General features: G+C 46.0%; 4 protein-coding genes and 1 pseudogene across 8 annotated transcripts; 2 read left to right on the plus strand and 3 right to left on the minus strand.

The window, feature by feature from the left end:
* Positions 1–20,872: 20,872 nt before the first annotated feature.
* B3gnt7 (UDP-GlcNAc:betaGal beta-1,3-N-acetylglucosaminyltransferase 7) lies at positions 20,873–25,633 on the minus strand. Its single transcript, XM_052750532.1, has 2 exons — positions 24,863–25,633; positions 20,873–23,143 (listed from the first exon to the last, which is right to left on the minus strand). The coding sequence occupies exons 1-2, from the start codon at positions 24,871–24,873 to the stop codon at positions 21,961–21,963; spliced, it is 1,194 nt and encodes a 397-aa protein (XP_052606492.1). The 5' UTR covers positions 24,874–25,633; the 3' UTR covers positions 20,873–21,960.
* Positions 25,634–44,487: 18,854 nt separating this feature from the next.
* Positions 44,488–181,000, minus strand: Armc9 (armadillo repeat containing 9). Of its 5 annotated transcripts, none has more exons than XM_052750534.1 (25): positions 180,886–181,000; positions 177,620–177,707; positions 174,094–174,222; positions 171,690–171,860; positions 169,087–169,242; positions 164,524–164,616; positions 162,858–162,882; positions 158,619–158,776; positions 156,399–156,497; positions 142,172–142,206; positions 140,794–140,905; positions 138,477–138,569; positions 133,582–133,672; positions 132,054–132,177; positions 130,057–130,196; positions 128,585–128,661; positions 125,437–125,511; positions 118,570–118,660; positions 113,554–113,609; positions 82,488–82,592; positions 72,238–72,353; positions 65,808–65,944; positions 60,037–60,163; positions 49,149–49,318; positions 44,488–48,077 (listed from the first exon to the last, which is right to left on the minus strand). In XM_052750534.1, exons 2-25 carry the CDS (start codon positions 177,668–177,670, stop codon positions 48,055–48,057), a joined length of 2,454 nt encoding a protein of 817 aa, XP_052606494.1. In that variant the 5' UTR covers positions 177,671–177,707; positions 180,886–181,000; the 3' UTR covers positions 44,488–48,054. The 5 variants fall into 5 exon arrangements, with proteins under 5 accessions (XP_052606494.1, XP_052606493.1, XP_052606497.1 ...); XM_052750533.1 differs by having other exon boundaries at positions 60,037–60,166; XM_052750537.1 differs by lacking the exon at positions 180,886–181,000 and adding an exon at positions 176,289–176,417 and having other exon boundaries at positions 60,037–60,166.
* Positions 82,901–85,790, plus strand: LOC128118000 (ubiquitin-40S ribosomal protein S27a-like; annotated as a pseudogene).
* Positions 181,001–199,143: 18,143 nt separating the features above from the next.
* Psmd1 (proteasome 26S subunit, non-ATPase 1) lies at positions 199,144–281,730 on the minus strand. The gene is made up of 25 exons (XM_052750538.1): positions 281,564–281,730; positions 276,136–276,179; positions 275,101–275,174; positions 274,774–274,943; positions 271,881–272,086; positions 269,664–269,807; positions 266,971–267,197; positions 263,322–263,382; positions 261,673–261,801; positions 259,731–259,819; positions 258,856–258,934; positions 257,885–258,058; positions 255,728–255,839; positions 254,260–254,456; positions 253,021–253,116; positions 250,867–250,931; positions 227,587–227,701; positions 224,063–224,179; positions 214,134–214,236; positions 212,559–212,728; positions 210,290–210,382; positions 207,863–207,949; positions 206,917–207,063; positions 202,431–202,586; positions 199,144–199,365 (listed from the first exon to the last, which is right to left on the minus strand). The coding sequence occupies exons 1-24, from the start codon at positions 281,577–281,579 to the stop codon at positions 202,440–202,442; spliced, it is 2,862 nt and encodes a 953-aa protein (XP_052606498.1). The 5' UTR covers positions 281,580–281,730; the 3' UTR covers positions 199,144–199,365; positions 202,431–202,439.
* Htr2b (5-hydroxytryptamine receptor 2B) lies at positions 233,956–249,014 on the plus strand. The gene is made up of 3 exons (XM_052750539.1): positions 233,956–234,304; positions 242,846–243,046; positions 245,556–249,014. Exons 1-3 carry the CDS (start codon positions 233,974–233,976, stop codon positions 246,446–246,448), a joined length of 1,425 nt encoding a protein of 474 aa, XP_052606499.1. The 5' UTR covers positions 233,956–233,973; the 3' UTR covers positions 246,449–249,014.
* Positions 281,731–288,358: the final 6,628 nt, after the last annotated feature.

Consider the following 288,358-nt stretch of genomic DNA (forward strand, 5'->3'; position numbering starts at 1 on the left):
GAGGTGATAGTTCATCAACTACCGTAAACATCCAATTTAAACTAACTTACACCAGTAACACATGCCTTTTCATTTAATCAGATAACTTGTCAAAAAGGAACATCCCCAAAAAACCTTGGGGAAAGGTTTTTGTTTTTGTCTTTTAGGAGAATGAAGGTTAAGGAATCTGAAGAACACTGGACAAATGAGACAACTGAAGAAAAGGAACAAATCATCTATCCTAAGAAACAGAGTGAAATGGCGTATGGGTATGTTATCTAAAAAAATTTTATGTCTTCCTAAATGTTTGTTTCTGCTTTTCTTTAAAGATTTAACACTATTTAACTTCTAATAGTCCCAGTTCAATTAAAATTTAAAGCTGACTTTGGAGTTGGAGAATGGCTCTCTCCTTCTTTAAACTCAACCATGTTGTTAAAAGGAAAATGCAAACTCCCTGTATCATGCCAGAAGAAAAGAGCCATCTTCTGCTATGGGACAGGAGAAAAGTCAAATTAATTAAGGGACTATTCTATTACGAATCTCAACTCTTTGATTCTATGCTGATTCTTTAAACTTTTCTTAAAGTATGAATTTTATATCAAAATTTACAAGATCAATATATATAGATATATATACATTTTAAACTTTGTTAAGATATAAATGGTCATATAGAGTACTAACTAATTCTAAAAAGTCGCATATATAGTCTTTGTGTTCGAGTCTCTTATCAGTTTTTTGCAGGAAATCACGGTTAGGCCTAACATCAACTGAAGTCTCCAGGAAGAAGATGGGGCCCCACAACAACAACAATTCTTTTTTTTTTTTTTTTGGTTTTTCGAGACAGGGTTTCTCTGTGTAGCTTTGCGCCTTTCCTGGAACTCGCTTTGGAGACCAGGCTGGCCTCGAACTCACAGAGATCCGCCTGGCTCTGCCTCCCGAGTGCTGGGATTAAAGGCGTGCGCCACCACCGCCCGGCAACAACAACAATTCTACGTGGACAATAATAACATCACTAAGCTGACAAACATCATCTACAGATCAGCTTTGAACTACAAAGTGCTCAGAGCAATTTTGAGAAGAGCTAGCTGAGATGATCCAGTCTCAAAGACTACTTGAATAAGGATTTGAGATAAACCCTGAATTTTGGCATTATACACAGACTGGATAAGGAAGGATATATTTACCTTTCCTAGAATTTGACAATTAACCTAAAATTTTTCTTTCAGGATAAAGATACCTTCGCCCATACCCAGCAGGAAGCAATTTCAAGAATACGACGCCCACATTCCCAAAGAGGTGGTGTGGGGCGGTTGTTTTTTTTTGGTCTTTTAATGGGTTTTGGGTCTGGGATAATTTTCATTGATTAGGGGGGTTGGTTACAAGTTGTTGTCAAGGGTTAGGAAAAAGGCTAAGCAAAGGAGATTAGATTTAAGGTTCTTATTAAAAAAAAAAAAAGAAAGAAAGAAAAGAAAAATGTAAATACTTTACATTGGATTGGATTGTTTTATATTGTATACAAATTATATATATTGAAATTGATATTGTTAGAAAATGTTATATATATTTTTCTAATTGTACCGTTCATCTAACAATGTAATGCAATTTTCTGATCCTTGAATGTTATTACCAACTATTAGGATATAAAGAAATGAAAGTTAGTAGTTAGATATTATAATAGAACTTGTAGTTATATTAGGTATGTTTTCAAGATTGAGTAGATATATTTTAGATAGACAGGTTATCTTCAAACCCTTCAGAGATCTACAGAATATGGCATTTAAAATGTTTTAATAACTTAAAAAATTTTTCTTTTTTGTTATGACTACGAGACATGTCGGCTCCTGGCAGTACCAATCTACTTCAGAGAAAATATGGGCATTGAAGAAACTGTATATGGAGTTAGCTTTCATTGTGGCAAAAGTTAGCCACTGGACAACAAAGTATCCTCGAATCAACAGGACAAAATGAACAGACAGGACATGAAACAAAGGACTACTGATTCTTGCCAAAACAAGTGTGGTTATGGCTTTATCAAAAGGCATCTTCAGAGGCCAGGACAATATGGCACCATCCCTGAAGTGGCCTTCGCAATTCGGAAAAGGTACAGTGCCCTTTTCTTCGAAGGCAGCTGAACAGGCAGTGGGCCGATGGCCTCTGATGTGCAATGGAACAGCAGCTGAAACAGTTATTCTTGAAGAGTAACTAAGCTCACGCCTCTCAATAGTAGACTGGCATTTGATGGAGGGATATGGAGAAGAATGGGATGCTGAGATGAAGCCATATATACACAGCCAAGAAAAATGGACAGCTGAATTAAAAAACCATCAACAATTTCCAGAATTTAAAATCCTGAATCATGACATGACACTAGTGGAATTCAGGTGTTTCTGGTACATGGACTACTCTCACTCAATGTGAGGTTGAACTGTTGACCTTGTGTACATCCTACTTCACAAATGAGTCTGTCAGATATGCTAAGCCTATAGGCTGAAGGTGATGCCCCAGCACTTTGGAGAAACCTCAGGTGACTGTCCAGACAGCTGTCTGTTTCTGTCAACTCACCAATTTTTTGGAAGTTGCTTATGTGCACTTCCTGTTTTTATTTTTGTTAGCTAATATTATTTCCTTCTTGGGTCTCTGAGGGAGTTGAAGATTAGTTAGTTATAGTTGAAGGTTAGTTAGTTATAGTTGAAGATTAATTAGGATACATTTTGGACTTACCAAAATAGGATAGATAATGAAATTATTTTCTCTGAATTTGTCAAATACAAATGGACTAGACATTGTTTAGGTATTTATTACTTGTATATATTGTATATAGTTATTGTCCTTTTGTATATAGTTTTTCTTATATTAGTTATAAGCTTTTTCTTTTTTTTTTCCTTTTTATTAAAATAGAAAAGGGGAAATATGGTGATATTTTATTTGTATTAAAATATTATTTGTATGTTAATAAATAAAGTTGCCCGGGGGTCAGAGCTATTAGCAAGCCATAGGAAAGCAGGGCAGTGGTAGCGTACGCTTGTAATTCCAGCACTTGGTAGGCAGAGCTGGGTAAGTCTCTGTGTGTTCAGGGATACAGCCATTATTGGATACACATGCCTTTAATCTTAATACCAATCATGGAAAACCTGGAGGCCTATACAGACAGGCTGTGAGGAGGCGGTCATGTGGTTGGGTTTACAACCAATGAGAAGGCAGGACAGGAACTCTATATAAAGACTTTAACACAGGGGTAGCTCTGGTTCGGAGAGGTAGGACCACCGCAGGAGGAAGGGTAAGGTTTTAGCTCTTAGCTCTGACCTCTTGGCTTTCTTCTTTGCATTGGTTCCGTGTTTATTATTTAATAAGAAGGTTGGATACATCTACAGCTGCTAATGACAATAATTACAGAAAGGCCTAAATTAGGGATCCTGGCTGTGTTACTGCTCAGAAGGCTATCTAAATATTCCTTAGTAGAGGGGAAATTGTGCCCAAAGAATGATGGAAAAGCTACAATAGCACACGAGAAATTCATAGAAGGGAACGACTAATAATCAAAAACCAATATCACCAAGACTCCTTGAGCCTCAGCTTGACCTCTGGAAGGCTCTTGGCTTCCTCCAGGTATTAGCTTGTCATAATCAGCTGAAATCCTACTTCATATATTTTTGGGGCTTGCGGCAATCCTCCTGCTTCAGCCTCTGTTATGCTGGGATTACAGGCATATGCCATCATGCCTGGCTGGTGACCTCGGGGCCTCATGCATGCTAGGCAGGTTCTTTATCGATCTGCACTCTCAGCCTCCCAACTGATTTTTGAAATTTCCATTGATTTATTTGTTTGTGTGTTTGTTTGTTATTATTGTGTACATCATTATGTACACAGGAGCTTTCCTGCCATGGTGGAAGTATGGAGGTCAGAGGACAATATGGTGGTATTTTATTTGTACTGAAATGTGATTTTAATTGTATGTTAATAAATAAAGTTGCCTGGGGGTCAGAGCTATTAGAGCCATAGCAAGAGTGTGGCGGTGGTGGCGCACGCCTTTAATCCCAGCACTTGGTAGACGGAGCTAGGTAGAGCTCTGTGTGTTCAAGGATACAGCCAGCATTTGAGACACACGCCTTTAATCTCAATACCAACCATAGAAAACTTGGAAGTCTCTACAGAAAGGCAGTGACGAGGCAGTCATGTGTTTGGGTTTACAACCAATGAGAAGGCAGAACAGAAAGACTATATAAAGACAAACACACAGGAAGTAGGTCCTTTTCGGAGAGCTCTCTTGGCTGAAGAGGATCGCTGAAGCAGGAAGGGTAAGGCTCTTAGCTCAGACCTCTTGGCTTTCTTCTCTGAATCGGCTCTGTGTTTCTTATTTAATAAGACGGTTGGTTACATCTACAGGACAACTTTGTGGGGTTGATTCTCTCCATCCATCTTTTTGTGACTTCTGGGCCTTGAATTCATCTTGTTGGATCAGACTTGGTGGGAGGGACATACACCCACTGAGGCTGTCTTGCTGGCCACTGATTTTTTAATTTTTTTTTTTTTTGAGAGGGGGCGTGGGGACAAAGTTTCCTGTATCCCAGCTGGCCTTGAACTCCCTATGTAGCTAAGGATGGCCTTGAATTCCTGATTCTCCTGGCTCTACCTCCTCAGTGCTGGGCTAACAAGTATACATCACCACATCTGGTCTTCAGCTGATTCTCTGTTATTGTTTTTACAGTTTATTTATTTATGTATTTTTATTTGTGTGTGTGTGTGTGTGTGTGTGTGTGTGTGTACATACATGAACACATGCATAGGATATGTGTGGAGACCAGAGAACAACTTGGAGAAGCCTGTTCTCTCCTACCACATGGGTTCTAGGGATTGAACTCAGGTCATCAGGCTAGGTGGCAATTGCCTTTACCAAGGCTGAGCCCTCTCAACTGCCCATCCAATGATTTTTGATAAATATATAAAGGCACTTCAGAGGAGGCAGCACCATCGTTCAGCAGGACCAAACCAGTGATATCTCTGCAGAACATGGAAGTGGAAATGGTACTTATGGTTTACAAGTGAAGTACCAGTAAATGCAGTAGACCAGAGTGTGCAAACACAAGCTTTCCTTGGAGAACTAAAACCTTGAGCACATACAGCTACCAACCAGGTGTACCAGGCCCTCGGTCCTTCCCTTCCCACTACCCACCCTGCTGCTTTCTGTTACTAGGGATTCATTTGCATTTTCCGGGATTTTATATAAAGGGACTAATATATTTCTGGGTTTTGTTTTGTTTGTTTGTTTGTTTTTCGAGACAGGGTTTCTCTGTGTTGTTTTGGTGCCTGTCATGGATCTCTCTCTGTAGCCCAGGCTGGCCTCAAACTCACAGAGATCCACCTGGCTCTGCCTCCCGAGTGCTGGGATTAAAGGTGTGCGCCACCACTGCCTGGTTCATTTGAAAACTTGTAAGTATCGCTGGAGACAGTTCAGTCGGTACAGTGCTAAGCAGGCGAGTGCTGGGTTCAGTCCTCAGCACCTTATAAACTTGGCACCACCGCCGGCCGGCCATTTCTGGGATTTTATATAAAGGGACTCCTTGTAATTTCTGAGAAGATTTTGTCACCTGATCAAATTGCTTATTAACACACAAGAGGATGTTTCTTTGTTCCCTGGATCCTCTGCAAGAGCCATACTTGCTCTTAGCCATCAAGCCAACTCTTGGCCCTTAGGATTTTTTTTTTTTTAAGGTTATGGTCTTTAGCCCAGGCTGGTCTAGAACTCCCTATGTAGTCAATGATGGCCTTAAATTCTCCTTTTTTTCTCCCTCCCAAGGCTTGTACGATGCTGAGAACTGAACCCAAGGTTTCCTGTTTGCTAGGCAAGCGCTCCACCAACTGAGCATCAGCTCTGCTCCTAAGGTCACCAGCTATAAAGACCACATCCATCTGGAATCATTTTTCCAACAGCTGTAGTCAGCCTATAGGGCCTCAAGCTGCTTCAGAGAAGAGACATGTAAACAGGAAAAGAACAGCCACACAGATACCTGTATCAGACATGCTGAAGTCTGAGAGAATTCTGTGACATTTTAAATTTCTTTTTTTTTTTTAAAGATTTATTTATTTATTATGTATACAATGTTCTGCCTGCATATATGTCTACAGGCCAGAAGAGGGCGCCAGATCTTATTACAGATGGTTGTGAGCCACCATGTGGTTGCTGGGAATTGAACTCAGGACCTCTGGAAGAATAGTCAGTGCTCTTAACCTCTGAGCCATCTCTCCAGTTCCATTTTAAAATTCTTATATGTTACCCAGGCAATGGTGGCACACGCCTTTGATCCCAGCACTAGGGAGGCAGAAGCAGGCAGATCTCTGTGAGTTCAAGGCCAGCCTGGTCTACAGAGTGAGTTCCAGGACAGCCAAGAGCTACACAGAAAAACCCTGTCTTGAAAAACAAAACAAGGGGGCTGGAGAGATGGCTCAGTGGTTAAGAGCACTGACTGCTCTTCCAGAGGACACAGGTTCAATTCCCAGCACCCACATGGCAGCTGACAACTGTCTGTAACTCCAAGATCTGACACCCTCACATAGACATACATGAAGGCAAAGCACCAATGCAAATAAAATAAAAACAAACCAATTATTTAGAAAAAGAAAAACAAAACAAAAATTCTCATATGTTTGACCTCGTTTAGAGTTGGGCTTGTGTTAAGCAACGGCTACAGCCTGAGGAAAAAAAATTCACATTCCTCCCAGGGACCCGAGCCACTATTGCAGGCACAGCTCTCACTCAGTCAGGTGCAGATGTGGGGGTGCTGGGGAGAGGCTGGGGAGTAAGTGGGGGAGAGAGGAGACAGTAGATTGGGTTGGGAGGCCCTTGACGTAGACTCAGCCCCAGCAGAGTGCAGCAGCTGCCCCAAGGGACCCTTAACAGCAGTGGGTTATGGGCTGTGGGTGAAGAGTCACCATCTGGGTTCAATGGAGGACAGTGAGTGAAGTCCAGCCATGGTGGGTGCTGGGCAAAGTTCTCTGAACTTACATACCAACCACAGATCCCCCTCATCCCTCCTCCCACTCCTCCCACCCCGCCTGACTTTCTATTAATTGATTAGAATTTCTTTTTTCTTTTTTTTTCTTTTTCTTTTGTTTTTTGGGTTTTTTTTTTTTTTTTTTTTTTTTGAGATAGGGTTTCTCTGTGTAGCTTTGCACCTTTCCTGAAACTGTAGTCCAGGCTGGCCTCGAACTCACAGAGATCCGCCTACCTCTGCCTCCCGAGTGCTGGGATTAAAGGCGAGCACCACCACTGCCTGGCAATTGATTAGAATGTCAATGACTGTATAGAGGTTGGAGATACTGTAGGTCCAGAGTCTAACTGCAATTTATTTCGTGCTATTTTTAGCTTTTTTAATAGCCATTTATTGGCCTCTTTTACAAGTGAGTTAACATCCGGTCACTATTAGGTAAACTTTATGTACTGTACATAGCTAGCTCCCATCAGTGAGAAGACTTAGAATGCTATCAGATAGCATCTGAGGCCTAAAGCTGAGATGTGACCCGCCTACCCGCTGTTTCCACCAGTGGATTTGAGATGTGTGCAGGTTCACAGCCTTCTCTATTTCCAGAAAAGCTTCTTGGAGTTGCTACCTCACGGAAACACAGAATCTAGTAAATCTATGTTCCTGTCCCAGGCTCACTCAGATTTGGCTCCAGAATAAACTAGCTCTTACTCCCCTTTGAGGTGAAAATTGTGATTTTTTGTTTGTTTGTTGTTTGTTTTTTCAAGACAGGGTTTCTCTGTGTAGTTTTGGTGCCTGTCCTGGATCTTGCTCTGTAGACCAGGCTGGCCTCAAACTCACAGAGATCCGCCTGCCTCTGCCTCCTGAGTGCTGGGTTTAAAGACGTGCACCACCACCACCTGGCATGAAAATTGAATTTTATGTAGTCAAGAGAATTGCGTAAGAAATGAGCCCCTGGTTGGAGGTGGGCACCCAGAGGTCATTCTAAAAAGAGAGGGCTGACTCTGCCCCTTCTGGCGAGGGGCGGGTATTGATTAGTAGAATTTGGGGACCAGTGATAAATCAAGTGCCCAGGATAAGGAGGCAATTAGCCTTTTACACTTAGTGAAAATCAAGGGCAGTTAAGCTACACTCTCTCCCCAGGCTTGGGATTATAACAGCTTTAGAACTGAGTTAGAAGAAGCCCTTAGTTCTCTCCAGAGAGAGAGAGGGAGAGGATGAACTTGTATCATTCTTTTCCATGGTAGCCATAGACTGGATCAAGTTGTCTCTTGAGAGTTTGAAAGATTTTTAAAGTCCCAAAGTCCCTGGAGATTCTCCACAGCTGTCTCTTTGGTAAGTCCATAACTGACTCCAATCCACCTTTACTCCAGGGAACACGCAGGTTTGCTTTTGGAATCCATCTTGTTTATAGTACTTAAAAATCTACCCACATCTTCATAGGAGTTATGATCCAAATAATTTTACATTTTAATCTGCCTTCATTACATCAGCACAATAGTTTTAAAAACATTTCCATTATGATTTATTTATGTGTATATGTGTGTGTAACAGTATATGTGCATGTGCCTGAGGTTAGAGGCATCCCCTGGAGCTGTAGTTACAGGCAGTTATGAGCTGCCTGATGCAGGTGCTGGGAATGGAACTCAGGTCCTCTGTGGGAACAAACGGAACTCAGGTCCTCTGTGCGAACAATCCATGTTCTGGACCACTGAGCCATCTCTTCAACCTCATGTTAATTATATTTGTTTTTATGCTTATTTGTTAAATTTGGTAAATATTGGGGCTGGAGAGATGGCTCAGAGGTTAAGAGCACTGACTGCTCTTCCAGAGGTCCTGAGTTCAATTCCCGGCACCCACATGGTGGCTCACAACCATCTGTAATGAGATTTGGCACCCTCTTCCATATACATAATAAATAAATAAATCTTTTAAAAAAAAAGCTGTTTTAAAAAAAATTTGGTAAATGTCTGGACATTGCAATGATTTTTATGCCTTCTTCTTCCTATTATTGTTATTATTATTATTATTATTATTATTATTATTAATTATTGAGACAGGGTTTCTCTGTGTAGCCCTGGCTGTCCTGGACTCACTTTATAGACTGGGCTGGCCTCTAACTCACATAAGTCTACCCGCCTCTGCCTCCTAAGTGCTGGGACTAAAGATGTGTGCCACCACACCCAGCTCAATTATTTATTTATTTTAATTACGTATATGTGTCTCTGTGAGTGAGATGCCCAAAGAGGCCAGAGATGTCACATCCCTCTGGAGCTGGAGTTACAGGTGGTTGTGAGCGGCCTGAAGTGGGTGCTGGGAGTGGAAGTCAGGGCCTGGGAAGAGCAGTATGTGCTCTTAACTGCTGAGCTATCTCTCCAGCCATCATCATAATCATTATTACTATTTTGTGACTTAACTTTTGATAGAATACTTGCCCAGCATGTAAAAGTTAGTGCTTTTGATCCCTGGCACTGAAAACAAAGCAAAACAAAAAACCCAAAACCTGTTATGAAGTGCTGTCAGAAACAGATACATTTGCATCTTTCTGCAACATCATCTACAGCAAGTAACACTGAAGTCACAAAGTTGCATTGGTTCTGTAGGCTGCAATTTGCCAAGCAGTCCTGTCTCCTTGATAGCTGCCCATTGGCCAACACAGATTCTTCCATTCTAGTCTCAGCTACTACTACTAACTCACATCACTCAGCAGGACACACAGTACATCTCTCTCTATGTGGATGTTACAGAATGGCTACAAAGGATTAAAAAGGTGGCGGCGGCAGCAGCAGCACTCAGGCCTTCCTGAGAGGCAGAAGTAGAGCCTGGTAGACATGATAAGAACCTCTGTGGGAGTTAGAGGAGGGGCCAGACTGGAGGACTGCTGGAGACACAGTGGCAGAATCAAACCAGAAGGCACAGGCGTGAGTCTCAGGGTAAAGCTAAGCCACAGAGGTGAGAGAGGTGTGTGATGGTGGAGGTGGAGAGGTGAGGGGTAGCATCAGGTTCAGACAAACCGGGAAAGTCCAGGGTAAGTGGATGGACAGACAGCCATGGGAGTAGGCTGAGGTAGAGCCCTTGGGACTTCTGGGGTTCTCTGCCTTTCAGTCCCTTGGTACAGACACTGGTCGTCAGAAGACAGATTTGAGGCACCATCTGCATCAGTGTTAGAATGCCTTCCTCTTCATGGATCCAGGGGACAGGCTTGCCTCCCTCTTTAGTCTAATGTGTCTGGTAACGATTTTCCTGGTATGATTTTCTAAAGTATTTATTTATTTTGTGCATGTGAGTGTTTTGCCTGTGTGTATGTGTGCAGTATCATGCGCAGGCCTGGTGTCTGAGGCGGTCAGAAGATGCCCTGGAACTGGAGTTACAGAAGGTCGTGACCAGCCATGTAGGTGCTGGGCTAAAGTATCTTTCCAGTTCTGGGTAGAATTTTACTATGCCCTTGATGATCCCAATTTACTTTGATAAATTTATAGGGTGGCATCCTTTTGACTTAGGAATAAGTTACTTACGGGCCAGTGTTTCACGGTTGGTGACAGACAGGTGATAATGTTCATGTGCTCTCCCAGGTGCAGGGTCATCCTGCCTCTGTATTTACATTCAAAATGGCGTCTCCCAGGGCCATGCTCAGCACTGTGGTCTATCTTGTAGGAATGCCGGGGTTACAGACCCACGATTGTGTCCAGCTTTCTGTGGGTTCAGGAACTGAACTCAAGTCCTCACACTTACACACACTGAGGCATCACCCCAGCCCTCAATATAGGTTTTACTGCTTTGCACCACAATTTAGGGCAGGCCACAGCCTGATCTCAATATACATTGAATTTCTTTTCTTAGCCTTCACATTTTTGTTTCCTGAAATGCTGGGACCAATAATTTACTTATTTGGATTGTCTTTTCTTACAATCCTGAATGTATTTAAAGTTGTGAAATTTCACAACTTTTGAAGCTAAAGACTCAGGACCAAGGGGCTAAAGTACAGCATGGTGCCAAGTGGCATTATCATCTTACATGTAATCATGTAATCATGTGGTATACCTGATTTCAAAACAATTGACCATTATAATTCTTTATTTTCTTTTGGATCAATGGTTATTTAAGAAGGAGGAGACTAGGGTGGCTGTCATTGTTGTTGATATTTGATTTACTTCTGTGGGTAATTTCTGGTTTATTGTATTATGACATGAAGTTGGGCCTATCCAAGTCCTAGCTTGGGTACACTTAATTTTTTTCTTTCAAATGTGCATATATGCTAGAATTTTTTTTTTTTTTTTTTTGGTTTTTCAAGACAGGGTTTCTCTGTGTAGCTTTGCGCCTTTCCTGGAACTCACTTGGTAGTCCAGGCTGGCCTCAAACTCACAGAGATCCGCCTGGCTCTGCCTCCCGAGTGCTGGGATTAAAGGCGTGCGCCACCACCGCCCGGCAATATGCTAGAATTTTATATGCAAAAGAGAAAGTGTCATCTTTGTGTGGCACACAGATACAGTTTTGTTGCTCTGTGTGTGTGTGTGTGTGTGTGTGTGTGTGTGTGTGTGTGTGTGTATGTACACATGGGCATGTGTGTGCCATGGTGTGTTTGTGTGTGTGTATGTGTATACACATGAGCATGTATGTGCCATGGTGTGTGTATGTAGACACGGGCATGCATGTGCCATGGTGTGTATGTGTGTGTGTGTGTGTGTATACACATGGGCATGTGTGTGCCATGGTGTGTTTGTGTGTGTGTATGTGTATACACATGAGCATGTATGTGCCATGGTGTGTGTATGTAGACACGGGCATGCATGTGCCATGGTGTGTATGTGTGTGTGTGTGTGTGTGTATACACATGGGCATGTATATGTCATGGTGTGTGTGTACATGGGCATGTTCATGCCATGGTGTGTGTGTGGAGAGCAGAGGACAACCCTGGTTGTTAATCTTCACCTTCCACTTGGTTTGGACAAGGTCTTTGCTTCTCTGGCCTGTGTGCCAGGCTGGCTGTCCCCATGCTTCATCACCCCTGCTTTCTTTCTGGTTGGAGTGTTAGGATTACAGACCCACTACCATGTCAGCTTTGTGTGGGTCTGGAGGCTCCAAACTCAAGTGAGCTTACTATAGAGCCCTGGCCTGGAACTCGCTCTGTAGACCAGGCTGGCCTCCAACTCTCAGAGATCTGCCTGCCTCTCCCTCCCAAGTGCTGGGATTAAAGGCGTGTGCTGCCACATCCAGCCAGATGTGTGTCTGTGAATGCAAGTGCCAAAAGAGGGCATTGCATCGTGGGACTGGAGTTGCAGATGGTTATATGGATGCTGGGTATTGAACCCAGAGCCTCTGGAAGAACACCCATTACTCTTAACCACGGAGCCATCTCTCCAGCACTCCCAGGGTGATCTTGAAATTACTATGTAGTTGAGGTTGGCCTTGAACTCCTGATGCTTCTACCTCTACCTTCTAAGTGCTGGATTGCAGGTGTCTATCACCATGCTCAGCAACTTTTAAAGACTTTCTTTGGGGCTTAAGAACACTTATTGCTCTTATAGAGGACCCAGATCTGATTCCCAGCTCCCACAGGGTAGGTCACATCATCCATAATTTCAGTTCCAGGAGATGCCCTCTTCTGACCTCTGAGGGCACTAAGTATGATGTGGTGGACATACATACATGCAGGCAAAACATTCACGCATAAAATAAGACGAATAAATTTGATAACTTTTTAAAGATTTAATTTATTGTATAAGTATGGGTATGTCTGTCAGTGTGCACAGAAGCCAGAAGAGGATGTCAGGTCCCCTGGAACTGGAGTCACAAGTGAGTGAACAGTCATGTGGGTGCTGGGAATTGAACCCAGGTCCTCTGCAAGAGCAGCCAGGGCTCTCAACTGCTGAGCCATCTTGCTAGCCCCTAATAAAAATCCTTTTTCTTTAGCCGGACAGTGGTGGCACACGCCTTTAATCCCAGCACTCGGGAGGCAGAGGCAGGCGGATCTCTGTGAGTTCGAGGCCAGCCTGGTCTACAGCGCGAGATCCAGGAAAGGCGCAAAGCTACACAGAGAAACCCTGTCTCGAAAAACCAAAAAAAAAAAAAAATCCTTTTTTTTTAAACCTATTTTTTAAAAATGACACATAATAAGCCAGGAATGATGGTGCACACCTCTAATCCACAGGGTACATATATCTCTTTCTTTCTTTCTTTCTTTCTTTCTTTCTTTCTTTCTTTCTTTCTTTCTTTCTTTCTTTCTTTCTTTTTCTTTCTTCCTTCCTTTCTTTTTCTTTCTTTCTTTCTTCCTTCCTTCCTTTCTTTCTTTCTTCCTTCCTTCCTTCCTTCCTTCCTTTCTTTCTTTCTTTCTTTTTTCCTTCAAGACAGAGTTTCTCTGTGTAGCCCTGGCTATCCTGGAACTGACTCTGTAGACCAGGTTGGCGCTGGGATTAAAGCTGTGAACCACTGCCTCCCAGAATATCTCATTTTCTTACTTGCATATTTTGATCTTTGATGTATATCTACGTCTGTGAATAAAACTAATCTAATCCAATTTGATCACTGCACCTTTTCTGTTTGTTTTTTCAAGACAGGGTTTCTCTGTTTAGTTCTTGCTGTCCTGGAACTCACTTTGTGGACCAGGCTGCCCTCTGCCTCGAGGGCTGGGATTCAAGGAGTGCGCCACCGCCTTACCTCCATCACCGCGCCTTTTGTTTTCCATATGTGATCCTATCCAGTGGCAACAGCACCCAAGGCCTCAGTTCTGACCTCACAGAACCTGTGAGACTGAGTGACTGGGCCCTAAAAACCCTGTACACCTCCTCCCCGTGAGGCCTTCTGACAGGTCCCACACGGTAACTAAAGCAGGATGGGACCTGGCATCCTCTCTTCCTTTCCTGTGTGTTTCCTTTGGCTGAAACACAAAGATAAATTACGTTTTATTTAACTCTCCCGGAAGAACAAAACTTGGAAAAACAAACCAGTCCCGAGACAAGGGTGGTTATCGAGGCAGGCAGGCTGCAGCCTGGGGCAGAAGGGCACATCTTCTAGCTGGGACCTAGACTGAGCCCCTCAAGCCGTGACAGAGTCTAGGACCACATTGCGCAAGCAGGACCGAGACTGTGATCAGCCAGACCATGGACAGCTTAACACAAACCTCTTCTGCCGTCTCTCTCTCAGCATTTTTCTCTTTAAACCTAAATCTCATGCCAATATTCGCTGGACCTTTTTATTTATTCTTCCCAATGTGGCCACATCAAGTGAATCTTTCTGTTTTTCTGTAGTTCAGGCTGGCCTCTAACTGGTATGGGATCCTCCTGCCTCAACCTTCCAAGTGCTAAGATTCCAAGCTTGAGCCTCCAGCCCCACCTTCACCGTAACTCTTAACTGGTTGGTGCACTGGGGCAGGTGGCAGAGCCTTGCTGGAACGGCTGGAACCTGAGCTTTTGCGTTACAAACCGGGTACAACGGAGACCTTATTTCTTACACAGTCCCGTCATGGAGACCTTATTTCTTACACAGTCCCGTCATGCAAAGAGTAAGAACCCTTCATGCTCACTGTCAGAGGTCAATTCCCGATACAGGTTTGGTATGAAGCCAACACCGAGGCACACAATGCTCTCCTGAAACACATTTAGGGGTTCAAATGATGCTAAATTCCAGATTGCAATGGCCCAAAGTGTCCTTAGCTAGACTCTAGCTCCCGTTGTCCAGGCGGTCAACAGGGGGCGCTCCCTGACTTTTCTCGGGTTTACTGTGGTGGGGGAAGCCTGCTACCCCTAGCTCCTTCGTACTCATAGGGGACCCCGCCCACAGCCTGCCCAGGGGTATCCGACCACCGCTCGCCCTCGCCATCCACACCACTGGTGCCCAGCAAAGAGTCCATCGCTTGGAACGCGCACACGCCGCTGCGACCCGTCTCCTCTCCGAGATCCAGCGGGCGATCAGGGCCCTCCATCTGTCCCCAGCAGGGTCTCAGATCCTGACCACCTGGGGCACCCTTCTGCCGCCGGTGACTCAGGCGCCAGGCCTGCAGAGCCCAGGACCGGGAAGGAATTCCGGGCATTCCAGTAGGTTGGGCCGTGCCGGGGAAACCCAGACGATTCCAGATAGTTCGTCTTCTGTTCTGCAGGGTCAGTAAATCTCTGCCCCTCAGTGTTGCCAGGATGCTGCGGGCACCAGGCTACCGTCGGGCCCACTCCTAACCCTGCAGTCCCTTTTTAATCCGCCCGGTTTATGGCCTGGTCCAGTATTTTCTCCAAGCTCCTAGGGAGACTCGGGTCACCCACGAAAGACTAAATATACGCCTTGCCTGACTTTGAAGGGACAATAGTGAATGTAAAATTTACTTCCAAGTTTGTGTTGCCCTGTAGCTCTCCTTTCTCCAGGACGTTACTCTGTCAGGTAAAGAATTATAGGACAAGAAAGTTGCAGTCTACCTCCAGGGTGTTTATTGCAGAGGCAGAACCCCGTGCCTAACGAGGGGAGTGGGGATGGGAAGAAGCAGAATCTGCTCCCAGGTAGTCAGTTTCTGTCTCTGTGTATTTTGGGTTTTGTGTGTGTGTGTGTGTGTGTGTGTGTGGTTTTTTTTTTTTTTTTTTTTTTGAGACAGTGTCTTCGTAGCCTTGGCTGGTCTGGAACTCACTATGTAGACCAGATTGATTGGTCTTTTGAAACCACAGAGATAAATCTACCTCTGCCTCCTAAATCCTGGGTCTACAAGGGTGCCCACCACACCCAGCTCTGGATTTATATATTTTCTAATAGGGTGTGGGTTCCTTTTAAATTGGACCAGGCACGGTACATTTAGTCCGTCGGGTCATTTTAAAGGTCTGCAGGGACCTGACTGAGTAAGAGAGGGGTGGGGACCTTTAAAAACCGGCCAGCCCACCTCGTGGGTTATCTGGGGCCAGCCCTGCGGTTGGGAGGCGGAATGAGTTACCCAAGCCTAGCCCACCCTTTGGGTTATCTATGGCTGGCTGGGGAATGAGGCAGGGAGTTATCCTGCTGGCTGGGAGTTAGCTCAGAGGCCTTCGGGAGTGGAAAAAAGCTTTAGCAACGAGGAGGTTTCTTTTGTGTTTCATCTAACGTGGAAGTACTCAGAGATCAGTGTGATCTCATTTCAGACCTCTCTCTCTATCTACCTATTTAAGAATTAACTATCTCCCATCTTCCCACAATTCCAGTTTTGTATCAGAAATAGGTGCAAAAAATTGCAGCCCACTCCATGCATAGGTGTTTTGTTTAAATAAGAAAACAGTAGTTTCATCACCACGGAAAGGCAAATTCGTGACTTTTATGCAGACACAGAAATGAGCGTGTGTCAGCCTGTGTTAGGGACTTTAGTCACACACACAGGGAGGACAAGGCAGACGCAGTGACCAGCTAAAGGAGCCATTCAACAGCACACATTTTTTCAGAGCAAAAGAATTGAATTGCAAACGGAGGAAAACTGGTTTTTCCACAGGAGGGAGAAGTCAGCCTAACTGCTCCCCAGACTGGGCAGTTTGCACAGTGATCACTTAGAAAGCAGGGGAGAGGGGGCCAGCCCAGATGCCTGAGCAAGCCTGACACGTGAGTCTTGTCTATCCCCAGATCCCACCTACTGAAGGCCAGAACTTACTCCTGCAGGCTGTCCTCCGACCGCCACATCCACACACAGCATGCACACACCCCCTCCCATAAATAAACAAACGTAATGGCAATTCTTTTTAAAGTGTGGAAAGAGGCTTCAGATAGTAAATGTGACTTGGTGCAGACATTTCAGACAGTGCCGAGGATTCATGGGAACAGAAAACCCTTGCGTCTGAATATTTAAATAATTATCTGATTTTTTTTCCCCATAAGACTCCACGCTTCTGAGACTCTCCCAAACTCACCACTCATTGGACAGCACAGGTTTTGGTAATCTGTAGGCTTTCACACAGAAGCAAACACATTACCGCTAAGAGTCTGCGAGGAAAATGGAGGGATGCTGGGGGAGAGGATCTGGAGGGGGGGTTGGGAGCACAGGGTTCCAGGCGACCCCTGTCACACAATAGCTGTGGGATCCTCCTGAGACCTCCATTTCTTCCTTTGAATATAGTGTTGAACGGAATTCCAGAAGCAGGTTCCCTTTGTGAAGGATAGGATTCCTTAAGTGATCTCCTTTAGTAATGCAAATATGCCGGGGAGGCGCCCAGCTCTGGGTAACAGCGGGGTGGCCTTTTGCCCCTTTTCAAGTCCCCTTTGGATACAAAGCTGGTAGCTGAGGACAGGAGCTTTTTGCTATTGAAGCCTTCTGTCCTTGGTAAGGAAACCCTCCCCCACAACACACACCTATTGCTATCCCAGATCAGTTTGGGGACTGACTAAAATTTCCTGCCATCAAAAGCCTGAACGTTGCTACTGTATGAAGGAGTTTATGGAGTTCATCCAGAAACCCCTGGACCCAGTTCCTCAGCATCCAACTGCTCTTTGGTGGAGGATGGTTGCGAGGGTGACTGTGAAGGAGATGGATACTTAAATGCCCGAAGCCCAGGCTTCACTGCAGCCTGCGTGGCCTGAGAAGCCCCCGTACTGCGCAGGTCCGCTCAGCAGCGCCGCTGTGTGGCGCGATAGCGAACAGCTGGAACTGCCTGCGGAGACTTCGCAAAGGAAATCTGGGAGTAAGGTCCTCCCCGACAAGGGTATATAAAAGAATTTACATCGAAATGTAAACCTGTTTTATAAAGCCAAAGTCATATCGATTATACATGCAAAATGTTCCCAGCGCCAGACATATTGACCGGGCTCCACATTTATTACCATTACTACTAATGTCCACCCAGAAAAAGAGTAAACACTGGTCCTTTGTCACGCTGAACTAAAGGACATGGAAGGTAGAACCCTCCTTCCCTGAAGTAAACCATAAAAGTTGGAAAGGTCATTTGTTCCCTTCTGTTTGGGGGACTCACCACAGAGGGTCCTAACCTATGCCTGGGAACACGAGTGCTAACTCAGACAGTTCATGAGGAGTCTGAGGAGGGCCTTGCCGGGTCTCCCAGCTCAGTCTACTACCATTAGGTCATAAAAACAAGTCTTCCTTGGTTTTCCGGTCAGTATTTCTGAAGGCTCCCCCTCTTCGGAAACTTTTCGATCGTTTGAAAACTTCTCAGTAGCGCTGGAGACAGCTCAGAGGGCAGAGCGCTTGCCTAAGCGGGAAGCCCTGGGTCCAGTGCTCAGCGCCGCGTAAACTTGGCATGGTAAGCACATGCCTGCCCGTTAACGGGTCAGTTACCTCAGAGCCTCAGGTGGACTGAGGAACTTGGACAGGAAAGCTGACTAACACTCGTGGAAGCTTCTAGTCAGGAGATGCACATGCCAACCTGCTGGTATCTACCACTTCCAAGGCTGCGGGGGTGGGGGGTGGGGGGTGGGGGGTGGACTGCCCTGCAGATGGACTCTTCCATCCCAGTTCCCCCTTTCACATCCCATAAAGCCCCAAGACCCCCAGGCCACTTCCGCTCAGTCTAAGAGACTGTAGCTCCCCAGTCGTTCTGACTAAAGAACAGTTCTACTCCGGGAGATGCCTGTCTGCTTCCCCTGATGTACACATCGCCTCCATCCGTCCCTACTTTACACCTGTAATCCCAGTTGCCAGGAAGTGGCTAATCATGTGAGTTCACATCCAGCCTGGGGTACTTGTGACTTGTCTTGGGAAAGAAACTTTAATTAAACCTGGTAGACTTTTCCTGTCTTTTGTTATGCAACCTTGGTGATGGGACACACCTCTCTACTAGGAAAACAAGACTTTAGTGAAAAACGTCTGAACCTTCCAGAATAACCTCTGTCTTTACGCCTGTTTCCCCAAATGACCAGCAATAAAGGTGTCTTTAGAGGCAACCTGGATGGAGAAGGCTGAGGACTCACACACTCACTAGGCAAACTGAAAAGAGCCCAGGGCAAGAGCACGATGGCTATAAGGGCTGCAGCAGGCTGGGCGTTCTGAACATCCCAGAATATAGTTTTGGGCCTATATTCCTATGCTGTTCCGTGTAGTGGGGTCTGGACCTTCGTCCACCTGACGTGTTCTTACAGTTCAGAGCCTCGCAGACAGCACCCTGACTAGAAACAGATGGGACCCTAAGAGAGATAGACCCATACGATGCTAGGGAGGATCCTGTTTGGTGGCTTGGTCCTCTCTTAGCAGATTCACTGACCCAGGGCCAACACATAGCCTCGAGCTAAGAAACACAAGCATTCATTCTCTCAGATATAGGGTAAAGGCAGTCTCCAGAGAACATGCCTGACCCTGAGAGTCAAACTGCATGAGCCTCTGCTCAGCCCCTGACCAGTTGGGACCGGATCCTTTCTAAAACCTACTATTCTTGCATGGAGAACTGGACACTGACCAGTCAACACTGGACAATACCTGTTCTGGTTCTGAATCCCTTTCTTCTATCAGATAACCAGGACGGGAACTGTTGGCGGCAGCAGGGTGGGGTTGGGGGTGGGAGGGGAGCTTTCTTATGAAAGTAGTGCTTTTCCTTTGTTCCAGGAGTCACAGGCCTAACCTGCTCTTGATAGGAGCTGCAGTGAGTGTCCTAAGCCTAGCTTGTGTAGCCCTGGGTATGATGTGTTTCTATCACTTCTGGACCCAAGAAAGGGGATTGGTTAACAAACTCAGCAGAGCACCTAGCCCTGGGTATGATGTGTTTCTATCACTTCTGGACCCAAGAAAGGGGATTGGTTAACAAACTCAGCAGAGCACCTCTCCCTTATGTCCCCCTCAGCGGCTCCTCCAAATTCCAGTCTACCACAGCAAACATCCTCTGGTCCTTTAGGCAGATACAAGGCCCCATGAGGGCTAGTGCTGGGGGGTGGGGTGTGTGAGCACATCTCCCCTCCTCCCTTGGCCTCCCACCTGCCTGCCAAGCCCTGGGCCCAAGTGAGGGAGCTAGCTGGAAGCAAAGCCTCACTCTGGCCGAGGCTGAGCAAGCTCAGAAGCACTCAAGACCCACAGTGCCCGCGAGCTACTTCCACTTAAGAGTTCCCAGTCCACAGGACCCAGAGAGAAAGTAAGCCAGTGTGCAGGGGCCTCAGGACTACTGATCTCTGCTGTCCCGCTCTCAGGGTCATCTCCAGACACTTTCCTAAAACCTCTAAGGCTGGGGATTCAGGCCTGCTTGGCACCTAGCTGCACAACCACCCACCCCCCTCCCCCTTTGATTAAACCGTCCCTCTGCCTGGTCCTTAGAGGTGGCTCCACACATGACCCCTGAGCCTTCACCTGGCCCTTCTGTTTGCCTCCCATTGTCTCTCCAGTGCTGATCTGAGGGTAGGCAGTGCCTGTGAGCTTTGAAATGGGGGTGCCTTCTGCCTCCTGCAGGCCCTGGCTCCACAAAACCGCCCTGTACTGTTGTGACCTCAGCATTCTTAACTTCTGGGAACCAGGCGTGCATTTTGCAATGAGCTCTGCACATGATGTAGCCAGATGACAAAGGAGGGTGTGGGAAGACCTTTGCTAGGGAGAAACGGTAGCAGCCCTGTCCTCTCTGTCCCCAGGACTTGGGTCTGGGTATCTGGGCCTGTGGTGGCTCTCCTTGAACTGGACACAGCTGTCTTGCTCACTACTACTGTCTCAGAAGATCCTGTCCTGGATCTTCGCAGCTTGGGCGAAGGTCCTGCACATGGCAGTCTCTCCTTTCACCCAAGGAGAGAGACTTCAATGCTTCCAGGCTGACTGCACAAGACTTCAGGAAGCCCACTAGACTCTGTGTGCCCTGCCTAAGGCCACCAGAACACTAGCCTTGGGCCTGAACTTTTGCCTTGACCTTGGCTGACCTATACCTAGGCCAAGGCCTCAGCTGTCCCTGTGGTCACGTGAAACAGCTGAGTGTCACAGCTTGCAGGCTTCGTCACCACCCCTCGCCCCTTCCTCTAAGGCCTCTGGAGGTCTTACACACCTACTAGCCAAGACCAAGGAACCAGCTAGCTCAGACACCGCCAGCAGCCAGTCCAGTTTTATTGAGAACTAACGATGCCACCATCTTCCAGGTGACCCCAGTCCGGGTGGGAGGCGGCATTCTTTCACAGGGGAGATAGTCTGTGGAGGGCCCCAGTCTCAGTGGGGAGAGCTCAGCGTGGGACTGAAAGGCAAAGGGTGAATGGCAAAGGTGCTAGATGGTGACCGGGGCTTCTGAGGGAGAGTAGAGGAAGAGGGCTGACCACCTCCCAAGGCCTGGAGTTGTCTCCTTCCAATTCTTCATAAATAAAACTTCACAGTAATAGAAAAATGTCAACGTCTAGGACCAAACAGGCCAGTTTCTGGCCAGGGAGTCAGTATTGGTGAGGTGCAAGGGTGAAACCTGGCTTGGGCTGCGGTCAGGTATCACTGTGCCTTGGGGGGCCAGGAGCACTGCTCTTTTGCCCTGTGTCGGGGTGAAGGGTGGGGCTGTAGCCCACACTGAGGTTTAGAGGAGTGTTGAGGTAGTCTGAGTGGCCAGTCAGGCTTCTGGACAACAGAAGACAGAGCCAGGAGTCACGCCACTGGAGCAGACTCCGGCAAGCTTGGGGCTGTGCTGAAAACCTATGGGGCTCAGCTCTTGGGAGATCCAGGGGTATGGATGAGGGGACACCTGTGGACCTGCACAGGGCTGAGCCCCCACAAAGGCTGCCCGGCCCTCAGGGAGCCGAGGCATTTCACGGGAAGAGACTCCTCTGTGATGATGAGAGGCAGCCACAGACCCACTGGCCAAGCCTAGCCCAGGTACCTGAGCAAATGTTCCTGCAGGGGCCACCAGGGTCTCCTACCAGGACAGAGGGGCCAGGCTACAGGCCTAGGCTAGGAGGGATCCAGGTCCTCAGATGACCTCCAGTCAGGGAAGCCCCAGCTGTTCCTGGGCCTCACTTTCTGGGAATTTCTGGGAGTTCCTCTCTGGCTCTCTGTACCACACCACACCCAGGGGCACAGAAAGCCCAGACCCTTCACCTTCCACCTGGGACCAAAGACTCTGCCATGCACCGTAGCTCCAGCCCAGGACCCCACGGACTTGAGGGCAAAGGAGCTGGTGGCCCAGCAACATCAGAGCACCTGGAACTTGAGGGAGCAGGTGAGATTGCTATGCACCAGATCCCACATGGCCAGCAGCTCAGCGGGTAGCAGCTTGTGTACCACAAGCATAGCACGGTAGAAGCAGGGCTCCTTGTTCATACGGCTGCCTCGGACCCGAGAGATGCCAAAGGTCTTGAAGCCCTCGTGGCCTGTAGGTTGCACCCCCAGCACCTCCAAGCACATGCCCAGGAAAACGTCATCAATAGGGAAGAGTTCCACGGTGTCACAGGCATGGTGGAGATGCCGAGCTAGGCTACCAGACATGAGGAAACCCCCACCGCCAGCATAGGGCGGGTAGGTGGACTTGCTATACATGACGGTGGGGATGTAGTATTTGTTATCTTTTTTGCGGATGGGCCGAGCGTGCTTCAGGACATCACCTACAAATAGGTTTTCCCGGGGCTGCCGGTCAGACAGAAACTCGAGCAGGTTGGTGGGGTTGACAAAGACATCATCGTCACCTTTGAAAATGAAGGGGACATTGGGACAGTAAATGTCAAGCCACTTAAGGAAGTGGATCTCCTTGAGGGTCAGGTTGAAGAAGCTGTCGAGGAAGTCCCACTGTAGGATGTCGCCGTAGAGACGGTCCTCGTAGGCCAGCAGCTGCTGATAGTGGGTCCGCTCCTCTTGCTTGGAGGCTGTGCCCAGCAGGAAGAGGGTACGCACAGCACCCCTGCCCTGGCCTGCTGACTCCCACTCGTGGCCCCAGGTCTGACGGATTACCTCGCGGCGGTCATGCTGTGTAATGACTGACTTGACCACCACCAACAGATAGATGTCACCGTCACACTTCTCTGGATGGTTCAGCAACATGGGAAAATAACGGCAATGGCGGTAGGCTAGAAACTGCCGGAAATGTGGCTCCAGACTCTGGAACCAGGCCTGATGGGTCAGATTGATGTTGATAGAACAGTTAGTGGTAATCACATCCCAGGCCTGGGGTCCCTGAGGGGATATGGGGGTGGGAGCCACTACTTCCTTTGAACTTTTCCAGAAGCTGTTGGAGTTGACTACATTTCCAGTTTTGGGTGGTCCCGGTGTGGGTGGTAGAGGGTCCTCCAGAAATTGGCCAGGGGTCACACTGCGCTGGAATACAGTGACAGCCACCAGGAGGGCCAGAGCCAGGCACACACTCTTGTAGAGGGTTTTCTTCCTAGGGGGAGCAGTAGAGAAGAGGGTGAGCTGGCACTCCAGAGGATTAGGTGGCCACAGATGGGCCAGTGGACTCCACTTCCTGGAAGGTCAGAAGATCCTGATTCCTTTCTCAGGCTAACCTCCCAACTCAAAAAGCTCTGAGAGCCGGGCGGTGGTGGCGCACGCCTTTAATCCCAGCACTCGGGAGGCAGAGGCAGGCGGATCTCTGTGAGTTCGAGGCCAGCCTGGGCTACCAAGTGAGTTCCAGGAAAGGCGCAAAGCTACACAGAGAAACCCTGTCTCGAAAAACCAAAAAAAAAAAAAAAAAAAGCTCTGAGAATCAGCTATTAGGGTTCCAAAACCAATGACTTTGGGAAGGGAGTCATTTAACTTCTCTAAGATACTTGTCTGTCTCCCCCCCCACCCCCCCACCCCCAAAAAAACAGGACAGAACACAAGATAAAGTACCAGGCTTGTACTCAGGGGAAGGTTGTCACTTTACCAGGAAGAGAGACCTCTGCCCATCCCCTTGTTCCCAGTTTTCATTTCTAGTTCAGATCTATGTGTGTGGACAGCATATCATCAGGTGACTTTGAACCATCAATGTGAGAGGCAAAGTCAATACCTTCATTGAAGCTTTTGGGGAGACCCCTTGTGGGGAGTAGGTTCTGGCTTACTATCCCCCAACACAGCCAACACAACAGAAATGAGCCACACTTACGGAAGATGCTAGGCTTGGACGTGGAGTGGACAGATGCCATCATGACCCCTTGCCCCCATCTTAATCACACAAGGAGCAATGAGGTGTCCAGCCCTTCAGCCCTGGGAAGGAAACCCACTCTCTAGGGACCCTCCCTGCCCAGGTAACCCCGCCACACCCTTTTCAGAGGCAGAAATCCTAGCTCTTCTCAGGAGTGATCCCGCCTGTGCCCCGTCCCCCTAGAACTTCCCTCCTGAGCTCACACTGGGGGAGAGCACGTCGGCAGAGTGACCTTCCAGGGCTGGGGCAGCAGGGAGATGGTTCTCACCTCCAAGGCAGGAGGTACAAGAGCCAGGGAGCCACGAAGCAGGTAGAGATATCCCCAGGTTTTAAGGCCGCGGAGGCACAGGGTGAGTGAAGATTGAGCCCCCCACCTCCATACAGCGAGATTTTTCCAAGGGCTCCGAGACTCTGGCCACCAGGTTGGATGGAGAAAGACAGAAATCACCTGAGTTACCCTACTGGGTGGTGAGACCCAAGGCTGAACCCTCCTGGGAACCAGAGCAGAGGATCTCGGACCCAGTACTCCAGCCCCAACTCTGGAGTCGGGGTAAGGGCCCGTGCCGGGCGGCGGCGCGAGGCACCTTGCTTGTATCCATCAGTCTACTCCGTTTGTAAAAGCAAAACCGGGAAGGGAGAGAGGTTGAGGGTTCGGAGGAGAGGCCACAGGAGGGAAGAGGGACCGAAGGAGTCTCGGGGTTTGTCGGGGGGCGACTCTCGATGGGACCCCGGGGCCTCGAGACCTTGCATACCGGCTGCCCGAGCCGCGGCCGGGGAGCGAGCGTGCGCCCCGCATCTCCCACATCCCACCTGCCACTCTGGCGCCGCGCCCCGCTGCGCATCTCCCGCCACCCCCGCCGCCCCGGGAAACTGAGGTCCGCCCCACGACATCCAGCGGGCATCATCCCTTGCGGTCTGGGGTCCCGGGAGGAGGAGAAGCCCGGAGGTGCCCTGCGCCCCACAGGGACCCCGACTCACCACAGAGACATGGCGGCCCGGTCCAGGGCGGCTGAGCGGGGCGCACGGATCACAGCTCTGGGCGCCGCGGCCGTGGTCGGTGGGACCGGACCCGGGCGCTCCCCCGCTGAGACTTTCTTTCCCCGGCGGCTGGAGGAGGGGCCGCAGGGGCGGCGGCCCAGGTACCTTAACCCTTCGCGTCCCGGCTCACCGTGGGGACAGCCACTACGCTCAGGTCAGGTCAGCTCAGAGGCACGCCCCGCAAGATCGCGAGGGGAAGAGACGGAATCTCAGAGACCTTGAGGATCACCAACATCCTGAGGCGGTGACTTCCCCGCTGGGCCTTCACGGGGTCGCCTGCCTCTCCTCTCCGGGACACGTGGGGACGTCGGACGCCGCCCACCTCCACGCCCACCGGGCGCCTAGCGGCCTGGCTGCTGCTTCCTTCTGAAGTAGTCCTGGGTGTGCAGGGTGGAGGGAGGCGGATAAAGGCTGTCTTCCCTAATGCTTCCTTCTCTATGCCTTGTTTACTTTTCTCCATCCCAGGTCGCTTAGGCCTGTCGGCCATCACGTGTGGAGATGGTGCTAGGAGGAGGCTGGGTTGCCTGTCTCAGACCCCAGCCAGCCCAGATCACCCAGGAAGGCTCTGGGTCCCCGACTCTTTCTCTACTACCACCCCCCAATAGGAGGCCCATTTGCCTCTGCAAAAACTCCATTCTTTTGCTAGAGTGTTCGCACATGCCTTTAATTCCAGCAGGTGGATCTCTGTGAGTTTGAGGCCCGCCTGGGCTACACGGTGAATTCCAGGCCAGCCAGGGCTCCCTAGTGAGACGGTCTCAAAACAAACAAAAACCTCCTTTCTTGTATTGCCAACAAATCTTTCACTTAACTACCCCCCTTCACATACTTCCCCCCCTGTCTCCAGGCCTTTATTAATCTGCTGTGTGTACACCATTTTCTCTTGGGAGTGCGACACAGTCACAGTAGAGGGAGGGAGGGGGCATCTCGGCCCGTGCTCTGGGGTGCTGATGTAACCGGCTCCGCCAAGGCAGACTGGAAGGAACTAACACTATGGATAAATACGCAAGCCCAGGAGGTCGGCCTGACTCAGCAGGTGGTCCCTGCCTCCGGCATTTCTTTCAGACACTAGGAATGGAGAACTACTTTCCTGTGAGTCCCCCTTCCCAAGGGAATACAAGGAGACCAGAAAGCTCCTGTGAGTCCCAAGGTTGAAGACTCCTTTTGGCTTCCCCTTAGTGATCCTTGGGCTAGGCTATGTGCTTAAACATACAGTGGAATTTTATGGAACGTTGTAAGCTCCAGTCAGAAAGGATGAAGGGCCTTCTGGACTTAATTTCAGAGGAGAATCCTGGGACAATGCCCTCTTGAAGTTCCCAAGAAGCCCTGGCCTGAAGCCTAAGTCTCCCTGGCCTGGCTGCCTGCCCCTAGGAGTCACTGCAATCCTGCTGGTCCTAGGTCACCGGCCCTCATCATCCTGGCTTGGCACTGGCTGCCTATCAGGCTGTTGTGTTTTGTTTGTTTTGAGTCAGGGTCTTGGCGTGCAGTCCAGACTGGCCTTGAACTGCAGATCATTTTGCCTCAGCCTCCTGAACGATGGGGTTACAGACATGTGCCAACACACCTGGCACTGCCTGGGTTTGGGGTTCTCTCTTCTCACCCTCCCTATTCCCGTGGCTTTGAGGACGAGCCTGTGCTCTGGCCCAGCTCTTCACAAGGTGCCCTGATGAAGAAGAGCCCTTTGGCCTCTCACTGACCTCTCACCCCATGTAGAACTTTCTCCAGGTGCTAGGTGAAGGTGGACACAGGTGTTTCTGGTAAGGGCTTGTGAATTCAGATTTGAGTGCCAGAGGGTTGAGTGTTGGAGCACTTCCTGGCTGCTACTAGGGGGCAGGTGGCTTATCCTCTCGAGACCTCAGTTTCCTGTCAGTACAGAGTTATGTGAGATGACGCAGAGGAAGCAGACACCAGTGTCCCCTACACGCAGAGGCTTGATAGGTGGACTGCTTTGGATATTATGATCACTAGTGTTTGACCTACCCCAGGGGATCCTGGGACCACAAGGGAACATGGAAGCAGTAACCAAGGGAGCTGCATAAGGTCAGCTTGGTGTTTTCCTGTCAAATCTGGTCAATCGATACAGTTTGTCATAGAAGCTTAGGATGAATTCAGAATGGGGAAATGAATGACAGTTAAGTACATGAGTCCATGGGCGTGTGTGTGTGTGCGCCTGACCAGGCTCCGGTCAGTCTCCACAGTCACTTCATCCTGCTCTGTGAGCCTACTCAAAAGCACAGGCTCTCCACTGTTGGCTCACTTAGTCTGCCCCCACCACCTGTCCAGCCATGAGGGCAGAGCAGAAGGCTGTGGACTGTCTCCAGACAGCTGGAGTGACTGAGCAAGGCCGTCTGCAGGCGACTCTGCCGCTGCCCCCCATGCTGTGGGTGGGAACACAGCGGGAGGAGATGGACGTCACAGGAAATGTTGATGGGAGTGGAAGAGGGGCTCCCTCTCCCTGCTCCGCTCTCCCCTTCCTGTTGGGTCTGCAGAGACTTCAGATGTGGGGAGACACTGACCCACCAGAGGGCATACTGGGTAGGTATTGTTGCAGGATAATGTGGGGGCTGCCCTGGGTTAGAAAGAACTGGAGAGCAAGAAGTAAGGAGCCCTGGGCACCTTGGAGAGAGGCCACCATGGGCAGAGACTTGGAGCTGTTGGTGCCAAAGGGCTCATAAGCCAAGCCAGCTGCCATAACTTTAGCTCAGCAGTGAGCTGTTGAAGGGCGTGCTAATTAGTTTTAGTTAGTGTTACATCCCAGAAGTGACCACAGCTGGGGTTTCAGATCCAGCTGCCCGCACTCACAGCTGGGGGCCAGCGGATCCGTGCTGGAGGTCAGAGGTCATTTGCTGGTAGGAAGAGAGTTCTTGAAGGCATGTTGTCTGTCAAGAAATATGGCTGGCTCCTCTGCCTGTAGCAGACCAGCTCCGTGGAGCACTATCCTGGGTCTGCAGCTTTCTGTGATGGGTCCTCTGTGACTTCAGGGCTACCTCTTGGTCAGGGTGACCTTGAGAATAGCCCTGACATATTTTCCTGCACAGATCTTGATAGCAGTTCCTCCAGGCTCAGAGCGATGGTAGGATACTTTGTGTTTTGTTCTAGAAGTTTGCAGTGGGTAAATCTGGAGTTGACACTTGATTTCTGATGAGGTGTGAGAGTGAAACCTCTGGTCGTCATAGGCCGCTAGTGTCCACTGCTGAGAATACAGTACAGGATGGTGCTGAAGGGCCAGAGAGACCCCAGAGATTCCGTTCAAATCAGCACTGGAAGAGTACTGGCAGGCAAACTGTCTCCTCCAACTGGTGTTCCCCAGAGATCAGCTTCCCTGAGAAGGTGAGGTAGGATCTGGAGCTAGGGAAATACTTAGAGTTGAACAAAGGGGACATGTTTCCTTGGAGGCTCGCTCCCCTTTATTTTTCCAATTTAAATGTACACACATACATACATACATATATACATATATATAGTGTGTGTGTTTGCATGTGTACATGCACACTTATGTATTTATGTTTTTATGTATGTATGTAATTATGTGTGTGTGGTATGTTTATGGGTGTATGTATATGTATGTGTGTATATATGTGTGTTCGTGTGTGTATGTGTGTGTGTGTGTGTGTGTGTGCAGTCAGAGGACAACTTTCAGGAGTCAGTTCTCTCCTTCCTTCATGAGGTTGCTGGGCTTGGTACAAGTGTGGAGCCATCTTGCCACCTAGGTCTTTTCTGTAAGTAGGGGCCCAGGCAGAAGCAAGGAGTAAGATGGGAGGAGATGGGAAGCAGGAGAGAGTAAGGAGAATCTTCAGAGCATGGGATGGCTTCCATCTAAGAGTCTAGCTGAATTCTCGAAAGTTCCTTCAGTCACGCTGTTGACAGCAGGCTGTGTGTGCCCCATCACTCCATGGTGCTTATAGCAGTATTTCCCAGACTGTGCCTTGAGAGACACTGTGGTTTTGGTTTTGGTTTTGGTTTTTTCGAGACAGGGTTTCTCTGTGTAGTTTTGGTTCCTGTCCTGGATCTTGCTCTGTAGCTCAGGCTGGCCTCAAACTCACAGAGATCCTCCTGGCTCTGCCTCCCGAGTGCTGGGATTAAAGGTGTGTGCTACCACTGCCCGGTGAGAGACACTATTTTACAAGCAGCTTTTGACTCCATGTTGAGTACAAATGCTTCTGTACACGAGATACTGACTGATAAATAACATATTCCTGAAAGTGGAAAGGACGTTGTCCTGTACATTTATCCAAGTAAATTGGGACCATGTGAGAACATGGACATAGTCATATCAGGAGAACGAGGCCTGAGAACTTAAGGAACACACCAGATGGAAGAAATGGTACAACACTGTCGTCTGGACCCCATGAAGAGGCAGGCACCTAACGCTGTCATGCTATGATCCACTGACCTGTCTGTCAACTGACCACCTAGTGTATGTGCCAGTGGACTGACAGAACTCCTGTTTCAGGGCCTTCAGTTTGGCTGGCTCCCTGCTATTGACCCAGCCTACTTGAACTTCTGTCTTTCCATTTGCCTGTCTGTCCATCTGGACCTGCTGTCCCTCCTGCAGCAAGACTCAACCCTGAGGCTCAGTTCCGCTCTGACCTGCAGCCTGGCTCTGTGGTGGTAGCAATCAGTAGTATCCCTGGGGGCTCTCCAGCCCAGTGCTTTATCTCACCTCTCCACCCCCACCCCAATTCTCTTTGTGTCCTTATCAGCTTCTAGCTCAGGCCACTTTGAAATTCCTTTAACTTCCAAGAGTTCCAACTAGATTTAAATGGAGGACACCCTCTGCTCTGGAGTCCCACTCCCCACCTCCTCCCGCTTCACTCTGCTCTTTCTTGGCCTCTGACTTAAGGGGGTCCAGGCCTGCTGGGATCTCTTTAGCCTTAGTGACTGTTCTGTAACTTACAACTATACCCATGTACATAGAGGGATTTACTATGCGACATGTAATGCATTAATGTTAGTGATTAAGACTGGAATGGGAGCATTTGTGCTTTCACTGCCAAGGCTATGGAGGAAAGTGGGACCAGCTGCTGAAATGCCATCAATGAGACTTCTGCCCTTCGTGAATTTGTTATTCAGTAAATCCTGACATTGTAGAGAGGCACAAACATGGCCCTCAATGTTTCTGACTTAGCATGCTCAGGACACAAGAACTGCAGATCACAGTGAACCAGAAGCAGACAAGGTCAGGCAACCTGTCCCAGCTCCAGGGAACCCAAAATTACAGCGCCAAGTCCCGGGCAGGCTTTCCCAGTGCTGATCCCAAGGCCAGACGGGAGAGCTAGCTAGGCAACTGTGGGGAAAACAGCCCTCCAGCTTCCCAGGCAACTGGGATGTGGGGAAGCCTGGAGCACTCTGGAGCCTGTTGGGCAGCTATGAGCAAGGGGCTGAAGAGGGACACGTCTTCATGTGGGCCTGGGGAGGAAACAGAACACGGAAGTAGTTCTGGAGGAAACTGGGGCCAGAGAGCTGAGGAAGCTCCATTTCCTCACTCAAGTAGGTTGTGGTGGTATTATGTTCCCCCAAATATTGTGCACCCTAATAAACTTATCTGGGGTCAGAGAACGGAACAGCCACTAGATACAGAGGCCAGAAAATGGTGGCACTTACACCTTTAATACTAGCTTTCTGGAGGCATGGATCTCTGTGAGTTAAGGCCACATTGGAAACAGCCAGACATGGTGACACACGCCTTTAATCCCAGGGAGTGATGGCAGATAGCAGAAAGGTATATAAGTAGTGAAGACCAGAAACTAGAAGCCTTTAGCTGGTTAAGCTTTCAGGCTTCTAGCAGCACAGTTCAGCTGAGATTCATTCTGAATGAGGACTCAGAGGCTTCCAGTCTGAGGAAACAGGACCAGCTGAGAAGTTGGCCAGGTGAGGTGGCTGTGGCCTGTTCTGTCTCTCTGATCTTCCAGTGTTCACCCCAATACCTGGCTCAGGTTTGATTTTATTAATAAGGACTTTTAAGATTCCTGCTACAGTAGGTGGTGCTAGAGAAAGCAGGGGTAGGTGCAGAAGCTCGAGAGGAATGGACACAGGTAGTAAGACGTCTAGGTGGGAGCTGTGTAAGTCGAGAAGGGACCATGAGGGATGTTATGGCCAGGCAAGGTAGCTCTGGCATCCTGAAGACCCAGCATGTGGCTCAGGTAAGAAATAGTCCAGGACTTTCAGTGACAGTAACCCAACTGTAAGTAGCTTAAGCAAAAGGAACTTGTTAGCTGATCTAACAGAAATACCAACACTTTATAGCCACCCTGTCCTTTCACAGGAAGGACAGGGCAGGCTTCAGAATGTTCTGGGATATTTATCCCCTCATCTCAACTCCCATCCACCCCACGTCCACATACAGGATCCCAGGAGGGACTTACACTGGTCTCTCTCTGTGTATCTGCCCAACTCTAGGCCAAGGGGCTTATCCCAGGGTTGAGGTAGCGTGACTGGACAAGCCTGCGTCATAACTCCCCTTCTGTGGATGGCACAAGGTCCTGAGATTGGCAGCCCAGGAACAGCTGGGAAGGGTAGAACTTCAAAGGAGTCTGCCACTCTTTTTTTTTCTGTTTGTTTTTTTGTTTTTGTTTTTTTGTTTGTTTGGTTCGTTGGTTTTTGTCCCCCAACTCCCCTCAAGACAAGGTTTCTCTGTGTAGCTCTGGCTATCCTGGGACTCCCTCTGTAAACCAGGCTTGCCTAAAATTCAGAGATCTGCCTGTCTCTGTATCCCCAGTACTGGGATTAAAGGCGTGAGCTACCACCGCCCGGTGAGTCTGCTATTCTTAAAAACTCTGCTCAGAAGTTCACTGATACCTTGGAGGTGTTCCAGCCACTATTGCCACTTATGCCAAGCCTGCAGGACTCTCTGGCTCAGATGTAAGACCAACTGCTCAGATGCAGAGCCCAGGAGGAAGGAGGAAGGGGCGATACTGTGTGGACAACTCCTTCAGGTTGTTTAGACATCACTTTCTGGAATGGGGAGGAGCCCTGGGCTAGCCAGTGGAAGATGGACACACCACTTCCAGGACTGGGCAGCTTTCTGGTTCCCTTTTGTGCTCAAACATGAACAAGTTAGTCTGGGGACAGCTGAGGCCACCCATAGCTTTGTAACTATGGGGTGTCGGTCAAGTGGAAGTGGAGCTGGGCTGCCACTCAGTGGAGAGGACTCAGGATCCAGGGGCAGCAAGGCAGAAGAATCCTGGCAGGGAGGGCCAAGAAGGAGCGGAAGGACTGATGGCTAGTTGGCCCCTGGTATTGCTTGTGTCCTGAGGCTGTACCGCAGCTCCTTTTGGTGGGGCACACATACACATGAACATTCTTTCTCACACAGGCACATACACAAATGCACACTCCTACAGTGATGAATATAAAACCACACAGATGTACGTATGACCCAGACTGTGAACACATGTATCTAGGCATTCACATGTACAGTAAGATAAAATTACACCTGAATACACTAACATTCAGAGACACACAGAACACTCATGGACACACATACTCTCAATTCTGAGATACTTGCACACCCAGTAACACACATATAAATACACTCCTGCCCATGACGAGCTGCTTTTTTTTTTTTTTTTTTTTTTTTATCAGTGAAACCCTGCCTGGCAGGCCCTTGGGAATAGGCTCAGGACCCAACAGGTCCCTTGTGTATCCTGTGCAGCGTATTTTATCATCCCCAGTTCTCAAGTCTCTGCCTCCTCCAGGACCGCTGGCACTACCCACAAACCCTTCATAGTTTACATTGCCCCCAGCTACCACTCCAGCAAACCTGTCTCCCTGTGGTGCTCCGAGATCCAGCCTTCCTTCTGCTCAAATGTATCACATCCTTCTAAATTGAGTGAACTCCTGGTTGCCTTTAAACATCCACTTCAAGCCGGGTGGTAGTGGTGCACACCTTTAATCCCAGCACTCAGGAGGCAGAGGCAGGTGGATCCCTGTGAATTCAAGGCCAGCCTGATCTACAGTTCCAGGACAGCCAAGGCTACACAGAGAAACTCTGTCTCAAAAAACAAACAAACAAACAAACCCAAAAAACCCCAAAACCAAAAACCAAACAAAAAAATCCACTTCAAATGTCCTCTTGATTGGCTAGCATCCATGGCCTTAACAAGCTGTTCTATCATAGCGGGCACAACTAAGGCTAGGGACAAGCCCTTCCCTGTGTGCAGCACCCAGGAAGTTATGCATGGGACAGGGCAGGGAATGAACGCCAGCATGGGCCACTGCCAGGGGGGAGGGACAGTCTTGCCACAGCCACAGTCAGAAGAGGACAGGACGTGGATACTGTAAGGAGTCCTAAGAGTCCGGGCAGGTCTGCAAGGCTGTAGTCCCAGCACTATGACACCCAACCCAACTTATTCTGACATACATTCACACGCGGGTGGGCAGTGGGCTCCCAGTCCAGGATAGCTGGGCCCAGGCTGCATTCTCCCCTGGCCACCAATGAGTCACATCCCTGCCTGCCAGGCAGCTAGCATGGGACACACAGAGGCCTTTCAGCCCCTAGGCCTCAAACACTAGCTCAGTCTTCCTTGTGAGACACCTCCCCCTCCCAGCCAGCCTGCTCCCCTCCCAGGCTGACAGCTCAGCTCCACACTGAGGCCACATGGGCCTCCTTCCCTCCGGAGCACAGGGTTCCCTATCTCTCATCACCCGGCTCCTGGCCAAGCCAACCTTGAATGGCTGCCTTTTCAGACCCGAGCTTGGCCAGGTGCATTCTGGACTGCCCTGCTCCCATGACAGCCTGCCAGATATCTGTGCCTATGGTACTGTTAGTCAGAGAGATGAGGGGTGGGCTGGAGAGCTGAGGTACCCAGAGATGCATGCCTTTCAGGTACACACACACACACACCTAAGAATCCTCTCCACACACTCCCTCTTGTCTGCTCCCCCTGAAGCCCTAACTAGGCAGGCCAGATGCAGATTATTGTTATTATTAATTATTATTATTATTTCCATTTTACAGAGGAATGCCATGAGGCTTAGAGTGAGGCAATAGTGCAGCTGTGTCCTGGACCAAAAATCTGGAATGATCACATCTGAAAGAATTGCAATGACCTGAAGGAGACCCCGCCGCCACACACCTGGAGAAGGTGGCATGTTGTGATGATGACCCCAAACCTTGGTGATGGGTTTTATACCTAGGACCTAACAGAGCTTGCTCCTATAGTCTCAGGGGCTGACTCCTTGACTTCTGGGTCTGCCTCGGGGTGGGTCTTGTCCAGCATTTCTACCTTTCCTGACCAGAGTGTGCATGCTCAGAGCGTTGGCCAGCCAGGGCTTTGCCTTGGATGTTCAAAGTGGACTGGTCTCAGATAAGTGCAATACATTTTTTTTTACATTTGTTTGTGTGTGTACACACACCATGGAATGCCTATGGAGGTCAGAAGTCAACGGGAGGGAATTCACTCTCTCCTCTCACCAGGTGGCTTCTGGGATTGAACTCAGGCTGTCTGGGCAGCTCCTTTACCCACTGAGTATGAGACTGAATATCCTGGAAGAAGGTATCTGAGCTTCCTGGTTCTTGGCTGCAGGGGACAGAATGAGACACACAGAAAAAAGTAGAGGGTGAGAATGGGGCTGGACCCCGTGCCAGAGGTCCTGCGGTGACATGCAGAGGCACAGACAAAAGACTGTATTAAATCATGGGCCTGAGAGACGGCTCAGCAGTTAAGAGCACTGGATGCTCTTGAAGAGGACCTGGGTTTGGCTCCCAGCACCCACATAGTGGCTCCCAGGAGTCTGTAACTCCAGTTCCAAGGGGTGGACACCCTCTTCTGGTATCTATGGGCACCAGACATGCACATGGTGCACAATATACATGCCAGCAAACACATGCATACAATTTTAAAAATTAAAAGGATCATGGACCTTGAATTGGATACCCTGGTAATCAGGATCTAATCTAGTTACATGAGTCCTGAAACACAGGAACTGTCTCAGGAGTAGAAAGACAGCCAGAGAGACCAGAGTGAGGAAAGGCCCTGGCCCCTCTCTTGCCTGAAGGTAGTGCAGACCCAAGAGACCAAAGTGGCCATGAGGAGCCAAGGATGACTTCTGCTGACACCTGCAAGGACCCAGGACCCCCCCCCCCCCCCCCCAACAACCTCAAGGGACTAGAGTCTGTTGTCACTCTGAAAAGCCTGGAACAGGGTCTTTCCTCAGCCCAGAAAGAGCCCAGATGGTAGACACTTTGGTTTCGACCATATAAAATCCTGAGCAGATACTCTGTTGAGCAGCTCAGATTACAGCCAGTGTTGGGTGCTGTCTCAGAAGGAAGACAGGAAGGAAGAGGTGTCCAAAGAGGTGCTGCTTGCTCTAAGCTGCATCTTGTGATCAATGTAGCATGAGGAAGTTGACATGGTCCCCTGTGCTGGAGCTCCCTCCCTCCCCTGGTTTGGTTTCAGGAACCAGGAATTGGTCACCTGTGATTTGATCAAACATGACTCGAGATTTCGGAATGATAGTGCTATTGTGACCCAAACAGCGTGTCCTGGCAGACTGGGTGCGGACAGCAAAAATCCCTCTAGGACCTTTGAATCTTCGAAGGTATTTGGAGGCTTTGCCAGACAGCCATGTCTACACCTTCCTTGCCAGTGTGGACCCTCTTTCCTCCCCCACAGACCTGAGGTCACTGAGGAGGGAGGCATTAAAAATGCCTGTGAAAGCCGGGCGGTGGTGGCGCACGCCTTTAATCCCAGCACTCGGGAGGCAGAGCCAGGCGGATCTCTGTGAGTTCGAGGCCAGCCTGGTCTCCAAAGCGAGTACCAGGAAAGGCGCAAAAGCTACACAGAGAAACCCTGTCTCGAAAAACAAAAAAAAAAAAAAAAAAAAAAAAAAATGCCTGTGAACATTCTATGGTGGCTTGGTTAAGACACAAGGAGCCATGTGTAAGGGGAAGGCAGACAAGAGGACACAAAAGACTAAAGCTAGCTCACTGGGTCCAGAGTCCCAGACCTTTGTAAGGTCACAGGAGAAGCCAGGAAGACCCCAGGACAGGACGTGAGCTAAGAGCTCACAGAAGAGAGCCAAAGTCAGCTTGCAAACAGCTAAGAAGGAAAGAGGGGAGGGGCGAGAGCTATGGTGGTACATGCCTGTGATCCCGGCACTGAGGAGGTGGAGGCAGGAGGATTTGGAGTTTAAGGACGTGAGTTTGAAGCCAGCCTGTACTACATGATACCTTATCTGAAAGGAAAATTGGGGAGGGGCTGGAGAGGCAGGTCAGCTGCTAAGAGTATGTTTTGTTACACAGAGGATCAGAATTTGGTTCCCAGTACCCCCCATGTCAGGAAGCTCACAACCACTTGTAATCCCAACCCCAGGGGATCTGATGCCCTCTTCTGGCTATCGAAGGCACCTGCATCATGTGCACATTGCCACACACGTACATATACATAGTTAAAAATAAAATAAATCTGAAAAAGAAAAGTTGGAGGTCAGAGAGAGAGACAGAGAGACAGAGACAGAGAGAGACAGAGACAGAGAGAGAGACAGAGAGAGGTCATATTTCACTAAGAGTCCCTCAGGTTTTCCCTGGGTTCCCACCCTCTCCGCCAGGCTCCCTCAGGCATCTGCAGTCTGCCCCTAACCTACTTGTGGGATCATGAGGCCCAGCTAGCTTTCTTCTCTTAAGGGTCTCTGAAGAAGCAATGTGGGGCTGGGGATGTGACTCTGCTGGCAGAGCCCTTGCATGGTATGCACAAAGCCCTGGGTTCAAACAAAAGAAAGAAAAAAAAAGAGCATTACTTGTGCACCTTTCCCAGAATCCTGTAATCCCTGCTCTCCCATGTCTCGGGTGCCCTCCCCTGCTCCCTTCCTCCTCCCCTCCCTCCCTTGCTCTGCACATCAGGCCCGCTGATTGAGCAAGGAGGGTATGCAGGCTTGGGGCCAGGCATGGGAGGAAATGAACATTTCTTAGATACAGTACCAAAACACACCCAACGAACTGGATTCCATCTAAATCACGAAGTTCTGAAAAATATCTGAGGAAGAATGAGAAGAACAGTACGGTCTGGGAGAAGACACTTCTAAAGCATAATTCTGTCTGGATGTGACGGGCCACACCTCTAATTGCAGCACTCAGGAGGCAGAGGCAGAGGCAGGCAGAGCTCTGTGAGTTCGAGGCCAGCCTGGTCTACACGTTGAGTTCCAGGACAGCCAAGGCTTGAGGGGGGAGGGGAACAAAGCACAATTCTGACAAAGTGTTATGATCAAGAGTAATCAACTGGAGTCTGGAGTGATGGTTCAGAAGTTAAGAGAACTTACGGCTCTTTCAGAGGACCAGAGTTCAGACCCCAGCACCCATGTCAGGTGGATCATAACCACCTGTATTTTCGGACCACCAATGTCCCATTCTACCCTCCTTGGGCGTCCGCATGCACCTGGCACACACACACACACACACACACACACACACACACACACACACACACGCTGTGGGATGTTCTGTATGTTAAATCTGTTGCTGTGATTGGTTAATAAATAAAACACTGATTGGCCAGTAGCCAGGCAGGAAGTATAGGCGGGACAAGGAGAGAAGAGAATTCTGGGAAGTGGAAGGCTGAGGCAGAGAGATGCTGCCAGCCGCCGCCATGAGAAGATGTAAGGTACCGGTAAGTCATGAGCCACGTGGCAACTTATAGACTAATAGAAATGGGTTAATTTAAGATGTAAGAACTAGATAGCTAGAAGCCTGGTACGGCCATACAGTTTGTAAGCAATATAAGTCTCTGTGTGTTTACTAGGTTGGATCTGAGCGGCTGTGGGACTGGCAGGTGAGAGAGATTTGTCCTGACTGTGGGCCAGGCAGGACTGGAGAAATCTCCAGCTATACACACACTATGAATAAATAAAATAAATATTAAAAAAGAATGAAGAACTCAATGTGTGATCCCAATTTAAAAAACCCATTAAAATAATAAAATAAAACCTATTAACCAAAAAAAGAAAAATGGGTAAAATATCCGAATGGCTGGAGATGTGGACCAGCTGGTAGAATGCCCGCCTGTTGTGCACGAAGCCCTGGGGCCCACACCCAGCTCCGAATAAAAGCCATCATGGTGCCTTCATGCCCGTGAGCACAGTACTTTAGAGACTGAAGGAGGAAAATCAGAAGTTCATGGCTACATCCTGAGTCGAGGCCAACCTTGGATTGCAGCCAGTGCTGGGTACTGTCAAGAAAAAAAAAAGTTTCAGATCCTTCAAAGGAACAGTGAAGGCACACAGAGGACAGCCACTCAGCAGCATTAGTCACTAAGGAGATGTGAATTAAAGCCAGTGTGCACCTGACAGGGTCTGAGTTCAATGTATTGTGTGGCAGCTGGAACTCTCGTACACGCCTGGGAATGTGAATCAGCACAAGTTTAGAAACGGTGCATGGTGGGCACACGTGCCAAGGTGTGTGTGTCGAGCTTGGAGGACAGTTTACAGCAGCTGTTTTTCTCCTTTCTCTAAGTGGCTCCTCGGGTTGAACCTTTACCGGCCGAGTCATCTTACTCACCCGAGGCAGGGTCTCATTACGTAGACTTGGCTGGCCTGGCATTTGCTATGTAGCTCACATTGGCCTTGAACTTACATTAGACCTCTTGACTCAGCCTCCTGAATACTGAGTTTACAGGTGTGTGCCTCCATGCCTGGCTTAAGTAACCTATTTTTGGGTTGGTCTTGCTGTTATAGTCTGGGCTGGCCTTAGGTTTCCTGTTGCCCAGGCTGGTCTCAAACTCTCAGCTCTCTGTTGGGATTACAGTTGTTGGCCACCATGCCTGACAGGTTGGTGTTTGATTGTTCTGAACAACCAGCATAGTCAGGGATAGTTTAGTTAACAGGGATCTGATGATGGTTCTGAGGAGGTGTCTGGATTAGTGATATATAGGATTGTCTAAGTTTGTATAAACTAAATATTGTGTAAATATTTCTTGATGTTCAGACAATGATAAAATTGCCCACTGATGCCTTTCTTCTTGTCCTTGAGTGGCTCTTCTCCAACTGTGGTTTATCTGTGCAGTGTATGCTAAATGATAATAAGGAATAAATTATCGATACATGCCATACCAAGGATCTCAAAATACCAATCATGATTAAAAGAAGAAGCCGCACAGGGCAGTGGTAGCGCACGCCTTTAATCCCAGCACTCAGGAGGCAGAAGCAGGCGGATCTCCAAGTTCAAGGCCAGCCTGGTCTACAGAGCGAGTCCAGGACAGCCAGGGCTACACAGAGAAGCCCTGTCTCAGAAACAAAACAAAACAAAACAAAACAAAACAAAACAAAACAAAACAAAGGCAAAAAGAGCACACGCTTTGTGATTATATTGTATGTACAAAACTCTAGGAAATGCAAACAGATCCATGGCGACCAAGATGAATTGTTTGACATAGGGTGAGGCCGAAGGAAGCGGCCAGGAAAGAGCTTGAAGAAACCCTAGGAGTGACGTGGGTCCCCTAGGGTGACCATAGTAATGACTGGTATCCAAGTGTATCATAGTGTGTTAATTGTTCTCAACGTTGGTAAAACTTTTGAAAAGAGCATGTGGGGAGGGAGGGTGGAGAGAGGAGGGTTGATGGGTACAGGTGCGGCTGGGTAGGAAGATCACAGTCTACACTGTAACACAGTTGACAGTAATTCATTGAATAGTTCAAAGTAGCTAGTGGACAGGATTTTTGAACATTTCCAACAGGAAGAAATGATAAATGTCTGAGGTGCACTCTCTCTCTCTCTCTCTCTCTCTCTCTCTCTCTCTCTCTCTCTTTCTCTCTCTTTTTCTTTTCTTTTTCAAGACAGGGTTTCTCTGTGTTATAGCTCTGCTGTCCTGGATCTCGCTCTGTAGACCAGGCTGGCCTCGAACTCACAGAGATCCTCCTGCCTCTGTCTCCCAAGTGCTGGATTAAAGGTGTGCCCCACCACTGCCCAGCCAGTATGAGTCTCTTACGCTGATTTGATCAGTAGACATTGCTAACATGTACTGAAATGCCACACTGTACCCCATGAATATGCACAATTACTGTGTATTAGTTACAGTGTATTAATAAGGGCTGTCAAGATGGTTAAGTAGGTAAAGAAGCTTGTCACCAAGGTGAGCCACATGGTAGAAGAATCGAGCCAACTCCTCTTGGTTGTTTTCTCTCAGACTTCCACACATGCACACTCATAGTCACACATATACATGCATGCAAAATAAATGAAAATACAATACACACACACACACACACACACACACACACACACACACACACACACACACATACACACACACAAATGGCTGGGTGTGGTGGAGTATACCTCTAATCCCACCCCATCACCAGGTAGAGGCAGGTGGATCTCAGGAGATTTGAGGCCATTATAATCTACATAGCAAGTTTCAGGACAGTCAGGAATAATGTGTGTGTGTGTGTGTGTGTGTGTGTGTGTGTGTATAGTAGGATACACTATCTATACACTGTATCTATACTACTATACACACACACACCAACTTGAACACTACTGAAGCCTCTTTAACTTGTATTTATTCCATAACCCCTATGTGTCTGTCTATCTATCAATCAATCAAAATATATTTATTATGTGCTATGTGATGTGTGAAATGAAGAGTTAATATCAATAATTAAGAGTAGAATAAAGAGCCGGGTGGTGGTGGAACACACCATTAATCCCAACACTTGGGAGGGAGACAGGAGGATCTTTTTGAGTTTGAGGCCAGCCTGGTCTACAGAGCGAGTTCCAGGATAGCCAGAGCTACATAGAGAAACCCTGTCTCAAAAAACTAAAAAGACTTAAAAAAAAAAAAAGTGCATTTGCCTTGGCCAAGCTACCCAGGTAGGAAACTTGTGAATTTACTGTTATCCAGTGAATTCCGACACTTGTGTGTTTCTAGTACAGTGTGCTCATGACACTGTTGCTCTTTCTCTCCTGTGATGGGGCACCAGTGGCTGGCCCTCTGGTGTGCTCTGCTACCACTGCTGCACCCTCTTAGTGTGCTGTGGCCCTATCTCCAGGGGTCCCCTGGGGCCCCACAAAGACAAGAATGCTTATTTCTCTTTGGCTATTTATTTATACTCAGTTCCCTGACCCTCCCCACTCCAAGACTTTGTGGAAAGAGGGTCTGTGGAGAGAGGGTGGCCCAGCACTGACACTGATGCCCTGTCAAAGCCAGCTGCACATTGTTGACCTGAACCCTAAGCCTCAGATGGATTCACAGAGCCCAGGACTCACACTCAGCCTTAGCTGACTGTGCTCACAGTCACCACAGGTCAACGATGCTCTGGACAAAGTCATTCCCTTCCTGAGGGCATATGCGGTATGACACAGTCGGTAAGGTCCTAGGACAGGAGCCAAAGGATGCAATACTAGGCCATTAGTCAAGCCTTAAGCCCAGGAGTCCCTTTTATACTACCGCTGTTGGGCCAGGGGTTGTCCTGGCCCTGTGGCTTCTTCTCTGATGGCCTTTGCCTCTGCTGCTTTTGCTTACAGCGAAGACACTTTATCCTGGTCCCCATATGCTCACATATTTCAATGCTTAGTTCCCAGGGAGAAGCACTATTTGATAGGATTAGAAGGATTAGGAGGTGTGTCTTTGTTGGAGTAGGTGGGACTTTGTTGAAGGAAATGTGTCACTGGGGTGGTCTTTTTTTAAATTAATTTTTATTTTATGTACACTGGTGTTTTGCCTGCACGTATGTCTGTATGAGGGCGTCATATCCCCTGGAAGAGGAGTTACAGACGGTTGTGAGCTGCCATGTAGATGCTGGGAATTGAACCCGGTCCTCTGGAAGAGCAGTCAGTGCTCTTAATCTCTCCAGCCCCACCAGGGTAGTCTTTGAGGTTTCAAAAGCCCATGCCAGGCTCAGTCTCTCTCTCTCTCTCTCTCTGCCTACAGATCATGATATAGTTCTACCTCTCCAGCACCATGCCTGCCTGGCTGCTGCCATGCTCCCCGCCATGATAACAACGGACTAAACCCCTGACACTGGAAGCCAGCCCCCAACTAAGCGCTTTCCTTTATAAAAGTTGCTGTGATCACAGTGTCTTTTCACAGTGACTACGACACTTCCCTTCCACCAGCATACCTGGGTCTCCACTTACACTTCTTGATCTGTAAATCACTGGGACCTTCCTCCGGCTTTCTTTGAAGAAATTGCTGTTGCCAGACCTCAGGCTGGTTGGGAGCCTGCTAGTCTGAGGGATAGCCCTACTTGTCTCTTTTTCAGTCAGTGCCCACCCCCCCACCCCCCACCCCCCACCCCCCACCCCCCCAAGCCAAGAGTCGTAACAGAAGCTCCAAGGATCCCACTGCATATCTGGTGAGCCCTCTCCTGGCCTGAGAAGTGGTGGCTGGAGGGGGGGAAGCCTGACACGCAGGACGTCAGAAGTGTGAGCACGGGCAGTGTGCCCAGCAGGACGATGTGGCAGGAACATCCACGTCAGCCTGAGGAAGCTCTCACCTCAAGACGATCTTTGATCCCCGCTTCCACCTTCAGTGCTGTGGGGTTACAGGCACGTGCTATCACGCCCGCCTCTTACAGTGCGAACCCACAATCACACTCGGCTTCTCATAACCACTCTACCCGCCGAACTACATCCTCAGCCCATTTCCTTAGTTTTTTTTGTTAAAGCCCCCCCCCCCCGCCCCAGGTTTATTTATGTGTATGAATGTTTTGTCTGCAAGTGTGTCTGTGCGCCATGTGCATGCCCAGTGCCCACAGAGGTCAGAAGAGGGTGTCGGATCCCCTGGAACCGGAGTTATGGATGGTTATGAGACACCATGTGGGTGCTGGGGTTGGAACCCAGGTCCTCTGCAAGAGCAGCCAGTGCTCTTAACTGCTGCGTCGCCTCTCCAGCCTCTTCTGCAGTAGTTTGTAATAGAAAGCCATCTTAAAGCCACTCACAGAACTCCTGCAATTTAGCAAGAAGCTCTTGCAAAGCGACTCCAGCAAAGTGCTGCCTCCTGCTCAGGTCCTGGTGGGCTCCAGGTTCTGGAGCCACGGTCTCTATTGCGGCTCCCTCCCGACCCCCCAGGACTCCTGAGCTCAAAGCTCTCATCCTCCAGCTCACGTCCATGGTCTATTGGTACTGATGACTTCTGGCCAACTCTCTTCAGGAAAGTACTCTCAGAGGCAGTGGTCCATCTCTTCTCCAGTTCTCCCGATTATTATTACTTGTGTGTGTGTGTGTGTGTGTGTGTGTGTGTGTGTGTGTGTGTGTGTGTGTGTGTGTGTGTGTACATGAGTATGGGTGTCTGTGGAGGCCAAAGAGGGTATCAGACTCCTTGGAGGTGGAGTTATAGGCTGTTGTGAGCCTCCTGATGTGGGAATCAAACTCAGGTCCTCTGGAAATGGCAAGTGCCAAGGCTTCTCTGAAGCTCCTGAGACTTTCCTTCTTTACCAGCCCTGCCCATTTCTGTGTGTGTAGGTGTATAAGTGTGTGTGCACATGGTGTGCATGTATATGTAATATGTAGGCTAGTAATAACTTCCAGGGTTTGTTGTTTACTAGTCTCTGTGCATTTTGATATTTTGTTTGAGACAGGGTTTCACTACGTAGACCAGGCTAGCCTCGAAGCCACAGAGATCAATCTGCCTCTGCCTCTGGAGTGCTGGAATTAAAGGGGTGCATCACCACCACTTGGCTTTTTTTTTTGGACACAGGATTTCTTACTGGTCTGGAGCCTGCCAAGTAGGATGGGCAGGTGTGACCTCCTGGTGCTAGGATTACACCCATGCTGCCACTATCCTGGTATTTCTACATGGGCTCTGGGAATTGGACTCACGCTTATGAGACTCTATGGATGCAGCTGCCTCCCAGCCTGCTTCTTCTTTTTCACACTCTGGTTCTCTTTGCTTTTTTCTGTGCTCTCCAGATCCCATGCTCTCCCAGCCCACACCTGACATCTCATGAAAACGGGCACAGCGTCACAGTGTGTGGGGACCCTGACAGGTTCAGTCCTGTCAAATGGAGTAGACATGGGGCACTTTCTATGGGGCAGCTAGTCAGCGATGCCCTCGCTCCAGTCAGAAGCCTGTATCTGTGTCCTCTCATATTGAATCAGGCTTTGGGCAGCTGTGGTCCATAGGAGAAAAGTACTCATGGAACAGGGGAGACTTAGAGTACCTGAGTGTGACCTCCCATGGCAGTGGGAACCCCGAGATTACTGTGCACAAGCCCAGCCACCTGGCTGGAAGATGAAGCCTCACTGGAGGAGAACTGAAGACCCAGCTACCTAACTGCCAGACAAGAGGGAGGTCCCTGTTCGCAGAGGCACAATTCAGCAGTCCAGCTAAGTTCTGAAGATGATCCAAGCGCAGCCCGAGTTGCTGATGTACCTATTTGTAAAGCTAAGAAATGACTGTTTGGGAAATGGTTTGTTAACGCAAAAGCTAAGTGTAACACTCAGTACAATTCACCATGAGGAGCATCAAGTGAGATTAAAATGGTCAGGCAAATAGGGGCAGCCACCCAAGCCATGGGGTACGCTGTCAGGCACACTGGGGGGCCCCAGGGGATCCCTCCAGGTCCTGAACCAGGACTACGGGAAGTGAGACATTCATGTTCACTCAAGATTTGAGAAAGAACCTGAAAACTCACAGATCAAGATAAATAATACTTTAATGTAGTATTTAAAAAGTCAAATAAGGTCGAGGCCAGCCTAGTCTACAGAGTGAGTTCCAGAACAGGCACCAAACCTACAAAGAGAAACTCTGTCTTGAAAAAAACCCAAAAAAAACCAAAAAAAGTTAAATAAGGAAACTTGCCCATGTGCCTAGCTGCTTACTTTATAAATAAAGTTTTGTTGTAACAAGGACCAGGATTAGGACTAGGCAAGCAGGTAGTGTCATGCAAGTGCAGGGTCAGACTTGCTTTTATTTATTTATTCAAAGTTTGAGTTGGGCACAAACTTTTAAAAAGTGGTGATACTTTTAATCCCAGTACTTGGGAGGCAGAGACATGTGGATCTCCAAGTTTGAGGCCAGCCTGGTTTAAATAGTGAGTTCCAGGACAGCCAGGGCTACACAGGAAAACCCAAGACTCAAGAAAATTGAGGGGGCAGGGGGATCAATGCTTAGAAGAAACTCCCATGGGCAGCAGAGCTGGGCTCAGCTTCCAGGACAGAGGCTCCTCTAAGCCACCTGAGGTACCCATTCTTTCAGAAGTCCTCCAATGGCTTCCTCAGTCACTGGCAATTTTTAGGTGCCACATGACTAAACCTCCACAGATTCCTTTCTTTTGGAAACAGGGTCTTACTATGTAGCTCTGGCTGGCCTGGAGTTTGCTTGATAGACCAAGTGGGCCTTGAACTCACAGAGATCCATCTGCCTCTGCCTCCAAGATCAGGGACTGAAGGCGTGCGCCACCACTCCTGGTTTAGACCTCCAGACTACTTTTTAGAAAGTTTTGCTTGGGCTGGAGAGATGGCTCAGCTTGTTTTACAAGCTTGATGATCCCAGTTCAATGCCCAGAACTCATGTATAGGGGGAAGGAGAAGTGACCCCACAAAGTTGATCTCTGACCTCCACGTGTGTACCATGGCAACTGGAAAACCTGTCCTCACTCACAGACAACATATTTGCATAATAATAAATAAATGAAATTAAAATATTTTATTTGAGCTGGGCGGTGGTGACGCACGCCTTTAATCCCAGCACTCGGGAGGCAGAGGCAGGCGAATCTCTGTGAGTTTGAGGCCAGCCTGGTGCACAGAGCGAGTTCCAGGACAGCCAGGGCTACACAGAAAAACCCTGTCTCAAACAAACAAACCAACAAACGTTTTATCTGATTTTTCCCCCCTGTAGACTGGGTTCATCCCCAATCTCAGCAGGGCAAGCAGGCACTTGGAGTACTTGATTATTTATGAAAAAGTTGTTCAAAAGCTCTATCTTATTTTCAATTACGGGTATGAATGTGTGTCTGCGGAGGGCATGGCTGCATGAGTGCTGGCCCTGAGGTCCTCTGCGAGAGCGGTCCACACTCTTAACCACTGAGCCGTGTATCAGCCCCAAGTTGTCAGAACTTTTAAAAAGGATCAGGCAGGCGGATCTGGGGTTTGGAGACAGCTGTACCACAGCCAGTTCCAGGCCAGCCTGGGTTACACAGGGAAACCTATTAAAAACCAGGCCTATTGCTAGTTTCAGCTGTGGGGGGTTCAAGTGTGTGCTGCGAGCAGGCCGTGTAGGAGTGCTAAGGGTAATGCTTTCGTTCCCAGAGAACAACCCACACCTCGCTTGGTGATCTCAGTGTGCTGAGTCCTCACAGGATTCCCTCGTCCGTCCCTCTAAAAGAGCACTTCTCCTCCTCCCCAGACAACAGACAAGCAGCCTGACTTCTACCCAGGTAGGGGCTTGAGGGAGAGATCGCTGTTGCCTTCATTCCGGGGCCTGAAAAGATAACTCTCCCCAGCCTGGGTGTCTGCTGCTCCCACACCAGGCAGGGAAAGGCTGTGCCAGGCACTGGCACCTGTGGAATCTCGGGGGTGTTGGCTGGTGCGGTGGAGTGCCTTCTCCATGATGCTCCTTTCAGTTCATCCCCAGGTTCCACCACAGAGTGACTTGACGCCAGAGTCCTTCCCTCTGCCACACGCTGTGTGCCCTTCAGACACCCTTACTTTGGACATCCACAGGCAGAGCTAGGAGGTCAGCAGGCACTTCAGGCCTTAAGTGCAGAGAGAGGCACATATTTCTGGAGTGTTGGAGAGAGATGTGACTTCCAGACCAGGGTGGGGCAGGAGACAGGTCAAGCTGGCCACATTTCTAAGCCCTTTACAACTGTACACAGGGGCTGGAGAGACGGCTCGGCGGCGGTTAAGAGCATTTGTTGCAGGGCCTATATGGAGGCTCGCAGCTGCCTGTAACTCCAATGTGAGGGCTTCTGAGACCTTCTTCCAGCCTCTGTGGGCACCAGGCACACACATGTGCACACACAAAGATTTCATGTCAAGATACATAAAACCAACCAATCTGAAAACAACCACAGAAACCCAAACAACTGTTTGAGGAGCCTGAGTCTACTTTGTATTCTAGAGCACACCTTATCCTTCTTCTAAAAACCAGATCTCATGTAGCCCAGGCTGGCCTCAAACTCACTATGTAGCACAGGATGATCTTGAACTTCTCAGTCCCATGCCTCCCTGTCCTGAGTGCTGAATGACAGGTGAGTATGACCACGTATGGTCTCTGGTACTAAAGATGGAACCCAGGGCTTGCATGCTAGGAAAGCACTCTACCCCTTAGCTACATCCCTGGGCCCATAGCATAGTCTTGTTTTTAAATTTATTTTTTCAGAACTTTGTACATGAGCAGTGTGTCCACATCTTTTCCCCGTCCCCTTCATCCCATCTCCGGGAACATTATATCTTTCAGCAGAGTTTAGAGCAGTGGTTCTCACCCTTCCTAATGCTGTGCCCTGTAATACAGGTCCTCAGGTTGTGCTGACCCCAACCATAACATTACTTTCATTGCTATTTCATAATGGAATTTTGCTATTGTTATGAATCATAATCGTATCTGATATGCAGGATATTTGATATGAGACCCCTGTGAAAAGGTCATTTGACCCCTCCCTCCTCTGAAGGAGTCACAACCCACAAGTTGGGAACCGCTGATTTAGAGGCAGCAAATACCCTGGCTGAGGCTGAGCCTCCTCATTAGCTTGTAGTTGGTTCATGTGAGGAATGAGGTGTCACCTTTCACCAGCCTCCCTGGCCAAGCATCTGGGAAAAGACTCTTCCGGCATAGCCTTCTCGGTCTGGATGGCTTGATGGTGTGGCTTCATGTCTAGCCTAGACTCTATGAAGGCCAAGGAAGCTGAGTCTGGAATTTGCCATTCCCTGTGGCCACAAAGTGTCTTGAGGTCAAAGGCTACCCCTTTTTCTCCTCTGGGTGCAAAGGATGACCAGGTAACCTCTTCTCACCAGGAGGGCAGTCAAGGCCTCTCCCAACCCTCCTCCCATGGCTCGGTCTGCGGAGACGATGCCTGGATAGTGGAGCTCTGACAGCCTCACGCCTGGCAGCCTGGAGGGGCTGGCATTCCTGGGATCCTCCACACCCAGGATCTCAGAGACAAGTGTCTCTTCACATCCATCCCCTGCAGCTGCTGGTAGAGAACCAGAAGTCGATGGGTCATCAGACACGTGACAGTGACAGCTTGGGAAAGAAGCCATCTTCACTTCCTGTAGGACTGACTGCCTGGAGGAGAGAAGCCAGAGACAGATGCCAGTGCCAAGTGGTCCCCGCACAAAAGCCCTCTATCCCATACAATCCCTTCTTTCAACTGTCCTTGTGCAAACAGAATAACGAGAACTTTCCCTCCTGGGTCCCGGCTCTGTGGCCTGCCCTGGTCCTTCCTCACAGGAAGCTTCAGCCTGGTCGGTTTATGCCTCCTGGCAATAGTTCACTGTTTGCTGAGTCCACGGGACATATGGAATCTACCACTCGGGGACTCTGTACACCAGGCTTGAGTCATGTGATGTTGCTGGATGTGGGGTATGGCCAGCTATCAGCTACGGGGTGTTATTATTGTGATGAATGTCAACTGAGACTCCCCAACCCTGTGCAGACTGGAAACAGAGCAGGGTCAGAATGGCCTGGCCGCTTCCCTCCTGGCCAGGCTTTCCCATGGTCCCTTGGCACTGCCTCGGGGCCTGGGAGGAAGTAGCCTGACCTGAACCAGAGGGAACAGGGAGAGCCCATCAGGGCTTAGCCATGGCTCATTACCTGGCTAGAACGCCAGGGTCTGGCCAGGGAGGGGCGGTGACAGGGCTGTACCCAAGCTGGTGACTGTTTGCTGCTTGACATCTTTGCTCTGTGCGTTTGTTCTTCTTGTTAGTAAAGCCCAGCTGGGGAGATCAGTCAACTGGTTGAGACTGAAATAGGGTGAGAAAGATGGAGAGGCTGGGTTTGAGCAGAGCCTCCTCCCACCAGGTGGATCTGAGTCCTAGACCAACCTTACGCAGTCAAGACAGTGAGGACGGCCTTTGCAAGGCCCTGATGTGGGAATCTTATTTCTAAGGGATATGATCTTCAGGGTGTCACTCAGCTAGCTTACACAGTAGCTGCCTAACTACGAGCAATGAATATACAGCAAATGTTAATGAAGGACAGGTCCCCGGGCAAAGGAAGTCACGGGAAAAGGCCCTGGTCCTGTAGAGCAGGGAAATGTGCCTTTCCATTTGCCTGGGCACAAATAGTTCATGGGCCCAAATACAGGAGCACAAGGCCCTTCCTCTGAGCCTGCCATCAAGGTGCTTGCTGACTTACTGTGCAGGCCCCTCGTGGAGGATGCTGTGGAAGCTGGGCGGCTGGCCTGTTGGGGACCACTTGAGAACTGCGGGGCCAGAGACGATGCTTTTGCCGTGAGTGTGTTCAGCTCCATGGTCTCTGGAGTACCGGGTACCCAGGGCTTGAAGGTGAAAGCCGACGTGAATTCCCTAGGAGAAAAGAAATGTACAGTCTAGAGTCACAACAATGTTAGACAAAAGTCAGGAGGAGGGATTGTAAGAGGAGAGAAGCCACTAACTGTGAGCCCTGAGGATGCGGCAGCCACATTACAGGGGAGGAAAATGATGAGGCAGAAGTAACAGCTAAGGGGTTAGCAGGGTGGGGAAGGGGATGAGGGCCTGGGAGAGTACTGACATTTCATTAACTTACTCGGTTTTTTGAAATAGGGTCTTAGCATATGGCTCTGGCTGCCCTAAGCTTTCTATGTAGATCAGGGTGACCTGGAACTCAGAGATTCTCCGGGCTCTGCCTCTCCAGTGCTGGAATTAAAGGTGTGCACTACCATGCCCTGCCAAAATGTTTATATTGATTGATTGATTGATTGATTGATTTTGGGAGAGGGAGCACATGCCACAGAACACACAGGGAGGTCAGAGGACAACTTGCTGGAGTCAGTCCTTCCCCTCGACCATCCGGGGATGAAATGAAGTCATCAGGCCTGGTGGCAGGTGCCTTTATTCACTCAGCCATCTCACCAGCCCACCGGCAGCGACAGTTCAGACCGCATGTCAGGGAGGTGCTGGCAGCCGAACCATGGCCCCCAAAGGGGTCCATATCAGACACTCCTGAGCCCAGGAGAACACTGTTGTAGCAGTGTTATGGGAGCTGTTCCTGTTAGTCTGGGCTCTGGCAGCCCTAACAAGCTAGGCTTGTTAAAGACATGCACAGCAGCGAGAGACAAAGAAAGGAGATTTATTCCAAGTCACAGTAGGAAGGAAAACAAATAAAAAGGTCCAGTGGATACTCCAAGTCCTGAACCTGTCTACAGGATCCTGGTTCAGCTTTAAACTCCTGGCTAAGCAGTCCTGGCCAAGAAGTGGTCCTGTCCATCTATCATCGTCAGCTCCAGGCTCTTCTGCAAGGTGGTCTGATGGTTGTCAGAACTGTAAGGAATCTCTTCCTGGGAGAAATACTAATTCCTTTGGGGACCATTGTCTCAATAGTCTATAAGGCACAAGTGTCTCCTAAAATATCCTTTAAATGGGGTGGGAGAGATGGGCGCTCGTGTGTGCATGCACGCGTACACGCGCACGCGCGCGCGAGCACACACACACACATTAAATAAATTAAGTCAGTAAATGTGAAAAAATAAAGGTCTCCCCATCAGTGGCTGACACTGTGAGCAAGGCTGGTTATCTTAACGACTTTGCTTATCCTAAAGGGTTTGGAATGCATGCCTGGGTCACCTGGCAGGCAAGAGTAGTTATGGCAAATAGCTGTAGTCAGCCAGGCTGGATCCCAAAACCTTGAGGACAGGGTAAGGGCCAGGAGCTAAGGAGGAGAGGCACACCCTAGAAACAGGTAACCGTGAGGAGACAGTTTTCCAGGGTGAAGGAGTCCACGCTGCTGGCACACTTGGAAGGGTATGGCGGCAGACTTCCGCCCAGAACGGGAAACTGAGAGTCAGGGCATGCAGCCTCTCACACTGCGGAGATTCGCTTCTGCAGCACAAGGAAACTAGTTTTAAGAGGGGCAGCCAGGGAAGGCCTTGCTGACACGGTGATGTGAAAGCCTCAAACAAGCCCCATGACACAGGTGTTCCATCTTAGCAGATGTAGACTGAGGGTCCAAAGTTCAGGAGCCTTCCTGAGGTCATCCACAGAGCAGGCAGTGACGCAGGAGCTGAGGACAGTCGCTTTCCAGCTGTCTTCCACCAATTCCCCACAGCTTGGTGTTGTCAGACCAGAACTTTGGGGTCCGGGTTCTGGGGCCTCCCAGGAATGAGTTGGAGCGGGGCTGACAGTCCCGCCCATCCTGTCTCGCAGTCACAAGTGGCAACACACTGGCTGAACTGTGTTCTCACAGTGAGGGCGGGCCTCTCACTACTTAGAGAACTGTTTTCCTATGTGTGAGGTGGGGACCGTCACTTAGTGTTGCACCATTAAAGGAACTCACTCCACCACTTCACTGCAGCACACACATATGGTTTGTGTGTCCAGATGGGTTTGAGCTTGCCAATGGGGATCCTGAGCCAGTATAGAGGTGGTGACAGGCTGCAGGACCCCCACCTCCTACAGGAGGGAAGGATGTACTCTCTGTTGGGGTTTGAAGCCCAGAACCAAAGACAGCATGAGACGTTCTCCCTAGAGAGGCGCAGGGTCAGCTCTGCCTTTCTCTAGCTGGTGGCTGCACATGAACAAGTCCTCGGACAGGCTGGAGCCTTCAGCTTCTCCATCTGTAACATGTTTAAACATGGGGGCTGGAGAGATGGCTCAGCGGTTAAGAGCAGCGCTTGCAGAGGACTGAGTTCAGTTCTCGGGTCCCTCACAACCACCTGTCACTGCAGCTCCGGGGGGATCTGACACCGCAGCTTTCTTGGGCATCTGAACCCCATGAACACACCTATACACAGTCACACGCATACACACATAATTAAAAATAATAAATATGGTCACACCTTTAGTCTCAGCACGCAGGACGTAGAAGCAAGCAGGTCTTTGTGAATTTGAGGTCAGCCAGGTCTACACATCAAGTTCCAGGCCAACCAAGAATACATAATGAGACCCTATCTTTAATTAAAAAGAAAAGAAGAAAAAATGTTTCCAGGAGGTGGTGGCACATGTCTTTAATCCCAGCACTCAGGAGGCAGAAGCACGTGAATCTCTGAGTTCGATGCCAGCCTGATCTACAGAGCGAGTTCCAGGACAGCCAGGACTGTTACACAGAGAAACCCTGTCTTGAAAAAAACAAAACACAACAAAAAACAAAAAACCTCTCTCTAGATACATATACTGTTGTCTTTTGGAAGAACCTTGACTCATACTGTAAGAGCCACAGGGTACTATGCTCTTTGCTTAGAAGCACGTTACCCTTGAGGGAGAGAGAACCCTCAGCAGTGGCTCCCTCAGGCTGGCTCTTCCCACTAGTGATGGGCACTATTGTCCTTCCCAGAACACCAGGAAACCAGCCCTTAGCTTAGTAGGACCCATCCTGACAGAGCACTCCAAATCTTGGTTGCTGCTGCAGGACGGTGTGTTGGAAGGAGTTGTCATCAGCTCCTGTAGGGACGATGGAAAGGACACAAAGGCGGAGCAGCCTCTGAGTCTCCACCCCAGGATGGTGAACGAGCTGCCCAGAGCCAGGGCTGGAACCAGGAAATGGCCCTGGGTGGATAGAAGACGCCGGTTAGGGGACAGCAGAGTAGATGGGAAAAAAGGAAGTCCAGGAGGGACTCACTCATAAGCTCCAGAAAGTCATTTGCTGCAGGAACACATGTCAGTTTGACGTTTGTGTTCATTGGGAGGTGCCCCAATATAGGCGAGGATTTATTAGGGTGCCACTTTATGTCAACTCATCAATGGGGACATTGTGTTGGCAGGGAAGAGCAGTACAAGACGCCAGGGCTATTGCAGCTTCACTGTTTGGAATGCTGCTGAGTCAGCATGCCAGCAGCTGAGCACCCCAGCAGAGGATCCCATGTCCTCTCCTCATGCAGGAAGCCACAGGAGGTGTCTGGGCACTGCTCTGTCCTCTCTGCTCACTAGATTTGGAACTGGCTCTTGGTTGCTGCCACAGACACCTCATCCTGAGAATAATGAAACCTAGACGTTGGCAGAGATAAGGTGGGTGAAGGCACCTGTGCACACACACACACAGCTCTCTGGTGCTGCTCTCCAAGGCCTCTGAGCCTAAAGTGCCACTTTCATCTGGATGTATAGAATGTTGTATCTCGAGCTGCCACGTATCTGGAGGAGACACGAGGGAGAAAAAACCGCCATCCACATAAACTCTTTTCTCCTATTTAAAAAGCAAAGGTGCAGAGAAAATGAATCTCTTTTATCTGAATGCTTGGGGCTAGAAGTATTTTGGACTTAATTTAAAAACATTTTGGAACATATTCATAGGTATAATAAAATGTCTAGGGGACAGGAACCAAGTCTTTTTTTATGGGGAAGGCAGGGTCTCACAATGTAGACCAGGATGACCTTGAACTCACAGAACTGCCTCTGCTTCTCAAGTGCTGGGATCAAAAGTGTGCATCACCATGCCTGGCCATGTAGGATCCAAGTCTCTCTCTCTCTCTCTTTTTTTTTTTTTTTTTTCCGAGACAGGGTTTCTCTGTGTAGCTTTGCGCCTTTCCTGGAACTCACTTGGTAGTCCAGGCTGGCCTCGAACTCACAGAGATCCGCCTGGCTCTGCCTCCCGAGTGCTGGGATTAAAGGCGTGCGCCACCATCGCCCGGCTCTCTCTCTCTTTTTATGTACATGTGAGGGCCTGCATGTATGCATGTACACCACGTGTGTGCCAGGCCTTAGAGGCCAGACAAGGTAGCTAGATCTCGCTGAAACTAGGATTACAGACTGCAGTAAACTGCTTGGGGTGAGTGCTGGGAACTAAAGCCAGGTCCTCTGCTAGCACAGTGTAAAGTTCCCAGAAAGAAGCCACACCATTTATCTGTAGAAATCTGCACTTTCTACAGAGCTCACTCACCGCTTAGAATGTAATCTGTGGTGAGGCTGGAGTGTCAGAGGCAGGGCTAGCTCAGTCTCTCTTGGGCTATCTTCAGCACTCGAAACAGCCGTTCCTTGCCCAACTCCACATCTGACCTGACATCCTAGACAAACGGTTAAAGCTTTTTGGAATGTATAGAGGCTGGGGCGTCATCAGACAGATCTAAACCTATAGCAGAGATTCTTCCCTTCCCCAAGCGCCTCCTGCATGCTCCCACCATTGTGTTTGCAAAGCGACTTGGCTTCGGGCTTTCTTTGTTCTGTTTATAAAAACACCATCAGACTGTTACCGTGGGAACACTGGATTTGGGGTGACCTAAATCCGAGTTTCGGGGCCACGGCCACTCTACTTGGCCCTACAATAAACTCTTATTCCCTCTGAGGTGAGCACCTTAGTTGCTGAGCTGTCTCCCCAGTCCCAGGACCACATCTTATTGCAAAAATTCCTTTATGCTGCTTGGCGTGGTGGCACACACCTTTAATCCCAACACTAAGAGGCAGAAACAGGTGGCGCTCCATGAGTTCAAGGTCAGCCTGGTTTTCATAGTGAGTTTTAGGCTAGCCAAGGCTACAGGGTGAGACGCTGTCTCAAAAAAACAGCAAGAAATTATTTATGCTTCATGTGTGTATTATATGAATATACACAATATAACCTGAATATAACTTTGTAGTTTCTAAAGACAGGATCTTGTGAGGCCTAGTGACACAGGCCTATAATCTCAGCACGCAGGATGCTCTCGGGTAGGCAGACTGCTATGATCTACGGCCAGTCTGGGATACACAGTGAGACTCAGTCTCAAAACAAAGAAACAGACAAACAACAACAACAAAATCAAAAAATAAATACTGAGTGTAGCTATGTAGTTCAAGCTAGCCTGGAACTTTCTTTTTGTGTGTGTGTGTGTGTGCATGGTGTATGTGTGTATGTTTATGAATGCATGCAGGCGCATGTCTGCTGGAGGCCAGAGTGCAAGAGCCGGTCTTTGCTCTTTTTTTTGTTTTTTGTTTTTCAAGACAGGGTTTCTCTGTGAAACAGCCCTGGCCGTCCTGGAACTCACTCTGTAGACCAGACTGACCTCAAACTCAGAGCTCTGCCTGTCTCTGGCTCCTAAGTACTGGAATTAAGGGCGTGTGCCACCACTGCCCAGTGTGGGTCTCTGTCCTATCCCTTCCACTTTATCTCCTGGATACAGGGTCTCTCCATTGAACCTGATGCTCACAGTTTTGTTTGTTTTTGGTTTTTTGGCTATACTGGCTGGCTGGCAAGCCTCAGCAATCCTGTCTTCTCCTCCAGGCCTCCCCAGCACCAGAATAACAGAACAACAGTGCTCACAGCCACACTTGCCCTGTACAGGGGTGCTGGGACCCAAACTCAGGTCCCTGTGGCTGTGCAGTAAATGCTCTCTCTCCAGCCCCATGCCTGGCACTCCTGGTCTTCCTGTCTCTGCCTCCTAAGTGCTGGGATTACACACGGTGCTAGAATACCTGCTTTAAACAGCATTTGAAAATTTTCCTTAAAACTAGACCAGGTGTGGTTGGTGGTGCACATCTCTAATCCCAGCACTTGGGGGGCTGAAGCATCAGTATGGTCAACATCAAAGCCAGCTTGGCCTACACAGAGAGATCCAGCCCAGTCAGAGCTACACAGTAAAAGCCTGTCTCAAAAAACTAAACAGGGGCTGGAGAAATGGCTCAGAGGTTAAGAGCACCGACTGCTCTTCCAGAGGTCCTGAGTTCAATTCCCAGCACCCACATGGTGAATCACAACCATCTGTAATAAGATCTGGCGCCCTCTTCTGTATACATAATAAATAAATAAATCTTTAAAAAAAAAAAAAAAAAAACTAAACAGAGGGCTGGGGAGAGAGCTCCCCGGGAAAAGCACCTCTTACGCAAGCAAGTGTGACTGGAATTTGAATCCCTGGACCCACACAAGCATAAATGCCGGGTAGTCGTGGTGAGCCGCCCGGAATCCCTGGATACAGGAGACAAATGGAAATCCCGAATCAGCGAGTTCTGAATTCACCTGAGACCCAATATATGAAGTGGAAACCAATCAAGGAAGCCAGTCGATGTCAACTTCATGCCCCACAGAGCAAACACACACACAGGAACCTGCAGACACACTCGAGCATACCCCACCCCACCCCTACTGCCCAACAAACAAACAACAAAAAACAAGTTCTACTTACTATAAAGTTCAAAAGTCTCAGATTTTGGAGCATTTTGGATTTCAGTCTTTCAGATTAGAGATGTCTAAGCTCTATTTAAATATTTATTTAATTATTTTATGTATACGAGTGACCTGTCTTCAGGCACACCAGAAGAGGGAATCAGGTCCCATCACAGATGATTGTGAGCTACCATGAGGTTGCTGGGAATTGAACTCAGGACCTCTGGAAGAGCAGCCAGTGCTCTTAACTGCTGAGCCATTTCTCCAACCCTTAAACTCTATTTATTAAATAATCATTTCTTTTCTATGTAAGGAAGGTTCTGGGCCTGGGATTAGACATGTGCACTCCATCTGTGGATCTCCCCTCCCATTCAGTTGTGGTTGCTTTCTGGGTCTCACAGGGTCACCTACAGCCCGTGTGCCAGCACCATGCCAACCTGTGGTGGCAGCCCTGAAGATGATGGAATGGCAAGGTGCATTCAAGGTGATCTCCTTCCTGGGTGCTAATGTCCAGGAACCAGCCAATGTTCAAACCAAGGAACAAGCAAGGACCTGCAGCTGGGACTGAGTGCTGATTGGGGCAATGCCTTGGCCCAAATGTATTCTTCTTGCTTATTCTGTCTTTTAAAATACTTTATTTATGTATTTTGTGTGCATGTGTGTGGGTGTGAACTTACTGTGGCCCATGTGTGGAGGTCAATGACAATGTGTGGGAGTCAGTTCACTCCTTCTAACATGTGGATCTTGGGGCTCAGACGCAGGTCTTCAGGCTTGGTAGCAGGTGCCTATACTCACAGATCCAACTTGCTGACTTTATGTTGTTTTTTGAAGTTTGGAACAAGAGCTTGCCATGTAGCCAGGCTGGCCTTCAACTCACAGCCTGGTGCAATAAAAGTCTTTTTTTTTTTTTTTTTCAGAGCTGAGGACCGAACCCAGGGCCTTGTGTTTGCTAGGCAAGCGCTCTACCACTGAGCTAAATCCCCAACCCCCAATAAATGTATTTTTTTTTATGTTTTTTTTTTTTTTGATTTTTTGAGACAGGGTTTCTCTGTGTAGCTTTGCGCCTGTCCTGGAACTCACTCTGCAGTCCAGGCTGGCCTCGAACTCACAAAGATCCGCCTGGCTCTGCCTCCCGAGTGCTGGGATTAAAGGCGTGTGCCACCACTGCCCGGCAAATGTATTTTTAAAGTCTGGTCATCAGTGTTTTCCAGTGACTTAATGCCAGGGATTTGAAGGAGCTGGTAGGAAGAAGGAGCTGGTGGGATGGCTCAGCAGGTAGATTAGGTGCTTGGTGCTCCAGCTTGGTGACCCGAATTCAACCCCCAGGAAGTATAGAGCGGTAGAAGGCATGACCAACTCTGCCAAGCTGTCCTTTGGCTTTCACACATGTACCGTGGCACATGTCCCAACTCCACATCACGCACATATACAAACTGACTGTGAGTTTTTTAAAAAAGAAGTTTTTACATGGAAGAGGAAGAGGGGATGGTGAGGTTTGAACTACATTTCTGGTTCCCCCAAAAGCAATTTTATAGCAAGACGAGGTACTGGAAAGTACTGGAGCCTGCATGGCAACTATGTCCAAAGGCCCTGGCTCTGGGTCAGTGGAGTAGGGCTGTCACTCAGTGTATCCAGGGCTACGGCTGCCCAGACCCGCCACTCTTCTGGGACGAAGCACTGTCCCTACCCCAGAGACAGACAGGGTGTGCAGACAGCCAGGCCTTTCCCGTCTCCTGTGTATTCATCTAACGTGCTTTCCGACAGCGAGGAAATCCCACCCATGCTATCTCTGAGGACGGTGCGATCAGATGTGGCCACTGATGGCACAGCTGACTCCTTGACTGAGGGAGAGGACTGTGGCTGCCTGAAGCCTGTGGTCAGGGGTGTGACCTGTCTTTGTGGTCAGGTAGGGGGGAAGGGTGTTTGGCTGAGATCCACAAGGGGGCTGAGCTGAGTTCAGTCCAGCAAACAAGAGGCCGGGGGAAGGTAAATCATATTCCCTGCACGGTCAGTGGGGGTTGGGGGACGACGACAGTGTCCACTTCCCTCTTTCCACCCCATTCTTCCTCATACAGAACCCCCACATTTAGAAAGGGCTGAATTCTGTCACTGAAGGAAGATGGAGGCACCTAAGAGTTCAACTCCAGGGGGCATCTGTGCCTAGTGGACGCTTGGGGGCCAGCCGGGTGGGGTGAGGGGGTGTCTCCAGGGAGCTTGTGGAGGTGCCTGGCACTGTGAGAATGGCTATTTTTAGGGAAAGGGCTGTCTTGAGTGGTGAGCTTCGGAAATGAGCTCAGCATTTACAGGAAGAAAGAGGCCTGGGCACAGGAAGAGCAGATTTGGCACAGCTGAAGAGCAGGCCAGGGCCAAATGGGGAGCCGGTGCCTACCCCTCTGAGTTTGCTAATTTTGATCCTTACCCTCACCGTAGGAGACCCGGGGCCAAGGGGCCCCTGAGCAGGTAGACAAGCTCTCTTTTAATAACTCCAAGAGATGGAAGGAGGGCCATGGCAGACTGGCTAATGAGGGAGAGCTGTGCACTGCAGACGGCACGGGAGAGACGCTTCTGTTGACCAGATACCATTGTGAGGGGTGCGTGTGGTGGTAGTGGGAGGTTCCTACAGATACCATTGGGGGTGCTCACTGAAGACGGGGATGGAAGCATCTCCCAGTCTATTAGGAAGGCTGGTCACAGAAGGCCCATGAGGCCGCTGCCTCATTCCTCCAATGTAGAGTCCGAGAGGGCATGCTCACTCAGCACACTCCAGTTTTATTTCCGTGCTAGAGACTGAATCCTCCCTCTTGAAGTCACTCTGCTTGCCGGGCTCGTGTGGTCAGAGGACGGAAGGCCAGGAGATGGACAAGGAGCCCCTCCCTGAGGTTGTCTCAAGTCTGAAGGGGCCACTGAGACCCTCAGAGAGGAGCTTTTAGACGGAAAGACAGTAGCGATCCACCGAGGACCTGTCAGTGCTCACTGGGGCAGAGAAAGGAAACACCTTTCTTCTTACTGCAGGGCCAGTTTCTGTCTATGGAGTCTGACCTCCGCCTGAGCCATCTCCTAATGCCGTTCTCAGTCTCTCTCCCCTCGTCCCACCTCCTGTGGAAGCAAAGAGCCTGCTGCGGCAGCTCACTCATCCCCTGAACACTCCCTTCCTTCATCTCTCCCTGCTCCCTCTCTCTCTTCCTCTCCCTCCCTCTCTTTAATTTTGTGACAAAGTCTTTCCATGTAGCCCAGGCTGGCTTCAAACTCCTGATCGCCCCTGTCTGTCTTAGCTTCCAGAGTGCTAGGGTCCTAGGTGTCCACCATCAGGTGTGGCTTCTTGACAATTCTTCAAGCTATGTCCTTAGAGGCGGGTGGATCTCTGAGGGTTTAAGTGATATCTAGACCAGCCAAAGCTACACAGTGAAACCCTGTCTCAAAAGCCAAAGCAAGGGGGCTGGAGAGATGGCTCAGCAGTTCAAGGCATTGGCTGCTCTTCCAGAGGTCCTGAGTTCAATTCCCAGCACCCACATGGTGGATCACAGGCATCTATAATAGGACTTGATGCCCTCTTCTGTCATACAGGTATACATGCAGAGCACTCACATATAAAATATAATACAATTAAAAAAACTAAAACCAAAACCAACGGAGTAAGCGTCTAGTCTGACAACCATAGCCCTCAGGTCCCCACTGTCCCTGGGCTCTGACACACTGATGGGCCACCAGGCCTTCCCACTGGGCATATTTACTGTGTTTCAGGCTCCAGAGAAGTCTCTTTGACTTTTGTGGGAACACAGAAACCCTCTAAGATGCTATATATCAGCTGGGCAGAGGTGGCACACGCCTTTAATCCCAGCACTTGGGAGGCAGAGGCAGGTGGATCTCTTGAGGCCAGCCTGGTCGAGTTCCAGGACAGCCAGGACTACACGGAGAAACCCTGTCCCAAGTGGAGAAAAGAAAAAGATTCCATATATCTAGCCTTTGGGAGCTGATTCCAGGTACCCGATATCTAAGTGGGATATCAGGACTCACGACATCCTACCTGGTGGTATGTCCACTGCTTGGGTCCTGGTTCACGTTCTTTGGCCAGCTGGAGGCTGCTGGGGGAATCAAGTGAGGCTCTTCTTGATGTCCAGCTAATAACCACTCTCTTGACTTTAAATTCATAACTGCTGGGGAAAAGATAGGGCTCAGTACACACCTGCCCTTGAGCCCCCTAGGAGGAGATAAAGACCAATACACACCTGCCCTGGAGCCCCCTAGGAGGAGATAAAGACCAATACACACCTGCCCCAGAGTCCCCTAGGAGGAGATAAAGACCAATACACACCCGCCCTGAAGCCCCTAGGAGAAGATAAAGACCAGTACACACCTGCCCTGGAGCCCCCTAGGAGGAGATAGAGTCCAGTACACACCCACCCGGGAGCCCCCTAGGAGAAGATAGAGCCCAGTACACACTCTCCCTGGAGCCTTCTAGGATGTTCTTTCCTGGGCTGGGCTGCACAATCAAGGAAGACTCACCCCCAGGCCTGGACGTGTTGGCTCCGGGACCCTGATCTTTACTGACCTGGGTTTATTAGCCCTGCAGCTTGGAATCTTGCAGGCACAGGGCACAGTATGGGAGGAGCTGCCCACTTCCTATGCAGTCTTCAGTCTCCTCTCTGCCTCTGGGGAAGCCAATAGTCACGGGACTGTCTCCCTGGGCTCCTGTTCATACCTCCACTCAAAGCTGGGAGGCATGTTTGTTTATTACAAACCAATATAACTAGGTCTCCTGTACCCGGAATTGTTAAATCTGGCAGTTTTATATTTAAGATAGAAATAAGCCAGGCACTGAGTTGCCTGAGGAGACACCACCAGGTTGGACCTTCAGCATGCTCATAGGAGGGCTAGCAAGTGGTCACGGGCATGTTCAGGCTGCCAGGCCATCTGAACGTTCCTCTGAGCTTCTGTGGAGGCCTGGAGACAGGCCATGTTGTGTGTTTCAGTCATATACCCATCCTCTGGCCCAGGCACAGCGAGGGTGGCATTATGACAGGGTCTGGGCTTGTCACCCCCTTGATCCAAGCTTCTTTCTAGTCTCCACATACAAAGTGCCTCTGTCCCCACCCCTGAGGTGTGACTAGTCAATCTTTTTCTTTTTTTGAGACAGGGTTTCTCTGTGTAGCCCTGGCTGTCTGGAACTCACTTTGTAGACCAGGCTGGTTTGGTACTCAGAGATCCGCCTGCCTCTGTGCTGGGACTAAAGGCATGTGCACCGCCACCTAGTCAGCCTTTTTCATTTTTAAATTTTCTCTTCTTAGTTCTATATTAAGTCCAGGATTTCCCCTCAAATCCAGAGCAAGAGGCTTTTTATTGACTTAAACAAGAAATCCATTTCTGATATGGAACCTAAAGGGTAGTTTGGTCTACAGTCTATCTATTTGGGCCTAGAATTTTCGGCTTCTGACTCCTTTCTCTGAGGGGCCAGGGCATGGCTTGTCTGCACTCTCTAGGCTCGGCATACTGCTACCATTTGAGTGGACGCACACCCAGGCACTAGCTCACAGTTTTCCAAGGCTACCCCCAGGGCAGGAAAGACCTCCAGGCCCTGGGCTTCCTGGGGTCAGGGACAGCACAGTGACAGCAGGAGGGAGGAACAATGGTGGGCTCCCTGGAGCCTCTGCTGAAGCTCCTGTTCCATCCTTCCTGGGATGGTTAATCTCGGTTGTTTATTTTTTATGGGTATATGTGTGTGCCTGAGTACCATGTGCATGCAGGAGCCTTCAGAGGTCAGAAGGAGGCATCTGACCCCCCGGAACTGTGGGTGCTGGGAATCCAAGCCACCTAAGCCAGTTCAGTTTTTTATTTATTTATTTTTATTTTTATTTTTGAGACTGGTTCTCATAGGTCTGAAGCTCAGTAGGTAGACCGTGCTAACCTTGAACTCAAAGGTGCCCGCCTCTGCCTCTCTAGGACTGATACTTAAGATGTGCACCAACACACCAAGTGCATGGTTAGTTTTGTTTTTTGTTTTTTGAGACAGTTTTTCTGTGTAGCCCTGGCTGTACTGGAACTTGCTCCACAGACCAGGCTGGCCTCGAACTCAGAGATCTGCCTGTCTCTGCCTCCCAAGTGCTGGGATCAAAGGCGTGTGCCACCACTGTCTAGCTCGGATGGTTAGGTTCTTTTTTGTTTGTTTGTTTTTGTTTTTTTGAGACAGGGTTTCTCTGTAGCTTTGGTGCCTGTCCTGGAACTCACTCTGTAGACCAGGCTGGCCTCGAACTCAGAGATCTGCCTGCCTCTGCCTCCCAAGTGCTGGGATTAAAGGCGTGAGCCACCACTGTCTAGCTCTGATGGTTAGTTTTAATTACTAACGTGACACAGTCTAGAATCACATGGGAAGGGAGTCCCAATGTGGGTGTGTCTAGATCAGGTTGGCCTGTGGGCATCCTTGATTGATAGGGAGATGCTCCCACTGTGGGTGGAACCATTCCCTGGGCAGGGTATCGGGGTTGTGTAAGGATGAAGGGAACAAGCCAAACACGAGCAGGGGTGCTTCCCGACTGCTCTCTGCTCTTGCACATGGGTGTGTATGACTGGTCGCTTCCAGCTCCGGCGGCCTTGACTTCCCCACAGCGACGACCTGTAATCAGAAACTGTGAGCCAAATAGACCCTTTTCCCCTTACGCTGCTTTTGCCCAAGTATTTTATTGCAGCAACTAAGGCAGCCCACTTCTCCTGTCTCTTCCCATCTCATGCCACACTGTAGATTCTGGAGTCTCACCTACGTAAAATGGGCCCATGGACAGAGACAGGATCTGGGAGGAAAGGGCACCATCGGTGCCCACTGGCAGCTACTGGGACAGACTAAAGGGACAGGTGTCCTCCTCTGTGGCAAGTCCATTTCAGACAGAGCTGAGCACCTGAACCTGACATCTGCTCACCTGTGTGATTTTTTTTCCTAGGGTGAGATCTCAGGATGTAGCCCCAGCTGGATCTGAAACCCACCTGCTATGTAGACCAGCCTGGCCCTGAACTCGCGGCACTCCTCCTGCCTCTGTTTCTGAGTACTGGGCTTACAGGGCCTACCTGGTGTGAGGCTGACACTCAAGTTCTGTGGTGGCTGGGGAAGAACTTTCCTCAAGCCAACTAGTGTCCAGTGGGAAGAAATGAAACAGCAGGGCCAGGGCTGACGAGGGCTGCAGAGTCTAACAGACCCCAGTCAGAGGGGACAGGTGGCCAACAGATGAATGGGCATTAGTGTGCTCAGGGGCCGGGTGGCTGTGGACGGGCCGGATTGAAAGACCGTAGAGAGGTGAAGTCTACACCAGGAACAGGACAGATGTGAACCAGATGTCCCAACAAAACAGCCTGGAGGCCTGGCTGGCGGATGGCGATGGAGACAGGGCTGAGGTTCAGTGTGATGAGGTCTACACAAAAGTGGGAGGCAATGGAGAGCCTGGGACCCAGCCTGGCTGAGCAATCGGGCAGGGTAAGGAGCTGACACTTGGAAGACCATCCGAGCACTTGGAGCAGGCTAGCAGGGGGTGCTCATCCAGGGGAAATGGCTGCCCCAGTTCTAGGCGGCCCCTGGGGCCAGGGTCTGGTGTGCAGCTGCTGCCACACCAGGCAGAGGCCCTGGGAACTGCTAACTACCAAGGCAGAGGCCCTGGGAACTGCTAACTACCAAGGCAGAGGCCCTGGGAACTGCTGACTACCAGGCAGAGGCCCTGGGAACTGCTGACTACCAAGGCAGAGGCCCTGGGAACTGCTAACTACCAAGGCAGAGGCCTTGATGGACTTCACAGAAAGAAACTCGAGTGTGCTAGGGCTGAAACTGATTCCTAGTCACTCATCTTCTTTCTACATCTGTCTCTGCCCTCCCCCTTCTTCCTGTCTCTCTCCTGCTGCCTCACCTTCCTTGACAGGATCTACGTAGACCAGGTTGGCTTAGAACTTACCGTCCCCTGCCTTTGCCTGTGGAGCGTGCTGCGGCCTGAAGTCAGCTGTTCTTGAAAATTAGTAAATGTCAATATCGACTGTGGCAACTGCCACCCATGCCACCTAGCCATTTCTATGCACAAGTTCAAGTACTCTGAACCCCAACAGCATGATGAATCTATCCAGTAGACAGGGACAGGTGCTGGTGGTGTGGCTCAGTGGTAAGGCACTTGCCTGGCATGTATGAGGACCTCAGAACAAAAGCACATCCAAAGAGACCCTCACCCTCCAGATCAGCAGAACCAGCAGACATCTCTGGATGCCGAGCTAATCCCTCATGGTGAAGGCCTACTTAGTGGGATTTACAAGTGCGAACAGAGGAAAAATAACCAGTGACCAGGGACTTGGCAAAAGCTCTGGAGCTGCCCATAACCAAAAGGACCCTTGAGTGCTCCCCTTCCTCTGGGCCACAGGGACCTCCTTTGGGCTCAGTGACTAGCTGGTTCCTCAGCATCTGGGCATGGCCGCCTTTGACTCCAACCATGAGCTGATGCATCAGAGTTCCTGAGATCTGCTTTGCTACTCGGTGACTTTTCCTACTGGAATGGAGATTTAGAGTTGCATCCGGTCTACTCCCAATCCTTTCAATTTCCTTTTGCAAATTAAAAAAGAAATACTCTGTATATTTCTGGTTCAAAATGCTTTTCTCCCCCTGGCATCTAAAATATACTTTTATGCCCCCACCAGCTTCTGCTTAACTCCACTGACTGGATACTTCAAAGCACAATCCGACCTCAGGGCTGTTTGTGTGTCCAGCTGCACATTCTGATGCCATGGAGCCTTCTAACACATGGCTGAACCCTCAGTTCATGAAACCCGAGGTACTGAAACCTGGTCATAGGTCTGTATTGGGATGGTTTAGGTAAGGTTTGGGAATGTCCCCTGAAGGTTCATCTGGCAGTGCAGAGGTGGTGAGGCCTGTAGATGTGGGGTCAAGGGCAAGGTGATTAGGTCAAGGAGGTGTCACTACCTCGGGGAGGGTGCTGATGAAGTTACTGTGGGTATCTCACTGGTTCCCTTAAAAATGGATTGCTATAAAATCAAAAGAGCAAGCCTGGCCCTCCCTGGCTGCTGGCTTCTTGTCTTGCCATATACTCTGGGTCTCTTATATGTCTGTCCGTCCACCATAGTGCCATCCACCATGCTGTGACATAACCAAGGAGCCCTCGCAAGAGCTTAAAGCCATGGAACACTGGCTCTTAAATTTCCAGTTTCCTAGACTGTGAACTAAAGAGTACCCAGGACCAGGGGCTGCAGACACAATTCAGTTGGTAAAGTGCTTGTTCGGGAAACATGAAGACTGAGTTCAGTCCCCAGCACCCACACCGACGCCAGGGCACCGCAGTGAGCACCTGTAATCCCAGTACTGGGGAGGCAGAAACAGCGCGATCTCTGGGGCTAGCTGAATCAGTGGGCTCCAGGAGCAGTGAGAGACCCTGCTTCAAAAAATAAGGTGGATGAGAAAGATACCAAATGTTGACTCCCAGCACACAAAAAATAAACACCCAGCCACTGGCATTTTGTTATAGTCATGGAACATGGACTAAGCCAGATAGCAAACTGAGATGGGCTACTCTGAAATCTCCTACTAAACTGAGTTCCAGGAGCTTCTAGACGTGAGTGGTAGACACACTGCTTCAACGAGATCTGGAAGACAAGCCTGACGCCAGATCTGTCAGTATGACTGGAGGCCTGTGGACTTCTGAGATCCCAGACTGTGGCTGAGGCCACAGGGCTTCCCAGGAGCAGGCATGCACCTGCAGGCCCTGCTTCACTTGGGTTCTTGAACCTAGGAGCTCAGGACCCGCTCTGCACCCACAGAGTTCTTACATGAAAAGGATGTGCCATGCCCAGCGACACCTGGTTTGCCCTCTTTGCAGACGTCCGGCTGAGTGACTGGTAAGGCCTGCAGACAGCTATTTCTGGCTCGTTGGGCATTCTGGGGAGAAACGAGATGGTCTCCCAGCCTGCAGAAAAACATGGAAAAAAAAAAAAAAAACAACCAATAAATACAGACAGCATGGCCTCTCACTGACCCTGGAGCCCACTGACTCAGCTAGGCTGGCTGGCTTGGTAGCATCCCAAAGAGATGCAGGAGTTGGCTGTGGCTGAGAGTCTTTTGGAAATGGACATTTTAAAACATATTTTTGTTAGTTTTGCCTTTTTAAGTTAAACAATGTTACATTTATTTAATGTGAGCATGTGCCCGTGTGCTCGCCCCATGGCACACACGTGGAGGTCAGAAGGCAACCTGCAGCTATTGGTTCTCTCTTGGTCACGTGAGAACCTGGTGACTGAACTTACGTCGTCAGGCTTGGTGGCGAGCGAGCACCTTTACCTGCTGGACCATGTTAACTGCCAGCTTTAAAAAATAGAGTATCTCAAGTAGCCCAGGCTGGCCTTCATGTAGCTGAGAATTACCTTGAACTTCTGACTTTCCTGCCTCCTTCTCTCAAGTGCTGGGATGACAAGTAGAGCCACCACCTGGATAAACCATCTTTTTTGTTTTGTTTTTTTGAGACAGGGTTTCTCTGTGTAGCCCTGGTTGTCCTAGAACTCTCTTTATAGACCAGGCTGGCCTCCAACTCAGATTTGCCTGCCTCTGCCTCCTGAGTGCTGAGGCCTGCATCACCACCGCCCAGTTCTAAACCACCTTTTTAAAGAATAGTGACAAAGCCAGCAGGCCCTGAGAGGTGGCAGCTGTACCTCACACCTGTAGTCCCCTTGTGACTTCATAACACTACAGGGATAGCCCATGTCTAACGTCAGAGCGTCTCAAGAGCTGTGGGTTGCTCAAGGCCTCTGGTGTTTCCACCAAATAAAGCACAAAGCACGTCTCCAAGGATAAGGTGTGACGTCCTGTCACGTCACCCCGCACAGAGGCAGGCAAGAGCCCCACTGAGGTGAGCGAGTTCTTCTGCCGCTGAGCAACGCCTGTTGCTGTACTGGCCCCACGTTGAGGAGACGGATGGCAGTTTCTGGTCCAGCCTTGCCATGCTCTTCTCAGATATGGCAAGGGACAGGTCTGGGAGAGCTGTCCCTGAGAGACAGGCAAGCACTCCGGAGGCTCTGTGCATCAGCCTGGACAGAACGCTCACTCCAGCAAGGAGACAACAGCCATGGACTCGGCAAGTGAGTCACAGCACGATGACAAGCCTGTGCCTGCCTAGGGTCAGATACAGGAAAAGGGCTGTTGATAAATACCAATTCCTTTGGTTCAACGAGGACAAGGAGACACATAACCACTCTGGAGAGACTTCTCAACATGGTGCTGGGCATGCAGTGAGTTAGAGGTGGGCTGGGGGAGGGGCACTCAGCCTTCCAGCTCTGAGTTGGGGTTTTCTGGGGGCCAGAGAGGGAAAGAAGCGGAGGATTGTAGGCAAGGTAAAGAGGAAAGATATTTAGATTTGAATCCCAAGGGAGAGAGGAGCCAAAACAAGGCATTCTGTGTCAGAAGGACCCTCTGTGGTCATGGTGGGTATGGGATGTCAGGAGAGAAGGTGGCAAGTCAGGGGAGAGAGGCTGCTTAGGTGAAGGCCCAGAGGGCAGAGTGAAGGGTGGGGTTCTGGCTAGGCTGTTGCGGGGTTCATGTCAGTTCCTGAGGGAGGGCTGAGGCTGTCATGCTGATTCTGGAGACCCTGACTGGGGTGCTGTGAGGCACATGTGTAAGTACAAGCTGGGCTGGGGTGCCTGCCATCAGTGAGTAGGATGGGGTGAGGACCCCAGACTGGGGTTCCAGACCCTGTCTAGAGCACAGCACATAGGAGGAAGCTGGTGATGGCAGAAGGGCAGTCCACTGTGGCAGGGACAGGGGGACAGCCACCGGGCGGGGGCTGGGTTAGTAATGGCAAGAGTGTACAGGGCCCCCAGGGTGCCAGGAGTTGGGATCCTGAAAGTCACTGAACATGCAGGGCCGTGGAGGAGGTCCAGACTGGTGCACGTCACCAGCCACACCCTCCCACTTAGATGGGAGGCCAAAGGAAGGAGGGCTGGGGATGGGCAGAAGACAGTGAAAGGTGCAGAGATGGGAACAGAGCCCCTCAGAACCCAGGAGGGTTGGTTAGGCTGGTGTGGAAAGGAGTCAGATCTGGGAGGCACAGCCAAGACAGGGCTGAGAGAGGTCAGAGTCATGTGCCGGTGTTTACCTCCGTCTTTCTGTTCTTGATGATAGAACCAGTGTTTATCATGAAAAAAATTAGATAATACAAAGGATGTACAGAACAGTCCCTACCACAATACCCACAGGAGACCACTTAACTGTGATATCATTTCAGTGTTTTGAAACATGTAAATACACAGCTGGGAATGCGGCTGAGTTGGTGGATTGCCTGCCTGGCGTACGTACAGGAGGCCCTGGGTTTGAGCTCCAGCACTGCATTACCCAGGCATGCTGGTACGTGCCTCTAATCTGGCACTTGGGAGGTGGAGGCAAGAGAATCGATACATGAAAATCATCCTCAGTTAAATGCAAGTTCCAGGCCAGCCTGGGCTACCTGAGACCCTCTCACTGTGGTACATGTCTTTAAGTCCAGTCCTAGGGAGGCACAGACAGGTAGATCTCTGTGAATTCAAGGCCAGCCTAGTCTACACAGTGAGTTCCAGGCTGGCCAGGGCTGCATAAGTAAGACTCTGTCTAAAAAACAGGGAATGCACCATCACACCTGGCTTTTGTCTCAAAAGGAGAAAAAAAGGGCAAATATATACTTAAAAGAACCTGGGTCCAACGGGCCAGTCTGGCTCTTTACAGGTGTCCTGTCATACCACATTACAGTTTGCTTTTCTATTCAACAACACATTGCCACATTGTGAGGATCGCCCCATGTAATCAACTATTCTTTTTTTTTTTTTTTTTTAAAGATTATTTATTTATTATGTATCCAACATTCTGCCTCCAAGTATGCTTGCATGCCAGAAGAGGGCACCAGATCTCATTATAGATGGCTGTGAGCCACCATGTGGTTGCTGGGAATTGAACTCAGGACCTCTGGAAGAACAGCCAGTGCTCTTAACCTCTGAGCCATCTCTCCAGCTCCCCGTAATCAACTATTCTTAATGCTGCCACACATTTCCAATACTGTTTGTGACCATAACTCAGGTAGCCGGTCTTCCATACTGGGCATGTAGATATTTCTTCATAATCAATATAGTAACAAGTACCCCTATAAAGATCTGTAAATTACAGGGTAGAGCTACAGACCCAGAAATCACTAGCCTTTAATCTGTGAAACACATATTAACTAAGTGTCCCCAGAAGCGCTAAGATTCTGGATTTATCTGAAAGCAAGGCAGAGTTACCAAGAGCTGGTGGTTTTGAATGGAAAATTGAATTCCTTGAGTATAAGCAGTATAAGTATAAGAAGCAGAGGATTCTGACCACCACTCACGGCCCTCAGGAGGCCACAGGTTTTCTGAATACTGTCACATTCTTACCATGTCACATCGTGCAGACCTCTTCATGTCTTTTCTTGCTACAGGATCTGCTGCTCTGAGTGCTTCTGAGGGTGGGTATCACATCCACTTATTTTTGGGTTCCCAGGACTGAGTTTATACCCCATCAGCCATAGGAATGAAAACAATGTTGGACTTGGAGGTGGTGGTGTGTACCTGTGATCCCAGCACTGAGGGACTGAGGCAGGATAGTGAGTTTGAGGCCAGCCTGGGCTAGGAGACCCTGTCTCCAAAAATAAAAAGTTTGTTGAATCCACCTGGCAGAGGGACTTGGGGGCAGCCACTGCTTCATGGAGGGTGGGACTACAGATCCAGGGGTGCTCTCACGGCTGGGCAGGTCCACCCTGGCCAAATACCTCCCTAACACGACCTCCAGCTGGAGCTAGCTGAGCCCACAAGCTGGAGAAGCATGCTCCAGGGTCTCTACAGGACAGGTCATCTGGCCCAAGAATGAACAGTGCCCCTTGGTCGGGTGTTAATTTGTCAGATCCTCCAACTGAAGTGTCCTTAGTCATGGCTGTCTTGCTGTGAAGCCTGGGTTTTAATTATTTTCTGAAAGTTGAGAAGACTGTTTGTTGTCTTGTTCCCCACACCCAGCAGGAATTTCATCAGCTCTTCTTGCTGCTTTCATCCCAAACGGGCCATTTAAACTAGGTTGACCAGTGCTCATCTCTCACTATATTCTAGATCAAAACACACAACCTCCCCCCAAAACCATAACCCCGCCAATGTAAGTGTCACGCTGGCGGGCAAGAAAGGCAGCTCACACTGTAGTTAACTTGTAGGTGTGGCTAAGTGGTTGTTCTTGAAGTACATTTCCAGCTGGTCACCACAGTGTTTGCACAAATGTATGGGGACAGTGTGACATTCAACACACAGACACACGGTACTGATCACATCAGAGTAACTGGCACAGCTGTCTGTATGAGGTGTCCTTATTTTTAGGAACTATGTGCCGAGGGTCTGTACCCTCCTTTTAAACAGGTCAGTAAGAAACAAAACCAAAAATGAATAAACAAACAAAAAGCTGTATAAGCCAGGTATGGTGGTACAGGACTGTGAGGCAGTCCCTCAGCCACATAGCAAGTTCAAGGCCAGTCTGGACCACAAGATACAAAACAAGGTGGTGCACAGCTCTGGTCTCAGTCCTAGGGAGGCGGGAGCAGATGGATCTCTGGCGAGCCCGCTTTACACAGTGAGTTCTAGGTCAGCCAGTGACTCATAGTGAGACCTTGTCCCAAAAAACCAAAACATAGAACAAGGGTCTAGAAGGCCAGGTGTAGCAGCACAAGTCTTCAATCCCAGCACTCTATGAGTTTGAGGCCAGCCTGGGCTACATAGTGAGATCCTGTCTTGAAAAAAACCAAACCAAACCAAACCAAACAACAAAAACAAAAACCAACCAAACAAAGGTCTGGAGAGATGGCACAGTGGTTAATGCTTGCCGCTCTACCAGAGGATCAGAGAGAGCACCCTGTCAGGGGCTCGCCAGTCCTCATAACTCCAACACCAGAGGGTCGGATGCTCTCTCCTATCTCCAAGAGCACCCCACGCCTACACACACTAAGTGAGCAAATCTCTAAAAAACAAGACAAGTATGTTTGTAAACGCTGTATTATACATATAGAGAGCAAGGGGGAGAGAGAGAGGCAACGTGAACTCTAGGATCTCCTTAGTGCGATGTTCTCTGTTTCACAAAGTGTCGGGTGCGTGAGAGGGAAAAGGACACAATATGCTGATTTGAGGATCAATAATTAAAAATAAAAACCTAGAAACGGAAGCGCAGGGAGCTAATTAAACAGACCTCAGAGCACTGATCCATGGTGTGGGCTGGGAAGTTTCATACATCAAATTCCAGATGTGTAATATAGCTTGGCAAGAGCTGGAGCTGGACGCTGGTGTTCCTGGTGGCTGTGGTGTGGAGCTCACACAGACGCTAAGTGCCTTCGTGATTGTCATAAAGTTCCCACACAGTAAAACTGGAAATAACCAAACCGTCAGCAACAGGGGCTAAGGGTAACATGGTGTGGCCACCAGGATAAGGTCACTACTCCTGAGTAACTGGAGGCTTTCAGCCAGCTCTCTATGGCCTCCTGATCACGAACACCTGTTTATAGTTTTCTCTAGGAAAAGACAGGGGCATGCAAATACCAGAAGGGACTCTTGACTGGCTGCTCAGCCTCAAGCCTTTCTGGAGGCCCAGGTGACCTGACTGAAGTTTTATTTTTCTGTCAAGAGGTAGAAACCAGGCTACAGAGAATGAACAGTGCCTGGCAGCTAAAAAAAAGGACATGGCTGCTTTCCCAAGTTGTTTTTTTTTTTTTTTTTTTTTTTTTTTTTTTTTTTTTTTGTCCTGTGCTGGGGATAGAACCCAGGGCTTCATGCCCGGCCCAGGCCACACAGCTGCTTTGAGAGCCTCGTCTAAAACAGAACTGTGACACTCCAGTCCTAGCACTGGACCTGGCACTATGAGGAGAGGCCACAGGAATGAACGATAGGGCAGGAGTTCAAACTGGCTGAACCCGCCATTGCTCAGGAACTTTCTTCTGAATGACTCTTGCCAACACTGGTCTTTGGAGGTGGCCCTGGGATTCTAGCAAGTCACACACTTCTCCTTCTGGAAGAAACCCAAGTGTGTATGGGGGAGATGGTATCTCACCTGCTTTTCCTCCAAAAACCCTCAAGAGATAAACAATAGAGAAATGCTTTCCAGTACGAATGCTTTATTATGCACTTGAATACATAGTACACAGCAGTTAATCAAGACAGTGCTTAAGAAAACAGACTCCCGCTTCCTGTATCCCGAACTTACACTGGGCACCCCGTCCTGTGGCCGCCAGGGGTGACAGGCCGACGCAGGGGCTCATCCCCACTCCACTGCACACTGGCCAGGCCTTTGCGCCGAGGCTTCCCAGTGTTGGTCATGATCTGGTGGAAGGAAGAAACAGGTTTGAGACCACGCGGCACTAGGAGCCACCCCGCAGCAGAGTGGATGAATAGGTTTCCAGGGACAAGATGCCATGCGAGCCAGGCTCAAGGGCACCTGTATTCCTAGCACTTAGGAGGCAGGAAGATCAGAATTCAGTTACATAGCAAGTTTGAGGCCAGCCTGGGCTACATGAAACTGTCTCAAAAAAAGGGGTGGTGGTGGAGGTGGGGAGACGGTATAAAGACAGAGTTCCCATCCCAGCACCCACATAAAAGCTGGGCAGATGTGGTGTCTAGCTTGTAATCCTAGCTGAGAAGTACAGACCAGGGGTGCCTGGGGTAAACAGGCTAAGGAGACTAGCCGGATCCCAGAGAGATCCTGCCTCAGTGTGTCAGGTGGAGAGCAAGAAAGGAAGAGGTGACATGTAGTGACAACTTGTGACCTCCGCCCGCATGCATATATATGAACACATACATGCACACACGCCATGTACCAAAATAAGACAAAGGAAAACAATAACGAAAACCAAATAAACAAAAGAAAGGGGTTTACAGTAAGAGGGTCCGTGCTGCGGGTTACACGGGAGCACAAAAGTTAGGAGGAGTCTTTTTAGCTTTGCACACGATCACATGGAGCATATAAAACTCAAAGTCATGGGAGGAGAAGACAGTTGAGAACAGCAGCAGCTCTAAGCTTTGAAGAGGACTGGATGTTTAAAGGTGCGAAGGGAGAAAAAACAGGCAGATGTGATTTAAAACAATCAGCATTTTATCCCGCCAGAGTGGCACAAAGCCTGTATAATGCCAGCGCCTGGGAGGAGGCAGAGATGGTCTATCTGTAGGCTCAGGGACAGCCTGATCTACTTCCTCTCTGCTACACTAGCTAGAATTTGGGTAATCCTAAGAAGACTTCACCTGAGATACACATCAAATCTGAGGCTAGCCTGGGCTACTTAGTGAAACTGAAAGCAAAGTAGGAGTTAGCTACTCGATGAGGGCCAGTGCCGCAGGACCTCTTCCAGGGGAGTCTGCGGCTACCGCTGGCTCGCTGCTTCATGGGAGCTTGCCCTCCACATGCCGCTTACGGGGTCAGACAATACATCACACATCCATCTTCAGATGTTTGAAAATCGGGACCAGCAATGCATCTGGCATACAGTGACCATTTACAACCCATCCCCATAGGTCAGAGCCCCCTGCTATCTGCTGGGCTTGCAGAAGGACACTGAGGGACTTCTCAGTGGCTGCCTGGGCTGGACCCGCTCTTGAAGCTGGATTCCAAGGAAATGCTTGAGGAGCTTCAGAGATTGGCCAGGGGTATGGCTGGACCTCCAGTCCAAGAACAACTCCCATCTGTATTACAGATGGAGGATCTGCCTGAAGAGAGGTTCTCCCAATGCAAAACGTGGAACTTTTAACCACGATAAAAATAATGCAGCATATGACTCAGTGGTAAAGGTTGGCCAGACCAGGTGTGCTGCTGCATGCCTAGAATCCCTGTTCTAGGGAGGCCCAAGGCTAGAGGATCTCAAGTGCTGGTCCAGCCTGGGCTGTAAGGTAAGAGCCTGCCTCAAAAAACCCAACAAAACCCAGAACAATCACAACAAAAGTGGTCAACAAAGCTAAAAAGGTCTCTTGAGTTTTTTCTTCTTTCCCACCTTCTCTTTTTGCATTACGAGACATGAAATCCTGACAGGGTACAAGCTAGGCAAGTGCTCTACCACGTGCTATACTCCTCAACTCTCTTTTTTTTGGGGGGGGGGGGTGGGCAGGGTCTATGTAGTTTAGGCTCTCCTCACACTTGCAATGCTCCTGCCTCAGCCTCCTCAGTTCTGAGATTACAGGTGTGTGACATCATTCCTGGCCAGCATGAATTATTGTAATATGGTTATACTTCAGGACAGACAAGCTTGCCAGGGGGTAAAGGCAGCTGGTGACAAGATTAACAGCCTGAGTTTGATCCCATGACCTACAGGGTGGAAGGAGAGAAATAACTCTCACAAGTTGTCTTCTGACTTCCACATGTGTGTTAACATGCATGTGCCCATAGAAATATCACTTCTCCCTCTGAATAAATAAATGTAATAAAAAAAAAAAGAAAATACAGCTGGGTAGTGGCGGTGCATGCCTTTAATCCTAGCACTCAGGAGGCAAAGGCAGGAGGATCTCTTCAAGTTTGAGGCCAGCCTAGTCTACAAAGCAAGTTCTATGACAGCCAGAGTTGTTATACAGAGAAACTCTGTCTTGAAAAAAAAAAACATTAAAAAAAAAGAAAGAAAAAGAAAACAAGATCAATTGATTGATCCATCCTTCCTTCCATCCATCCATCCATCCATCCATCCATCCATCCATCCATCTATCCATCTGTGCTGGTTTGGAAGAAAATGGCCCCCATAGGCTCATAGGGAGTGGCACTATTAGGAGGTGTGGCCTTTTTGGAGGAGGTGTGTCACTGAGGGTGGGCTTTGAGGTTTCAGATGCTCAAGCCTGGCCAATGTGTGTCAGTCTCTCTTCTGATGCCTGTGGATCAATATGTAGAACTCTCAGCTCCTCTCCAGCACCATGTCTGCCTGCGTGCCACCATACTTCCTGCCATGCTGATAATGGACTAAACCTTTGAACTGTAAGCCAGCCCTAATTAAATGTTTTCCTTTATAAGAGTTGCCATGATCATGGTGTCTCTTCACAGCAATAGAAACCCTAATCAATCAATCAATCTATCTATCTATCTACCATCTCTTTACACATAAAAAATAACCCAGAAGCAGCAGACACTGTTAGCTGACTACTATTCACTCCCTCACCAACACAACAACTTATTTTGTTGACACAGTAATGCGTCTAGTCAAAAAGAATTAATCTTTTGTTGGGCATTGAAAAAAATTGTATGGAGTTTATTTCCTTTATGGCAAAAGCTAGCCATATGGGCAAAGAAACTGCCCTTGCCTCAATTGCTGACAATTACTATCCAAACTAGACCAACAGGACGCAAGAAAGGCGACTGCTGAACTTTGCCAAGACAAGGTAGGACAGTCCTTTAAAATTCCCTGCTTCACAGCAAAGTCTGTCAGATATACTAGGCCTATAGGCCAGAGTTGGATACCCCAACATTACAAAGGAACTATGGGTGACTGTCCAGGTAGCAAAATGTCCCTGTTGTTAGGTAACATTTCACTCTTCTGGGGTTTTTGATGGAGCTGAAGACTAAAGAGTTAGAGTTATAGTTTTCCTTAGTTATGATAAAAGGTAAATTAGATACAAAACTTTGGACTCACAAAAATTAGATGACAAAATAGTTTCTTTAATTTTTCCAAATACAAATGGGTTGGATATTGTTACTGTAATTCTTACTTAATAATTGTTTTTGTTATATATAATTTTACTGTGTTAAGGTTAAAATCTTCCTTTTTAATTAGATAAAAGGAGGATTATGCTCATTGTTAATAAAATAAACTGATTGGCCAATAGCCGGGGAAAAAAAAGAATTCATCTTCTCAGACTCTCTTGCAGCTTGGGGTCACATGATCCTGTTTTGACACATAAGAAATGGTAGACACCAGAGTGAATTTTAGGGAAAGCAACTGTTGAGGGCAGGTGTAGCTGGCTTGTGTGTCTGGCTCCTGATTGACTTTACAGATTATGGCAGTAGCTGTCAGTCATCCCATGACCAAGAGACAACCAACTAATTGATGTCACTGAGACAGCGGTAAAGAGCCAATGAGACCTACGCAATTCTTCAGTTTGCCAAAGACACAATGAGCTGAGCTGAGGCTGCATTTAATCTGAGCTCAGTAGGAAAACTATGATTCACAGTCACATGAGGTCAAACACTTAGCTCTCCTAGTATAGGGATTTACTATGCTGTCGGAGTACTTTCAAGTTTCAGCGTACAAAGAAACATGGAATGCCTGTCTCACAGGTGGAGGGTGGTAGACTATCATTCTAAAACAGACCACTTTAGCATACAAGTTATTTTGAGCTAAAGACACTTAAAACAGAGCAGATGCAAGAACGGCCTCTGACATCCCTGCCTTTCTTCATAGAAACAAAAGATAAAAACTTCATGTGAAAGCTGACTTTCCTATATCAGGAGAAAAGACATTCCTGGTTGAGATGTCATGGGCTAAGAGAATTCTGTCCTAACACACCTTGTAAAAATATTTCTTGTCATCTTTTATCTCTCAGTAGAAAACATTACAAATTCATCCTAATGCAGATTTTTAAAAAATCCCATTTTGTGAATGTAAAATAACAACTCTTCTGTAAAGAAAATCATTTATTCTGTGCCAAACATAAATGACCATGGTTCAGGAGCACAGATTCAAGTCATCCTGAAGGGGTGACAGGAGCTTTTACAGTCACAGAGAATAAAGCCATGAATCAATGTGGGGGGGGGGAGGAGAGAGAGAGGAATCTGTCAACAGGTAGGGAAGGCTAACAAGGTTGTGGCAGGGAGGAATTTTCTGTTGGCCTCAGACACTCAGACGAGGTCTTTCCTATGGGAATCCGATGTTGTCTTTACTGCATTCTTGGCTTTAGGGTCCCTCCCTGGAGGCTAGAGATCTGGGCTTACCACACGCTCTAAGTTTCACTGAGTATCAAGAGGATGTGAGCTGAGATACAGAGGTTGGTGGCATGTGGCTGCTAACAGGAAGTTAAGGTCACTAGAGGTTTCAAAAGCCCACCCCATGCCTACTCTCCTGTCCCTGCCTCCTGTAGCTGGGTCAGTATGTGAGCTCTCAGCTACTGCTCCAGCACTGCGCCTGCCTGTCGCCACGCTCTCTGCCACAATCGTCATGGACTAACCCTCTGAAAGTATAAGCAAGCCCCAATTAGATGCTTTCTTTTATAAGTATCTTTGGCCATGGTGTCTCTTTACAGCTACAGAACAGTAACTAAGAAATAAGGTATGTTTGTACAGAGTTGTGACATTCTCTTGTAAGCTTGGAAGAGTAACTCACTCTCCTTGTCAGCATTTGGCATGGCCTGGCTCTTTGGTGCAGAGGCACTGTGTGCTCTGACACACAGCTCTTGGGGGTGGGGGCGGGGGGCAGCATCGTGGCTGAGCAGAGCAGGTATCTGGAGACAGCTCCCTTCCAGGCCTGAGCATCTTGGCAAGCTGTCCCGGATGCACCTTGTCCTTTCCCATGCCCCAAGGTCTTGTGCTGTTTTTAAATCAGTAGTAGTTCCGGACATGCCAGGGATTTCAGGCAGGTCTCAGACAAGCTCTGTTCTTCAGGGAATTCTGTTCTCTGCAGCTCTTACTGGACAGCTCTTCCTAGGGGCGGTTCCAGCCCTTCACTGTCTTCTTTTGTAAACTCCAGGAAGGCAACTGCTGCCATTTTATCACCATTCTGCCAGGGCAGGGAACGGTCTTCAAGGTTAAGGCTGTGAATCTAGTTTTCTGACGAAATGTTTCAAAAGCGAACATCTTCAGACTCAGCCTGAGACCTCTGCTGGGTACTGCCGAAAGCCCCAAGTCATGACTTCCAGAGAAATGCCTGTGACCTGTGGTCGGTGTTATGGCTGCAATGTGAGATGGCCCCACAGGCTCATGGTCCCCAGCTGGCCAGGGCGGGCCCTGAAGGACAGCTTGGTTCTGCTTCTAGTCTAGCCCTTCACTTCCTGATGGCAACAGCACGAACAAGCCATGCCACAAGGTCCTGCTGACACGGACCAAGCTACGGCAGCCACCAGAGCCCATGCCAAGCTGGACTGTGTCCCCTGAACTGTGAGCCAAAACGAACCTTTGCTCCGGTCAGCTACTCGGTCACAGTAAAGTCACCAATGCAGTTTAATCCCCCTCATTTGGCACATGCAGTTATGAGCTGTGACATTAAGTCCTTTATGCACCATTAAGTGAAAGACAAGACCTCCGCTTTTAAAATTCCTGGCCCAGAATGCACAGACTGCAGGCTGACAGTTTTGGGTCACAGGTCTGGGTGAAGAGGAGCAGCTTAGGGTGATTTTATGAAGGATGGGAGCACCAGGAGTGCACAAGTGGCCTCAGTGGCTACAGCTCTGCCCCCGACTGAGTTGTCTGTATGATTTCAATAAGGATGTCTCTATGATGAGCTCCTGAGGTGGCCTGGGGTAGGGGCTCAAAAGAGGTCTCCAAAAAATTCATGCATGCTCTGACTCTGGAACCTGTGAACATGACTTTATTTGCAAAAAGAATCTTTGCAGATACAATTAAGGATTTTTGAAATCAAGAAGGCCCCTGAAGATGGAGGCAGAGATCAGAGTGGTGTGGCCACAAGCCGTGGATCACCTGGGGCCACCATGAGCTGGAAGAATCAAGGAAGGTGTCTCCTTCAGAGCTTTGGGGGCAGCCCAGTCCTGCCTGAACCTGGAGTTTGGACCTCTGCCCTCCAAAACCGTGACAGAATACATGTCTGTTTTAAGGCAGCCAGTGTGTGGTCCTTTGTTCCTGCAGCCATGGGAAATGGATGCCCTTGGCCTTCACCTCTATATAAGCAATTCTTTCTGTCCTCATTCTGACAGCTCATTGCTCCACACAGTGGTAACGGACACCAACGAGATAAGCAAGAGTGTGTGGACCTTTTCTGTGGGCTCTAAAACTATTCCCTCTATAGTAAAAGGGATATACATGCATTAAGGAGGTTCTGAGTGTGGGTTATGGTGAAATGATACCATTTCCAAGTGCCCATCATCTGTGGTTACTAATGGAAAGCACCCCACCAGTATGTTCAACCAAACTGGCAGTCTCAGCATGCTCTGCCTCAGGTTTTGTTGTTAAAAACTGTCATTATATCTACATAAGACCTCACCCACAGCAGTATACTATGTAGTGGGGCCCAAAAAGTTAACTGAAGGTTGTATTTAGGTTTATGTCTGATAAAATCACAATTAATCCCTATGCTGGAATTTGAGTACTGTAGAGTTAGAGGCACAGACACGGATGTTCTTGTCCTGCCCTGCAGAGAAGCCCTGCCCACTGGCCTCTTCTGGTCACCTGCTTCTGAAGTAGAGGGCCCTGCAGACGCTCTCAAGAATCATGTCTTGTTATGCAGTCAAGCCTCTCAGAAGCCAGGATGCTCCCCAAGGGAAACAAACGTCTAGTCATAGTTCAGGAGGCCCTGGCTAGTCACCTCCTGACCGCTGGAAGCATCACTGCATTGACCAAGCAGGAACTGAGCCTCCATAGCCAGCCGGGCTCCTCTGCTCCATGATACATTCTGAGGACAAGAGTGGGTTCCGTCCAGCAGACCTTTTCCTAACTGGGTGGCAGTAGCTAGCCTTCCTCCAGTTTCTTCAATTACTTACTTCTTTCTCTCCATTCTTGACCCCAAGTCCATTTACACAAAGTAGCCACAGTGTGACTCTAGGTTGATACATTTTATTTACTTATTTATATTCACATGTAATTGAGGATGACTTTGAACTTGAGATCTTGCCTCCACCTCCTCTGTGCTGGGATTACAAGTATGTGGTGTTTAGAATGGAACCCAAGGCTTCATGCATGCTAGGTACTTCATACATGCTAGGGAGGCACTCTGTCAAATGAGTACATCCCCAGACCCTGTTAAAATAGAAATCACCGGAATCCTTCCCACTCTCACTCCTATAGTTTCCTAGTGCCTATGCAGCTTAAACTCCACATGCCATGACCCACAGAGTTCCATGAGATGGCCCCTGGCTGTCCCTCAACCTCAGATTCTACTGGAATACATTGTCATCTAGTCCAGAGTCCTTGGAGGGTCCTCACATGATGGGAGGACATGAGGACAGGTCATCAGGGAGAGCAGCTCCTAATGAGGGCATGAGGGCCTAGCTGGGGGTGGTAGTGGGCATGGACGGGTACTTTCTGCTTCCATTTGCTCCTGTCAAGAATCAGGCCACGTGGCCATGCCACATTCCTCTTCCTGGGCCTCTGGCTTTGCCTGTTCCTTGTTGAGAGGCTGGCTCTAGTCTTTCTCTCTAGCTCACCTATTTGGAGATTTTAGGATCCACGTAACCGGCTCTGCCAACCTTTTGTTTCAAAGAACCAACAGCTTGTCTGAAAAATAACGGTGTGCTCAGCCAGCCAGCCCAGGGCTTCAGTCTAGTTTGGTTCATATCCCTGGAAATTGCTCCTCCCTTCCAAAAGCTTGCATGTTAGCATGCATCTGCCTATACATCTGCTCTCTGACACCCTGAGACATCAGTTTTGGAGCTGGCAGTTCAGTCTAGGGCCTCAGGCATGCTAAGAGCATTTGCTACACCTCCAGTCTTCTTCCTTCCTATTTGTCTGGCTGGTTATTAGCTAGTGGCTCCTGGAGTTGGCTGAGCATCAATGCTACCAAGGATCTCTCAGAGGGCAATTTCTGGCAGATGATGACACCATTGGCCACTCTTCTGTCTCCAAGACACTGCATTCTTCAGGTTCTCCGCAGTCCCTGGCTTTTTGAATTGTGTCCTTAGGGCCTGTCTTAGTTAGGGTTTCTATTGCTGTGAGGAGACACCATGACCACGGCAACTCATATATAGAAAACATTTAATTGAGGGGGCAGTTTACAGTTCGGAGGGTCAGTCCATCATGGCGGGGAGCATGGCATGCAGGCAGACGTGGAGCTGAGAGTGCTACATCTTGACTCAGAGGCAACAGAAGTCCACTGATGGTCACACTGAGTGAAGTTTGAGAAAAGGACCTCAAAGCCTGCCCCGACAGTGACACACTTCCAACAGAAGGTGTGGCCCAGATTAAAGGTGTGCCCTCCGGCCTCAAGGTCTGGATTAAAGGTGTGTGTCATCCAGCCTCCTCCAAGACCACACCTCCTAATAGCACCACTCCCTATGAGTTTATGGGGGCCAAATACATGTGAACCATCACAGAGTCCCTCTTCCTTCTCCTATGCCTGACATGCCGGAGAGCCCTGGCTGGCTGCCGACTCTTACCCTGCCTGCTGAACTTTAGCCACTACTTCTGTGCAAGATCCAAACTGATTTAACACATGTGTCCAGAAACCAGTTAGGGTTCCTATTGCTGAGAAGAGACAGCATGATCACAGCAACTCTTATAAAGGAAGACATTTAATTGGGGTGGCTCACTTACAGATTCAGAGGTTCAGTCCATTATCATCATGACAGGGAGCATGGTAGCTTGCAGGTAGACATGGTGCTGGAAAAGTAGCTGAGAGTCCTACATCTTGCAGGCAACAGGAAGTTGACTGAGACACTTGGTGGTATCCTGAGCATAGGAAACCTCAAAGCCCACCCCCACAGTGACACACTTCCTCCAACAAGGCCATACTCACTTCAACAAAGCCACATCTCCTAACAGTGCCACTCCCTATGAGCTTATGGGGGCCAATTACCTTCAAACTGCCACAACATGGAAATGGAAAGATTCAGCTGGTGATGACTGGGACTGTGGGTGACACTGCAGACATCATAAAGACGCCTGGCAGCCCTTTTATTTCTATTTCTCCCCAACTCCAATTCCATACACCAGCAGGTCTATCTGTGACAGGTCTCCAAGGCTCTTCAGGCCCTGAGAGCAACTGGCTAACATAGGTCTTTTCGTAGCCCAAGCCCTACTGAACCCTGCTGGGGAATATTATTTCAAGGTGTGTGACTTTTGTTTATGTTGCATTTGTCTAACTCTGTGAAGCTGTGCTACTGTGCCTGTGTGAAACACCTGGTGGTCTAATAAAGAATTGAATGGCCAATAGCAAGGCAGGAGAAAGGACAGGCAGGGCTGGCAGGCAGAGAGGATAAATAGGAGGAGAAATTTGGGAGAAGAATCAAGGAGCAAGAGAAGGAGAAGAGGACACTAGGGGCCAGTCACCCTGTCAGCCATGGAGAAAGAGTTAAAGTAAAATACACAAAAGTAAGAAAAGGTAAAAGCCCAGAGGCAAAAGACAGATGGGACAGTTTAAGTCAAGAAAAGCTGGCAAGAAACAGGCCAAGCTAAGGCCAGATGTTTATAACTAAGAATAAGCCTCCGTGTGTGATTTATTTGGGAGCTGGGTGGTGGGTCTACAAAAGGACAAAAACAACCAGCAACACTTTAGTGCTCCAGTGTGGGCCTATAGAAAGCTGAGTTACAGAACCCTGTGTTACTGAAGGCATTAAATCATGCCTATCCTTCTGCCCATCCTGTTCCAGGACACCTCTGGCATGTGTACTTACTCCCAAGTACTCCGTGGTTAGAAGCTTCTCTCCTGAGAGTTCTCCAAGCTGGGGCTGGATCAGTTCATCTTTGTCCAGGTCAGCTTCCATGATGTCATGATCCTCCTGTTTCAAGGGAGACAGGGTCAGAGTCTGGGATACCCACTCAGCCACACTCCCCCCAGAGTGTGCAGACAGCTGCTGGGAAATGAGGTCCCAGAAGCTGTCTGTCCCCTGCTCACAACCCCTCCACAGAGACGAAGGGGCAGAGCTGACAACCCCTGGGGAAGCTAGGTACTTCCACAGCTGCAGACACCAAGAGGTCTAGGCCCCTCGGTAGTCCTCACAGCAGAACCATCTCTGTCTCGGAGAGGGCAAGGGATCAAGTCAAAGGCCAAGGAGTCAGCTCCTCCACAACTGGGAAACACTTCCGCATGCACAGCAGGCCTTGTGAGGCTGTGGGGTGGTACATGACAGGCTTGGTCTCCAGTGTCTGCAGGTCGTAAGAAGACTCAGCACTTTGGTCTCAGTTACTGAGGAAGAAAATGGGTCGGGAGAGATGGCTTATCTCAATGGTTGAGTGTTCTGTAACTGTGGGGAGCTGTGTTCAGATCTGAGAACCTACATGATAAGCTGATGTAGTCCTCAGTGTGGCAGAAGGGAAGACAGCAGAGACAAGGGCATCACTGGGGCTTGCTGGCTATTAGCCTAGGCCAAAAAAGGAGCAAGGTGGAGATTTTTGTGAAGACCCTTACAGGGAAAACCATCATGCTCAAGGGTGAAGCCTCGGACACTATAGAAAATGTAAAGGCCAAGATATAGGATAAGGAAGGAATTCCTCCTGATCTTTGCTGGTGAGCGGCTGGAAGATGGCCGTACTGTGTCTCACGACAACATTCAAAAGGAGTCCCCCCTTCATCTCGTGCTGAGACTTTGTGGTTATGCCAAGAAAAGGAAGAAATCTTACACCACTCCCACGAAGAAGAAGCACAACAGGAAAAGGCTAAGTTGGCTGTGCGGAAGTACCGTAAGATGGACGAAAATGAAAGAATTAGTTGCCTTCGTCCACAGTGTGCTTCTGATGAGTGTGGTGCTGGAGTTTTCATGGCTAGCCACTTTGACAGACATTACTGTGGCAAGTGTTGTCTGACGTACTGCTTCACCAAACCAGAAGACAAGGAGTTGTGTATGGATAAATAAAAAGGGAAAAAATAAAATAAATGCCCAGCAGGAAGGTCGGTGGTTCCTTTATAAGTTACAAGGCCAGCCTGGCCACAGCCCTGAGTTCCAGGCCATTCAGGGCTACATAGTGAGACCCTGTCTCACACAACAAAACACAAACAGACAAAAACAAAATTCAGCCAAGATTTAATTCTTAGCTGGGTGTAGGGCACATTTAAGTGCCAGTAAATGAGAAGGCAGATGAAGCCCCATAGGCTAAGACAATTTTGAAAAAGTAGGACAGGAGAGGAGGCCTCCGAGTTCTAGAGCTACCACACAGCCAGAGTATTCCAGACTGTGTGTTGCTGGCAGGCGGGCAGACAGATTCACTAAAAACAGAGGAGGACTCAGAAATAGACCTACCCAAACGTTCCCAACAGACTGTTTGTTTTTCTTTCTTTCTTTTTTTGAGTCTGGAACCTTCCCATGTTGCACTGCACGGTCTTGAACTCTTGGATTCAAGTGATCCTTCTAAACAGCTAAGACTACAAGTCCACTTCACTGTACCTGGCCAGCTTTCAACTGATTTTTGACAAAAGAACACTGTAAGAGATACAGTAAACACTCACTACACTGCCTGGGAAGAAGAAAGAAGAGGAAAATGTCTTTATGTATTCAGGACAAATGCAATTTCCCCATGAGTATTACTTTTTTTTTCGAGATGGTTTCTTTGTGTAACAGTCCTGACTGGCCTGGAACTCACAGAGATGCATGTACCTGCCTCTGCCTCACCAGTGCTGGGAATAAAAGCATGCACCACTACTGTCTGGCTCCCTAAGAGTATTTTTGATCTGTGATTGGCTGAAACTTCAGGTGCAGAATCTGTGAACACCAAGGGCTGTCTGAAGACATCACTAGGCTGTGTGTGAACAGGAGTGTGGACACCAACGGTTGACTGAAGACATCACTAGGCTGTGTGTGAACAGAGAGGAGTGTGGACACCAAGGGCTGTCTGAAGACATCACTAGGCTGTGTGTGAACAGAGAGGAGTGTGGACTGCCTGAGTCTCTTAAGGACCCAGGGTTCCTGGTATCTGGCTGTGACCACTCCAAGGGTACAGTGAGTGAAGGGAGGACGGGCCAGGACTATAGTCTGGAATCCACAGGTTCATTCTTTTCTCTTTCCTGTTTTTGTCTAATAACAGGTCGAGAATCCATGTTTGTCCAACCCAGAAAGCAGGCTCTCGTCACTGCTGTGAGCTTGGTCTAGGTCCAGATCCAGTCTTCACAGTGAGGAAAGCCACAAGCACCACCAGATGACCCATCATCCTGAAATTTCACTCGGAGTTCCCAAAAGGTAATGCTATCTACAAACCCCTAGCCCAGGGTTACCTCTGGGAGGGGTAAGATTTATGGTGCCTGGCTTGGAGTTGAGTTTACAAAAATAGCAACAACACCTTAGGGATCAAATAGCATGTGTACATTATGTGATTATTTCAGCAAAGTGACTGCTCCTTGGGAACCAAGGCAGCGGGCTCTGCGGTCTAGTGAGTGGCAGGCATGTGGACCAGGTAGTATTTCACCTCCTCTCTAGGGAGCAAGCCTTGGAGGCCTCAGCTGGAAATGGGCATGTGAATCACAGTTTCATGAGGTATTAGTGATACACCACTTCCCTGCCAAGAGGGAAAATGAAACACTAAGAAACAACCAAAGTCCACATTCCACCTCAAAGACAAAGAAACTCAATGGCTGACCTCAGCCAATACCTGCAGAAGTATTGCTTTCCCCGGACAACAAGAACATATGTAAGACCCATTCACTTGCAAATCAACCTATATGTACCCAAACTTGCCAATAGCACTCCTTAACTGCAATGACAGCAAAGCAAGCTGGTAGGAGAGTCACTTAAATATTCATCCAATTTTGGTTTTTAAAAGTAACAAGTTAAAAGCTTTTTTAAAAATTGGAAGTACTAGCTGGGGGTGGTGGGAGCGGGGGAGGGGGTGTGTGTTGGTGGCACATGCCTTTAATCCCAGCACTCAGGAAGCAGAGCCAGGTGGATCTCTGTGAGTTCGAGGCCAGCCTGGTCTACAGAGCGAGATCCAGGACAGGCTCCAAAACTACACAGAGAAACCCTGTCTCGAAAAACCAAAAAAAAAAAAAAAAAAAAAACTTTGTGTGTGTGTGTGTGTGTATACACACACACACACACACACACACACACACACACACACGTGCGAGCGCATTCATGCATATGCATGTGTGTGTGAATGTGGGTACCAGCAGAGCCTTCTTGAGCTGGAATTAAATGTGGTTGTGAACCGCCTAGCCCAGTGTGAGAGTTGGGCACTCAATTTGGGTCTTCTGTAAGAGCAATATGCATTCTTACTAAGCCATCTCTCCAGCTTCCCCTACCCCCTTTAAAGACAGGGTTTAAGTAGCCCAGGCTAGCCTTGATCCTAGGATTATAGGTATGTATCACCATACCTGATGTATATGGTACTGGGGTTTGAACCCATGGCTTTGTGCATACTACATAGACATTCTACCAACTGAGCTACACTCCCAGCGCTGAAAGTACTTTATAATCAGATATTTTGCTAATTGATAACTCTCTCCAACCTTCCAAAACAGGACTGGTTCTGCATTTGTTGGCTAATGTGCACATCACATCAAGGAGAATTACCTTAAGTTGCAGCTTAATGACGTTAGCATGACAGAAAGAACCAGGGGCTCATGGCTGACCTACTTACAATGTGGAGAAGCTGCTTCCTCTATTTCAGTTTCTCCACTGCAATATGCAAGCAAACACTATCTGTGACCTTGGGAACATACTGTTCATGCAAAATGTTCTTGGTTTAGAGTTCTGTATGAGGTTCTAATTCAGGAAGATGAGATTCTTGTAGATGCCTCCATTTTTCCATATGTTTGTAAATGGGATCACCTGGCTGCCTCCTTTAAATCATGACTCATCAACTGAGGATATTTCTCAAGTCCTTTGCTTTCTAAAAAGCTGTGGAACTGTGGAGCTAATGGAGCAGTCACTGTCGGGACTTCTGAGAGGCACACCTTGGTGGAAGGATGCAGTGCTGCAGACCCAGCTGTGCCCGCCAGAAAGCACAGCCTGTCAGTGCCAGAGCTGAGGCTACAGGATGAGAAAAGGTACCCCCCCCACCCCCCGCCACCCGCAGACGGGGTTTCTCTGTGTAGCCCTGGCTGTCCTGGATCTCACTCTGTAGACCAGGCTGGCCTCGAACTCAGAGATCTGCCTGCCTCTGCCTCCCAAGTGCTGGGATTAAAGGCGTGTGACACCACCACCCAGCTGGGAAAAGATTTTTACCAACTATATCCTCTATCCAATAGAGGGCTAATATCCAAAATATATAAAGAACTCAAAAAAAAAAACAAAACAAAACTGGAAAACAACCCAATTAAAAATGGGGTGCAGGCCGGGCGGTGGTGGCGCACGCCTTTAATCCCAGCACTCGGGAGGCAGAGGCAGGCGGATCTCTGTGAGTTCGAGGCCAGCCTGGGCTACCAAGTGAGTTCCAGGAAAGGCGCAAAGCTACACAGAGAAACCCTGTCTCGAAAAACCAAAAAAAAAAAAAAAAAAAAAAAAAAAAAAAAAAAAAAAATGGGGTGCAATTCTAAACAGAGAATTCTCAAAAGAGGAAACTTAAATGGCTGAGAATCACTTAAAGAAATGTTCAACATAGCCAGGGGGTGGTGGCCCACTCTGTGAGTTGGAGGCCAGCCTGATCTACAGAGTGAGTTTCAGGATAGGCTCTAAAAGCAACACAGAGAAACCCTGTCTAAAAAAACAACCAAACAAACAAAAAACAACAACCAACCAAACAAACAAACAAAAAAAGAGAAATGTTCAACATTCTTAGCCATCAGAGAAATGCAAGTCAAAATTACTTTGAGATTCCATTTTACAATTGTCAGAACAGTTAAGTCAATAAAACAAACGACATCTCTTGCTGGTGAGGATGTGAAGTAAGGGGAACACTCATCCATTGCTAGTAGGAATGCAATGTGGTGGTTCCTCAGAAATCTGGGACCTGATCTACCTCAAGATCCAGCTATACCACTCCTGGGCACATACCCAAAGGACGCTTCATCCTGCCAGAGATACTTCCTCAACCATGTTCACTGCTGCTCTATTCGTAACAGCCAGAAATTGGAAACAATCTAGATGCCCGACAAGGATGGATAAATAAAATGTGGTACATTTACATAATGGAACATTACTCAGCTCTGAAAATGAAATTAAAGGTAAATGGATGGAATTACAAGAAAAATCATCCTGAGTGAGGTATCTCAGAATCAGAAGGGGAAATTATGATCCATGTCTTGTTCATCCATCATCAGAGGCTTCCTCCTGCAGCAGATGGGAACAAATACACAGACCTACAGCCAGACAACATGCAGAGCAAAAGACCTTGAAACACTCAGCCCCCAAAGGAATGTCTCTATCAAAGGCTTTCTCTCAGGACTCAGGGAACCCTGCCGGGGGAGGAGGTGGAAGAGCGGGTGGGGGGTGGGGGGTGGGGTGCGGGGGTGGGGGGTGGGGTGGGGGGTGGGGGGTGGATGGAGGACACCAAAGAAACAAGGCATTCTAGACACAACAGGGTGTCTATGAACTGACGGAGACTATGGCAGGGCACAGGGTCTGCAAAGGTCTGCACCAGATGGAGTCCTAGAATTGAAATGAGAAGTGGACACATGCCCCAATCCCTAACCGAAAGCTATCTCTAGTTGAGAACCACTTGCAGATGAAAAGTTAGAATTCTCCAAGGGAGCCTCACTGGAGAAACAAACTACTCTTAAGGGTAGGCCCCATATCCAGCAGTAGATGGCCAACACAAAATGAACTCAACGGCTTCCTTGGGTTCTTTCCTCCTAATGTTACGTCAGGGCTTTTGTTAAAGCCTCACAGGCCCTTTGCACATATACGATGGCTTCTGGTTTTGTGTTTTTACGGCATCCCTGTGTGTGCGAGTATGTGACTCGGTCTACATGCATTTCTTGTGCTTTTGCTTTGGCTCTTTTTCTTGTTTGGTTATTTTGTCCTATTCTGATTTGCTTACTTTTGTTATATTTTATTTTCTTTTATTATTATTCCTTACATGCCTATTTGTTTTCCAAGGAGAGATAGAAAGGGTATGGATCTGGGAGAGTAGAGGGAGGGGAAACCATAATCAGGATATACTTTATTTTAAAAAATCTATTTTCAGCCGGGCGGTGGTGGCGCACGCCTTCAATCCCAGCACTCGGGAGGCAGAGCCAGGCGGATCTCTGTGAGTTCGAGGCCAGCCTGGACTACCAAGTGAGTTCCAGGACAGGCGAAAAGCTACACAGAGAAACCCTGTCTCGAAAAAAAAAATCTATTTTCAATTAACAAACAAACAAACCCAGAGCTAACTGCAGTTCCAACCATGCTCTAGAAGTTAGTGCTGGCAGAGAAGCCCGAGGCTGCGGCTGCAGAGGAACCCCCACACGCTGGGGACATAGGAAAGCCCCTACAAGGCCCAGTGCTTGCTAACAGCAAGCACCACAGGCTCCACTTTTTGACTGTCAGCTGAGGTGTGTGAGCACGGGCAGGGAGAACAGCTGAGGTGTGTGAGCACGGGCAGGGCACTGTCTCTCACAGGTACTGCTTCACAGTGACTCTTCCCCAGTTCAAAAGGGAAGAGCAGTGGTGGCCGCACTTTGATGTCCTGCAGATGCAAAGCACAGCCCTCACCTCACAGGACGAGGGTTTACTCTTGAGACCAGTGAGAGTGAAGGGCTCGGGAAATCATGAGCCCCAAATCTCACGGCAGGAACATGGGTATGAAGTTTGTATAGTTGGAGAACAAAACAGAGCCATAAATCACGGCATTTTCCAAATATACCGGTGGGAATATTAGTAGGTGGGTTACAGCAATTTGGAGAAACCCCTGCCATAGGTCTCAGACACTATCTGCTGACATTCTTAGCTTGGGGGTTGGTGGGAGCTGGAGTGCCAACAGATTTACCTGTGAGTTACGATATTATTTACGTCAGACACAAAGACGGACAATGAAGGAGGCTGAAGACAGCAGGGGGTCATTTTGCTTTGGATCTGCAACATTCCAACTCTTCACAACCACAAAGTTCTAATCAGTTAATCATCCTCACAGAACCTTTAACACAGCTGTGGCTTCTTCCTGGGAACCTGAGTTCATAGCCAGATGTATCCATGAGCTGGTTACCTGGTGAGCTTCTCTGAGCGACTCATGAACGCCCACAGAAAAGAGTGCTTAAAAATCCACAGTGAACAAGGAAATGCTTGGAGAATAAATGCCTCTTTAGGGTGGGTCTTAAATACCATTGTTGGAGGAATTTTACTAAAATTACTGCCTTTATGTTCTGGGGCAGAATGTACCAGGTTACTGGAGTGCAGCGATAACAATTACTCTAAGAATTAAGAATGCCTTAGGAAAAAAAAAGTTCACTGAGCTGAGATGAATCGACGCTCTAAGACGAGGCTTCCCCACAGCAGTCCATGATCTTATGACACTACAAGATTCTTAACTGGAGGCTTCGATACATAATACTCCAGACAAACCAGATCCTAAGCAGCTGGCCTGAAAACAGAAACAGGGTTGACCACTCAATGCATCTGAAAACTCAGATTCCGCAGATAGAGCGCAGGCAGCAGAATGGACTCAAGTGAGTCTCCAGCCTGAATTGAAAGAATTATAGACTGACTAGCGTCTGAACCTGAGACAGCTTCTCAGCGGGCTGAGCTGTAAGCCCCACTCTTTGTAAACACATAGGAAAGCCCTCCACATGGGAGAGCTTGCAAGGGTGGACCGAGGTGACCGGGCGGGTGTTGTGACCTGCAGGATTCCCGTGCAGAGGGCCCTGTCTCCATCTGTAGTAGCTGTCCTCCTGCGCCTGGGCCAAGGCCTGGGCTGTGAGCCAGCTCTGGATCCTTAAGGGCTCTCATGGTGGTGCCCGGCTGCTATCAACACCAACTTTCTCATTTACAAAATGCTTCCGGCCTCCTGATGGCCAGTGTGACAAGCAGACCAATTCAATAACCAGCCACCAGGAGAAACCAGGGAGACTACACCCCGTTTCTGACATCAAGTTTACTGTTTCGGCTGCTCAATTTGCTCCCCCCCCAATTCTAAGCAAAAAAGGGCAAGAAATATGGAGGTGCTGTTAATGATGCCACAGGAGAACCAAGACCCAGCAATATATTTAATATATAGAATCAGAGGTGACTTGGAGGCTTGACAGGACCGGAAGTGACCACAGCAGAAGCTTCCGTGAGGTCAGAGGGCAAGGACCTTGCCTTGGAGCAGCTCTGTAGAAACCACCCATGGTGTAGACAGAGGTAAGGGCAGCACATCTCTTGGGTCCTCACACAGGGACTGTGGAAATCACTTCCATGTTCATCAGAAAGCTCTTACCGTCTTATTGTAAGTACTCATGATATATGTTTTCCTGTAAGCAAAGACTTTGGAGAATGGGCAGCATGACTCCCTAGCTGGCTATTCAATTCTCCCTTGGTGTCGGATCAGTCAGAGAGTCACTGAGACAGTACTCAGGCCAGCACCTGCCGTCTGGGACACTGCTCAGACATCCTGGAACTACTGGATCACTGCAGTGAATTGCCCAGCTTCGGAAAGCACAGCCTCGGGTTCTCAACCTTCCTAACGCTGCGACCTTTAACACAGCTCCTCACGCTGTGGTGACCCCAACCATAACATTATTTTTGTTGCTACTTCATAACTGAATTTTGCTATTGTTATGAATCATAATGTAAATATCTGATATGCGACCCCTGTGAAAGGGTCGTTTGGCCCCCAAGGGTTTGCAACCCACATGCTGAGAACCATGGTACTAGACTTTCTGCCATCACAAGCCTCAGAGTCTGCAGTTATTTCCACCTAGGCCAGAGGAGCACACTTCCTGCGGCCCAGCACAAGGGTGGGCGGGCGCAACTAACTTGTGTTGCAAGTCAGGGCTGTGATTGTTCCAGACAAAGGGCTGTGCTGAATACAAGCTCTCCTGTGCTGCCTCTGCTGGCGTGGACACCGGTCAGTGACAGGCTCCTGTCCTCCAGGACAAGAGCAGACATGGCAGGGCAGGGCAGACACGGCAGGGAAGACACGGACACGGCAGGGCAGACACGGACACGGCAGACACGGACACGGCAGGGCAGACACGGACACGGCAGACACGGACACGGCAGGGCAGACACGGACACGGACACGGCAGGGCAGACACGGACACGGCAGGGCAGACACAGCAGGGAAGACACGGACAGCCGAGGGTCAGCAGGCTGAGCTGTGAAGGCAACAAGGCAGAGCACTTCAAGTTCCTCCTTACCTAACCACAATTCCTTCCTTTCCTTACACCATGTGAGTCCTGAGACAGAACTTGGGTCGTAAGCCTTGGCAGCAAGCACCTTCACCCACAGAGCCGTCTCGCCGCCCATTAAGAACATTATTTACTCTCTACACAATTTCTATCCGAGCAGGGCACAAGATCCCCGAGCCAACTGACAGCACTGACTGGTGTAGAGGAACTGAAGGGACAAACGCCCCGACGACGAAGTTAGGGGGTGTCCCACTCCCCAACTTGGAGTAGGGGGCAGTGGGAAATTGTCATCTTAGAATTGAAAAGCTTCTCACATGGGAAGGGCTGTCCTTTTATGTTAGCACAAATGTCACAAGAAAGAACTATTCTTTGACATACTGTGAGTTCTAAAATAGTATTCAGATGAACGTCAAAGTTATCACACACACACACACACACACACACACACGCACGCGCGCACACACACACACACACACACACACACACACACGTGCGCGCACACAGATAAAACTCTTCCTGGCTGACCAGTACATAAACAGCTCTTGCCCTGGGACAGCCGGGCTCCAGCTGCACAACGCCTTCCTTATTTAACACGCCCTCTGACTCTCCTTCCCCCTCTCAGGTGAGCGTGTGTGTAGTGTGCGTGTCTTCTTTGATCACTCTGCACTTTATACAGAGAGGCAGGGTCTCTTGCTGAGCCTGGAGCTCACTGGCTTTGCCAGGCTACACCGCCAGCACTGTCATCACCGGCAGGCTGGCCCACCTGCCCGGCTCTAACATGGGCTCTTGGGATCTGAACTCTGATCCTCAGGCCTGTGCAGCACGCACTTTCTCTACTGAGTCATCTCCGCAGTCCTTGTCCCGTCTTTAACCCACGAAGGAGGCAAAAACACCTCATGCTTCCTATGCCTGGCCATCTGTCTCCCACCAACCCTGGTTCTCTCTGTCCTAGAATGAACAGACAGACCATGGTTTGCATCCAGTCATGGACCCTACGCTGGCACTGGACATGGAGCATGGTGCTCTTTTTTTTTTCTTTAAGATTTATTTATTATGTATACAGTATTCTGTTTGCGTGTATCCCTGCAGGCCAGAAGAAGGAGCCAGATCTCATTACAGATGGTTGTGAGTCACCATGTCGTTGCTGGGAATTGAACTCAGGACCTCAGTGCTCGTAACCTCTGAGCCATCTCTCCAGCCCGCGTGGTGCTCTTTGAAAATCAAGTATCTCCAGAGGCTCATACTGAATGCTTGGTCCCTAGCTAGTGACATTATTGGGGTGGGGAGGCGGTTCTGGAAGTGGTAAGGGTGAGTGCTAGTTGAAGGAAGTACATCATGGGGTGTGCTTCTAAAGGTCACGTCAGGTTCCCAGTCTTTTCACTGTGCCCTGCTTCCTGTCTGCCATGAGGTGACAGGCTCATTCTCCCATCATGCTGTGCTGTGTCACCACGGGCCTAGAACTGATAAAGCCTAGACCCAACCAACCACGGACCACCCCTCTGAAACCATGGGCCCAAACGAACCCTCCCTTAAGTTCACGTGACAGCGACACAGAAGTGACAAGCACTAGTCTGTGGTGTTCTCACAAGCACTGAAGGAAGGGACTTCACAGACAGGAACACTGATGCCGAGTGGGTGAGTCCACAGACAGGAACACTGATGCCGTGTGGGTGAGTCCACAGACAGGAACACTGATGCCGTGTGGGTGAGTCCACAGACAGGAACACTGATGCCGTGTGGGTGAGTCCACAGACAGGAACACTGATGCCGAGTGGGTGAGTCCACAGACAGGAACACTGATGCCGAGTGGGTGAGTCCACAGACAGGAACACTGATGCCGAGTGGGTGAGTCCACAGACAGGAACACTGATGCCGTGTGGGTGAGTCCACAGACAGGAACACTGATGCCGTGTGGGTGAGTCCACAGACAGGAACACTGATGCCGTGTGGGTGAGTCCACAGACAGGAACACTGATGCCGTGTGGGTGAGTCCACAGACAGGAACACTGATGCCGTGTGGGTGAGTCCACAGACAGGAACACTGATGCCGTGTGGGTGAGTCCACAGACAGGAACACTGATGCCGTGTGGGTGAGTCCACAGACAGGAACACTGATGCCGTGTGGGTGAGTCCACAGACAGGAACACTGATGCCGAGTGGGTGAGCCCACAGACAGGAACACTGATGCCGTGTGGGTGAGCCCACAGACAGGAACACTGATGTCGAGTGGGTGAGTCCACAGACAGGAACACTGATGCCGAGTGGGTGAGTCCACAGACAGGAACACTGATGCCGTGTGGGTGAGCCCACAGACAGGAACACTGATGCCGAGTGGGTAAGTCCACAGACAGGAACACTGATGCCGAGTGGGTGAGCCACTTGCTCAAGGTCTCCCGCGTCACAAATGTGGGCAGGACTCAGGCCTGGGGTGAGATGTCTTTCTCGGTATTTAGATTAGCTGCCCACTGACTTGACACTCAGTGCGTTAACCATGTGCCTGCCCTTTCTAGGGTCTCAGGAGGTACAGAAGGGCTTTCATACTTAGCCTACATATTCCCTGCCACCCTAGACTTGGGATGAGGACCAAGACAGAACGCTGATCAAATGGCATAAGACAGGAATTTGACCTAAGACCCCAGTAACCTGAAGTCATAAGCTGACCTGCTAGGAGCACGGCCATCAGAGATCCACATAGTACCTGTAGCTTCAACCCTGCCCCACGGTGCTTAGCCTTCTGGGTTAGAGTTCTGCACAGCTCCAGAAGGAGGCGTGGACCCATAATGTATAGAAAAGAAGTGGGGGGCCGGGCGGTGGTGGCGCACGCCTTTAATCCCAGCACTCGGGAGGCAGAGCCAGGCGGATCTCTGTGAGTTCGAGGCCAGCCTGGTCTCCAAAGCGAGTTCCAGGAAAGGCGCAAAGCTACACAGAGAAACCCTGTCTCGAAAAACAAAAAAAACAAACAAAAAAAAAAAAAAAAGAAAAGAAGTGGGGGAACAAGCATCTGTGTACATTATGGGCTACAGAGTAACTCACTGTCTAAAAACAGATCCCTCATGACTTCTCATTCCCATCTTACGGTGTGAAAACAAGCTAACAATGTGGGAAAGTCTAAGGTAGATGAGGTCTTACTGGGTGTGCTCTGACTACCACAATGAGCACCTCTTATTGGGTGAGGGAGCACACAAGCAATGTTTACAGAGGGATGGGATCAAAGGGCCCAGCCTCTTTAGAGAGCAATTCGGCAGGATCTAGTGAGGATGAAACCATCATACTACTTGAGCCAGTGACTTGATGTGTAGAAAAACCACACACATGCACACACAAATACACACACACACACACACACACACACACACACAAACACACACGCACTCGTGGAAAGGAAGTCTTGATTGTACTGAGCAAAACCCAGGAATGGAAAGAAAAACCAATGGCCTCCTGTTGTTTTTGGAGCACTGTGAGAGTGTCTGCATGCGTTCAGGTGTGAAGGCGTGCAGGTGTGAAGGCGTGCAGGTGTGAAGGCGTGCAGGTGTGCGTGGGAGCTACAGGTCAACTTCACGTGTGTTCCCTCAAGCACTGTCTTGGGTTTAGAGACAGGGTCACCTTCTCCCTGGCCTGCAACTTGCCAAGTAGTCTAGACCGGCTGGGCAGTGAGCCCAGAATCTTCCACCTCCAGCCCCCAGTGAGGTGTTTCAGGTATGACTCTGTGCCCAGCTTTTTTACACAGGTTCTTGGGATGGAACTCAGGTCCTCATGCTCCTGCAGCAATCACTTTTCTGTCTGCATGATCTCTCCAGACCCCTATGGTCTCTTCTCCCAGCAGAAAACCACATTCCAGGGACATGGATGGGCTCCCGCAGCAAGCCATGGCAGATAAAGAAGGCTGAACACGAATTCTGAGTGAAAACCGCCGCCGACTCACAAGCAGCTTATGCCTGTCAAGCCATGTGTAGAGTTACGTGAGGGCAGAACTAGCTCTGTGGCAGAACGCTAGCCCAAGCAAGTACAAGGCTCTGGGTTCCGTCTCCATCAGCACAAAACAGCAAACCATAAAACAACAGCGCACACGGGAATGTACAGATATCATGAGGTGGGCTGGAGAATTGGCTCAGTGTTTGTAAGCAACTGGTGATCTTGCAGAAGACCCAGTTTCAATTTTTAGTGCCCATGTGGTGGTTCATAACAATCGGTAACTCCAGTCTCAGGGGACTGGATACCCCCTTCTGACCTCTAAAGTCAGCAGTCACAGTTAGGGCTGTAGGTGGTGCACAGACATACACACATACCCATAATAAATGAATGAATGAATGATTAAAAGATATCGTAAGGGTTGGCAAGATGGCTCAGTAAGTAAGGGTGCTTGCTGCCAAGACTAAAGACCTAAGTTCAATCCCTGAGACCCACATGGTGGAAGTGATTCCTGCAGGTTGTCCTGTCTTTCACACGTGTGCTGTGGCATGTGCACAACCCCCTCCCCACAATAAATATGTAAATTTAGTACAAAATTCAAAAGAAAATCGTGACAGTATAGGATCATCCAGAGTTTATAACTTAGCTTTAAGGGAGCAGCTAATTCTGGAAAGAGAGGGGCCAGCAGGGAAGAGGGAAGGGACGGAACCACAGCTGTCCATTAAATGACCTTTTGCACTTTCTGCAAAGTTTAGAATGGTCCTTCAGGGGCTGGAGATGGCTCAGCATTTAACAGCATGTCCTGCTCTTCCAGAGGACCTGAGTTTGACTCCCAACAGCCACAACAGGCACCTCGCGACTGTCTGGAGCTCCACTTCTCTACAGGTACCTGCACTAATGTGTACATGCCTATATACATACATAATTAGAAATAATAAAAACATATATTTTTTAAAGATAGAGGGGCTGAAGAGATGGCTCATGGTTAAGAAACAGAGGCTCGGGGTTGCGGATTTAGCTCAGTGGTAGAGTGCTTGCCTAGCAAGCACAAGGCCCTGGGTTCGGTCCTCAGCTCAGGAAAATTTAAAAAAAAAAGAAAAAGAAAAGAAACAGAGGCTCTTTCAGAGGACCCAGGTTCAATTCTTAACACCAACATGGTGGGTTACAACCATGAGAAACTCTAGTCCCAGGGATCTGACACCCTCTTCTGACCGCCATGAGCACTGTCCACACATGGTGCTCAGACATACATGAAGACAAAAGAGCTGTACACGTAAACATAAATACACCTTATTTAAAATTTGAAAAAATAGAATGGTCTTCAGTTAAAGGGTAAGTGATCACATCCCTGAGTGGCCCATTCCCTGCTCTAAGAAGATGGTCTGTGGTCCACATGCACAGCATGCTGGGAAGGCAGGTGGCTGGGAATCAGGAGTGAAGACAGGCTTAGGCCAGGATGTGGACAGAAGAGGAAATGAAGAGGGAAGTTGTGAGTGTTTTCAGACTCTTGTGAAACAGAGTCTCAGTGTTGTGAGTCACAGGCTCTTCAACAGCTCAAGAAACACGGGAGCAGGTAAGTCACTCCAGACCTCCCAGCTCCACATGTGACGGAGGTCCCACAGAGCCGAGCGCTGCATGTCATGGGTAAGACCCGGGGAGGAGGAGTGCAGCCCTAGTGTGTGGTCGTCAGTGATTAACTGGTCCACTCAGAGGAGCTGGCACATACAGGGTGCTCAGTCCATACAGGGTGCTCAGCATGCATGCACAGCCCCAGAGACTATAACGGATGATGCCCGCCTTCACCCAAAGGCTTCCTCAATCTAGAAGTGCAGGAAGGCCACAAAGTTGCCTGGAGTCCCAGTGCTCTGAGGCTCAGTTCAACCCCATGGACAAGAAAGTCCAGTAAATGAATTTCTAAATATATCAGGCAGTTTTAACTTTCTTTGTAAATCAGTACAGTTACTTCTCAGCTTCCTTCCTCTTTCAGAATAAATGCTGACTTCTGAGGCTGAAGAGATGGCTTACCAGTTAAGAGCATTTGTTGCTCTTGCAGAGGAACCTAGTTCGGTTTCCAGCACCCACACAACAGCTCACAACTGTTTGTAACTCCTCTTCCAGGACATACAACAACTTCTCCTGGTCCCCCGGGGCAACAGGTATGCCTGTGGTGCACACAGACGCAGGCAGGCAAAACAGTCATTCACACAAAATAAAAATAAACCTAAAAAAGAAAAAAAAAAACAAAACCAAAAACAAACAAAAAACCCAGCCAGGCAGTGGTGGCACATGCCTTTAGTTTAGTGCTCAGGAGACAGAGGTAGGTGGATCTCTGGGTTCGAGGCCAGTGTGAGCCGAGCTCCAGGACAGCCAGGGCTACACAGAGAAATCCTGTCTCAAAACAAACAAACAAGCAAACAACAACAAAAAGCCCAAGCATGATGTTCTTCCTAACCCCCCAGGTGACCTGCCTCTCTGCTCCTCTCTTTCCCGCTTCTTGCTGTTCTAGAACACACCAATCCTGCACCCGCTGTTCTAGAGCACACCAATCCTGCACCCGCTGTTCTAGAACACACCAATCCTGCACCCGCTGTTCTAGAACACACCAATCCTGCACCTGCTGTTCTAGAACACACCCTATTCTCCTCCTCAGCTTGGCCGGTCCTCCCTCCCTCTGCCTCCCTCCCTTCCTACTCCGCTGCTCCTCACAGCACCACATGTCTCTCTGCCTAAGGTCTGCTTTCCACCATGGAATACCCACTTTGTTTAGTTCTCACTAGGGCTTGGCAGCTTCTACTAATAGAGACATTGTGGTTATTCAATTCCCCTCTACAGAAACTGGGTACAAAAATGTGGCAAGATACTGGAAAAGGGGGCTGGAGAGATGGCTCAGTGGTGAAGAGCACTGGCTGCCTTTCCCATGACCCGAGTTTGTTTTGGTCTCCAGCACTGACATGGAGGTTCACAACCATCTGTAATTCCAGTCCCAGGGGGTATAATGTCCTCTTCTGGCCTCCGTGGTCACTGCATGTATATGGTACACAGATATATGTGCAGGCAAACACCCATACACATAAAATGAAAAAATGAAAAACAACCAACCAACAAAAAAGGGATGGAGATATGCTCAGTGGTTAAAGATCCCTAATCCTCTGGCAGAGCACCTTGGTTTGGTTCCCAGCACCCACGTGAGAGTCACAATCATCTGTAACTACAGTTCCAGAGATTCTGGTACCATCTTCTGGCCTCCACAGACATTGCATGATTGTGGTACACATAAACAGGTGTAAGCAAAACCTCACATAAGGGCTGGAGAGATGGCTCAGCAGTTAAGAGCACTGACTGCTCTTCCAGAGGTCCTGAGTTCAATTCCCAGCAACCACATGGTGGCTCACAACCATCTGTAATGAGATCTGGTACACAATAAATAAATAAATCTTTAAAAAAAAAAACCTCACATAAATAAAATATATAAACAAATAAGTTTGAAATAGGTGCCCTGCATGGGTGTACGATGCCTCACCATCAAAGATATGGTTTATTAAATGAAGATCTCAGGGTCAATGGGGTTCTTATGAGTCCTTGGTCAAAGAGGCCCTAGTGTCCCTCAAACAACACAAGATTCTGCAGTATTAGATGGTGTGACCATACTGCTGAAATCAACACAGACAAGCCAGGCTAGAACTGACGGCAAAACTTCCTCCTGCTGGTTTGCTTCCTTGTGCCAGAAAGTGCTTTGCAAGCTGCTGGGGGGAGTCAGCCATGATGTCACCCAGCGGAGAACCCGGGATACTGCAATACCCACTGCCTGGCAGGTGAGCTCACTGATACAATAGTGGCTTGACAGTGATGGGGTAACCAAATGCTTTTGGATTGAATCTGAGGCCTGTTCCACAGGAGGGAATTTAAGCCTGGCACTGTGGACCTGGTCAAAATGCCATGTCTCAGGAAGCCACAGGCCCTAGGGCAGCAGTGGGGAAAGGGAAGGGATGGGGCCTACTATTGCTGTCCTGTTAAACTGACACGCGGTCAAACTGTCTTCGAAGCATTTTGTTTACACATAGGTCAGTCCTGTCCTTGTCCTCAACCAGAGACGCTTCCCTCTGCCCTGGTCAGCAGCTGATGCAAACTGACATGTCAGACAGGAGTAAGGTACCACTGAACCCTAAATGGGACGTCTAAGCATCCTCCATCCCTAACCAAGTTTCAGGGAGCATCCTGGAAGATGGGGAGGAAAGACTGCAAGGGACAGGATGAGGAGAGCTGTGAGATGTCTCCTGACATGACATGGCCATGGTGCTCACCTCACTGCAGCTATGGCCATCTGCATAGGTCACAGGGTCAAGTCAACAAGGCCAGCCAGCATTCCAGCGGCAGCTCTAATTGGAGGGAGTGGGGACACAGAGAGAGAGAGAGAGAGAGAGAGAGAGAGAGAGAGAGAGAGAGCACGAGCACAGGGAGTGGGGGATAGGGGGATAGGAGTTGGGAAAGGAAGGAGACCTGGTAGGGTGCCTAGGGGGAAATGGGTAGGTATGATCATGATACACTGTTTATATGTATATAACTGTCAAAGAATAAATAAATGTTACTTTACTTTAAAATGATAACTAATTCACACATGGACTGTACTATTATGCCCAAATACCTGTACCAATAAGAAAACTCCACATACTATTTTAAAAAAATTAGACAAGAGTGAAAAAATATTTACTGTAAAGTACTGACTGACCTTTCCTGGTTTCCATGGAAATGATATCGGACAAATATGGTTTGTAAATGCCCAGCATCAAGAGGTGTCTCTGAGCCCTCACCTTGTTTTGAGCCATCTGATGTCTGTTTCCATGGAAACCAGAGTGGAAATGAGGGCAGCAGGCATGAGTCAGGGTGTGGGGTGGTTCATCCCAGTCACGGTCTGGGAGCCCAGGGGCTGTGCTGCAGACACACATGAACTGAGAAACTGAAAGGGTACCAGGAAAATGCAAAGCCTTAATTGGGAAACACTGGCTTCTTTACTGAATTGACTGAATAATGAGAAAGCTTTCCAAGTAAAACAGACACAGATGTTTCTTTGCTAATGAGTACTGGGGAGCTGGAAGCATAGGCCCATGACAAGCAAGCTGGCCATGACAGGTGACCATCAGCAGAGGTGATTCATGGAGAAGGCCTAACTGTCGGCTCTGTGGACACGTCCTGAAGAAACTTCAGGTGGGTGAGTAATCTTGTGATGAAAGTGTTGGAGGGGACTGAAACTGAGTTCTCAACTGTCTGCCCTGGAATACAGGTCACTGGGAGGCGCTGGCCCTCAATTCCCTCTTCTAGCCAGACTGGACAGTGTGCTTCCCATTTCAAAGTGTTCCACCCTCAGGGCTGGAGAGGTGGCTATCGGTTAAGGTGGCTGCTCTTCCAGGGGACACAGGTTTCATTCCCAGCACCTGCAAGATGGCTAACAAATACTCCTGACTCTAGTTCCAGGTTACCCAATGCCATCTTCTGGTCTCCTTGAGCACTTCAAACACATGTTCATAAACATACACACAGGCAAAACACCCAGTTACTGGTCTGGGGCTCCTAATGACATGCTTTCTTACTTCCCAACTCCTCCAGGGGCACTTCCTCTCTTGGCCAGGCTCTGAACTACTCCTTACTAAAGGATACGGCAGAAGGGAGGGTGGTTACACATCATCTTCCATCATCTCCACCAGTCACTACCCTGGGCCCGAGTAGGTTTCTGTGCCTCTCAAAGCTCTGCTTTTCTCATCTAGAAAATGGGGCTAGAATTAGCACTGCTTGAAGCCAGGTGTGATGATGGAAGCCTATAATTCCAGCACTGGGGAGGCTGAGGTGGAAGACTTTGAGACCAGCATGGTCTATATAGTAAGACCCTGTCTCATAAAACCCAACCCAAACCAACAGCAGCAAATAAGAAGCTCCAGGGCTGGGCGGTGGTGGCACTCGGGAGGCAGGTGGATCTCGATCGAGGCCAGCCTGGTCTACAGAGGGAGTTCCAGGACAGCCAGGGAAAGAAAGAGAAAAAGAAAGATGTGGGTGGATGTAAGGGAGCTGAATGTGAGCTGTGACCAGATGCCGTGGTGACAGCTGTACCAGCTCCTCTGGCAGCAGTGGTGGATGAAGTAGGAAAAGCATGGTAGGATCTGGGAGACCTGCAGGGAGGTGAGGGCGGAGCGTTCAAAAGAGCAGGCTGTGTGAGTCAGGGTAACCATGTTTGTATTGCCTCTACAAATGCTTTCATGTCTGGGGCATTGCAAACCTTGCCCCTCCCTCCTACCTGGAAACTAGATAAAACAGAACACACCCCAGCTCTTTTCTTTATTCCTGGCTACCACCCACCTACATGGTATACTGTTGGTTTTTGTAAACTTTACACAAATCTAGATGTACTAAAAAAATTTTTTTTTAAAAAATTGCCTTGCCAGGTGGAAGTGGTACACATCTTTAATCCCAGCACAGAGGCAGGCAGATCTCTGTGAGTTCAAGGCCAGCCTGGTCTACAAAGTGAGTTCCAGGACAGCCAGAGCTAACAGAGAGACCTTGTCTTGAAAAACCAAAAGGAAGGGAAGGAAGGAAGGAAGGAAGGAAGGGAGGGAGGGAGGGAGGGAGGGAGGGAGGGAGGGAGGGAAGGAAGGAAGGAAGGAAGGAAGGAAGGAAGGAAGGAAGAAGGAAAAAAGAAAAATGCCTCCATAGGTTGGCCGGCAGGCAAGTCTGTAGGGCACTTTATTGATTAATGATTGATGTGGGGGGGCCCAGTCTACTGTGGGTGGTACCAACCCTGGGCAGGTGGTCCTGAAGAAAGCAGCCTGAGCAAGCCCTGGGGAACAAGCCAGTAAGCAGTGTTCCCCCATGGCCTCTGCATCAGCTCCTGCCTTGAATCCCTGTCCTGACTTTCCTGACGATGGACTACAAGCTGTAAGATGAAATAAACCCTTTCCTTTTAAGCTGCTTCTGGTTGTGATGTTTTGTCACAGCAACTGAAACCCTAACTAAGACACGAAGGGACAGGAGTCAGGTGAGTACACCCCAGCACTCCCTAGACTGAGCCAAACTCAGCAACCCTAAGCCTGCTTCCCCTGCCTTGCTCATGAAACCACAATTAAGGCTCTTACCCATGCTTCCCTACTCTTCCTTTGCCTCGAGCCCCGTCCTGCATGGTTCCCTGTGTCATGGCATGTCCCTACCTCTTGAGTACCAAGAGGACAAAACAAGTCTTCTTTATCTTTTTGGAGACACAGTCTCGTGTAGTTGACGCTGGCACTGAACTCACTGTGTGGCTGGGGTCATAGGTGTGGGCCTCCACGAGTGGTTTATGCAGCGCACATGGAAAGCGCTCCACCAAATGTGCTACATCCCCAGCCTGCAGAACTACATGTGGCTGCTGCACAGCTCAGAATGGTGGGGTAGAAACAACGGTGCGAATGGGGATTATGGCTGGCAAATACCCAGAGCTTAAGGTACCCAGGTGTAGATGGAGTTTTCTTTGGGCTGCCCGCTCACAAATGACATGGAGACTTATTATTAATCATAAAAGCTCAGCCTATAGGTTAGGCTTGTCCCACTAGCTCTTATAATTTAAATTAACCCATTTCTTTTCATTTATGTTCCTTCATGTGGCTTGGTTACTTTTACTCTGTACTGCCCATCCTGCTTCCTCTCCATCTGGCTGGGGACTCCACCTTTTTTCTTCCCAGAGCTCTCTCTGTCCAGAAGTCCCTGCTAGACCTCCTGCCTAGCTATTGGCTGTTTAGCTTTTTTTTTTTTTTTTTTTTTTGGTTTTTCAAGACAAGGTTTCTCTGTATAACAGTCCTGGCTATCCTGGAACTCATTTTGTAGATCAGGCTGTCCTCGAACTCATAAAGATCTGCCTGCCTCTGCCTCCCAAGTGCTAGAATCAAAGGCGTGTGCCACCACCACCTGGCTTAGCTTTTTATTAAACCAATCACAGTGACACATCTTCAGATAGTGTAAAGGAATATTCCACAACACCCAGGCACCACCCTGCATGCTTTGCCAACCCCATCCATTACTGAAATCTGTACCTACAGGAAGAGTATAAAAACCACCCCAGCCTGGCCTTGCTTTGGACGCTACCTGTGGGTTGTGTGTTGATGAACTATATCTAAAGAGGATAATGTAACTTTTTCTGTAACTAATGATCTCAGGAGGGTCAGCCACAGCCCTACCCACTGGTCCACTCTTCTTCCCTGCCCCAGTACAGCCCCCTTTCCTCAGGAGTGTGTGCTCACGCCCCTGAGCCAGCAGGAGAGTGGGAATGGGGAGACAGAGAGAGAGAGAGGTAAACTAACTGGCTTCCCTAACAAGAGACAACATTGAGGTGGGTGTGCCAGGCTCTCTAGAAATGACTGTGTAAATGGTGGGAACAAAACCTCGAGTGTTGTTAATTGACAAAGCCTAAAATTTTTATTACAATCCCACCTCTGGTGCCTCCATACCTGGTGAGATAGGCCAGGGAAGGGGCATCTTCAATACTGATGAAGGGCTCTATATTCCCTAAGAGAAGAAGGAACCACAGCATGGCTCATTATTAGGTCTGCAGGAAAGTGCTCAGAATGCAGGATGGATGGAGTGGAGCTGGTCCCCAAGCAAAACCTGGTGGAGGGAGAACACTACGGCAAGAGATATGGAGGCCAAGAGCATCCTAGGTTCCTCTGCAGAGGGACCACCAAAGAGTTGGTGTCTGACTTCCCTCCAGGGGAAGATGTCCTAGAGTGCCACCTGTGTTCAAGTCCCTTGAGGTTGTGGCTGGGAAAGGAAGGAGGGACTCAAAGATGATAAAACTTCTGCTCTGGCAGGCGGATCTCTGTGAGTTCAAGGCCAGCCTGGTCTACAGAACGAGATCCAGGACAGGCTCCAAAACTACACAGAGAAACCCTGTCTTAAAAAACAAAAACAAAAACAAAAAAGGGGGGGGGGGATGTCAGCTCCTATGAAACCAGAGTGACAGGGAGTTGAGCCACCACGTGGGTGCCGAGAATTGAACCTGGGTCCTCTGGAAAAGTAGCCAGTCCTGAGCCATCTCTCCAGTCCTCCAACCTCCTGTCTCTTAGCGATGCTAGGATTACAGATGTACACCATAAAAAACAAAAACACAAACAAAACCTTCTGCTCTATCTGAAGCTGCACTGTCGCTATCCCAGTTGTCCAAGACGCATCAAATAGATTCATGTGGGCATCTGTCCCTTGACATTTTTTATTGTCTCCTTGCCTGAGTTCTTCATCCTTACTTGGAAGATCTTATCATTTATTTTCCCAAGAGCATCTTTTTTCCTGAGACGACCCCTCACCTCCCGTGTAGCCCTGACTGTCCTGGAACTCGCTCTGTAGACCAGGCTGGCTTTGAACTCATGGAGTTCTACCTGCCTCTGCCTCTCGAGTGCTGGGATTTAAAGGCGTGCAACACCACTGCCTCGCTTTATTTAATTCTGATTTAACCTCACTGGGTAAACTGTGTGAGGCTCCAAACTATACCACTAATACAACTAATTTAGCCACACATCTGAATTTACTCATGGTTGGATTCGTCTCTTTCCAAAGGTTTTGGGGTGTGAGAGAGGTGACTCAGCAGTGACACGGTCACACTGAACAACAGCACACAAGACCTTACAAGCGTGCAGAGAGACTGCACAGCCCAGTTCCCACGTCCTTTAGGAGTAAGTGTGGGTGGGAGTGCTGATTTACAGGAGGGGGAATTTATCTAAAGATTCCAGGTGAAGCTGCAAAATAAAAATGGAAAATCAGGAGCTGGAGAGATGGCTTAGCAGTTAAGAGCACTTGTTGCTCTCACAGAGGACGGGGGTTCAGTTCCCAGTATCCCATCCACATGGTGGCTCACAGCCACCCAGAACTAGAATTCCAGGGGCTCTGATACCCTTCTCTGAACTCCTTGGGCATCCGGTATGCACGCGGTACAGACACACATGCAGACATAAAACAGATAATCCAAAAATAATTTATAATGGAAATTATGGGCAGGAGAGACAGCTTAGTGTGGAGCGTGCACAGGCAGACCCAAGATTCACTCCAGAACACACTGGGTGGAACATGTTTTTAATCCTAGCCCTGGGGTTATGGAGACAGGGATCCCATAGGGTCCACTGGTCATCAGTCTAGCCTAATCAGGTGAGCCCCAGGTTTCAGTGAGAGATCTATCCTATATGTTCCAGTGCACACACACATACACCCCACAAACAATAAAAAAAAAAAAAAAAAGAAACCACTGAAAATATAATGAAAGATACCTTTCCCTGGTTTTATTTATTTTTTGTTTACTTATTTTGAAACAGGAACTCATTGTATATTTCTGGCTGACTCGGAACTCACTGTGGAGGCCAGGCTGGTCTCGAACTCACAGAGATCCGCTTGCTTCTGCCTTCTGAGTGCTGGGATTGAAGGTGCGCACCACAACGAGCCTGGCCTCTTTCCAGATTTCTATGAATGTCAATAACTTACCTATTGTAACTTTAGGCAACAGAAAATATTTGAACAGTATAATATAATTATACTGTTATAATATCAGCTAAATTAGAGTATAATTTGGAAAACAATTATTCAGAATCAACAACAAAAGGAATGAAACATCTAAACTAAATGTGCTGAACTCTTTAAAAATAAAAAAATTCAGCCTGGCGGTGGTGGTGCACGGCTTTGATTCCAGCATGGAAAGCAGAGGTAAGGGATCTCTGAGTTTGAGGCCAGCCTGGTCTACAGAGTGAGTTCTAGGACAGCCAGGGCTACACAGAGAGATCCTGTCTCAAAAAACAAACAGAAACAAAACAAAAGTAAAAAATTCAAAATGTATTTATTTTTTAACTTCTCAAACTAAACTAGAAATTTAAAAGTCCCTGAGCCGTCTGACGGACATACAGGATCTCTGTACTACTTTTTCCTACAAATCTAAAGTTGCCGAAAGTCGCAAAAAGTCTTAAAAACCTAGACACTGAAGAACAACCATGGCTGAGGGCACCCAGAAGACCCTGACTACAGAAACAAGCACCTCACTGAACGGCACAGCACTGATGGGCAGGAAAGGAAATGGCAGCCATGACAACAGCCTGCGAACCAAAGACCAAGGCGCAAACAGGAGCACTGGGCCAACAGTCTATAGCATGGTGTTTGGACTGGCTATTCTGAAGAATATTCAGGGTCAACAGTGGCTGATTATCACTGATCTTTAAACACTTGGCAACCAAACTCAGGTGAAATACTTCAAGTCCTGCCTGCACCTGTTGACGCTCCCCTGGCGAATCCTGGAACAACCGGACTTCTGACATTTGCACAGAGGGGCAGCAGCAGCCATGGGTGACACCGTTGACAGCAAGGAGGGAAGGAAGATACACAGGCGTGTCAGTCACTCTGTCCCTGGGAGAGGACAGCACAGGAGGGAAGCTTTATCCTGGTTTCAATCCAGGGGTGGGGGGGGGGGGGGACCACAGCAGGGGGTGAATAGAGGAGACAATGAGAAAAGGAAGAGGGAGGGTGCCATAGCCCTGAACAGCAGGTCCCTCCTAGGAGAGACTTTATAAAAACATTCTAATCAATGGGACAAAGAAGGAATCACAAAGACAACTAGAAAATGCTTGGAGACAAATAAACCAAACTGAAGCAGTGCTCAGAGGGAAACACACAGCTATAACTATCCAGATAAAACAACCAAGTCAATAACCTAACTTTATACTGTAGGAACCAGAAAAAAGAAAAGCACGATAAAACAAATGTTAACAGAGGGGAGGAGATAACAAAAATCAGAAAGAGATGGAGAAATGTAAAAGCAACACAGAAAACCAACAAAACACCACAACACGACAGGCTGTGGGAACAGGTGAACAAGCCTGGCAGAGCCTTGGCAGACACACCAAGAAGAGAAGCCTCCTGCTATTAAAGGGGCATCACTACTGAACCTACAGACACAACAGGGGCCTAAGGCAATGATGTGAGCAAAACACCTCCACCAATGAGATAACTTAAGAAGAAATGAAAAAATTTCTAAAAACCACAAATTACAGAGCTGTCTTAAGAAGAAATATAAAAGCCCAATTAAATTCTTAAAAAAAAGAAAGAAATTTGCACAGAACCAAAACATAAAGGGGTTCAGCAGCATATACCAGCACACTCAGCACCTAGGAGGCCGAGGCAAAAGAATGAAAATTCAAGGTCATCCTCAGGTAAATACAAAGTTTAAGGCCAGCCTGGGCTACATAAGAGTAAAAACAAACAAAAAAATCAGTCTGGTGAAATCTATTAACATGTACCTGACCTAGCAAGCAGGAGCCCATATAAATGAAAGCTCCAACAAATGAGTTGTTTATGTTTTCTCTAGTACTGCTTAAAGTATCAAAATCTGGACAACTGTACACCCATCACACTGAGAAACATCAGTTCGCTGCACTGATGACTCAGAAGGATTTCCAAAGAGTATTAATAAAAGGGAAAGGCCACATTGTGCATATGTACATGTCTGTGTATTTATATTCGATCTCTATCTGAAAAACAATTACCAAACACACACAGAGAGGAGCATATATACATGTCTGTCTGTGTGCATCTCCCCCCAAAGCCCACATACACCTGGGTAATAAGCACGTTTTCCTGGGTCGGGGCTGAGGCAGAGAATCAAGTACATGCTTGTGTGGTCTCGTCCCCACTCTCTGCCTTCCTTCAGCCCACTGCACTCCTCTCCACCCCAGGCTTTCCTTGAGTCAGCCTCTGTGTTCCAGGATTTTAGGAACCCAACCCCACTACCCCACCCCACCCCACCCCACCCCACCCCACCCCTGCAGCATTTTCCATTTCCTTCCCTCTATGGATTGTAATGACTTGTTTATTTTCCTTCATCTGCTGTCCGTCTTGTGTCTACCGAGTCTGACGAGAGCCTCCAGGGCTGTAGCGCAGGGCTGCTTTGCTGCCTCACACCACACGGGTATGAGCCCAGCTCTGTTGCTCACTGACGAGCTTCATGCACTTGGCAAGTGTCTGCTCATCTGCGAGAATGGAACAGTAGCAACCACAGGGCAGAACGCAGGCGGGAACACAGGGGGCACGTAGAACAGAAGCTGCCACGTGGTCATGCCCCAGAATCATCCCTATCTCCTCTACGGAGGTAGTGGAAACCACAGATACTCTCATGGAATCTTTTGTTTTTAATCCCTTCTCTAGTTCCTAGAACACGGTTACTTCAAGGTCCTTAAATATTTGTTGAATACATAATGAAGAACAGATAGGACGGGCAGAAACTGTGGGTCACTTCCATGGATCCTACAAGTTAATGTGCATGGCCGACTGCTCCTGGCACGAAAGCCTATTTTGCCAAGAGGGAGAGAATATTTGCCTTAAAATCAATTTCTCCAATAGTACAGGAAGGCATTTTCTCTCCACTAAAGCCGTGTGTAAACTGACACAAGCCTCATCTGAGGGTGAGGACACTAGTACCACGCTTCTGGCTCTCGGGGCTTTTTACCAGTCCCTGAGTAACACGTGCTCATGTTAATCATAAAAATAAAGCACATGAGATAACACGGCTCTTCAAAGCACTAGATGGGAGCATCTGAACCCCTGCCTGGACAATGATTGGCATTTTGAATTCTCTCGAATGCATTTCCAAGCTTATCTAATGCTGCTTTTATTTCTCTGGAGATTTAAATGGGTCTGAAGCCTTGTGGACCAAAAGAATCTAAGAAGCAAGTTATTTATTACCCACCCTCCATCTTTCTCTTTCATTAGAGACAGGGTCTCATGTACCCCAGCCACCATTAAACTCACTATGTTATCAAGGAGGATGATCTTGAACTTCTGACCTGCTGTCTCTACCTCCTGAATGCATAGCACCAAGCACAGTTTCTATGGTGCTGAGGACTGAACCCAGGGCTCTGTGTGTTAGGCAAACATTCTACCAACTGATCTAGCCCCTATGAAGCAATTTAGAAGATAATGGGAGCCAGGCAGTGGTGGCGCACACCTTTAATCCCTGCACTCAGGAGGCAGATGACCATGAGAACACTTGAGGCCCTCCTCTCCCTACCTTGACTGTCCAGTCTCATGTCTGCCAGCAGCCATGGGTGGTTATGTTTAGTTTTTTCCCCATCTTAAACCAAACCAAAACGGCCCTTCATCCCTCCCCGTTTCCTGCATGTGTCCACACTGTGTGACGAGGAGAATGCCCTGCTTGCTCTTCCGTTTACTGTAGCATGGCCTTGCCCCACTAATCCAATACCCCAGACTGTGCAAATGACCTCAGTCCCACCACATCCACTGTCCTGTTTTTACCTCTCCCCTTGCTGGACAGTCTGCAGTCTGGAGCCCTGTTGATCAAGACCTCTCTCAGCCTCCCACCCACACTTCCTCATTCTTCTTCCCCTAATGTCAATAAGAAGGGTGTAGCTTTCCACACCTTTCTGCTACATGGGCACGTAAGTGTATCTATAACTCACAGGCGTGTAGATTTATATGTTTGCTTTGCTTTAAGAACTGGTCACATTAACTTTATGATTTTTTTTTTGAGACAAGGTATTGCTATGTAGCCCATGTTGTCTTTGAACTCAACATCTCCCTGCCTCAGCTTCCTTCCGGAGGGCTAGCACCACCACACCCTGCTGTGTTTACCCTCCTCACTGTGTTCCCCAGATGGTCTGTAAGTCAGAAGACATATTGCTAGCTCTGTAATTTTTAATTTTTAGTTATAAATGGGTAGATATTCAACATAATTGAGTTTTCCACAATTAGACGGACAGTTGCATTTTTAGACATTAGGAAGAAAAACTAGATTTTGCATCTGAGCCCCCTCTTAAGGGCTTGCAGTGAGGCAGAATGCTGGGAACGCAGACTTCTGCTCAGTGGAAGGCAAGGGCAGCGTAACTCAGGTGGGGCCCCGGGCACTCTGCAGAGCCACGCACTGTGCAGCTGCCTAAAACAGTGCAGGTGACTCGAGCCTTCACTGGGTCCAAATATCAAATTAAAACCCTCTAGCGCTGCCATGTGAGACCCGACCCTGACGTCTGGCAGTACTTCTGTCTCCTGCGGGGCGGTCCCTGTGAAAGGCGACCCCAGCACTGTCGCTCAAGTAGTTCTTGACATCTAACTTGAGCAGCTGCCATTTTAATCAACAGTTAGAAAAGTAATGCCTGGCCTTGGTGCAAGCAGACGCAGCAGACTGTGCCCAGCCGTCCACTGAGAGGGTCACGGAGACGGAAGCCCAGGACCTGCTGCTTCCTCCAGTTGTCAGTATCACTTCTGACCCTGTCCTTTCATTGTTCTACAAAACCTCTTTTAGGAAACTTCTGAGAAGCCTAGTTACTGTGACAAATGTTTTCAAATCCACCCTTAGCCCTGGTTGGTTTTCGTCAACTTGACACAAACTAGAGTTATCTTCAAAAAGGAGCCTCAACTGGGAAGATGCTTCCCTCAGCTTGGCCTGCAGGCAAGTCCGGAACAGTTCTGATTGATGACTGAAGTGGAAGGGTCCAGCCCAGTGTGAGTGGTGCTGTCTCTGGGCAGGTGGTCCCAGAGTGGAAAAACAAACTGAGCAAGCCATGAGGAGCAAGCCAGCAGGCAGCACTCCTCCATGGCTTCTGCATCAGCTCCTGCCTCCAGAATCCTGCTTAGATTCCTATCCTGACATCCTTGATCACACACTGTGATGTGGAAGCATAAACCAGATGAGCCCTCTCCCCCACAGGTTGCGTTTGATTTCCATTTGTCACAGCAGCAGAAGGCCTGACTTAAGACACGGCTGTGGAGAAGCAGCAAATCCAGAGAGCTCAGTCCATGTGTGTTCTGTGGCTGACTACTGCCCTGCCACAGGGAAATGTGCACAAGCTGAATCCCCATGACTAACCAGCACACTTGGACCCAGTGAATTCTTATTACAACAGAAAACGAAAGGATTAGTGGCAAAACAATTGAACAAACCAAGCATGGTGACCATTCCAGCACTTGGGAAGCCGAGGCAAGAGGAGACAAGATCAAGGCCAGCCTTGACTACAGCATAAGACTCTGGTCTCCAAACAATATAAAACAAATCATCAAAAAACCAGAGAAACCCCAAAGTCCCCAAAGATGACACAGGAAGAGGAAGAGCAGAACTTGAGGAGCCTTTTTTGGGTACGGTGACAGAAAGTTAATGGGATGAAATGCATAACTCCGAACTACTCAAGCACAAAGGCAGTGCCTTACCGCGGGTGCCAGCGGCTGGGCTCTACCCCTGGGTGGCAGCAACAGCCTTGAATGCAGGTGCCTACGTTTGTTTAGTTTCCAGAGAAGAACGAATTTTATGCTTTTAAATATTTGAAAAAATTAAATGACATGAAAATTATATAGTCTTCTAACTTTTAGTGTCAACAAATAGTTTTGAGGGAATACAGCAGGTTTCCCAGCAGCCACTGTGTGTTAAAGGGCAGAATTGGGTGGTTCAAACTGAGACCATGTGGCCTTCCCAGGTTGACCACACTGACAACCTTCCCCTTTACAGAAAGTCTGCTGACTCTGCTAAGTTTTACCACAGCAGCTTTCCTTGTGGCAGGGCTGGTCTCTGTCCCCTACGGAGAGGATGGTGGCTAGATCTGGGGCTCCCTTGCCCCATCAGGCAGGAGAAGCAAGAGTGTCCACTGGCGCCACCTGCAGCCCAGAAAAGTAATGGCAGACAGGGAACGGGGCTGTTGGGGAAGTTAGTTACCAGGCAGATCCTAAATTAACCATGGCCTCACTGATGCCTCTGGGGAACACAGATTTGGCTTTTATCAAACACTCTTTAAACTGACAGAGCAGAACCAAGACTACAAGTCCATCTTCCCACATCCATGTATGGGGCAGATGCTCCCCAAAGAGAAGATGCTCTTAGTGTTCACATCTGTACTAACTGCTCCCCATGCACAGAACGAAGAAAAGTCATGTTGTCACCACAAAAAACGATAGGATAACATGTCTGTCCTTTCCAGGTCTGAAGGGAAAGCCACACAGAAGTTTATCATCTCAGTTGCCGCCTGAAGCCTCCAAGTTATTGTCCTCTACAACAACTCACCAAAACCCTGAGGACCAGGGGCCAGATTTGTCACAGCCAGCAAACCTACACCAAAAGAATGAAAACGGGACAGTAAAGTGGTTGGTTCTGCCCGCTCCAAACCAAACCAGGACCCCTTGTCCAGAGCATCTCATCATGAGCCAAGGAGACAGGTAGGGCTCACAGCCCTTCAGAGCAAAAACTCACAGAGAAGAACTACTGTCTCCACCTTCTCCTAGAAGCCGGAGGAGGTGCGATGCACACCTGTGAGGGGCGCAGGTGTCATGGGGTCTGAACTGGGCTTAGGTGTATGTTGAGTCAAATGCCGCAGGAGTACTGTCCTGAGACTTCGGAGCCCAGAGAGGATGGGAACTTTGGCTCCTTCCCTCTGGGAGCCCAGCTTCTGACCCATCCAAGTCCAGGCTGGAGCCCTGGAGAGGGGTTGTGGAGGATGAGGACAGCCACATGAGACCTCATGTGAGGGTACAGAACCACCCCACACCGAGTCTCCACTAACCCCAGAACTGCAAGGAAAGGCACAGGGAAGGAGACTCCACTTCTGCCTAGGTGTTTGAGACACAGAGGGACACTGAGGAGGATGGCAGAGCTTTCTGTGTTGTCCCAAGAGCCTTCAACTTACTTCATCATCTTCATCTTCATCATCATCGGATTCAAGAACACCATCCAGTAAATCTTCTAAAAAGAAAAAAATTCATCAGAGAAACCGTAAGGTTTGGCCCTCGGTCACTGAATGTCAACCAGTGCACTCAGTGAGCATCACAGAGAGAGCCATGCTGCTGACCACAAGCCCAACACCCTGCCTGCCAGCTTCTGAGCATGACCTTGAGCAGCCCTGAGCGCTCCCTCCTGATCATCACTACACCCATTGACTCTCCGCCACTGCTAACCACAACTGTTTCAGTCACAGTTTGCTATCATTCTTAGCAACTTCAAACACTCTGTTTTTATCGGAACATATTTCTCCTTACTCTTACGAACACAAAACTGGCATCGAGCAGAGGCACAGAGGAACCTGCTGCGGTTCCACTTCCTAAGCCCTTTGCTCTAACTTGAAGACGTAGGTTTGGGAAAGGAGCTGACCTGAGGTTACCCTTCAGATGAGCATAATGGGGGCCAGGAGGGGGACATACAGAGACCGACTGACCATAGGGGTCTTGACCAGGCCTTGAAGGAGGAGATTAGGAGAGAGAGCACTTATACTAGAGATGCCATGATGGGGAGAGAAGAGCCCTCCCTTCAAAACTGGGGAGGAGCTGCATTAGGAGAGACTGCTGCCGGGCACAGCCTGACTGGGCCTGAAGGGAAGAACTTTCAAAATCCCCTCAACAAGGAGGGTTTCTGATTCAGAGCTTCTGGGGGAGGGGGAGGGCCGGAAGTGCCACACCCTGTGACTTCTGGCCGAGCCTGCGAGCAAAGGGGAACCGGGGCATTAGCACTAGGCAGAAGCGTATATTCACCACGCAGCCACAAGGGAGTGGGACTGGGCTTGTCTTTCCCACCAAGGCTGTGTGCTTTGAACAGCCAGAGCAGGGGCCTGTCAGTTCTTTGTTGGGGGTGGGAGGACACAGCCTGATTTCTTCCAAGCTGCCTCATCTGGTCTCTTAGAATAGACAAGCCTAAAGTGGCCGGTCTATGCTATAACACCCACGACTTTTCCACAGGGCGGGGGCAGGGGTGCTAGCAGCTCCCAAGTTCTTGAAGGCTGAGACTCATCATTACAGTTTACGCAGATGCACAAGTCCACAGTACTCGGAATCTGAGAAGGAGCCATTTCCTCACCTAACAAATGGGGATCATACTGCTTACTTCCTAGGGGCCTGGGAAAGGAGGGAAGGGAAGAGCTGGGAGGCTTTTACAGCACACCAGAACTAAGGGGTCTGGACCAGGTACATAGCACACAACATGAGTGACTTTCTCCTCCAAGCAGCCTTCAGTGAGCCCTCCTCTGTCTCTCAGCATCGTGTCTCGACTCCCAACAGCACTGGCCCTTGTGGAAAACCCCAGTTCCCAGGGGTGGACGGTTACCGACTTGCCAGAAGACCCCTGTGAGGGTTGACTGCCAACCCGACTGAACTAAGGGATGCTGCTTCGATTAGTAAAGCTCACTTCTGGGTGTGGCTCTTAAGACTGAGGGTTAATCTTGATTGTCACTCTGATGAAAGTTAACATCGCCATAGGAACAAACCTCTGGGCAGGTCTGGGAGGGAGTGTCTAGATGGAATAGGTGGAGAGGCGACACTTTAGATGTGGGCAGTCCTATTTCACAGGCCGAATTTCTGAGTGAAAAAGAGAAAGCGAGCTGGGTGTGATGGCACACACCTTTAATCCCAGCACTCAGGAGGCAGAGGCAGGTGGGTCTCTGTGAGTTCCAGGCCAGCCTGGGCTACAAAGCCGACAGCTAGGGCTGTTATACAGAAGAAAGAGAAAGAGAGTGTGGGTTGAGCACCGGCCCTCCTCTCCAGTCTTCACCTCAGCCCTCCTGGCTGTAGACGCAATGGGGCAGCTCCCGCAAGCCCGTGCTGCTGTGATGGACGGTCCTTCACACTACGAGCCAAGAGACCCCTCCCTCCTCACGTGCTTCCGTCAGGTAGCTCACCACAGCAACACAAACTAACTAACAAGGACACTGACATGATTGGCAGTTAAGACAGAAACTGAGTGGGAGGACCTGCCCTGAACATGGTGGCCCCATTCAATAGGTTGGGGACCCAGGCAGGGTCAGAGTGAGTGAAAGCCAGCCATGTGTGCAAACTCCATTCTTCTACAGCAAAGGCGTCTAGGCTGCTCTAGCCTCTTCAGCCTTTCGGTGTGGACGCCCAGCAACAGCTCCAGGAAGCTTTCAGGCCTTTAGCCTTGGATTGCGGTCTTCTTGTTCTGAGCAGGATTCCAGATTCTTGGACTGAGCAACTCCCAGGTTCTCTGCTTCTATAGCAGGTGGACAATCACTGCAGGACAATTCAGCCTCCAATTGTGCAAGCCAAGCTAACAAATCTTCTTTTGTAACACGCACGCACGCACACACACAACACACACACACACACGCGCGCGCGCGCGCGCGCACACACACACACACACACACACACACACACACACACACACACACACACTTCCCATTGGTTCTGTTCCTTGAGAGAACCCTAGGAGATCTTTTCCCATTCACTCTTCTGGATCGTAACTCCCTGAAGGCAGAGGACTTAACTAACTTCTCCCTACGTCCCTACTACATCTTCTTCATTAGATTTTTATTCCTTGAAAGCAAGACATGAAGGTCAAGAAAGCCTGGGAGAAGAAAGAAATGCAAGAAAGAAGGAACTAAGACCACACTTGAAGAGACTGCCGGCCACCGAGAAAGGGGGCAGACAAACAAACTATATGAAGCAAGCAGCCATGCTGACACCACCTTATTCTAAGGGAAGGTCGATGCTGACTTTCCCGGTCCAGAGCCAGCGGGACACAGAAGCTCGTCCCTTCCCTGGGTCTTCCACAGCTGCACCCGCCTGACCTGCACCCTGGTCTCGATGCTGGCTGTCCAGACAGTGCTTTGCTCTGCATTTGCCTGTGCTTTAATCATCTAACTCTCTCTGCTCCTGGACAGCACACTCCAGTCCACGATGAGGAAATGCCTTTCAAAATGGCGCTACCGCTATGTCACCAATTACACACTCCTTATGTTCACATGTGTTAAGGCCCCACAGTTAGACACTCTTTGACTCCCCAGTCCAGTTCCCAATCCTCAACCCTATAATCTCTTAACTTGTTGGCTCAGACATCCTTACTTGCCAGAACCCTCCAGGCCTATGAGCTGGAGTCCCTACAGGCCTCAGTTCTCCTCCTGGGACAACCATGTCCTCACGGCTTCTGAGCTGGTGCATGCCTTAAAAGGGCACTCCCTTGGTAACTAACACAACCTGAAGTTGGGGTCCTGCTCTGCCTTGCTCCTGCCCAGTATATCGGCTGACCTTTCTCTAAGACCAGCTAGTATCCACTGGCTACCCTCATGGACAGCTGGAGTTGTGGCCTGGGCCTCAGCCAGGGGACAAACCTTCCTTCTGTTGTTGGCTGCACAGTCTGCAGGTTTCTGTGCCAGGCTGAAATTTTCCGTTAGGATTCTCCATGCCCCACCTTGCTGGGACAACCTGAGGATGTCAGAGCTTTCCCACCTTGCTGGGACAACCTAAGGATGTCAGAGCTTCCCCTCCCCCAGGACTATGATTTTGTTAACATGGACACAGTCCAGACTGGGAGCCGGAGTGGCTACATGTAGGCATTTCCCTTTTTTGTTGTGTGCTGAATAGAACTGCACACTTGGATTGCTGGTGCCAGGGAAGGCAGGAGACAGGCGATAAACTGGTCCTCGATGCTGGCAGCATCAGGGCCCCTGTGTCAAGAGTCCACAGACAGAGAAAGGGGCTTCCCTATCCCTCACACAAGGCTTCTCTGCTTCTCTTGCCAGATGTGTATCATGGCATTGGAGGAGGCTGGAAAGAAGGGGACCATGCGGCCTCCTCCCTGCTGCCAGGTGGCACCTGCACATTTTCTGGAATGGTGACATGGTGGCATTTCTACATGGTTCTAGAAAGACTAGCATCTGTTCCACTAACTGGCCGTAGGACCTGGGAACGTTGCCCTTATCAGTGGGGCAGGATTTAAGAGGGGACAGGAGGGGCTCGTAAAGAGATCTTACAAGTAAAGAGAAGGTTTCAGGAATTGCTCTGACCTCCCTTTTGTTGACCACACACCTCTAGTGTGATAAGAGATCTCTACTGTGATAAGAGGTGTTAATATGGACAATCTGACCTTGACTACCTGGCTAAACTTGTGGGGAAGGGTGTACACACACATGTATGTATGTATGTGTGTGAATGTGGAGGCCAGGGGTCAACCCTTCATGTCATTCCACAGGAGCTGTCCATCTTGTCTGTTGAGACACTGTCTCTCTTTGGGACCCAGGTTAGGCTGACTGGCCAGGGAGCCTCAGGGATCTGCCTGGTTCCAGCTCTCCAGTTCTAGGATTACAAGTGCGTGTCACCATGCCTGGCTTTTTTTACACGGGTGCTGCTGTTCACACTCAGGTCCTTACACTTGCACGGCAAGCACTTTAGTGATAGAGCTCTCTCCCTGGCTCTCACATCCCCTTTGAGGAGTGTATCCTGCGTGTGCATGTGCGTGTGCATGTGCGTGTGTGTGTGTGTGTGTGTGTGTGTGTGTGTGTGTGTGTGTGTGAGAGAGAGAGAGAGAGAGAGAGAGAGAGAGAGAGAGAGAGAGAGAGAGAGAGAGAGATAGTAGATATGGAACCCAGGGCCTTCTGTGGGCCAAGCACACACTGTCCTACGGAGTCACACTCTAGCCCTTGGCTAAACTTTCACGTATTGAACTTGGCCCCCCTACTTTCTTTGGAGGCTTCTTTTTTATGTTTTGAGATGGCGTCTTGCTATGTAGTCTAAGCTGACCTTGAACTCATTATGATCCTCCTGCCTCAGCTTCTCTGGTGCTGGGATCACAGGTGTGCACCACCACATCTGACTCAAAAGCCTCCTGAATGACGTCAGGCACCATGAACTTGAGAAAGCTTGTGCACCTTCTGACACGTGTGAGCGGTTCAAAAGATAAGACAGAGATCTGGCAGGAAACTGACCGGAATTCAGCTGCTTGATGATGAACTCTATCTGGCGGATCATTTCGGCGCTGCCTTCTTTGATGAAGCATCGCAGGATATCCTCCATTCCCTAGGAGCAGTGAAGAGAGAGCCAACGTTTCAGTGTTGAGACAGAGAGACTACCTTCAGTGGGGTAGTTTCATCCCAGCCAAAAGGTATTTTTTTTTTCTTCTTTTGGGGAAAGGCTATTTAAAATAAAAAGTTATCTGCTTGGTATTAAACATTCATTTTAAAATTCACAGTGAAATTGTCTTCTTCTTGGTTGACTATCTCAATTTAATTATAACATTATAATACACTTAGAAAAAACTGAAAAGATCGTGAGCTTGCACTGTATGCCTGTATCCCAGCACTCACGGTACATGTACACTAATGCCTTTAGTTTGGGAAACACAGTTTGGGGAGTGACTTCTTTCCCACGTTTTCCCTAAGGGTCATTTATGGTCTTTGAAAAGCTGAACCACATGTTTTGAAGAAACAGAGGCTTTTTCAACCAACCATAATTCTTACTCTATCAAAAGAATGACAGAGAGGCCAGGGAGATGGCCTGGCAGGTAAAAGCACCGGCCGCACAAGCCTGATGACCTGAGTACGAACCCGGAGCCCACGTAAAAAGCCAGATGTGGCAGTGCACATCTGTAATCCCGGCACTCCTACGTGAGACACCAGGTAGAGGCAGGACGGTAAGGCAGGCTGGAGTACGCAGGAAGCACCAGACACCAGACAGACACGGCCGCAAAGTCGTCCACTGACGCCTCTATGTGCGCATGCCGTCCCGCCATCCCGCTGTCCCGCCTTCCAAATACATTAACTACATCTTTGGTGTTCAGAGACAGGGTCTTACAATGTAGCCCTGGCTAGCCTGAAACTCATTATATAGACCAGGCTAGCTTTAAACTTAAAAGAGATCTGCCTGCCTCTGTCTCCCAAGTGCTGGGATTAAAGCCATAGGCCACCACCAGGTCCAGCCTTATTAAAATTTTAAAGAAGGAACGATGGGGCTGGAGAGATGGCTAGACGGTTAAGAGCGATACTAACTTCACAGAGGACCCAGGTTTGATTGCCAGCACCCACATGGCAGCTCACAACTGTCTAGAACTCTAGTTCCAGGGCATCTGACACCTTCTTCTGGCTTCCCTGGGCACCAAGGGTGCAAGTACACACACATACGTGCAGGTGAAACATCCATACCCATAAAACTGAAAGAGAAACCATACAAAATGACAGAGTTACCACGCTGTGCCACTGTAACACAGCGGCACTAGAACCACCCACTCTAGCTAGGAGAACGAAAGCGAACATGGAGATAAGATACTAACTGTCAGAGGACTACGCCTCCTCCCTGTCCTGGAAGAACTGGAATGGGTGCATGTGCTGTGCTGGACCAATCAAGGTTTTCTTGGCACCAAGAGGGGAAACATGTCTAAGAGTGAACCCAAAACAGAGTGACTGGTGTCCAGAGAGGCTGGCTCACCGGCAGACAAACTGCCATCATCCACTGCCTAACGCATGCCCTTGAGCTTGTGGTGATATGAGCCAGTATGCTCTGTATTTTATTTTTTCAATTTTATGAATTAACTTATTTATTTATTTTGGAGAAAGGTCTCACTATGTAGTCCTGGCTGGTCTGGAACTCACTATAGAAACAGACCAGGCTAGTCTCAATCTCACAAAGACCCTCCTGCCTCTGCCTCCTGAGTGCTAGGATTAGAGGCGAGAGCCATCATGCCCAGTTGTGTTCTCTTTAAACGGCTAATCTAGAAGTACTAGCTCTAACAGAATGTAGATCAGAATTTAGCTTTTATCACGTTGAGTTTGGAATGTGATCTCAGCTCCGGAGTTAGGTCCCAACTCTACCTTACTTGAATCACTCAACTTCTTCCAGAGATAAGCTCTATCATTGGTACTACTTCTGTAGATGTCTGTGTCTCTCAAAAGGTAAGGCCTGTATGTAACTGTATGTAAGACCTGAGCACTCCATTTTTGCAAGTTATACCTCATCGATGGTGTCTAGTCCAGTGGACGCACCAAGGATGCTCCTGAGTGGTCAAACGGCCGGCACCTGCTGGGTCTGGCGGGACTTGTGGCTCAGGCGAGTGCAGCTGAAGCCCTGAGCAGAGGAGGCGCCCCAGTGGGCACAGTGAGAAGACCTGAGGGCTGGGCCAGAACCTTAGAGGACAAGGGCACTCCACGTGAGGCAGGACAGGACGCCTCGAGAGAGCAGACCGTGAAGGCATAGTCTGAAGACAGGAACAAGTGACGGGTGTCCCAGAGGACTGAGACACTGTGGGCCCGACAGGTATCTGGGCTTGTCCCACAGCCATCTACCACAGTCTGCCTTAGTTCTTGGCTGCCAGAAAGGCTAAACGATCTGTCTCTGCCTCACACAGTGGACTCTTCCCCACTTCCATCCCCACAGGAGTGAGTTAGGGGACTATTATTAGGAGACCGTCATGTGCTCAACCTCAACATGCCAATAACCACAATGGTTACTGAGCAGCTTAGGAACAGCCGGAGACAAAGAACTCCTTCAAACTCTTTTCTCCCAGAGGCAATCCTGTGAGGATTATCTGCCCACATCTTTATAGACATTTTAGTCTAATTGACTCTCATTCTTACGTGTCCGGCTTAGTTAAGCACGTGGAAAACAAACAGCTCAATCCCTCTGGAGTTAGGAGGGTTGTTTGAACACTTTCTTCACAGCAAATACTCCAATGAAAACTTCCACATATTTTTTTTAAAACCACATATAGTAGGTAATGTTTAATCTAAATTATAGAAATGAGTAGGCATAAAAAATAACAGTATTCTGCTGGGTGTGGCGGCACACGCCTGTAATCCTAGCACTCAGGAGGCCAAGGCAGGAGGACCAAGGGCCCCGTCCTTCCCTGGGTTAGAGTGAGACCCTGCTGGCAAAAATAAACAACAAAACCTGGTATTTCATCTTGAAAGCAATAACCCGGCACTTCAGATCAACCTGCACAGAGGAGGTGGGGGGACAAGAGGCCTCATCACTAGCCACTTGGATGTCTCCGAGCACACAGTGTGCCACACAGAAAGAGGAGGAACTTAGCTCAGCTACCATTAAAGAAAACAGTGAAAACAAAGGCTGAGTCAGCTTGGTGGGAAGCTTGGATCAGAAAGGTTTGCATCTTCTGGACTCTGGAATATCTGCACATACCTAATAAGACATCTTAGGGATGGAACCCAGGTCTAATGAAAATCCATTTATATTTCAGTTTCACATACCTTTCATATGTAGCTTCAAGATAATTTTACATAGTATACCTATATTACATAGTATACAACACACACACACACACACACACACACACACACACACACACACACACACACACAACCTGTTGTTATTTTTGAGACAGTCTCACTGTATAGCCCACACTGGCCTCAAGCTCATGATCCTCCTGCTTCTGTCTGCTGAGTGCTAGGACCATGCACCACCTGACCTGGCTATAACAACATTTGCAACAGTTTTGTGAATGAAAGTTTCAGGGTGAGAATTTCCCATCTGTGGCTTCATGTCAGTGCTCAAAAAAGTTTCTGATTCTGGAGCATTTCAGATTCTGTACTTTTGTTTATTGGAATTTGTTATTGAATATGCTCATCAGTGATTCTCAAATGTATACATTTAAGATAATAAATATGTTTTAAAGATTTAATTTTTATGTGTATGTGCACATACGAGTATGTGCATGCATTCATGCCAGCCACATGTGTGCAGGTGTCCTCAGAGGCCAGAAGAGAACATTGGAGTTACAGGTGGGCACAAGCTGCCCAGTGTGTGTGATGGGAACTGAACCTGGATCCTCAAGAAGAGTGGCAGGTGCTCCTAACTGCTGAGCCATCTCTCGGCCCCCTGGAGTCCGAATTCTTGTATGAGGGATGCTCAGCTTGTCCCAACAGAGGAAACAGGACTACAGGGAGAGAAAACAATCCACTATGGCCGACTTCTCACTGGACTAAAGATCGCATTAGTGCTGGGAGGAGGCTTAGTGGCAGAGTGCATGCTTAGCCACTAAGTCTCCTTAGTTTCATCCCTGGTACTTCCGGGAAAGGGGGAGAGGGAGAGAGGGAGGAAGGGGGGAGAGGGAGGAAAGGGGGAGAGGGAGAAAGGGAGGGAGGAAGGGGAGGAGGGAGGGGGAAGGGAGAGAGGGAGGAGGAGAGGGAGGGAGAGAGAGAGGGAGTGGGGGAAGGAGAGCAGTTTTAATTTCTGGTGTGATATTGCAGCACAGGTATGGAAAGCTCTGGAAGAAAACACAGGTGCCCCTTGAAAGGATGATAAACGGTGCTGGTGGCAGCACTGGTTACGTGTGGAAAAGTCACAAACCATGGCCACGACTACCTAGTTACAGAGAGCTTTATTAGGAGGAAGAGGGGGTGGGATACAAGAGAAGCAGGCCTGGGAAGGACCACATGCGGCGAGCAGAGAGAAAGATGGGGGGGGGAGCAGAGAGTGGGGTCTGCGCCCAGCTTTTTTAAGGGCTCCCGGTACCGAGCTACACCACGCATGTGCTGATTGCGTGACCACACCACACACATAGTCACCAACGCACACTGATGATGTAAGACGCAAGACCCTTTGCTTAACTCTTGAACCGCACATGTGTGGTCATGTAGCTGGAGTGAGGGCAGAATTCTAACATTCCAGACTTTTTGCTTATTATAAAAAAGTGAGGGAACAGGAATAGGGACGTTGTTTCTCCCAGAAAAACTGCTTCCAGCTGACTTGGTGGGCGTCGGTTGGCTCTTGGGATAGGGAAGGGAGTTTCTGACGTCCTGGGATGGTGGGCTGTCTGTGTTCCACTGCCCTGAAGTTGTCTATCCTTTCTGGTTTGGAACTCTGACTGACAGCTGCTTCTTAACATGTTCAAAATTTTTCCCAAGCTCCAGAAACCAGCTTAAATCCATCTGGACAGGTCGGATCTACTTCAGATAAGTGCCAAACACAAACTCCCTTGGTCAGAGAACACTCCAAAGAAAATAAAAATAATAGTGATTCTTTTTTCCTAAGCTTTTTCTGTCTCACCAGTATCCTGTCAGCCAAAGAGTTCTGAGCCAGAAAGGATGGACAACTCCAGGGCAGCAGATGACAGACAGCCCACCATCCCAGGACACCTGTCTACTTCAGAAGCTCCCTTCCCTATCCCAAGAGTCAACTGACGCCCACCAAGTCAGCTGGAAGCAGTTTTTCTGGGAGAAACGACGTCCCTATTCCTGTTCCCTCGCTTTTTTATAATAAGCAAAAAGTCTGGAATGTTAGAATTCTGCCCTCACTCCAGCTACATGACCACACATGTGCGGTTCAGGAGTTAAGCAAAGGGTCTTGCGTCTTACATCATCAGTGTGCGCTGGTGACTATGTGTGCGGCGTGGTCAGCAATCAGCGCATACATGGTGTAGTTCCATACCGGGAGCCCTTAAAAAGCCGGACGCAGACCCCACCCTCTCTCTGCTCTGCTCTGTCTCTTCCCCACCATCTTTTTCTCTGCCCTCTTCACGTGCTCTTTCCCAGGCCTGGTCCTTTTGGTCCTCCCCTACCCCTCTTCCTCCTAATAAAGCTCTAAACCTAATACTGGGTTCTGTCGTGACCTTGCCACGCAGTAACCAGCGCCATTTTTCATCCTTTCACCCCCAGCCATGTGACTCTAGGCAGAGAAGTCTACTTCAAAGTCATGGGCAAGAAAATGGACACAACGCAGTCAGTCCAACTTCAGGGACCACTGAGAGGCTGACTAGGAGGAAGCCCCTGCCCCAGAACAGAAAGAGCAGAGAGCACCACAGTGTGCATGTGGGAGTCAGAGAACAACTCCCAGGAATTAATCCTCTTCTACCAGAATTCAGCTTGGTGGCAGGTGCCTTTATCCACTGAGACATCTTGCCACCCCTAAATACTAGTTAGTTTTAATACTGAAGGCAGTTAAGTTCCATTGTTGGGTGTATTCACACAGACAGTTCTGAACTGAGTCATGTCTTGTTTAACTGTTGACAACTAGAAGATTTAGTAATTCTCTTAAAAAAACAAAACCATGGGGTGGAATGTTCTTGTGGTCTCCTGTGTTCTGAGCACGGAAACACATCTAATCCCTTCACCACAGAACTGAATATGTACACAGGTACTCTGGTTTCACATAGCATCAGGAAAAAGGCCAAAGCTTTAGTGGTTTTGCTGGCTAACTAGCTTTAGAAACAACTGTCCTCTCAAATAAGACACTAATCACACAGCCGTTGTTGTTGTACTTCAAATATAAGCACAAATGTAAACAAAGTAAGTAAAACTCTATTTACCAGCAATTGAGATGTCAATCAGCTTTATAAACTGCCCAGAAACACCTCCAACATTGCAAAAATAAGCCTGCTAGAATTTTCCCAACACTGTTAGCTCCTTACCATTTACAATGTAGGGATCCTTGTGAGATTCTGATAGAAACAACAGATTCTCCCTTGAGAAAACCACAAATCTATCTTTTATATACAGTTTTAGGGAGTCTGTAAGCCATGTAAAGGCCTGCCCTGGATGGATGGGATGGAGTAGAGATCGTCTTCTCACCACAGTTCTGACTTACGGTGCTGGGAGGAGCCGTGGAAGTGCTCAGGGCTGTGTGTGTGTGTGTGTGTGTGTGTGTGTGTGTGAGAGAGAGAGAGAGAGAGAGAGAGAGAGAGAGAGAGAGAGAGACAGGGACTCACAAGAAAGTCTCATGTGAGACAGACTGGCCTCAAACTCACTATGTAGCTTAGGCTGGTCTCAAACTTGCAGAGATCTTCCTGCCTCAGCCTCCCAAGTACCAAGGTTGTGAACCGCTACGCCCAGCTCGGCACATCCTCTTACCATGGCTCTGGCCTCCTCACGAATGGACGGGATGGAAAGGATGCTGTACAGGGCTCCATTCACGTATGGCTGTATCTTTAAGGGGAGAAAAAAGACCAGTTATTTATTTGCAAGTTTTCAAATACTAACAACTCAATTACCAGATGCCAGACTCAGGAAGAGTCTAGCTAAGGGAGAGCTGGTGTCTCTGTTTCCAGAACCCAGAATGCACATTCACCACCCCTTCTCAAACTGCTTCCTGTCACATGTCACTGCTTAACTAGTGTATTTTCTAGCATCCTGGTCACCCAGATCAGAAACTTGAGAGTCATCATGGATTCTGCTATTTATTCCCAATATTTCCTCTCTGGCCATTATTGCTAAGAGCCCTTGCTTCCCTGTGGTGGCATTCCTGCTGAGCTGCACCTGGCCTGGCTCCAGAGAGCAGCACCTAGCCCCAATCTGTCTTTTGTTTAGCAGACACCTTTTGTTTCCCTTGCTGCCCTCCATGTGAATCTTGTCTGGACTTTCCCAAGGATACAAAGGTCTATGCAAAACTTGGTTCAGGAAACCCGGAAAACCTGGTACCTGAGAAATCGAGGAATTTGCACTTGGCATTGTGTTGTTGGGAGCCCCTTTCAGGGTGTTTTGAGCATGTGGAAATTAACTGGCTAAACCATATTGGAGAGAAATAAAACTGCCCTAGGTGAGGGAAGAGTGCTTCAGTCCTTCCAGGCTGGACCCCCCTGCAGCCATGAAAGGCTAGATTCATTCTTAAGATGCCTCTGAGTCTGCATTCCACGGACATGCGTGAATCCACATACCCGTGCCATGACACTCATCTGCTGCTACTGTCCTTGCTCAGATGTCACTGTCATAACTGAGGATACACTGTCTCTAAACTAGACCCCACTTCTGAAGTTTGCCCTGTGATCCAACTACCATGCAGCTGAGCCTTCTTGCCTATTCAATTTGACAAGAACCACTTTCTCCATACCCCCAAAATCCTAATGTGCACACAAGTACGAGCAGCTTTCTCCTGATGACCCTGGGTCTCATCTTTCAAGACCAGGGCTATCTAACACAGGATACACAGGGGCAACTTTTGTCTGCTGCAGCCCCACTCTTCCAGAACACACACGTGTATTTAAGTAAGTACCTTTTCTTTTTTTACAAGGTTTTTGTTTGTTTGTTTTTCAAGACAGGGTTTCTCTGTGTAGCTTTTGGAGCCTGTCCTCGAACTCACAAAGATCCACCTGCCTCTGTCTCCCGAGTGCTGGGATTAAAGGCGAGCGCCACCACCGCCCGGCTGTACCTTTTCTTTTTGAAACAGGTGTGCTTCAACTTGTTATAGAGCTGATGATGAGCTTGACCTTCTGACTCTCCTTCCTCTCCCTCCCCAGTCCTATGGTGCCTGGTTTATGAGGCCCTGGGGATGGAAGGCATGGCTTTGTGCCTGCTAGACAAGGTTCTATTGCTCTTAAGCAAAGGCACTGGTGCCCGCCGATGACAAGAACCGACTCCTCTGGGCTAAGGTATTTTGCATTCTATTAACTCTCAGAAAGACTGTGGCTCCTGCAGCGCTAACCTGCCTGAGTTAAACATAATGAAGAAGAGACTCAGGGAGCGATGAGCCAGGACTGAAGTTGTGAAAAACTTGCTGGCTTTGAAATATAAAAGGCCCAGCATGAACTCTAACAGCCACCTAACGTCAGTGAGGTGATGCAGCTGTAGGGGAATGTAGCTGTCTGTGAAAAGAACTAGACCAGAGCTGTCCGCTTGAAATAGGAATAGATGCAGGGCAACCTAATGCTCTTCTTGATCCAAAGGTCCTGCCGATCATGCCTGCTGAAAGAAGTCCTGTGTCAACATACGTCTAATTTTGGTTGAGCTGCAGCTGCAGATGCAGAGTGTTGCCATCATCCCAGTACTCTGGAGGCTGAGGGAAGGGAATTGCAAGTTTGAGGCCAGCTGGGGCTATAGAGAGAGTTTTGGACAGGCTGGACTACTGTGAGATGCTATCATTTCTGGAAAAATATTTGTAAGTGAGAGATGAATCACCTGTACCCACGTTTTTGCTAACTTATCATATTTTAAAATGGCTAGAAAACTTATAAAGTAACACCAGCTGTGTGGTAATGGGGTCATTCTGGAGGGCAACTTGATCCCTGCATATGCTGTGAGCTGGCAGCCACAAGGGCGACATGTCCCATGGAGCTCAGTGTGTGTGTTTACTATAGGACAACTGCAGCAGCAGAGCTGTGACTGTCACAGGCCTGCCCGTGAGAAAGAAGGTGTGTGCCAGGACACAGTGAAAGCCGGGGTACTGCGGCAGTGAGACCCATGAAGCAACAGAGAATGTCACCAAATGCCAGGGGACAGTCATCAACTGAGGAGCTCTAGGTTGCAGTATCTTTTATGCAAATTAAGTTCACACAAACACAGCACCAGAGGTATTTAAGGGCACACGTGTCCACAGACAGACATTAAAGGGTAGAGGGGACAGGAGGAGTGTTAATGTCAGGGGACGAGCCCAGGAATGATAGATGACACCAGACAGTGAGGGGGACAAGGACCTGGCTAGACCAGTGGAGGCAGGGCACCAGGAAGTGAGGAGGAAGAAGTTTGAAACTATACCAGATGCAAAGTTCCTTACAAAAATGGTTAGAGGATGGGCTGGGGAGTCTTAACAGACGCTTGCTTTACAGGCAGAATGGCCTGAGTTCAGATCCCGAGTACTCATGTAAAAGCGGGGCAGGTGTGGTGGCGCCAATAATCCCAGCACTTGGGAGGCAACTGTGGGTCCTTAGGGCAAGCTGGCTAGCCAGGTTAGCAGAACAGGAGAGCTCAGGGGTCCATGCTCTCGTGGATCTTGCCTCAGTAATAAAGTGGAGAGCAATGAAGGAAGACACCCAGTATCAAATTCAGGCCTTCATGGACACCCCCACACACGTGCACTCATACACAAGTAAACACACACACACATAAACACACACACTCATGCACGTGCACACACGCACATACACAGAGAACCCTCAAATACAGGAAGGAATGTACGTTGAATACAGCAACTGCCCAAAGCCAGCCCCTTGCCTTTGAGGTCACAAGCACCCAGGTGGTCATTACAGTTCCCCAATTCACCCCAGGGCAAGCAGCTCCGCCCGAGTACCTCACGGTTCTCATGGCCAAGGAGGTCTGAAAGGACTTTGAGCACGAGCCCTGCCACTTTGGCACACGTGTTCTTTCCTGCGGGAAGAAAGGCGGAGGAGAACAGTCAGGTCAAAGGGAGCTGTGTGACGCGCCAGTCAGTCACTCTGAGCCTCACTCGTCTCCTTTTAAAAGTGGATTATTATGCTGCTGGGTTTGGTGGCACATGCTTATAATCCAGGGAGGCAGAGACAGGAGGGTCTCTGTGAGCTCAAGGCTAGCCTGGTCTACATAGTAAGCTCCAGGAGAGATGGACTACATAGAGAGCCCCAATCTCAAACAAACAAACATATATTATTAGCCCCTGCCCCAAAGGAAGGTGCAGAATTAAGTGAGCCCACACAAACCCGAGAACTTGGGAGCTGGTGGTGGCCCTGACAACAGTCCAAGTCTAATGTGCTGTGTGGACACTGTGTCACCTAACACATCACCAAACTGTAAGCTGATGACAGGAAAAGGTGGCTGGGGTCTGACAAGCATGCCGGGAGCTGGGGCTTCCACACGGGGTATTCCCAGAGCAGAAGACTGAGCAGCAGTCACTTCCTCAGGGGACAGCACACTCGTGGCTTGGAGCATGAAGCCCCGCAGATGGGGGAGAGTGGGCACGCGGCTGAGCCAGCAGGCTTCTCACCTACCTTTCTCACAGACCCTACCATGGAGACAGCCCAGCAGTGAGTGCCTCTTCTAAGGCATCGCATACTGCGGGTGACAGAGTCTGAAAGGGTTGATGTGCGTACAGAAGCTGAAACTCCCATCTCCGTTGAGTGGGTAAGCATTTGTTGTTTGTTTTGGGGGATTCTGCTTTTTCTTTTGAGACAAGGTCAGCCCAAGTCAGCCTCCAATTTGCAGTATAACCAAGGGTGACCTTGAACTTCCAATCCTGTCTCCACCTTCTGAGTGCTGGAATTACAGGCATGCACCACCATGCCTAGTTTACACCGTACTGGGGAGGGAACTAGAGCTTTACACAAGCCAGGCAAGCATTCTATCAACTGAGCTACATTCCCAAAAGGTAAGAAGCAGCTTTCGGTGCCCTTGTGAGATGGAGAACACCGAGCAGGCAGCATGACTTAATGTCACCGCTCCTGCCGCCAACTTCACACCAGAGGATGCTGGGAACACACCTCTCCATCCTCAGTGGCAGTGATCATAACTCTTAACTTCCTACCTTCGAAAAGTGCAACAAAGCTGACAGAAATGTGACTGGCTTTGCTCTGCTCCTCAGAGGGCACCGTATAAACACGAAACTGCACACAGATTCTTTCCAGTACTCACCCCTCTCCTAAGTTTTCCATAAGGGAGACAAAAAGGAAGCCTTACTGGGCTTAGTGGGAATGCAGATTTGTGGGCAGATCTCTGCCCAGCCATCCTCCATACCAGGACATGTGTATCTGGGTGTGTGTGCATGCGTGGGGGGTTGGAGGGCTGTAACACCTGCACTACGAAGGCAGAGGTTCATGAGCAAAGCCACAGAGTACTCCAGTGTGTAGTCAGACAGGCAGTCGGGGTCCTGCAGAAGGTCGATCAGCCAGAAGATGAGGCCGTCACGAATCATCGCAGTCTGCAGTGGGCGCCTAAGGGGAAACAACCTTATCAGCTGAATTAACTGGCAAGGGACTTTCCACGGAAGAGCGCCACAGTGCAAATGGGGATGAATGGAGCTATGAAAGACAGTCTCTGGGGAAGACCCTTCAGCCCATTCAACTGGGACAACAAAAATTCTTTTGTTTTTAAGGATACAATACTTTAGAGAATGATTGAGCAGTAAGAAGGGCGTCCCACTTTGAAAGTCCCCTTTTCAATAGCTAAAGCTAGCAGACTTCTACTTCAATTACGTAAATATCATCAATAGCTTTGGCTTACTTGACCCAGGCAACAGGCCACAGAAATATTACTTTGGAAAAAAAAATCAATTTGGAGGGGCTCATCTTACATGATTCCATGCGCTGGACATGCACAAGACGGAGCTACAAAAGAGATATGGGATGCTGTCGAGGGCCGGGATGGAATGAAGGGTGGCAACAATTAGTGTGAGACTTTTTTCTATCGAGATAGAAATGTTCTAAAATTAGGACTGGTAAAATGATCGGTGGGTAAGGGCCTGCAGCCAAGCCTGACGGCCCGAGTTTGATCCCCAGGACCCTAGGAAGGAGAGAACCCATGCCTACAAATTGTCCTCTTACCTCCACAGTCACACGTACAAACAAACAAAGAAATGGGAAATAGGTTCTACTCTCAGGTTGTGATGGCTGCAGAACTCTGCACATTTGTGAAAACCAGACTTGTCCAATTACGACGGTGACCTTTGGGACTGGAGAGATGCTCAGCAGTTAAAAGCACTTGTTGCTTTTGCAGAGGATCTAGGTTCATTTCTCAGAACCCACATATGGCTCAGAACCATATGTGTAACCCCTGTTCCAGGGGATCAGAGCCCTCTTCTGACAGCTAACATGTGTTACATACATGCTGTATATACATACACACAGGCAAAACACTCATATGTATAAAATAAAACAGTTTTTTTTTTTTTTTTTTTTTTTTTTTTTTTTAGAAACAAGGTTCTATGTAGCCTTGGTTGGCTGGGGCTCACTCTGTAGCCCAGGCTGGTCTTGAACTCACAGAGCTCTACCTGCCTCTGCCTCCCAGTTGCTGAGGTTAAAGGCGTGCGCCACCATGCCCAGCTAAGCTGTTGACTGTTTGTAAAAAGTTCTCTAAGAAGACACTAGGTCTGGTTCAAAAAGAACATGAAGGGCTTGACAGATGGCTCAGTGGTTAAGAGCACCTGCTGCTCTTTCAGAGGACTCTGGTCCAGTTCCCAGCAACCACACGGCAGCTCACAGTCATCTCTAACTCCAGTTCCAGGGATACAGCACTCCCTCTGACCTCCGGGGGCACTGGGCATGCGCATGGTACACAAACATACATGCAGGAAAAACACTCAGACACATAACATGAATTTAAAAAGAAATACTTCAAAACAAAACAAAGCCAGGCTTTTAAGTTCTAGTGTAGACTTCCAAGACTGTGGGTGGGCTCCTGGGAGAGAACTCATGGGAGCACCTTGACTCCGTGTGTTTATCCTTACACCAAGCACCTGGTTGGCACTAACCTGATACTAGGTGGGAAGGCAATGGTGCACTCACTGTACTGTCTTCCTCCATCCCCAGCAGCCTTCAACAGCAGAGCTTAGAGAGAAGTTTCTAGCTCTACCATGGAAAGTCATCTAACTTCTCATAAGTGTTAACAGAAAGATACCATTTATATCCTAGGGTGCCATGAGAATCCAGGACAAAGTAAGTGATGGTACACACACACATGCACACGCACGCGCACGCGCACGCGCACGCACACGCACACACACACACACGCACACGCACACACACACACACACACACACACGCACGCGCCAGCCTGAACTCACAGGTCCTCACCTGAGGCTGAACTTCTGCAGGGCCCCAAGGACATTCTCACGAGTGATGACATCCTTGTCTTCCTCCTTCAGCCTTCCCTCCAGCATCCGGAGAACCTTTGTGTTCTGGGCTAGGTAGAGTCGACCTAAGATGTGCCAGAGATGAAAATGAGGAAGATGTAAAGAATTAATCCAGTGTGCACTAAGGCCACTTTCTAGTAAAGATATGCACAGGATACACTAGAAAGTTCTAGAAGAAATTGTTAAAATGTACTTTTTCTGAGCCATGTACATGCCTGTAATCTCAGTACTAGGGGAGCCGCAGCAGAAGGATTGCAAGTTCATGGCCAGGCTAGTACCTACATAGGGGGACGCTGTCTAAAAACAGAAGTTTACTCAAGCAATGATCTAACCAATAGAAAGGCTTTCTTCCTGTAAGCCGAACATAAGCCACCACCACAGTCTGGGACATCCTGAACCTGAAGGACCTACAAGGGAAAAAGAGGAATGGAACTATGCTGTGAGCCCCCGGACCTTTGCAAGGGAGGTAGCCAAGATGCTTCGGCCACACTCTCCTGTTCCTTATGGACATGCTCAGAGCCCGATGGAGGTGGGGCCCGTCTGGGACACCTGCACAAGTGTAGAGTCACCTCTCCCCCTTTGTAGATCTCTGCATTGACAAATACTAACTATTAGATGAATGGTCTCAGTGCATACACTGGCTTGTAATAAGTGTTTGCCAAATGAATGGGATAATGAATTAAATAAACATGTTGACTATCATGTATTTATAACCTGAAAACTCTTTTTATTCACATTAAAAACACCTCAAATGGGGCTGGGTGTGGTGGTGCACAACCCCAGCCCTGGAGGTCAAGGTCAGTCTTTGCTACATAGAAGGACCTAGTTTCAACAATAATTAAAAAACAAAACAACAGCAACAAAACCTCAAACAAATAAGACTGTAAGGAACTTATCCTGGGTGTGTACGGTGTGTGTGAGATGTACTTTGTGAATGTGGGTGCCAAGGCACATACATGTAGGTCAGAGGACAATTTCAGTGGTCAGGTCTTCCCTTCCACCAACGCTGGGATCCACAGCTGGCCTGTTGGTGGGTTCTAGGAATCAACTCGGGTTGTCAGGAGCTTTCACACAAGAGCTTTCACTACCTGAGCTGTTTCATCTGCCCTGATAATGGCCCTTTGTAAAGCTGATTTTTATTCAGAATGGAGGAGTGGTGCAGTGCTTGCTAGAACAGGCTTCACTTCTTTTACCACACTTATGTTGGCAAGTAGGAATTACAGAGAAAGTATTACCTATTATGCAGTTAAAAACAATTTAAGTAAGAGTTATAAAATCTTACATATTGTAAAATAAACTCCAAAGGCAAGAAAATTTGCTCTGACAGAAACTTGGGCAATTATCTTAAGGACTCATTTTCACAAGAGATGTTGGAAGAACAGATATGAAATGAGGAGACCTGGGACTTCACAGGGATGCCACGGGGCTTTACCAGGGCTGTTCTTCCCGGAGGGAAGATGTCATCTCACCTTCAGCCAGGGACGCCAGGGCATTGATGAGCCTGGCCATGTACTGGCGCACAGCCTCGCTCTTGGAGTGCAGCAGCTGCAGCACGCTCCTCTGCAGGGAACAACCATTGAGAGGAACAGTGAGCTGGGAGGCGGGAAGGGGCAGACGCCCCCAGGCCTGGTTAACTAGAGGAAAACAGCTGCAACCACAGTTCACCTGCAGCTCTTGATTGCCAAAGGATACTTGCCGAGACTTGGCAAAAGGAAGTCGCCCAAAGTTCTAAGTTAAATGAATTAAGTATGCTGAGCAGCTAGAACAACGGGGCACACGTGGCTGCTACTGCTGCCGGCTGTCCAGGTGAGAGAAGCACACATCTAATTCAGCCCCCTCCAAACACGGCAGGACTACAGGAAATGGCTTTTTTTTAAAGACACAATTCCTGAACAGCTGATTAAATACCATGAGAAACGTTACTTGTACAGGACAAATGCCCTGAGTTCCTCCACTTACGCTTCAAAATGCTGAGGAGCGAGGGACAAAGCAGGGGACAATACAGACAGACAAACAGAAAGAAAGTGGCTAGATGTCCCTGTGCTGTCCCTGTGATCTCCAGCACAGGGACAGGGAGGGAGCGTTATCACGAGAGGCTAACACAGAGGGTCTCCGCATCGGGGCACACCAGGTTCCCATGAGCAGGGAGCTACCAAAATGCAGACAGGAAGCCATCATGATGGTGCATGCTTGTCACCCAGCTCTTGGGAGCCAGCGGCAGGACAATCTCCAGTTTAAGGTCAGTCCAGGTTATAGCAAGATATTCTCAAAACCAGTGGCTGCAAGACTGGAGAAGATGGCTCAGCAGTTAAGAGTACTGGCTGCTCTTGCAGAGGACCTGGGTTGGGTTCCTAGTGCCCACATGCCAGCTATCAACCATGAATAACTTCGATTCTAGAGGATCTGATACCCTCTTCTGACCCCCTCAGACCCTGCATACACATGGTGAACATACATACAGGCAGACAAACATTCATACACACACGCACACACAAATAAAAACAATAAATCTTAAAAACAAACAAACAAACAAACAAACAAACAAACAAACAAACAAACAGTGTCTGGAATGTAACTTAGTGGTAGAGCACTAGTAAAACCCTGTGTTCAGAAAGCAGGGTGGAGGGGAGGAGGCTGGAAGGAGAACATCGGTTCAGGAGAGAGGAACAAGCGGGTGTCAGTAGAAGTTTGGGGAAGCAAGACTCCTGTACGGTAGCTCTGTGTGCTATGTAGAGTGCTCCAACTGAACCAGGCCAACTGAAAGGGCCACATGCCATCCCAAAATGTCAACTACCTTTGTACCATCTCTATTTAGGCAAATTTTCACTGTAGTGTACAGTCCAGAGAACTTACAGATCACCAGGGCACAGCCTGAGGAGTGTTCACAAGTGAACATGTGGTAACGGGCAACCAAGTGCAGAAGCCACATCTCCACAGCCCAGAGACGCTCCAGGACACCCTTCCAGACTGTTCCCTCCTGCGTGCATATGGAGCCCAACGATGTCTTCCTCAGTCACTCTCCAGCTTATTTTTGAGACAGGGTCTCTCACGGAGCCTGAAACTCGCTGATTTGGCTAGACTGGCTGGCCAACAAGACAGGGACCCTCTTGTCTCTGCCTCCCCTGCACTGGGATTACAGGAACATATCACAGCACCCAGCCAGACTGCCTACCTGCCTTCTTTTTAACATGGGTGCTGGGAAGCCAGGCTTGTGCTCCACTTTACCAAATAAACCATCTCCCCAGCCCCAACTTGGCCTGTTTTTAAAAAACTGTGACTGGCAAAAACACTTCTTATAGAGAATACTGATGTCTGGCTTAAGATCTTAGTCTGAATCTCACACAAAGTTTAGTTTTAACTTTCAACTTGATCCAATCTAGAATCACCTGGAAGACAGTCTCAATGAGGGGCTGCCTAGAGCAGGCTGGCCTGTGGGCATGCACGTGGGGGATTACCTTAACTGACCCATTTTAACCGAGGATGTCACTAGCTGCGCCACCGGTGGCATTCCTGCTGTCTAGATTTGCTGGCAAAGATGGACTGACGAGTGAAAATAAACTCTTTCTCCCCAAGTTGCTTTTATCACAGCATCAGAAACGAAACTAGGCTAGGACACCACACCTCATCCTGAGCCTCTATTTCTCACTTGTGAAGGAGATTATAATGCCCACATTTCAAGTGTAAGGACCAACCAAGATCTCATGGAAAAGCTCATAATAGAACGGTCTGCACACAGGAGGTGCTCCTGGATGTCGGATTTCTTCCTTTCCTCCCCTAGTGGGAGTTACACGGGCTTCTCTGGAGTTATACTGAAATTATTTTTAATATTCAGCTTTAAAGTAGATAGACAGCCTGGGTTCCATTACTTATTTTTTATGTGCAGCAGTTTTAATTTTACAGGGGATTACAGTTAAGAGATTGCATGAATCTCAGAAGAAACTCTGAACTTTAGATTTTTAAAAAAGTTTGAAAACTGTATTAGACTATGGGGACTTTTGAAGTAGGACTGAATGTATTTTTGCATTATGATATGGCTATAAGCCTTTGGGGGCCAGGGAGTGGAACGTAATGATTTGAAAGAAAATGGCCTCCAAAGGGAGTAGCACTATTAGGAAGTTTGGCCTTGCTGGAGTAGGTATGGCTTTGTTGGAGGAAGTGTGTCACTGTGGGGATAGGCTTTGAGGTCTACCATGCTCAAGCTATGCTCAGTGTGGTACACAGTTCACTTCCTGTTGCCTGTGGATCAAGATGTAGAACTCTCAGCTCCTTCTCTAACACCATGCCTGCCTGTGTGCCACCATGTCCCGCCATGATGATAATGGACTAAACCTCTGAGACTGTAAACCACCCCATTAAATGTTTTCCCTTATAAGAGTTGCTGTGGTCATGGTGTCTCTTCACATCAACAGAAACCCTAACTAGCCGGGCGGTGGTGGCGCATCCTTTAATCCCAGCACTTGGGAGACAGAGCCAGGCGGATCTTTGTGAGTTCAAGGCCAGCCTGATCTACAGAGCGAGATCCAGGAAAGGCAAAAACTACACAGAGGAAACCCTGTCTCGAAAAAAAAAAAAAAGAACAAACAAACAAACAAAAAGAAACCCTAACTAACACAGTATCATACTGTAATTTTTAAAAGTTGGGATGGTGGCATCTCTCTCTCTCTTTCTCTTTCTCTCTCTTTCTTTCTTCATTCCTTCCCTTCTTTCTTTTTCTTTTTAGACAGGGTCTATGTAGCCCTAGCTATCCTGGACTCACTATGTAGACCTTTGCCTCCTTCATCCCAAGATTGGCTTGGTAGCTATTCCTTTATAAAAGAAAGGAAAGGGGATGCAACCTAGAAGTTTCTTAAGTGCTGGAAGTTTCTATTTCTTTATATTTTTGGTTCTGAGCCTGGCCTTTAATGACTGAGCCATCTCTCCAGCCCAAGTTTCTATTTCTTAATCTGGGTGATGGAAAAACAACTTTAAATTTTTCAAATATTCTCTATATTCATTCTTGTGAATAATAAGTGGAACTATGAATCTGGAAAGACAATAGTCCTTGAATTAAGGAAGTGTGCTCTTCAGATGCATACATAATGCTGAAGAGCTAGAACTGTCAGATGTGTACAGTTTGAAATAAGTTCCTTCAGGTTGATGATGCTACACACCAAACTTTGAGAACCACTAAGGGAGAAATACCTAGACAACCAGTTCAATTTCCCTTCCCAAGAGCCCAATCCATTTTGGAATCATGGTGGCCCAGCATCTGCATTACCAAGGAGTTTTCCTACCCTGCAAACTGCCTAGTATCTTTAGAGAACTCAAAGTCATTCCTTCTTAGAAACAAAACAAGGCTGGGGATGAACTGTTGGTAGAGCGCTTGTCTAGTATGCACGAAGCCCTAAATTCAATGCCCAGCACCATGTAAACTAGCCATGGGCACAAGCCTATAATCCCAGGCTTCAGGAGGTTGTAGAGGCAGGAAGTTCAGAAGTTCAAGGTCATCTTCAGCCCACATAGTAAATTTGAAGGCAGCCTGGACTATGTAAGACACTAACACAAGGGGTTGGAGAAATGGCTCAGCAGTTAAAAGCACTGACTAGGTGTTCTTCCAGAGGACAGGGTTCAATCCCCAGCACCCACTGGGGTTTCACAACTGTGACTCCAGTTCCAGGGGATCTGACACTGCCTTCTGGCCTCCATGGGCACTGCAGACATGTGGTGCACATACATACATGCAGGTGTAAAATGCCCATACACATAAAGTATTTTAAAAAAAAAAAATCTTAAAAAAAAAAAAAAGACCCTGTTGGGCAGTGGTAACATACATCTTTAATCCCAGCACTTGGGAGGCAGAGGCATGTGGATCTCTGAGTTCAAGGCCAGCCTGGTCTACAGAGTGAGTTCCAGGACAGCAAGGACTAAACAGCGAAACTCTATCTTGAAACAAACAAACAAACAACAACAACAAAAAGGCCCTAACACAAACACCACCACCACCACCACCACCACCACCACCACCACCAAAACAAACAAACAATAAAACAAGTAACAACGGACTTGAAGGAACTACATTCTTCAATGGCTTCAGAGATTGTAGCACTTAGACAAAAACCACCACTGACTTCCAAAACGGAGCACAACTCAAGTGGAAGGAGCGAAGAGGGCGGGAAAACTAGCAGAAGAGAGCTGCAGAGCCTACGAGGCAGTGGCTTGTTCAGGACTCTCCAGAACTGAAGAGTCGATCAAGAGGCGAACACAGACCTCAAGCAGCTGATGAGCTCACACTGCAAGGTCAGCACACTGACAGCGTCCAGAGGAACCAAAGCCTCATGTGTGCTAAGGTCCTTCTCTACCGCGGAAGGCCCTGGCCACCTCTTACCTGGTTGTGGCTGTGACAATCCAAGAGGTCATTGCTGATATAGGCTTGCAAGACTGTCTCCCTCTGCTCTCCAGGATGGGATGTGGTCAAGCGCTGCAAAGAAAAACCAAAGTAGCAAACTCCTACAGAGGCAAGAGCTAGGCCCTGAAGGGTGAGCAGATGGTCCACCAGCAGGGAGGAAGGTGAGTGTGTGTGGAAGGGTGGGGTGGGGCAGTGGTCCAGCTCAGAAAGGGGGGCCCAGGCTACCTTTAGAAGACTCTCAATGACCCTATCCAAAAGGACTAATGAGCAATGGAGGTGGGGAGGCAGATGGGAGAGAGGCTGGCTAGCTGGCTAGAATTCGGGAAGCCATTAAATCTGATATGGTGCCATATGAATTTGTGTGCTATCCACAGGGGAAGAAGAAAAGTTTGTGTGATGTGCAGGTGCACATGGCTGCTGTGTACAGCTTTGTTAGGACACGAGAAAGTTGTGTGTGTGACACGAGCAAATTGCTTTTCCAGGAAAAAAAGTCTTAAATAAACACCCTGAGGCTCAGAATCTGCTTCTGTCTGAGGACAAGCGTGGTGTGTTCAGAACATCCTGGTCTGCACATGGACAAAGGCCAAGCCAGAGTCAACAGACACAGCAGACAGGAGGAAGGAGAGGCCTTCAGAGGGAGGGGCATGCTGCTAGCTGACCTGATCACCACTATGAGGGGACTGCTAAAGGACTGTGTCAAGAATGTCACATGGGGTAATTCTTGTGGAGCCAAGAGGCTGGATGGGGCACTGGAGAAGAACACAGGCAAAGCCACTGAACAGCCGCATGCCTTCCTGATTATCTGGTCAGAGTGCCTGTTTTCTGTAGAAAGGGAGGCCCTGTCCCAGCAAGAGGCCCAGGGAGTGGACAGACTGAGCCATTGCTGGGTAGCAAACTCAGGCAACCAGGGTGAGTGTGGTAACACGAGCAGACACAAGCAAACCAGGGTTGAGGCAGCCCTGATGATCACTCAGGCTGCCCACCCACCCTGGTCAGCAGGCCCCCACAAACCAGAGCAGGTACCACAGGGGTCTCCCCTTGAACCCCAAGTATTCCTCATAGTTCCCAGTGAGGCACAGTCCAGGATGCACCACCAGATGCCACGGACCAGTGAGGACTGTTTCCATTCAAAGGTGGTGAAGTTGCTCAAAGAATTCTGAAGCAGATCCCAAAATGCAGGGATCCACACGGGAGCTTGACACTCCTCTAGGGTGAATTAGAATGGACTGTTTAGTGAAAGGCTCTGGCCAGTAATTCTCAAAGTGTAGTTCAGAGAACTCTGGGCATCCCAAAACTCTTTCGTGGACTCGGAAGGGACATGACTATTTTCCCTGACATTGAGATGGGTTCTGCCGTTCTTGATCACTTTCTCAGAGGCTGTGGAAGTGTGATACTGGCAAGTCTAACAAAAGGCAGGTTCTGAGGACCCCAGGGTCCTCCTCAAAGGCAAACCACGGAGACGGTTACAAAGATGCACAAGGACGTCACTCTCCATTCACTTCGTTTGTTGTTGGGAAACTAGTTACTGTTATTTGTGTTAAGCGGTCATTTGTTAATTTTACAGGGAATGATGCATTCTCCAGTTTTCTGTTTTAATTTTCTAATGTGTAAATACTGTTAAGATAAAATCCATACAAATAAAACTCTTTGGGGTCCACAACATTTCTGAGAATGTAGAGGGGTCTGGAACCCTTGAAAACCAACCACTGGCTGCAACGGATCAACCTAACTACTGAGGAATGGGAATCCAGATGAAGCCTAACCAGTGTGGCGAAGTACTTGTACCCAGGGGTCTCTGGAGTTGTGACTGGGTTTGGCTACATGTTCTAACTAACATGCAGGCCCCAAGCTGAATGTAGCACCTGACCAGGCAGGGCTGAATGGCAGAGGCAGCTGCCATATCACACTGGAGCAACAGTAACAGACACCAGTACAGAGTGCTGGAGAATACGGCCAAGGCCTAACTCTGGGAGCTGGTTTGCTTGCTGGGGCTAGGGGTGGAGCCTCACTACATAGCCCTGGTCTGGTCTGGATCCTGCTGTGTAGACCAGGCTGGCCCTGAACTTACAGAACGACACCTACCTCCGCCTTCTGCAAGCTGAGGGGTAAAGGCCTGTGCTCCCACACCTGGCTGGAGCGGCTTTTAACCTCAGGTCTTGGTGGCAGGCAGCAGGAAAGGATTTGCAGTGAAGGGATTATGAGAAACCAGCCAAGTCACCAGGTGGCCAGCCAAGAAAAGCAGTGCTGGAGTTTTCTCTCTGGTTTTTGTTATTAACTTCAAGGGGAAGGTACCTACCCAGCGCAGAGCCTGCAACAAGAAGGCTTTCAAGCGGTCACTGCCCCAGATCAAATCCTTCTTCAGTTTCTCATAATCCAGGGAGGGCAGTAATGGGACATCCTTCAACTTCCTATTCAGCATCGCAAGTTCAAAGAGAAGAGAAAGGGCAGAGGGCATGTCATTCCATCTCCCGAGCATCAAGATCTCTACTTAGACTCAAGCAACCAACAGTGGCCCAAACGCCACCCCAACTGTGGGCTCCCAAAATAGACAGAGCCTTCCCCTGGGAGCCTAGTGCCCAGGCCCCCGCCCAGCTCATCCAGCTCATCCCTGCTGATGGGTGGATTTTATGTAGTCTAAATTTATTTCTTCTTAGATTTCAATGGCATGCAAATTTTCTATAATAAGAAAAAAATTGCAAATAGGTTTTGTTTTTATTTTAGTGTTCAAACAGGTCCCACTGTGTAGCCCGGGCTGACCCTCCCACCTCAGCCTCCCCAGTGTGGTGATTACAGGTTTGTCACTCAAGTCCAGCTCCCCACACCCAGGCCGACCTTTTGGCTTTCTAACTGCACAGGGCTTGTGTAAAATACTAACACTGGGAAGTCTTGGGGGGCTGGAGAGATGGCTCAGCAGTTAAGGGCACTTGCTGCTCTTGCAGAGGACCCAGGTTCTATTCCCAGCACCAACATGGCAGCTCACAATCATCTGTAACTCCAATTTCAGGGGACCCAATACTCTGTTCAGGCCTCTGAAAGCACCGTGTGCACGTGGTGTACACAGGTAAGCCAGAACGCACATACACATAAATAAATACATCTTCAAAAGAGCATTTTTAAAAAGAAGTTTTGTAATAGTCAATTTACATCTCAAAATTACTATAACAAAGTGGGTGTGGTGGCTAATACTTCTAATTTCAGAACCTGGAGGCTGAGGCAAGAGGATAGAACTCATTTCTAAGAACACCATAGGAATAAGCCAACAGATTTTTGCTATTTAATGTTCTCTTACAAGAATCAATATTAAAAGATAATTCTAGTTTAGCACTATTTATGATCATTGGCATTTCCTTTCATATCCACATGTGGTTGAATGTTTAGTTAAACTATCTTGAATTCAAGCTTCACATATAGATAGGAATACGGAGCTGGAGAGATGGCTCTATAGTTAAGAGCACTGGCTGCTCTTCCAGAGGACCTGTGTTTGGTTCCCAGCACCCACAAGGTGGCTCACAATCATGTCCAGGTATACAATGCCACCTTCTGGCCTCTGCAGGCACCAGGCATGCAGGTGATACACAGACATACACACAGGCAAAGCACTCATACACATAAAATAAAAAGCAAATAAAGTTTTAGAATACAATTAATAAAAACTCCTAAGAATGATTACTTACTCAGGTACCAAAGAGGCTCGTAACATGGTTGCGGCCTGAGGGAGGGCAGGAGCAAAGAGACGGTGTTAAACACTGACGCGAGGCACTCACTAACCCGCCCCGTCCAACGGCCACAGGCAGCATCTGCAAAGTGCTTGGTGCCGCAGTGTCCTCCAGGCCAGCCTGGCCTACAGAGGGAGCTCCAGGCCAGCCTGGCCTACAGAGGGAGCTCCAGGACAGCCAGGGCCACACAGAGAAACCCTGTCTTAGAAAAAGAAAACAGAAAACATTTACAGGGGCTGGAGAGATGGCTTAGTGGTTAGGAGCACTGACTGCTCTTTCAGAGGACCCAAGTTCAATTCCCAGCACCCACGTGGCAGCTCACAGCTGTCTGTAACTCCAGCTCCAGGGGATCTGGCACCCTCACATAGACATACATGCAGGCAAAACACCAATGCACATAAACAAAAAAACAAAGAAAAGAAAAACTTTACAATTCCCTTTCACCTCACCCCTTTATCCTGCCTGCAGGCCAGTTCACCGCCTCCTTTATGGACAGTCACACCGTCCCATCTAGTTTGAATGTGGGGTGCAAGTATACATCATCGTTTGTTTTTACTATGGGCATTGCCAGATTAAATATGAGGAATATAGAGGAATAAAGAAATGCAACCTGAGATATGTGTATGACAACACAAACCAAATGTAAAATAAAATTTTACATTTCTTACATTAAGAAATCTGAGTATAGACTGAACTGGTGTTGGGGATTCCTGTTGATTCTATTTATTTGTGGGTTGTGTTTATTTTTAAATCTCTGTCAGATGTGGGTATTTTATTTACTGGTGAGGCAGTGTTTGGAACGGCTTCAAAGGACTTGGAGCGAAGAGGGTAGGCACAGCTGAATGGCAGAGCGTTTGCCTAGCACCCTCAGTTTGCAAAGAAAAGGGAAGAAAAGAGGAGGGCGGAGTAAAGCAGACCTGAGAGAGAAAAACTAAACAGAGGAAAGAAAGGAAGCAAGTCTATCAAATGTCATCAGTTCCTGAAGCCAGAGAGGGACACAGCGGGACTCTGTCTCCTTAGGAGCTTTTGAAAATATGTCATTTGTTCCCAACACTGGGCATCCAGAGACACCAGTCAGCACTTGACGAATGTATGAGGACTGACTCCCAAGAGTGACTCCAGAGCCCCCACGGATACTAAGGAAGTGGTCTTGGCAAGGACCCTGGTTCTGACTGCTTCCCTCTGCCAAGTTTACAGACCACAGATCCTACCTTGTAGACATCAAGCCCCCCCCTCTCCTCTCTCTCTCTCTCTCTCTCTCTCTCTCTCTCTCTCTCTCTCTCTCTCTCTCCTCTCTCTCTCTCTCTTTCTCTCTCTCTCTTTCTCTCTCTCTCTCTGCCTCTCTCTCTTCTTTTTCTTTATCTCTCTCTCTTTCCTTCCTTCTTTTTCTTTTCTTTTCCTCAGAGACAGGGTTCCTCTATATAGCCTTGGCTGTTCTAGAACTCACTTTGTAGACCAGGCTGGCCTAGAACTCAGAGATGCCTCCAAGTGCTGGAATTAAGGGTGTGCGCCATCACCGCCTGGCCAAGCCTCACTTCTAAATGCCTCATGACTATGTATGTGTTCACAGTTTTTGTGGTGCTAGGAGGTCTGAACCCAGAGCCTTGCAAGCACTAGGCAAGCAGGCTACTCTATTCTCCCAGAAGTTTTCACATTTTAATCCTTGGCTGTCTTGATCAAATAAGTTACCTATTCCTATTATTAGCTTACTAAGCCGTTCAGAAACAAGTCTGAGATCATCTACTCACCTAACATCATCTCACACATTAAAAACAGCAGGATAGTGGGTCAAATGAGGATATGGAGCTGCTAAATGTTAGTATACACACCAATACAAATCTCTAAGAATCACTAAAAACAGCCATTCCTAGCTCCTCAGTGAAACTCATCACTCCCTATAAGAGGTCTTCTACCTCACCAGCCACTTTTGTGCCTCCTACCTTTCCCTGGCTACACCTCTCCCCTCTCCACATCCTTTCTCCTTCCTTTCCCCCGCAGCTGTGACTATGTGCCCAGTGAGAAGGACCCCAGCACAGCTCTCTGCCCTTACCTCTTCGAACCTTCCTCTGGTACAACTAAGTGCTCTCCAGCCTCTGCACCGGGTGTGGAGTGCGTCCCTCCCCAGCAGTCCCCACTGGGTGAGTCTGCCCTTAGAGAACACGTGCTGGGGTCTGCAGATGCTGTTGGCTGTTGCTCCTCTGTTGTATACAGGGACTTACGTGATTTTCTGGGTTGTTTTTTAAACTGAGTCTCATGTAGCCCAGGCTAGACTCAGACATAAACAAGAATGCCTTCAAACCTTTGATCCTCCTGCCTCACATCCTGGAGTATTGGGACTTCAGGTACCCACCACTCCCCTGGTTTTCCACGGTGTGTGGAAGGGAGCCCAAGGCTTCATGCAAGCTAAGCATGTACTCTACCGACTGAGCCTCACCTAGCGTCACGGCCTCACGAGCGTGTTAACCATCTCACTGTCTGCTAACTACCAGCCGGGCATACAGCAGTCAAATCTCTTCTGATGCGAGCTAAATGACTCCAGACTTGACACTCCATCCACGAGACACAGGCAGTACCCACCTGGAGAGGCCAGTGAGAGCAACACTGTGGGTTGCATAGTCTCTTCTTCCCCAGCGGCCTGCGCCACGCCCCTCCTCCACTGGGGGTTCTCAGTGTAACAACTCCAGGCTGGCCTCTACACTGACACCTGGGGGTGGCCCTCTCAAGGTAAGGGGACTTCAAAGAAGCTCTACTTCTTTCCTTCCTGTAGGTTTTGAGACAAGACCTCACATAACCCAGGCTGGCTTCAAAGTCACTATTTAACTGAGAAGGGCCTTGAGCTTCCGGTCCTCCTGAACGCTGGGACTGCGGGTATGAGCCACCACTCCTGGTTCGGTGCTGGTGACTGAACCCAAGGCTTCACTCCGGCCGAGCCATATCCCAGCCCCAGAAGTCTTGGTCATCACACACAAACACCAAGGAGGCTTTCTGAACTTCTGCTGAGCCACCCAGGACATGCACTGGATCTCTAAGGTATCCGCTGCAGGCTCTCAAGCCAGTTATGAGCACAGCTCCTGTGGCCTGCATTTGAGTCACTGTCCCATGGCTGTGGGTACTGCAGTGTGGGGACATGCAGAGCCCACCAACTGGCAGGGGACACAGCCCCAGCAGGAGAAAATCTATCACAGTCACAACTAAGCCCTCCACTGAGGCAAGTGGAGGTTTTGTTTGTTTGCTTGCTTTTTGAGACAGGGTTCTGTGTAGCCCTGGCTGTCCTAGAACTCACTATGTAGACCAGGTTGGCCTTGAACTCAAAGATCCACCTTCCTCTGCCTCCCAAGTGCTGGGACTAAAGGTGTGTGCCCCCACTGCCTGACCCAACAGCAGATTCCTAATGCTGAAGGAGCAAGCCCCAGAAAGGATGTCCTTGTTACGGAGGCCTGATTCTGTCCTAGAGGGTGCTATTTGATTTCTAGGACTCCATCCTGAGACAGGAAAAGGGCCACCACAGCCAAGGATGAGACTCAGATGGCAGACAGTGTTCCCAAGCTCCCTAAACAGCTAGTTGGTGGAGTCCACCGAAGAAGCCCTGAAGGAATGCTAGGACAGAGAGAGGACACAGGAGAGCAAGCCGTAAACCAAGGTGTCAATTACTGAGTCTGCTCAGTGAAAGCTCCTGGGATTCTTAGATGTGGAGACAAAGGTGTACACAAGCCAAGGTGAAAATGTGACACCTTCCTCTTTCCTCAGACACAGGAAGCCCCCGAGTCCTGCCTTTCCAGCAGCTGTGGCCTAAGGCCTGGTGTCCAGGAGGTGAGGACCAGCTGCAGGCCTGAGACAACTGATGGGAACAACCTGAGGACCTGTGGGGTCAGGCTGTGAAGTGTCTCTGGAGAGCTCAGTTCAGGTGTGACATCAAGGACAGTACTCCTAGGGGCAGTTCAGGAGGGACATGTGAGCACAAGAAAGGCTGGAAGAGCTGGGCGGTGGTGGCACATGCCTGTAATTCCAACACTCAGAAGGCAGAGGCAGACGGATCTGTGAGTTCGAGGCTAGCCTGAGCTATAGAGTGAGTTCCAGGACAGCCAAAGCTACACAGTGAAACCCTATCTCAAAAAAACACAAAGAAAAGAAAAAGAGAGGCCAGAAGGAAGAGGTGCCTGGCCCAGCCAGGAGTAGGACAGGAGGGCAGCGTGACCCCCAGCAGCATGTGCCTAGAAAACAGAGGGGCCGCTAAAGCCTTCAGGCCAGGCCCGTTCCTGCCATGCCTCGGCTATGCTCAAGTGCACATGAACAAGGACTGTGGACCCTCCTGAGGAAACTTCCAGAGAGGCTCAGGAAAGAGCGGGACACACAAGGCCTCAGCCTGCAGCTGGGGGAGCATCCTTGGGGACTGTGTAACCTGAAGAGAGTGTGGACACAAAGAGAACCACAGCCGGGTGGCGGCAGAGGCGCACACCTTTAGTCCCAGCACTCGGGAGGCAGAGCCAGGAGGAGGATCTCTGTGAGTTCGAGGCCAGCCTGGGCTACAGAGTAAGTTCCAGGACAGGCACCAAAACTACACAGAGAAACCCTGTCTCAGGTGGGGATGGGATGGGGTGGGGGTGGGGCACGACACAGAAAGAGACCCACTTTGCCCTGAAGACAGTCATTGAACAAAGGGGTAATGTGACTGCTACCGCTGAGACACCTGAATCCTACAGACACACCCAGAAAGCTGAGTGACCAGCATGACAGAGGAGGCCCTGGCTCAGAGCCAGGAGAGAACTCGGGGCAGTCTCAACAACTCCAAGCAACTAACACAGCAGAGAGGGGTCACTCTGCCAGATCCCGATGACCAGGGCACATGGGTGACCTCCAGGTGCTTTCTGGAATGTCATTCTCCGCAACAGGCAACAGGGCAGAGTGGATGGTGGGCACACAAAACGTTTGTGGAAGGAGTCTGGAAGCCTATGTCTGGAGCTGGGGAAGGAAGGTCAGATCTAACAGCCAATAATGGTTCTACCAGCTGATTAAAGTTATAGATGGGGGGAGGGGGTATAGAGCACACGTCTGTGTGTGAGCAGCAAGGGGTGGGATCTCAGCAGGTGACTCTCTTGCCACACTCAGTCTGAAGTAGAGTGGCCACGTGGCCAGCTGAAGGAAGCCTTGAAGACCTAGGGAAGGCACCAGGAGGTGAGGAGGGCTGGAGATGCTGAGCTTCAGCCAGAGCAAGGATTACACAACATGAAGAAGAGCCACGTGTGGCCCTGCTCCTCAACAACTATCCAGTCCATCCTGAGAGACGGCCGCCACAACCCCACGGCATTTTACAAAGGACAGCGTGAATGCAGTTCCCCTCCAATGCTCCCATTTTCTAGGTCTTTTGTGGATTTACTGCTATCATGGAGATATTTTAACTCTTATTTCCAATACATCCTTACCAGGAGATGTGGGGAAAAGGGAGGGCTAGTTCCCAGTTGTGCTGTTTGTCCAAACAAAGATTCATTTCAGTGAAGAAAACTTCTCACAAACTCACAAGCCCTGGAGGACACCACTGGGCCTTGGGACTCACTGAGGTGGGATATGGCTTGCATTTCCACTTGAGAGTTGGCTAGGCTCTTGGTCATCACGGGGTAGAAAGGGCTGTCCCCCAGCGTCCTCCAGTACTTCTATGTTCACGTCTCTGGAGGGCAGCGGCAGAGAAGGGAAGGATGGGCCATGTGTTCTCAGAGCCACAGCACCTCACACAAATGCAGCTGCAGCTTCAAGACAGCCACAGGCTGGACGGTCATCTCCACACCAGAGACCACACTGTCTTCAAACCAAAACCCTACAAAGTGCCGGAGGTAGTGACGCATGTGTTTAGTCTCAGCACTCAGGAGGCAGAGGCAGGCCGATCTCTGAGTATGAGGCCAGCCTGGTCTACAGAGCAATTCCAGGACAGCAGCAAGACTACACAGAGAAACCTGGTCTCCAAAAAACCAACCAACCAACCAAACAAACAAACAAAGAAAAAACTTGGGACTGGAGAGATGGCTCAGAGGTTAAGAGCACTGCTTGCTCTTCCAAAGGTCCTGAGTTCAATTCCCTGCAACCACATGGAGGCTCACAACCATCTGTAATGAGATCTGGCGCCCTCTTCTGGCCTGCAGGGTTACATGCAGGCAGAATACTGTGTACACAATAAATAAATAAATCTTAAAAAAAAAAAAAGAAAGAAAGAAAAAAAGAAAAAAACTGAACAATAACTACACCTCTACAAGGTAAGTGTTCGGCTGGAACCGCCAGCTCACCCCAGCATGATCAGGAAAGCCCCACTCCTGTCTCTCTCTCCAAACCCCGCCCACTCAGAGAGTCTCCAAACAAAGGGAAGGTGCTAAAAAGCCCAGTTCAGTATTCTTGGTGGCTAAGGCGGCGTCCTCCCCTGAAGTTGCTAGCTGCTTAAGTCCCCATCTAAAGCATTCAGCTTTTGACCACAGCTGGGCACAAACCCAGCTTGTGGCAGACACATCACCACCCCTTGTCTACAACCTATATAACCTCTCTGCTTTAGTTTGGGCGTGGCTTCCCCAGCCTTGGCCTCCATCTCTGGGACTGGAGAACCCGCCTGGGAGTTGCTTTGCTCAAATAAACCTGTTGTTATACTTTTTCAATTTGGCTTGACCTGGTTTACTGCGGCAGTGGAGAAATGTATTATGTGGGGAGGGGGTGCTGTGGAACAATCTTTTTCTGCACTATGAATATGTATTATTCTCATTGGTTAATAAAAAGCTGACAGGCCGGTAGGTAGCTGGGCAGAAAGTCAGGCAGGAAAGCAAAACTGAGAATGATGGGAAGAAGGAGGACAGAGTCAGAGGAGATGCCAGCCAGCTGCTGAGCAAGCAGGACGTGTAAAAAAATGACATAACAAGCCATGAGCCACGTGGCAAAGCATAGATAGAAATGTGGGTTAATTTAAGTGTAAGAGTTAGCTAGTAACAAGCCCGAGCTATTGGCTGAGCATTTATAAACAATATTAAGTCTCTATATGGTAATTTAGAAGCCGCTTCCGGGACAGGGAGCAGGTGATCAAGACAGGAAAACTCTGCCAACTGGGGTGGGAGGGGGAGCGGGGAGGGGCAGAAAACCTATTAGTAAGGGAACTAAAAAGCAGGCTAACAAGGACAGAGAATTCTCTCAAAAATGTAGTTAGGTAGTCAGGTGGTGGTGGTACACGCTTTTAATCCCAGCACTCGGGAGGTAGAGGCAGGTGGATCTCAGAGTTTGAAGCCAGTCTGGTCTACAGAGCGAGTTCCAGGACAGCCAAGGCTACACAGAGAAACCCTGTCTCAAAAAACAAACAAACAAAAATCAAAAAAGAAAAACAGTGTAGTTAGGCTGGACAAGGTGGTGCTTGCGGGCACCACAATGCTGGGAAGAGGTGAAGCAGGATCGTGAGTTCCAGGCTAGCCTGGAACCCTGTCTCAAAACAATAAAACACATACACAAAGGCACTGATAAGCTAAAGGACGAGGTACAGAGCAGCACAAGTATACATTTTTTAAAGGTCTGGAGGAGGTGTATTTAACCGAGGCATCAGGTAAGCTATGGGAGATGGCTGAATTGAAGAGAAAGGTTTTGTGGTCTGCCATAAACACACTGTGAAATTGCTGTTTTCAAGCTGAAAGTCCCTGTAGCCCGGACTCTCCAGCTGGCTCCCTCCCTCTAACTGCAGGTGTGGCTTGTGTGACCTGAGCACTAGGCACACACTCCATAACAATGGGGACACAGGGACTGGAGAGAGACTCAGAGCTTAGGAGCACTTGCTGCTCTGACAGGGGATCTGAGTTCAATCCCAGCTCTGATGCTGGGTGGCTGACAACCTCCTACAATTCCAGTTCCAGGGGATCCAGTGCCCTTCTTCTGGGCACTGTATTCAAGCGCATATACGTATTATTAAGATAGCAATAATAAAATATTTTTTAAAACAATGGGGATACAGTCTAGGAAATGCAGTTACAAGTTTTTGTCAGTGTACAAAGATTATAGGCCAGGCACGTGGCACACGCTTTTAATCCCAGCACTGGAAGGCAGAGACAGGCTACACAGGGAGACTGATCACCACAGAACTCAGGGGCTGCTGTTGGCTGAGGTGAAAATATCACTGCAGCATGGATGTCCTTCCAGAATCTTAGAAAACTGTTTTATCTCCTTGCCCAGGGGAGAACTTGGACTTCTTTCTACTGAGCAGCTGATAACACTATGTGATTTTAACTACCCCAGTTCTGGCCCTAGGAAGGCAAAGATGAGGAAAACTGGGGTTAGGTCAGTCACACAGATGCAGTGTTACACGACATCTAGAATTCTCTACTTCAAAACACCAGAATCTCATCAGCACCAATCCTCTGGGAACAACTGGATCCGCCAGCCAGCTCAGACAAGGCAGCATCTGGACACAGTGGTCTGGGAATGAGACAAGGCACGAGAGCCCCGTCCTCTCCTGAGGTCTGTGAGGCCTTCTGCCAGCGTGGCCCTTCTTTTTTTCTGGGTAGAGGGATGGCACACCTGGCTGTGTGTCACCTGCCCACCCATTCTTGCTGACTGCAGAGCCTGCCAGGGAAAGCAAGGCCAGCTCCGCTTGTGTATGCTGCCCCCGTGTGGCAGCTCTGTGGTAAGGCCAGCTCCGCTTGTGTATGCTGCCCCCGTGTGGCAGCTCTGTGGGAAGGCCAGCTCTTGCTCACCTATGCTGTCCCCATGTGTCGGCTCTGTGGTAAGGGCAGCAGTCCAGGTTTGGTAGGCTATTCAGAACGGCTAAGATTCCTGGACTCAGATCTCTCCACAAATGATGCCCACACTCTCTAACAGAAGCCCTGTCAGTGTTGATGGTGATCTTTACAAACTCTCTGATAGTTCTTCTGTCCTGTTTTCAGGTTCAGAAGGGGGTGTGTGAAGAAGTTCAGACTGGAAAGCATTGCAGTGAGTCTTACATACACCAGCAGGTTTTAGGTGGCTGGCCAATTGCCTGGCTTGAAGCCAGCTCCTAAGATTTCTACAAACTAAGTCTCCCTAAGACTTATATCCTAAGGCCGACTACACAGCCCAGTCTCTGTCCCTGTGTACAGAGCGGCCAACACAGCCAGAAGCTCTGGGGACAGCTCTTCAGTAATTGAGCAAATACATAAGCATAACTGATCTGCAACCTTGGGCCACATCCCTCCTACAGGGAACATACGAGCAACCGGCCTTATGCCTCAGTACTGGGATAACTGCTGGCAGCAGTGGTGTGACTATGGGGCTTTTTAAAAATTAATTTGGGGGCTGGAGAGATGGCTCAGCAGTTAAAGAGGACCAGCTTCTCTTCCAGAAGACCTGGATTTGATTCCCAGCACCCACATGGCAGCTTACAACTGTCTGTGACTCCAGTCCCAGGAACTGTCACCCTTTTCTAGTCTCTGTGGGTACTGTATCCACGTGGTATACAGAAATTCATGTAGGCAAAACATTCATACATATAAAATAGCCAGCTTGGTCTACACAGCAAGTTCCAGGACAGCCTGGGCTACACAGGGAAACCCTGTCTTGGGAAAAAAAAAATAAATAAAATAAAAAGGAATAAATATATATATATATATATAAATTTTAAAAATGGGTTTAGCCAGGAGTGATAGTGTATGCCTTTAATCCCAGCACTCAGGAGGCAGAGGCAGGTGGATCTTTGTGAGTTCAAGGCCACATGGTGAGTCCCAGGACAGCCAGGGCTATGAAAAGAGACCCTAGCTCAGAAAACTCCCCCAAAATAAATCAATTAATAATAATAAATAAAAGTAAAAAATGGATTTAGCATGCACACAGTATACAAACATACATTCAGGCAAACATACACATAAAATAAAATATTTTAAAAAAACACTGAAGACAGCTTATGTTGGAGAGGATGTGGAGAAAGGGGAACACTCCTCCACTGTTGGTGGGAATGCAAACTTGTACAGCCACTCTGGAAATCAGTATGGCAGTTTCTCAGAAAATTGGGAATAAGTCTTCCTCAAGACCCAGTTATACCACTCTTGGGCATATACCCAAGGAACGCTCAATCTTACCACAAGAACACATGCTCAACTATGTTCATATCAACATTATTCATAATAAATAGCAAGAACCTGGAAACTAGATGTCCCTCAACTGAAGAATGGATAAAGAAAATATGGCACATATACACAATGGAGTACTACTCAGCAGTAAAAAACAATGATATCATGAAATTTGCAGGCAAATGGATAGATCTAGAAAATATCATCTTGAGTGAGGTAACCCAGACTCAGAAGGACAAACATAGTATGTACTCACTTATAAGTGGATACTAAATGGGAGGGAAGGGATGGCCAGACTGCAACCCACAACTCCTGAGAGGCTAGCTAACAGGGAAAGACCCTAGGAGGGACACATGGATGACCCTGCGAAGGAGAAGTGGATTAGATCTACATGAGCGGACTGGGTGTGGGGGGGTGGCAGAGGGCGATGAGTGGGAGATGAGAACATAGGGAAATGGGAGGGTCGAGCTGGAACAGGGACAGAGTGGGAGGGCAGGGAGGAAGATATCATGATAGATGAGGACATCATGGGAATAGGAAGAGGCAGGGTGCTGGGGAGGATCTCAGGAATCCACAAGGTTGACCCCATCTTGGTCTGCTGGCAGTGGTCTAGATGGTGCCTGGACTGGTCTACTCTGGTGACCGGTCTAGCGAATAACCTAGCTGTCATCATAGAGCCTTTGTCCAGTGACTGACAGAGGCAGATACAGAGATCCATGGCCAGGCACCAGGCTGAGCTCCGGGAATCCAATTGATGAGAGAGAGGAGGGATTCTGCAGGTGAGGGACGTCAAGATCATGATGGGAGGACGTGCAGAGATGACTGGCCACACTAGTGGAAGCCCATGAACTGTGGACTGGTGGCTATGGAGCCCCCATGGGACTGGACTAGGCTCTCTGGATACGGAAGACATTTGTTTGGCTCAAACTGTTTGGGGGGCACCCAGGCAGGGGGATCGGGATCTGTCCCTGGTCTATGGGTAGGATTCTGGAATCCGGTACCTGTGGTGTGACACCTAGCACAGCCTTGGTGCAGTGGGAGGGGCTTGGGCCTAGGCTCAGTGTGCTGGGCTTTGCTGACTCCCCATGGAAGACGTCGATTTGGGGGATGTCTGTGAGTTCGAGGCCAGCCTAGACTACAGAGTGAGTTCCAGGACAGGTTCCAAAGCTACACAGAGAAAGCCTGTCTCGAAAAACAAAACAAACAAACAAACAAAAAACAACAACAAATTGAACTTGCTTTTTTGTTCATTTGTTTTTTTGTTTGTTTGTTTTTTTGTTTTGTTTTGTTTTGGTTTTTTTTGCTTTTTTCGAGACAGGGTTTCTCTGTGTAGCTTTGCTCCTTTCCTGGAACTCACTTTCCTGGAACTCAAGGTAGCCCAGGCTGGCCTTGAACTCACAGAGATCTGCCTGGCTCTGCCTCCCAAGTGCTGGGATTAAAGGCGTGCGCCACCACCGCCCGGCTGAACTTGCTTTTAAATTATAAAGTATGAATACTTGGAAAATTTAATTAATTTTTTAATTTCAATTTTAAAGTGCATACAGAGAACTTAAAAGCACCTAAGAGTTTACTCAGGGGTGTGTTGAGGGGGGGCTCACAGGAATCGGTTTTTGGCTGTGCTTCCTGGCCCATGTAGATAGCATGCACCATGGTGTTTTGGACACAGAATATTACCTAGTAAGCTTTCCTAACTGTGCCCCTGGCTGCAGCAGCGCACAAGCCATGAAGCCGAGTCTCCTTTGACATGGGCTACTGGAGAGCTCAGGGCCAGCCTGGAGCCAGCAGCTCCGAGGTTCAGTAAGCATGGCATGACTGCTCAGACCTTTCTTCACCCTGGCCTTCACCTGGCTTACTCTTTCTTTTCTTTCATCCATAATCTATTTTAGTCTCTATTTTTTTTTCATATTTATCTTCTCTACCTTTCAATAAGCCACTTTAAACCTACTTGAGCGTGAGGGAGGCGGTAATTTTGTTTTTAATACTAAAGGTGGCCTGTGTTTATGAACGTGTGAATCCTATTTAAAGTTACATTGCCCACAGGGTACTGCCGATCACCAGGGACTCTGCCCAGACCTGGACTTGCCTACCCAACCTCTGGCCAGGCAACAGGCAGGCCTGAGCTCCAGGATGCAGGTGGCTCCTGAACTTTGAGGATGTCCTTGGGGACACTGGTGACCTTCCAAGTTAGGAAGCCCTGACTCCACACTGTGCATTTCCAGGTGTGCTGCTGTCCTAGAAGAGTATGCCATTCCCCTGGGAACATTCAGCATGGGATGCAAGGCCTGAGCCCAATTGCAAGGCAACCCCAAAACACAAGGAGAGTAGTCTTCTCTGCTTTCTTTGTGGGACTGGGGGAGGGGGCTTGAGACAAGGTTTCTCGATGTAATAGCTCTGGCTGTCCTGGAACTCACTTTGTAGACCAGGTGGCCTTGAACTCACAGAGATCCACCTATCTCTGCCTCCCAAGCGCTGGGACTAAAGGCTGCGCCACCACCCAGCCACCACGCCCAGCCCAGCTGTAGTCTGCTTTTCTACAGGGGACTATAGTTCCCTCAAGTGTCAACACAATGAAAGCCAAAGGGAAGACCAGGGAAACGTCCAGATGACTCACACAACACTGCCCCTGGCCACTGAGTCAGGTGGCCATGAAGGCAGTACTGGCTCCACTGATGAATGGAAATGGACGGGTTAGATAAAACAGCTATGGGTAGACAGACAGAAAGACAGACAGACGTTAACCTTACTGGACCGATAATGACATGACGGGGTAACCTGTTTGGTTTGGTTTTGAGACAGTCTCCCTCTACAGCCCATGCCCCTCTCACACTCCCTGTGTAATCCAAGCTGATCTCAATTTTGCTATAATCCTTCCTGCTACAGCCTCTTTAGTGCTGGGATCACAAAGAGACTGACACAGTCAAGACTGAGAGATATACACGGGACTGGAGAGATGGCTCAGCAGTTAAGAGCACTTGCTGCTTTTCCAGAGGACCCAAGTTTGGTTCCCAGCACTGAAAAGCTATGGGGATCCAATGCCTCTGGCCTGTATGCAATCATATGCACATAGCCACATGCAGACATGCTGCACATAATTAAAAGTATCAAAACAAATCTCTACAAGAAAAAGAAAAGAAATGCACACTGTAGTCAGGTGTGGTCTCCCATGCCTGTAATCCCAGAATGTGGGAGTTAGAGACAGGAGGATCAGAATTTAATCAACAAGATAGCAAGTTCAATGCTGGCCTGGTCTACATGAGATCTTGTCTCGACAAAACAAGGCAAAGCAAAAGTAAATATATACCAGCCTGAAAAATATGGACAAACGTTTGATAAAACCTTTTGTGTTTGCATATGTTCATGTGTGCATGGAGACACATGAGAGAGGGCAGAAACACACACACTGAAATTACACAGACACACACAAGGGAGCAAATAAATGCTGGTCAAGAAAGACCCCCATGTTCCTTGCCCTTTGTAACTATTTTGAATAAACAGTTAAAAACAATCTTGTCTGAAAGCATTCAGTCTTTCCCCTCCAGCTCTCTTACACGTGTTTAAGCATGTGGAAGCACATTCATGTCTGTGGGCATGTACGTGTGGAGGTCAGGGAACGAACTTGGTAGGTAATCCTCAGGCGCTATCTACCTTTCTTTGAGACAGGGCCTCTCACTGTCCTCAGGCTCACCTGGTAGGCTAGACAGCCTGGGCAGTGAGCCTCAGGGACCTGCCTACCTCTGCCTTCCCAGCACTAGGGTGTCAACAGTGTTCCAGGCTCCAGGGATCAGACGCAGGTCCTCATGCTTGCACGCCAAGCACTTTACTGATGAGCCCTAAGAGTTCTTTAATAAAGGCAAAGCAGTTTCTGCTTGTTCCTCCTGACTCCCAGGCCTCAGTGCCCAGGAGCAGCGGCCCTGGCAGATCACAACAGCATCTCTCCTTGCTCACCCCAAGGGCTGACCTCAACTGCATCCTTCTCAAAAACAGCTTTGTTTTCCTTCTGGAAGTTTCTAGACCACCAAAGACAACTGCTTCAGAGTCTCCTGAATGTCATTTTCTCACAGACTTTCATTCTCTTTAGTAAGTTCGCTTTAAGTCTGGGGGGACAAACCCAGGACACCCTTTCTCTCATGGCGCCTCACCGTCCCAGGCCTTGTGAAGTCCACACTGTGTGCCAGGCTCTGCCGCATCTGGTTGCTGAAGAGGCGGACGCAGACGCTCTGCAGGTACTCGGGGGTGATCTGCAAGAAGGAAAGGCCATCAGGTGAAAGGCATGCAACAGGACCTTAAGGCCCGCTACCTCTCAGCATTTCTTGTAGGAGAGCTGATGAAATAGCCATGCTAGAGAGAGCATCTTACGCTTTATCCTCTGTTTTAGCTTCTGCTGCTGGGACAAAAATACCTTACTGTGATAGTATGGATGTAATTGGGCCCCATAATCTCATAGGGAGTGGCACTATTAGGAGGTAAGGCTTTGTTGATGTGGGTATGGCCTTATTGGAGGAAGTGTGTCATTTTTGGGGAGGGCTTTGAGGTTTCCTATGCTTAGGATACCATCCAGTGTCTCAGTCGACTTCCTGTTGCCTGCAGGATATAGGATTCTCAGCTACTCCTCCAGCATCACATCTGCCTGCATGTTGCCATGCTCCCTGCCATGATGATAATGGACTGAACCTCTGAAACTATAAGCAAGCCACACCAATTAAATGTTTTCTTTATAATAGTTGCCATAGTCATGGTCTCTCTTCACAGTAATAAAAACCCTAACTAAGAAACTTACAAAAAGTGACATAAGGGAAAATGGGTTTCCTTTAGCACACTACTCCAGGTACTGCCTGTCACCGTGGGGAAGTCACTAATAGAAACTTGAAGCATCCAGTAACCTCCAGTCAATGGCAGAGAGAATGCATGCTGCATGCTTTGCCCATCTTTTTTTAAAAGAGTTATGTATTTTATATGTTTTGTCTACATGTAAGGGCACTGCATACGTGCCTGGTCCCCAAGGGGACCAAAAGAGGGCACCAGACCACTCCTGGAAGCCACTATGTGGGTTCAGGGGGAACTGAACCCTAGTCCAATGCAAGAACAAGTGTTCTTCCTCAGGGTTTCTCTATGTAGCTCTGGCTGTCCTGGAACTCGCTCTGTAGACCAAGATGGCCTCGAACTCAGAGATCTGCCTGCCTCTGCTTCCTGAGTGCTGGGATTAAAGGCGTGTGTCACCACTGCCTGGCATGTTTGGTTTTTGAGACAAGGTCTTTCTGCACAGCCCTGGCTATCCTAGAACTATGTATTCCAGGCTGGCCTCAAACACATAGCGATCCACCTGCCTTTACCTCCCAAGTGCTGGTATTAAAGGTGTGTGCGGTCATGTCGAGCACAAGTGTTCTTAATCAATGAGCCACCTCCTCAGCCCCACTTTGATACCTGAGGTCCCTTGGCATCTCTGCCTTGATGTCTGTTCCAATCTCAGAGTGCAAAGTCAGTAGCAGGAGCTATGGGCTCATCTTTGATCATCATGCCACACCAGGCATCACATCCTCCTGGCTGCTAAAGGTACACCCAGAATGGGGACACTTATTTTTAATAGGACAGAAGACCAAAGGGAGGCGTGGATTTTTCCTTGTAGTCTTTCTGTGTTATTTGCATTTCTATGTGTGTATTCACGGCTGACTACAGTTCGTCTCCTCCAAGAGTGATGTCAGAGTCAAACTTGGGTCCTTAACCTCTGATCTATCTCTCCAGTCCCCTTTACCTTATCCTTAACACTAGCCATGCATCATAAGTCACCCGGTAACTACAACAACAAAATTATGTGGTACACAGAACTGAGGAGCAGGAGCAGTGCCCTGCCAGGGGAGAGCAAAGCAATGGATCTTCCTATGCGGATTCAGTATCCAGATACTTCTCTGAACTCTATTCATCTTAGTTTTGGGGTTTCTCTCTCTCTCTCTCTCTCTCTCTCTCTCTCTCTCTCTCTCTCTTTCTCCCTCCCTCCCTCCCTTCTTTCTTTCTTCTTTTCTGTTTAGACAGGGCCTTGGCTAACCTGCAACCTGTTATGTAGACCAGGCTGGTCTCAAACTCACAGAGTTCTGTCTTCTTCTGCCTCCCAATGCTGTGATTAAAGTGTGTGCCACTGCACTGGGCCCATAATAACATTAAAAAAAAATACGACAGAAACTGAAAGCAAGGAAAAGCATGTGTTCAGAACACAGGTAAAACCCTGCAAGTGTCGGGACAGCTGCAGCATACTGGCTTTCTGAAATGCAGGACCAGCTCCATCAGTGAGGGGCCAGGAGCTCCACAGCAGTGCAGCCCAGGCCCCACGCACTTCCTCGGAAATACACAAAGGGGATGTTCCTTACCATCTTGCCACTGACTGTCGCCTCTAGAGAATCCACCAGCTCAGCTGTGACTCCGATGAGGTTGTGGTAGTCGGCCTGGATCTTATTGTACCGCTTGAGGTAGGTCATGGCCCGGCGCTCGGCCTCCACCAGCTGCTGGTGGAGCTGCTGCAGCATTTCTAGGAAGACAGTCTACATTGAAGCCAAACACAAGGACAGGAGTGGCAGCAAACCCAGAAACCAAGCAACTGTGCTCTTCTCTGAGGCTGCCAAGCCTTCTGCCACGAAACTTCGCAACACCACATAAATGGTGGCAGTGATAAAAAAGATTTCTGACAGCAAATGCTGGCAAGGATGTGGGGAAGAACTCTTATTCACTGTTGGTGGAAATGTGAACTTGGGCAGCAATTATGGAAAGCAGGGATACAGGTTCCCTGCAAAGTTCACATGACCAAGCTATACCACTCCTGGGCATATGCCCTAAGGACTCTTTGCCCCACCACAAAATGACCTACATATCTGGTTTACTGCTACTGCATTCACAATAACAAAAGAATGGAACAAGCCTAGATGCCCATGTCACATGGGTAGCTAATGAAAATGTGACCCACATACACAGTGGCAGCAATCGAACTGTGGGTTGAAGGTGCACTTGCAGGAGCAGCAGGGCAAGAGCCAAATGCTCGACCATGTTTAAGGATATCAACTGCTGTGGGGTATGGTAGTGCATGAGCCTTTAATCCCAGCACTCGGAAGGCAGAGACAGGTAGACCTGAGTTCAAGACCAGCCTTGTCTACAGAGCGAGTTCCAGGACAGCCAGGAACACACAGAGAAACTCTGTCTTCAAAAACAAAAAGCAAAACCAAACAAAACAAAAAACAAGCCAAGGACTGGCCCTGACTCACTGAGGCCAGGCGGCAGTGACAACGCAGTTGAGAATTCCCTGCCTACCCTTGCAGTGGGCAGAGGAACCTCAGGTGCTGCGGCGCTCCCAGGATGCTCCTGCGCTGTGTGCCAGCTACGCAACAGCCTACTAGTGACTGCACACATTCTAGGCTGGCCCTGTGAAGACACATCTCTATTCCTGCTCCTCCATGCAGGTTCAGCCAGACCTGCCCACTCTGAGCCTTGAGTGTGGGAGCACTCGGGCAGAACCAGTCACACATCTGGAACCATTGGGCTTGGGATATGCAAGAGAAACTGGCACTAAGATGCAGGGCTGCTGACTACACCATACCTGGTGACGTGTGTGTGTGTGTGTGTGTGTGTGTGTGTGTGTGTGTGTGTGTGTGTGTGTGTGTGTGAGGCAGGGGGTAGAAGAATCTGGAGGAGGAAGCTAGAGGAGTCCTCAAATGCTATTGCCGAGTTGGAGTTTACCAAGTTTAATGGGTGAGCCAGGTAGGGCTTCCATGCAAACACAATCACAGACAATAAGACCATGCTGTGTGCTTCCAGAAGGAAAAGAGAATTCTTCTGGGGATTGGAGAAAAGGTTGCCCTCTGTACATCATGTCAGAGAGCCAGTCTGAAAGGTGGCTTACTTAGCAGAGACTTCAAGGCAGCAGGGCACTCAGGCCATGGCATGGGCATTGCTATTTTAACCAAATCCTCAATGAGAATCAAGAGCAAAAGGTCGGCCAGGAAAAGGCCCAGTGGCATACGGCCAAGACTTACCTTAGCTGGTGAAGAAACTAGCTGGATAAAGAGAAACAATGTGTCTGGCCCTTTGTCTAAACTCAGGTTAAGTGAATCAAGCCCTCTGTACCGAGACAAGCAGAAACAGGCCTGGAGGACACTGCAGAAATCTGCGAGGCTACCACAGACTCAGAAAGATAAAATGGTTTCAAAGACTTTCCAGAAAAGAGCAACGGGAGCCCGGCCTGTGCTACGTTCAAGACTCTGTCAAAACCAAACCAAACCTATGGATGCCCTATCCACTCAAGACGGCCTTGGGATTTCTGCAGTCATCCGGATGACTGAAACGCAAGTTCTAAGGGGTCAGGAATGTTTTATTCTGACAGCAGAATCCAATGTCATCCACAGGAAGCTTTTACAGGCAGAATGCAGGAGTTATAGTCATTGCAGCTTCGGCTGAGATTTCAAAGGCAAGCCAGGAGGCTAAGCAGTGTGCTGGGGTTGGAGTCCCTGCAAGCAACTCCCAGTGAGGTGATACATTACAAAGCTCTAGCAGTGACCTTGAAGCCACAAGAGAAGGGTTCCAGCAACGTGCAAGACCCACTCAGGAAAGCGGCAGGCAGGATGCATAGCAGCTTGAGAGCGCCACCAGCAAAGCCACAGGTGGAGGAAAGGCTGAGGAGTCCACATCCCACCAAACTGCCCGCTGCTGGACCTAGGAGCTGTAGGATTTCATGCTCCCTGCTGCATTTTGTTTTCCTGTTCTTTCCTTTTGGGTTAGGAACCTGTATCCTGCCCGCATCCTGCAACTGTGTAAGTTTGTAATTGTTTTGTGTCTTCTACAGAGCTCAGAGCTGGGTTTGCCTTGAATCTTAGATGAATCTCTCGAATTGGGCTTCTAAGCAACGCTAGAACAAGGAAGCTTTTGGGTGCTCTCGGCTGGAATGATGTGTTTTCATTGTGAGATGGTCATTAGCTTTTGGGGTACAATCCAACAGTCTGGATGAGGGTCTCCCGTACAGCCATGTGTTAGAGGCTTAGTCCCCAGGGTGGTGCTACTGGGAAGGCACAGGAACCTCAGGAAGGACCAACCCTCGTCTCTTTGCTTCCTGGTTCATGATGTAAGTGGAGTGTTCTACCACATCACTTACTATTAACATCAGGTGCCCTCACCAGAGACCCAAAGCAACCAGGCTGCCTAATCTGGAACTGAAGCCCCCAGAACTGAGAACTAAATCAACACTTTTTATTTGTAAGTGAACTGCCTCCAATATTGATTTCGTTGTGATGATGGGAAGATGGCTAACACATGAGGAAACCAAGGACAAAACCAAACATTCAAACCCTTCTTGCCTCATGCTACCAGACTCTCCATGTGCATCACAGCTAAATGATCACTCACTTGCCCTCCTTGGTAAGCTGAATTAAATAATTTACTAACACTTCCTTTTAAAAAAATATGCTGGTGCTGGAGATCTGGCTCACAAGCTGGGAACACTGGCTGATCATCCAGAGGGCCTAGGTTTGACTCCCAGCATCCACACTGTCGCTCACAACCATCTGTAACTCCCGTTCCAGAGGATCTGGTGCCCTCTCTGGCACCTGAGAGAACAGGCACACATGTGGTACATAGACTTATGTGGAGACAAAACACCTATATACATAAAATAAAAATAATCTTTTTAAAACGTTAACTCTCTTAAACAAAGCACAAGAAACCCAGGGCAGGACACTCTCAAATCCTGTGACATTGCTCTTCTTGGACCAAGTTTCCACGTGGGAAACTCCATCTGCAGGGAGCTGAGGACCCTGCCTTCCTGAGGGCGTGAAGCTCATCACCAACACGTCCCAACAACTGAAGGCATTTCCAAAACAGAGTATCTAAGACAGGACCAAGGCACAGCATTGCAACTAAAGCCACTGAGGCCATATCAACCAGTTTTTCTCACCTTACTAAAAGATGAAATGCTCCAGTAAAAATTATTGCCCATGGAAAAAAATACCATTTCATGTAAACACTCAAGACTGGAATTACTTTGAATGTTTTTTAAAAAATGGAAACACGAGGTTGGAGAGATGGCTTAGAGGTTAAGAGCACTGACTGCTCTTCCAGAGGTCCAGAGTTCAATTCCCAGCAACCACATGGTGGCTCACAACCATCTGTAACGAGACCTGGTGCCCTCTTCTGGCCTTCAGTCATACATGCTGTATACATAGTAAATAAATAAATCTTTAAAAAAAAAATGGAAATGCTATCTAAAATTGGTACTGCATCTGACCAGCTGAAGGTGAAAGCCGAGCTATTAAAATAATTTCCCTTCCCATGCTGGCTGTGTACTCCTCCTGAGCCAACGCAGGTCCTTCCCACCAGCCTGCGACTCGGCTGTTTTCCTTCCTCCATTCCTTACTTATCTAACAAGCTGGACATGAAGACACACTTGCCATCCTTAAAGAGTGGGCCTCACGAACTGACGGAGCAGGATCACAAGGACTCTGTAAATATTTAGACTTTGGAAGCCCTCATTTGCCAAGTCCACACATTTTCTCCGTCTCTGTTTCTTCTCACAGCTTAGAAGTTGAGCTGGCAAAGCTGTTCTCATGAAAGCTGTAATCAAGATGATTTACCTTTGCTATTCTGTCCATTCTCCTTCTGGGACGAGAAAGCAGCTCAGGAAAACAGGGCCCTGGGGCAGCTGGTGTTGTGGGGCTGATAAAGAAAGGGCCGGAGGCTGATGGAAGGACCTGATCACGACAGTGGAGGCCAGCACTCCAAAGGTTGCTGAAAACAACCAGGCAACAGTTCCTCACGCTGCTCAGTCACTGCCGCCGCTTTGCTCCTTCAGGGACCTCCACGAGGAGCACATGCTGCAGAACTCCCACAGCCTCCACACTGCCTGCCTGCCCCAACGAAGGCCTCTGCACTGCCGGCCAAGCCTTCCAACACACTTCTCTGAACCCATAACCCTAAGACTGTCACTCTAAAGCTTCAGCCCAAGGACACGGACTGGGAGGACAGCGGCTCAGGCCGCACCTGGAGCTGGGCTGCTTGGCTTCCAACCCTAGCCCCATGTGCCTGTACAATGAGAGGCAAGCCTTTCATTATCTTAGGGTTTCTTCCTTCCTGCTAACAGCTCCATGCACACATGCTGTTGGGGTCTATTCACAATGTCTATTTCAGTGACTTTCTGTACAGTCAGAGCTGCACACCCAGGACTACAATCACCTCTGTCCTTTTTCCTCTCCTTTCCTTTTTCTTTTCTTCCAGAGTAAGGGATCAAACCCAGGCCTTGTGCATAGCAAGTCACATCCTCCAGCCTCATATGAGGAAACTTTGAATAGATGCTTGTCCAAAAGAAAAGACACATGTTCTTGTAGACTAACAACCATTGGGAAAAAAATCAGTCTCCAACAGAAGGGGTGACAGAGTACTCTGCTATTCTTGGAACGGGCTCCATTTATAGGTAGCTGTGACATTGTCCCTCTCTCAAAAGTGTCCCCAGTGGAATAAAGATTGGGATAATGGTTGTACAACTGTGTCTGGCTTATGATGGGTAAACTATATAGTATATAACTATGCAACACAGTTCTTAAAAAGAAGTCTAGGGGTTAGGGATTTAGCTCAGTGGTAGAGTGCTTGCCTAGCAAGTGCAAGGCCCTGGTTTCGGTCCTCAGCTCTTGGAAAAAAAAAAGTCTAGATCTGAATGACAAGTCCAAACGCCACGACCTGGAGGCCTCCCAAATGACTCAATGACCCTTTGCAAAGGAACCATTTTTCCAAGGAGATGTTTTTCAAGAGTATAGAGTTTTTTCCTTTTTCCCTACCAAGACAGTTTCTAGACTGGTCACACCAACATAAGACCATAGGGCTGGAAAGATGGCTCAATGGTTAAGAACACTCGTTTCTCTTCCAGAGAGCCTGAGTTCAGTTTCCAGCACCCATGTCAGGTGACACACCGTCCTGAACGCCAGCTCCCGGGTATCTGACACAGTCTTCTGGGCCTCACAGACACCTGTGCTAACACACACACACACACACACACACACACACACACACACACACACACACACTAAATAAAATAAGTATATCTTTCAAAAAATAAAATAAGACCACAGCCAAGTCTCAGATATCCACGCAAGTCAGCCCTTTCCGGGTCGTGTCAAAACTCCACAGATGCTCAGTTCACCTTGAAAATACGAATGCAGCCCATCTGTGACGTCTTGCTGGTCTGTGGTACCCAAAGCAGCGTTGTTGCTTTTAACCCCAGGGTCCCCACTCACTACAAAAGGATACATAGATGGTAACAAGTTTTGGCGTGTTACTGGCTTTAAAAATTAAAGCTAAAAACTTTTCCAGCTTCAGCTTTAATTCTGGAGTCCAAGAATCCTAAAGAAAAAAAATAAAATAAAACATCAGCTCACCAAATAGCCATGGTACCAACAAAGCTGTGGGCGTTGGGTTAAATAGCCCCATCAGTTACAGAAACCAAACGTGAAGCATCCTGCCAGGGCCGGAGAGCATGGAGAACAGGTTTTCTGATGTGTAACTGATTCATTTATAAATAATTCAAGGACTCACAGTGGGGACAAATAATTTCCACATGACTGGAATATTTCATACAATTTAAACACAAGCATGATAGTAATTTTATATGGTGAAATACCAAAATTAACTCAGTATAGTCTAGGCATGTATGTCAAGTTAGGCGTGACATAGACAATTATCTCTTAAGTTACTAGATACCCCAGAAAGGGAGTCACTTCTGGACCTCATCTGGACAAGAAAAAGGAAGTGGTCCTGCCACACTACCTCGTGCCATGGTGAGCACTGCAAAACAATTTCAGCTTAATCTGCCCTTGAAAATAAATTACTGCCAGTGGTGGTGGCACACGTCTTTAATCCCAGCACTCAGGAGGCAGAGGCAGGCGGATCTCTGTGAGTTCGAGGTCAGGCTGGTCTACAGCCAGGGCTACACAGAGAGAAACCCTGTCTCAAAATGACCCCCACCCTCCCAAAAGAAGGGGGGAAAATGATAGAAATTGTGAAAGAAAAAGTCTGACAATAGATAATTACCATCTCACTTTATATGTGTTGAGGGTTTTGCTATGTTACTCAGGCTGGCCTTGAACTTCTGACTCTCCTGAGTGCTGGGTAAATAGGCAGGCACCATCACGTCTGGCTTGAAAGGGACACACAGCCTAGTAACAAACTTCCTTGGGATAATTTTCACATAAAAATATCATCCACTTAAATCAAAAATTCCACAAAAAGCAGCTATTCCACCAAGTCCGTATCATTTTCCTCTCTCCAGGTCTGCACCCTTCTTTCTCCACACTTCCCACACCCTCGCCATCCTGCTACTCCTTACACCATCAGGTTTAGACACAATACTGACAGACAAGAAGAGAAAAAAAATCCCTTATTTTCAAAAGATCTTTAAATTCTCTGATGCTGCAAGATTTTAAAAATTGTAATGTACGAGATCATGGGTTGTACTGTTCGCCAAAACGCATGCTGAAATCCTTGTCCCTGGTACCTTGGGACATGAAGCTGTTGGGGTGGAGTCATGGCAACATCAGCTGTATGCGTACTCAACAGTGTGGACCCTTAATTCAATGCCATATGCCTGAGTAAAAAGGGAACTCACACACAGACACAGAGGGAAGATGACCAGTGGGTGTGTACGCTAGCCAAGGACCATCTGGGTCTATCCGAAGCTGGAGAAAAAAAGAGCTTAAAGCAAGGAGCACAGCAGCCCAGATGTGGTCTCAGGCATCTGGATCCCCAGACACCCTGTTGGCCCAGCTTTGCCCTCAGAAAGCAGCAGTGCTTCAGCTTGGGGCTCTGTCCATCCACCACCTGAGGAGTCTCAAGAGAAGGTGCTGAAGTGGACAATGTAAATCAAGACATTTATTTTAGTTACTGTTTGTGTGCAACATGAGCACGGGGACACGCATGCCACAGGGTATGAACGGAGGTCAGAGGACAACTTTTTGTTTGTTTTTAAGACAGGGTTTCTCTGTGTACAGTCCTGGTTGTCCTGGAACTCTTTGTAGACCAGGCTGGCCTCGAACTCACAGAGATTGGCTGCCTCTGCTCCCGAGTGCTGGGATTAAGGGTGTGTGCCACCACGACTGGGCCCGAGGACAACCTTAGGTGCCAGTCCTCTCCTTCCACTTGTTGGACAGAATCTCTCCTGCTGTTCTTGCAGCTCTGTGTATTCCAGGCTGGCTGACCTGAGAGCCTCTGAGCAATTCTCCTGTCTCCACTCCATTCTCACTATAGGAATGCCGACATCATATGGTAGCAACCACATCTAGTTGTTTTTGTGAGTCCCTGGGATCAAACCCAGGTTGTCACACTTGTGCACAAGTACATTTATCTGCAGAGATATCTCACCAGCCTAATCAAAACATTAAATTTTTATTAGAGTTATCCATTTTATTGTATGTGTGAGTGTTTTGCATGTATATATGTATGTGCACCATGTGCTTGTCTTATGCCTGTATCAGAAGATGGTATCATATACTCTGGAACTGGAGCTATGGATGGTTCTAAACCACCATGTGGGTTCTGGGGAATCGAACCCAAAGGTCTTCTGCAAAACCAATAAAATGCTGTTAACTTCTGAGCCATTTCTCCAGCTTCCCAAAAAAGATATTTAAAAACAATCAAAACAGGGGCTGAGAATGTGGTTTAGGTGGCAGAGTACTCATCTAGCATACTAAATGCTAGCATGCTAAAACACTAAATTCAATTCTTTTTTTTTTTTTGGTTTTTTTTTTTTGGAGACAGGGTTTCTCTGTGTAGCTTTGCGCCTTTCCTGGGACTCACTTGGTAGCCCAGGCTGTAAATTCGATTCTTAATACTGCATAAAACTGGGGTGCATGCCTGGAATCCCAGCACTGAGAAGGTAGAAGCAGGAAGATCAGAAGTCCAAGGTCATCTCAGTTATATGCTGAGTTTAAAGCCAGCCTGGGCTACATGAGACCCTGTCTCAACAAACCAAAAAAAAAAAAAAAAAAAAGTATTTGGGACCCATGGAGCCCCCAAGTCAAGTTGTTCTGGTTTTGGTGACTATTTTATGTAACCAACAGACAGGTCTTTTCCTCTCAATTACTTCTCTGACAATGTTCTTGCAATCACATGGATAGGCTGGAATACAAACTCTCCAGCATGAACCTCTCATGTCTTCCTTTCCTTCTAATGTTTCTAGCTTTGAGAAGAACACTTCCCGAGTCCGAGGAGTACTTGACCCCACTCTTCCAAAAAGAGGTGTGAAGAGCCTGGAGAAGCTGGGCCAACTCTGTGCAGACCACAGGTTTTTAGAGGGCACTCATGGCTGCTTGACTATCTTTCCAGAACTAAACGCTCTGGCCCTTCAAAATCTTCAGTGGAACCCTAAAAACACGGCAGGACTACTAAGAATGTGGGGACTGGGCCCAGGGCTCAACTCCATGTGCGCCGCTCCCCTCCCCCCCAAACCTCCCCTTGCCTCTCCAAACCTCTCTTGCAAAGTCTGCAACCGTAGATTCTCCCCCAGGCCCTAGTGACTGAACCTAGGGACTCTACATGCTAAGCAAGGGCTCTACCCCGAGTTACGTCCCTAACCTTTTCACTTTTGATTTTGAGATAACAGGATCTCATTAAATTGCCCAGGCTAGCCTTAAACTTCCTGCTTCAGTCTTCCTAGTAGCTGGGATTACAGGTCTGCACCACTAAGCTAGACCCTTCCATCTCTTTAAATCTTTATTAAGCTTAAGTCAGTCCCTGGCACAAACAATCACTTAGGTTCAATAAATGAGATAAGAAATGTGACCCAGGACCTACTAAAGGGAAATTATACACTCTCAAATCCAGAGAGAAAGACAGATCACTCCCAACACACAGACAGGCAGCTCCAGAGCAGCAGTAAGGGCGACAGGAGAGATGCAGCTTAGCTAGGTTTAAACACAAGTGGAGCCAGGCAGCAGTTGCGCATGCCTTTAATCCCAGCACTCGGGAGACAGAGGCAGGCGGATCTCTGTGAGTTCGAGGCCAGCCTGGTCTACAGAGTGAGATCCACGACAGGCACCAAAACTACACAGAGAAACCCTGTCTCGAAAAACCAAAAAAAAACAGAAGTGGGTCATCTCTTCAAGATCTATAAAGTATAAATAGTATGGCCTAAAAGGCGAGCATGTTTTGTAAAATGTCAGTTTAAGTTAATAAGCCATGGTGTTGACAACAACAAAATATCCTATTTTACGGCATAAGGAAAGTCTGTTAATGCAAACTATCTAAACATTGTTTTAAAATAAAATGTAAGAGGGGTTGCCTGGCATAAAGGGGGGAGGCAGTCCTTAGCAAATGACCAGTGCAAAAATTCTGTACCTTGATGGTGGTGACAGTAGTTACACCTACGCACACGTTACAATTCATAGAGCTGCACCTGTCCAGAAATCGACTTTACTATATGATGTATGAAAAAACTGATTTGATGTATGTGCATGGGGGTATGTGTGGCTAAAAACTACGTTTGTTTACTTTGCTACCTGTAAAGGGAATCATATGATGTGTCTTCTCTGGTATCTTCCTTGGCTTACTGAAGATTATGTCAACATGCAGTTCCATTTCCTTCTGCATGTCCCTACTGATTTACATATATGTGCATGAACATACAACCACAGCTATTATAGCATGGTAAAAAGTCAGTCAAACACTACCCAACGATTTAATAGAATAACTATAGAAATTAGGGCTACAATAAAATAATAATAATGAGGATAAACCTGAGGTCTTTTAAAGCATCATTTAGAAATCACCAATACAACGATGTGGTCCAGATTCCGACAAGTTGCACTGGCAGCTGCTTACCTGGAAGAGTTCTTTAAACGAGGGGTGGACCTCAGGATTGGGCACAAAGGGGAGGGCGTAGAAGGGAAGAAACTCTGTGGTCTGGCTCAGGGCAGCCCCTTTGGCTTCCAGGTAGGTTTTGAAATAAGAAATCCTCTCATCTAGCTCCTGTTTGTCCTAGAAGAAGGAGAACACATGTTCAGGTCTTTGGCTCAGCACTCAGTCCTCCTGCTCACCCTGTCCACTCTGCGGGCTCCCTAAATTCCAGCCATGTCACTAGCATTGCCGCATCCAGCCTGGCAAGGCACATTGCTCCAGTGTCTAACGTCACATTACATAGGAATGCCAGAGGACCAATGTGTAGTTCACATGTTCCTTTATATCACCAGCACCATCTTTTCATTTATTACAAAGCTTCATGAACACCATTTTCAGTGTCAGAACCAATGTCACCTTGTCTATCATAATCTACTTGACTAATTCTCCATTTTAGAGAATTAGTGAGATGTACCCATCATTGCTTCCACCTTCCAGACATATAAACATTTGTATGCATCCCCATGTTGCCCTCAGAGAGGTTTCTAAAGAGAATGACACGTCTTTGTAGTTTCCTGAAACAGAAGGGCTCACCTTCTCTTCATGAAGCTAAGGATCGACCACATCCACATCACTGTTCCATGTACAACCCAACTCAAGGGACCCCTCCATCACTGTTCTATGCACAACCCAACTCAAGGGACCCCTCCATCACTGTTCTATGCACAACCCAACTCAAGGGACCCCTCCATCACTGTTCCATGTACAACCTAACTCAAGGGACCCCTTCATCACTATTCCATGTACAACCCAACTCAAGGGACCCCTCCATCACTGTTCCATGCACAACCCAACTCAAGGGACCCCTCCATCACTGTCCTATGTACAACTCAACTCAAGGGACCCCTCCATCACTGTTCTATGTACAACCCAACTCAAGGGACCCCTCCATCACTGTTCTATGTACAACCCAACTCAAGGGACCCCTCCATCACTGTTCCATGTACAACCCAACTCAAGGGACCCCTCCATCACTGTTCCATGCACAACCCAACTCAAGGGACCCCTCCATCACTGTCCTATGTACAACTCAACTCAAGGGACCCCTCCATCACTGTTCTATGTACAACCTAACTCAAGGGACCCCTCCATCACTGTTCTATGTACAACCCAACTCAAGGGACCCCTCCATCACTGTTCCATGCACAACCCAACTCAAGGAACCCCTCCATCACTGTTCTATATACAACCCAACACAAGGGACCCCTCCGTCACTGTTCTATATACAACCCAACACAAGGGACCCCTTCATCACTGTTCTATGTACAACCCAACTCAAGGGACCCCTCCATCACTGCTCTATGTACAACCCAACTCAAGGGACCCCTCCATCACTGTTCTATGCACAACCCAACTCAAGGGACCCCTCCACCACTGTTCCATGCACAACCCAACTCAAGGAACCCCTCCATCACTGTTCTATGTACAACCCAACTCAAGGGACCCCTCTATCACTGTTCCATGCACAACCCAACTCAAGGGACCCCTCCATCACTGTTCCATGCACAACCCAACTCAAGGGACCCCTCCATCACTGTTCTATATACAACCCAACTCAAGGGACCCCTCCATCACTGTTCTATGTACAACCCAACTCAAGGGACCCCTCCATCACTGTTCCATGCACAACCCAACTCAAAGACTCTCCTCTCTGGCTTCAGGGTGGACACTTGAGGCTTTAGAACTAGTGTTTTTCTCCTCCACCACACAGACCCCGCCTTCTTCTTCTTCCTATGAACACACCTCACTCAACCTAGGCCATGAGGTCCTCTTCTGAGCACTGGACTTAGAAAATAGATAACGCTGACTTTCATATTCCATCAAAATAGGAAAATGTTTAAACAGAAATAAGGTGGAACAAAACAAACAATAACAAGCAACAAAGAGAGTCTGCCCCTCCCCACACGGGTCACGTTAGAGGAACAGCCTTCCAAGAACGGCTACTTGGTGGCAGTGTGAAGTCACTCCCTCAGCACTGCACCCTCCACTGGAGTCCATGACACTCCAGTGAGTTCCCACAGGAACTCAGGTCAGTGTTACTATGAGTGACCAAACGGCAGCTCTCTGTCCTTTGCTGTTTTGTCTGTAATTGAAGGCTCGTCTACCACAGGGGCTTGGCACGCCAGCCCCCTGGGCTCCTTTCCACATCTCCAGCCATCTAGGAAAAGGAAGCAGAAGCTAAATTCAGGCAGTCCCTGCACCTTCAACACTATTCTCCACGACTTGCATTTAACTATGTGGTCTGTGCCTTTTCCTAGATCCACCAAGTTACCAAACAGAGCAGACCTGCTTTGAAGAGTCTCCAAGAACCTGAGGTGTTTAGGAAAACAATTTTAACTTTCATCACAGAAATTACAAAATCTGCATATAAATTAGAAAATAAACTTCTGAGAATGAAGCCAGAAATCATTTATCAGGACATACGACGCAACGTGATAAAATGGTCACAAAACTAAATCAATGCTTCCTTGAAATCCCTGATGGCCGGTTAGCTAACTCAGACTGACCCAAACCCCAAATCAGCCTACCGGCCTGCCTCCAGAGTACTTCAGAAGATAGATGGCAAAATGGATGTGAAGGTAGAACTCCAGCTTCTGGGCCAGGGAGTCAGTATCTCTGATGGAGCTGGGAACGTGTCCCTCCCACAAATCGAAGAACAACTTCTGGTCTCCACTGTCAAACGCTGCCACCAAATCCTTCTGTGGAGAAGACATAACAAGAATCCTGGATGATGCTCATTCTCCCAACACCCCAAACTCTCACCACCTACCTAATGCTAGATACCTACACACTCCGACCCAGATACTCCTTTGGCGACAAGCCCTTGGCCACTCAGTTTTTCAGCCTTTGCAATCCGCAAGCTGGACTCCATGAAATGTTAAGGCCTTCAAAACAGAGCTGAGACCAGAGGACTTGTGGGCATGTGAGTGCACTGAAGTCTCCCTAGGAGGACTACAAAAATTCCAAGGTGGAGAACAACTGCTTCAGAATGCTGCCTTACCCTGAGCTACTACCACCCATTCAAGACAACCCATAACTTCTTTCCTGGTTTCTTTTTGTTTTTCGAGACAGGGTGTCTCTGTGTAGCCCTGGCTGTCCTGGATCTCGCTCTGTAGACCAGGCTGGCCTCGAACTCAGAGATCTGCCTGCCTCTGCCTCCCGAGTGCTGAGATTAAAGGCGTGTGTCACCACAGCCTGGCTGAAACCCAGAACTTTTTTAAGTAAGCCCAATAAAGCTTTCTGTCTCCTCCCAACAGGCAGCCTGTCAGCCACTGTGGATGGAGGCTGCCAGAACACAGCACAGGCAGCCATGCACAGCCCCCCAGTAGTTGGGGGGACCTGGCTCTCTCGTGAAAGAAGACTGCAATGTGCTGTGGGATGGCCTGTATGTCAAGTGTGTTGCTGATTGGTCAATAAATAAATCATTGATTGACCAGTGGCCAGGCAGGAAGTATAGGTGGGACAAGGAGGAGAATAAAGCTGGGAAGTGGAAGGCTGAGTCAGAGACACCGCCAGCCGCCACGATGACAAACAGCATGTGAAGATGCCGGTAAGCCACGAGCCATGTGGCAAGGTATAGATTTATAGAAATGGATTAATTTAAGCTGTAAGAACAGTTAGCAAGAAGTCTGCCACGGCCACACAGTTTGCAACCAATATAAGTCTCTGTGTTCACTTGGTTGGGTCTGAGCGGCTGTGGGACTGGCAGGTGAGAGAGATTTGTCCTGACTGTGGGCCAGGCAGGAAAACTCCAGCTACAGCAACGGTGAAGTGACTGCCCAGGGACGTGCTGCTGGGCTGGCTCAGCCCACACTGTCCTCCTCTGAGAGTCCCTGCAACCCTGCCAGCCACTCTGGGGAGCCTGAGAGTTCCATGATTGTGGACGAGATGAGTGCAGACTCACCACCAATCACACTGCTGCTGGAACTGGGCCTAAAAATGGCAGCTTAAGGCCACCAACCATTAGTAGATTTTGCTTAACCACTATTCCAGAGACTTTTGTTGTTTGAGTTCCTAAAAAAATATTTTAATTACATCTATTTAGAGAAAGTGTGTGTGTGTGTGTGTGTGTGTGTGTGTGTGTGTGTGTGTGTGTTATTGGCACACGTGCTACAGTGTATACATGAAGGTCAAAAGACAACTTTTGGGAGTTGGCTCTCCCACCACATGGTCCTAGCAATCAAACTCAGGTCCTCAGGGTTGGGAGCAAGTGTGTTAACCACTAAGCCATCTTTCTAGCCCAGTTTTTGCTGGATTCCCTCATCTTGACTTCCTGCCTCCCAAGTGCGCAACCACACTCCTGTTTTGCCCCAACGGCTTTAGTTTGGGAAATCCATTAGTGGGGCACTATGATAGAGTGGCCTATGTTGTAATATAATAATATACAGTATTATCTAATAGCTATTGACTGGATAACCAAAAAATAAAGATAAATAAATATTAAATACACACACACACACACACACACACACACACACACACACACACACACACCAGAAAAGAACAAGTATTAGCAAAGATGGATGAAACTGGAACCTTCTACATTGTTGGAGGGAATACAGATTTATTTTATGTGTGTGGGTGTTTTGCCAACATGTATATCTGTGCACCACATGCTTGCCTGATACCTGCAGAAGCCAAAAGAGGATGTCAGATCCCTTGGAACTAGAGTTACAGATGGTTATGAGCCACCATGTGGGTGCTGGGAATTAAACCTGGGTCCTCTGGAAGAAGAGCCAGTGCTCTTAACTGCTGAGTCCCCTCTGTGTGTTTTTGATGGCAACCATCCTAACGTGTTTAACATATAATATCTTGTGGTTCTTAGTGCATTTCTCTGATAGCTTTGGGTCTATTTCTACCTAACTTTAAAGAACTTGCAATTTTGGACTGTCACAAGCATCTTCCCAGAGCTGAAGACAAGGCAGGTCTTACCTGGATCATCAGGGACGTGGAGTCCTTCTTCAATGACCCACTTGCAGTTTTACACAGTGGCTTTCCTTTGACTTTGCATTCTTTTGAAAATGTCTTCAGGGTTTCTTCAAATTCAGCAAAATCTAAATACTGGGACAGAGAACATAATTCAGGAACAAAAACAAAACAAAACAAAACAAATTCCGAATACTCCAACGGTCAAATGCCCTGAACACGCAGACATATAAAAGGCCAACAGGAATATGCTCAAAACCACACCCATATGAATATCTACTATCAAAAAGACGAGACCTAGGAATGTCTTGCAGAGGACCCAAGTTTAATTCCTAGCACCAACAACAGGAGGCTCACAACTTCCTGTGTGACTCCAGCTCCAGAGGATCCAACGCCCTCTTCTGACCTCCATGGGCACCTGCACTCAAATGCATATACATGCACACAAACACATAAATCATGAAATAAGTCTTCAAAAAGATAAGCGCTAACAGAAACTAGAGGAACTGTTAGTGACAATGGAGACCAACACAGCTATAATGGAAAATAAATGGAGGTGCCTCAAAAAACAAACTAGGAAGAAGAGTAATAAGAATTTATTACATACACGTATGCAACTGTCAAATAACAAATCATTCAACAAAAAATCGGAACAACCTTGTGATCCAGCAATCCCATTTCTGGGTATAGATAGAAAGAAAATAAAACCCATTTTTAAGAGTGCTATCTGCACATGAGTATTTCTACAATATTATTCAAGATAGCCAAGACACGGATGAACCTAAATATCCATCAATAGTAGGTAAGAAAATACTAAAATAAAGTATTACAGCCTTAGGAAATCCTGTCAACACGAATGGCATTGGGGACATACATTACAGGAAACAGGCCAGGCACAAAAAGGTAACTATTGCAATTACATGTGCAATCTAAACAGTCATGCTTCTAGAAGTGGATAGCACAATGGCAGTTGCCAGGGGCTTAGACAATAGTTTAGTCAAAGGATATATTTTAGTTACACAAAATGAGTAAGGCCTGTGAGCCAATACTCAACACGGTGACTGGGAAGCACAAGCACATTGGGATTTGCTAGCAGAGTTGATTTTAAGTGTTTTGTTTTGTTATTTTTTTAGACAGGATTTCTCTGTGTAGCTCTAGCTGTCCTGGAACTCGCTCTGTAGACCAGGCTGGCCTCGAATTCACAGAGATCCGCCTGCCTCCACCTTCCAAGTGCTGGGATTAAAGGCATGCACCACCACCGCCTGGCTGCTTTTTGTGTTAAGTGTTCTTAACACACAATTAGTGGAAGAAGAGGAGGAAGGAAGGAAGAGGGTAAGAGGAAACACAAGACGGGTGTACTTAATTAGCTTAATGAGGTGATCACCTCAGTACTTCAATCCACACATACGTTGAAACATCAGGCCATAAACGTACATCTTTTTTGTCAATTACTTATGGAAAATAGGTGCCCACGGATTTCAGATAAAAGTGTCAAATCTTCTGGGGCTGGAACTACAGGTGGTTATGAGCCATCTACATGGGTTCTGGGAACTGAATCTGGGTCTTCTGCATGAGCAATATGTGTTCCTAACCACTCTCCATCTCCATCATTTTTATTATTAATAGAAACTGAAGTGATGCAGTCTGAAAAAAGCAAAGTGATTGGATGGCTCTTGGTTTACTAGGATCGATTTGGAATAGAATTAAAAATAATGCTTTGCTAACAGGAGAATAAAGCATTAAAAATGGGAAATGTTAGCCGGGCGGTGGTGGCACATGCCTTTAATCCCAGCACTCAGGAGACAGAGCCAGGTGGATCTCTGTGAATTCGAGGCCAGCCTGGTCTACAGAGCGAGTTCCAGGACAGGCACCAAAGCTACACAGAGAAATCCCGTCTCAAAAAAAAAAAACAAAAAAAAAACAAAACAAAAAGGGAAATGTTAGCAGTGAGCTTCTTGCAGAGTGCTCCCACTCTTGAGAGCAATGCTCTGATACTGTTCTTCACCCATCATTTCAGCTGGCATCAGTCACATCATGTTCCACCTTTTCTAAAATGTGGCTGGGTCCCCTGGTCCTGTCCACAGTCGTTATGGCACCAGCTATGGCATTTTATTCACCAACTGCACAATGAACAACTTTGCCTACCCAAAGTGGCCACCCACCTCCCTCCAGTGTCTCCTGAAGTCTGTCAGTTTACTCACAATGAACAGCTCCAAACCTCAGAGGTCTGCCAGATTCCTACACGCCCAAGCTTTCAGTGTAGCAAACTAAATGGCCGAAAGTCAAAGGAGGGTATTCCAGGTCTATAGCACATGCCTGTGACCCCTGCACTGGGAGGGCAGAAGCAGGAGGATAAGGATTTTAAGGTCATCTTTGGCTACACATCAAGTTCACGGTCATCCTAGGCCACATGAGACCCAGTCAGACACAACACGATCACACTCAAGAGTGAGTGAGTAAAGCGGAAAATCATGTAATGATAAAAAACAAAACTACAAACTAGGAAGAATTTGTTGCAGCTTACTATTTATTTGTATATTCATTTACTCATTTAATTTGTTTTGATAACAGGTTCTCTGTATAAAGCCCACACTGACCTGCTAAAGCCTTTCAATTACCTGGATTACATGTGTAAACTTGCTACCTTTTAAGGATTTATTTATTTTTATATCATGTGCACAAGTAGCTTGTCTGAATGTTTATCTGTACACCACATGTATGCAGTACCCACAATGCCAGACAACATCAAATCCTATGAAACTGGAATTAGAGACGGCTGTTAGCCACATGTGGGTGCTGGGAACCAAACCTGGGTCCTCTGGAAGAGCAGTCAATGCTTTTAACCACCAAGCCATTTTTGCTACATTTTAATTTTGTTTTTAAAGATTTATTCTTTTTATTTTTATGTGTATGGGTATTTTTGTCTATACGTATGTCTGTGCACCACATCCACGCCTGGTATCCACAGAAGCCAGAAGAGGGTGTTGGATCCCCTGAAACTAGAATTACTAATGGTTTTAAGTCACCGTGTGGGTGCTGAGAATCAAACCTGGGTCCTCTCAAAAAGCAGCCAGTGATCTCTCTCTCTCTCTCTCTCTCTCTCTTTTTTTTTTTTTTTTTTTGGTTTTTTGAGACAGGGTTTCTCTGTGTAGCTTTGGTGCCTGTCCTGGAACTCACTCTGTAGCCTAGGCTGGCCTCAAACTCACAGAGATCCACCTGGCTCTGCCTTCCAAGGGCTGAGATTAAAGGTGTGCGCCACCACTGCCTGCCTGCAGCCAGTGATCTTAACCTCTGAGCCAGCTCTCTGTTCCTACTACATTCTAAAATACGTGTTTTGGGGATCTGAGTTCCAATCCCAGTACCCACAGAAGGTGGCTCACAAATGCCTGCAACTCCAGCTCCAAGGGATCCAATGCCCCACTCCGGCCTCCATTGGCAGTCACACACACAATGCAAACAGCCATACAGACATAAACATACAAATAGTCTTTTTAAAAAATGCTTTTCTATGACTTGTGTTTCATATAATTACCTCTTTCACCAGTCCAAGTAATTCAGATTCATGGGCCAGAATATCCCCCATAGTGAACTGTTACTGGCAATTCTCACGGCAGAAATCTCTATAAGACAAAAACATTAACAAAGGTTAATTTCAACCACCTGAGAAATCGCTAATGGGTGGCTGTGGTGGGCAGAAGACAGGGCCCCAAAGACAGGCGCATAGTAATCCCCAGAACCTGTGACTATAGGACACCAGGAGTCACATGACTAGGGGGATTTAAAAATGCAGGTGGCACTGATATAACTAATCAGCTGTCCTTCAGTCACAGAGATAAGCCTGGATTACCAGCTCACCCAAGAGAGTCACAGAGGAAAAGGAGGCATGAAGGCCAGTGTCAGAGTGATAAGATGCAGAAAGATGGACCTGTCACTGCAGGCTTTGAAGACAGAGGAACTGGGAGGCAAGGCACACTGTCCTCTAGCTTGTCATGAAAGAAACAAGCTGCCAAGACCTGAATTTGGCACATGCATCTGAGTCCCCTTAGTAGAGGGCCAATCAAGCACTCCTGTGGCTATGCACCGGAAATGTTCACTGCAGGCTTCTAACCTCCAGAACTTCAGAACACTAAGCCTGTACCAGTTCAAGTCACCGAGTTCATGGGGTTCCTCACAGCAGAAGTAGAAAACATGAGAGCTAAGCTGTCGTTCTACTGGTAGAGTTCTTGACAAGAAGGCATTCAGCCCTCTAGCACCTCATGAACTGCCAGTGGTGGCACACATCTGTAATCCTAGCACTTGGAAGAGAACGGGTGATACACACTCCTGTAATCCCAGCATGTGGGAGGTGTTCCTAGGATCCTATAGAAGAAGGCAGACTTCTTAGGCAGAGCTCTCTAAGTCCTATGTAGCTCTCCATTGATCTGCTGACTTGAACCACACAGGCCATCCAGCAGTTCCAGCATACATGGAAATTCAATGACGCCCACAATATATCCTACCCTCGAGGACCTGCATGTACACAATGCCGGCTGCTTGGATGCTCTTCCTGCAAACATCTACATCTTGTTTGGTCTCCACTTAATGGGGCCCACCCAGAGAGGCTTGCCAAACCACCCATCTAGCCCATCACTCCCAAGTGCTGCGGCTTCCCAGAAGCACTCTCCCCTGGCTGACTTCAATATCCTGTCATTGATGCATCTGCAACAGAATCCCCTTCCATAAATCAAGGCAAGTATTGTGTGTGGCACTACACCTTTGATGTCCATTAGACAGCCAGGCCCTGACATGTCTGGAGCTGGATGAAAAGAGACTCAGGGAGAGAATGAAAACTCATTAGAAACAGGGGCCGGGTGGTGGTGGCGAATGCCTTTAATCCCAGCACTCGGGAGGCAGAGCCAGGCGGATCTCTGTGAGTTCGAGGCCAGCCTGGTCTACAGAGCGAGATCCAGGAAAGGCGCAAAGCTACACAGAGAAATCCTGTCTTGAAAAAAACCAAAAAAAAAAAAAAAAAAAGAAAGAAAGAAAGAAACAGGGTAACGATTTGAAGACAAGGGAAGGTAGGAACCACACTGATTAACGCAACGTGACAGGGTGGCACACCTTTAATCCCAGCACTCAGGAGGCAGGGGCAGGTGGATCTCTGTGAGTTCAAGACCAGCCTGATCTACAGAGTGAGTTCCAGGACAGCCAGGGCTACACAGAGAAACCCTGTCTCAAAAAAAAAAAAAAAAAAAAAAAATGGGGGAGGGGAGAGACGTGTCACATTCCAGTGATTTGGAAGACAGAAGACAGTGGTCTGGGTGGGAGAGAAGCTTAGCATCACTACACTTTGGGGCGTGACGTGGTGACAAGAAGCTTACTACCACTGAGTGCATGGACGAAGAGGATGGAGGAAAGCATGCTGGAAATAAGAATACGGAAAGTGTGCAGGTCAAGATGTTGAAATCTCCGAGGTAAGTACAGAGGTAAGGAGGGAAATGTCTGTAAGGAAACAGGCCGTCAGGGGCTGGAGCACTGGCTGCTCCTCCAGAGGACCTGGGTTCAATGCCCAGCACCCACATGACAGGCCACAACTGTCTGTACCTCCAGTTTCAAGGGAATCCATGGCAACAGGCATGCACGTAGTGCACATATCTATGCATGCAAGCCAAATACTCATACACATAACATAAATAAATCTTTAAAAAAAAGAAAGAAAGCAGGCAGGCTGAAAGCTCCATGTGGTGACACAGGCACACCTTTAATCCCAGCACTCAGGAGGCAGAGGCAGCTGGATCTCTTTTTGAGGCCAGCGTGGGCTACAAAGTGAGTTCCAGGACAACCAGAGCTATACAGAGAAACCCTGTCTTGAAAAAAACCAAATAAATAAATTTAATTAAGTTAAAAAGCAGGCTGAGCAATCCATAGGGAGCAAGGTAATAAGCAGCACTCCTTCATGGCCTCAGTACTGGTTCACGCCTCCAGGTTCAGCCTTGAGTTTCTGCCCTGACTCCCTTTGACGAACAGGGACGTGGAATTGTAAGCAAAACGAACCCTCTCCTCCCCATGTTGCTTCTGGCCATGCTGTTTCATCACAGCAATAGAAACTCTAACTAGACAGTGCCACACTGAGCAAATTCACATCCACCTCAGAAAAGCGACAAAGCTAGAATTAAATCTATGCCGATACTGCAGGAGAATATGCAGGAGTTGGTTCTCTCCTTCCAACACGTGGGTCCTGGGGTTCCGACTCTGGTCTCCAGGCTTGGTCAGCAAATGCACACCTCTTGCCAGTTCAAGGTCACCCGTTTGAGAACCCTCTCTGTTGGATGGATGTCCCGTCTCCTTAGCTCGGTTAATTTAGGCCAGACAACCTCTGGGCTAAGGATCTACTTTGTGGAGAAAGGAGGGGGCTGTTTATCATGTTTTGGCATGCGATGACGACTTCTGCATTCCCACCTGCGAGAGATTTAGGCCTACAGCTGGCTGAATGCGAAGATGAATTTGTACTGCAAATTACCATGCTTCCACTTAGACTCAGTGAAGTCTGAGCTTGACCTGGGTGCTGGGAGGGAAAACTACTCGTGAAAACTATGGGGAGAGAGGGACCTAAACGCCCCAGACCATGGGATCGCGCTGCCAATGCTCAGCTAGACGAGCTGGGGCCACCCCAAGTTCGCCTCACCGCAGCAGAGCGAGGGGTTCCTGGGGAAGCAATGGCCCTGGCCATGTAGGAGCCAGGACTGACGAGGCTAGCCACCCACGCGGGGTGCCCAGGCCTGCGCCACAGGGCCCGGCCGCACCGAGGGCCGCGCTTACCAGCTGCAGGGCTGCGCTCTCTCCTCCGGACCGCCAGCTCTCCCGCCGTCACCCCGGCAACCGCCACCGCGGGGTCACGTGAGGGGACGCGGCCAATCGCACAGGGCGAAGCCGGCGCGGAGCATCCTGGGAAGGAGAGTGGGCCGCCGCCGAAGCGAGTGTTTGCGGTTGCGTAGCGTGCCCCGGTCTTTAGCAAGGTCGGCCTGTTTAAAATCCGAGCACCACATTTCCACCTACGTCAGACCTTCCCAGAGATTATTGGAGTCACTTTTGTCTTTTTCGGGTGCGTTTAGGTTTGTAAACAAACAAAAAACGGAGACTGGCGAGATGCCTTAGAGGCTAAAGGCGCTTTCCTCCAAACCCAACGACAGAAGTTCGACCCCCAGGACCTACCTGGGGAACACGAGCGTGCTTTTAACAGTACTTAAGCTTCTGCTCAGCCCACTGTCCTTAGTGTATTCAGATCTACTCTTCTTACTCTGGTCCAAACTCAGTGCTGAAGGCAAGAAAAAAACTCGCCTTTAAAGAAGCCCTAGGGTGGTCGGAGGCCCCCATCTCCTGGGCTCCGCTCTGTCAATACTTTGATGAGTTAGGGTGCCTTTCAAGCAAGGGTATATTATATAGGAAGAGAGTACTATGTCCTATCCAGGTAATATGGCTTGAAAATAATTTTCCCGGGATGTGTTCTCAGTAAACAATTATTGTCAGTATAACTGTGTACCAGGGTTACCAAGTAAAATATAGGGCAGCCAATTATCTTTAAATTTCAGATAACTATCAGAAATATACCCGCAATATTGCCACATTCTAGTGTACATGTATGGTGCTATATTTTGTATTTTTATTTGCTGAATACCTAACCATATATGTGTCCAGCATCCTGCTGAGCTAGTCACATAGGTTCCTTTTTTTTTTTTTTTTCACACCTTGATTGACTCTCATGTCCATGGGATGGATAATGGGCTCAAGCTCACACTGTTGTGCTTTACTAGAATTCGACGCATCTGCAAAACAGCCACAGTTAACACACTACCCTCTTGTTTTCCAAAATCCCTCGTCCTTTGTCTTCTGGGAAGGACCCAGATAAAACTGTCCACTCTTCCTCATGAATCCCATGCAACTCAAATCCCAAACAGCTTGCAGTTGACTGATCCCTATGTTTACCCATGACAACAACAAACACTGACCTTTCAACTTCCCACTGTCTTCTAGTTGATTAGCTGAAGTTAGAAACTGTACTCACTCCCTGAAACTAGTCAGAAATAAACGTTTCTGGGTCTTCTGCTGAGGGTTAACTATAAACCATAAACTACCCTAACCATAAATCATCCTATCCCTCCATGCAAGTGTTAGATGGAGCCCCTGCTCTCCCTATTGCAAAAACCTGAATAAAATCCATCTTCTTAACTGTCCAGGTTTTGTCTTTGGAAAAATGAATTACATGAGGTAGAGCCCTCGGGGGCTTGGCAGTTAAGAGCACTGGCTGATCTTTCAGAAGACCAGTTCGATTCCCAGCACCTACATGGCAGTTTACAACCATCTGTAACTATAGTTCTGGGGTCTCTTAACACCCTCTTCTAGCCTCCAAGGGCACTGCATGTACATGGTACATAAACATACATGCAAGTTGAATAAGCATACATGTGAAAAATAAAATTCAGGGCTAGAGAGATGGCTCAGCCATTAAAAGCTTCCAGAGGACCCACTCATACCTACTTGGCTCACAAGCATCTGTAATTCCAATTATTGGATGCTTATGTATTTATTTTTTTATTTTGGACTCCACAGGCACTGCACATGTGGGGCGCACAAACAAGACACACATAAATAAAAATAAATGCATAAAATACGAATAAATGCATTTTAAATTACAAAAGATATGTCTACAAAGGTGTGTGGGAGGGGATGCCTCAGAATTCACAGAACTGGAGAGAGCCAACCTAATCCAGGCAACTGTGCCTCTGAGCTCTGCTCTGGGGAGCAGAAAGATGGCGCAGCCGGAAACTGCCTGCTGTATAAGCGTGAAGATCTGAGTTCAGCTGTCCAGCACCCACAGAAGAGGTGGGTGTGCTGGTGTGCCTCTGTAATCCCAGTGCCAGAGTCACTGGGGGGCAGGGACAGATGGGTCCCTGGAGTTCACTGACCAGCCAGCCTACCCAAATTGACGAGATCCAGGTTCAGTGAGAGACCCTGTCTCAATAAATAAATAAATAAATAAATAAACAAATAAACAAACAAATAAATAAATAAATAAATAAATAAGTAAATAAATAAGTAAATAAAATGAAGAATGACAAAAGGAAGGTTTTTTTTATTCTATTTATGAATACAGAGATCTACCTGCATGTATGCTTACATACCAGAGGAGGGCACCAAATCCCATTACAGATGGTTTTGAGCCATCATGTGGTTGCTGGGAATTGAACTCAGAACCTCTAGAAGAACAGCCGGTTCTCTTAACCACTGAGGCATCTCTCCAGCTCCCTCAAGAGGGTATTTTTACATTCACCTTTGGCCTCCACATTCACTTGAAAGCACATGCACAGACCTGCACACACATGTACATAGACCACACACATACACAAGCGTAAACGCATACATGGAACCCTCCAGAGTTTTTTCACTTCTGGTGCGTTTGCCTGACTGCTGGGATTGTACTGTGTCAAGCACGTCTCTCCCATTTGGTAACTACGGATTCAGAGTAATTGACAACAACCATGTTGAGTTATAGCTGTCATGATCACTCTTGAGTAACCTGGTTGGTTTCCCACAAATAGTTTCTCAGCATACCATAAATAGCCAAATCCATGAGAGCGGTATGTAGGACTGGAGGACTGGACTCTGGTGCCAGGAATATGCCTGACTCTATGATATTAGCCTGAGATAAACCAGGTACATTCCAGCTTGAATGAAGTCACTTTTGTCCTGACTGCTGTAGAAAGCCCCAAGTTGTAAAGGTCGTTTGACCCAAATTGTAGAAATCTACCTGCAAGTCACACTTCTGTTGATAAATCTCCAGTAAGCTGAACTCTGTGCAACCTTGGATCAGTCTGCCGCATACTGTCACAGGGCACCTTGGGCCAGCTCTCAAACTCTGGGACTGAGCTGTTTGAGAATAATAGCATACTGAGCTCATCCCCTCCCTGACCACAGACATAAGCAGATGGTCCAGATGACTAAATTTACTCCATCCCTCTGGCTGCAGATTGGTTCAGAATGATCATGTGACCTGTTTGAGCAAGTCCAAACAGCCATCCTTTCCAGGGATTTTTTTCTACTGAAGTGTGATCACATCACTGTAAATGGCACCCAGGGAAGCCTACAGTCATGTTCTTCACCACGTAGAAAAGTCTGAGAAAATTAAACCATCACCCAGAAAGCTGCAGAGAAAGTGCTGGGTTCTGAAGAACCAGCCTGCCTCCATCTTAGGCTTAAAAGCCATTTTATAGTAAAGACACACTAGGTTCATTCCTGTTTATGATTAACCTCTGTTTCTCAAGGATGGGGCTATGCTCCACCTGTAACCTTAACCACAAATGGTTCTGTACTGCCTGTTCCAGGAATGGCAATCATGTCTGTGTTTCAGAAAGTTGTTTATAACCAACTTCCAACCCTACGTTTTTTTTTTAAAAGGTTATATGGCCACCTATGACTTACCTTGTTATGACTACCTGTTGTTATGACTACCTTATTGTGCCCACCTTACAACCATGTCTGTTTCAGGAGGGACTAACTTGTTACACTTATGTTCTGCTCATGTAACCCCACCTATTTTGCCTGCTAAATCCCCCATTTAGAAACACCTTACCCCTGAGCTACAAAAGCCTTGTCTTCCTCGCATCCAATGCTGATCTCTTGAACCCCACCTTAGGGAGAGGCAGCCCATGTACTTGAATTTTTAAAAAGCTTGCTTTAATTAATTGCCTGCTTTGATTAATTTGCCCATGATGATTTGGGTCGGTGGTCTTTCCCATCTCTGGGATTAATAGGTCCCCGGTCCCAGGCCCTGGGGTCCTGCAGCTCCTCCATCCATTCTGTGAGTCACACTTTCTCCAGCATCCTCTGATACACTGTTGTTTTCTCCTTAAATGGGTTCAAGTTGGGTTTCTATTGCAACCAAGGAGGCCTAGCTAGTAGAGGCATAATTTCTACATATGCCTTTCAAATGGGAAAAGAGACTAGCTTTGCTACGTGCACATGAAACCCATTATTTCACTTCTGACACTAGAAGTGTGGAGTCTTTCCTCTATACATCCAGTAATCTCTTGCAGACACAAACTGGGTGTGCAGTAATTCGGGTCTGATAGTAGCAACCTGGAGCTGCAGTCAGATCCCATTAAATAAGTCTACAAGAATGCCTCCACAGTTCAGATGCCAATAACACGGCTATTCTATTCTAACCAAATGACTCTAAATCAAGGTTCTTTGGGCCCCTCCTTGGGTTCTAGGAATCTGTTAGGATGACATATTAAATCAGGGAAATGTTTGCTGGTTCATTATAAAGAATATTGTAAAGGATACAGATAAATGGGTAGGTTATAAAGTGGAACACAGGGTAAGTAAAGATGAGGCCCCTTGAGAACCCTCTAAGCCTCTGCATGGTTCGGCAGTCAGAAGAGGGAATTCAGGGATTTTTATGGTGGCTGCCTTATGATTGACTGTGGAAACCTCCCAGCCTCTAATCACGGTTTTCTCGTTCTGGTGACCAGTCTCTAGCCAGGAGCCTGTAGAGGGTTACTTCACTGGAACATAGACACTCCTATTGCCTAGGAAAGTCCAAGGGATTAGGAGGATGTGTGTCAGGAAGAAGGGGAGGGTGTATGCTAGGACCAAATCTACTTTATTACTTACAATGTCATGTGAACTCAAAGGGGCTTCTGCAACGGAGGGCTCATTTTTAATTTTTAATTTTTTGAGATTTTATTTTATTTATTTATTTTGGTTTTTCGAGACAGGGTTTCTCTGTGTAGTTTTGCGCCTTTTCCTGGAACTCACTTGGTAGCCCAGGTTGGCCTCGAACTCACAGAGATCCGCCTGGCTCTGCCTCCCGAGTGCTGGGATTAAAGGCGTGCACCACCACTGCCTGGCTAGATTTTATTTTTTATTTATTATGTGCACAATGTTCTGCCTGCATGTCTGCCTGCACGTCAGAGGAGGCCCCCAGATCTCATTACAGATGGTTGTGAGCCACCATGTGGTTGCTGGGAATTGAACTCAGGACCTCTAGAAGAAAGCAGCCAGTGCTCTTAACCGCTGAGCCATCTCTCCAGCCCCTCATTTTTTATTTTTAAGATTTATTTTGATTCCTATTTATTTGTGTGTCTATGTGAATTTATGTCACATGTGTTCAGGAGCCCAGGGAGGCTAGAAGAGGTTGGTTGATTCCCTAGATCTGGAGTTACAGGTGGTAGAAAGGCACCTGACCAGGATACCAGGAACCAAACTCAGGTCCTCTGGAGCAGCAAGCAAGCACTGTTGAAGCCCTGGGCTGTCTGCCCAGTCCCTGTTCCCTTATGGACTTCCCAGAGGAGGCTTCCTGGCAAAAGCCTCATTTTCAGGGATCTGGGTTGGCTTCTGATCCTTACAATCTTTGCGCATGTGGGTGATGGTTTGAATGTGAAACACACACCCCCGCCACAGACTCCTGTTTGGAATGCTCATTCCCTTACATGGCACGATTTGGATGGACTTTGAAAGGGTTAGGAGGTGTGATTTGGCTGGTGGGGGTAGGTCTTTGGTGCTGGGCCTCCGAAGGTCTCACCAACTCCTGTGTCCAGTCTGGTGCTTCCTGTTTCTGTGACCATGGATGTCTCCATGACTTCCCTGCCATGCTGGACTGAGGCCCTCTGAAACTATGAGACAAAACAGAGCTTTCCTCCCTAAAGTGGTTTTGTCACAGTGACCAAAAAGTGACCAGTCCTGGTCTAGTCCATACCACCCGGTACAATTAACAGTTATCTAAACTGTCACACTCTCTCAGTTAAGATTTCTTCTGAGGTGGATCTCTGTGAGTTCGAGGCCAGCCTGGTCTACAAAGCGAGTTCCAGGAAAGGCGCAAAACTACACAGAGAAACCCTGTCTCGAAAAAACAAAAAACAAAAACAAAGATTTCTTCTGAATTTTAGGACAACTGAGTGATACTTAATACAAGACTTAGAGATTATTTATTTACTAATTATTATTTTAAATTTATTACACTTGAGGGAGGGGGTGGGCAGCTTGCAGAAACTGGTTCTTTCCTTCTGCATGTGGACTCCAGGGATCAAACTCAGGTTGTCAAGCTAAGAAGACTTGGGAGCAAGCATCTTTATCCACAGAGCCGTCTTGCTGATCCGGTTTATTATTTCATATGTATGTGTGTGGGCCTGTGTGAATATATGCACACCATGTATATACAGGAGCCCGAAGGGGCTAGAAGAAGGTGTTGGGTCCCCTGAATGGGAGTTACAGCCAGTGATTATGAGTCTGCAGATGTGGGTGTTAGGAACTGAATCTAGGTCTTCTACAAGAGCAGTAAGTGCACGCAACGTTTGAGCCATGTCTCCAGCCCCTAACCACCTAGATTGCAGCTTCCTCTGCTCAGTACCAAAGTGTCTCTGTCCTCACTGTCCCACGGTTCAAAGCAATTTACCGAGCCAAATGGCTCAACTTCCAGGCTCTTAGAACTTGCCAAAGCACTCATTTACTTCACACGTTTATGCCTGACCTCTCTAGCTTTCTCAAAGCAGGACAGATCCTAACAGTGGACCCAAGGAAAAAATTCAAAATATTAATTATGAAAACTTCAAATAAATGGAAAAGTAATGACTACTTTAATGAATCCCCATAAACCCATCACTCAGATTCAAGGATTATCAAGACATTGCTGCTGGGAAAACCTTGACCTCCAAGTAAATCCTTGGAATATGCAGAATGCTTCAGCCAACTTCTTCAGCTACATGCTGGACATCAAAGGCACTGGCCACGCTCTGCATTCAGGGGGTGGGAAAACATCAGAGTCTTCAACCCTCTGTGGCCCCAACCCTGAATGCTCTAGAGGGGTACATGAGTGTGGGAGTGGGGGAATGGATCTCTGTGACATGTCCCATAATTCAAGAATGGCTTCATCTTTATTTTCAAAGATTAATTTTTATTTATGTTTATGTGTCTGTGTGAGTGTATGCCATGTATGTGTGCGTGCCTGTGGAGGCTAGAAAAAAAGGGCACCAGATCCCCTGGAGCCAGAGTTATCAGCAGCTGTGAACCACCACTGTGGATGCTGAGAACTGAACTCTGAGCTTTGGGAAGACCAAAGCTCGCTTTCTGTCTTTTAAAAAAATTATATTTTCTCTGATTTTTGTTATTTTTAAAGATTCGTGTGTTTATTATTTTATGTGTATGAGTGTTGTTTGTGTGTTTGTTTATGTACTACATGCATGCCTGGTGCCCTTGGAGGGCAGAAGAGGCCATTAAGATCTCCTGGGACTGGAGCTATGGATGGTTGAAGTTGCCATGTGGATGCTGGGAATCAACCCAGGTCCTTTGGAATAGCAGATAGTAATCTTAACCTCTGAACTATCTCTCCAGCCACAGGACTCAACTTTTTCAAAAACACCTTGCCGGGCAATGGCGGTATATGCCTTTAATCCCAGCACTCGGGAGGCAGAGGCAGGTGAATCTCTGTGAGTTCGAGACCAGCCTGGTCTATAAAGTGAGTTCCAGGATAGCCAGGGCTATACAGAGAAACCCCGTCTTGAAAAACAAAACAAAACAAACAAACAAACAAACAAACAAAAATCTTATATTACAGTTTAGTTACCTACTTTGTATGTGTATGTAAGTATGCATGGTGTGTTGGGGAGTCAGGACTTTCCACCATGTGGCTCCCCAGAATTGAACTCAAGTCATCAGGTTTGGAGGCAGATGGCTTTATTCATTGAGTCATATCTCATCAGCCCCATAAATTGGTCTTTGCAACTGTAGCAAGCAATTGCCTGGCTTCAGTCTCTGTTGGAGGGCAAGAGCCGAGAACACAAGCAAAGAGAGATCTGGTACTTGTCATTCCTTTGAATTGGATGAAAAGCTAAAGCCACCTAGACTGAGTTCAATAAGCTTAACTTGCTGTGGTTTGAGTTCTCTGTGAGCTCCTGTAAGAGAGGCCAGACCAAAGAGCATTTCTGGGCAAGCTCAGGGCCTGAACCCAAACTATGGGTAGAGAAGAACCCCCTGAAATCCCAGGCATAAATCTAGAGACAAGTTAAGACCTTGCTTAGTCTAAAATGGATCCTTCCAGGAAACTTGGATCCAGGTCACAGGGCAAAACTCATGATGTGGTTGGTCATTCAGGTTTGTGACTATAACTCCAAAGTACTCCGAGACAGGAGAATCATGAGTTTGAGGCCAGCCTGTACTACCTACAGAGACTGTCTCAATTTACCTCACACAAAAACAACCTCTCCTACCCCACTTCACCACAAAACAACTTGAGTGTATGGCAGAAATTCAGATTCATTTCAAATGAAGAATTGAAGTCTTGCTAGCTTCCAAAGCAGAAGTTCTCGACCTGTGGGTCACGACCCCTCTGGGGTTGAATGACCTTTTCACAGGGGTCACCTAAGACCATCAGACAACACAGACATTTACCTTACAATTCTTAATAGCAGCAAAATTACAGTTATGAAGTAGCAACAGAAATAATTTTATGGTTAGGGGTCACCACAACGTGAGGAACTGTATGAAAGGGTCTGCAGCACTGGGAAGGTTGAGAACCGCTGTTCTCTCTCACGGCTTCCAGAAACTGCTTGGATTACAAGGAGGAAGGTGAAGAAGAGTTGTCTGGGGAGCAGATGAGGACAGTGCGTCTGAGCACAGGGGTAGCGGGGGAGACAGCTGGACTGTGAGGTAATGTCTCTGTTGTCTCTCTGGGGTTGAATCATTACGACACTGTGGTGGTCTGATGAGGTTAGTACAAAGACTCAAGCCTTGAAAGAGATTTGTGGAAAGGCAAACATGGCTTCAGGATGGTTCCTCTTTTTTTCTTTTTTCTTTTTTCCCCAGGATGGTTTCAAGGCAAGCGTATTCCACTCTTTGGTGGTGTTTTTAGTCACAGACACAATGCTAGTGACCTACTATTCATTTGTAAGCAAGCTTAAAACTATTTTTAAAAGAAAAAGAGAAAAAAGATAAAGGGAAAGAAGGAAGGAAAAGAATGAAAGAAAGTGAAGCAGGGGTGGGGGTGGGATGGGGTGGATGGGGATGGGGGTGGCATGGGAGTGGGGGTGGGGTGGGGGTGTAATGGGGTGGGATGGGGGTGGGGGTGACATGGGGGTGGGGATGGGGGTGGGGTGGGGTGGGGGTGGCATGGGGGTGAGGGTGAGGGTGGGGGTGGGATGGGGTGGGATGGGGTGAGGGTGAGGGTGGGGGTGGGATGGGGTGAGGGTGAGGGTGGGGGTGGGATGGGATGGGGGTGGGATGGGATGGGGGTGGGATGGGATGGGGGTGGGATGGGGTGAGGGTGAGGGTGGGGGTGGGATGGGGTGAGGGTGGGATGGGGTGGGATGGGGTGGGGGTGGGATGGCCAGGCCCACTTTCTTGTAGGCTTAACCCAAACACCAGTCTTCCTTTCCTACATCTGCCTTCGTTAGGATGGCTGCTTGCAGAGTGAGGCTCACGGATGATCTGAAGTGTGAGAAGTGACAACTGACCTAATGAGGAAATGGTTTATTATTCCAACAATAAACAGGACAAAAGAGGTACATTAAGTTTCACTCTCTCTAGCTATAACGGCTGTCTCGGGAACCACCCTGAACCTGTGGTCACAGGTAAAATGTAAACCTCTCTTGGGCCCCAAGGACTATGCATTTGATGTGGACCGGCCTCTGAATCCAGAAGACAAACTATGGACCTGATAAGGAAAGAATTCAAAGAACTGACCCTGGGCTGGCTCTTCATTAGAAGAACTTAGAACTTGTTGGCTGGCCATGCATACCTCCTGTAGCTGGAGTGAGGAGGACATTGGTGACGCAGAGATGCCTGGCGGGATTGCAGACCGACCCGAAGGTGGTGCTGTGAGCGTCCGCTGTCCGCTTGGATAATACTCTCCCACCCGGAGCCGCCACCACCCACCGAGATCACACCCAGCCAGAGATGGGAAGTTTGCCCTGTGGCCTGACATTTGGGGTGTCGCTGCCGTGACCTTGGGCCTGGGAAGGACGGGGCCAGCGGAGGTCTTGGCAAGTCTTGGGAATCAGCCATCCCATCCCACCCCACCTTTCCCTGGTGCTCATTTCCAGGAACCCGGGCTCGGGCTCACTAGCCTGGCGGTCTGGAGGCGGAGGCGTTCCCAGAAAAATCACGCAGGCCTCTCTGGCTGTGTTTTCCTCCCATCCTTACCTCCGTCAGCTCCGACAACCTCGGGCGCCTCCACCCTGCAGCCAAGCCCATCCACCATCCCTGTGACAGGCCCTCTCCAGCACTGAAGGTCACTTTCCTTCCCAGCCTCAGCTCATAGAAGGATGGTTGGGAGATCCAGGTGTCTTCGGTAGGCACAGGACATTTCAGACAGGCTTAAGCTGCAAGAGGCTGATCCCAGGCAGGCAGGCAGAGACCAGGCCTTCTGTACTCTGGGCTATTTCTCTCCGTGGATTGAGACTGAGGAACAGTCCCCTTTGTGTAACCCATGAGTGCAGGGCAACCAAAGGATCCTCCAGGACCTTCCAGGGCCTCCGTGGTGGCTGGGGATCCTGAGGATAACTGCACCTGCCCTTGACTTCCTAAATCTCCGTGCTCTGGGTGGTTAAGGTCCCTGTTTCTACCGAGGTGCCCTCACTAGTTGCTTTATTTCAAGGTGGAATTGGCCCTGGTCAGCCTTCTCAGACCCTAGATCATGGCAGATGGTCCTGGACCAGTCCAGCAGAGACCCATAGATCCTATTTTTCTGGTAGCCACAGACCTGGCTCAGGGTGGCATCCTCCTGGTGAGGAGGGGGTGGCGCTAGGGGACAAAGAAAGGAGCTCAGCTGATTGCTGGGACCCTCCTCTGTTTTGACAAGGTCTGGATCCAGGTTTCTGCGCGACAGTGTGTGTGTGACACAGGATGACCTGGAAGAGTCTCCGCCCTGTCCTGTGCCTCCTCCCCTTCTGCCTGGTCACGATGGGCCCTCCCTGAGAGGTTAGGAAATAAACATTTTGAGCTCCAAGAACAACTGTGGAAGGAGAGGGAGGCCACTTTCTTTCCCGCCTTCTCACTGGAGAACCTGGAAGGCTGAAACTGAGTTAGGGTAAGGAAGTGACACCAGCGTTCTGGGGAGATGAGGGTCCCGACAAGCCACTGCTGCATCCCAGGGTCCCGAGAAGAGTGGTACACGATGGCAGCCTAGTGGCCTCTGTAGCATCACAGTCTTGGTCTGGGATAAAGCCTAGTTAAGCTTTCTAGACCTCTGCCCAGGCATTTCACTACTGATAGGGTCCTTGTCGAACCCAGAACCTGGGTCTGGGAAAAAGACAAGATAAGGGACCCTCTCTAACCCACGTTCTGGTCCTAAGGGCTCCAGTGTTCTAATGTCCTGACACATTTTTTTCTAGAACCATCTATCCATAGGAATATGCACCTATCTGGAGGCAAGTAATAGAATCATTGTGGACAATTTTTTTATTTTGAAAGTCTGTCTTGTCCAGTATCAAACCAAGATGTCTGTCTGCTGATAGTTTCTCAAAATGGGGTGAAGCAGAGGCTAATCTCTGGAAGGGGGTCTCTTAATCATAGCCCTCCACCCACCCACTTCGCTCAGGAAGCTGTGAGCCCTGCCAGCTAGGGGAACCCATTCATTCATTTTCTCTGCCTGTTCAGTCTTTATGTGATCTTGCAGGGTAGGGGCTGAGAACTTGGCAGAGAGGCCAGGGCTACTGGAAGAACAGGCTAGAGAGGTACCTGGGCACCCCACCATCTCTGCCTTCTCAGTGTCCAGCTTTAATAACATGCCTGGTAGCTGGGTGGTGGCAGCAGTGCATGCTTTAATCCCAGCACTTGGGAGGCAGAGCCAGGTGGATCTCTGTGAGTTCAAGGCCAGCCTGGCCTACAGAACAAGATCCAGGATAGGAACCAAAAGTACGGAGAAACTCTGTCTGGAAAAACAAAAACAAACAAACAAGCAAAAATTTACTTGTAGTGTGTGCGCGTGCACGTAAGCAGAGGCCAGAAGGGGCCCCTAGATCCCTGGGAGCTGAGTTACAGTCATCTCTCCAGTCCTCCCACTCTCCAGTCTCATTTTCTGTAAAGTTGGGATAATACTTTTCTCACAGTGGAATGGTGAGGATTCAGAAAGACAAGGTGAAGAATGCTGAGGTAAGGCCTGGCATATGGGAATTAAAATCCCCTTTGCTATCTGCCTGTCCAGCAAACATTTACTGTGTGCCTAGAGTCAGAAACTGCTCTGGACATTAGGAATGGGGCTGAGACCTGGTAGGCAGACAGGAGGTAACCACTGCAGCAGTGTATCAGGAGCTAGGTATGACATCACAACGCCTTGGCAATTAAATAGACTCTTCAGGAGGTGAGGCACAGGCCTTTAATCCCAGCGCTCAGGAGGCAGAAGCAGGCAGATCCCTGAGTTTGAGACCACAGAACTCGGTCTACAGATTGAGTTCCAGGACAACCAGGGCTACACAGAGAAACCCTGTCTCAAAAAACCAACAAAAACAACTCAGGCTCTTCTTGCTGTATGAGAAACCAAGGCTCCTGGGAACTTTCCCAGTTGCTACACAGGCATATCACTAAGGATGTGCACCCCCTAAAAAGACTTCATGAAAATCTCACTCACACTGTGAATTCCAAGAAGATCATGGGAAAAAAATATCCTAAAGGGAGATGTTCCACCAACACTTGAAAAAAGGGGGAGAGAAAAAGGGATACTTTGCCCTATGGAATATGCCACCTACCTTATTAATGCTCATGAAAGCTGATGTGCTGTTCCTCTCCTTTGGGTCCGCCCACACCAGTCTCTCTTGAGAGGGTATACTTTATGTTTTGTTTAGTGAAAACTTCTGCTTAAATTGACTGTCTCTAGCTGAATTCCTTCCTTTGAGAAGACAAGAACTACCCAGTAACAGGGCAATCTTTAAAAATAGGCTCCTTGTCCTCATTAAGCTTATATGCTAATCAGGGGGAACAAAAATAAGCAAGGTGGTTGGGTGTACCACAGAGCAAAGGTAGCCAGGGTCAAAAGGCATTAACCCAAGTCCTGAGAGCTAGGACAATGATTTAATCTGAAACCGAAATGCATGAACCAGGACAAGGAATTTTTGGATATTTGTATTTATTTATTTATTGAGACAGTCTTTTGTAGCTCAGGATAGCCTTATAGCCAAGGATGACTATGGATTTTTTTTTTTTTTTTTTTTTTTTTTGGTTTTTCGAGACAGGGTTTCTCTGTGTAGCTTTGTGCCTTTTCCTGGAACTCGGTAGCCCAGGCTGGCCTCGAACTCACAGAGATCCGCCTGGCTCTGCCTCCCGAGTGCTGGGATTAAAGGCGTGCGCCACCACCGCCCGGCTGACTATGGATTTTTTATCTTCCTGCCTCCATCTCCCAAGTGCTGGGATTAAAGGCCTGTGGCACTGCAGCTGCCTTGATGTGGTGCTGGGATTGAACCCAGGGCTTTGTGCACATTAGGCCAGCACTCTGCCAGCTGAGATGTTGGACTTGCTGAAAGAACTGACTTATAAACTGGCTGGGACACTGCCCATCTACACCTGCAGGAAGTCACTGGAGGACAACGTTGCAGAAGGCACACACAGGCCTGAGAGCTGCTCAACACTGATTACTGAGGCCAAAAGAGACATGAGGAACCCCTTTCCCTCAGGGCTTCTAGTCCAAAACAGAAGAGAGATTTGCTCTGGCCATCAGGGTCCTTATTTGGGGGATGCTAGCTTATATCCCCCATAAGCAAGGAGTCTTGGCCACTTATGACTCTCTTGAATCTTTGGGACATGAATCAGGGCTGTCCACACAGGTCATGGGAATGAACTTTGAAGGGAAATCCTTTATCTCCACTAGTTCTTTGCCACATCTATTTATCTCTTGGATGCAATGTATTACAAATTACTAATTCACTAACTTGGGAAACACTATTTCCATACACCAAAAGAACTGCCCAGATGCCAGCAAACAGACAGGAAGTGCCACCACTAACAGGCTACATGGGCGAGGCCAGGGATATTTGGAAATAATACTTTCTGAGTAGAATTCTGATGTAGGAGTGTGGAGGAAGGTAGACACTGGGAAAATGCCAGGTCTGTTGGCTTAGTGAATCGACACCCCCTGAAAATCCAGAGGTCAGAAAACAGCTTAATGGTAATGAGCCATGCGCACAACTGTAAAAATGTCTTTTGATACAGAACAAGTCATTCAGCACGAGATTCCTGTGAAATGAGAAGGTAGGCTACCACTACAATGGCTCACAGAGCTAATCACTAGCAGCGGTGTCTGTCTCCGAGGGCAGTGACAGAGGAGGTGTATGCCAGTGTCTAGCATCCAGTAAGCCCATGGTCATTAGTCATTCTTCGACCCCTAAAACAACCGTGAAATGAACGATACCGCTTTGTACAAAAGAGGAAGCCACCAGGGGGCAGAACCAGAGTCCATGATGTTCTTACTCTATGGTTTGGCTCAGAAGAACCCAGCAGCCTTGACTGTAAGGGTTAAGTCCCCACAATAGCAGAAAAACACTTGCGAAGGGAATGTGGGAGCGTCTCGTTGATGATGGATATGAGGCTGGAGAAGCGCCTGAGACAAAGCCACGGAAGTATCTTTGTTCAGTTCATTCCTTCCTGTCATCTCTCACTGTTGTAGATTCCAAAGACACCATCTGTGCAGATGGGGAAAAGCCAGGGTTCTTCAAGAGCAAAATCAAATGAAAGTCAATCCTCCCCAGGAACATTCGTTCACTGCAGAAGAAACACTGAAGGTCGAAATCCCTGGGGAAGTAGCTTCTGTACTCATGGGATTCTGTCCAAATTCTTCTGCCAGTGCTCAGCTGGCTTCCCAATTAATATTCTTTGGTTTGCTTTTTTTTTTTTTTTCTAAGACAGGGTAGCCCTGTTTGTCCTGGAACTCACAGATACCCACCCTGCCTCTGCCTCTCCAGTGCTGGGATTACAGGTATACACCATCACACCCTCCCAATTGCCATTCTTTTTCTTTTCTTTTGCTTTCTTATTTGAGACAGGGTTTCTCTGTGTAGCTCTGGCTGTCCTCAAAGCCAGAGATCCTCCTGCCTCTGCCTTCTGAGTGCTGGGATTAAAGGCATGCGCCACCACTGCCCACCTCCCAATTACCATTCTTAAAAATATAGTTAGTGCTGGGATACTTGAACATGTTAGCATATGCTTGAAATTCTAGTATAGCCCTTGGGAAGCTGAGGCAGGTGGATTGTGAGTTCATGGCAAGACTATCTGAAAAATAAACGAACAGTAGCACGACAATTATGAACAGGCAATAGAAGACAAAAATGGGAGAAGTTAGGCCAGAAATGAGGCAATGAACGATGACACATCGTGAGGACAAGAGGCCTTATGTGGTCCTACCTTGGTGGAAGAAATCAGCGATGGTTTCCTAAAGTGTCCCCAAAGCAGACACTGAAACCACCGAAGATGGTACAATTTATTTTATCACACCTCAGCCTTATGTGAAAACGATATACGGCCGATGAAACTGTACTTTAAATTTTGACTGTGGGTCTTTTTCTGAGCTAGTGATGTGAAGTCCAACCCTCTGGAAACGCTGGGGAGTAGCAATGAGCCAGTGCCAGTCAGTCATGCAGTCACATGGTACTCCTTGGTGGCGTTGTTGTTAAGCTACAATTACCATAGATGTATAAAACATACCTTCAATTTACAATAGGTTTATCAGATACAAACCTGCCGTGAGTCAAGAACCATTTGCATATATACCAGATCTAGAGATAAATATGGTAGTAGAGTTGGGTTGGAGAGCTGGCTCAGCAGTTCTTACAGTGGATACCAGTTCAGTTCCCAGTACGGCTCAGGTAGCTCACAAGTGCCTACAACTCTGGCTCCTGGGGGACTGGATGCCTCTAGCCTCCATGGGCAACTCACTGTCTGTCTCTGTCTCTGTCTCTGAGTAGCAGAGTCCAGAGAGGCTGCAGAGATGAGCAGCAACTAGGGCTTTGGACAGATACACATACATTAGGGGATCCAGAGCTTACTAAGCAAGTTGTTTTGTTTTGTTTTGTTTTTTCGAGACAGGGTTTCTCTGTGTAGCTTTGGAGCCTGTCCTGGACTAGCTCTGTAGACTAGGCTGGCCTCGAACTCACAGAGATCCACCTGGCTCTACCTTCCGAGTGCTGGGATTACAGGCGTGCGCCACGACCGGCCAGCCAAGTTTTTAAGCAGGAGACCAACATGCTTTACAAAGGTGGATTTGGGGAAAGTGGGCTGAGCCTGGAGGTAGACTCGCCTGGGGTAGTCAGCAGTGGGGAAGGAGAGTGGAGTTGTAGTCACTGCAGAGGCCCGGAGCCAAACCATGGCTGAAAGTTGCGCCTCTGGTGAGAGCAGCTAGGTGGAGGTGTGAACATTAGCTTAAAGCAGAAGGCTGGGTACAAAATGTGCTTAGATATGCTGTGCTCACTGAGGCAGGCCAGATGAAGATGCCCCAGTAGTTGGAGGTGCACGTTGGGAGCATGAGCAGGGTATGGATACCCCTGTCATCAGCACAAAGATGGTACAGGAAACAAGTGTTGCTTAGACAAAGCAGAGTAAGAAGACCGAAGAACAACTTTGAGGGGCTAGCAGTTAGCGCTGTCAGAGCTGGTAGGGCCTTCCCAATTGCCAACAAATCCCTGCATAAGTTGTCCAAATGAAGATCGACACTTGTCTGACATGTGAAATGAAGGGGAGGTCCAAGTCACTGGAGGAGAATTAGAGCATGCCACAGGAGTGATGAAGATTTTTGTCCGCTTTCCAGACAGGTCTTGCCACGTAGTCAAAGCTAGATTTGAGGTTTCCAGTGGGATGAAAGGGCCTGGCTCACAAAGAGGGGTTGTAAAAGGCAGGAATCCTTTATCTACAGACCTGTAGGGACTGGATTCTAGATCAGGTCTGGATTCTGAAACCAAACCATCTACTTCCACCTTTTTGTTGTTGCGTAGCCCAATAGCCTTTCACCCTAGAAAGGTGAGACCCAATAACATCTGGGTGGGGCTAATTTCTGCCTTCCCCCTCCCATTTCTTCTACAGAGCTTCTAACTCATATCCTATCTATGTGACTTTATTCTGCTGTCAGCTTTCAGCACTATACATTTCCCAGGAAATCTAGGGGAAAAAAAAACAAACTCACCAGGAAATAGTCTCATGATACTCAGATCCAAGTGCACTGCCTAACGAGAATCTGTGCTGTCTTCTTCCTTAAGCAGGCTAGTGAATACACTACCTCTTCCCAGACTCCTCACTTTTGGATGATGGTATCCTCAACACACTTCTGTTTTTCAATCATTTCATATATTAAGGGAAATGTAAGAGATAACTGTCTGAAATGCAAGCAACATTAAGAGCTTGAACAGGAAGGGCATAGCTAATGAGAGGCTAGGAAATGAGATAATTTCTTTTATAGAATCATCTGATATTGAGGAAACAGGGAATTTGCAAAGAAGGGGATACAATGAAATTAACTATGTGGAACCATCCTTGGGAATCAATAACCTTTAGACCTGGCCCTAACAAGACTGGATAGATGAGTTCATTAGGGCTGACCTCTCTAGGTTTATTTGTTCATTTTTCTCCTGCTTCAGCGCCCTAAATGCTTAGGTTATGGGTAGGTGCCATCAAGCTTATGGTGGTGGCATCAGATCCATTAAAAAACAAAAACAGCCGGGCGGTGGTGGCGCACGCCTTTAATCCCAGCACTCGGGAGGCAGAGGCAGGCGGATCTCTGTGAGTTCGAGGCCAGCCTGGTCTACAGTGCGAGATCCAGGAAAGGCGCAAAGCTACACAGAGAAACCCTGTCTCGAAAAACCAAAAAAAAAAAAAAAAAAAAAAAAAAAACACCAAAAACAAAACAAAACAAAAAAAACAGGTTGAAAAACAATCAACTGCACTCAGGAGGCAGAGGCAGATAGATCTCTGTGAGTTCAAGGTCAGCCTGGTCTACATAGTGAGTTCCAGGACAGCCAAGGCTACACACAATAAGACCTTGCCTCAAAAACACAAAACAAAACAAAAATAACAACAAAAAGAGAGAAAAGAAGAAGAAAAGCCAATCAACTAAAGTCTTGTTGATCTGGAGATTTTAATATATTTCTTTGAAAACCAATTTCTGTGAAAGAGCACACTAAACAGTCGTGTGTCTTCTTCTCAACCACAGACTCAGGACACAGGTTCTTTAGGTCAGCGTAGGCTATGATGCGTGCATCGAGTAGGTCTAGCGTGGGTTCCCTCACAGACATGTGAGTATGCGCCCGGATAGACATCTTCAGCTGAGCAGGTGAAATCCTGGGAAAAAGAAAGTGGCAGAAGTTGGTATTGTTCATTATTCTCAAACTTTTTTTTTTTTAAATTATTACATGGAATTTAAACCCAGCTCCACTCAGGGCCCTGTTATGCCAGTTTGTGATGCTCTCTCTACTCTCCAAATTCCTAACAAATCAAGTATTTCACCCTTTAAAAAATTTCTGCCAGGCAGTGGAGGCAGAGCCAGGTGGATCTCTGTGAGTTCGAGGCCAGCCTGGTCTACAGAGTGAGATCCAGGACAGGCACCAAAACTACACAGAGGAACCCTGTCTCGAAAAACCAAACAAAATAAAAAAACTTCCAAGAGTTCAACTTCTAGCTGTGTACTTCTAAGCCACTCTGTCTTGAAGTACACAATCGGGTTGGTCTCACGAGGCAGTAGGAAAGGCTGAGAGATCACAGTACAAGCATGCTGGTCCAGTAAAGCTTAGGATGAGAGAAAAGCAGTGAAAAGCAGAGCACTTCAGACAAACCTTCCACTTGCCAATCCATTCTCTGAGGCAGGATTTTATTTTCTAATTAATGGCAGGATTTCAGTCTTTAATTGCTAATCAATGTATGCGCTATGCTAGATTTGCAACTTGTACATTTCGTGTGTGCTGCCGAACTCAGGACCTTGTGTAGGGCCAATAAATACTCTATCACCGAGCTACACCCCCAACCCTGAATGCATTTTTTTTTTTTTTGGTTTTTCGAGACAGGGTTTCTCTGTGTAGCTTTGCGCCTTTCCTGGAACTCACTTGGTAGCCCAGGCTGGCCTCGAACTCACAGAGATCCGCCTGGCTCTGCCTCCCAAGTGCTGGGATTAAAGGCGTGCGCCACCACCGCCCGGCTGTGAATGCATTTTTTTATACCACTGCAGCAAATGATACAGCTCCTATTTTCTTTCTTTTTTGTGTGGGTCTGATTACGCGGGTGCCTGTGTGAACAACGTGCCTGTGGTGGTCAGAGGATTACATGCAAAACTCAGTGCTCTCCTTCCACCCATGGGTCCAGGGATCCAACTCAGGTTGTCAGGCTGGTAAAGGCAAGAACCTTTACTTTACCTCTGACCATCTCCCTGGCTTCCTACTTTCTTTAAAGAGTAAAACAAAATCATATTTTTCTGAAAATGTATGATAGGTTAGTGAAACTAAAGAAATCATTATGTATTTTTTTTATGTGTTTTCAAATAGGTGATGATTATAAAAGAAAATGAGGGAATTGAAATAGAGTGACAGTTTCACATAATTAAGATTATTTCAAGTTTTAGAAGCTAAGGATTCCTTTATTTTTTTTTAAATAATTTATTATTTCATTTGTTTTGCTGGCATGTAAGTCCATGTGAGGGTGTCAAGTCCCTTGAAGCTGGAGTTACAGACTGTTGTGAGCTGCCATGTGGGTGCTAGAAACTGAACCCAAGTCCTCTGCAAGAGCAGCCAGTGCTCTTAACTGCTGAGCCATCTCTCCAGCAACCCTCCCACCCCCACCTATGTTTTAAACAACTGGCGTAATCATCTTTTATCCTGCAGAGAAGTGTCTGTGGTATAGTCTGACCCCAGGGTCTTTATAGGTCCTGCGTCTTAAGGACACCAGATGTCTAATAGCTCTAGAGAGTACGTGAAGACCCAGTGCTGGAATCATTGCCAAGAGAACAGAGAGAGGGGAATCAGCCGGAACCCTATACCTACGCACGCCTTTAATCCCAGCACTCAGGAGGCAGAGACAGATTTCTGTGAGTTCAAGGCCAGCATGATCTATAGTGAGTTTCAGGACAGCCAGGGTTACATATAGACTTTCTCAAAACAAAACAAAACAACAACAAAAAAAGAGCATGACCTATGGATGAATACTGGTTCACTAACTATGGCTGACCTAGGAACTTACAAGAATGTACATCAATCTATCACCTTTATCACTAAGGACATTCCAGCTGTTCTGGCTGGGAAACAAGTAGCACCTTGTTAAATAGCCAAGTCTGGCTTTGAAACTGCTGTTCTGTCTACCTCCATATCTCCAGTGTTGGCTTACAGGTATGCCACCATGCCTGGCTTTGTTTAGCTTTTTGTTTTGTTTTGTCTTTTTGAAATCTAACTCACTCTGTAGACCAGGCTGGCCTCGAACTCACAGAGCTCTGCCTGCCTCTGCCTCCTGAGTGCTGGGATTAAAGGCATGCGCCACCACCGCCTGGCTCCTGTTTAGCTTTTTTTTTTTCCTCTCCCCTTGAGACAGGGTTTCTCTGTGTAGCTTTGCGCCTTTCCTGGATCTCATTCTGTAGACCAGGCTGGCCTTGAACTCACAAAGATCCACCTGCCCTTGCCTCCCGAGTGCTGGGATTAAAGGCGTGCGCCACCATCGCCTGGCTTGTTTAGCTATTATCTATCTATCTATCTATCTATCTATCTATCTATCTATCTATCTATCTATCTATCTATTTATATCTATACACAGTGTTCTGCTTGCTTGCATGTACCTGAACACCAGAAGAGGGCACCAGACCTCATTACAGATGGTTGTGAGCCACCATGTGGTTGCTGGGAATTGAACTCATGACCTCTGGAAGAGCAGCCAGTGCTCTTAACCCCACCTCTCCAGCCCTTGTTTAGATATTTTTAAGAAGACATTCTTGTGAAAACTCACTGAGATTTTCCCATTGGGGCCAGCTCCCCACCTCCTTCAGACTTTTTTTTTTTTTTGGTTTTTCGTGACAGGGTTTCTCTGTGTAGCTTTGTGCCTTTCCTGGAACTCACTCTGTAGACCAGGCTGGACTCGAACTCACAGAGATCTGCCTGCCTCTGCCTCCCAAGTGCTGGGATTAAAGGCGTGCGTCACCACCACCACCACCACCACCCGGCCTCCTTCAGACTTTGAAGAAGTCTGCAGCCTAGTCGCTCTGAGGAGCCAGCAGAGCATTACAGCACAAAGTCAAAGAAAGACAAGTGCACATGTGCGGATGGGGTGAGAAAGGTGAACTGTTGATGCTATTTGGGTAAATGAGGAGCAAACAGAAGGGGGAGAAGCGGAACAACGTTCTTGCTCTCCTTCAGAAGTGACTGATGAACACTCACCCCTGGTCTTTAATCATCAATATACTCGAATGGCTCTGGAGGCTCTGGCTCTTGCTCCTCCTCTTCAATTTTTGGGCCATGTGCTGCCACAGGTTCCACAAGTTCTTCAACGTCTTCACTGGTGTCTTTCAGGATTATGATGCCTCCAATGGAGAGCTGCACACACAGAGAGGAAAACAGAGTAAGCCCCACTCATATTCCACAGTGCTCGCTCTGCCATCATCCCGAGTGGGTGCTTGCTGAGTGGACCCTCAACACTGGCTGTGCTGGGGGAGAATTGCACTAGCACTGAACAGCTCCTCTCTACTGAGGACTGCCAACTTAACCAGTGCTCGGTGGGCCACGTGACACTGCTCTATGTGCACGTCGCACCCCACACAAAGGAAGAAGTGTGTCCCAGCCAAAGAAATGATGATTAACCTCCATCCGTCCGACTGTGAGTAGAATGCTCACTGTCTCAACATAGCACTTTACTACCCTCCTACCCTACTCAAGACAGTGGTTTTGGATTGGCAACTTTACCACTCCAGAGCTTTTTTAAAATGTGGAAAAGCAACCCCAACCTGGAGACCACCCTTCAACCTCTGAAAAGATTTTTATTTGTTTTATGTGTACAGGTGTTTTGTCTGTATGACTGTCTGGGTACTGTGTGTGTAATAGCTGAGGCGGCTAGGAGAGGAGGGCACTGCATTCTCTGCAACCGGAGTCACAGACAGCAGTGAACTGCTAGGTGAGTCTGAGGAACAGAACCCGAGTTCTCTGGAAGAGTAACAAGGACTCCTAGACCTTTGATATGAATGTATATTATAGTTTTTTGTTGTGCTCCTACATACACAGCACAATTGTTGTGGTTTTAATGGCTGAGCCGTATCTCCCCAGCCCTGTACTACAGTTTTTGAAGTACTCTAGTTTATTTTATTTGTGAGTCAAGAAAATCTACAAATAAAAGGCCATTTTTTTCCCTCCAGCAATTCCAGAAGGTCACAGAAAATAATACTTGTCAGAGAAAATAATAAATACAACAGACATCTGAGTGTTTTCACTGTAATCTAGAAACCACTGTGATGTAAGTAATGAAAAACCAGATGGAAAGACAAAGGGAAGCAGGCTATCGTGGCAATTCCATTAAGCCCTCTCTCAGCCTATTAGCTGATGATGGTAAATTCAAACACCAAACTAGTCAACCATCTCTGGCGAGCTAATCTTATTCTGTTTGCTTGCCTGTGTCAAAGGAAATGGAAAGCTGCTCTCTGTAATCAAATCAGTCAGCAGTGGCAAGGCACATCTGGAAAAAGCAAACTTTACAAAGCACATTACTGGGAAGGAAAGAAGCCTACAGACATTAGTCAGAGGGCTCACATGGTAAGCTTCTCTGCACCTGAACCTAATCTGATTTTACTCATCAAGACTCTGTCCTGCCATGCTATAAAACTGGCGTGCCTTCAAGAATTTTTTTTTTCCTTCCAGAGAAAGGGTTTCTCTGTGTAGCTTTGCACCTGTCCTGGAACTCGATCTGTAGCCCAGGCTGGCCTCGAACTCACAGAGATCCACTGCTTCTGCCCCCCGAATGCTGGGATTAAAGGCGTGCGCCACCACCGCCCGGCTAACATTTCCCCTTCTTACACATGCACTCACACCAAAGGATTTACAGCTCTCTCCCTTAAACAGTTTGCTTTTCTTCTATGAATGGACTCTGCCTTGATTACCAACAGCCTAAGAACATCAGAGAATATGACCACTGCCCTCATCCTCCATGGCCTAAAAATTTATGTGAATTCCTAGTGGAGCAAATGGAGATGAACCTCCAAGCAGAATAAAATATCCACTCAGAAGAGGACTTCCAAGTTTCTGGAAACCTCTAGCTATGGGTTCTAACTTCTACTACATGCTCACCAAAACTAATGATCTCACTCACACTCTGCAACACAATCCACATATCCAAAAGCTGTTTATAACCATACCACATTTTAGATTGATTAATGCTGATTCACTCGCTAAGGAGAAGATAAGATAGGCTGTCTAAAAGGCTATTAAGAACCTAAGATGGTGAATTCTTGCTGAAGCAGCGTAGAGACATTATCATAGTGCCTTTTTTTTTTTTTTTTTGGAGGGGGGGGCACTGAGACAGAGTCTCAGTATGTAGCTGTGGTTGGCCTGGAGCTCAGACTCCAACTCAGAGATCCATCTGCCTCAGTATCCCAAGTGCTGGGATTAGAGGAATGAGTCACCAAGCTTCACAGTGTTTCTTTAAAATGCACCATCTGAGGAACGCATTGATGACCTTGTCATTGAGAGTATGGAGTGGATTAAAGGGCAATTTCTTTCTTCAATGTACATATGAAGGAGTGGTCTTTTATTAAGATAAGAAATAATTCACATAATATATACTCCTTTAATGCACAAAACTTAAAACATTCACAAATGTGTATAGTCACCTCTACCAAACTTGAGAGCACCTGTATCAACCTGAAGAAATCCTGCACCTAGGACAATCAAACTGGAACTGACCTGAAAATGCCTCCCTCATGGTATCACTAGAGTAGAGGCAATTACTGTACAAATTTCACAGTTAAAGAAAATGAAATGAGCTGGGCGGTGGTGCACACCTTTAATCCCCACACTTGGGAGGCAGAGCCAGGTGGCTCTTTGGGAGTTTGAGGCCAGCCTGGTCTACAGAGTGAGATCAGGACAGGCACCAAAACTACACAGAGAAACCCTGTCTCGAAAAACCAAAACCAAACCAAACCAAACCAAACAAACAAAATGAAATGCAAAGGAGTTACCAAGTCACACTACTAAACAAAAGAGCCGGGAGACAAACCAGCCATGCCCCCCTTCAGTTTGAAACCACCACACAACAGTTTCCATTTCTTGTTTTTGTCTAAGCTGATAATCTAGTCAGGAACACCTTGGCTCACAACCAAAACTAGAGTTGTTTTCAATTCGTCATTGGCTTCATAAGAAATAAACTTACTCCCATGGATGATCCGGAAATCTCATCTATATTTCAAACAACAGACTCAAGATCTGGATATCTTGCATGGGTTGGTCTATTGGTCAGTATTTAGCTTTCCAGATTTAAGAAAACGGGGTCAGGACTAGCATTACAGCTCCACGTCTATAATCTCAGCACTGAGGAGCCCTAGTCAGGAGGGCAGTCTGGGCTGCAAAGTGAGTTCTAGGCCAGAGTGGACTACAGAGTAAGATCTTGTCTCAAAAAAATCAAACAAAACAAAACGCCATCAAAAATAAAGTAACAAAAAACTTGAAAGATAAAGACAGTATTATGGTAAAGTTTCTGATAAGCATTTTATCATGGTTCGAATGTGTAATATCCCCACAGGCTTCTGTGTTTGAACACTTAGTGCCCAGATGGTGGTACTGTTTTGGGAGCTTATGATGCTTTGGAATGTAGGGCACAGCTGGCAGACATAAGGGCAAGCCTTGGGAGTCAGAGCCTGGGCCTGCTTCCTGACTCCACTTCCTATTCTTCTGAGATGTGAGGAGCCCCAGTCACTCACTCCTGCTGCCCCAAACCCCACATGCTTTTCTCACCATGCTGGACTATATCCTCGCACACTGAGTTCTGCCAGGGAGTCTGTCCCAGGAATGAGAAAGTAACCAATATACACTTGTTTCTAACAAACATTCTGGCTTGGGATTAATTGACTATCACAAAGATCCTTTTTTTAATTCTAAAATTCCATGTGTTTATGACAACATTGTAATTATGATGGTGATCATTTATTTGGCAGGGCCAGGTCTTGTTCCCAGTTTCTCAGTGCTTGCAAATTAACTTTTTTTCCTTTGTGTAACAATCCTGGCTGTCTTAGAACCTACTTTGTAGGCCAGGTTGGCCCCTGCTTCCCAAGTGCTGGGATTAAAGGCGTGTACCACCACACCAGGCTGCATAATGTCTTTGATCTATGCCTATTAGTTAAGGAGGTAATCCCTATTTTACTAATGGAGCAAACAGAAAGAAACATTTAGCACTTGGACCAAGGTCACAAAGCCTATGAATGGAAGGTTAAAATTGATCCCAGTGTGTCTGGCTCAGTAGCTACGTGCCTAAATCTGTGACAGAAAAGGGAAAATAGTTCTTAAGAATTACTAGAGCCGGGTGGTGGTGGCGGCGGTGGCGACCACTGCACACCTTTAATCCCAGCACTTGGGAGGCAGAGGCAGGGGGCTCTCTGTGAGTTGGAGGTCAGCTTGGCCTATCAAGTGAGTTCCAGGACAGCCAGGGCTGTTACACAGAGAAACCCTGTTTTGAAGGCCCTCCCCCTCAAAAAAAAAAAAAAAAAGAATTACTAGAGAAAAGAAAAGCTCTCTAAACAGCTATATAAAGCTGAGGGGAATGTTCTTGTTTTTGCCAAGAGTATTTTTTTTTAAGGTACTACTGGGGATTTATCCTCTTCTGTCAGTCTTACCAAGTCCCCACCAATACCCCACCAGCAAACACAGTTAAGAGGCATTGGGAACTTACTGGTTTGAAAGGCTGGTATCTGCAGGTCTCTGTCATCGTTAAGACCTTTAGCTGGGCAGGCATAACTCGTGCTGGGTTATCCAACAGCTGAAAGTTTGGTTCAGGTTCCTTTTTCTTCTCTTTCTCTTCCTTCTTTTCTGCTTCATCCTGGGAAAAGGGCAATGAATGAAGGACCACTTCTGGCCCCCTCACGTGAGCTGTCTGCAGCTAAGTCTGTAGAACACTGCCAGGCACAACTAGGACAATCCAGGACTCTCCTTAGCAGTCAGAATGGTATGAAGCGTTTTAAAGGATGAAAAGGGTTTTCTTCCAGCAGAGACCGGAAGAGGGTCTATTTAAACGGATCATCATCCACCTTCCTGAAAGTCTTTCTCTCTTATCAAGTCACTGTCTACTCAGAGCTTTGCTCTTCAAAGTCTATTTCAGCTGTTACTTTCTTTCTGAACTCATTCCTGTCTGTACTCATCTACGTTCCCACCAATGGACACTGTTATGGTCTGAATATGAAATGCCCTCTGAAAGCTCATGCATGGGAACATCTGGAAGCTTTCTGGACACGGGGCCTCACCGATTGAAGGGATGGGCCTAAAGGATGTGGAGTGGCTCTGCTGCCAGCCTTACCTTTCTGCTTCCTGATAAAGACATGAGCAAGCACGCTGCATGCTCCCACTGTCAAAGAGGAAGCCCCAGCCACCATGCCTTCCTGCCCTGACAGACTGTATCCCTTAAAACCCTGAGCTCAGACCCTCTTAGGTTAGGTATTGCCACAGCAACAAGAAAAGCTAACTAATACAGACAGGTTTTCGAGAGTTTCTTTCAAATATGTGTCTCTGTATGCTGGAAGCAGGGTAATTTATTGAAAAAGCTAAGTGCAAAAGTACAACAGTGTTTAAGGAATCTAGACCACAACAGGTATTAACACATATGACCACTGAGTTATACCTACCACTTCCATCTTCTCCTCCTCCTTTTTTTCTTTTTCCTTTTCTTTTTTTTTAGCTTTGGCAGTAATAGACAACACAGCAGTGGAAACCTAGAAACAATCAAAATCGCAACTGTTATAATTTCTCACCTACATACTAAGAAACAAGCCCAAAGGAAACAGTTCTACAGCGTGTCCTTGTTTCCTGCAGTGACTATAAACAACAAAGCCACTGGAGAGTAAATGGGAAAGCAAGTAGGACATCAAGGGACATCATTTGCTGCTACTGTCATCTTTAGCTACCGGGGCTGTGTCCAAAACAACCCCCCTTGGGTGTGAATTTGCTATCATCTACTTCTGAGACACAGACTTAAGTGCTATGTTCTTATTGGCTTTATGGGGACAACACTGGAAAATTCTTGGTTATAGAGATGTTCTCATAACTGGATACCTTGAAATGGTGATACACAACAGTTGGCTAGGAGTGGTCTTCCCTGATGAATCTCACTTGAAATCAAAGGGGAAACAAGACTTGGAAAATGGAGTAATAAGCCAGGCAGTGGCGGTGCATGCCTTTAATCCCAGCACTTGGAAGGAAGAGGCAGGTAGATCTCTGTGAGTTCGAGGCCAGCCTGGTCTACAGAGTGAGATCCAGGACAACCAAAGCTGTTACACAGAGAAACCCTGTCTCGAAAAAACCATAAAAATAAATAAATAGCCGGGCGGTGGTGGCGCACGCCTTTAATCCCAGCACTTGGGAGGCAGAGCCAGGCGGATCTCTGTGAGTTCGAGGCCAGCCTGGACTACAGAGTGAGTTCCAGGAAAGGCGCAACACTACACAGAGAAACCCTGTCTCGAAAAACCAAAAAATAAATAAATAAATAAATAAATAAATACATAAATAAATAAAATGGAGTAATAAATGTGTTGTGAAAGGTTATTCATCAGTTGCTACCTTGAATGTGGTCAGTTGTAAAATTAGCTCTACTTATACACAAAAAAAGTAAAATTAACAAATACTTAATATGAAACATTATCTTAAAATAAAGAACAATTTTTATCACATAAGCATTATGAAAAGGTTGCTTGTTTTATTAAGCATAATGCCATAGACAGTGCAGCTCTGTAAATGCATTATTCCTTATTATATATCAATGAGTGTGTTCAAAACCATTGGTGAAGTTAGTTTTATTCATGTTCAAAAGGCAAATTAGGTAATATGCATGAAAATAAATAACATGAGTTACCCCCAAACCCCATGGTTTCTTTGTGTAACAGCCCTGGCTATCCTGGAACTCACTCTGTAGACCAGGATGGCCTTGAACTCACAGAGATCTGCCTGTCTCTGCATCCTGAGTGCTGGGATTAAAGGCGTGCACCACCACTGTCCCGAAGCATGAGTTACTTTTGACCACACAATTCCACACCTACTATTCTAAGTGACAGATACACTTGCACAAGAACACAAGAGTATACATAAACAATTTTACTGTACCCTCATCTGTAGTGTATCATATAAAAATGTCCTTAAATGTGTATCAGATAAAAGAAATAATACAGACATAGCTATTGCTCTGCAGCTTTGGTGAAAAGTTATACATTGAAAATACTGTACAGTAAGACAGAGGATGTAGATCAGTGTGTGCAGAAAAGGCTGAAGTTTTAGTGTAAGAGGTACTATCAGAGCAGAGCAAACTTTTGCGCGTTGCAACTCTTGTGTCATGGGGCTGGGATACCAAGAGAGAAAAAGGCCCATTAATTTACATTTACGTCTAATGTTAGATATTACAAGTTTGCTTTAAAAAACCAAACAAGGTTTGGGCTGGAGAGATGGTTCAGCAGCTAAGAGCACATGCTGCTCTTCCAGAGGACTTGAGCTTGGGTCCCAGCATCCATGTCAGGTAGATCTGCTGACAACTGACTGTAACTCCAGCTCCAGAAAAGATCGATGCCCTCTTCTGGTCTTTGAGAGCCCATACACAGGCACGCACACCCACACACCCACACACTCCAATAAAATAGAACAAGGCTGAAGACAGCTCAACCATTAAGAGCACACACTATTCTTCCAAGAACCCAAGTCTGGTTCCTAGCATCCATGTCAGGCAGCTCACAAACTGTCTGTAATTACAGGTCCAGAATGATCGATCTCATGTCTCTAGCCTCTGTGGGCAAGCACACTCAAGATGAATATCCCCCACATACACATAATTAAAGTTGTGCAGCATTATGGTACATGCCCTTAATCTTTGTACTTTGGAGGCAGAGCCAGGTGGACTCTTGAGTTTGAGGTCAGTCTGATATACTATTAAGTTCCAGGTTAGCTAAGACCCCATAGTGAGACCCTACTCAAACCAACCAACTAACCAGATTTTAAAAACTGAATCCCTTTAAACAGTCAGTAGCTTCTCTAACAAGAACAAATGTTACTTAAAGACTCAAATAACATACCTTTTCCTTTTCTTTTTCTTTTGGTACTTCCAGAGGGGCAGGATATGCAAATGTGGATGGTTTACAATTTGATTTATATTGAACTTTCGGCATCTGAAGAAATAGAACACTCTATTGTTCTCTCCATGGAAATAATATCAAGGCTTATATATTCTGTTTTTAACAAGCATATGGACGCAAAGGGAGATAGAAAGTTTCCATGCACATTAAATATTCAAAAACAGAGCTGGTTCCATGTTAGCGCTCTTAGAAAAACCTTGTGAATTAATTTTGGTACTCAGTTCCCTACAGATCCTAAAGCTCTGCCACTGACAAGCATAATTTTCTCTAGTGTTTTCTTACAAACCATTCAGTGTTAGTGGGCTAAGTCCTACTCACGCTGTGAACATGGGAACAACTGTTACCTACTTAGGAAAGTGCTATATATTCCTTCTGCTCACTAAACCCCCATGACCATTCCTTGTACCACACTGACAACTAGTTAGTCTGTATACAGTTTCTACACCACATAATCATGCTTTCTAACATGGGCCTAATGGAAAACTAGCTGCATATTGGTAATGGAGCCAATCTGCTCTCTAGCCTGCATCTTTCTTTACTTACCTAATGTGCATTGATGAAAACAGTATAAAATGTTGGGCAGACTGCAAGCCTCCAAAGATGGCACAGGAGGTTTAACGACAGACAATGTTAAATACGAGGGATTAGGAAAACAACATACTGTTGTTTTGAGAAATAAAGATGCTGAATATTTGCAACTGTGAGCAGTTTTAATATTGAAATACTTAATCAAGAATAACTAGGGCTGGAGAGATGGCTCAGAGGTTAAGAACACTGGCTGCTCTTCCAGAGATCCTGAGTTCAATTCCCAGCAACCACATGGTGGCTCACAACCATCTATAATGAGATCTAGCGCCCTCTTCTGGCCTGCAGTGCAGACATGCCTGCAGGCAGAACACTGCATACATAATAAAAAAAAAAAAAAAAAAAAAAAAAAGAATAACTAGTTATACAGCTATAATTAAGTATTAATATAAGGAATTACTTAATTAAGACAAATTTGAGCTTAGAAATTTTCCATTCTGAAAATTTAACAAAACATCTTAACAACAGTGATGACAGACTTTAAGTATTTAAAGGTCCAAAAGCCTTTAACCTTTAAAGAAGAACAAGATGAATCATCAGGTCACAGGGCTGAGAAAAACCTCATCACAAATCCTATTAAAAATGTGATTACGAATTGTGATGCCAGGGTATGTAGCACCTAAAGCTTCTAACCTTTGTGATCACTCTGTTCTGTCAGACTCCCTGACTGCTCACTGCTGGTCTTGTTGTCTGCCACTCCTAAAGGGCTACCGCCCTGTGTTTCTTTTCCTTATACTAACAATTCTTTGTTAAGTAGGCAAGGAGGCCCTTGAGCTCACAGATAAGCACTAGGGGAACCAGGAATGTTAAACACCGCAGGGTTTTCTCTTCAAAGAGAGATGTAGAATCTGTTTTCCACTCAGAAGGCTAGGAGCAGATGTGGTTAACAGCCTCATGACCTCTGTGCTATCTGTGTGGCTGGAGACTACACAGGATCCTCCCCCAGACCCTTATCATGAGCTTGTTTTCCTCAGTCAATCTATAGAACATATCTTTATGGGAGATATATACTTTACAAAGAGTATGATATAGTCAGCTTTATTGTACACACGAGATTGAGTTAAATAACGTCAGGAAATTTTTCACCAAACTGCTATGCTTAAATATGCCTAAAATAAACTACTCAGGGTCAGACTCTCAAAGTTTGAACCGACAGCGCTACTGAATTATGTTGAACCTCTTGCTGTCTTTGGATTAAAGTGGCCAAGAATCCCAGTGCTCTGGAGGAAAAAGCAAGCAGGTCTCTGTGAGTTGAAGGCCAGCCTGGTCTACATAGTGAATTCCAGGCCAGCCAGGGCTACAAAGTGAGACCCTGTTTCAAAATAAAAATCAAATCAAAACACCCAAAACACAAAGAATGGCTTATGAAATCTCTTCATATTTTTGTACTAAGCTCCCACCCCATCATCCCTCTCAGAAGACGTAGACGTGTCCAGTGTCACACAGCTAGTAAAGCTCTCTTTGAAAACTTCCAGACACACTGTCCTCTGCGAGGCTAAGGACTGACTCAGACTGAACCAAAGTATGCCACCCACAATGTCGTCTTTCAAGTTCACAGGAAGCTTTAGGAATGGGGGGTAGCTATGATAAGGATACCTACAAAGCTCAGGATTCATAGACGTACCTTTAAGTCCTTGTTAAGGCCAATGACGCAGGTAGGGGTATAAGCCAATGACAGGAAGTGTGAAAGGGGAAACCAGAACCAGAACTGGGTAAAGACAAGAACGCCAACCACAGAAGGCATATGAGTGTGCCCAGTCCTGGACTGTAAGGAGATCGTGACATTATGACCACCTGTAGAGAAAGAGAAAAACCATGAGCAGAGCAACTCATTAAGATGAAAATAAGCATTTCTAGGTACTGCACAAGGGAAGCAGCTGGTGATTTATTTTTTGTTTTCTTTGAGACAGTGTCTCAATTTGTAGCCCTGGCTGTCCTGGAACTCACTATGTAGATCAGACTAGCCTTGAACTCACAGAAATTTGATCGCCTCTGCCTCCTGAGTGCTGGGATTAAAGGCGTGCACCACTGTGCCCAGTGGTTTATTTTAGGTGTATGAGTGTTTTGCTTACATGTATGTATTTGTACCATGTGGGTGTCTGATGCCCACAAAACCAGAAGAGGGAGTTGAATCCTTGAAACTCAAGCTACAGGTGGTTGTGACCTACCTGATGTGGGTGCTGGGAACTGAACTTGGGTCCTCTGCAAGAGCAGAAAGTACTCTTAACCACTTAGCCATCTCTCCAGCCCCACAAAAGGAAAATTATAACATTTAATTCTCGATTCAACACATTTTCTGAGGAAGAATATGATAAACAATGAAACCAGCTGATTCTGATCATGAGTTTGTACTATCAGAGAAAGGACTGAACCCCAACCTCTTCTGTCTCTTGCCACATCCTCTAGACTACCCCTTTGGGGAATATAGAATAGAGCTTGAAAGCCAGTGAATTAGAGCGAAGAGCCAACCTATCAATTAAAGAGTTGGATTTTTGCAGGATGTAGTGGCACATGACTATCTATGATCCCAGTGCTTGGGAGGCTGAGATAGGAAGATTGGTTTGAATTTGAGGCTAGCCTGGACTACATAGTGAACTCCAAACTCTCACAACAAGAAAAAAAAACCCAGCTGAAAGTCACTGAACACTTTATTAAGTGAAATGAACTGTTCTAACTTCTCTCCAATATTTCCAATCCTCCCAACCCTATGAGGCAGACCTTATAAAACAAGAAAGAGGAACAAAGAGAAAAAATAACTTGAGTTTATACGGCTGTTATAGAAAAGGATTAGGACTTGCTGAGCACTTGTCTCAGATACTTGTAAGAGCCTGAGGCAAGAGGATAGCAAGTTCAAGGCCAACCAGAACAACTTATACCCTGTCTCAGAATAAAACATAAAACGGGTGATACATAGTTACTCAGTGGTGTAATTACACTCCACATGTGATGTTCTAGGTTCAATCTTCGGCAGGGAGGCAAGAGGGAACAGTGTGTATGTGTGAGTGCAGGGAAATGATTAGCATTCAAATATATGTTTGTGTTTGAATAAATGAAAATTATCTCTGGAAACTATACACTCCTCAAGTTCTACCCTGGAATAATTTGCTTCAGACTCAATTTCCATGATGTCATACAGAACATTAGATTAGCTGTTTCATTAGATTTACATAATACATCTGGAAGACCTAAGAATATTTACCTGCATCCAGTATGCCTTGGGCCAGAATAGCGCCAAATTTGGCCATGACATCATCATGCTTGTCATTGATGACTTTGGAATACAGCTGCCGGAACTGATTAACCTGAAGAAGCAAGAAGAAAAATTATGGTTTAACTCTGTTCATTTGTTGTGCCATTAAAGAGCACCCAATAAACTGTGCTAATGGTACCGAGATTCAGCTCTCAATTTCAAGACATTTAGAAGAGGGAGACGGACCAGATGTGAAGGCAGAACAATTCTGTGCTTGAAATCAGTGTTCTGACTTCCTAGTGTGGGAGCACCAGCTGTTTTCAGTCCTCATTCCACCGTGGATGATTCAGACTCAAGGGAATGCTGAATACGACTTCGCTCTGCACCAGCCAGTCAGCAGGCCAAACAGTCCAGGCAAACACTAAGGCTTTGCTGCACTTGGAATTACAGCTGTGCTGCTTACTGTCAACAGAGTACAGCCCTTTAGTTCTACCTTAAGGAAATGACCCTTCCCTCAGTGTGTGAGTGTATTCGTACACATTAAAGATGTGCATTCTGAACACACATCAGTTTCTGAAGACTTGGTCAAAATCAGTACTCTTATGGTTCAACTTAGGGTGAGATTACCAGTAATTTTTGTATGCTTTAGTATTTTCCTGAAATTACTATATTTACTTTCACATAAAAATGCTTATAAAATATTCTTTTTTTTTTTTTTTTTTTAAGGTTTTCGAGACAGGGTTTCTCTGTGTAGCTTTGCGCCTTTCCTGGAACTCACTTTGTAGCCCAGGCTGGCCTCGAACTCACAGAGATCCGCCTGCCTCTGCCTCCCGAGTGCTGGGATTAAAGGCGTGTGCCACCACTGCCCCGCAAAATATTCTTAATGAATAAAGTGACTTAATTGTTTGGGCAGAGATAGGGCACTATCTGATGCTTCTTCCATGTCTTGTACTTCCTTGTTTTCCCAACAGTGCTTTCAAATGGTAGGCACTCAGGAAGAAGTCTGCTTGTTCAAGAAGCACATGATCATGGAGCTCCCCAAATCTGCCCAAAGCAGAAAACACCAGATTTGAGTTTCCCAATATAATGAGTTTAGCACATATTCTTTAAGAATCTCTTCTCTGTTTGTATTGGTCTGAAGGCTACAATGTGACACTGTGGCTGAGTAACAGACTCAGGCATTCCTGGCATATGACTCTCTCTGTTCTTGCAAAGCCATTTGGGTAAATGACTAGTCTGTTGTGTGTCCTGTGTCCTTTTTCTTTTCAGATGGGTCTTCTTGTAAGGTGTGGTCCAGGTCTCAAACTGCTGAAGCCTCTTCAGTGGCTGGGACTACAGGTATGTATCACACTGTATCTGACCACTCACTGGCTTTTCTACGCCTTCCTTTTTCCCTGTCTCTTTGAGGATCACAGCATCCACCTCATTCATGTTCTAAAGATTACTGAAAGCAATACGTGGTCACATAAATATGAGGCATTTCATACTTCAGTAAGCACAGATGTCTTATGGAGGCAGAATCTTTGTTTGCTTTTTGTCGTCGTGTCCGTCCCCCCCCCCCCCCCCCCCCCCCCCCCCCCCCGCCCCTTTTTGTTTTTTGAGACAAGGTTTCTCTGTGTAGCTTTGCGCCTTTCCTGGAACTCGATCTGTAGACCAGGCTGGCCTCAAACTCACAGAGATTCGCCTGCCTCTGCCTCCCGAGTGCTGGGATTAAAGGCGTGCACCACCACCACCCGGCCTGGAGGCAGAATTTTACTACTCTGGACTATTAGCTCTGCCACCTAAACACTGCTAACAAAACAATACTTCTTAAAGATCGCTCTCAGTTTTATTCACAGGCAGCAATAAACTGCACTGGGGGAATAAAATGCACACAATCACTACTAAGTCATGCACTTCCAGCCTTCTTGCTTTAAAAACTATAAAATCCAGTATGACTAAATCATCACTGAATTCACAAATAATCTTAAGTATCCTAAGGTTTGATGTCTTCACTCTGGCTCAACAGGTCAAATTCCTTTGATTCTGAACTTACTTTAGATGAATACTTACATTACCTTATATAGGATGGAAATTTTATGTGCTAAAGGCTAAAAAAAATCTCATGAATTTATAAAAATAAATACTAGACAAAGCATTGTATGTACATTACAAAGGAGAATTTAAACACAATCTTATCATATCATGGTTTTCTAACCTAACTTCACTGTTCAGAATATGATGGCTCCATGGCCAGGCCAAGAGGCACATACTAACAACTCTGTCACTTGAGAGTGGGAGCCAGCCTAAACTACACAGTACTCTAGAAACTACACAGTACTCAAGAAACAACTACACAGTACTCAAGAGACTACACAGTACTCAAGAAACAACTACACAGTACTCAAGAAACTACACAGTACTCAAGAAACAACTACACAGTACTCAAGAAACAACTACACAGTACTCAAGAAACAACTACACAGTACTCAAGAAACTACACAGTACTCAAGAAACTACGCAGTACTCACTCAAGAAACAACTACACAGTACTCAAGAAACTACACAGTACTCAAGAAACTACACAGTACTCAAGAAACTACACAGTACTCAAGAAACAGTAAACCGAAAAGAATGGTAATACGTGCTCCCTCAAAAAAAGTAGAACTTGTGGAAAATATTAACTTAAAATTTAGATTTTTTGTGTCTATGATCTATATGTTCTATTATGCACAAGTTTCTAAACTCTATCACGCATTTAAAAAATTTACCATGTTCTGCACTAAACTTTATACCTTATACTATTAGAAAAATCAGAAAGGAACAAAATTCTCTAGAGCTGTTTCTTCTGCAGAGCACATCCCCTTCCCTCCTTCCCACTTCATTCTGGCTACAGAATTATATCTCTACATATCAGGAACCAGTTTGGAAGTTTTCACTTTTTCTTTGACATCTTCAACTACACAAATGTAATTCCTTCCATGAGATCCTTGAGGCCAGATGTATTTGGAATTTAGATTTTAAAAAACTAACAAAGCCAGGCAGTGGTGGTGCACACCTTTGATTCCAGCACTTGGGAGGCAGAGTGGATCTCTGTGAGTTTGAGGCCAGCCTGGTCTACAGAGCAAGATCCAGGACAGGCACCAAAACTACAAAGAGAAACTATCTTGAAAAAAACCAAAAACCAAACCAAACCAAAACAAAAACAACAAACAAACAAAACAAAACAAAACAACAAAAAACCCCTAAAACCTAACAGGGCTCGAGAGATGGCTCAGTGGTGAAGAGCAGTAGCTGCTCTTTCAGGGAACCTGGGTTCAATTCCCAGCACTCACAGGGCTGTTGTGTAATTTCAGTTCTAGGGGATCTGATCCTCTCTTGGCCTCTCCAAGTATCAGGCACCCATGTGGCTTACAGACACATATGTAGGCAAAATAGCCATATACATTTTTTTTTAAAAGCCAACATGCCACATACACCTTGTATTTCTGATATTCCATAATTAAATTAGTACCAAACACACAGATATTTACCATAAACGGGATAAAGGCAACAAATGACTCATTACTGGGTCAGATTTTAGAGTCAACTGGGTCCTTAAAAACAACCTGTACGTTTTCAAACCTTTCTGGATTTTGTAACTGTAAAAGGCTATGAATTTCATTCTTGATGGCTAGTCCCTAAACATCTCTCTGCTCAGCTGTCTTTGTCCCATATACTCCTACTCTTCTTTCGAAAGGACTTGCTGTCACTTCAAATTCTACATATCTAAAATAAAAATGATCCTTATTTTTCTTTATATATATATATATATATATATATATATATATATATATATATATATTTTTTTTTTTGTTTTTTGTTTTTTGTTTTTTGTTTTTCGAGACAAGGTTTCTCTGTGTAGCTTTGTGCCTTTCCTGGAACTCGCTTTGGAGACCAGGCTGGCCTCGAACTCACAGAGATCCGCCTGGCTCTGCTTCCCGAGTGCTGGGATTAAAGGCGTGCTCCACCACCACCTGGCTCAATATATTCTTAATGATAATTTCATGATTTCACTGTGTAATGGTTTAAACTTGAGATGTCTCTGATGCTCATATTTTGATCACTGGTTCCTTGGTGGTAATGTTTTAGAAGGCTATGGAACCTTCAGGAGGTTGGTCCTAGCTGGTTAAAGTAGGTCACAAGGGAGAAGGCTTTGAAGGTTACAGCAGTGTTCTCAACCTTCCTAATGCTGCGACCCTTTAATACAGTTCCTTATGATGTGGTGACCCCAACCATAACATTATTTCATTGCTACTTCAGAACTGTAATTTTGCTACTGTTATGAATCATAATGTAAATATCTGATACGTAGGATGTTGAAACCCACAGGTTGAGAATCACTGGGCTATAGCCAAACCCCTGGTTCTGGTCTTACTGTCTGCTACCTGGTCCACTGAATGCAAATAGCCACCACACCCACATATTCTTGCTGCCATGGAAAGAGTCACTCTGCCATGTCTTCTTTCTATGAATTCCACGAGCCCAGATGGTTTCCATGAGGTATTTTGTTCACAGCCATGCAAAAATGACTAATAAAGGGCCGGGCGGTGGTGGCGCACACCTTTAATCCCAGCACTCGGGAGGCAGAGCCAGGCGGATCTCTGTGAGCTCGAGGCCAGCCTGGTCTCCAAAGCGAGTTCCAGGAAAGGCACAAAGCTGCACAGAGAAACCCTGTCTCGAAAAACAAAACAAAAAAAAGACTAATAAAACTTGTTATCACAATCTCACATATTTTCAGTTTTCATCTCAACTTTATTAATTTTAACTATGTGATAGTGTCTTTTTCCTTTTCTTTTTGTTTTTTTGAGACAGGGTTTCTCTGTGTAGCCCTTGCCATCCTGGAACTCACTCTGTAGCCAGGCTGGCCTTAAATTCACATTAATCTGCCAGCCTCTGCCTCCCAAGTGCTGTGACTGCCACCACCACCTGGCTATGATAGTGCCTTATATCTTAAATATCTAATAAAATTGCACGCTTATAAAAACATTTTTCTACAGAAATGAGTATTTAAAAACCTAACTTCCTTAAATTTACATTAAAAAAAAAAACAATTCCAGCTTTTAAAAAGAACATATTGGGTGCATTTGTGTGCGTTTCAGGGTCTGTGTGTGTGTGTGTGTAGAGGTTCGAGAACAACTTTTGGGAGTGTAGTTTCAAGGATCAAACTTAGGTCATCAGCTTGGTGACAAGTGCCTGCAGTTGCTAAGCCAGCTCTCTGGCATAAAGTTATGCATTTAAAGTATTTATCACATTCTGAATGCTAACCTTATACTTCTGGAAGAGGAAATGCTATTTTTCAATCAAGGGAAAAGAATTAAAATTCTTTGGATTCATTTCTGATGAAACATGATAGCCAACAAAAACCTAACCTAATCAAACTGTAATTTCATTTTGAAGTAAAGAGTTTAACACGCTTGGCTAAACACGACTCTACTTCTAAAACAGGTACTGTCAATGGTGGGACAGCACACACTTGTCAGTGGTTGGAGAAGATTCTTTGCACCAGATCACAGGCTAAATGATATAAGGCAAAGAAGAGCACTAGATTTCATTATTACTAGTTCTTAATTTACTTTATTTATGTGTACATGTCTCTCTCAGAGGCCAGAACAGAGCATTGGATATGCTGGAGCTAGAGTTAGGGAGGTTAGTGAGCTGCTTGTTATGGATGCTGGGAATTGAACTTGGATCCCCGACTAGAGCAGTAAGGACTTTTAATGGATGAGCCATCACCTCTCCAGCCCCGGGAGCTTTTTTTTATATTGTAATTTTTTTCATCTTTTTATATACTATGTAAATGTTCAAATAAACTGCTAATAGTGGATTTCATTTAACAAGACAAACAACAGATGATTCATGAAGAAGAGAGTTAGGTTTTTGAGAGAAAATAGCTCCAAGAATTCATTAAAAAGTTAAGTATGCACTTTAAACTTTCAAAATTCTGTCTATAATAATACAGAAGTGTGCCTATGATCCTGGGTTTAACTTTGTGGGTGTGAAGAAGTGAGAAACTGATATAAACAAGGCAAAGACATACCGGAATTACTTAAACCAAGAGCCCAATGTGCAGGCCAAGTGTTAGAACTATGATGTAATGTCACACAAACACTTCAGATTCCCATTATGAATCTTACAAAATATCCAAGGCCATTTTCTTTCGCATTTCTTTGAGGAAGGAGTGGTTATTCTGTTTTTAATCATTTTTTATGTATATGGATGTTTTGCCTGCATATAAATCTCTGCACAATGTGTGTGTCCAGTACCCAAGGAAGCCCAAAGAGGGTGTTAGATCTACTGGGAATGGAGCAGTTGTGAGTATGTGGGTGCTGGGAATTGAACTTGGGTCCTTTGGAAGAGCAACCAGTACTCTTAACTGCAGAGCCATCTTTCCATCCCTAGAATGTAATTCTTAATTCCCTGATGTTTGTGTTTGAGCTGTTTCCATTAATTTCAGGTACTGATTTGAAAACGTAGAACTCTGGGGAATTGAGAATTTTGTTCTCTTTAAAAATATAGACATTAGCCGGGTGGTAGTGGCGCACGCCTTTAATCCCAGCACTTGGGAGGCAGAGCCAGGCGGATCTCTGTGAGTTCGAGGCCAGCCTGGGCTACCAAGTGAGTTCCAGGAAAGGCGCAAAGCTACACAGAGAAACCCTGTCTCGAAAAACCAAAAAAAAAAAAAAAAAAAAAAATAGACATTATCAGACACAGTTTTGCTTTTGTAGTCAGTATGTAAACATTTACATTTGACCACCCAATTTATATTAATTGCCGAGCTAGCAGCTATAGGTACATTTTAGTTTTTATTTTTAAAATTTATTTTTGTTACACAGTGTTTATATGTTTGTATGTGTGTGGGTGCAGGAGTGCCACAGTGCACACGTGGAGCTGCAGGACAACTTGCAGGAGTCAGCTCTCCCCTCAGGCTTGCTGGCAGGTGCTGTATCCACTCAGCCATCTTGCCAGCACTACTTACATGTTCTTAATTAGAATTCATTATTCTGATATAACCTGAGGATAGGAGAGTACTTTATTTGTTCAGGCCAGTTAAGACTCCATTCAAGATCATAACTTACAATTATTTAAAAAAAAATCAATTACTTAAACTGCTGTACCTTGTCTGTTTTTCTAAATTTGACATTTCTTAGAGTCAATTTAAAAATGAAAAACAAAAAACTACAGTTACTCTATTCTACTTCAAAAGGATTCTGCCACTGTTAGTTTGAGGTCATGACTACTAAAAAACACTGAAATTCTTTCTTCTTTTGTTTTTTAGATAGGTTTCTTTGTGTAACCCTGGCTCTCCTGGAACTTGCTCTGTAGACCAGGCTGGCCTTGAACCCAGAGGTCTGCCTGCCTCTGCCTCCTGAGTGCTGGGATTAAAGGCGTGTGCCACCACCATCAGCTCTGAAATTCTGAAGTTTGTTCCTGTCTTCCTTTTTTCTTCTCTCTCTCTCTTTTTTTTTTTTTAGATAGGATCTCATGTAGCCCAGGACAGCCTCAGACTTACTGATGCAGGCTGGCCTTGAGCTCCTGAGATTACAATCAGATACCATCATACCAGCTTCATTTTAATTGAGTAACTTATTGTGTGTGTATGGCATCTGCATAGAGGCCAGAGAAGAGTGCCAGATATCCAACTCTCATTCTCTGCCTTACTCCCTCCAGACAGGTCTCTCACTGAACCTGGAGTTAGGCTGGCAGCTGTAATCCCCAGAGATCCTCCTGTTTCTGTCTTCACAATGCGGAAGTTTCAGGTGCATTTGTGGCCTTGTGTGACTTTTACATCGGTGGTGTGGTCCAAACTCAGGTTTTCATTCCCACCTCCCATACCTTACTGAAATTCTATAGCCAGCATATGAAGATAGCTAAACTTTTGTCTAGTTGACAATAGAAGCAACCTGAAAGCGATATGTGAGGTCCAAGTGGATAAATATTTATATGACTATTTGAGGAGGTACATTCTTTAATGACATTGCTCAGTTGGATAACCTCCAAAGGCTCAGTACAGCATCAAAAGCAGAAATAAAAGCTACTCATATGATAGCTGCTATATTTAAAGCACAAAGAAATGTGGTTTGTGTTTGCAGAGATGTTTATGTTCCAGAAGACATGGTATATTAAGCAATTCTTCGGAAAAACAGGATGAGAAGTCAGTCTACGTGCAATAATACAACTTTCAGAAATCCTGAATATGATTTTGAGAAAAGCATTGGGTAATGAGACAAAATGATAGTGGCTGCTTAGAAACTAAAGGTTTGTCAGACCAAGCTCTGTAGAGGCAGAAGGATACTGCCGAGTCTGGCAAGTGTGCTCCTCTTTCCTGACTCTCCTCTGCTTAAAATAAAGATGCTCCGTGCCTGCTTCTGAGGCTGGAGAGAGGCTAATGGCCTGGCCCCTTTCCTCTCCTTTTTTGTTTGTTTGTTTGTTTCCTTTAAGACACTGTCTCACTATGTTGTCCAGGCCAGCCTTGAACTTGGGACATCCCTGCCTCTTAGGTGCTGTGACAACTTTCAGTTGCTACCACACCCACGATCAACATTTTTTTTTGTTTGTTAGTAATGTTTTGTTTTTAACTGCTGCTCAGATATACACACAATCAATTCAAGAAATCTAAACACGGTATTAAGGGCACAGCCTAAGTCTGTCTGTCTGTCTGTCTGTCTGTCTCTCTCTCTCTCTCTCTCTCTCTCTCTCTCAGTACTGGACAACTGGACAATAAGCCAACACATATAACTTCACCACTGAGCTCCACCCACCCCTGCCCTTTTAATACTGAGTTAGGGTCTTTATAAATGGTCCAGGCTGGCCTTGAAACGCCCTGCAGCCAAGGCTGGAACCTGAGGCCCTCCTGAGAGGCTAAGATTACAGATAGGGGGGGGCTGGAGAGATGGCTCAGAGGTTAAGAGCACTGACTGCTCTTCCAGAGGTCCTGAGTTCAATTCCCAGCAACCACATGGTGGCTCACAACCATCTGTAATAAGATCTGGTGCCCTCTTCTGGCCTGCAGTCATACATGCTGTATACATAATAAATAAATAAATAAAATCTTAAAAAAAAAAGATTACAGATAGGTACCACTTGTGCACTATCAGTGGCTTACATTTCTACTGATAATTTCAAGATAATTTCAGAATATACAAATAATACATATGCACTTTCTGTTCTTCACAGAATGAGATGTTTTGGCTGTGTCCAGAAGCACTGCACAGTAAAGACTAACATGAGGTATAGGAGACTGTCATTAGGGAAGTTTTAAATCAGTGCCTCAAAAATCTGTTATGGTTAATCCAGAGGAGGTGCAGCCTATGAGGACCCCCTCCGTGAGGAAAGCTGGGCTGTCTTTCTCCTCAGCATAGATCCAGAGGAAGAGGATTCAGAGGGTCCACCTGGAGGACTCATAATCAGAGGTCACTATGCACTGAATCTAACATCTAACAATCTAACATCAGTCATTAGCTGAGCCACTGACACCCTGCCCAGGATTTCCTAGGAGGGTTAAGAATGCAGATGCATACTTTAAGACCGAGGTTGATATACACATAAAGTGAAGGTAGGATGTTCCACTACCTCAGAAGGCTGGGGCAGAAAAGCCAGACTGTTTGAATCTGCATTCTCTAACGGGGGACCGAATCAGTCCTTTTGCATCTATTTGAAGCACATGGAGAGGCAAAAACAAAATATCAAAACAAAAAGCTGATTTTATTATTTTACCTCATGAGTTATATATAATTCTTAAGCATGTTATATACTTAACAAAGTCATCTTAAGTTTATAAAATGCATACCAAGGAAAATGATATAATTACAGTGTTTTAGTCTGTTGACCTTAAAATGTGTTTTTCTTCCTTTCAGTGATTAAGATATATTACTAGAGAAAAGGCCAAACCATCTCCCTTCTAGAGTTTCTTTGCTCACCTTTGGACAGGTGATCTCGGTCTGCTGGATCATGATGAGAGCTGAAGCTATCAGAGCCCCTTGCCTCACGTAGTTCACAGGGTCATTGGTCATCGGCTCCAGTAAATTAATTGCTTCCTGAAATCATTACAAACAAAAAAACACAAACAAAACTTTAAGTGAAGTTGAGATGGCTGTATTTTCAAATACATCACTTTCAAGAGTATATTTTAGATTAGGGCAATGTTTAAGGTTTTTTTTTGTTTTGTTTCTTTTTTTTTTTTTTTTGAGACAGGAGTTCTCTGTGTATCCCTGGCTGTCCTGGAACTTGCTCTGTAGACCAGGCTGGCTTTGAACTCATAGAGATCCACCTGCTTCTGCCTCCCGAGTGCTGGGACTGTAGGTGTGTGCCACCACTGCTTGGCTAAGTTTCTTAAATAAAAGTAACCAAATGTCAAATCTCTTTCAGCTATGTACAGATACCTCTGTCACACAAATTATCTAGAAATAAAGCAGACTTGTTTAGTATGAGTAATAAAAATTTTTCATTGTATTAACTTGTCAGATGCCATGTTTCAAAGAACATTTGCTCCTAGATATCATATTAAGTTTAGAATAATATGGAAAGAAAAAGATCCAATTTGTATTTAGCTTACGAGAGCTGACCTAAATGTAAATTAAAAGTCTAAGAGGAAAAATACTTAGCCAAACATCAACAGTATCCTACCTTTATTTACAGATCATATGTATACCAGAGAGAGAGGCAGATAGTGAGACAGCTCAGCAGGTAAGGAGCCTGCTGGTAAGCCTGAAAACATGGAAGGAGAAAACTGACTCCTGCAAGCTAGCCTGACCTTGACAGGTGAGGTGACATGCGTGTATTCCCTCCCACCTATAACAAAGAAAGTTCTCATACTTAGTGATCTAATTAAAATGAAGACACATTTTTTTTTTTCCTTTTCTTTTTCAAGACAGGGTTTCTCTATGTACCCCTGGCTGTTCTGGAACTCACTCTATAGACCAGGCTGGCCTCAAACTCAGAGATTCACCTGCCTCTGCCTCCTGAGTACTGGGATTAAAGGTGTGTGCTACCACAATCCACATATTTTTAAAAAAAAATATTCCATTTTAATTATGTGTATGTAAAGGTGGGGGCGGGTATATGCACATGTATTCAGGTACCTTTGAAGGCCAGAGGAAGGTGTGGAATTTCCCAGAGATGGAGTTAAAAGGTGTTGTGAGCTACCTGATGTGGGTGCTGGGAACCAAATTATGACCCACTGCAAGGGTAGTCTGTGCTCTTAACCATGGAGTCATCTTTCCAGCCTCTGATACATGCTCCTTTTTTTGGGGGGGGGGGGGCAGGGGAGACAGGGTCTCACTATATAGCAAGCTATCCTCTGACTGAAACTTGGCCTTGAACTTAAAAAGATCTAACTGCCTCTGCCTTCTAAGTACCAGGACTAGAGATGTATGTGGTCGACCATGCCTGTCTTCACAGTTGTTTACATAAGACAGTCCCTCCCTAATAAATCAAGTGCCAAGTATGACTGCCATTCGAGCAGTGAACATTTTGCTCACAGGATCTTATGTTTCAGTAGAGGGGACACAGATATTAAGCTAGTTATAAAAGGATGTGAAGTGGCAATAAGTGCTTATAAAAAAAGAACAGGGCCGGGCGGTGGTGGCGCACGCCTTTAATCCCAGCACTCGGGAGGCAGAGCCAGGCGGATCTCTGTGAGTTTGAGGCCAGCCTGGGCTACCGAGTGAGTTCCAGGAGAGGCGCAAAGCTACACAGAGAAACACTGTCTCGAAAAAAAAAAAAAAAAAAAAAAAGAACAGGAAGCTGGTTATGGTGATATAGTCCTGTAATTACAGCACTTGAGATGCTAAAACAGGAAGATTCTGAGTTTGAGGCCAGCCTGAGCAACATAGCAGGACTCTGCCTAGAGAGGGAGAGAAGGAGGGAGGGAGGGAGGGAGGGAGGGAGGGAGGGAGGGAGAGAGAGAGAAAAGCAAGCAGGACAACCAGAATGAGATGAAACACCAGGAGAAAATAAAATAGCTCTAAAACTTCCTTTTTTAAAGGAGTTTATTTTTATGTGCACTGCCTGTATGTAAGTCTGTGTGATGGTGGTGGATCCCCTGCAATAAGAGTTACAGACAGCCGGGCAGTGGTGGCACACGCCTTTAATCCCAGCACTCGGGAGGCAGAGCCAGGCGGATCTCTGTGAGTTCAAGGCCAGCCTGGGCTACAGGGTGAGTTCCAGGAAAGGTGCAAAGCTACACAGAGAAACCCTGTCTCAGAGAAAAAAAAAAAAAAAAGAGTTACAGACAGTTGTGAGCTGCCATGTGGGTGCTGAGAATTGAACCTGGGTCCTCTGGGAAGAGCAGCCAGTGCTCTTCACTGCTGAGCTATCTTCCAGTCCCAGCTCTAAATATTCTTTTAAAAAAATAATTTATTGGTGTGTGTGTATGTGTGTGTGTGTGTGTGTGTGTGTGTGTGTGTGTGTGTGTGTGTGTGTGTGTGTGTCTTAGCTGTGTGGGTAGGAACATCATAGTGAGCACATGGAGCATAACCTGTGGGAACTGGTCGTTTCTTTCCACCATACAGGTTCTAGAAGCTGAACTCAGGCTGCCAGGTTTAGTGGCAAGCACCTTTACCTGTTTAGCTATCTTTCCTGCCCAAAGGAAATTCAGAACCTTTTTACATTAAATGATATGTTTATGTGTGCACAGTAAGTATCACTGATGTGTGCTGGATGCACTGGGGGGACAGGGGTGTATCTAATACAAATACTCTGAATTAGAGGAAAAAGTCAAGGTGGTTGGGCCTGAGAGATGGCTCAGTGTCTTAACCACGAGATGCTCTTCTAGAGGACCTGGGTTCAATTCCAGCACCCATGCACAGCTCACAATTGATCTGTAACTCCAGCTCCAAGGGACCCAATGCCCATTTCTGGCCTCCACAAGCACTACATGTGGGAGGTATATAGACATACAAGCAGGCAAAACATATATATATATATATAAAAAATACTGAGTTAAAAGAAAGGTCCACCCAAGGTGCCTAAGATGTATGCATGTGCGCTACTTGAGGCAAAGTATGGTGATTATATTAATGCTGTGAATCAAGATTGTATGTTAGAGCCATCTGGGGAATCTGATGCTTCTGACCTTCACAGCACCTTCACTCACATACACATACATGCACACATGCATATAATTAAAAATAACAAGAAAGAAGTTAATTTTGGCTGGCTTCAGACAGCAATCTCATTTCCACAGTACTAATTAAACAGAAAGAATAACCATGTGACATGACAGAACGGTTATCAATGGCTGTCCATGAGCATCACAGCTTGTTCTTAGGAGGCCTCAGGCCCTGTGACACAGTAGAGTGGGGAGCACTGTGAAGTTCTGTGTGTCGAGCTCAGTCTCAGAGATCCTACTGCATCTGTGTATTCACAGCTGTTTCATACACTTTTCTGCAGCGGAAAAGCCTGGTGCCAGGAAAGAAGCAACCCCACTGCTTTTGGGCCTCACCTTGTTTCCTGTGCCAGCACAGCAGATCCCCAGAGCCATCGCAGCTCCATAGCGCACATGAGGATTGTAACTCTCTGACAACAAAGAAACAACACTCGGACATTGTTCAGGCGTCCTGACAGGAAACAAAGAAAAGAAGACAGTGTTATAGGCAATGTGTCATAAACCAAAATGGAAGAACTTTAAACAAGCTTTTATTGTCTTTTTTTTAAAGATACAGGAAACAACGTAATATTTAATAAATAAGTTGTAGAATTACAAATCTTCCACAGAGCAAGATGTGTTGGCACAGACCTACAATCTCAGCACTAGTGAAACAGAGCTGCAAGATCATTATTTGAGCACAGGAAATTCAAAGCCATCGAGGGACACAAAGTAGTAAGACTATTAAAAATTATGGAAAAAAAAAACTCCCACAGAATGATACTATAAGTACATTTTATACATTCAAAAAATACTCAGAGAAAGCCGGGCGGTGGTAGTGCATGCCTTTAATCCCAGCACTTGGGAGGCAGAGGCAGGAGGATCTCTGTGAGTTTGAGTGGTCTACAGAGTGAGTTCCAGGACAGGCTCCAAAGCTACACAGAGAAACCCTGTCTAAAAAAAAAAAAAAGCTCATTTTTTAGTAAAAAGGGGGACCTGTAGGGCCCTGGCCCCCGTTTTGGGTAACTGTTGCCTTGCTTGCCGCCCTTGACCTTGATATCCTCCCTATGCTAATTCCCTGCCGGTTCCACCCTCCTGAATGCTTAAGGGAAGTTCCTTGTCTGTGTATCCTGCATATTGGCGTTAACAGCTTAGATGCAAGACTGTAAAACATCAGTAGTAAACTTCTGCCCTCCGGGGTTCTCCCACTGTGCTGTAAGTCTGTATTTAAGACTTCCTCCCTCCTTCAATAAATTGCATTTGGCATTTAAAAAAAACAAACAAAAAAACCCCAAAACAACAACAACAAAAAACAGAGAAAGAGGAGCATATCAGGGACTTCTCAAGCAAGCTCTCTGCATGCTGGTTATTTCCTAGCGCCTAAGTAGAGAATAGCCAGGCACACAGAGCAGATTCCTCTGTACCTACTTTCCTACTTTCTGGGCACTATGTATTTTGTTACTTTAGACAAGGCATTTACAGAGTCTTTTAGATGTTTTCAGGCCAGGACAAAAAGTATAAATACTCCAATTCCAGCACTCTGGAGGCCAGAGTTTGAGGCCAGCCTGGTCTACATTGTGAGTTCCAGGCCAGCCAGCACTACATGGTGAGTACAACACACTGAAATAAATAACAAAATTCAGGTATTTTATTTAAATAAAAAGTTCTTTGCTTACAATTAATAGTCATCTTGCCAATGCTACTATTTGTACAAACCTTCCAAGAGCAAGAATTGGCGAAGGGAATGCACACAAATCACCAACATCATCTAACCATAAATTGCACATATGAATTTGTTTGTTTCAACACTCTGGCTTCTAACTACTATTTCTTCACTGAGTTTTTTCTACAACTAGTACATTACATCATACTAATAAATGGAGTCTTTCCCCTCTACCCTCTAGCTCTCTCCACTAACAGAGGAAAAAACAGTAATAGATGTACATAGGCAGAAGCACTGCTACTGGCAGGGTCATCACAAAGGAAGTTTTGAAGGTATAAAGTTTCATGATATTTCTCTGGTAGAGTTTCAAGTTTATAATTATTACTAGGTAAGTGTCATGACGTTAGAGGCTTAGCACAATGCACAAGAATTAAGATATATTAGCTCCTGTAAGGCCCTTGGCCTCTCTAAAATCCAAGCACCACCCTGAATAGAATCTAAAGGCCAGTTGGATGTCTTTAACCAAAGACATCACTGACGCCTCAGTCAACATAAAGAGGACTAAAGAACATCCCCTCCCTCAAACCACTTCTCTTATAGTAACCATTTATCTACATAATTCTATTCTATTCATCCCCTCAGATCCCTCGGTCAATCCACAGTAAATCAAGTAAAACCCTCAACTCTGATTTCTGCTTTCATGACCTTGTTTCAGACCCTGATATCCTTTCACTAGTTTCTGTCAACTTAGTTTTATTTATTTATGTTTAGTTCATTGAGATAGAGGGAACACAGGCTTAGAATCAGAAAGATCTGGGTTCCAATTCTAGGGTGATTATTTATCACCAGGGAGACAAGCTCTGAATCCTACTCAGCCTTAATTGTTTCACCCCCAAAATATTATCTGTTCCTCTTTGTGCATGCTGGAGAGAGCTGACATGTCTTTATACTGTCACCACTGAAATCTACATGCAAAACCAGCTTTGGATCAGAATCAGGTATTCGTGTGCTAATATGCTGTAGCTGGATCTCTATAAAGACACTAGAACTCACAGTCAAAGGTTCTTTTACTTTCAGATTTCCTTAGCAACTTTTTAGAGAACTAGCCCACAGAATTTTACAATTTGTCATTTGGTTGCATCAAGGACAGGATATTCCAGGAAAAACTGACTCACAGAAAAGAGTTTACCTAAAAGTCTGTCTTAAAACTTCACCTATTTTATAATCTCCATCTGAAAGTAGTGGGAATAAATAAGATCTCCTAATGCTATTCTTTAGCCAAGGCCCCACCTCCAACCTTTAGTTTCCCTTCTTTCCCATCCACTGCACAAAATTCTAGGTTTCATCCTATTTTCACGCATGTGTATAATGTACTCTGACCTTACTCACCCTCCATCACCTTCAGTAGAAAACTACCTGAAGAGGATATAACTCGGACTTAAGAGTCTTATTTCTCAAATGCCATTATTATTTTATGAGATTTAGAAAACCAAATTCTCCCCAGGAACACAAATACTAGGAGCTGTTATAGGGCTTTCCTAGCTAGCTGACTGCAGCTAAGCCTGAATTTGGTAGTGAGGGCTAGAAACTCAAAAGCCTTTTTTAAAAAACCCTGTCAGTTTGAGTCTAATAACATTCCAGCTCTGACACATTCTTTAGAAAACCCAAGTGTTTAGACTTTAATAAAATTAAGCCTTTAATAAACTAGCTTAGGCATTGAATCTCTTTTGAAGAGCACAATAAAGCCATAAGCTCTTTACAAGCCTGTCAGTGTTTTGACAGACAGCTTTAATGGACAAAGGAGTTTCTAAGCAGCGACTGCAATGTAAAACCACACCAAAACCAAAATTTGTACACAGTATCTTTGCACACACATGTGTATAATGATTTAAAGTAACAGTAAATGAAATCTGATAAAATTGTACAATCATTTTGCAATTTATAAAGAATCAAGGGATCTCAACATGATTATCAATGATTGCTAATACATCATGGAAACAGTTAGACCATCAGTCTTAGCTCTCAAGTAGGAAATAGACAAATTAATGGGGAGAAAGAAATCGAATCTGAATGTTATCAAGCTTCTAGAACCAATAATCAGGGTACAGGAGATGGCTTGGCAGGTAAGGCACCTGCTCTCAAGCTTGACTACCTGACTTTGACCCTTGGGACCCACATGACAGAAGGAGACAAATGCAAGCTGTCCTCTGATACATGTTCTATGACATGCACACTCCTCCCCATACCACGCACACACAAACTAAATAAAATTGTAACAAAATTTTAAGAAGAATTTTAGAAAGTACAGTGAAAAAAATAATACATTAAATTACAATACAGAGATGCCATCAACACAAAGTACTATGAGAAACCAACAGGAAGAATGACCCAAAAGAAGGAAAAAGGAAAAGAAGGAGGAAAAGAAACAGACCTTGAGGGTTATCTGCAGCTGATGGTTGATGGGGAAGGGAAAAAACCGTTTCTTCAGTGGTATAGTCATTGGTAAGATGCCCACACTCTGTAAATGACCCAATGAAACACCGTGCTGGGATACACACACACATGAAAGTAGAAGCGGGCCGGCTGCGAAGAGGAAAGCGATGAACGGAGTGGGAGGAGGATAAGGGAGAGTAAGAGGACGTAGAATATGATGGAAATACCTTATGAACATGTATGAAAATGCCATAACAAAAACCTACAAATAGAGCCGGGCAGTGGTGGCGCACATCTTTAATCCCAGCACTTGGGAGGTAGAGGCAGGAGGATCTCTGTGAGTTCGAGGCCAGCCTGGTCTATAGAGTGAGATCCAGGACTACCAAAACTACACAGAGAAATCCTGTCTTGAACCCCCCAAACAAACAAACAAACAAACAAACAAAAAACCAAAAACCCACAAATCCTGCCAGGTGGTGGTGGCTCATGCCTTTAAAGATTAATCTTAGCACTCAGGAGGCAGAGGCAGGTGGATCACTGTTAGTTCAAAGGCCATCCTGGTCTACAAAGCAAGTTCCAGGACAGCCAGGGCTGTTACAGAGAAACCCTATCTTGAAAAACCAAAAACCAAACAAACAAACAAAACCCACAAATCCGATCAGTGATCTAGACATAAAGAAGCAACTCAACTCCAAAGAACTTATGAGCACCCTTTAAAGAGGAAACACTGAGAGCACTAGAGTTTTCATACTAAGCCAGTTTTATAGTTTAAATTTCAAGAGCATAATTGTAAAGACTTATACATTACTTTTCAAAAATGGGCAGAAATGTATTTTTCTATTCATTATACACTTTTCCCAATTAAAAATCTGTGGGAAAAGAAGTTGCCAATGAACCAGCTCCCAAGTTGAGAGACTGTTTAGAAATGAGCAGTGACAAAGTTTCTGCCAAAACCTATGTATACAAGTAGCACGCAGATCTTTCTGTGCTCTTCTATATAAGGTAGTAACGTGAGCGAATTAATTGTGCTCCACAGCAAAGGCATAAAGCTGGATGAGAATCGTGTTTCATTGCTAGAAATTACAAAACCTTTAGATTGTATCTTTTTTCCTCAAAAGGGAAAAACAGCCCAGGCTTAATGCCAAATAAAATCATCTTACACTAAAGTAAGAGTTTACTACCTTTCCCCCAAATATCGAAGGTAACACATAAGAATGTAACTTGAATAAGGGTCATGAACTGGTTGGACACAATTAGCGGAGGGGTTTTATGAATTACAATGAATGCAGCTATGGTCTAGTAATGACAGTATCAAAGAGGAAATGACCTCGCTGGCAGGCGTACAGCTGCACAACACATTCGTTTCACTGCTTCCAAGTGCCAGTGCTGGAGACTCCGAGGAAGTCAATGGCAGGAGGACGTCAGGAGAAGGAGTCCAACTGAACAGACACAAGGACGGCACGCTTAGGAAACTCACACGCAGATAAGAGGTAAGTAGTTAGCAAACGCATATGGAACTAACTTAGATTTGTGTTGTTTCCATTTGTATCTTCAGGAGCTCGGCCTCCATAGTCTTTTATATCTATTCAGTGGATTAAAATGTATAAATACAAAGGGTGATTTTAATATGGGGTTTGTGAGTATAATGAACAAATAACTTCATCTTCCTCTTAAAGTGTTTCTCAAGGAAAACTGGGAAAAGTAAGGGAAACAAACATAAGTATTTTAAAAAGAACTGGTTCAAATTTGGCAAACTTATGTGATTATATTTAAAACCTTGTAGAAAGATGCAGTAACTAATAAAAGCAAGTACTTGGGCTAGTAATACTTTGAACTACTTTCTTTCCAACTAAAGGAATTATAAAATGAGTCACAAAAAGCATTTAAATCAACACCCATCAGACAAATGATTACACACTCAGATTCTCAGCTGGTAAATCCTGACTCAGACCTTAGGTGGGCTTGAGTCTTACTGGGTGGGCAGTCAGAACTTACTGAATCCTTTACTTACAACTATTTAGAGCTTTGATTCACTATTCTGTATGTTTTCTAAAGTTATGGGGGCAGTATTCAAGGGTCAGATAGCATGTAGTGTGCTATCTCCTCCACATTGCCTCTGTGGCAAATCAGAACTACAGTATTTTTGTGGGCACTGGCTGAATTATCACAAATGGATACCAACCTATCAAAACAGGAAGGGGGACTTAGTTAGCTCTAGTGTTTTTTACTGTTTTCCGGAAAAACACATCCTCTCTGTATCTAGGCGGAACTCTCTGACATTTAAGTTCAAATTCATCTCTTAGAATTACAGAAAAAAAAAAAAAAAAGACGAGAAGCTAACATGTTTTTTTTTTTTTTTCCTTTCTTCCACATCTATTGGTGTCTTTCATTGAATCTTCTGAAATCTAAGCCTCTAGAAAAGACTAAAAATGTGGATGTCTTACTGGCAAACATGGACAGATGCATGTACATCCCCATCTTGGAGAACCTGAATCTTTAAAAAGGAATATAAGTCAATCTTGGCTTTGAATGTCTGGCATGGGTACAATGCCTTGCAGAAGCAGATGACTAGCTTAGCTACTGACCATGCTGACCACTGTCTGGTACTGGACTGAATCACAGAACAGCGAACAGCTTGCTCTTATAAAATGTCTGAACAAAGCCCAACTCCTGAGCACATTTTACAGAATATATGTGATCACTTGATCTTGTCTAACCATTCTGGACTAAAGACAGAATCAGCAGCAAAGGAAATGAAGTTGACTGCCGAGGAGCCTGGGAATAAAGTGCAGTGGGCAGCTCTGCTGATACTCCTGGTGATAATACCAACCATCGGTGGGAACATCCTTGTTATTCTGGCTGTGTCACTGGAGAAAAGGCTGCAGCATGCTACCAACTACTTTCTAATGTCCTTGGCGGTGGCTGATTTACTGGTTGGAGTGTTTGTGATGCCGATTGCCCTCTTGACAATCATGTTTGGTAAGTATTTCCCCTTGTTTCTGCCACTGAAACCCCCAACTACTAAAGAACCTGGCATTCATTTGCTCTTTATTTTCTTTGAAATAAAAGATGGACCCGGATTAAAGACACAGAAGGGAACATTCCCTCATTTTTTCTATGATTTGTTATAAATGTGGAAGGACACAAAAATAATTTCTTAGGAACCAGTTTACCCCCTCCTCAGCCATCTTATAAAATCACTAATTTGGCAATATTCACAGATTCTGCATGTATTACCTAAAAATTATAGTAAGTAAAAAACCATACTTTTCATACTTTCCCTTTAACAAAGTAATCAATAACTTGGACAATTCTGGGACTTTAATCACTGAACCATCAAGTCCCATCCCTATTACAGCCTTGAACCTTTAAGAAAAGATGTTTAGTTACAAAAGGAAATGGTCTGGCTCAGAGTACCTCAAGAGAAGACCCATCTGTTTAATTTTTTTATGGTATCTGACCATCTGTGTTCCCAATAAACTTGAAAGTCAATAAAATAAGTGGAATAGATCCTGAGTTACTGTGATAATAAAAATACAGTTTGACTTTCAGATCTTTGTTATAATAAAAAAAGACAATATATTAAAGTAGGCATACGGAGTTTCTGCTGTGTGTACATCACCCCAAACTATGTGAGCAAACACAAATGATTTTGTTGAGGAATTATGAGGGCTCCTAGTTTCAAAGTCAACATTAAAAGAACATTTAATTAGTCAATGTTTGGGATAAACTGATATTCCACTAATAAACCACTTAAGATAATTATAGATGCTCAGGCTTCCAAGAATTGTACTTATATGTGGAGAATAAACATATAAGTTATGCAAGTAAAATTTACTAACCCAGAACATACTAGTTGATTAAATTAAAAAGTAAAGAAAAACTGCTATTGCAATTTTTTTTTATAAGAAACAGCAGGGAGACATATAGAATGAAGAACTTGTGTCTTCACATGTAGTAAGATGATGATGAGTTAAAACTTCCTATTGCAAAGCAACACTCACCCAGCTTTAAAGGACAAATAAGCTTCTACTGCCTTAGTAGATTCTCTCATCAGTAGTATTCTCTCCTTTCTCTTTCCTTTGATCATTCTGTAATCTCTTGAATACCCTAATGGTATGTGTAAGAAATGACACTATAATAACAACCTGCAGCTCAAAAGAAGGAAGGATGGATGATGTAGGGAGGTATATGGAAAGACCTCAGATGCGTAAGACTCCAGTTCTCAACTCCATGTTCATAACAATAGCTTAAAGAATAAACCCCACACTCTTTGGTGCTTCGCTAGGCATACAGAAAATATCAAAATGCATTATCTCTGTTTTACTAACATAAAAATATTGAATAGAGATTTGAAGGAATTTTACAGAAGTGAATTTTAACTTGAAACCTTAGTTTGTAGATACCAAACATCTACTATATGCAAAATTCTGAGCTAGGTATTTAAAAATCATTGGCTTAGGATAAGGAATCTTTTTTTAAAAAAAAAAATAATGTATTTATTTTTATTTTATGTACATTGGTGTTTTTTTTTTTTTTTTTTTTTTTTTTGTTTTTTCGAGACAGGGTTTCTCTGTGTAGCTTTGCGCCTTTCCTGGAACTCGCTTTGGAGACCAGGCTGGCCTCGAACTCACAGAGATCCGCCTGGCTCTGCCTCCCAAGTGCTGGGATTAAAGGCGTGCGCCACCACCGCCCGGCGCATTGGTGTTTTGCTTGCATTTATGTCTGTGGGAGAGTGTCGGATCTCCTGGAACAGAAGTTACACAGTTGTGAGCTGCCATGTGGGTGCTGGGAATTGAACCAGGGTCCTCTGCAAGAGCAGTCAGTGCTCTTAACAGCTGAACCTTCTCTCCAGCCCCAGGATAAGGAATCTTAACAGAGAAAAGTCTATAGTGTTCAAGTTCGCTGACACTTCACAAGGAGGTTTCAAATAGTTGGCACCTCATGGGCTGAAGAGATTGCTTATATAGAAAATTATTGCTTAAGATATTCTTAACAATAAAAACAGCAGAAAACTAAACATTTTACATAAAATATATGGAACACCTACATACTTAATTGTAACTCATTTTAACAGCATTTCATCCTTCAAATACTTGTAAAATAATTTACATAAAATATCTCATAGTCCCAACCACTTTGTTATCAGTAATTATGCTGTATAAAGGAGCTATTAGATTGCAGGGTGGGGAAGCAACCCTAACTAACCTGAGAATGTAATTATTGTTTAAAATGTCATGGCATGAATTTATTATTTAAGATATAGTCTGTGACCACGGGGCATATGGATACATGCTACTATGGGAAATGAATGTTCATAAACTGGAAGCTGTGTACAGTGTAAATGGGTGGGGGACCTGATTTTAAATAGTAAGATCTTTGTATAGCCTTCCCAGCTTGATAAATACTAAGACTTTCTAAACTAACACATTTGCATGAATTTCTGGTAATTTTTAAAAGTAGCAGTACATGATGTATGATTTTTTTCTAATTACATGGGAAATCTTCAGAACTTTGGAAGTCTACAAACCAAAGTGTTCTTGGTTATATAATCATAAAAGATTAACTACCATTTTGAACAATCTAAGCTATTACAGGGAAGTTCAATAAAAGCAACTAAAAACCTTTATAGCAGTTAAGGATTCTAATAAAGTCAAACTTTAAAAAGAATGAGCTAGAAATAACAAAGTAGCCCTGGTGTTCTTAATTGAGGGATATTTTATTCAAACATTTATTTGTAATATTTAATTCCGTATTGTCTGAATTTCTGTTTTACCAAGACTATGAAACTCTTGACATGACACTTTTAACTTTTCTGCCAAATCTTCTTTGGGAGCACTGGATGCAACCTTTACAGGTTTATTTGCTTATTGTTACCATTTTATCTATTATTCTTAAGATCCATGATTACAGTACAACAGCTTTTAACACAAACCCTAAAAATACCTACATCAGAAATACTTGGGCAAGGAAGTCTAAGGCGGGAAGACTGCAAACTGGACGCCAGCCTGAGGGTTACAAAGCAGGACCCTCTTGCAATAACGGACACCTCCAAACCATGAGCCACTGGCGAGACGGTCCACAGTAAATGTGGGTAAAGGTGCTTGGTGGGGGACCTGAGTTCATCTCCAAGACCCACATGGTGGAGAGAACTGACTCCTTCCAGTTGTCTCCTGTTCTTCACACATGTACCAAAGTCTACGCAATTTCTGTCCTCCCCCACCCCCAACTCTGCGCGCCTGTGCGCCACACACACACACACACACACACACACACACACACACACACACACACACGCTATAAATAAATGAAATTCAAATTAACAAAACAAAATAAAGTGACAACAAAAAAGAAAGACGGGAAGGAATGAAGGGATGGAGAGAGGGAAAGAGATAAGAATATTTGAGTAAGAAACAGAATATCTCCAATATTTTCCTTATCAAATACATTATTGAAAATATGAAGGCAAAAGTATGTAACATTTGGTTATCCATTTGTGGGTTTTTGTTAGGTTTTGTTTTTTTGTTTTTCAAGACAAGATTTCCCTGTGTAGTCCAGGATGGCCTGCCTCTGTCTCCTGGGTAATGAGATTAAAAGTGTGAATTGCCACACTGGGCTCCATTGTAACAAATTTTAATCCATATTCTATGAGCCATAGTATGAAGCAGAACCCATGGAGCAGGTGAAACAAAGTGCATTAAAATTGTTTAGAAAACAGTTGGAAAGACTAATTCTGAAACCAGAGAACAAAGCAATGAACACTTTTTGGAAAGTGGAAATTTAAAAAGCCAAGGAAATTTCCTACTACATACTAAGTAGATGAGAACACTTAAAAGCACTATCATATTAGCTAACCCCAGGAGATGTTGTTATATGTTCAGATGAGAGGAAAACACACCCAGACACACATGCCCAACCAAATCCCCCAAACAAAAAACAATACCAACCAAGAACCACCCCAGAAGCTTTGCAGAACCTAAGCATTGAACCAGGTATTGCTTTTTGAAATATAAAAAAGCAGTAGAATTCTTCTGTTTAAACAAAACTTGTTGAGGGCTGTCCCACAACAGTTAAGTTTCTAAACTGTATGCCTTTGTGAACCCTGTAGGCATAGCCTTTTCAGAATGTCTTTCAAAACAATCTTTAAAATTCTTAAAATAAGGGAGATGTTTTATAACTCAGATTTATAGACTAATGCTAATTATTTAAAAAAATGATGTAACTTAACTTTCCAAACTACAAACTTGACTAAAAGGCAAGGAGATTTCAGATGCAGTGAATCTATCTCATCAAAACACAAGGCTTTGGGTTTAAAAAAAAAAAAATCAAATTTTTACAATTAATAAAAAGAAAGCAAGTAACAACATATTCCTCCTCAAAGCAAAAGCATGGGCACAGCCCATTTACAATGTACACAGGTTATTAATGTTTCAGTGTAATAACAAATAGCAATAACATTCAACTTTAGAAAAAGACACTTTTATGATAAATTTCAGTGTAGCAGTTAGGGATGTTCCCGCTGTGTTCTCTGTCTCCCCCAGTGCGGGCTCACGTTCATGCAGATGCACGGCACTCTTGCTCTACTTGGACAGATCAAGACACTGGTTGTACACAGGTAATCTGGCTTTGTTTCTGAAGGTGTACCTTCACTGCCAGTTTGATGGTCTAGTCACTTTTCAAAACAGTAACAACTGCCATTTTGAGTGCCATCTCTGTGCCACACACTGTTGCAAATATTCCACACATATTATTTTACCGTATTTCAAGCCCATACATACAATACCATAGCAAGCTTATAAAACAGGTAATACTAGCGCCATCACAGACAGGATCTACAACAGGTTAACTAATTATCTGAGATGATAAAATAAGCGGTACAATATGTGAATCCAGGAGGAATGATTCTGGAAAATTCTTATGCTCAGCTCCTCATTGCCCTACTCTGCTTTCTCAAAGACAAATGTTGATTCTATCAACCCAAAATATTATATTCAGCATACGGGACTAACAAGAAAGCCTACAGAATTTTGGGGATGATGAGGCAGAACCCAGTATCTTTCAATTAAAAATATATTTCACGGGCTGGAGAGATGGCTCAGAGGTTAAGAGCACTGGCTGCTCTTCCAGAGGTCCTGAGTTCAATTCCCAGCAACCACATGGTGACTCACAACCATCTATAATGAGATCTGGTGCCCTCTTCTGGCATTCAGGCATACGTGCAGGCAGAACACTGTATATGTAATAAATAAATAAATCTTTAAAAAAAAAATATATTTCACATTATGTGATAGAATACTTAGGTCTCAGCTAGTACTTGTACAAATCCTTGAGGTGACTGGTCTATTTTCTGAGGAAGGTACTAGAAACAGGCAATGCCTATGAAGTTGCTGAACCTTGCTAGGAGACAAACAGAAACTTAGGCAGCACATGAGAATGACCACCCTCACGTACATGGTCTTTACAGTATGCAGTTTCACAATGAACAAGCACTGTCTTACCAACAGCTGAATAAACTATCTACAAACCCAAGACTTGTTTTGCTCCTCAAATATTACTCTATGACATTTAATGTACAATTATTTTGAGTACCCATAGAAATGTCATTATTCAAATATTACTTTTCTCTAGTTTTAGTTCAAAGACAGTAAAGGAAGAAAGTTGAAAATGGGATTTATGGGTTGGAATATAGTTTAATGGCAGAGTGCTTGCTTAGTCTTGAGGCTTTGGTTCAATTCAGGGATGGTGGTGGTGATAGGGTGAAGAAAAAGGTACAGGGTGGGTAGAATTTGTTTTTCAGAAAAATTTTATGTGAGAGTTCAAGAAAAGCAATTATTCATTAGTCTATGTGATTAGTCTATTATTAGTCTCATTAACTTCTCATAGATACATTTTTTTCTTTTCTTTTTAAACTTAAATCTTTCTTGTTTTGGTTGATTATTACAAATTTAATTAATATCCAATCCAAGTCCTGCTGAAAATAGGTGGAACATAAGGCATTACAATAAATAAATGTAATTATAAATCAAACCTGATGCTTCCTATATGCTACATGGGTGCCCCACCACCAGATTCCTAGCTCCTTTTGTCCTTTTATAAATTGTTGCACTTTTGTTTTGGAGACAGGGTCTTGATGTGTTGTCAAGGCTGGCTTTCAACTTACTATGAGGCCCAGGCTAGCCCCCAAGTTTTCTTTTTCCTGCCTCAGCCTCCAAGTGCTGGGATCACAAGCACGTGCACCATGCCCATAGTTCCAGTCTTGCTTTCTTTCCCCCCATTTAGATTTTATTTTACTATCTTATTTTATGTGTGTATTTTGCCTATACGTATGTCTGTGCACCATGGGTATGCCTGGAGCTTGCAGAGGCCAGAAAAGGGTGTCAGATCCCCTGGAACTATGGCTACAGATGGTTGTGAGCTACCATGTGGGTGCTAGGAATCAAACACAGGTCCTCTGGAAGAGCAGCCACGCTCTTTTAACCACTGAACCATTTCTCTAGCCCCATTCTTGCTTTTAATAAAAGGTTTCTATTAATTTAGTGCCACTATACTGCTTTCATAAAAGTCTATCCATTAGTATTTCATGGAAAGGTGGAATCTTAAAGATCTATCTCTTTTAAACCTATATACTCCTTTTTAGAATTCTATACCACTGTCAGATATTTCTGACTAAAATAAGAATGTTCCAGTGATCTGCATTGATTTTAATTCCCACTTCTCCAAAACTGGTATCCATAAACATATTAACTTTGTTGGAAATAAGGCTAACAAGGCTTCACAAGCCTAATTAAATCAGCACTGGAAAGCTTTCCTTTTTAGCCTATAAGGAGAAATACCGTGGGTCAAAGAGTCAAATTCCAAAGACATGTATTTTTTATGTGTTTTCTGTGGCTTCCTGCTCATGGCTACAAGATTTATGACTAGAATTTTCCAGACCTTAATTTTCAAATGTAGAATACATGCTTAAGAATAGCTAAGTAGGAAAGTTTAAATTAGTAGCAAAGTATTTTATTTTAAAAGTTCTACAGAGACTGTGTGCACTTGATAGAACACCATAGCCAGGTGAGGCAGAAGGGTTGTATATTTTAGGTCAGCTTGAGTCACATGGTACTATCTCAAACAAAATGAAACAAACAAACAAAAAAAACCTCAAGAAACGTCCAAACCAAAAAACAAAACAAAGCAAACAACAACAACCAAATCATAGTAATTTCAGCGGTAGAAAACTTGCTTAGCATACTTCAGGTCCTGGCTTCCATCTCTAGCAACACACATGCTTTAGAGTTGTTTTATTCTTGATATAGAATCTTGCTATGTTGCCAGGTTGGATTAAGGCCTGGGATCAAGTGACCCTTCCATGTCAGCCTCCACAGTACCTGGAACATGCTCCTATATATAGTTCAGACTTAAATATTTGTCTATTTCCCTACTCTTGGCTTCCCTTCAGGTTCCACTGTGAAACGCTCTTCATCATTGATTCTTTTCCTTCTTACACTGTTTCCCTTCAATGCTAGGTGGTTAAAGAATGCATTGCCATTTTTTGTCTTAGGTCATTTTCCACTGATGATAGACAACTGGAACACTACAGTTAAGAAAATTCAATTGCTTGGGTTCTATCTACAGGTCTTTGCTTTAGTTTACTCTGAGAGGCTCTCAAGAGGTCCTCGTGTGTGCGCGCGTGTGTGTGTGTGTGTGTGTGCGTGCGTGTGCGCGTGCGTGCGTGCGTGTGTGTGTGTGTGTGTGTGTTTGGGAGTCAGAGGTTGCTGTCTGGAGTCTTCCTCAATCGCTTTCGATCTTATTTTTTGAGACAGGCTCTCTCAACTGAACCCAGAGCTCACTAATTTGACTAGGCTGGCTGGCCAGCAAGGCCCAGGGATTCTTTATGTCTCTGTCTCTCTAGCACTGGGAGTTACTCCAGTACTGAGATTACAAGTGCAAACTGTCACACCTGGCTTTTATATGGGTTTTGGGGATCTGAACTCGGGTACTTATGCTTACATGGAAGCACTTTACCAACCGAGCCTCCCCAGCTCCTAAATGTTCCTTTCTAGGAGACACTCTGAGTGCCTATCTCACATGTGTAGGCCCAGGTACATCTTTTAAGACTAAAATAGCCTTTTCTACAAAGTCTTCCTGCAGCACAGATGCTTAAACTTGAATTTCCATACAGATCATGTGGGGGTTTGGTTCAATGTATTCTCATACAATGCCTATATGCATCAGATAGAACCTAAGACCCTGCTTGCCCAATAAACACCCCAGGTGATATCCATCTCTAGTCACTATCTGTAATCAGAGTACACAATTTTCTAAAGAACACTTCCAATTAATAGTTCAATTTTGATAAATAAATGCTCTCCTCCATAAGCTCATATTCAAAGGCTTAATTACATCTGAATTGATTCATTTGCAACATCAATGACATCTCCAAGGTCATTTTAAGATGTTTAAAAATATGTACTGGCTTAAAAAGATTAAACTGAAGACTGCCATTCTATAAGGAAAAAATTCTTTTTCTTTCAGAGGCTATATGGCCCCTCCCACTGGTCCTGTGTCCTGCTTGGTTATTCCTTGATGTTCTCTTTTCAACTGCCTCCATCATGCATCTCTGTGCTATTTCAGTGGATCGATACATAGCCATCAAAAAGCCAATCCAGGCCAATCAGTGCAATTCCCGGGCTACTACATTCATCAAGATTACAGTGGTATGGTTAATTTCAATAGGTATGTGGGGAATGCCAAAGGTATTGGTGGAATGTCCAGTCTTTATTTCCATATGGCCAGAATGCCAGGTCTAGTACCTAGGAAAACTCAGAGGTCAAGGCAATCCACTGATATCCAAGAACTTGCACATGACATTCACTGTGCAGCTTCTAAGCCATTATCAGTAAAACCTACGTCAGCAGTTAAGTCTGTCTTCAGAACGAGCCAGTGTTTGCTGTGGGACCATCACACTTCCATTTTGATATTCAGAAAGTTTAAGCCTCAAAGTGTTGATATTTGCCAATAAATCATGAAGGTCTAACTAGCATGAGGAATCAAGCCACCAAAGTAAAGCAGCAAAAAATGAAATGCATCTTCAATCACATCTAACAGCATAAACAAAAGAGGAGAAAAGGCCAAGCAAGCCAAACTTTCTAAGCCGGTACTAAAGACCATAAATTCACCCAGGAAGTCGGCGTTCCAATGTGTACAGACTGAAGGCAGTTAAATATCTACTTTAGTGTCTTAACTGACAAAAAAAATCTAAGATAGATGTTAAGCTAATGTTTAGAAATGGTTTATAGGCAGAAATCAATTTCCTTTAAACTGCTCTACGCTTCTGCACTCATCTTTTTTATTTTTTTAAGATTTATTAATTTTTTTTAAAATTTATGAGTGCTTCTCCTGCACATAAGTCTGTGCATCTTGTGTGTGCCCAATGCCTCAAAGCCAGCTGAGGGCATTGGACCTCCTGGAGGCCAGCTGAGGGCACTGGACTGTTTGGCACTGGAGTTTCAACTAGCTGTGAGCTGCTTCTCCAGTCTACTATCATCTTGAAGGCTGCTATTAGAGCACCTTGAATGAAGTGCGGAGTCCATTCAAAGCTCTCCTAAGTTAATTGCAGAAAAATAAACTTGCAGATTTGTAACAAATGATCTGACCAACACATACACTGCTTTGCAGTAGAAAGAAAAAATGTTTGAAGAGGAAAAAATTATGAATCCTGAAGTGTTAAAAGGGGAGTAAAAAAACAAACAAAAAACTATTGCTTACTTCTCTCTAACCAGTGGAGGAATGTGCTCAATAAAGCAAGAAAGACATGGAGATTATGTTCACATTCCTGCAATAATGGCTCTAGAGCCCAAACCTCTCTGAAATGCCTGGGAGGGAAGAAGAGTTAAGGAAATGTCTGTTGAGAATAGAGAGATTTTATATATATATCCAACAGCAGATGACCAGAATGAGAAAGTGAGTGTCCAGGGAGGGACAGAAGCACAGAAATAACAAGGTATGTTGGGGCCAGCAGACTTTTTCTATAATGGGCAGGAATATGGTGATAGTTTGTTGGTTAGAAGTTATCTTAATTAAGGCTGGATAACATGACTTTATCAACATCAAATTTTTACTAAATATAATGTGCAAGCTCATAAGAAGAATATATTGACAAAAAAGAAAACGGACTGAGCAGTTATATGCGGTAAGTAAATATTTTAGGTTGCAGGCTGTATGGACTTAACTGTGTTGTAGAAGAATAAAAGAACACACACACACACACACACACACACTTTTGCCTCTCTAGTTATCAAACCCAACTTGTTCTGGCTAAAAGAAGTCATAGTTAATACATTAGTAATGACTATGGTGGTGTTCTAGTAAAACTTACAGAAACAGAGTGTTAGACAGTGTTCCTCTAGCTATAGACACTGACGCCCTGGTGCAGAGCACACACACTCTTCTTTCTAGCGGTAAATATGAAATGGGTGGAAAGGGTAGAGGTCGATACTGTAAACAGTTTGAGGAGATTGCCTTGTTCGGAGCTGTTGGGTATTTATTATAAATAGGTTGTGAAGACATAGGAGTGCTTTTGGACTTATAAAACAATACAAGATAAACGCTTAATCAGCTCACATATTTAAACAGTATCTGCTGTTTTGAAGGTGTGACTCTTGTGTTATTCTCTTTTCTAATAATTACTTCCCTAAGCAATATCATATTTAAATACCTACTTTACAGTACTTAAAGTATTTAAAAAACAGCACGAGATATATACATTCTCAACTATTAGAGGAACTCTCAATCTCGAAAACAAGTTCATAACTTGTACACGCTTGTTTATGAAGCAGTAATTTTTAAAGAAAGGTCATTTTGTTTTCTCTAAAAAGTTAGGATTAAAAGACATTCACAAATACCAAAGGATAAAACTTAAAACTGTTAGGCATAACTGTATAACCTGAAAGATAAATAGATACCATTTCAAAATTGACACCAAATCTCCAAATTCTCTCTAAATTAACTACTCTTGATATTAACCTTATCTTGAGTTCTTTTCCAACCTGGAAAAAACAGATTTGCACAGTTACATTCCATTTGTCAAAGGATCTGCCGCTAACCCTGACAGATTTGAAGCTGAGGGTCTCAGGATTACAGTGCACTCATCAGCACAAAGTTTCTACAAGTAACTCTCAAAACAACAGCCTAAGAACAACAGGTCATGAAAGTGACTCAATTTATCTTGCTTCATCTTCCTTAGGTATCGCCATCCCAGTCCCTATTAAAGGGATAGAGAATGATGTGACTAACTCAGACAACGTCACCTGTGAGCTGAAGAAGGAACGTTTTGGCAATTTCATGCTCTTTGGCTCACTGGCTGCTTTCTTTGCACCTCTTGCGATCATGATAGTCACCTACTTCCTCACTATTCACGCCTTACGAAAGAAAGCTTACTTGGTCAAAAACAAGCCACCTCAACGCCTAACATTGTGGACTGTGTCCACAGTATTCCAAAGAGAAGAATCATCCTTTTCATCGCCTGAAAAAGTTGCAATGCTGGACAGTGCTCACAAGGATAAAACTCTACCTAACTCAAGTGATGAAACTCTTATGCGAAGAATGTCCTCAGTTGGAAAAAAATCAGCCCAAACCATTTCTAATGAAGAGAGAGCCTCAAAGGTCCTTGGAATTGTTTTTTTCCTCTTTCTGCTTATGTGGTGTCCCTTTTTTATTACAAACATAACATTAGCTTTGTGTGATTCCTGCAACCAGACTACTCTTGAAATGCTCCTGGAGGTATTTGTGTGGATAGGCTACATTTCCTCAGGGGTGAATCCTTTGATCTACACCCTCTTCAATAAGACATTTCGGAAAGCATTTTGCAGGTACATCACCTGCAATTACCAGGCCACAAAGTCAGTAAAAGCACTTAGAAAATGTTCCAGTACAATCTACTTTGGGAATTCAATGGTAGAAAACTCTAAATTTTTCACAAAACATGGAGTTCAAAATGGGATCAATCCTGCCCTGTACCAGAGCCCAATGAGGCTCCGAAGTTCAACCATACAGTCTTCATCAATCATTCTGCTAGATACACTTCTCCTCACTGAAAATGATGGTGACAAAACTGAAGAGCAAGTCAGCTATATGTAGCAGAACGGGCAATCACTGGCGAATTCGAGTTAAGGCGGATGGGCAGGATGCAAGTGCACCAAGACAATGCACAGAATAAATCATCATCTCATGAAAGCAGGAGTTAATACTAAGGTTGTCCAATTTCCTTATCTAAACAAAGTCAAACATGGACAAAGTAGTTTTGTATGGCTATGAACAAAAGCAATCCCTACCCTGGTTTTCAAATGAAATAAAATTACATAAATTAACAAATTCCAGTCTTTAAAACAATGACTATAGAGCTAGGGAGATGGTGCAGCGCTCACCATGCAAGATTGAGGACCTGAGTCTGGGGCCCCTGCACCCACATAAAAAGCTGGGTATAGAGTTGTTGCCTGCTGCAATCCTATTGCTGGGGAGGCAGAGACAGGAGGATTCCTAAACTTGTTGGCCAGCTACTCTTGTTGAACCAGGGAGCTCCAGATACAGTGAGATTCCCCGCAAAAAAAATCCCACAAAAATCTGATACATAGTGGATCCTCCTCCCCACAAAATATACACGTAAAACCCTAAAACCAAGACAAACAACAACAACAAAAAACCTTCTGATCATATTTGGAGGTAAAGTGAAGAGTGGCTTTAATGGTGATATAGTTAAACGTAGTCATTTTCCTCAGTCAGGAAACTATCTTGACAGAAGAAATGGAGAGGACAGTAGTTAGATGTCAGGCAATGTAACAGACCTTAGAAGTAAAACTGTTAATAGGCATTTAATCAGCAGAGGCAGGTCCACTGGAAGAGGAGGAGAAAGCAAAGGAAATTGCCCTTAGGTACTTGAAGCAGACTATGTTCCTCAAAGGTATGAATCAACAAGCTGAAACAGGGACTATGGAACTCCAATCCAGAGACCTAAATGTAAGTGAGTCATCTCACAAACCGAGTTACACCTGCCTGTATTTACCCAGCAATGTGGCTGAACTTCTACACAAAATTTTTCCTTTACTGTTTGTTAGTTCACCTTGCACTGTTGAAGTTTGAAATGAGCACAGCCTCCCCTGGACAGCTGACTGAATTTAGAATGATATTTAGTTTAACGGCACCTCAGTTTTTGCATCTACATTCTGTGCCATTCTTAACAGGGATCAGTGAATGGTAGTCAATTCCATTGACGGCTGGGGTATTCATTAATGCTACTCACACAAATGGTAAACAAATTTAGGCTGGAGGAGGTGGCAATGACAAGCTCGTATCTTAGCTTTGCCATCTAAAGCTGAGCTGTACTTATATTTTGACCTCCTGCTCCATCACCGAGCCTTTCTAGGCAATTGAGTTTAGGATAATTATGAAATGTGCAGGATAGAGAATTTCAGTGTAAGCAAATCAGACATGGATTCCTCTAGTGGAAGAGTCTTTACCTAGACATGGATCTAATGAACAGACCCCAACATGTGCATATATGTATGGGCTCTGTATCATCTGCTAGGCAAAGTATATCTCAAATTTTAATTAATTTATCATTAAAACATTAGGCACTTTCCCCTACTGGTCTTAATACTTTAACAGCATACAGATGTGTTACTTCAGTTAAAACAAAACAACAAAATAATTTATACTTCTCCATCCCCCAAAAAATAATAAAACAAACAAAAGCCAGACCCAGACAAAAATCATTATTTTGGTTTGAGGATATAATCTGATGAGTCTGTCATATGTTAAGATTTATATTCTTGTCACAGTAAACAGATTATTTTCCTCCCCTTCCTGATGCTATAGATTAAACCCAGGGACTCATGAATGTCAAGACAAGTGTCCTACTGCCAAGCCACTCCCCCAACCCTAAGGGGTCTGTTGTCAGGCACCGTCCTGATAATAGTCTAAGCTCTACACTTTATGCACCTGGAAGCACACACAGTTGTTTCAGGAACTCTAAACGCATAGCTACCAGCAATACTACCAAAGCGCTGCCCAACATGCTCTATACTGTTTGTAGACTTCCATTACTACACACCTACAAAAATAATAACAAAATCTATAAACTAGCTTCCAATATTACTTTAAAAAAAATTTTTGACCTTGACTATACCCTAGTGAGATTATTCCATCATTTCCAGATAGTCTACTGATTGAAATGTAACACTAATATCAATTATTTGTGAAAAGGGACAACATTTTCTCAAAATTTTACCACTGGTATTTAATTGTAATTTCTATTTTATGAATACTTTAAAGAAATCTGTAATTTGATGGGGCTAGAGAGATTACTCAGTGGTTAAGAGTACTGGCTGTTCTTCTAAGTTTGATTCCCAGCACTCACATGGTGGCTCACAACTGTAACTCTAGTTCCAAAGAATCTGATGGTGGTATGAAAGTGGTACACAGATATACATGCAGGCAAAACACCCACATACATTAAAAGAAAAAAAAGTATGTAGCCAAGGTTAGCCTTAAATTTATGATCTTCCTGAGGGTGAGATTATAGGCATGTACTACTATGATGCCTGACAATTTTTTTAAAACCTTTGTTTCATTTGTTTTGTTTGTTTGTTTTTTGTTTTGTTTTTTTGGTCATCTGACACAGTGCTGGGGATCAAACTCAGGGTCCTGCAGAAAACTGCCCTACCACTGAGCTACAACCCCAGTCCGTTTTTTTTTTTTATCACTGATCATAATCATTATAAATGAATAATGGTTTCCAAATCTGGAGGGAGACTGAAAATAGTACACCTGCACAGTCCATCTTGTGAATAAAGAGAATAATACAGATGAGAATTTTACACAAAAATAATTTCATTTTTGTTGAGAAAGAACAAATAAATGCTTTTGATATTTATGTCCAATAAGTGTAACTAAAAAGTTTTCTAAAAAAATCAAGACTAAATAAATTCTTTAGTTGTAGTATAAGCTAAATGACTGCAGGGTCATTTTAAGAGACCAGAGATGATGGTATACGCCTGTAATCCTAGCACTTGGGAGGCTGAGACAGGATGATTATGAGTTAGAAGGCAGCCTGGGCTACATAGTCATAATGAATAGAAGCCGGCCTGGAGCAAGAACCTGGCTCAAAAACCAAACCCTTGACTCTCCCAGAGGAAGAGAGAAGGCTCAGCAGTTAAGAACATTTGCTGCTTTTGCAGAGGGAGGACTTAGGTCACTCCCAGCACCCCCATCAGTGGCTCACAACTGCCTTTAACCAGTTCCAGGAGATCTGACACCTGTTTCTGGCCTCTGTTGACACTGCACACATGTGATGCACATACATATATGTAGGTAAAAATACTTGTACACATAAAAAAAAAAAAAGACAAATGAAGCACATGCTTGAAGGTAAATGATGTCACATGAGAAAACATGTAAGAATTTTAGACAACAGGACAGACACTCCTCAAATATTAACTGCAACAAGGAATCTGAGAACAATATTTTGTTAGAGCCTCTTCAAACAAGACAGAGCTCCGACAAAAGCATGGGGGAGAGAAAGCTAGATTTGTCCTGAGATCGTCTGGAATCTAAGGCTCATCATTTAGCTCCACAACAATGGGAACTTTGCCAACTATTGTCAAATTTATAGCCTTAGCTTAAAAATATGTATTTAATATGGGCCAATAGGATGGTTTAGTAAGTAAAGGCACTTTGCTAACAAGCCTGATGACTTGAGTTTAATCTCTGGGATCCACATGGCGCAAGGAGAGAATTGACTCGCAAGTTTTTCTCTCACTTCCACACATGCACAGTGGTACAGACACACATATATAAATAAGTAAACATGTAAAGTAAAATGTAGAAAACATTTAGAAAGAATACTTACTGATTTCTAAGTTCCTTTCACCTTTAAATATTCATATTTAGAGAAAATGCATTAAATTAAAATTTAAAGAACTTGCTTTTTAACTCTAGTCCCCTAAACTAATTGACCACATTTAATTTTCTTCATCTATAAAAATGTTTTAAGCAAGATTGTCTCTCAATAATTCCTAGGCCCTACCTCTTCAAGAAGGTATTCTGGAAAACAACTCATTAAGATTCTTCAATAAGCCATATGCAGGGTATATATACACTTGCAACCTCTGCTACTTAGGAAGCTGAGGCAGGAAACTCCCTCGAGCCCGAGTTCAGGACCAGCTTGGCTAACACAGTACAAGCACATAATTCATTTTACTTACTAGCGCAACCTGACTATCATGGAATGAAAGGATTTTACTAACAAAAGACAGCTCATGGGTGACACCTGCTGCTGAAACTGTGATTTAGTCCATGTAAATAAGGGGCCAACAATTAAAACAAGCTGACATTAAAGAAAACTGAACAGAAAAGTTCTTTCACTTCTCAACTCACAACACTTTTTTCCCAGACACACAGAACCAACCTATGGCCTCACTCTGAACTTCAATATGCTCAGGTATTTAAGACTCTACTTAAGAAATGGAATACAAACAGAATCTGAAGCCAAAAATTATTACCTGAATAAAATGAAGCCAAGTGACTCTACTGCTGCTCTCCTGACATCATCATTAACGTCACTCACCTAAGGAGAAAATTTAAGATGACTGTGACACACATTATAATACACACTCCATTAATAAACTGATCTAAATGCCCCAATCACTCAAATGTAAATTAGTCCTTAACAATATTTCCTCATTAAGTTTTTCTCCTTTCTAGGTATATCAAAACACATATACCTTAAATATATACAGTAAATAAATTCAAATAATGGCACATGTAGTTTTTAAAAAGCCTTTCCTAGCTCACCTTTAATCCTAGCACTAGGAAAGCAGAGAGAGGGTGTATCTCTGTGAGCTTGAGATCAATAGCCAGGGCTACACAGTGAGATCCCGTCTCAAAAAATGAAAACAAACAAACAAACAAAAACCCTCTTTTCTTTTTTTTTTTTTTTTGTTTGTTTGTTTGTTTTTTTCAAGACAGGGTTTCTCTGTGTAGTTTTGGTGCCTGTCCTGGAACTCACTCTGTAGACCAGGCTGGCCTCGAATTCACAGAGATCCGCTTGCCTCTGCCTCCAGAGTGCTGGGATTAAAGGCATGCACCACCACTGCCCGGCCCAACCCCTCTTTCCTTAATTTAGAAAAAATAAATCTAAGAATTCTCCTTTCAAAGGTTCTTTAGATGTGTCCATGGCCTGGTGAAGTTTAAGGTTCAGAGATACTTAAGATCAATTTGGCTGCATTATAGCTTTTGGGTATAAGGAACACCTATGCATTCCTTCAATGTTGTCTCCAAATAATATGCCCTAAGATCAAGCAAAATATAAATGTTTACAATATAATTCATCCTATGTTTGCTGTGGTAGTTTGAATGAAAATGGCCCCCATAGGGCTCATAGGGAGTGGCACTATTGAAAAGTGTGGCCCTGTTGGAGGACGTGTGTCACTAGAGGTGACAAGCCAGGACCAGTGTCGTCCTCTCTTCCTGCTGCTACCTGCAGAACAGGACTCTCAACTACTTCTCCAGCACTGTATCTGCCTGCATGCTGCCATGACCCCCGCATGCTGCCATGACCCCCGCATGATGACAATGGACTAAACCTCTGAGACTGTAAGCAAGCCCTAAAAGTTTTCCTTTATAAGAGTTGCTGTGGGGAGTAGGAATTTTAAAACTGAGTTTCCTGATCCAATAGAAAAAGAACTGGTAAATCCTATGAGAGTTTTCCAAACCCATTAGCTACAGATTTTGCCCTTGTCACCAGAATGGACTTTACATGGGGGGGCGGGGGGGAGAGTTGCTGTGGTCATGGTGTCTCTTCACAGCAATAAAACCCTAATTAAGACAAGGATCCACCAGGCAGTGGTGGCAAACACCTTTAATCCCAGAACTCAGGAGGCAGATGTAGGCAGATCTCTGAGTTTGAGGCTAGCCTGGTCTACAGAGTGAGTTCCAGGACAGCCAGGGCTACACAGAGAAACCGTCTCAAAAAACCAAAACCAAACAAACAAAACGACAATGATCAAACACCAATGCTAATAAAATGGGACAAGAGTCTTATTTTAAACCTTTCTGCACTGAAGTGAAGTCATTCTCCTTTCTCCCATTGTCAAGATGTCAAGGCGACAGAAGAAATTCACCAAGTTATATGTGGAATGGAAACTATTTGAGCTGGCAACATTATTCTTAATAAACTACATTAATTAAATTAATTAAATTGAGAAGACTGGAAAAGCCTGTTGGAAAGCATGAACATCAGATTTACTGTGCAGGAAATCTCTTGAAATAGAGCATGTTCCCGTTAGAGTATCTACAGCTAATTTCACTGGCTAGAAAAAGTGGTTTCTTGACTGTCTTTAGATTTGCCTATTTTAGGATGACCACATATTCTCAAATGATCTTGTCTCTTACAAATGAGAATGCTCCTTGGGGTAGAGTTTTAGAGAACACACTGGGCTGTTTTTGGGGACTATTCATGCTGACACAGTACTGTTCTATTTCATTCTGAGATCCTACTGTTGAATTATGGATTACTGTGTCCAATGAATGAGAATAACTTGAGACCACTGATGATGGTCATATATATGTTATATGCTGTAGACAACCTACACCTCTATTGTTCACCTGCAAACTTCCCCTTCCACTTTACCCCTGAAAAAGACCAGAGTACTCACAGCAACATGTAGCAGGCGTCGAATAGCTTTGTTGTTACCAGAGCCACAATAAGCCATTGCCACAGTATACATTCCAGATCTTCGAAGAATCGGGTCCTGAGAAAGAATAATTCCAATTAATCCTTAACTTACTTCCAAGAGTGACTGCTGCTGAGCATTGTGAAGCAAGCCTGTGGTCCCAACTACCTGGGAGGTGCAGGTAGGAGGTTTGAGTCCAGCTGTTGCAGGACAACCTGGGCAATGCAGTGAAACGGCCTCTGAAAACAGACATCTCAGGTATAGTAGCACAGACACCAGGCAGGCTTATTTAATGTAGGAACCATGAACCTTAAAACAATTCATGTGTGATTGGTAATTTTCAAAGTGAATGGGGAAAATAAACCCTCAATAAAGGAGAAATTGTTCTCTCTCTCTTTTGGGGGGAGGGTTTCAAGACAGGGTTTCTCTGTATAGCTCTGGCTGCCCTGCAACTCTGTACAGGCTAGCCTTGAACTTAGAGAGAGCTGCCTGCCTCTGCCTCCCTAATGCTGGAATTAAAGGTGTGTGCCACCACCATATTCTAATTTGCCTTTTTCTTAACTAATTCTTGGGTAGAGCACTGAGTAAAAGAAATGTGGAGTCTCACACCTAAACAAATTAATTAGTAATCTAGCCAATAAACTATAATGTATTGATCACATTACAGAGAAGAATGTAACTCTGGCCACCTGCTGCACACAGTACCATCATATAAATATCAGAAAACCTTTACTCAAGTAAGTATAGAAAATGCCAGTTTTCTGATGAAAAAATAATAAACATTATACCTTATTAAAGGACTACTAAGCTGGGTGGTGGTAGTGTGTGTCTTTAATCCCAGCACTCAGGAAACAGAGACAGATGGATCTCTGTGAGTTTGAGGCCAGCCTGGCCTATAGAACTAGTTCTAGGACAGCCAGGGCTACACAAAGAAACCCTGTCTCGTGCTGGGTGCATGCCTTTAATCCTGGCAACTGGGAAGCAGAGACAGGTAGATATCTGTGAGTTCGAGGCCAGCCTGGTCTAAAAAGTGAGTTCCAGGTCAGTCATGGCTGTTACACAGAGAAACCCTGTCTTGAAAAACAAAACAGAAAAACCCTGTCTGGTGGTGGTGGTGGGGGACACACACATACACAACGATGATGACGACTACTAAAGCATTCAAAAATATTATAGAATAAGACTGTAGGCTGCAGGGGAAAAAAACAAATAGGATCTCACCTTATCACGACAGAGAGATTCAATGAGAGCATCAGCCTCTTCCATCCTCCCGTACATCACTAATGCAATGCCAACTGCTAGACCACGAAGAATCTTCTCATGTTGAGTTTCTTGTGCATAGCCAACCATATCCTCAATAGCCTGGGCATTTTTAGAACCTAACATAACCAAGCCTAAGGCCAGGCCAGCTGCCTCCCCTGGAGTAAGAAGTAAAATAATGAGCATCAGTTATGTTTATAGAGTCAATAAAACATATCCAATTGAAATAGCACCTATTTGCATCAATTATCAAAACAACCATTAGCCTAGCCTCCTGAGTAGGAACTAAAAAAAAAAAAAAAAAAATTTTAGGTTTATTTTATGTGTGAGTGTTTTGCCTGCATATATGTATATACAACCACATATGAGCTTGGTGCCTGCAGAGGCCAAAGAGGATGTTAAATCCCCAAGAACTGGAGTTAAGACACCATGTGGGTGCTCAGAACCAAACCTGGGGGTCTTCTGTAAGAGTAATAAGTGCTTTTAACTACTGAGTTATATCCCCAGTCCTCGCAACCCTTTTAAAAATACTTATTATTGAGCCGGACAGTGGTAGCACACACCTTTAATCCCAGCCCTTGGAAGGCAGAGCCAGGTGGATCTCTGTGAGTGCCAGGCCAGCCTGGGCTACAGAGTGAGTTCTAGGAAAGGCACAAAGCTACACAGAGAAACCCTGTCTCAAAAAACAAAAAACCAAACCAAACCATAACAAAACTTATTATTATTTATTTGTGTGTGTGTGTGTGTGTGTGTGTGTGTGTGTGTCTGTTTACATATATGCACATGTCCAAGAAGGTCAGGTCAGAGGGATGTTGAATACCCCGGAGTTGGCATTAAGGCAGTTTTGAGCTGCCTGATGTGGGTGTTGGGAATTGGGACTCAGGAACTCTGTAAGATCAATATGGGCTCTTAACTGCTGAGCCATCTCTTTCCAGTAGCAACTTTAAAAGAGAGACATCTTTTGTAGCTATTTTCCTTTTAAATCTTGACAGTATGTACCATCAAATCTTGTTATAAAGTCAAGAGACATTACGGCAACTTTTTTTCTTTTTTTTAAAACATTATCGCCAAACACCATAAAATATACTCAGGACACAAACGACTCTCTTTAAAACTTCCTAGTTTTGCAAAATTACTCTTGTCAGAGCACTCTGCACACACCCCTTTAGAAAGCCTACATTTAAAAAAAAAAAAAAAGAACAAGATAAGCCTGCTAAACGGAGCAAAATCTGCTCCGTCTTCAACTCAAGAAAAACCGTTGAACTTTTAGGACAACACCAGCCTTCTCTATCCTGCCTAATGCAATGCCAACTGCAAAACTAGGCAGAATTTTCTCATGAGTTTTTTAAGGAGACTATAAAAAGGCAAGAAAAAAAAATCACAATTATATTCATCACAAAGTTTGTTGTTTTCAGTAACAAATGCTTACCTGTCACAGCATCATCCTGATACAGGTTTGTTTTCAGCAAATCATACACATCCTGGCGTGCAGTTCCCATTGCAGCCAAACCAAGGCCCAGGCTGCCTCCATGTCTAACAATCTAGGGCAAAAAGTATTGGTTCTGATAATCTAGAACACAGTACTTAAAAATCCGAACTTTAATTCTAAAGTGCCTCCCCACACACACCCTATCTCACTTTAGGCTGCTTTCAAATTTACTATGTAGCTGAGGATGATCTTGAACTGTTTGATCTTTCTACTTCCCAATTGTCAAAAAATATTTTGATGGGAAATATACAGAGGGTGGCTCAATAAGAAAGATTAGATAGTCAGGAGCCCCATGGTAACCTCAGCAGTTTTAGTTATGATGTCTGCTGGTGCAAACAGTGACTGGAGAAGAATGTGAGAGAAGAAGATAGACAGAGGGTACCTCCATAACTTTACATGAGGAAGACTGAACAGGACTAAGAGGCAAGTACCAGTGAAAGATTAGGAGGCAGGCAGGTGCAATCTATGGATGTTTGTAAGCTCAGGAGAAGGAGGCAGTATACCAGATGCTAAGGATTGAGGAGAAGAATGCACCTACGAAATACAGTTGTCAAGTAGGAGAGATGGGGTAGAGCACAAAGTTGGCATTCATCTGAAAAAGGAGGCTTTGGAGGTTGTCCACTTCAATGTACAGTTTGCTCTCGCTGACGAAAGCACTCTAGCATTGCTTTAGGAACACTCCTTTCCCAGTGGCTGAAGTGGGCGCTACTGAAGCCAGGGCAATAGGACACTCCACTTCTAGAATTTTAATGTTTTCAATTAGAGAAATCCAAGGACAAAAATGTTTCAAGTTTGTTCATCCTGACAATAGGTCCCTGAAGACATACAGAACTCCATCAGCTTCTGTTTATATGTAATGTATCACTCAGAGTTACTCAGCTTCTAGCAAAAAGCTGGTTCATCAACATCTTCATTAAGATACTTCTGATTATGAATTCCTTGCTTCAGTCAGAAGAGGCTTCTATTACCAGTGTTTTGTTGTTTGTTTTGTGTGTGTCCACAAACTACTTGAGAGGAAATGAAGTAAAGATGTGTGTGTTTATACATGGATAACTTGTGGATGAGGAGTTTGTCAGCCAAGACAGACCACCTTCTTGGTTCAACTTTTTTTCAGTGAAGTCTGACACTAAGGTGTTCTGGTTCATTTAGCCATTACCCTGGTAACTTTCTAAAAACTCACTTGAACTTGAAAGCTAAAGTCTAAAATCCCATTTCAGGGTCATTTAAAATAACAGGGCTACTTAATAAATTTTTTTCAAAAGAATAACATTTAAAAAACTTATTGTCGGGCAGTGGTGGCGCACGCCTTTAATCCCAGTCCTTGGAAGGCAGAGTCAGGAAGATCTCTGTGAGTTCGAGGCCAGCCTGATCTACAGAGCAAGATCCAGGACAGGCACCAAAACGACAAAGAGAAGCCCTGTCTCAAAAAAACAAAAAAAGGGTTGGAGAGATGGCTCAGAGGTTAAGAGCACCGACTGCTCTTCCAGAGGTCCTGAGTTCAATTCCCAGCAACCACATGATGGCTCACCGCTATCTGTAATGGGATCTGGTGCCCTCTTCTGGTGTGTAGGCATACATGCAGGCAGAACAGTGCATACATAATAAATAAATAAATTTTTTAAAAAAAAAAAAAGAAAGAAAGAAAGAAAAAATAAAAGAATGTCTGAGTTGGAAGGCAGCTTGGGCTAAATATAGCAAGACCCTATGTCAAGAAATCAAAACCCAAACAAAAGCAGTATCAATACAAACCCCCAAATTACTGTGGAAAGTACTGTTTTTGGTATTCCCAAATCCTAACGAATTTATCCACTGAAATACTGAGCAAATAAATAACTTCCTTGATCAGCGTTTCTCAACCTTCCTAATACCGTCCCATTAATACAGTTCCTCACGTTGTGGTGACCCCCAACCATAAACTTATTTCAATGCTACTTTATAACTGTAATTTTGCTACTATTATGAATTGTAATGTAAATATTTGATATGCAGGGTATCTGATATACAACCCCAGTGATGGGTTGTTTGAACCCACAGGTTGAGAACCACTGTCCTAGATTCTCAAATAATAGAAATTTGGTTTTTTATCCTAATACTTACATCATTGCTGGCATTCTTGAGCTGATTAAGGAGATAGTCAATTATGTCACCACCATGATTGGCATGAATGAGACCCAATGCATAGAGACCTCCACCTTCCTGATAGGCCGATCCTGGAGAAGTATCCTTGGGAAGGTATGTTGCCATTAACTGCAATGCTTCCTTCTCATGACCCTGTCACAAGAAGTAAGAAAAAGGTAGAGGATCACAGATGCTTTATCTTCTCCACAGAATGCCCACATGCTGATGCAAAGGTAACAGACATATTTGCATCCAAACAACTCCATCACTCAAATATGAGTCTTTAAGAGATTTAGGTCCACCCTGGTTAGAAAACATTGTGGCTAGATCTATTTTTTACTTTGTTTTACAATGTCTTCCCAAATTAACTTAGGTGACACAACATTTCAATTGAACTGTGTGGTATTTTGAATGTAACTGGCCCCCATAAGCTCATAGCGAGTGGCTCCATTAGGAGGTGTGGCTTTGCTGGAGGAAGTGTGCCACTGTGGGGTGGGCTTTGAGGTCTCCTGTGCTCCAGTTATGCCTAGTTCAGTTGACTTCCGTCACCTGTGGATCAAGATGTAGGACGTTCAGCTCCTTCTCCAGCACTGTGTCTGCCTGCACACCAGCACGTCCCACCATGATGATAATGGACTAAACTTCTGAAACTGTAAGCCACCGCATTAAATGTCTTCCTTTATAAGAGTTGCAGTGGTCATGGTGTCTCTTCACAGCCATGGAAACTCTAACTAAGGCAACCTGTTATAAAATGGCTTCTTAGTCCTCACAGGAAAAGGATTTCTGTTAGAATACACTTATTTTATTCTTTATTTCATCCTTCCCTGTCTGAGGACTGATCTGATCTGATGACATATACCTGTTGATGAATTACAATAAACTTATACTCCTTAGTCCCAGAAAAATGGCTTCTTTTCTGATGGTCAGTCACAATGAATAAAATATATTACCTTATGTATTACACCCAAGCTGGCAGTTGCAGTAAATTTGGCCCAGTTAGTGGCTCTGGCCAACCATTCCAAGTTATCTCTATAAGAAAAAAAAGCAACCTGAGCATTATTAATCCTAACTTTCCTCTTAAGTAAGCTGTTCCCTCTTTGGAGAAAAGAGTCTAGCATTGTAGCCCAGACTGGTCTTCAACCAGTGATCCTCCTGGCTCAGCCTCCCAAGCACTGTAATTACACATATGTGTTAATATTCTAAAATTTTTTGTTTTTTTGAGATAAGTTTCTCTGTGTAAGCCTTGGCTGTCCTGGAACTCACAGAGATTCTCCTACCTCTGCCTGCCCAGTGCTGGGATTAAAGATGTGTGCCATCAACACTCAGCTCTGAAGATTCTTAAAATACATGATATATAATTCTACTTGAACAAAAGGAAAATCATATATTTATAGTATAATTTATATCTATTTTTCCTTCAAATTACCAAGGCAACTAATAAAAATAATTAATTTTACTTTAAAATAAGTAAATATAAAACTATACGTAACAAGCAAAACATACTTCAAATTCAAGACTACTAAAAGTACGCTAGGAAATACTTTCAATGTAATCTTGGTTAAAAACCACTTTGCAGGCTCGAGAAACAGCTCAGTGGTTAAGAGCACGTTCTATTCTTACAAGAGGACCCAAGTTCAGTTCCCGGCACCCAACTCAGTGGCTCACAACCTCCTGTAACTTCAGCTCCAAGGAATCTAACACCCTCGTCTGGCCTCCAAATGCAAACTGTACATACCCTACCCCCAGGCACACAAGAATACGACAGATAATTTATTTAAAAAAAAAAAAAAAATCCACCACGGTGGGATTCTCCAGGCATATTTACCTAAGAAACTGGTCACTGGTAGTACCACAGTGCATGAATGAGTTTGCTATTACAGTTGCTGTATGACATACAGAATTTCGTACTGCATCCTACAAAAACAAGTACAGACTTCTTTATCACTGGCAAAGTATTTATACATACATATGCTTGCACACATTCAGAAGCCCTATTTTGCAGCAAAATCGGAAAACAATTGAAATGGGATTTAAAATATGAATCTGGAGACATTTCTTGATGTAAAGATGAAATACCTAGTCTGTAAAAACAAGACAATCAAATAGTATTATTTGTGGTATTATTATTATTAACTTAAGGTCACTATCAGATTTGTTTGTAGCCCAAGCAGGCCTGAACTTGCCTGACTCCTGATACTTCTGCCTTTAACTCTATGTCTGCATCACAACACCTGGCTCAATCAGATTTGAAGCATGAATTTACAGATTTCCCACTCTTCTCCTTCATAATATTATTCAGTTAACTACTCAGAAATTTCTATTTCTCTTCAACACCTTGTCTAAGGGCTGCAAGGTATTGGGGAAACTTTTTGTTGTTGTTGTTGTTTTTCAGGACAGAGTTTCTCTGTGTGTAGCTCTGGCTGTCCTGGAACTTGCTCTGTAGACCAGGCTGGCCTCAAACTCAGAGATCGAACTGCCTCTGCCTCTTGAGTGCTGGGATTAAAGGCTTGTGCCACCACTGCCCTGTGGTATTGGGGTTAACTTAAGTAGCAATGCTATAACTCTTCTGGCCTGCACCCTCTGGCAATCACCAAATTATAAATGCATCAATGTATGAATGTAGTTATAGCGCTAGGGGGCTTTTTACACTCCAGGCAAGTACTCTACTCTTGAACTACCTCCTAAGCCCTAACTTATTTACAAATTATGTGAGTCTATCTTTTTGCCATCTGTAAACATGAATATAAGGTTTCAAAAGGCACTCTACACACGCTTAAATCAAACACTGTTTAGTCACTGAACAGTATATAGCTATAAGAAAAGAACAAATGTCTCTGGGAAGGGATATCGAGTAAGAGAGAAGTTTTTTTTTTTAAATTCTATTTATCTTTTTACATGAAAACTTCTTTCTCCTAAGAATGAAGTTTATTTAGTACATTGCAAAGAGAGCAGTGGGCACAGCAATAATAAATGAGCTACTTGCCTTGAAAACACCACTGTGTGTGTGTGTGAGTGTTCCTGTGGGAGCACATGCCACCTCAAGGGCCATTGCTCAGGAGCTAACCACCTTGCTTTCTGAGACAGGGTTTCTCATTGGCCTGGTGTTCAACAAATAGGCTAGGCTGGTTGGCTAGTGAGCCCCAGGGATTCACCTGATTCCTCACCACCAGTATTACAAACAGGCACCATCAGCCCCATCATTTTTTTTGTGGGTTCTGGGGACTGAACTCACGTCTTTGTGTTTGCAAAAGAACCAAGCACTTACCAACTGATCTACTACTCTAGCTCTTTAGAAAATTTCTGAACTAAATAGTAATCACACCTTTTCAAAAATTAAAATTTGTTAGGATCAATATCTCAATAATGTAACAACAAAGTCAGAGTCTGTACTCAAGACTGATGGTTGAGTGGGAAATATAGTCACATAAACTAGAGTAACATCTTGATTGTGCTATCATGTTCAACTGAATACAAAAAGATAAAAATGTATTTAAAATGAAACAAAACAATTCACCACACTTCTCAACAAGAGACTAGCACAGAAACAGGAACTCAATATTTGTTAATTCCCTTTTTAAATGAGTTTTCCCTACTCACTGATTGAATTCAGGGACACATTCACACATTTTCAGGAGATGTTCTTGCACTGAGTTCAGCCACACTCATTGTTACTTTTACAAAAACTTTAACATTTCCTTGATTATAGGAAATAAAACAAAGCCTTCAACAAGATATAAAAGAACACTCCATTATGGAAACTGTTCTACCTTTGTGTTTTTCAGAATCATGAGGTCTGTGTTATTATTTCGTATTAGGAACTGTAAGTGTAATTCAATAGCCATTTCGCCACTTAAAATTTTTATCATTTTCAGTGTCTGGTCCTTGGGCTCTGGACTCTGCCAAAACAAAAAAGAATGAAAATTCAAAAATTAATGAAATCACTAAGCCAATTTTATTTCATCAGCCTTAAACCAATGAAAGCAGTCAAGCACACACACGCACAAACATACACATACTTATATATAACTATACATACATACTTTTTCTCTCATATTTTAATGATAGGATCTAGAAAATTCAACTATCATTGTTTGGAAGGAACACAATTTCTTTTCTTTGTCACATTCCACTGAGATAGACTACAAGTTCTAGAGAAGAATACAACTCATCCCAAAGTAGCTTTTTATTTATTTACTTAATTTTTTTATTTTTTTTTTCCGGAGCTGAGGACCAAACTCAGGGTCTTGCGCTTACTAGGCAAGCACTCTACCACTGAGCTAAATCCTGAATCCCCCAAGGTAGCTTTTTAAACCAGGATTTATTTTACGATTTTTGTTTACTTGTATATGTGAATGTATGTCATGTGTGTGCAGGGCAGAAGAAAGCATCAGATCGCCCAGAGATGGGAGCTACAGGTGGTTTTGAGCCTCCCAACATGGGTGCTGGGAACCCAACTAATATCCTCTGAAAAAGAACAGCATGCACTTTTTTTAAAAATACAATTAATTTTTTTTTTTAAAAAAAGGATGAATTTACTTACTTATTTATTATGCATACAGTATCCTGCTGGTATGTATGCCTGCAGGCCAGAAGAGGGCACCATATCTCATTATAGATGGTTGTGAGCCATCAGGTGGTTGCTGGGAACTGAACTCGGGTCCTCTGGAAGAGCAGCCAGTGCTCTTAACCTCTGAGCCATTTCTCCAGCCTCAGCATGAACTTTTAACTGCTAAGCTATCTCTCAGGCCTCCATGGTAAGCTTTTATTTATTTATCTTTTTTTTTTTCCAAGACAGGATTTCTCTGTGCAGCCCTACCTGTTGTAGAACTCACTCTGTAGATCAGGTTGGCCTTGAACTCAGAGATTTGCCTGTCTCTGCCTCCCAAGTACTGGAATTAAAGACCTGTGTCACCACCTCCCAGTGCTTTTATTTATTTTTAAAGACTTGCTTATTTTTATTTTATGTGTATGGATGTTTGCCTTCATGGATTGGCTTTGCACCACTTGTATGCTAGTGGCCCATGGAGACCCGAAGCGGGCATAGGATCCTCTAGAACTGGAGTTACAGACAGTTGTAAACCACAATATAGGTGCTGGAATTGAACCTGGGTCCTCTGAATGAATTTTCAAAACTACATTTTACAGAAAATCCATTTTTATAAAATGACTCTGGCATAACCCACCCCCCCAAAAACAAAACAAAACAAAAAAAAACTTTCAAAAACTCAAATATATATCATGTATTTAAAACAATGTGCTGGTCATGGCAGTGCACACCTTTAATCCCAACACTTGTCAGGCAGAATTCTAGTCTGATCTCTTACAGTGAATTCCAGCAGGGCTACACAGTGACAGTCCCCCTGCTCACCCCCCCCCACCCCCCCATCCTCTGGGCAGCAAGTGAACGTCCACTCACCACATCTGGTGTCTTCACTACCAGTGCGCCGCCTGTCTTCTCCTCTGTCTCCATAGGGTCACTAAAATGAGGAGAGACAACGATCAACTACAACACATCTCTTCTAAACAGAAGGGGCAGGCAATTTAGTTATAGTACAGATCTGAATGATGCTCGAATTATTCTACAAGAAAATATATTTACTTTGTGGGTATTATTCATTAAGAAATAAGATTCTTGGGCTGCAGAAATGGCTCAGAGGTTAAGAGCACTGACTGCTCTTCCAGAGGACCCGGGTTCAATTCCCAGCACCCACATGGCAGTTCACAACTGTCTGTAACTCCAGTTCCAAGGCATCTAACACTCTCACACCAATGCAATAAAAGAAAGTTAAATAAATTATTTAAAAAAAAAAGAAATAAGATTCTTGCATCTCTTAAGATGGAGGAAACAGATATTGAATTTCTCCCAAATAAACTCTTTAAAACAAACAAAAAAATGAATCTAGGTTAGCAAACTTTGTGAATAATAAATACAATAATAATGGGGACAAAAAGGTATCTTGTCCATTCCCAAAATAGTCAGGTGGAGACGAACCACTGGTAGCTAAATAAAAGTGTTAAATAAACTATCTGGGACCCCCACAGCTTTAAAATTAAACAGCCAACACTTCCCTCTGGGTCAATGCACAATGCTGTAGAGAAAATACTGGGCAGAGGAAACATAACACAAGAGAAAGTTTTACAGAACAATGAAGTTAGAAAAATGATCTTAAGCCACCTCTGTAAAAGTTTAGGAAAGCTAGTTTTAGTAAAATAAATCATAGAAAATGACTAAAGTAAAATCCATACAATATGGTAGTACATGCCTTTAATTCCATCATTAGGGAGGCAGAGAAAGGTGGAGCTCTGTGAATTTAAGGTCAGCCTGGTCTACACAATGAGTTGTAGACTAGCTAGAGTTGCACAGTGAGTCTCTTTCTTTAAAAAAATAAGAAGAGGAAAAGAAAATGATTTAAGATTGAAAAGACAATAAGATGGACTAAGTATGTAGCTCATTTGGTAGAGTATTTGCACAGCATGCATGAAGCCCTGGGTTTAGTCCCTAGTACCACATCAAATTTGTCACAGTGGCTAATCCTACATCATTCCAGCACTCTGGCCAGCCTGGGTGGAGCTTCTATTCCAAAACAAAACAAATTAGAATTAGAAAAATGCAGAAATTAAAATACAACCAGTAGAAAGTTACAAATGAGAAAAAAACAATCATTTCAGAAAAGATTAACACAGAAAACACGACAGCAAATAAACATAGAATGACTTTTAAAAAGAATTCAAGAACAAAGAAAAAAATCTTCAATCAAAAAGAAATTTCTAGTTGGGTAGTGGTGGCACACACCTTTAATCCCCAGCACTCTGGAGGCAGAGGCAGGCAGCTCTCTGTGAGTTCAAGGCTAGTCTGGTCTACAGAGGTTGGTCCAGGACAGCCCTACACAGAGACACCATGTCTTGAACCCCCCTCCCCAAAGAAATTTCTGTAAATAAACAGGTGTAAATATGGGTGGGGCAGGAAAGGAAACTACATGGTATTCCCCTAACATCAGGAACCAAGGATATTCACTTTCATTACTGCTATTCTAAAATGCAACAGGAATCCAAGCAAGTGTAAAAAAAAGGGGAAGGGGAGGGTAGAGAGAAAGGAAGAAAGAAGTAAAATGGTCTCTGTTTGCAGATGTATAATTTCTATGTAGAAAATTCTACAGAAGGATCTATTTTTAAATTTTTCTCCCCCCCCCACCCCAGAGCTGAGGACTAAACCCAGGGCCTTGCGCTTGCTAGACAAGCGCTCTACCACTGAGCTAAATCCCCAAACCCTATTTTTAAATTTTGCTAAAGCTAAAAAGTGATTTAGCAAGAGTACAGGATTCAAAGTTATACATAAAGATGACGTATATTTCCATATAGTAGCAACAATAAACTAGAAATAAATTCTGAAATACCACACAATAGCATCAAAAACTCTAATATACTTAAGAATATGAGGAATTTAAGAAAAATGTAACGAACACTTTCATGGTATCTATAACACGCTACTGAGAAAAAGTAAAGAAAATATAAATAAGTGAAGAAAAGTACCATGTTCATAGATTATGGGACTGAATATTGCCAGGGTTACAGGTTCAGTACTGTGAGATTTCAGTGAAGAGATTCAACACAATCCCAGTCAAAATCCCCATAGGCTCACAGAAATGCAACAGATCTACAACAGCCACAATGAAAAAAGAATCAAACTGTGGGTCTGGAGTCTGAGATGTATGTATCTCAGTGGTAGAGTGCCTGTGTAGAATTTACAAGGACCCCCAGCACTGGGATAAAAACAGCCTATATTATCTGATTTTAAGACGTAAGTCTTAATAATAAAGATAGCACTCATATATGGAAAGACAAATGGATTAATGATAAAGAAGAGAAAAAAAATAATCTTCCAAGCTTCCACAGAACAGCCCATTAAGCTCTAAGCATTCAATGGCTCCTCCCAACAAACTTCAAATACTCAACAGTCCTCCCCAAAACAACGTGGTCAGGTACTTCACAGCAATACCAACTTCTATAGTAGTTGTTTTCTACTGTTGTGATAAACACCACGACCAGAAGGAAAGGGTTCATTTGGCTTAAGTGTCCCCATCTCAGTCCATCACGAGGGGAAGTCAGGAGAGCCATGGCAGGCATCAGAAGCGGAACTAAAGCAGAGGCGTGGAGGAACACTGCTCACTGGATGGTCCTATGCTTTGCATAGCTGGCTCTTTTATGTAACTTGCACAGAGGCAACACCCACAGTAGGCTGGGCCTGACACATTTATCATTAATCAAGTAATTGCCTCATAGACTTACCTACAGGCGATCTGATGGAGGGAACCTCAGCTGAGATTCCCTCGTCTCAGATGACTCTAACTTGGGTCAAGTTTGCAAAAACCCTAATCAGCACACTATGTAAGTAGTGGTTATAGTGTATTATCTAGGGACTGACCCTCCCCAATCAGTTAGTCTAACCGGCCAATGTAGAGCCTGTGGATATAACTGTAGAGCCTATACATAGAATTTTGTTTGAAATGTATGAGGAAGGCATTAACAGTTGAGAAGGAAGTGGGATCTTAAGAGGTTTCAAAACAATGACTTACTGCTGAACAGAAAATTTGGGGAGAAAAATATACTGGAACAGTCAAGAAAAAACATTTTAAATAACTGGTCTGAATGTACAAAGACATGCAGGGGAAACTGCATACTGTATGAGTCTAAGGTATTATTCGTTTTGGCTTTAAAAGAAGTGCAAAGCCCAGAACATTTCTTTCTAAATATTTAGTCCAGATGAATCTGAGACAAATATCTTGGCCCACCCATCCCATATATTTTAATACAATTAAGTAGCCACATGCTATCTGACACACGCGCCCTACCACCCAATCCTTTCTATTTCTTCTAGAAGAATTCACTTTGTTTGTCCTTACTTTGCCTAATAAAGTGTAGGACAAAAGCATAAGATCCGACAATCTATAGAAGCTAATAGTTAAACTTATTTATTCTTAAAATCTACTATCTCTGAATATTCTATGAGTCCTCAGATGAAATAAAGATTGTGCAGTTAACTCTGATGCAGAAGAAGATACTTATACCTGTCTTTCTCTGGTCCTGGCACAGTACCCGTATTAGTAGATCCAGGCACAGAAGCAATGGGGGTACCAACAGTTCGAAGATTCTGGATTACAGATGACAAAAACTGCTGGCTAGCACTTTCATACAAATCAAAACAAATCTGATAGGCCATCAGCAGGTTGTCTTCCTTCACCAGCTTTTCTAAGATATCACTCACGGCCTGAGGGTCATCTAAGAAAATTAAGCACTGAAATGGAGATAAAGAACAGCATACAGTAACTAAAAACTTCATATGACAGTACTTAGAGCACGACAAATAGTCCATAATACAAACCGGAACAGGCTTATCTAGTCTAACATTCCATTTCAGAACCCAATACTAAGTAAATTTTTCCTAAAAACCACATTCACAGTCCTAATATTGTGCCTTGTGGCTAGGAGTATTCAATAGTAACTGCTGAATCAATTTTGTTTTTGTTTTTTGTTTTTTTGGTTAGACAGAATCTCAGTGTATATCCCTGAATAGCTGACGGGCCTGGAATTTGCTATGTATGTAGACCAGCCTAGCCTCAAGCTCAAACAGGTATCTGCTTGGCTCTGCCTCCTGAGTGCTGGGATTAAAGGTATACACCACCACATCCAGCAACCTTCATTTCTTTTAATGATATCCATAATGTATTTGTTTACTTATTTATTTATTTGGTTTTTCAGGACAGTTTCTCTGTGTGGCTCTGGCTGTCCTGGAACTCTGTAGACCAGGCTAGCCTCTAACTCAAAAGATCCGCCTACCTCTGTCTCCTGAGTGCTGGGATTAAAGGCGTGTGCCACCATTGCCTGGCCATAATTTATACCCAGTACTTTTTTTTTTTTAATTTATTTATCTATTATGTATTCAGTGTTCTGCCTACATGCCAGAAGAGGGCACTAGATCTCATTACAGATGGTTGTGAGCCACCATGTGGTTCCTGGGAATTGAACTCAGGACCTCTGGAAGAAGAGTCAGTGCTCTTAATTGCTGAGCCATCTCTCCAGCCTCATATCCAGTACTTTTTAACCTATATTTTCTCTATTGCCATATAATGTTAAGAATCGATCATTCATTTAACACGTATTGTACTGTGCTGGGCTAGAACAAGAGTAATCACAATTATCATTTTAAAGCATTTCTCTTTTGTTAAAATCTTCCATGTGTTTAAACAAAACTAACCTTTCAACAACTCAGTCTACTTTTTTTTAATAACTTATTCATTCTTATGTACATTGGTGTTCTGCCTGCATATATGTCTATGTGAGGGTGTCAGAGCTTGGAGTTACAGACAGTTGTTAGCTGCCATGTGGGTGCTGGGAATTGAACTCAGATCCTCAGTCAGTGCTCTTAACCACTGTGCCATCTCTCCAGCCCCTCATTTTTTAATTTTTTTTTAAAAACTCAGCTTAGCCAGGTGGCAGTGGCACACGCCTTTAATCCCAGCACTTGGGAGGCAGAGCAAAGAGGATCTCTGTGAGTTCGAGGCCAGCCTGGTCTACAGAGCGAGATCCAGGAAAGGCACCAAAACTACACAGAGAAACCCTGTCTCAAAAAACCAAAAAAAAACCCAAAAAAACAAAAAACCCCAACTCAGCTTAAATGTTATTCCCTCATGAGTAGCAAGTTACTCAATTTCAGGAAAAACATATAGTCAAAATTATTATAAACTAAGAACAGGAAATAATGGGAACAAAGTAAGTGAGTAGTAAGTAATGCTTAAGTAAGGTAGAGTTGATGTACTGAATAACCACAATAAGTCACTAAATGTTACCAAAGGGAGTAAAACACCTAAAATACAACAACTGTCTGTAAGTAAAGAAGTTTAACCAGAAGAAAGGGGCAAACTATTATATGTGAGCATTAAAAAATAGTAATTTAGAAACAAAACTTCAAAAACATGCAAAGAAAAGTAAAAAGAAATACAGCATTAAATATCAAACTAACTTTGGGTGACATTAAAAATAAAAATCAACTTAAAACCCTGTGTTGACTTGGAGCAATTTCAATGTGAACATTTTTCACCTGGTACTTTCTGTCTCAAACTGCATTTTGAATCATTTTTAAAGGGGACCCTATATATATATGTACTACACACACACACACACAAAATCATATTCACTACAATAAATATGAAATAAAATGCTATGCTCTTAAGCTGTATATAAAAGTATATACAGTGTATTAATTGCTTAAAAGCAAACCATGCATATCTCCAGTAAATGAAAGCTGCAGAGACACTGGGCAGAGTGTAGTAGATCTAACTGTGCAATAAACTGGGGAAAACATCTACCATTATCTTTAGAGAAAGGCCTACAAGAGAAGGGGGAAAAAAATCAGGCTGAATTTCATGTATTTTCTATGCTACTGGAACATTTTAAGGGGTACAGAAATTAAAAGAGGTAAAATATACCCAACGTTTAGTTGTGTTTTGAGTAATGAACCCATAGATTGTATCAAACTGAATAAAGAATATACATAAATAAAAGAATACATTGTAGCAAAATACCTTTTAAGTGTTATGAGATTCCTTTTATCACTAAAAAGGAATACAAACCATGTATCTTACCCTCACAGGACATGAGTTACCCATATGAAGCCATCACAGCAACTCAGCATAACAAAATTTCATGACTATGCTGTAATATGCAGTGGTGTAGCACGGAATAAGGTGATCGGAGTAAGTACCTGACAAACATTGATGAAATCGGGCTTTTCCAAGTTCATGTAGATTTTAACCAGGACTCTTAATACTTTATTCCGAAACTGCTTATTCTGCATTAACGACATGCAGAGCTTGAGGCTGTAAGCTAACATTCCTGGAACATCATTCTGAAAGACATAATTTAAAGATATATCATTGTCTAGTTACTGAAGCATTATTTATATTTAGAAACCAAATTGCTTAATTTATTTATTTTCTGTTTAGAGCAGCCAATGATTTAAACTCTTAATAAAAAACTAGAAAACTTAAACCAGTTAAGAGGTTAGTTTTTGTGATGGAATGCATCCAAGTTAGGAAATCATTCTGCTATTGAAGGACCTTTCCAGCCTTTGGCTTTTTCAAAGCTTCTCACTATACAGTCAATCCTCCCGTCTTCACATTCCAAATACTGGAATTAAAGGCATGTACTATGCACGTGGCTTGGAGGAATCTTAAGAATAATTACGCATTTCTACATCTTTATGGGAAAAAAACGGAATGAAGAACCAGGCATACCCTGGGTGGTGTAGGAAGGAAGATCAGGAATTCAAATGTGAGGCCAAACTGGCCTGCATGTGACTGTTTCAGAAAAGTAACAAAACCAAAACAAAAGTAAAATAAAGCAAACAAAAGAAAAAGAGTGAAAATAATTTACTACTACTTAATGACCAGTCAGGACGTCACTATGTGAACACAGTATACAACAATCATACTACTAGTATAAACATCTGACTGTCCAAATGCTGTGCTCTGCAATGACCTTCTCCTACCTTGCTGCCAGAGTCCCTTTGACTTGCTGCCCGCCCACTCAAATGTCAGAAAGCACAACGTGATAGAGCTTTCTCCATCTCTGACTGACTCAAGCCTTTGTTTGATATTCTTGTTTTGTTAAACGGACATGTTGTCAGACACCTTCTAAATAATGATGTTTATAGCCATAGGTTAGTGGGGTTATTGAACTTGGTCGGAGAGGCTTCTTTTTCCAGTGGGCAACAGTCAATGCAGAGACTTATAACAACTGGTCAAAGTGTTAAGAATGAATGACTGCTGAGTGTTCAGCTCTCAACAGGACATTTGTATCAACCATCCCAAGGCTAGGAAATTGAGGAACAGAGAGCATAGAGAATTAGAGCTAAATGGTGGGGAGGAATGGGGAGACTACAAAATGCCCTCTTCTAGACACTGTATGACCATTGTACTCATGAGTTCATTGAAGCCTCGGTCACCTGCACAAGGTCTGCATAGGCTCAAGCCAGTCAACATTCCAATGTGGATGAGGGGAAGGCTCAAGAGACTCTAGCTCTAGCAGAGGAGTTATTGGCAACTGATGGCTTCTGGGGAAGGGAAGTCATTTTTCTTTGGGGGTGTGGCTACCGGTGGACTATCTTGTCAGTGAGAGGACCCTAGACCCATGCACATGCCAGAAGTACTAATTAGACTCCATAAGTTATAAAAGAAATGATAGGCCAGGCAGCGGTGGTGCACGCCTTTAATCCCAGCACTCAGGAGGCAGAGCCAGGCGGATCTCTGTGAGTTTGAGGCTAGCCCGGTCTACAGAGCGAGATCCAGGACAGGCACCAAAACTACATGGAGAAACCCTGTCTCAAAAAAACCCAAAAAAAAAAAAAAAAAAAAAAAAAAAAAAAGGCCAGTTCAGTGACTCAGTAGGCAAAGACGCCTGTTGCCAAGACTGACCTAAGTTCAGTCCTCAAGACCCACATGGAGGAAGGAATCAACTCTCATTGTCTTCTAATTTCTCTACATGCACTGTGGCACACGTGTGCTCCATACAGACAGACACACAAATAAATTAAAGTACAATGGAAGAAAAAAAGGAGGTCATGAGGTGGGAAAGGGACATGCTGGGGACACCTAGGAGTATGAAGAGGAAGGCGGGAGTGGATATGACCTAGATACACTGCATACATGCACGAGATTATCAGAGAATCAATCAAAAGTGTTCTAAAAAATAAGTATGGCCGGGTGGCGGTGATGCACACCTTTTAATCCAAGCACTCAGGAGGCAGAGGGAGGTGGATCTCTGTGAGTTCGAGGCCAGCCTGGTCTACAGAGCTAGTTCCAGGATAGCCAGGCTACACAGAGAAACCTTGTACAAACAAACAAAAAAGAGTTTGTGTTTGAACACTTTGTTCTACTGATTTCCCAACAATTCCAACCTCTAAATGACATTATCTACTTACAGATTCCAGTATAGTCTTCTCAAAGACATCTAGTCTCCTGGTCTCCAGAGCAATGCCAATAGCTTGCTTATACTTGTGATCATCGAGACATCGCTGGAACATTTTATTCACAATGCCTTCTAATCTCTGGTCAATTGGCTTTTTTTCTCCTTCAGGCAAATCTGCATTTTCTACACACTGTTTGGTATAATGATCAATGCATTTTGCTATGGGAAAAATAAAATAACTAATTATTTTATAAACTTGTTTAAACTACCAGAAAAGGACAATGTATACATTTATGATCATGAACACTCCAAATAAGTACAAAGTAGTAATACAATTTAAAATGCTAGAATTTATACTTTCAATTAAGTCATTTTTTTTTTTTTTTTTTTTTTTTTTTTTGGTTTTTCGAGACAGGGTTTCTCTGTGTAGCTTTGCGCCTTTTCCTGGAACTCACTTGGTAGCCCAGGCTGGCCTTGAACTCACAGAGATCTGCCTGCCTCTGCCTCCCGAGTGCTGGGATTAAAGGCGTGCGCCACCACCGCCCGGCAAGTCATTTTTATAATAGTTACAAAGGACCAAACATCCATACCAACAAAGATGCTATTATTTTAAATTTTACTAATTATTTTGACAAAAATTATATTAATCAATTTGATTAATTAAAAAGAGTTGGCTACAAATAGTTGCCGCTTCATTTTTAAAAAATACTTGTAATTACACACAATATTTAAAAAGGCCTATAAAAGTAATTACCACAAAGACCGTATTACACTTCACATCTGAAAATAAGTATCTTGAGATGAAGAACTGTAAGGGGATATCTGTGTGGAATAACGGTGCCACAGGCTCAAAGCAACTCTAAAGAAAGGCAGATACTTCTCAATAACGGCGCCAAATCAGAAAACAACGCTGTCTTAGCACGATGGGGAGCTGAAATCCCCCAGGAGTGCCTGAAAATTCATGCAGGAGCATACATGCTCAATTTGACTTCCACATTTCGTGAGGACTAGGGTGGGTGGAGAGGACAGAGGCAGGCTGAAGGGTAACAATACCACACCAGATAAGAAACACTACATGTACAAGTTAGTTGTAAGTACTTAGAATCATGTTTTAAACATTCTAGATAAAATCAAAAAAGGGAATTTCCTCAAGTTGCCTTATGTGCCACCTATAACAATAAACACTAGTGATCCCCACTCTTCACAGGTTTGCCACGCTCCTTCTCAAAGAGAAGAAAAGTTACAGGTCCAGGTTAATTAGTTCCAAACCTTGGAAAACAGGAATAACTATCACAAGGAACTGTTAGCCCACTAGATGGTCCATGTTAAGTGAGTCTCTGTATGGGGGGAATAGCAATGGACTTTTACAAGTCCTTAAATAAACTGGTATACCATATTTAGGGTTCATCTAGGTAGAACCATGAAAGTTCAGGTCAGTTAATAAGAATAAAGGAGCGATCACTATGTAGGCCAGTCTGGCCTTGAACTCACAGAGATCTGCCTGCCTCTGCCTCCCAAGTACTGGGATTAAAGGTGCTAGCCACCACCACCTGACTAATTTTTAAAGCTACAAATTCTTTAACTGAACAAAACCATATGCGGCTGTATCAACTGATAATTCTGGTTCAAACACAAGTGAGAATCCAAAGCCTTGCCTGTGAGTTACCCACTACAATATTGCCTTCCAAGGCCCATGGTAAAAGTACAGGTCTTAGCTTGGAGAGCTTGTAAAACACAGCCGTAAAGGTAACAAGACCGTGGTCCCTTCTCTTTGGTTCTTTTATTTTGGACATGAGATGAACAGTTTTACTCTGTAATATGCTACCACAATGGTACTGCCTTAATGCAGGTCCAAATAATCAGAAACTGAAACCTTCAAAACCATGAACTAAAAACCCTTTCTCAGTTGGGCTGTGGTGGCACACACCAAAGAATTCTAGGACTTGGGAGGCAGAGGCAGGCGGATCTCTGAGTCAAGGCCAAGTCTGGACTACAGAGTGAGTTCCAGGACAGCGAAGGCCACACAGAGAAACCTTGACTCAAAACAAAACAAACAAAAGAACAACAAACGCCTTTCTCTTTAAAAGTGGATAATCTCAAGTCTCTGTTACAGTGACAGACTAGCAAATATTTCTAAAATCAACAAATGAGCCAGATGTGGTGGCACATACTTGGCCCATTACTTGAGAGGTGAAGATCAAAAGTTTGAGGATAGCCTGGGCTACAGAGTGTGTTGTAGGCTATATTGGGCTACATACATAGCAAAACCCATCTCAATAAACCAATAACAGTAAGGGTTTTAGAGTGAGTCAACCTAGGTTTTAATTTCTTGCCCTTTTATTTAATAGCCATGTATCTTTTCATCTTAAACCCCTAGTTTTCTCATTCGTGCAACAAGACTAGCTCCTTCTCCTGTTCCACAGGTCAGCTGTGGAACAAATCAAGACTATGAAGACTGACTACAAACACTTCCTATATTAGTAGCAACTCTATAGAGAACTGTGGCAGATGCCTATAGGAACCTCAGCACTCAGGAGCCAGACGCAAGAGAGTCCAGGACCAGCCTACAATATATTGAAAACTTGTCTCAAACAAACAAAAAGACAGACTAGACAGTTATAAAAACAGTATTATTTAACTGGTTACTCATAACAATCTGATGTCATCATTTCACCAAACTGCTCACCGGACTGGAGATGACCATCACCGCTGAGGTAAGCTGCACTCAGCCAGAAGCTGATGTAAAAACGTAATAGCAAAAAAATGTTTAATGCTATTAGATGATTATGAACTTCCAATTAAAGTAAAATCTAGCAACATCAGATTAAAGTGAATAAAAAGGCTATATCCACTAGAGCAAGAAAGACATCTGCAAGATAAAACCCTATCAGATGGAAGCAAATTACCTATAATAGTCTCCACATATTCAGAATTATCATTGACATTGAAGAGGTCGCCTGCTCCAAGAGCATAATTCAGAGACTCCTCAAAAGCCCCCAGATGATAAAATACTTTAGATGCCACCAAGGCTGCAAACTGCCGACTCCGGAAACCTTCATCTTCATATAAAACTTCTCTGAAAGAAATAAGGAAAGGTAGGCCTTGTTTAGGCTATGATCTTCCTTGAAAACTCAAAATTTAAATAGTCCAGCAGCAAATTAGCAGTGATTCCCTAATGAGTTAGTAAGCAATTCTACTTTATCTAAACTTATAGAAATACAGCATTTTCTTACATTTTGTCTACAGACTCAGATATTTCTGCCCAGAAGTCATTGACAACTGCATTCAATTTGTGTAGTGCAAACTCCTGTAAAATAAAACAAAATTGGACTTTAAAAAGACTTCACATCATGCTTCCTTTTGGTGTCCACCAATCGGCCAGGTATGGTGGCGCACGCCTTTAATCCCAGCACTCAGAAGGTAGAGGCAGGTGAATCTCCAAGTTCGAGGCCATCCTGTCTCAGAGTTCCAGAATAGCCAATGCTATGATGGAAGACCCTGTCTCAAAAAACAAAACAAGTGTCCACAATTTTATAACCAAATTCTCAGTAATATTTATCTAAAAATGTCATGTCTGACAAACACATAAACTTAGGAAATAATATACTTTTTCTTAGATTTACTCATTTTTTTGTTTTCAAACATACAATAGCAACTATGCATGTAATCGTATCTCTTATAATGACGGCTTCCATCTTTGAACACAGAGACTCCAGGTTGCTAGTTTATATCACACAAACACAGCTGTCCAGAGCCACTTGCAGAACATTCCGATTTTTTTAACTTTAAGAACAACTGTTTTATTACATTCACTTAGCTCTCTGTGTGCATGCGCGCGCGCGCGTGTGTGTGTGTGTGTGTGTGTGTTCAATGTGCCACAGGGTGCTTGTGGAGGTCAGTTCTCTTCCACCACATGGGTTCTGGAGGTCACACTCAGGCTGCCAGGCTGGGCAGCAAGTGCCTTGACCTGCTGCGCCATCCTGCCTGCCCAACACTCCAAAATTCTGTCAAGTCTGTGACACAGAGGAAGGAATGGTTTGGGGTTACTGCTGATAATGAAACTGGAGGGTTACTCATGTGCCATTTTATGATCGCTTACCCTCTAATAAATTTCTAGTATTAAAATACTGTCTTCTCTAGCTAGACTTCAATGACTGGCTACAGGCTATAGGATGACTACTTTAAATGATAGGAAATATAAAGACATCACAAAACTAAAGAAGCTTCACGAATTCACAGTAAGCCAAGTGGCTTTCTTCAACTCATACCTTAAGCTGTGGCTCTTCTTCATCCAGAAGAGAAATAATTCCAGCTATAAGACAAAAGACATACCATGATTAAGGCCACAGTCAGGACAAATCTCTCTCACCTGCCAGTCCCACAGCCGCTCAGACCCAACCAAGTAAACACAGAGACTTATATTGCTTACAAACTGTATGGCTGTGGCAGGCTTCTTGCTAACTGTTCTTACAGCTTAAATTAATCCATTTCTATAAATCTATACCTTGCCACGTGGCTCATGGCTTACCAGCATCTTCACATGCTGTTTCTCATCATGGCGGCTGGCAGTGTCTCTCTGACTCAGCCTTCCACTTCCCAGCTTTATTCTCCTCCTTGTCCCGCCCACAATTCCTCCTGCCTGACTACTGGCCAATCAGTGTTTTATTTACCAACCAATCAGAGCAACACATTTGCCACACAGAACATCCCACAGCAGAAGTTAATGGGGTTAGGGAGATGGCCAAGCAGGTAAGAGTAGATCTGAATTCCAATCTCCACACAGCCACCTGTACCAACTATCCCAGCTCTGGTGGAGTAGGGGCAGAGACAGGAGGGTCACTGAGGCTTGCTGACCTGTAGCCCAGATCCTGGTTCAGTGAGAGAACCTGTCTCAGGGGAACAAGACAGAGAGAGATGAGGGTTGGGGGAAAACAGAGACAGCATGAGCAAGCGAGTGAGCAGGATACCCAATGTACTCCTCTAGCTTCCATATGTGTGCAGGATGTTTGTACCATATGTATATTCTAATATTCTTCCTCTCTTACACACACACACACACACACACACACACACACACACACCAACTTTTTACTGGGGGGGGGAACACGTGTGTGCCATAGCATACATTGAGGTCAGAGGACCACTGGTACAAGTTGGTTTGCCCTTTTACCACATGGGTCCTGGGTATAAAACTCAAGTCATTAGGCAAGTGCTCTCAGTGGCCCATAAATAAAAATATTCAAAACAATTGTAGACGTTTATAGTTTGGAGCTTTTATATTTATCTATATCAATATATAAAATCTCACCAATCTCCTATGTATCATCTTTTGCCTAGCCCAACTGTTCTGAAGGTATGGTCCTTGGACCAACAGCGTTACTGTTACTTGGAAACTTACTGCAACTGTAAACTCTTGGTCTTGCCCCAGAACTTCTTTATCAGAAAACATGGGGTAAAGACCAGAGAATAAGGGTTCCCTGTGGTTCTTGTGTTCACTCCAGTTTGATAACATTAGTTCGATATACTGACCAATCCAGGAAAAAATTCTGTACAGCCTTAGAATAAAATGTATTCACACAAAATAAACCAACAACTGCTGAGTGGTGGTACATGCTGTAAGTCTAGCATGTGGAGAAGGCAGGAGAACCCCAAGTTTGAGGCTGATCCTGACTTAAAAAATAAATAACTTAGAAAAAAAGTAATGTTTCAATTATTTCAGTGTGCCCATATTAAAGTACCCCCCTCCTATCACAAATAACAGAGAGCAAACATTTATTTTTACATTTATCTACTTATTGCATGTGAGCACAGCTGCCATGCTGCATACAGCTTTCCTAACTTGTAGGAGTCAGTTCTCTCCTTCTTCCAGTTGGGTCCCAGAAAGTAAATTCAGGTCATCAAGCCTGGAGATGAGAGCCCTTACCCACTCAGCCATCTTGCTGGCCCACCAAGAACAAATTTTACTAAATGAGAAGCAGTCTTACCAAGTACAATGTCTGCCACATGCCTCACCTTAGCTTCAGAGCGTCAGCAGTAATAACAGTAAAAGAAAGTTGTCTTCTCCCAAAGAACACAAGAGATTACTAGGAAAATGATATTGGGAAATTCTGTCCTTGTGCCGTTAAGTAAAACCAAATTTCCTCAAATATGTTTTCCACTTGGTTATAAAATCATTCTGGAACACTGAAACTGGTTTATTAAAAAGTGTCCCTGTCATTTTAGTTCAAAGATGTAGCTGCTTCCACATGGTAACACAGATCTGGCAAACAGTTCCGCAGTTTTGGGGAAGCCACAAAGGAAAAGGTACACAGTTTTGTAGCAAAACGAGGGCATCTCACTGTTCTAAACGCAGAAGCCTTGGTGTGCTGGGCTGGTATGACATACCCAGAACAAAGAGGAGAAAAGATAAACTTCAAATGAAATCATTTTAACCATTAAATGCCTTGACTACTGAAACACTTTTATTTAAAAAAAAAAAAAGAAAGAAAGAAAGAAAGAAAGAAAGAAAGAAAGAAAGAAAGAAAAAGTAACTAGTGTGGTGGATGGATGTGGAACAGACGGCAGACCAGAACAGTTGACATGAAGAATGATCACACATCACTTAATCCTAAAGACGCCGATTGTCTATCACAAGCAATGTTGTATCGGAATGGCTTTTTTTTTTTTTTTTTTTTTTTTTTTTTTTTTTTTACCAGAAGAGATGGATCTTTGGACTCTCCTGTGTGGCTTCAGCTGTGACTAACTTCTTACACACATGGCTGTCCTGGCACAGAATGTCAGCCTTCAGTGATGGAGCTCAGCTAAATCAAATATGCTATATACTCCTACACTAACATTTCCTACTTAAAGATGAAACAGAATCCAACTTTGGATAGGCGAAGACCTAAGAATGTGCTTTTTAAAAACTTGTATGGAGCTGGAGAGATGGTTAAGAGCACTGGTTGCTCTTGCAGAGGACCAAGGTTCAGGTCCCAGTAGCCACATGACAGCTCACAACCATCCGTAACTCCAGTTCTGGGGGATCTGATGCCCTCTATTGACCTCCAGGGGTACCAGGTGCACAGGTGGTACACATACATACACAAAGGTAAAACACTCTCACTTAAAATAAGTAAATCTGAATAAAAATAAGAGCTTATATCATAACTGTCTTAAATTACTGACTCAATTAATAGCAATATTTTCATATTATTTATCAATATACAGGTATGTCCTGGGAATATTACTTGAAAGTTGAAAATGGTCAATTCTGGAGGTCAAAAGGACAGAGGTAGAAAAGTATTGTTTTAAAACTTATCAGCATTACTTCCTCTATTTGCTTGTGTTAAATCCAATCCACTCAATTCCATGTTTCCTTCCAGTAAGTAAGTACTAATCTCTGTCCCCATTCCCTTTCATAGTCAAATCTCTTGGAAACACACACACACACCAAAAAGCCAAAATGGTATACATTCGTCTCTTATTCACCACTGTTTTTAGTGACTAACACTGCCCAGTGAGTAAATGAATGAATAAACGGACATGCTAGAACCCCCACTCTGGCCTGTGTAGCTCCTGGAGACCCCAAGCCTAGGTCTAAGCCAACTTAAGCTGACTGGAAACAAAGTGACAAAAAGACTGGTGTAGAAGCTGACAATTCAATAGCCTTAAGTGACAGCTATAAATGTATATACTGTGCTATCATCCCAGTATTCAGGACGGGACCTCAAAAATCCTTAGTCCTGACACCACAAAGAAGCTAAAATTCCCTTATACTCTCACCAAGTTCTCTTTCAGTCTGCTTTCAGAGCTTGGGACAGATTTCTTCATCCGAGCATACTTTTTAACATCAGCCACACATGCAGCAGTGTCCTAAGAAGTGTGGAAACATTTCCTGCCCGAAGGTCTACCACGGAGTTCCGTCTAATGGTATTAAGGCAAGTTAATAAGGCCATTACAGAACTGTGATGGAGAGGTGTGCCAAGGGAGAGTCAGAAGGTTTTAATGGAGTGATAAGGTTGAGATGAACATTTAAGACTGAAGAGCTAAGATACTCTGTGAAAGAAAAGGCCGTAGTGGGAACAGGATGTGTCACAACTCTTAAACAGGAGAGGAGCTGAACAGAAAGTCTGGTGCGGCTGTGGTGTAATGAGGACGAGGGTATTACAAACCTGGACTTCATTCTAACCATCACTGATGTACTTGAGAAGAAACGCTACACAAGGTTTCCAAAGTAAAGTCCAGTATCAGTGAAAAAAACAAAAGGTCTTGAGCCCAGTGTAATAATGCAGGCAAAAGAGGAAGGTGGCTACTTCTGGGTCCACTCTAGCAGTACTCAATCAAGCACCCAGAGAACTACGATCAGGGAAGACAACACCCTGAAGACAACATCTGCCGACAACCAGGAGTAATGGCTGGACCTAAGCCTATATTTACAAGTGGCAAGAAATCTAGTGTTTACCTCCAGACCTAACTGGAGAAAAAAAATGCTTCTATTGATGGGAACTAAAATTCATCTGGAATCATCTGTATCCATTAGGACAAAAGTCTAACTTCAAGTAGAGGCAACACTTCATGTGTTTGAAAATCACCATCACGGGGTGTAGTGGTGCACACTTTTAATCCCAGCACTTGCCAGACAGAGGCAGGGGGATCTCTATGAGTTTGAGGCCAGCCTGGTCTACAAAGTGAGTTCCGGGACAGGCAGGGCTACACAGTGAGACCCTGTCTGAAAAACAAACAAACAACAAAGCAGGAGGAGGGGTGAGGAGAAGGGAGAGGAGGGAGCTGTCACGTTTCCCAGCATCTCTACCAATGTCTTTAACCAATCCTCATAAAGATGGTCTCAAGCTCCCCACCATATAGATTTACTATCTATGATAACCTGTTGTTCACAACCAAATACTTGTAGAGCAAGCACAGAATAAAAAGGACAACCAAGCAAAGGTATGTAAGCAGCCAAGGCTGAAAAAGCACCAAGGCTGGGGACAGGTATATGCAAATCAGTCTGGGGGGGGGGCTTGAAAAAAATCTCCATTTAGAAGTTACTGTCTACACCTTCCCATTTCAATCGCCACTACAAGTATCTACGTATAGACCTATACAAGTGTATTCAAATGGGCTCTGCAGCCCAGTCCCGAGCATCTAAACACACACAGTAAGTTGGCTCTCCATTCAAAGCTGCTTTTCCCGAATGAGGCTCTTAAGGGAATATGGTGGCCCCAGAAACCAGTCGCCTCAAATATAATTTCGGACTTTCAGGAGAGTAACTCAGCCCGAGCCTGAAGCACTCAGTGTAGCAGTTAGGCTACCAGGCCAGGAGCTGCTTTACGATGCTTACGGTGGCACTGGGGCCCATCCGGTTCGAAAGCCCTGAGGGGAAGGATTGGGGGGGGTCACTTGACCAAGAAGCGGACAGAGAGAAGAAAGGAAATCTCCCTGTGGTCCAGTGACCGCCGAGGAGCCCGGTCCAGTCCTGGCACGGGGGTGTGGCTGGAATGGATGCCCAGGTGGTCACTTGGTCCGATTCCTACAAATCCAAGGAGCCTGCAGTGGCCTGGCCAGCCTCCAAGCCCTTGTTCCCAGGGTGGGCCTCGGGCAGAGGGGCCGCGCAGGCCGGCGCTCGACCCGGAGGTGCCCAGTCACTCGCCCTGACTCAGCTAAACGCCGGCGCGGTGGCGGCTCCTCCCTGGGGCTCCTGCTCCCGGCCGCACTCACCGGCTGAAGTGATCATGGCTGCGCCCTGCACTCGCCGCTCCGCTAGTCCACAGTCTTGGCCAAGCCCTGGATCTGTCAGCTCAGGGCCCGCTCGCTCCGCCGCACCTCCAGGTTCCCGGGTGCGCTGCTCAGTCAGTCCCCTCCACAGGCCGCCGGCTCGCTTCTAGCCGAGGACCCCGCCCGCCCTAGGGCTGCCCGCACCTCCGCCTGAGGCTTGGCGCAAATTCGCCTCCACGCCTGTGTCTTTTGTGCAGCCGCCGCCGCTCGAGATCATGCAACAGGGCAAAAAACATGCCGTTGCTTTTTATAACTCTCCTCGAGGTCAGGGCTCTGACAGGCTGGGAAGGACATTGATCTGCACCTGCCATCAGGCTTCAAAGTAGGCACCTTTGCAAAAAGAGGCCCATTCATCACCCGCCATTGCTAGGAGAAAGGGTGTTAGGGAAGGTATAGGCAGTGCTCACAGCGCCACCTATGGTTATGGCGGTCTCACTGCGGTAATGCCCACCAACTCAAGACTCGGGGGTGTAGCGAAGTATTTTCTTATAAAAGTGACTGAGGCAGAAGGATTCGAGGCCAGCTGGGCTCTATAAAGAGCTGTTATCTAGGGCGGAAAGTGTAGTGGTGGGATACGGCCGGAGAACGACTTGGTTGGCTAAGTGCTTGCCATGAAAGCATGAGGACCTGAGGTTGAGTTTGGATTCCCAGGGGCGGGTGTAATCCCTGTGCTGGAGGAGGTGGAGACAGGTGGCTTTCTGGGGCTTGCTGGGTGCCTGTCTAGCCAGTTGGTGAGTTCTAGGTTCAGTAAGAGACCCTGTTTCAGGAAATAAAGTGGCTTGGTGTGGTGGCGCACACCTTTAATCACAGCACTCAGGAGGCAAAGGTAGGCGGAGCTCTGTGAGTTCGAGGTCAGTACCAGCTACATAGTGAGTTCCAGGACAGCTAGAGCTCCATAGTGAGACCCTATCTAAAAACAAACTAACAAAAAAACCAAACAAGGCAGAAAAGCAATTGAGGAAGGCACCCAATGTCAACTTTCAGCCTACTTGCACATAAACACATACTTAGCGCAAACTGACCTCCACGTCTGTGTCTTTTGTGCAGCCATCACCTCTGGCGGATTACCCTCCCCCAACACACACACACACACACACACACACACACACACACACACACACACACACACACACACACACACACACACACACACACGAGCACATATACAAAAATAGACTTTCCAGGTGTCAAATGTGGTGGCAGTACATGCCTTGGGAGGCAGAGGCAGGCAGATCTTTGTGAGTTCCAGACAGCCTGGTCTACATAGTGAATTCCAGTCAAGTAGGGGTTACATAGTGCAACCTTGTCTTGAAAGGGCGGGGCTGGTGGTGATTTGGAGAGATGCCTTTAATGATGAAGCTTCCAGAGGACCCAAGTGCAGTTCCCAGCACCCACATCAAGCAGCTCCTAACTGCTTGTAACTCCAGCTCCAGGGGATTTGATGATCTCTTCTGGCCTCCACAGGTACCTGCACTCATGTGCATACATACACACATAAATAATAAACCTTTAAAATATATCTTTTTTTTAAAAGGCTTTTTAATAAAAAAAAAAAAAGCCTGCCTTCAAAATACAAAAACCTCATAGGACTTTATTATGATAGTGAATTAATAATGAATCAGTCTATTATAGATGAACAATGAGAAGTTTTCCAGAGATGGTCTTATATGATAACCCAGGCTGTCCTCAAACATATTATGTAGCTGAGGATGACCTTGAACTTCTGGTCCTCCTGCCTCCAGTTGGGGAATGCAGAGATTGCATTTCCGGTTTATGCAATACTTGTAGTTGAACCCAGGGCTTCACAGATGCTAAGTGAGCAATTTACCAATCCCCCATGAAGACTTTCAAAACTGCATTTTTGAAACAGCTAATACTGTACATTTACATGTTTTAAACAGTAGAGGTATGGCTGGGTGTGATGGCACACATCTTTAACCCCAGCACTCAGAAGGCAGAGGCAGGGGGATCTCTGTAAGTTCAAGGCCAGCCTGGTCTGTAGTGAGTTCCAGGACAGCCAGTGCTATGTTGAAAGACCCTGTCTCCAAAAAAAAAAAAAAAAAAGACAAAAATCAGAAGTATATGACAATATATAGGAAAGAATGTCAAAGGAAAACACAATGTCGCCTATTCTTTCCTCCTACCTAGCTAGTGCTCCCCTCCCCTCCTAGCAACTAGGTCCTAATATATCTTCAGAATTTTGAAGTGACGGCTGTGACTTTCACTTACTCTCCTGTTTTTTTTTTTTTTTTGTGTGTGTGTGTGTATGTGTGTGTATGTCCGTACACCCATATGCATGCCTACTGCTCTTGGAGGCCAAGAGCGAGCATCAGGTCCTTTGGAACTGGAGTTACTGGTGGTTGTGAGCTGCCCTGTGGGTGCTGGGAATCGAACCTGCGTCCTCTGGAGAGCAGCCACTGAGCCATCTCTCAGGTCAGTCATATAGCAGTTTCAACAGCAGGTTTACTTCAATAGTCAATGCTGAGAAAATCTTGATAAAGGTTGGTAGTAAACAGTGATATGTTTGTGGGGGCAGTTGCTGGGGACAAACTCGCGGTCTTATTTCCTTTTCCATTTAGTGTTATCCCTGGCAAACAGTATTGTTTAAGCTACTAGCTTTGCCCCACCGAAGTACTCTTTGGATAGTGGTGTCTGAAACCTATTTTTTTTCTTTTTTCTTTCTTTTTTTGTTTTTGTTTTTGTTTTTCGAGACAGAGTTTCTCTGTGTAGCTTTGTGCCTTTCCTGGAACTCGCTTTGTAGACCAGGCTGGCCTTGAACTCACAGAGATCTGCCCGGCTCTGCCTCCCCGGTGCTGGGATTAAAGGCGTGTGCCACCACCGCCTGACCTGAAACCTCTTTCTATTGACCTTCTCAAAGCAATCTAATAGAGTGAGACAAATCAATGTTTTGCAGTTGCCAGCAAATTAAATGATTGGTGACATACTTGAGTGTGTGTGTGTGTCAACTTTGAATAATTTAGTATTCTAAGTCATGCTTGCTAAAAACAAACTCCTTTGAAGGGCCAGTGACTCAAATCAAAAGGCACTGACCAAACAGACATGCCTAAGAGATAAGCAAATTGAGTGTTTGGGGTACAATTCTACAGAGGTACTCCCATATAAAGACACTTGTGTGTTCCCAAACCCCTAGAGAAGTCACAAACAATTGCCAACAGGTAATACAAAAGAGTGAACTGATGAACCAGCCTGCCTCCACTTAGGCTTAAAAGCCATCTTATAGTAAAGACACCCTAGGTTCATCCTTGTTTATGATTAACCACTGTCTCTCAAGGATGGGGCTATGCCCCACCTGTAACCTTAACCACAAATGGTTCTGTACTGCCTGTTCCAGGAATGGCAGTCGTGTCTGTGTTTCAGAAAGTTGTTTATAACCAACTTCCAACCCTACCTTTGTTTCAAAAGGTTATATGACCACCTATGACTTACCTTGTTATGACTACCTGTTGTTATGACCACCTTATTGTGCCCACCTTGCAACTTTGTCTGTTTCAGGAGGGACTAACTTGTTATGTTTATATTCTGCTGCTCCTCTAACCCCACCTATTTTCTTTGTAAACCAATCCCCCACTTAGAACGCCCCACCCATGAGCTATAAAAGCCTTGTCTTTCTCACATCCAATGCTGATCTCTCGAACCCACCTTAGGTGGGGCAGCCCATGTACACAGATTTTTAAAAAGCTTGCTTTAATCAATTGTTCGCTTTAATTAATTTGGCCACGATGATTTGGGCCAGTGGTCTTTCTCCTCCCATCTTTCAGATGAACAGAATTAAAGCTCTGTTAAGAAAACACTAGCTCAAGGGCCAGTTATACAGTTTAGTGGCAGAGCCCTTGTGTAGCATGCATGAGGCCCCAACTTAAGTCCCTAGTACTGTGGAGAAAATCAGAGCTTGGATACTAGGTGGGCAGTTCAGGGGCAAGGTGCTTGTTTAGCATGCTCAAGGTCCTACAAAGGATATGGTGGGAGGGAGAACGAGAGTACTAGTTAGGCTGGTAACAGCTACAGCGTCAAAGGCGGTAACAGGGAGTAGAGGGCCCGTGACATGAAGGCTGCATGGCCCAACGCAGACGAGGGGCTCTGTGGAGCTTACAGCGATGCCGCTCAAGCGCAGGCTTACATTGTGAAGCCAATGCTTTCTCCAAGAAAAGCCAGAAACGAGAAGTCCATGTGCTATCACGACTTTTTTAGTTATTTAGTTTTAGTCAGTGTCAGGTCCAAAAGAAACTTGGGACAATGGCTAACTGTGGTGCCTGTTAGCATACCAAAGCGAATGCTGGCTTCTGAGCTAACTCATGATACCTGTGTGCACCTGTGGCTCTTCTTAGCGCCTGTACCTGCCCCCTCTCCTAACCTTCCCCAGCTTCTCATTTCTACATAACCTGCCATTTCGGCCATTCGCTCTCTGGGCCCCCTCTCTCCTGCCTCTTTCTCTTGGTCGTTTCTTTTTGTCTTCCTTTCTTTCTGTTCCTCTCTGAGCCCACCTTCCACCCCACCCTACCCCACCCCACTCCACCCACCCCACCATACTCTACCCCGTAGCCACATTCTGTCTACTACTTTCTCTCTCTGCTCTGGATTCTTCTAGATGCCTCCAGCTGTGCTATCTCTCATATCTACAGTAAAAGTCTTCCCTTTCACCATACCCTGGAGCAGCCTGTCCTTACTGTATGTACAGTTAGTTATTTGTTTTTGCAGTGTTGGAAGGGAACCCATGACTCCTTGCACAGTAAATGTGTACAGTGTTGACAACTAACTGAGCATCATAGGCCTAACTCTGGAATTTGATATGTTGACAACTAGTTAAAAATCTTGCCGGTCGGTGGTGGCGCACCCTTTAATCCCAGCACGTAGGAGGCAGAAGCAGGTGGATTGAGTTTGAGGCCGGCCTGGGCTACAGAGTGAGTTTCAGGAAAGGCGCAAAGCTACACAGAGAAACCCTGTCTCAAAAAAAAAAAAAACCAAAAAAAAAAAAATCTTTTCGGAGCTTAGGGGGTAGCTCAGTGGTAGAGCACTCGCCTAGCATGAGTAAGGCTCTGGATTTGAATCGCAGCGCACTTCAGTTTGAACACGCACACACGCACAGTTTGAAAACAGAAGAGTGCTAGTTTCCCCTGTGTGGGAGAAGTACCGTGTCTCCAGTTTGAATGGAGTGTTTATCATTGCCGCAAACTTATTTGAGCTTTACTCTACGACTTTAAAACTATCTTGCCCTTTCCAGGATTCAAATGAGCTCTACTTCTGAGGGCATAGTGAAATGACGGAAATAATTCCTACAGGATGCACTGTTCCTAAAGAACGATCAAAATTTAGGAGGTCCACAAAACATCTCAAAGCAGGTTCGCTGTGGCCTCACCCACTTAGGGCCTGGGTGGCAGGCCTGGGCAGCAGGTAGGCAGGGAATTGGCGGGTCTTACAGCGCCCCCTGGTGGTCTCAAGCCCCTTGCCGGCAGAGGGAGCGCGGCCCAGGACGGCAGCCCTGGCGTCAGTACCGTAGCGTTGGAACCACAATCTGGCACGCCTCTCTTGGAGTGGAGTGGCAGAGGCTGGGCGTCACTGAGCCCCGAGGCTCCCGGTCTGTGCTGCCTAATAGCGACCCGTCTACCTGGCTACCAAGGATCTCAAGGCAACTCAGCCACCCTGCTGGGGCTGCTTCATTGACGACCAACGCGTCTTTAGAGATAAAATTTTTATTAATGGGAGCAGAAATATGACCCGCAGCTGATGGCATGAATCTCTCTGTGTGGATGCTCGATCAAAGGCCAAACGCTCTCCAAGGCTGAAATTGGCGTGGGTAAACTGAGGCACCAAATGATCACTGAAGGTGGAGTGAGGGGAGGGAGGGGCACAGGGAAATGTCCAGGTGGGATGGGTACAAGCTTCCATCCAGCTCTTTACTACAAGCTACTCTCTGGTTCTCTCTCTGTCTCTCTCTCTGTCTCTCTGTCTCTGTCTCTGTCTCTCTCTCTCTCTCTCTCTCTCTCTCTCTCTCTCTCTCTCTCTCTCTGTCTCTCTCTCTTTCTCCCCTTCCTCCCTCCCCCCTCCCTCTCTCATTCCCAGGAAGTAGGAGTTAAGATCACCTGAGCCCCTCTGTAAGTCATCAGTGTCTTCCTGGTTCTCAGTATGTTCACACCATGAACTGTAAAAGCAGTTGCACTGAATTTTTGTTTGATTTTTCGAGCGTGAACCCAGAACCTTGTGCATGTTAGGCAAGTGCTCTTCCACTGAGCTACTTATACATCATCAGCCACATGTCCTGCTGACCACTCAAAATGAGCTAATGCCACGAAGGAACTAAACTGTAGATTGCATTTAATTTTAATCAGTTGACATTCCATTTTTATATTGAAGTAGAAAATGTATTGATTTAATATAATCAACTGGTATGCCAGATTAATTTCAATTCATTGCATTTTTTTCCCAATTGAACAAATACTCAATTCAGTTACTGAAAAGCTTCAGAGATGGAACATTTTGAGGATGTGAACATTCTTGTGACTGAATTTAATGGACTCTAAATATAAATTAGGTGTTTTTGGTGCCATGGTGTGCATGTGAAATCAGAGGATAACTTGCAGGAGTTAGTTCTTTCTCTGAAAACAAATACATATGTTAAATATTTATCTTATTTCATGTGGGGATGTTTTGCCTGTACAAATGTATGTATGTGTACTACATACATGTCTGGTGTCAGAAGAGATCATAAGAGGGTATCATATT

Source organism: Peromyscus californicus, unplaced genomic scaffold (genome assembly GCF_007827085.1).
Source record: "Peromyscus californicus insignis strain IS unplaced genomic scaffold, ASM782708v3 Scaffold_21__1_contigs__length_65335640, whole genome shotgun sequence".
In the NCBI taxonomy this organism is placed as follows: domain Eukaryota; kingdom Metazoa; phylum Chordata; class Mammalia; order Rodentia; family Cricetidae; genus Peromyscus; species Peromyscus californicus.

Bases quoted from the DNA above. Each gene is read 5' to 3' on its own strand.
- Htr2b (XM_052750539.1), top strand. From the start codon at position 233,974: ATGTCTGAACAAAGCCCAACTCCTGAGCACATTTTACAGAATATATGT. The intron at 234,305-242,845 runs GTAAGTATTTCC...TTTTTCTTTCAG, and splicing joins CCTCTTGACAATCATGTTTG to AGGCTATATGGCCCCTCCCA. The intron at 243,047-245,555 runs GTATGTGGGGAA...CATCTTCCTTAG, and splicing joins GGTATGGTTAATTTCAATAG to GTATCGCCATCCCAGTCCCT.
- Armc9 (XM_052750533.1), bottom strand. From the start codon at position 177,670: ATGGGGGATATTCTGGCCCATGAATCTGAATTACTTGGACTGGTGAAA. The intron at 133,673-138,476 runs GTAAGAGGTGGC...TGTTCCCTGCAG, and splicing joins ATTGTCACAGCCACAACCAG to AGGAGCGTGCTGCAGCTGCT. The intron at 65,945-72,237 runs GTAAGTTCGGGA...GTTTTTCTGCAG, and splicing joins CACAGGACGGGGTGCCCAGT to GCTGGGAGACCATCTCGTTT.
- Psmd1 (XM_052750538.1), bottom strand. The intron at 267,198-269,663 runs GTACTTACTCCG...TCTCCATTTCAG, and splicing joins ATTTCATCAATGTTTGTCAG to TGCTTAATTTTCTTAGATGA. The intron at 210,383-212,558 runs GTACGTCTATGA...CTATTTCTTCAG, and splicing joins GCCTTAACAAGGACTTAAAG to ATGCCGAAAGTTCAATATAA.